Below are 275,626 nucleotides of genomic sequence, written 5' to 3' on the forward strand. Positions count from 1 at the left end.
GGTCCATCCAAAGCTTGCTTAGCCACAAACCCCACTCTCCTCAGGTTCCCAGATGTGCTCAGCTGCACATTAATGGCCTGAGACTTGAGCCAACAAGGCCATCAGCAGGATGCCCTGGCCACTCTGTTTTGATACCAGAGGCTTAGTAATGAATTCTGCCCCCACTAGCTGGCAGCTCTGCAACTCTGAAATAGGAACCCCACTGCTGTATCTGGCCACTACTGCCAGTTCTAAACCCTGATAGAACAAGGGACAGGAGACAGATGAGAGTGTTTGGGGTGAGAGGCTTGGCCACCAAAGCTACCTGCCCAGATTTCATTCTGCTGAGGTCTCCTGACAAGGTAGGGAAGCTGCTGGCCGAACTCTGAGGTACACAGAAGGTCAGGTAGGGCACCATTTCTTCTAGAGGACACGGTGGGAAAGCAGCACATCCCTGGAGTCCATTTACTGGGAAACAGATGGCCGGATGGGCTGAAACAATCAAGTCCAAAGCCATGTGGTTTATTGGGGGCTGGGGCCAAGTGGGCTATGGTGGGTAGGGGGCTACGTGTCACAGTCATCAGGGATGGCAGCCGTGATGATGAGCGAGGGCTCCATGACACCCGGGCTTGCAAAGCTCTCCTCTGCACATAGTCTCTGGCCAGGGAGCTGGGAGGCCAGGCCGCCATGGCCCAGGGACTCCACGATGACTTCAGCCGAGCCCACCTCCAGCTCGGCAGGCGGCTGGAGTGCCACCACCACCATCTTCTCATCCTCAATGACCAGATTCCGGAGCTTGCGCTGCCGTGGGTTGTAGTTCTCCACCCGGTCGTGGATCTCCATGTGCCTCCGCAGGTGGGCCTAGGGGTGAGGGGGGCTCAGGGCTGGGTGGAGTGGGGCCGAGGGGTAGGGGGGCTCAGGGGCCCCAAAGGGGGCAAGAGGAAGTGATTCAGGCTCCAGGCCTACCTGCCGGGTGAACTTGTAGCCACATTCAGTGCATTCAAACTTCCTAACCCCCTTGTGTCTTCTGACGTGCACACGCAGCTGCTCCACTGCTGCAGAAGGGAAGGGACCGCCAGCATTAGGAGAGGTGGGGAGGTGGGTGGGATTGTGCCCCAAGATGAGAGGCAGCACTCGGGGCTTGCAACTGTGCGGAGGAGGGCCCTGCCAGGCTCTACAGCACCACTCCAAGGTCACTGTTCCACACCCCCCTTGGGAGTTTCCAGCCCCTCCACTTCAGTCAGAGCAGCTCCACCCTCATGTCTTTGACATGGGGGGAAGGGAAGAGATTCGCTGGCAAGAAGGTTCCTCTGCCCAGGAGCATGTGAAAGCCACTGCTGCCCCTGATCTCTCCCGGAGGAGACCGTCCAACTCTGGTCAGCAGGAAATGGCCCAGCCCACTGCTCCCCACAAGGCTTGCCCAGAGAAAGGTGTGGGGTGATGGCCTCCCACAGCCAGGTACCTTTGAAGGTCTTCCCACAGATCTGGCAGAAGTGGGGCCGGCCCTCCTGGTGGCGGCTGGCCACATGCCTCAGCAGGGGCCCCTTCTCAGTGAAACGCTGCTCGCAGAACTCACAGCTGAAGGGCCTCTCACCGGTGTGGGTGCGGTTGTGTTTGTCCAGGCTGGCTGTGGGAATAAGGTGAGGGCTCAGCAACTGGGCCTCGGCCCCAGAACAGGGAGGGGACGGGCCTGCCTCACCTTGGGTACGGAAGGTCTTGCCACAGAGGTGGCACTGGAAGGGCTTCTCGCCCGTGTGTGTGCGCAGATGCATGTTGAGATTGGCCTTCTGGGTGAAGGCGTGGCTGCAGAACTCACAGACATATGGCCTCTCATTCCTGTCCGGACGGAGGACACAAGGAGAAGCCATCACCATCTGTAGCTGGGAGCATACCTGGCCCCAGAGCCAAGGAAAGAGGCAAGCCTGAAGCAAGCCTGCCAGAGCCACTGGCATGGGCCCAGGCTGCAACGCGCTGCCTGGTGGAAAGAGGGCTTGGGCAGTGCTAGGAAAGGGGCACCAGCTCCATCCTGGGAGCCACAGGAAACTGACTCTGCCCAGGAAGATACAGAGCCTTGTCTTAGCCTGAAATCCCCTCCCCGACCCTCTCTGCCTGACAGATTTGCTCATCCCTCCTGTGCCCCCACCTAGAAAGGCTGCAGGGGCCAGACGCAGGGTGGAGGGCACTCCGTCCCATGTGAGCATCAGCAAACTCTTCCCGGCCCACCCACTGGCCTGGAGCCAGCAGCAGCACCGGGCCCTGCGGGAAGATGGGCCAACCCCAACCTGTGCTTGGCCTTGATGTGCATCTGCAAACCATTTCGACTCGAGGCCCGGTGCCCACACTCCTCGCACACAAACAGCTTCTCCCCACGGTGCTTGAAAGCCTCATGCAGCTGCAGTTCCGTTCGGGACAGGAAGCACTTGGCACAGGTAGGACACTGTGGAGCAGAGGGAACAGGCAGAGGGAGCAAGGCCAGGGAGAAGATAGGGTGGGGCTGCCCCCGGAGACCCACAGACCTTCTTGGCCCCCTACATGGCAGAAACTGCACAGCCTGCCCATTCTGGACACAGCTACAGCCACATCACTCCTACTAGTTCCCAGCATCAAAGCGTGCCCAGCCCCAGCCCTCAGCATGGCCTGGCACTTACGGCATGGGGCTTGGGGGCTCCGTGCAGCTTGATCATGTGGCTCTGCAAGTCCTTCTTCTGCATGAACTGCTGGGAGCAGGAGGAACACTGAAAAAACAGGCCCACAGTCACCTCTGAGGCAGCACACACCAATGGAACCCTGGCCACCCCTGGGCTATCGGGGTGGGAACCCAAGGGCAGGGCCCAGCCTGAGAAGCTGGGAGCCTCCTTGACCTGGAGTAAAGGATGTGCCAGGGAGGGCTCCCAGTGCCATGCCCACACAGATGCTGAGCCTGCCCTCCATGGAAAGAAACAAGAACCCAAAAGGGCCAGTGGCCCCGCCTAAAGGCATGGAAGCACTGGATGGGCAGGGAAGGCTGGGCTCCTTGACCACTGGCAAGGGGGAGGCGCCTGACACCATCGGAAGTAAAGGGCTCAGCGGGAGGGATCCTGGGGCTGCCCCTCAGCCCATGGCCCTGGAGACAGGCCGAGCCTGACCTTGTAGGGCATCTCCCCCGTGTGGGACACCATGTGCACCCGCAGCTCCATCCTCCGGCGGAAGGTTTCCTGGCACACAGAGCACGTGAAGACCTGGCAGTGTGAGGGGCAAGCAGGGCCGGCATCAGGGGGGGCCTCTGCCTGCGACGGCAGCCCGGGCTTCCACTCGCTGCTGGGAGGAGTCTGCCCGAGGGGGGGGATGCTAGGGTGGGAGAGGGCAACACGTAACCTGCCTGCCCTGACCCTGACCATCACTGAGTGCTGCAAACCCACCACACCAGGCCCTTCTCAGGCCCGACAAGCTGGGGTAGGGGCAGAGTGGCCTCACCGGCAGCCCTCGCCCCCCATGACAGGCCTCTAGAAAGAGAAGGGCAGGCTTTAGCTGGTCCCACCACATGGGCCAGCCAGTGGAGTCGGGGGAGGTGGCCAGGTGGCCCCTCCCAGCAGCCATCCCCACACCAAGTCACCCCTTCTCCAAAGCCCAGGGGGCTGGGCAGGCAAACCCAAAATGCCTCCCTCAAAGTCCCTCCTGGACTTGTCCCTTCCACCCTTGGGACCTGTGTCCCCATCTGTAATATGAGGGAGTAGACTCTGGCCTCCAGCTCTTGAGTTTACAGTCCCATCTAAGACAGTCTCCTGGGGGCCCTCTTGGGTGGCAGGAAGACAGAAGCCAACATGCCCTGGCCCACAAGGACCTGGGCCAGCCCACAAGTACCTGTTCTGAGCGGTTCATACAATTCCGGGCTTCATGCTCGAGGAGATTCTCCTTCCGAAAGTAACATTTTCCACATTTGGGACACTCGAAGGGTTTCTCCCCAGTGTGTTTCCTGCCAGGAGAAGCCATGGGGGGCATGGGCGCTGAGCAGACTTCTTGCCTCTCCCTCAGCCAGTGCCCCCTCTGGCTCCCCTGCTCCCAGGGGGGTGCTCACAGTGCTGTGCTCCACAGCAGAAAGGAAGAGCGGTCCTGAGGCCAGCCATGGCTCACCACGTGACTTGGTCAGACCCAGCTGGGGAACCTACAGGGGTGAACCCAGAGCTACCCTCCTCCAATGTGGAGACTGCAAGGGAGACTGCCGGGACTGGAGCCCACACAGCTGCATGCCCAAGGGCTGCTCCAGAGCCCTGCCAGCTGGCTTCTCTCTGAAGGCAGAAACAATCCCCCAGTTCTGACTCCCTGGAGAAACCACTCAGTCTGCCCAGAACTTCTGCGGGCTCCACCTTCCACACCGTGGCCAGAATCTGCTCACTTCACCTATCTCCACACTAACACCTAGCGCAGCCACACCAACCCCCAAGCTCTGCCTGAGCCTCCACATGGGTCTCAGGCTCCACACCTGCCTCCTGACAGGTTTTAACTTCAGTAGCCAGAGGGGCCCTTAAATAGAGTCGGACCTCATCACCTCTTTGCTCACAACCCTCCAGGCTTCCCATTTCACCTGAGAAAAGGCCTGGGGGCTACGAAGGTATAGCTGGCCTGCCCCTTACCTCCCTGCTTGCTGTTCACCAACCTGCCGGCTCACTCCCACCCCAGAGCCTCTACTCTGGCTCTTCTCTCGGCCCAGAACACTCTCCCACTCATCCACTTGGTGAACTTCCTCACCTCCTTTGAGTCTGCTCAAATCTCTTTTCTTTAAAATTGCAGCCTGACCCCACACTGAACTCCCCAACCCTTTGCCCTGCTGTCCTTTTTCTTTTTTCTGTGGCACTTCCCACCTTCCTCTTCCATGGCACTTTCCATCACACTATAAAGTTACTTATCTGTTAGTTCACAGTCTGTACCACCCTGCTGGAAGACAAGCCCTACAAGGCCTGTTTTGTTCACTAAGGTATCCTAAGCACCCAGAATAGTCTTGTCAGCTACCTGGCAGACAGCTCATTGAATGAAAAAACCAAATGAACCCTGACCTCAGAGCCCAGATGCTTCTCTCTTCCTCTGCCCCAACATCAACTATCCTCATCCCCCAACCCAATGACCTCATGAGGCCATGTCCCCATCCCTGTGTCCTCCCCCCGCCCCCAGCCCCATTCTCAGGGCCAGTCCAGCAGCCTGCAGCCGAAGGTAGGAATGCGGATGGTGCCTGGACTAGAGTCTTACAGTGGGGGAGTGTCCAGGCAGACCTGGACACCCCAGGGTACTTCCCACACTGGGAGTGCCCCAAAGACTGCACTGTTGGCAGCTGTCCCAAAGCAGGAAGAGCAAACAGCTTCCCCCCCAGCTCCAACTCCAGTCGGTCACTAGTGGCTTCCCAGAGTGCCATACTGAGAAAACATGTGTGGCCCAACCTGGCTTGGCAAGAAATAGCACCATGGCAGACTAGTGATGTCTTGGGCTAGGGAGTGACAGGACTGGAAGGCATGTCACTCAGCTGCCATCCCTTGAGGCCTTGCAGAGACTCTGGAGCAGTGCTGTCCAAGAGAACTCTCTGTGATGATGGAGATGTTCTGTCTGCGCTGTCCGATTCAGCAGCCAGGGACTACATGTAGCTACTGAGCACTTGGAATGTAGCTAATGCATCTGAGGAACTGAATTTATTTCATTTTAATTACTTTTACTTTACATTAAAATAGCTTCATGTGGCAACGGGTTACTTTATTGGACACAGCAGCTTTAGACAAATGGTCTCTTAAGCTCCACTTACACCCCAGAGCTAACATTTCTCCAGGAACACAGGCGGCACCAACCCTACAGATTGACATCTTGGCCCAAAGCCCACACTGCCAGGCTTTAGAAATACCGAAGGTCAGGCCTCAACGATAGCACAGGGCCACAGGCTTCTCTCACCCTCTCTGCAGAAGCCAGCTGGAGGTCAAGGTCCACCAGGGGTGGAACCTGTCGACAAGCTGTCCACAAACCCACCAGAGGGCTCACAGTAGGAGGAAGAAGGAATCCGACCCAAGGCTAGGTTCTCACTCCCTGATGATCAGAGGCTTGCTAATGCCAGGGACTACAGGAGTCTTGAGATGGGGCCCCCAACCCCTACATGGCCCAGGAATGGGGAGGGCAGGCCACCTCCCCAACATGGAGATGGCAGAGGGGAAAAGAAAATAGAAAAACAGAACGTTTACCTGTTGTGGACTTTTAGATAATATTTGCTGAGGAACTTTTTATGGCATGTGGGACACTCAACCGGCACGGCTGTACCTTTTCTGCTCTCAGAGGCCTCGGCTGCTAGGGAACCTGCGCTCAGGGCTGGCTCGGCAGCACAGGGCTTTCTGATTACGTTTGATTTCCTCCTGGTCGGCACAATCTCAGTCTCAGAAACGTAAGCGCCATCCCCGTCGTCCTCAACTTGAACCACCACTTCCCACTAGAGCAGAAAAGGAGGCAGGAGGGCACGAGGTCACTACATGAATCAGCAGGGGTTCTAGGGGTGGATCTACAGGGCTGCCAGTTCCACCCCAAGGCCCAACCCGAGAACATCCCCACATAAGTCCCTTCATCCGTGACTGTTCCTTCAGGGCCCCAGAGCAGGCAGCATTTGAATCTTGGATTTGGAGAGCAGTGGCTCTGTCTGTGAGAAACTGGAAGTTTGACTGGATGTCACTACCCTGGTGAAACACCTGTAACCCTGATGCCATACACTCCACCCCAAGAGGCTGGGAATCATGGACAGCTGTGGCTCCCAGGAAGGTCAGCCAGAGGCTGCAGGATGGAGCCAGCTTCCTATGTTTGGAGAAAATCTGTTCCAAACCCACATATCAGAGATTCTACCTTGGGGTCCAGATTACCCTGGAAAAACAGTCTCTTCCCCCAACTCCTGCCTCCCCTTTTCCAGCCCCCTGGGCACAGTACCTCATCACTCCGGCCCTGCAGCTGGGCACCTTCAGCCTCAAAGGGCCTTGGGGGCACTTTGCAGTCCTCAGGCTCCTTGTCCTCTGGGGAACAAAGCTTCAGGGCCTGCTTGAGTTTCCCACGGAGAAAGGAGGGACTCTCACTCTCAGCAGGGACACCAAGCTGGGGCTTCTGGGGACTGTGACTGCCACTGAGCTCCTGATCCCTGGGGATTTGACCTAGAGTCCTCAAAACTTCCTCTTCTTCCAAGCCTGCTGGCTCCTTGAGGTGGCTGTTCACATCCCGGGCGGCAGGTTTCCCCAAGCCACTCTGGCCACTTGGTGCCTGTCCCACTGAAGTTTTGGGCTTGAAGCTCTGGCACAGCTCCACAGCATCTGGCACTCGCAACTCCCTGGCTGCCAGGAGCACCTGATCCCGGTTCCCCGAGGTGAGGGCGAGGTGACCAGTGTAGAAAAAGTCCAACAGAAGGCCAAAGATCTCAGCGAAGCCAGCAGGGAGGACAACACTACCCCCTGAGCCATCCCCATAGAGGCTCTGGAAGAAGTGGCTGCAGCAGGCAAGAACACTCCAGTGCGCCTTGAACACCAGGCCCCCCACGTCCAGGGTGGCGTCGCAGTACTGGCCCTTCTCCCGCTGCTTGTTGAGCTCCTGCAGAACCCTCACACTATGCTGGACAAAGGAGCCATCCATGGTCTGCCTGGAGGAGGAAGGCAAAAGTGACAGCCTGGCCAGCCCAACCGAGGGGGTAGCAAGAGAAAGCCTCTGGATTCGAGAAGAGGGAAAGGGGAGGTGGACTCTACTCAGTCACACTGATCACAAGGGCTTGGATCAAGGTTAGAGGACGCATGCTGAGACAGGAATGGACTGAAAGCTTCTGGGGGAGCGGGGGGTGGCCAGGGCAGCAGCCCTCATTGGTGTTGGCCAGAAAGAGCGAGTGGTGGGGGCGCAGGCGGACCTGGTAGGGGGAGGAGGCACGGCCTGCCGAGGTCGTGAAGAGGTGCTAGTGGGAACAATCAAAGTTGGGAAAAAGAGTCAGGGATCAGCGCGAACTGGTCGGCTTGGCACAGCTAGAGACCCCGGCCAGCGGAGGGCGGCAGCTGGGGAGAGGTGAGCGGAACCCCCGCCGCGCCCACATGTCCCGAGCGGCCGGGTGGAAGGCGGCCTTGTCGGCCCGCAGCGCCTACCTCCCTCGCCCCGCGCCCCCTCACCTCCTCACCCAGGCCAGTCCTCCTTACGCCGACCGCACCGGGAGCAGGAAGCGTTGCCTCCACAGCCCCACGGACCAACTGCCCAGGCCGTACGTGCCCGGTCGGCCGTACGGAGACGGCGCCGTCGCCGCCGCCGGACATGACGTCAGGGCGCGCCGGCCGGGGTGGAGCGCCTCGGAGGCGCAGGACTTCTAGCTCCGGCCCCAGGGGACGGGACCACGCAGAGAACGGCCAATGGGATGCCTAATGGGGCGTGGCCACGCCGGTTCTCTGGCCGCCGGACCCGCCTCCCAGAGTTGCCTAGCAACGCCAAGCTGGGCGCCCGGCCTCCACCCGGCTCTGGCCGAGTCCCGAGGTTCCGGCTGCGGTTTGTCGGCCGCGGCGCGCCCCCCCATCTCCTGCACAGGAAGCGCAGCCAAGACGCAGACGTACATTTCACCTCTTTATTGGTAGGCTCGTGGGCTTACACTTCCCCAGCCAAAACTGAGGAGCCCAGAGACCTCTCGGAGACCCCAGACTCTGCACGCCCCGCTCCACCTTCGATCCTCAGGGCAGGGAAGGCTTCCAGTACGCCCCGCCCTGGCTTGGCCTGCCCGACCCCGCGGTCAAGTGGAGCTGCAGCGCCTGGTGTACTCCTGGATGGAAGCCTGGAAGTACGCCGTGCTGTTGAGATCTGGGCGGCAGAGGATCACATAGCACTTGGGCAGGAAATAACCGCTGAAGCCGCCGCTCAGGCAGCTCAGCGCGGCCAGCATGGTGACAGCCGGCAGGTACTTGCCCTGGTAGACGCTGGCAGTGGTGAAGAAGGCGATCCAGGACACGAAGTTGAGGAGCAGGCTGAAGGTGACACATTTGGCCTCGTTGTAGTTCTCTGGCAGGTCCTTGCCTAGGTAGCTGCAGGCAAAGGTGCTGACCGAGAGGAGGCTATTGTAGATGAAAGCCAGCACGAAGCCCAGTGACTTGGCCTCTGTGCAGTCAAGCATCACCAACTGAGGGAAGCGCTGGTATTCCCTGGTGGGCAGTGGGGTCCACACTGCAAGCCAAGTTAGGCAGATAAGAAGCTGGGCTGTTGAGCTGATCACCACAAACAGGCCAGCACCATGGTGTTGGACCCAGGCACGGTAGAATATGGGTAGCTTGGCAGAAAACTTGAAGATGAAGACCAGTTGGAAGGAGCGGATTGTCAGGCAGGATAGGAAGATGGCAAGACCGAGGGCAAAGAGAGTCTGACGTAGCAAGCACATGATTAGTGTGGGCTTCCCTAAGAAGCCATAGAGGCCACAGCTGCCCACTGCCAGGGAACCCAGCATGAGGAAGCACAGCTTGCCCCCAGCTGACCTCACCACAGGGGTCTCTAGGTGCCAGGCAAACAGGCCAGCAGTCCCAACCACCACCAGCAGCAGCAGTGTATTAGCTGCCAGCAGCACCCAAGAGACAGGCTCATGCCAAGCCAAAAACACCACGGTGCGTGGGAAGCAGGTCTGGCTTCTCTTAGGTGCCCACTCTTCTTTCCCACAAGGCTGGCATCTGTGCGGGTCTGGGAAGGAAGGTGGAGAGAGCTCCTGAGATCCAAGTGAGTAGAGCAGGAAAGGAAAGGGAGGCCATGCAGGCCTGCAAGATGCTGGGAGGGCTATACCACAGCAGCTGGGCTCTGCTGGGCACAGCGACATGGGTATAGCCCTGAGTGGGGCCCCAAGGCCACATGTTTCCTAAAGATGCCTGTGTTAATTACAGATTCTGGAGATACACAGGTAGGGTCTGTATGGCTCATGATCCCAGAAGGGGTTTGCAAACCAAGAGGTCCCTAGGGAGGGCCTTACTCTGATAGCTCTGCCCACATGTCAGTGAGGCTGTGATTCAATGGGACCAGCCAGCCCCAAAGGAAGGGCATTTCCATCTCTCTCCCCAGCACTTCCACTAGCAAAACCCACCTTCCTGAGCTGCCACTCTGTGGTTTCTCTGAGTCTTGACTCTCTGAGGACAGAAGAGATGCATTCCCATGCCCACAGAGACAGTAAAAGGAAAGGATGCGGCCCCTGGTGTACAGCTCTGGACTGAGCCCTTAACTACTTAATTTGCTCTCTGATCTTGACCTGGCACCACTGGGTAGAGTACGCTGTTTTTCCTGCTACAGACATGCTTCTATCTGCATTCAGGCCAAGCTCTCCAAGGTGCTGGCTGTCTTTGGCATGGACAATAGAGGGACTTCATACAGACAGCATGGGAGGGTACAAAGGGAATGATAGCTACATCTGTTTGGATAAAGAGGTTGAATTTAGGATAAGACTGCATCTGTAGAAGTTGGGTTTAGAGCTCTCTAATAAAGGACACAGCTAGGTCTGAGGCTTTCAACTGGTTGTTTCTTTCTGCTTTGTCAGAATTCAGACTGGTGGCAGGTATCTTCCAACCTGCACCTAACTGGCAACAAAGTGATCAGGGCCCTGGTTCTGCACATGTGTGGCCCAAGGGCAGTCCTTTCATCTGTACAGACCCCAGGAGCTCCAGGTCGTGTGCCCATTTGCTTCGCCACTCACCACTCTTGTTGAGGAAGGTCCCAGCCTCACAGGGCACACACTCGAAGCAACAGTGGTGGACACCCACAATCACTTGTGCATGCCCTTCAAGGCAGTTGCTGGAGCACACAGATGTCGGCACCTGCAAGAAGCCACAGGTGCTCTGCAACCACATGGAGGAGCCCAAGTCAAGGGACGTTCACATGCAGAATGGAAAACAGAATCTCTGTCCCTCTGCCCTGCTGGTTCACTCCCAGGGCAGAGCCCCTGGTTGGATGAATCAGCAGCAATGGGGCCTGCTAGCCAGTCGAGCTTCCCTGGCAGGGCTGGGGAGAGCCAGAGCAGCCTGGTACCTGAAAGCCCCACTCCTGCCCTGTGTAAGCTGCGTCAGCATCAACCCCAGGATCCAGGCTGCCCATAAGGCTGTCACCTGGTTAGTAACCACATCCCCATTACCTGGTTGTCCTTTCCATGCCACTGGATTTTGGTCTTATTTATGTCAAGCCTAACTGGAGACCATCTGGAGGAGCCAATGACCTGGAAGGTCCACTTGGGGCCACTCCAGTCCCAGGCAATTATGTCATAGCTGCTGAGGGGGTCCCCGTTGTCATTAAATGTCACAACGTCCTCGTGTAGAAGGAAATTCACCTTGTGGATCTGCTCCAGAAGCTGAAACAAACAGAGATCATGGAGCCACCATAGACGACATAGGCTGCTCTTCCTCGACCCTCCAGACCTGGACAGCCCAGGAAACAAGTACCTGGGGCCTTGATGGGCTTCTATCTGGGTGGTTTCAGCCCATCTGGAAGTTCTAGTCCCTTCCTCAGAGCCCCCTTCCCTCCTAGAAGGCCCCTTGACCTTCACAACCAGTCTTCTGAATTTACAGCGATTTTTAGCCATGGACCCAAGGCATGGTGGGTGGCAGGAGCCAAGGTTCAGGGAAGAGAAGCCTAAGAGAAGGGATCAGCCCTCTAGTTGGTGGCCTTTGCCCCCGACCTCCAGCACTTACGGTGGCCAGAGAGTGGCCTCTCTGCTTGCCTCAGGAAAGCACCCTCACTTGGGGTACCAGGAGCTGGGCTGCCTTACCTGCCCAGGGTAGACTTGGCCCCTGGAACAGGCTCCTGAGGTGCAGCCCAGGAGCTGGTGGAGGCCATGGGCCACGGCATAGACAGCCCGGTATACGTTGTACGAGTTGCTCATGGCGAATGCTCCGAACGTGGGCATCTCCTGTGCCGTGAATGCCTGGCACTCTCTGCAGAGCTGGTTGCTGCTGCACCAAGAGCCCCTGGGGCAAGGCCCCTGGATCCCCTTGTCTGCCCGGACATAGGCCTCTTCAAACTCCTTCAGGCCAGGGACAGTCCTCTGCTGGATGGCCACGCCCAGCACTGTGCCGATGCCCCAGATCCCGGGCACGCTGCTCAGGTGTGTGGAGATGGCCCAGTCTTCTGAGGCAATCCACACCTTGGCAGTCAGGTTGGCCAGCACCACAGACTCAAAGAACACCCTGGCCGGCTGCCTGCTGGAGAAGACGACCACGACGGTGGTCCTCGCCCAGTCCAGGCGGCTCATCATGTTCCACATGCTGTCATCGCCTGGCCGAGCAGAGGAGGGCACAATGCCCTTGAAGGCGATGCAGATGCCCTGCTGGGTGCCCTGGTTCTCCAGCGCCTGCACCCCCAGCTGCCCGTACTCGTCGTCGCTGCCCACCAACGAGATCCAGACCCACCCAAAACTCTGCAGCAGCAGTACCATGATCTCCACCTGGTACTTATCACTGGGGATGGTGTGCAGAAAAGAAGGGTACTGCCGCTTCACGCCAAGCGTCTCGCTGCTGGGCTTGTAGCTGATCTGTGGGGGTTCAGTTCAGCGAGGTCAGTGGCAGCAGCCTCGACTGAGGGTCCCCACGGTGCCGGCCCTGTGCTGGGCACAGGAACCCAGGGAGGACAGAGACAAGGCCCTGGCCCTGGTTCTCAAGGAGAGCAATACTTGACATGAGACTGACAAGTTACATATGGAGAAGAGGGCAGGCCCCGAGGCAAGGCTTCTGGGAGAGGAATGGGAATCTGCCTAGTGGACAAAGAGGACAAAACCTGGCTGCAGGGAGTGAAATGGTGTCGTGTGCTCGGGATCCTACATGCACTCCCATTTGGTTGGAGGCCGGATGCCAGGAACAAGAACTCAGGGCAGGAGGCCTGAACTCCCATGCTAAGGGGCTTGGTCTTTACCCACAGGCCATGGGGAGCCCCTCAGGGTTCAGGCAGAGAACAGATGTGTTCGGACTTGTGTTTTAGGAGTATATCTCTGATTTCACTGAGGAACATGTTAGAAAAGGCTCAAGACCAGAGTCAGGGAGAACCCCTAGGAGGCTGATGAATCATCTAGACAAGAGATGATGGTGGTCGGAGTTAAAGCTGTGGCAGTGGCAATGTAGAAGAGGGGATGGACCTGGCAGCTTTTAGAAGGTCAAAGCAGAGGCCGTGGTGTCGGCTAAACACAGGGGCAGGGGCAGGAGGAATGAAGGTAGAGATGGTCACTCAGCTGCTGGGCTGGGCTGGGGATGCAGGAAGAACAGAGGCTTTGGTAGTGTAGGGAGGTAAGTTCAGTTGGGGCCTGCTGTGTCCATGAAGTGGACACACTGGGTGAGCATCTGGAAATGGGACACGGTGCTCAGAAGTCAGGATGAAGCTAGAGAGGGGAAGTTCAGCCCTGGGGCTGGTGGCCGCCTGGGAACGGGAGAGCTCTCACTGGGGGAATCACCTGCCTTCTCAGAGGAGGTGGGGAAGAGAAATCTCTAGAGGAGACTGAGAAAGAGGTGCCACAGTGCAGGGGGTTCATAAGTGACAAGGAAAAGTGTCCCGGAGGAACTGGCCAGAAATGTGACAAAGTGGTCATGCAAGGTAAAGAGGGCTGAAAAGCATTCGTGGGATTTGGAGACCCAGAAGGCCCTCCAGATCCAGGTGAGAACAAGAGCGGTGAGGCAGAATCCGGGGCAGTGGGTTGAGGAGCAAATGAAAAGAGGGAGAAGCAAACAAGAATAGAGACCTCTGCGGAGAAGTCTCGATGGAGGGTCAGAGAGTGCAGTGCTGGGAGCAGACGGGCCTGGCAGGGGGAGAGGGGTAAGGCAGCTTAGAGGCTGAGGAGGGAGGCTGGGAGAGGCTGACAAGCAGAAGAGGGCGCGAGCCCAGAGGGATAGCACAGTGAGGGGCGCCACTCCTCGGAGCCTGAGCCTGGAAGGAGGGAGGGAAGGAGGAGCGCAGGGGAGAGGTGGTGGGAAGCGAAGGGGAGAGGTGGTGGGAAGCGAAGAGTGTTCAGTTCTTCACAAGGAGATGGAACAGTGGGAGGAGAGTGAAAGGCAGAAGTTTCAGAGGAGAATGGGTTTTCCCATGAGCGTTGAGGCAGGGAGACCTGGAAGCAGCACTTGGAGAGAGACAGACGCTGGGGCAGGAATCACGATGGGCAGGGACCTCTGCCATGTGAGTAATGAGCAGTGACCACCCAGGAGATCCCAGGGGCAAGACTGGCCTTGGGGTGCAGCAGCTCCTGCCCACTCACCCCAGCCCATGCTGGCCTTGCCAGGAGGGGAGATGGGCAAACTGCTGGGGCTCCAGCTTACCAGGGGCACCAGGAAGGGGCTCAGCATGCTGGCGGCGGCGGTGGCATGGTTGGTGGAGGAGGGCCCAATCACAGCCACGGCCGTGGGAGAATAACGGGAAGTGTCTCCTTGGATCTCTATGTGGTGCGTCCCGGGCACGCTCAGTATTCTCAGCATGGCGTACACGCTGGCTGACTCCGAGCACACGTCATACAGCTCATACCCCAGGGTGACATTGGGCAGCAGGGCTGTGGAGTTGTTTATCTCCTCGATGCTGAACCGCATGGCTTGGAAGAGATGGTAGCCATGGCTGTTGAAACTGTTGGACCTGTAGTGAGAGCCAAGCCCTGCTGAGAACCTCTGGCCTCCCAGAACTCCAGGCTTGGGCGGTAGAAAGGAACCTCTGAGGTCATCTACAACCATGACCTCAACATGGGCCCTGTAGCACACACACAGTTCTGTTAACAGGGCTTTGGGAAGGTGGGGAACAAATTGAAGAAATGCACATTCCTTGACCCAACCCTGTTCCATAAACATATTAGCCTTGAAAGTCTCGCAAGCCCTACAGCAGAGAAACCTGCTATATTAGTCAGTATTCTCCAGAGTAACAGAACCAATAGGATATGGAAAGAGAGGGAGAGAGAGAAAGAGAGAGAGAGGTTTAGTTTAAGGAATTGGCTCATGTGATTCTGGGGGCTGGCAAGTCTGAAATTTACAGGGCAGGCTGAAAATTTCCACAAGAGTTTATGTTGCAGTCTTGAGTCTGAAGGCAGAATTCCTTCCTTTTCTGAGGACCTCAATCTTTTCTCTTAAGGTCTTCAACTGATTGGATGAGGCCCACCCAGATTATGGAGGGCAATCTGCTCTACTCAGTCTACTGATTTAAATGTGAACCATATCTAGGGGCTGGCCCCATGGCCGAGTGGTTAAGTTCGCACGCTCTGCTTCAGGCGGCCCAGTGTTTCGTTGGTTCAAATCCTGGGCGCGGACATGGCACAGCTCATCAAGCCACGCTGAGGCAGTGCCCCACATGCCACAACTAGAAGGACCCACAACGAAGAATATATAACTATGTACCGGGGGGCTTTGGGGAGAAAAAGGAAAAAAATAAAATCTTTAAATGTTAACCGTATCTAAAAATAACTTCGCAGCACACTGGTGTTTGAGTAAACAACTGGGCACCATAGCCTAGCTAAGCTGACACATAAAATTAAGCACCACACCTGCTTAACCTTGCTTAGAGCGTCTCACCAGGACACCCGTGACTGCAGTGAGGGCCTGTGTTCCACATTGCCTACTTTGGGAACTGCTGTCTGGACCCCAGCAGGGGCACGCCAGCGATGTGATTCAGCCTTGCCTGAAGAACGTGCTAACCCGTTCCACTTTCCAGCCTTTCTTCTTGTTAGAAGGCTCTTGCATCATTTCTATCACTCTGTCCTTGAGTCACACTCAGAGGAGGCTCAGGGCCTCCTGCCTGTGGCAGCCCTTCATTACCTGAAGCCAGTTTTCAGGTCCCCTTCTCCCACAAGTCTTCTCTTCCCAGGTTCCCATCTGGCCTCTTTGGGCCAGTCCTCACGCACCAGGCTTTCCAGACCTTCCTCCTGGGCTGGCTGTCAAGTGTGCTTCATGTTTAGGGCATCCTGCCATTGAGCCCTGATACATCCTTGAGCCTCTCATATCTGTGACTTGCACAGACAGCAAGCAACTATCTTCTTTACAAGAAAAGCAGTTGTCTTTCGCTACCTGGACTGTTGGCTTCATAAGGCACCGACCTGATCGATCTTTGCAAAGCTCCTGAAGCATCTACTTGCTATGTGTCTCCCCTTCCTTCCCCATAGAGAACCACATCTGCCATCTGGGAGACTAAGGAGCTTGAACTTGGGGAGGAGTGAGGAGGAGACGGAGGAGAGGAAAGCCCTCCCTTAACGCACTCTAACAGCCAGGACAAAAGACTGTATTACAAAGTGGAATCTGGGCAGAAGCACCAGGACTGGAAGGTGGCGCCCGTGGGTTGGGGAGGGATTGGAGGCAGTTCAAGTGGCAACCCCAGAGGCAGAAAGGGCAAGGTCCTAGCTGAGGAGGGCAGGCAGAGGTCTCTTAGGCACAAGTCCCACTAAGTGACAGCTCTGCTGACCCCTCACTCACCTGTCACAGAGGGTCACCATGGGTCTGCTTCTCACCTCCAGATAGTCACTGTGGATAGGGAACAGGCCTGCAAGGAGGTAATCCCCAGGGAGGCTGAAGTCCGGAGAGGACTCTGTGCTGTGGCAACTGAAAGCCCAGCAGCAGGAAAGGGAAAGGGAGAGCTGCAGGCCCACCAGGCGAGCCGCCTGGAGTAACATGCTGGCCAGACGGTCCTGTGCCGGGCACGGCCAAGCGGCGCCCTCTGACCAGGTCAGGCTGTTTAAATAGAATAGACGGCAGCTGCCCAGATGCTTCCCAACTTCATGCCCATGAAAGGGGTGGGACCGGAGCCCAGTTGTAGGAACTGGGCTGTTTGCCTTGGCCTTCCGGGCTGGCAGTCCTGCTCAGGAACTGGGCAGCGTCAAGGCATGGATGCAAACGGGGCAGAACCCACTGACCCTTCCTCTGCACGGTTGTGGGTTCTGTCCTTGCTCTGGTGCCGGTAGCTTCACCTGGCTCAGGAAGGGAGCCCTGGCATTTTGGGGGGGGTCATAGGAAGGCAGGGACACAGCTGCTCTGGGGTCCCTGAGGGACAGGGTGTGGAGGGTTGCTATCAGGGAGCTGTGGGTTTTAGAATCTTTTACCTGGGCCTCAGTTTACCGAATGAGACCTGGCTTTGAATTGATCTCCCCCCTAGTCCTCAGTTTTCTGACACTGAAATTCTGAGTGAATCATCGTTAGTTTACCTTCAGCCCAAAGACAAATGCATGCAAACAGATGGTACGCAAATAGACCGGTTTTGTTTAAACGGCCAATCCTAGAGCTTTTTCTGCAGGAAAGAAAAATACCAGGTGGATTTCCGGAGAGGTGGCACTGCTGTCGGGTCGGGTACCTGGTTTTCCCTCTCGAGGTGGCCGGAGTGGGGCTTTTGCATAATGTAAATGTGACCCTAAGTGGGACGGCCGGCGGGGTGGCGCCGAGGCGACCACCCCCAGAGCGCCCCCTGGCGGGCTGGAGCCTCCGAGGGGCCAGCCAAGGCCCAGGTGCGCTGCCGGGGTCGCCGACAGAGGGCGCCCGCAGCTCCCAGGCCGCTCCCTTTTGGCCGCTCGACGGGCCGCGGGGCGGAGCGACGGGATCTCGCGAGATTCTCGCGCGACAGGCGCCGGCGACCAGCATGGCGGATTCGCCGCTGCTTCCCCGGCGGGGTCCCTCCCGCTCCACGTGGCTGCGAGCCCGCAAGGCACGGCCCCAGCTCATTCTTAGCCGTCGGCCCCGCCGCCGGCTCGGGGCCCTGCGCTGGTGCGGCCGAAGGCGTCTGCGGCGGCGGCTGCTGCAGACCCAGGCGGCCGGCGCGGACTGGCGGGAGGACGGCTGCCTGGCGTCGCGCGCAGCGGCGGCCCGGAGGCCCAAGACCGCCGCCCCCAGCCCGGCCTCCAGCCCGACCCCCAGCCCGGCCCCGGCAGCTGACCCCGACTCGAGTTACCTCGCGACTCTCCCCATCCCGCCGGTGCGGCCGGCCGGCCCGGGCCGCGCGCTGGTGCTGCTGCCGCTCGAGCAGGTGGGTGGTATGGGGCCCGGTGGGCAAAGGGAGGTGCAGGCTAGGGGAAGACCGTGGTCCCTTCTGCCGGTTCTCTGGTCGCAAGTTGGGCGCATTCCTCGTGTCGGGGATGCTGAGCCGAGGATAACAAGGACCCTGCTGAGGGGATTTCTAGGCCTTCAGAGCTGAAAGGTCCTTTAGTAGTAATAACATTAAGTGTCGTTTACTGGGGGCTTAGAAATGTCAGGTTGTAAGTGTTTTAGGTTTACGAACCCGTTTAATACTGCCAGCGTCTGTGGCGTCTATACCGTCGTTGCTGTGAATGTTTATAGACGAAGAAACTGAGATATAGCTTAGGTCAGGCAGAGCTGGAATTCAAACCCAGGCAGCCTGGTTGCACGGCTCCTGCTCTTCACTCGGACTGGGAGGTCCCCCTCCAATGCAGGAGGCGAGTGAAAACCAGGGATAGGAGAGACTTGGGAAGGACCGGGAGTCCTGAGAACAGCAGAGCCCAGGTCATGGGACCCGCCTGTTCTTCATGTGTCAGTGTTCTGTCTCCGTAGCTGTCATGCAATAGATCCTAGGTTAAAAACATCAAGCACCTGATGGTCACCTAGTACAATGTATTCTGTTAGTTAGAAACCAGCCATCTTTTCATAACTGAGTAGTGATTAAGATTTTAGAAAATTTCAGTCATTAGTAACAGAATCTGTAACATTCTTTCTTTCTTTTTTCTCTCCCTTCTAGGGTTTTACGTTTAGCGGGATCTGTCGTGTGACCTGCCTCTATGGCCAGGTGCAGGTGTTCGGTTTCACCATCAGCCAAGGCCAGCCTGCCCAAGATGTCTTCTCTACCTATACCCACACTCGCCTGGCTATCACTGCAGTTCATTACTCAGTGTCTGAGAAAAACAAGAAAGAGATGAAAAGGGAAGCCCGAACTTTGCTCAAACCTCATCTTAACAAGGGTAATGAAAAGAACTGGGTAACTGACCGAGAGCTCACTCTAATAAGGCTTATAATTTTTAGATGCTTACTACAACGTAGACGTTGCACACTTTACTATGTTTGTTTAAACACACACAAGATTGAAACTACTATTTTCACCATTTTACAGATGAGAAAAGTTGCCCAGGGCCACACAGCTAGTGTGTAGCAAACCTGGATTCATTTCTCCATCCTGGTGTGTTCCTGTTATGCAGTATGGCCTCCTGAAAAAGGCTCTCAAACATAATTCCTACTCTCAAAAAGTTTGCAACTTAGCCAAGGAGATGGTAGTCCTAAAGGGCATAGAATTTAATGGAGTTGTTATTTCTAAGGTAGTTTATTTTTCTTTACAGATGACAGATGTTGGTTGATGAAGAATTTTTCTCCTCTGTGTTCCATTGTGATGCTAGAACATCTGAAAACCTCCACTGTAAACTTCATAATCAGCCATCCAGGTTTATCTTACGTTTTTGTACAAGAGGTAGAACCAGTTTTCATTCAGAGTTTTGCTAATCACTTTCACCAAAATAGTCTTATCAAATGATTATGTAAGATCTTCCCTTGGGAGATCAGTCTGTCTGTCATGTTGTGCTGTAGGTCTTACAGATGTAACGTGTGTACAGTAAAAAATAGCATAGAAAGATAAAACATGAAAAAGTCTCTTCTCCTCCCCTTAGTTTCATTCCCCAGTGAAAGCTATCATTTCATATTGTGGTTAGTTAAATGCCTTTTGGCATTTTTAAATGATTATATCTTGATTTACTTAACTTGAGACAGTATAAATTTTCTTTAAGCTGTGAATGAGTAATTTCGGTGTATTTACAGTTTTTCCTGTCTCTTTTGCACCTTCAAATTTTTGCTGGCCATCTTATTAATTTCCTAAAGCCAAGGTCTATTACCATAATTGTCTCCCATGAGCCATAAATTGAGTCTAATCTGCAGGATTATTGGACAAACTAGATGTGAGGTGTGAGGAACAATCAAGGAATAACACTAGGCTTTTTGGCTTAACCACCTTGGTGCATGGAGTTGCTATTAACTGAGATGAGGGCACTGTAGGAGGAGCTGAGTTAGATACGTTAACTCTGAGATGTCTGTGACACATTCAGTTGGAGATCTCAAGTGGGCAGTTGAATATGTGAGTCTGGAGTTCAGAGAAGAAGTTAGAAATGTAAATTTGGGATCTTTCCGCAGAAAAGGGTTCCAAAGGCCGCATGAGATAATAACACCAAGGGAGTTGATACAGATAGAGATGAAAAGGTTCAAGGACTGAGCCCCCGGCGCTCGCGTGAAGTGGTGTAGATGAGGGACTGGCAGAGACGGAAGAGTGACGGTTGACGTTAGAGGAAGACCGGTGAGTGTGGTCAGCCCATCTTTAAAGGAGATGGAAGTAAACAGCTGTGTCAGATGCTCCTGGGGGTGAGATGAGGCCTAGAAAGGAACTCTGGAAGTAGGAGCGTGGTCTGGATGAGAGTCGTGTCAGTCGACTGCCAAGGAGGATGGCCTGACTGGAGTGGCGTCAGGAGCCTGGGGAGAAGGAGCGCAAGGGCTTAGTAGTAAGAGATTTTGCTTTTGTGGAGTTTAGCTGTAAAGGAAAGGAAAGAAATGACACAGTAGTTGGAGGACTAAGTGTGGTCAGAGAGTTTTGTTTTTTGTTAAGATGGCTAAAAAAACAGCATGTTTGAACACAGCAGGTGGGAATGATCCAGAGGAGAGAGCCCTGATGCAGTAGAGAGAGGTGAGGATGGCTCCAAGTGTGTGAGTGAGTCAACCTCGAGGGAGGGCTTCTGGTTCTGGTCTCCGCGTGGAGGCGTTGGCCTTGGGAGCAGTTCATTCAGAATAGCTGGAGGAAATGCCCAGGATAGGGCCAGAGACAAGTAGAAGTCCTCTTGATTGTTTCCTGTTACTCTGAGAAATGGATCACGGTCGTCACTGAGGGGGGCGTAGGTAGTAGGTAGGTGTTGGAGGTTTGAAGTAAGAGGAAAAGAAATGAAATGAGGGTGGGACAATGAATGAACTATTGTGGTTACCTAAGTTTAATCTAGTGCAGAATCTAGTAACTAGATCAGGGCTGTAGAGAAGGAAATGGAAATCCCATGTTACCAAACCGTTAGTAGTTAAAAGTGAATGTTGCAAATGCAGTGATCAGACACACTTGTTTTTTTTTTTTTAAGGAAGATCAGCCCTGAGCTAACTACTGCCAATCCTCCTCTTTTTGCTGAGGAAGACTGGCCCTGAGCTAACATCCATGCCCATCTTCCTCTACTTTATATGTGGGAGGCCTGCCACAGCATGGCTTTTGCCAAGCGGTGCCGTGTCCGCACCCGGGATCTGAACTGGTGAATCCTGGACCGCCCAGAAGCAGAACGTGCGAACTTAACCACTGTGCCACTGGCTGGCCCCTCATGTTTTTTTTTCTGGGACTTAACCACTACTGTTTATATTCCTTTTGCTCTTTCTTGGATAACTTCCCTTGCCCTACTTATATGTAATACATTCTGGATTTTTATATAAGGCAGAGAGTAAACTTTAGATCATCTCATTTTATAAGATATTTTGCCCTCAGTGATTGATAGCTGAGCAGAGTGTAGAATTGTAGGTTCAGAGAAGTTTTCCTGAAAACCTCGAAGGCCTTGCTCCGTTGTTCTCTAGAATCCAGAGCAGCTGATAGGAAATTTCACACCAGGCTGACTCTTGTTCCTTTTATGATGTCTTTATCTTCCGAGTTGATGAATTGCACAAGGATGCGTTCGTGGGTGGGTCTCTTCCTGGAGCCTCTTGGACACTGTGGCCTCACTCCATCTGAGCCCCATCTGCTTCAGCCAGGATCGAGCTCTTACATTCCTTGGGTTGCTTTCCTGTGGTTTCCTGGTACTTCAGTTAGAACGCAGTGGGACTTGCTAGAACTGTCTTCTACATCTTTTCAGCTGCCTGTGTGTATTTTTTGTCTTTTTGCTTTATGTTTTGGAGATTGTCTTGATTTTATTCTAAATCACCAACCTATTCTACAGCTGTGGTCTGCTATTGAATTTTTCTTTTGGTAATCACTTCTAAATTTCACACATTAAATTTACATGCATTTTTTTTCTGGAGTCTCCTGCAGAGGTGGTATCAGCTTGGATGTAAGAGTAAGCTATGAAAACAGAGCCACGGATAACTTTAGGAGTAGAGTTGACAGGAGTTACTGAAGGGTTGGATTTGGGAAGTGAGAGAAAGGGAGGGATCAAATTTAACTTTTGTAGCTCACAGCTGTATGAGTCTTATTAATTTAGAACTGAATAAAAAAAGGTACATTTGTTTTCACCTTTTCTTAAAGTTTAAATTGTTAATTTCAGAGTCCGACTTTCCAGATTAACTCTGAATATTTCGCCTTGAGGTCTGTTGGCATTAAAAGAGAGAAAAAGAAAAACGGCCTTCGTTTAACTGAGAGTGCCCTTTCAGCCATGGAAGAGTTAGTCAGCGTTTCTTGTGGTGAGTGACATTGATAAATTCCAGCGTTTATCTGCCAAAGCCTCAGAGGATGACTGTTTATGATCAGAGTCCTAAAGAAGATGGCTAATTCTACGGGTCAATGTTTGTTTCACCTCCAGAAGAAGTAGATGGCTGCCCTATCATTCTGGTTTGTGGAGCTCAGGACGTTGGAAAATCAACATTTAATAGATCCCTGATCAACCAGTTGTTAAATAGGTAAGAGTATTTTTATTCCAGTTTTGACATATTGCTAGATTTTTGACATGAAGTTGTGTTTTTGATTTATGAATCCGATGCAAATGCATCTTGACTTCTAAGTAGAGATTATGTACAACTCTTATATATACAGCTTTATATCTATAGCTATCTTATATATACGGGTTATATACAGCTGCTCAGCTGAGTGGTGCCCTTCTCTGTCATGCTGTGTTTTGGAGTCAGGTGACGATGCTCTCGGGGTGTACTGACTGCCTATCTGTGAGCTTTTGAGAGGAGTCACTTGGTTTGTCCAAATCCAGAGATTCAGATTAGGGGTAAATTCTGTTACACTTTAAAGATAAAATTTTAAGAAAGACAGAGTTGTATCCGTATTATGAACGGGCACTGTGGCCATGCCTGTATCACATTTTCTCTTTACATTGTTCTATTTATATTGGTCATCATCTTTGGAGCATTCCCCCTAATTAGGCCTGTGGATCTCATAAAATCTTGAAGATCTGATTTATTCTTTTGATATAGTAAAGCTAGTTAAGACTTTCTTTCTGTTAAATTTTCAGTATTTCCTGCGTTGACTATTTGGAATGTGATCTGGGACAGACGGAATTTACTCCTCCGGGTTGTATTTCTTTACTTAATATTACAGAACCAGTTCTAGGTACGTGATATACATTTCTTAAATGTCTTGGTTTTGTAAAACACAGTGAATGCTTATTAAAAACTCAAAGAATATAAAAGTATAAGATATAAAAAGTGAACATCTGCCTACCGAACTCATGGTCTTCCCATAGCTTCCTCAAGCCTCCAAAAAACCCCAAACTGGTACTTCTCCAGGGTTCCGTTTTAGTAAATGGAACTACTATCCATTTTGTTTTATGTAAATAAGAAACATCTTCCTCTACTATTAACGTCTTCTATAACCCTATACAATGCTCTAAACCAGGAAATTAACATTGATTTAATACTATTAACAGTCTATAGATTTTATTCAGAATTCACCAGTCTTCCTACTAGTGTCCTTTCTCTGGTTCAGAATCTCATATTGCTTTTTTTTTAATGGTGAAATTTGCATAACATGATATTTAGCCATTCATATGTGTACATTCAGTGGCATTAAGAACATTCGAATAGTGTGTATAACTATCACCACTGTCAATATCAATTTGGGATGTTTTTCATCATCTCAAACTGAAATGCTGTACCCCTTAAACAGTAACTCCCCCTTCCCACTCTCCCTCCAGACCCTTGTAACTGCTGTTTACTACTTTCTGTCTCTGTGAATTTGCCTGTTCTAGGTACTTCATATAAGTGAAATCATACAGTATTTGTAATTCCACATCTAGCTTTTTTCACTAAGTGTAATAGTTTTTAGGTCTGTCCATATTCTAGCATATATCGAAATTTAGTTACTTTTTACGGCTGAAGATTATTCCATGGTATGTATATATCACATTTTGTTTATCCATTCAGCTGTTGACGGACACCTGGATTGTTTCCACCTTTGAGGTGTTGTGAATAGGGCTGCTGTGAACATTGCTATACAAGTCTCTGTTCAAGACCCTGCTTTCAGTTCTTTGGGATATATACCTAGGAGTGGAGTTGCTGGGTCATGTGGTAGTTCCATGTTTAACTTTTTGAGAAACTGCCAAACTGTTTTTCACAGTAGCTGCACCATTTTACATTCCTATCAGCAATGCTCAATTGTTCTAATTTCGCCACATCTTCACCACTACTTATTGGGGGGGTTTTTTGTTGTTGTTGTTGTTGTTTTTGAGGAAGATTAGCCCTGAGTTAACAACTGCCGCCAATCCTCCTCTTTTTGCTGGGGGAGACTGGCCCTGAGCTAACATCTGTGCCCATCTTCCTCTACTTTATATGTGGGACGCCTACCACAGCATGGCTTGATGAGCGGTGCCATGTCTGCACCTGGGATCCAAACCGGCAAACCCCGGGCCGCCAAAGTGGGTCGTGCCCACTTAATTCTGCTGTGCCACCAGGCCGGCCCCTGCTTATTGTTTTGAGTATAGCCATCCTGTTAGATGCGAAGTGATAGCTCATTTTGATTTTGATTTCCATTAATGATGATGAGCATCTTTTCATGTGTTTATTAGCCATTTGTATATCTTCTTTGGAGAAATGTCTATTCGAGTCCTTTGCCTATTTTTGAGTTGGGTTGTTTTGTTGAGTTTTAGGAGTTTTTTGTATATTCTGAATGTTAATCCCTTATGAGATATGTGATTTGCAAATATTTTCTCCCATTCTATAGATTATTGTTCCATTTTCTTGATAGTATCCTTTGATGCACAAAAGTTCTTAATTTTTATGAAGCCCAGTTTATCTATTTTTTCTTTTGTTGCCTGTGCTTTTGATGTCATATCCATGTAGTTGCCATCAAATCCATTGTCACAGAGATTTTCTGTAATGTTTTCTTCTAACAGTTTTATAAGTTTTAGCTCTTACATGTAGGTCTTTGATTCATTTTGAGTTAATTTTTGTATATGATATAAGGAGAGGGTCCAACTTTATTCTTTTGCATATGGATATCCAGTTTTCCAGCCAGCCCTGGGGGTCTAGTGGTTAAGATTCAGCGTTCTCACTGCTGCAGCCCGGGGTTGTTTGCTTGTCAGGGAACCACACCAGCTGTCTGTCAGTTGTCATACTGTGGTGGCTGCATGTTGCTGGGATGCTGAAAGCTATGGCACTGGGATTTCAAAAGCTAGCAGTCACCCATGGTGGACAGTTTCACTGGAGCTGCCAGACCAGACAGACTAAGAAGAAGGACCTGGCCGCCCACATCTGAAAAAATTGACCATGAAAACCCTGTGAATAGCAGTGGAGCACTGTGGGATATATGTAGGAAGGGGAGAGGACGGCACAAAAAGACTGGACAGCGTTCCGCTCTGCCGTGTGCAGTGTTGCCTGGAGTCAGAATCGACTCAATGATGCTACCAACAATAAATCCAGTTTTCAAATCACTATTTGTTGAGAAGACTGTCCTTTCCTCGGGGAGTGGTCTTGGCACACTTATCAAAAATCGTTTGACCATATATTGTATTCTATTCTATTCCATTGATCTGTGTATCTGTCCTTAAGCAATTACCATACTCTTTTAATTTCTGTAGCTTATAGTAAGTTCAAAGTTGGGAAATTTGACTCCTCCAACTTTATTCTTTTTCAAGATTGTTTTTGCCTTTGGGGACCCCCTTGCAATTCCATGTGACTCTGAGGATTGGCTTTTCCATTTCTTTGAAAAAGGCTGTTAGAATTTTGATAGGGATTGTGTTGAATCTGTAGATTGCTTTGGGTAGTACTGACATCTTAACAATGTCAAGTCTTCCTAGCCATGAACAAGGGATGTCTCTCCATTTTTTCAGGTTGTCTTTAATTTCTTTCAGCAATATTTTGTGGTTTTCAGCATATAAGTATTTCACGTCCTTGGTTAGATTTATTCCTAAAGAGGCCAGCCCGGTGGTGTAGTGGTTAAGTTCGCGCACTCTGCTTTGGTGGCCTGAGTTTTGCCAGTTCGGATCCTGGGTGCAGACCTACATATCGCTCATCCAGCCATGTTGTGGTGGCATCCCACATAGAAGAACTAGAAGGACCTACGACTAGGATATACAACTATGTACTGGTGCTTTGGGGAGGGAAAAATAAAAAGAGGAAGATTGTCAACAGATGTTAGCTCAGGGCCAATCTTCCTCACCAAAAAAAAGCAGAAAGAAAAAAAGATTTATTCCTAAAGATTTAATTCTTTTAGCTGTTGTAAGTGGAGCTGCTTTCCTACTTTCCTTTCAGATTGTTCATTGCTGGTTTATAGACATACTGATTTTTGCATGTTGAAGTTGTGACCTGCAATTTGCTGAATTCCCTTACTAGCTCTAGTAGCTGTCTTGTGAATTCTTTGGGATTTTCTATGTATAAGATCATGTCATCTGTGAATTCCTTTGCAGTTTGGATGCCTTTTATTTCTTTTTTGTCTAATAGCTCTGGCTAGAACCTCTAGCACAATGTTGAATAGAAGGAAACATCCTTTTCTTGTTCTTGATCTTAAGAGGGAATGCATCCAGTCTTTCGCCATTAAGTATGATGTGAGTTGTGGGTTTTTCATAGTTTCCCTTTGTCAGGTTGAAGAAGTTGCCTTCTGTTCCTAGTTTGTTGAATGCTTTTATCATGAAAGGATGTTGGATTTTGTCAAATACTTTTTCTTTGTCTGTCGAGATAATCGTGTGATTGTTCATTTGACTTTTGTTTTCCCAAGGGAGATTCACCTAGAGCTAATATCTGTCGCCAATCTTCCTCTTTTTGCTAGAGGAAGATTCACCCTGAGCTAACATCTGTTGCCAGTCTTCCTCTGTTTTGTATGTGGATCACCACCACAGCATGGCCACTGACAATTGGTGTAGACCCGTGCCCAGGAACTGACCCTGGGCTGCTGACGTGGAGCACGCCACACTTAACCATTAGGCCACTGGGCTGAGCCCTAGTTGACTTTTTTTTTTTTAAAGATTTAATTTTTCCTTTTTCTCCCCAAAGGCCCCCGGTACACAGTTGTGTATTTTTAGTTGTGGGTCCTTCTAGTTGTGACATGTGGGATGCCTCCTCAGCATGGCCTCATGGGCAGTGCCGTGTCCGCGCCCAGGATTCCAACCGGCGAAACCCTGGGGCGCCGAAGCAGAGTGCGTGAACTTAACTACTCGGCCTCGGGGCTGACCCCTAGTTAACTTTTAAAAGAAGCAGATGGTATCATATTAGGTTGCTAGATATGTTAGAGATTTAACAGACTTTTTGTCAATAAGAATTCTTAAAACATTTACAGTATTTTAACAAGTGTATCAAAAATAGTTGTTTAGGCATAGCTCTTTGGCTGGATTCATTGTTCCTCTTTTTTTTTCTTTTACATTTTCTCTAGTCCATTTGATTTTCTTTTCCTTTTTTACCCCTTAATGTTTCAGTAGGTTTTTCTTTCTTTTTTTTTTTTTTGAGGAAGATTAGCCCTGAGCTAACACCTGCTGCCAATCCTCTTTTTGCTGAGGAAGACTGGCCCTGAGCCAACATCCATGCCCATCTTCCTCTGTTTTTTATATGTGGGACGCCTACCACAGCATGGCTTGCCAAGTGGTGCCATGTTCACACCTGGGATTGAACCAGCGAACCCGGGGCTGCTGGCGCAGAATGTGCGCACTTAACTGCTGCGCCACTGGGCTGGCCCCTCCGTAGATGTTTCTGAAAACAAGGACACTCTGTTACATATGTACATACATATGTAACACAACAACCAAAATCAGGATAGTAACATTGCTACAGTACCGTTACTCCAGTTTTGTCCATTGTCCCAGTCATTTGTATAGACCCAGGGTATACTTGTAAATCTTTAATCTCCTTCAATCTGGAACAGATTTTCTTATCTTTTATGACCTTGACAGCGTTGAAGAGTGCATTTGTGGAATGTCCCTCATGATTAGATTTAGAAGTGATGCTGTGTGCTCAGTGCATCATATCAACGTGCTGTCACTGGTCCTGTCACCAGGATGTTGGCTTTGCTCGCTTGGTTAAGGTAGTGTTTGCCAGGGTTTTTCCTTCCAACTATAACTAGACGTGCTATTTTCTTCTGGGGTGTCGTTGCTTCCAGGTGCCCTCAGTGGACACATCCCCTCAGGGGACAGATATAAGGAATATATGTATGTTTAAACCCACACTTGCCATATATGTGTGTACATATGTGTATTTATATGCATATGCACACACTCATACATCTATATCTCTTTGTAAATCTTTTCTGTTTTTTAAGAGCCATGGATTTGCACCAATTGTTCCAATTCCAAACTGACACCCAGGGTTCACTCTAGTTAGTCTTCCTTCTTTTCTGTTTATAAGGTCCTTCTCTGATGTAAGAACCCTGGCTACAGTTATTCTCGGTATGTTTACATGTTTGCTCAGTCCCTTTGTATTCGTTCGCTCCCTCCACTGTGCAGCCCCTCTCTCACCTGTGGGCTGTCCCGGTTAGCCTTGCATCAGCCACGTTGACCAAGGCCTTTGCCCTGCTCACTGTGTTGCCACATGGTCCCATTCACCTGCCTGCCGACCAGGGGAGACTGGAAGTGGCTTAAGCTGGACAGACTGGTGGTGTGATTAGGGAGTGTCAGCTCTGGAGCTGGGACACCTGAGTTCAAGCCCAGCTGATAACCTAGCTGTGTTACTTTGGTCAAGTTAGTCTCTTTCTCAATTTTCTTGTCTGTAAAAATGGGGATGATAATAGTGCCTGACTCATACTGTTTTTATGAAAATTAGAGGCTGTATGTTACGTACCCAGGGCATAGTAAGTGCTGTATTCCAACAGAGGATTGCTGTTGTTATTAGAATGTAAGCCTCTGCAAGGATGGGGTTGTTTATCTTGTTCACAGATGTGTCCTAAGTATTTAGAAGAATGCCCAGCATGTGGCAGGTGCTCAGTGAGTGTTTGCTGAATGAATGGCTATATTAGGACATAATTGGGGTTACTGTTCATGTAAAAGTGAGCATGTTTTGGATTAAGTTAGAAGCTTAGATTTCCGGAAATGGGAGTACAGCTATTCCTCATGGTAGGTTGGTCTCAGATTTTCTAAGGATCTTTGTCAGTGATGATGGTGGAAGCAAAACCCTTGCCACCTTTCAAGTAGTTGTGGATTGATTACTCTCGTCTTTATCTTCTTAGGGCCACCTTTCACCCACCAGAGGACACCGCAGAAAATGGTGTATTATGGGAAAATTTCTTGTAAAAACAACTGTGAGAATTATATTGAGATGGTAAAGTATGTGTTCAGCTCCTACAAGAGAGAGTCTCCTCTTATCATCAACACAATGGGCTGGGTGTCAGGTAAGCCGTGGAGGCAGGAAGGGACGGGCAGTATGAATTAGCTTTTGGCTTTCAAACGTTAGTGCTGAAGCCCAGTTTTTAGGAGGGTCTTCTTATTGCTCATTTCTGTGTCTAAGAGTAAGTCTGTAAGCACAGTTTCTTGTTGGAATGTGGTGGTGTTTTTTGGTGCACTGACTGCTAATGTCATCTCCTTCTTCACAGACAACGGGCTTTTGCTTCTCATTGATCTGATCCGATTACTGTCTCCCAGCCACGTCGTTCAGTTCAGTTCTGGCCGAAGTAAATACATGCCAAACCTCACCCCCGACTACGTCGATGACATGGATGGCTTGTACACAAAAAGCAAGTCCAAAATCAGAAACAGAGGTTTTCACCTGCCAGAATTTACAGAGAATTTGGACTTTGTTGACGAGGAGAAGGAGAGTCCAGTTGTGTTTACTGGACATAAATTGATGTGTGTTCAGTCAGACTTTACATTTCGAAAAACTCCAAGAAATAGGTAAATAGACCATCATGGCTGGAGAATTAAGTTTTCTTCAGTTTAACAAGGCCTTCTGTCCTGAATTCCTTAAAATGAATAAGTCCTGAGAAAGTTTTCAAATCTCTGTCACAGTTATATATTTACGGAGAACCAGTTATTTTCTGAACTGTTACTTTCCCAATAGAAATATCCAGAAGTGGCCTCCAGTTCTGGTTGCCAGGAGCTTCCGCTTGAAGGAGAGTCTTTCTGCCTCCTGTTTTCCCACTGGGTTTGTGGAAGGGCGGGGTCTGCAGATCTTAAGGTGGAAACAAGCTCTGTGTAAAAATAACCCACGTAATGACAGATGTCCTGTGTTCCTGAGTGGGAGGTAGACCTGTAGAGTTAAATTGCTACTTACCTCGTTCTGATCTGCTTTTCAGAGACTCACATAACAAAGTTCTTCGGGATTTGGCGGTGTTAGGTTACCTTGGCCAGCTGCAGCCCCCGGTGCCAAAACCACTTTCTCCCTTACATAGCCTGACACCCTACCAGGTAACTGAACGTGTAGGGGGACTGTCTTTGTTTGTTTCACAAGTGCTTCTGTAACTTCCTACGTGCCACGCGCTCTTCTCACCACTTTATAACTCCTCACTCGTTGGACCCTCAGAGTAACTCTGAGGGGTAGGGTCTGTAACTAGCCCCGTTTACGGACTGGAGGCTGAGTGATCCAGCAGAAGCGGCAGGACTGGCGTCAGACCCAGGCAGCCAGCTCCAGAGCTCATGCTCTGAACCACTGTGCTGGGCACAACTCTGGTTCCATGCTGGCTAAGAATGGTGTACCCAAAGGTGGCACTGGGATTAGACCCAGGCCGTCTAGCTCCAGCACTTCAGCTGACTAGCCGTGTGTGACTGAGTTTCTCATCTGTAGGACAGAGGCAGTCCAGACCTTGTGGAATGGTTGTGTGGACTCAACGAGTGTTCACAGTGGTGTCTGGCACCCGGAGAGCTCTCTTAAAGTGTTTCATGTTATTGTCAAAAGTAGATTCTAGCACCAGAGTATTTGCATCTTGGGATCAAAGTTCTTAAGAATTATTTTGGGAAGAAACCACCATAATATTAGGATTCTGGATGATGAAAGAGTAAAATAGCAACAGGTAGCATTTCTTAAACGTTTACTCTGTGCTGTGCTCTGTTCTAAGCTCTACTCATAGTGGCCCTGTTATTATCCCTGTTTTACAGATGATAGAGCCGAGGCTGGGCACGCTGAGTTAGCTTGCCCAAAGTGGTACAGTAGAAGTTTGGGCTGGAACTGGAGCCCAGGCAGCCTGACTCTAGAGCCCTGAGTGTCCACCCTCTGCTGTGTGGTCTCTCCAGTGTTGAGCACGTTCTCTGTGCTAGGCGCTCTGCAAAGCACGTTATGTGGGATGGCCCAGTGACTTCGTGGCAGCTCTGTGAGGGAGATGCTGTTATCTCCCTGTTTACAGCTTAGAAAACTGGGCACAGTCAGGTGGAGACACTGGCCTGAAGTCACACAGGCAGGAGCAGTGGCTTGGATGGTGAGGACATGTCTCCCAAGCCTGATGGTGAGGTTGACTCCAGGCTTCTGAGTCATCTCCGCTGGGGCCTCTGAGGCAGCTTGTTTAGTGGAGTTTGGTTGATTTACTCCAATTTACTCACTTGGAGATGCCCTATAACTGAACTCAGAACTTATCTGCCAGAAGTTAAAACTGCCTTTTATTTCAAATTTACTTTCGAAATCTAAATAATAGGTATAACAAAATACTTTTCAACTTTAAAAGTTTAGAATTACTGAAAGTTATATGTTAAAGGTAGTTATTTATCTTCCCGCAGGAATGCGATCCACTTCCCTGAACTCGGTCTGTTGCGTTAGGGAACGAGGGGAGGCCTTTTCTCACTGGATGGATTTTCACTTTCTTACATTAAGAAACCTCTCAGTGAATGGGATTTTCGCAGTCTCCCTCAGCTTTGTTTAGGATGTCTCTAAACCTGCATCTTACGTGTCTCTTCAAACAAGAAAGCTCCAGGCATTCGGTTTAGTTTTCTAGGAAGTGTTGCTGGTATACAGAAGCTTTGCGTCCATTTCTTAGGTTCTCTGTGTTAAAGCAGTGAAACTTGAACCACACAAGTGCTGGTTGGTGTTTCTGTTCAGTTTAGTTACTTTTTGGAAGGCAGTTTGGTGGACATAACTTTATGTAGCTGGCTAGTCAACTTGTGAAAATTGAAAGTAGTCTTTCAAGTAGAATTAATAGAGATGCAAATTTATTTTCCAGGTCCCCTTCAATGCAGTTGCACTCCGGATTATTCACGCTGATGTCGCTCCTACCCATATATTGTATGCTGTGAATGCCAGCTGGGTTGGTCTTTGCAAGATCCTGGATGATGTCAGAGGTTATGCAAATGGACCCATCCTACTTGCCCAGACTCCAATCTGTGATTGCTTGGGATTTGGTGAGTCTTGAGAATAAAACATGTCTATAAACCTACTGAAATTGATCCACTTCTTCAACTGTAGATGGCTAGTCTTGACCTTGTAACTGTGTCTAGCCTGGAGTGGTCGGAGAACATCCCTGTCTTGTATACAGTGGGCCTCAGAAGACAAGGAGGAAGCAGTCCTTTCTCTGCTTTTCCTCCCAGCTCCTCTAAATCTAGGATTCCTAAGGGCCTGGTCACAGCTGCCTTCTCACTTGACATGTTTTCTCTAGGCCATTTACCCCTTGATGGGGCTCTGAATCCATCTTCAGGGTGACTTCCCATAGGACCTCTCCAGCCCAACCATCCGTCTGAGTTCAAAGCCCATGTTACCAGTGCACTTCTCTTGATGTCTCCCTGGCCTCTTAAGACTTAGGTCCAAAACCAGGGTCCTGATGGGTCCATCCACCCCCTCCCTGATGTTCTCCCCGAATCTCCTCCTCCGACCCAGCGCCATCTCCTGTTCCCGGGCCTATGAATGATCCTTCAGAGATTCACTCTGGTGTTCGGGCCAGACCCCTGAGTCCTCATTGGCACCCCCTCACCTTCATTCACCACATCCAACCCACTAGCAGGTCTGGTAGCTTCTGTTTTCAAAATATGTTGGAGTCCTCCATCTCATCTCCATGCCAGTCTGAGCCAGCAGCATTTCTGCAGTAGACTACCAGAAAAGCTTCTTGACTGGACTCCCCAGAGTCAGGAGTGATCTGAGCACAAACATGATTATGTCACGTCCTGGCACTTCCATCACACAGGTCCAGAGGCCTCTCAGTGCCCATCTGGTTTGGGTTCCTGCCTCTTTTGCCAAGCCTACCACACATGATTGTTCCTCTGGTTCCCTGAGGTCAATAAATGCCAGTGTATATTTCTGAAAGGGTGCTGGACCTACGTAACCTAAAATTAGCAAAATTCTTAAATAATTAAATGCACGTTTCTGATTTATAGAAGACTGACACTTCATAGAGACCATAAGGAAGGAATTGGTGGTGGGGACAGATCGAGTCATCTTTGTGTTCCCCACTAGTGGGTTTTCTCCTGGCCTGTGCAGCCTCAGCTCAGACATTCGAGGACTTTGGCATGTAGACCTCTGTGGTTCCTCACAGCTGAATGAGGAGAAGTATACCAAGAGTCTTCACAGTCAAATATGCCATCTCTTGGCTCTTTGTATTTTCAAAGCAGGACACAGTTGAAATTAAAACTCATATTTTTTTTTTTTTAAGATTTTATTTTTTTCCTTTTCTCCCCAAAGCCCCCGAGTACATAGTTGTGTATTCTTTGTTGTGGGTCCTTCTAGTTGTGGTATGTGGGACGCTGCCTCAATGTGGTTTGATGAGCAGTGCCATGTCCGCGCCCAGGATTCGAACCAACGAAACACTGGGCCAACTGCAGTGGAGCGCGCGAACTTAACCACTTGGCCACAGGCCAGCCCCTAAAACTCGTGTTTTAAAAGCCCTTCTTCAATTTTGAGTGGTGGGGAGATCTGATATCTCCCAACAAGGATGATTTTGTGTGTTCTGTGTGTCTTCAAGGAATCTGTAGGGGGATCGACATGGAGAAGAGGCTTTACCACATCCTCACTCCTGTGCCCCCGGAAGAGCTAAGAAATGTGAATTGTCTGCTGGTTGGAGCCGTTTCTGTTCCTCAGTGTGTCTTCAAGAGCCAGGTGAGTACTGCTCCCAGGGACTGCCCTGGAGGTAGCTGGCCGTGTCCTCAGTAGAGAGAGTGAGGACCTGAAGTTGGGGTGAGAGTCACGAGAACAGGTTATTGTTTGGAAAATGGTTTGTTGTAGAGGCTGGATGAGGCAAGAGGAGTGGCAGAGTGGCCTCAAAGGCCACTCCCATGAATTGCTATCACTCGTGGTCAAGAGCCCTGTAGCAGAGCCCTTATCCCAGGAGTAAGTTGTAGGAGAAGAGAGCAGGGAGGAGGGCAGAGGTGGCTGCCCCAGGATTACCCCTTCCTGAGGACAGTCTTCAGGTGCGCCCATGGGAAGGTCATGTTGGCCAAGGGCATCCATGTGGCCTCAATGCCAAACTGCAGGGCCTCTGAGTGGCCTGGGGAGGCAGTGGGTGTTCCTACCTTTCTTGCTCGTTTTACTTCTTTGAGAGAGAAACATACACCCACACCCACCTGTTCTTGTGCTGTTCCATGTGTTTGTTGAGTTGAATTGGACAGGAGGGAGGCGGTCACCTTTGTAACTGGGCCAGTTGCTTTAGTGGGGCCCCTTGAGGGAAGGGAACCAAGTGTCTTAAGGGTGAGAGGACCTTACTCAGACTCGCCCTTAATAACACTGTCTTCTGGGGAAGAAATAAAATGCTGCAGACTCTCCTGGCTGGATTTGGAGTGTGTCCATGCATTCTCTTTGTGTTTCCATTTCAGCGTGGGCTCGAAGGGACGATACCTTACATCACAACAGATTATAATTTTAAACTTCCTGGAGCATCAGAGAAAATTGGAGCAAGAGAAACTGAGAAAGCAGATGAAGAGAAACTACCCCCCAGACCTAGACGCTGTCGGAAAACAAACTGATACTGATGTTTTCGATAGGGAAGGAAACTTTCTACTGGAAAGCTTGACTGTCTCCAACTTGACCTCAGCAATCTGATGGGGTTTTGTGGTCGTTAACGGCGTGCTTACCTAGCAAATGGTGTTTCCTGTATAGCTCGTGAATGTGTTTAGAGTAAATTTAAGTCTCTTAAAGCTACATAGCCCAGAGTTTTGCCCTAGGCTTCTGTATGGTTAACCATACTTGCTGTCTGTTTTATTTTCTGAGGGATAAAGCAGCAGAGAGAGTTTGTCCACCATTAAGACAGAGAGAATACGATCAATTCCTCAGAAAGTTCTTCAAGGACCTGGTTGTTGGAAATCTGGATAAAAACAGGGAAACTGGGGCCCAAAAAATGTACCCAGGAGGAAGGAAGGCTGGCCAGCAGGATCACAAGTATAAGAGGATGTGGAGACGGACTCTGTCCTCACCTTGGTCTTCGCCCAGTGACGGTGGACAGGCGCAGGAGACCACAACAGTGGGGTCCACCTGCAGGGTGGCCACAGCCCCGGTGGTCTTTCTCATCCCTGCTCATTTGATGCTGTCCAAGTTCTGTCCTATTCACGTGGGTCCAGTATTAAAAGATTGTGCTTAGTCTGTTCAATGTAATCAAGGTTTAATAGATAAAAGTTTGGACTGAAGAACCCCTCATTTATTTTTTTTTAATCGGATGGTTTTATGCTGAAAAAATTGTTCTCAAATCCAGGAAGCCTCTCCTAGGGCCCCTTTAAAGCTAGATTTGTCCTAATTGACGTCTCCTCTGAGATTGAAGATACACGGTGGGCAGAGCTGGAAACTAGGCTGTTTGGAAGAAGCACTAGCAGAGCAACTCCTGTGAGGAACCGTGTTCTTGCCTTTGGGTGGCTGGACCTGAACTTGTACACATGGAGAACTCTGTGCATCTAAAGCTTTCTCTAAGGGTACAGGAGGCTGGTGATGATACCATCTCCCAGAAGCCTTTGGGAAAATCGATGGAAGTCCATTCTTGGTTTTCTCTCTGGTGGTCACAATTTTTTTTTTTTTGAGGAAGATTAGCCTTGAGCTAACTGCTGCCAATCCTCCTCTTTTTGCTGAGGAAGACTGGCCCTGAGCTAACATCTGTGCCCATCTTCCTCTACTTTATATGTGGGACGCCTAGCACAGCATGGCGTGCCAAGCGGTGCTGTGTCCGCATCTGGGATCTGAACCAGTGAACCCCAGGCCACCAAAGCAGAACGTGCGAACTTAACAGCTGCGCCACCGGGCCAGCCCCAGTGGTCAGGATTCTTTATCCTTCAAGGTTGGAAGTGGTTTTGGTAAAGGTTGATGAGGCTGGGTCAGATCATGTCTGTGTTTAGGACAGTGAGACACTGAGGCGGTATTTCAAAGTGGTGTTGTGAATTCCAGCTTCCTAGCAGATCATCTTCAAGAACACTTACTAGGGTGTGTGGGTTTTAATATTCATATTCCTTTAAATCATTGATTATCATTGTCTTATTTACTCCTGTGCCCCCTTGGTGTCTCATAGACCCACAGACTTACAAATGCGCACAGGATCCCTTATTACCCTCCAGGATTAGTCTTGATACCCTAGAGACCATTTAACGTCTAACTTCTTAGTTGCCTCTTATTTATATCTAAATTTAGCTTGTATGTGGTTTTTTTTTTTTTTTAAAGATTTTATTTTTTCCTTTTTCTCCCCAAAGCCCCCCGGTACATAGTTATATATTCTTCGTTGTGGGTCCCTCTAGTTGTGGCATGTGGGACGCTGCCTCAGCGTGGTTTGATGAACAGTGTCATGTCTGCGCCCAGGATTCGAACCAACGAAACACTGGGCCGCCTGCAGCGGAGCGCGCGAACGTAACCGCTCGGCCACGGGGCCAGCCCCTGTATGTGTTTTTTTATCTTGGCCTTGCAAAGAATTTTGACAGACAATCTGCCACCATCAACTTTTTGCCTCCTTCCCCAGTTCCTTGTATCTTTACAGTAATACTCACTCCAGGTCATCAGCAGCAGGTCTTCAGAAGAAGGGCATTCGTGCCCAGTCATTGCGTTTTCCTTACTCCAGGCTTACCTTTAGCCTAATTTCCTGCTGGCCTTCAAGGATGCCCTGTCTGCAGTCCCCATTGGTAAAAAAAAAAAGAAAACATCGCCACTAGAGGGAGCCACCAGCCATTGGTCAGATGGCCACACTGGAGCTTGCCTTGGCTGAGGAGCCTGTGTGGGACTTTGTCGGGGGATTCAGAGATGCTGCAGACGTGGCTCTGTGGCCTGCTCCGCGCTGTGCCTGGCTGAGTGGCAGCAGCGCCCTCCACCTTGGGTGTCTGTCTGTCCGTGTCAACTGCTTGGGCCTTGTCGTTTCCAGTCAGTTATGGTTCAGAGTGGGCAGTAAGGAATTCTGCATTGGAGTTACGCCTTACAGAGACTCTCAGTCGTTTTTGTATGTGATTTCCAAAGTACACGTGCTTCCTTTAAAGCAATGTATGACAGAAGGTGAAAACCTTTGGTCGCAATTTTGTATTCTTTAATGTCAGTTCTTTTATAGAGGTGCATTTGTAGGAAGCTAGTATGAGAATTAATGAGAAGACTCTCAAATCCTAGGGATCATTTTATTTTGTAAACAAAGGCAGGTCTGTCATTCCCATGTCCTCCATTAAGGCCTTGGGGGCAGGAATCGGCGTACATTCTGAGACCCCAGTGTAGAAACTGAAGATTTGAGAAAAGGGAGAAGGGATAGTTGCGCTGGCCCCTCAGGTACCTTGGATTATGGTTTTCGGGAAATCAAAATCTGGAAGTGGCCTGCAGGAGAGGATGGTAGATGGCGAGCCAAGAGCTGCCCCCCTCTGCTGGGACCGCTTTGACTGGCAGTTACTCACCCTGTTGGACACTGGGGTATCTGCCGACAGGCGGTGTGAGGACAGGCATCGTGGGTACGGCGTTCCTTTGGTTGTACCAGGTGGCAATTTTGTAAAACATTTGTGACCATTTCTTTTCTTAGATAAGGGTATGGCAGTATCATGATTAAGGCAGCAGGCTTTGATGTTAGAGCTCTGGGTTCAGATCCTGCCAGGGGAGAGATGTAACCTGAGCCTGTTCCCTTCCTGAAGATACAACCATCGCTCTTCCCTCCTGCGTGTGGGGACCTGTGTGAGGAGCACGTGAGGCATGTCTGTAGGAGGCGGACCAGTACCTCAGTGCACGCCCGTCTCTGGTTAGATTGTAAACTGCGAGAAGGCAAGGACCAAGGTTGTCTTCCTCACAGCCACATTGGGATGAAGCAGAAACGAGGTGTTTGAATGAACCATCTTGCCTGGCCTGCCTTCAGGCAGGTTTGCCTGAAACCTGTTCTTGCCACTGAGCGTCCTGTTAAAGAGCTCCAGGGAAGTGGCTCCACCGCCTCCACTCATTCCATTCCTGGGAGTTTTTCCATAAACCTCTCACTTACTGCTTTTAGAATTGTATGAACGGTTCGCACAGGTAGACAGTGACCCTCAGGTCCACCACCGTGTAGGTAATCACCGGTGACGCTGTGATGCTGTCTCTGGTGTTTTTCTGAAGTGGACGTGTGTGTGGTTTTTTACAAAATTAGTGTCCTACCCTATGTATGTGGGTTTTTTTACCTTTTTTTTTTAATTTTCGGATGTACATCGTATTTTGAATTCTGTGTACGTTACATCATGTTCACCACCTGAAAACTAATATGTATGTTTTTCCATCCAGCTCTTTCCACTTAACATATGAACTTCTATATCATTAAATATTTTTAAGAACATGAATTTATGTAGTTTCATTATGTATATAGATCATTTTATTCTAGGAAATTATTTAAATGCTTAGGAGAAATGATGGCAAAAACTTTGGGGAAAATAAATCATTGGAAGGGGTAGTGAAATCTGAGTGCCACAGCAGGAGGAAGGGGAAACCCCAGCAAATGACCTGTGCCTTTTTCCATTTCAGTACTGAATGCAGTGGGAGTATTTTAAGTTTTCTCTATGGGCCCAAGTATGTAAGTTAAGAGAGGGTGCTATATCCTTTGTGGACTGTGTCTGAGAGTGTATTAGAAGGAAAAAGAATTTTGCTCCCAGAAGAGTTCAAATTAAAAACAAAAGCCTGAGGTCTCTGGCCTGTAACTGCCTCTCAGCAGGCGAGAGCTCGGCTCCTCCGTCTTCGCTCTCCCAGGGTTGGGCCTGGCAGAGAGACCCAGACTTCAGCGGAGCCTGAACGGTGGCTAAAATAAATATGGGGGCCGTCTGTGCTGCCATGGGGAAGGAGCCACGTGATGCTCGGGGCCTCTGCAGAAAGGCTTTGCCAGGAAAAGGGGCAGACGGTGGGCTGGGGGCAGCCTGAAAGGGGCCACACTTGTAGTTGAGGGGCAGCAGGTCCAATCTGGAAATGCCAGGAGCTGAGTAAGCAAAGTTGGGAGTCAGCAAACAGCTGAGCCGGCAGACAATGTGTTGTGCTGGGAAGCTGAGGGTTGCTATGGCTCCTGGCCTTGATGCTGCTGTGGGGCTCGGCAGACTGTGGCTTGGGTTTTTCTAATGCTTTGGAACTTGCTGGCCTCCAGACTGCATGTCTTACTGAATGTCTGCGGGGCAGGGAGAAGCCACCAAACTTTCAGGCCTTCCTTGCCAAGGAGTCCAGCAGGGGCCTGCTGGCTGTTGGGATCGCAGAGATAAGGGTCTTCCAGGCGTTGCTTTCCAGGAAGGGAAAGAAGGCACCCGCCAAGGCAGCCAGCAGTGTGAGAAGTCTGTTCCAGCGAGCGAATGGGTACTTGGGAATGGAAAATCCAAGGGGAGAAAACCACCAGCAAGGAATCAGTGCGAACCACGGGCACGCGGTCTGCATGTGAAGAGCTGCAGCGCCCAGGGGGCCTTCGTCGGAGGGAGACAGATTGGCAGAGCTGAGAGCTCCGTGGTGTTCTGCACAGATTCTGCTGGAGAAATTGAGATGGGGCTGAGTCTGGGAGAAGACCTTCAGGGTTGGGACTGCGGCTGGGCAGAGAGGCACAGAGAGCTGTGGGTGTGATCAGAGAGGCATATGGCTCGAAGGCCAAGCAAGGTGCCACCCCCCTAGAGGTCAAGCATGAATTCAGTCCTGACAAAATACGAGTCCCCACCTCGCAGCTGGCTCAGCCTCCGGCCAGGAACTGGTGAGTGTATTTTCTTCCTCTTTTGTCCAGAAAGGAGACTTGGCAACACAGAACAAGAAGAGGGGACTGTAGGTTTTGGAGGGACCACCGAGACCCCACTCTTGCTAAATTAGTCTCGACCCTTTAAGAACCCCTCCTGCAGGCTGGGCCCATTTTGTCCTCATTAATTGGTGAGTTAATGAATTGAGAGCCTGGAAGGCAAGGGTCGCCCAGCCGAGTGAGTGTTAAGTATCAGCTCTGATTTATGGGTGCAGACAATGTCCTGTCTTCTGAGAAGGCAGAGGACAGAGGCCTTCTATTTCAGCCATCCAAACCCTGAAAGACGACAGAGCAAGATCCCCTGGGTAAGCCCTGCTCCGGTGGCTGACTTGACTAGATGCGGCAGGAGGGAGCTGGACGGGCTTGTGGTAGAAGCTTACTCAGCTTCCTCTTCTGTGAGATGGAAGGTGGGTTGGGAAAAGTGCCCCAAGACCCTTCAAACTGTCACATTTTGTGCATTAAAGGTGTGTCCCCATTGCTAGGATGGTCTGGAACATCTTCCCAACCTTGCCTTTTTAGCTGTCTCAAGAAGGACCATGAAATTCCTCCTAAACCATCTATATATTTTTTTCTGCTTTTTCCCCCCAAACGCCCCCAGTACATAGTTGCATATTTTAGTTGTGGGTCCTTCTAGTTGCGGCATGTGGGACACTGCCTCAGCGTGGCCTGATGAGTGGTGCCGTGTCTGCACCCAGGATCTGAACCGGTGAAACCCTGGGCCACCAAAGTGGAGCGCGGGAACTTAACCACTCGGCCAGGGGGTCGGCCCCAACCATCTATATTTTTAGGTTCACTTTGATATATGCTATGACACACCTTGGGACTGGGGGATCAGAAATGGTGTACATGGAATCAAATGGCCTTCCAGCACCCCAGAGTTGCAGTCCTGGCCTGGGAAATGCCCAACTCCTGGCCAGAGAGGCATTGCCTGGGGACGTGTTGGCCACCGACCTCTCTGTGCTCAAATAAGAGACCCCGTTCTGACCTTTGTCCCCCGACCCGTGGCTGGCCCAAGTCAGATTTATGAAGCAGACGGTCCTGGTGCTAGACAATTCCTCCTAGCACCCACGCAGGCCCCTCATCGCAGGGGCACCCCCTTCCCAGGAAGGAGGCTGCGCTGCTGACTTCTTCCTCTGGCTCACCCCTACAAGTAAAACTTACCTATCATGGCTGGGCTCTCTGCTGGGAGTGGTCAGAGAAAAAAGGAATGTGCACCATCCACCCTAGCAGGTCTATCGCATTAATACGTGAGCCCCCAGTGTCTGATGTCCTGTCAATTCAAGGTCCATCAATGCTTACTCACCAAAGGGGAGGTTGTTTCCAGGTGTAGGTGAAATGCGGGTGTGCCTTTCAGAGTGTACCCCAAATCACACCTGCCACAGGAATGGCAGAGAATGGTCACCTATTCTGGTTCAGCATGCCCTTGAGTGTGTCTTTAAGCCCTTTATTATTTTTTTCTTTTTTTGACATTAAAAGGACAACTGCTTATCGTTTCGCCTTATTTCCAAGTTTTAGAGCTTAACAAGCTTGAATGTGTCCTAGTTACTCATTTAATCACTTAACAAATATTGCTTGAGCACTTACTGTCAGACGTTGTGCTGGGGGCTGGGTAGATGATGGGGAACAAGATAGAAGCCTATCCTTCTAGAATCTTACTGACTAGTGAGTGATAAGGACATGTAAACAGGAAATTGAGAGTAGTTTGATGTGTCTTAAAATACAGCAATTGTGGGAAAATGAGTCCGTACATAGGAGAGATTCCTTTTATAGCACCGCTCTTAGGGATTTTCTGAAGAAGTGGCACCACCTAAAGGATACACTGAAGCCAGTTGGGAAAGGAGAGTGGAGGAGGAGCCGGGTATAGGGGCTGAAAGGCCATTTCAGGAAAAGAGAATAAAAGGAGCTGGAAAGGGTCATTTGTGCATGATGATTGGGACGTACCGTGGGGTGACTGAGGGATGGACAGGTGTGGTGGGTGTTGTAGGGAGGTGGGGGGCTGTAAAGAGACGGTGCAGAGGTCAGTCACGGAGAGGGTGGTAGAGGGTCTTACAGAATTCAGATTTCATCCTTGGGGCAATGAGAATTTTTTTTTTTTTTTTTTTTTGAGGAAGATTAGCCCCGTGCTAACTGCCAATCCTCCTCTTTTTGCTGAGGAAGACTGGCCCTGAGCTAACATCCATGCCCATCTTCCTCTACTTTATACATGGGACGCCTACCACAGCATGACGTGCCAAGCGGTGCCACATTGGTACCCGGGATCCAAACTGGCGAACACCGGGCCGTGGAGAAGTGGATCATGCGAACTTAACCGCTGCACCACTGGGCCAGCACCGGGGCACTGAGAACTTAAGCATTTTTAGCAGAGTAGACAACATGATCTGACTTGCATTTTAGGAAATCCTTTTTGGTAGCAGTTTAGAGAGTAGATTCGGGAAGAGGGAGGAAGAGAGTGTGGCAAATGAGCCAAAGAATCAGGAGGGTATTGCAATAATTCACGTGAAAGATGGTAGTCTAGTCCTTTAAATTAGAGTATAAATAAATAAAAATATATGTACATATGCACACATGTATGTCCACTTTTCTCCTTATACAAGTAAGACATTTTCATTATAAAATTTTCAAATGGTACATAAATAACGAAGATATAAGTCCTCACTTTCTATTCAGTTGTATTTGAGGTCTTTTCTACGAATATACACACACGTGCAGATCCCTACATATGTGGGTGTATGTAAAAGTTAATGAAATGTTGGAAGTATGTATTTTGCAATTGCTTTTTTCCAATTGAAACTATATTTTAGACATTTAAAAAATACCAATGCATAAAAACCTACTTCATTCTTTTTAATGGCTTCATATATATGGTTATACCTCATGCTTACATTGGCCCTCTATGAGTGGACATTTGGGGTGGTTTCCAGTTTTACACTCTTGTAAATGACACCGTAGTGAACATCCTTATACCTCTGTCTCTCTGCCCTCGGGAAGAGTATCTTTAGAATAAATTCCTGGAAGTGGAATTGCTGGGTTGAAGGGCGTGAGAGTTTTGCATTTTAATAGTTATTTCCAGGTTGTCATCCAGAAAGCCACTTACTGTCCCATCAGTGGAGTACTGGAGCACACTGCGTGCACTCTCTCTGTCTGGTCGTGAGCCTGCCCCTGATATATCAGGGTGGGTGGCTGGGCAGGTGTCCCCTTACGTGGTCCCCAGGCACTTCTCCTCCTTGTCCACTCCCATTACTGAAGTGCTGTGGCTCTTGGCCGGGGTGCGGGTGCAGCTGCGGGCTCTGACATCATGCCTCTAGGACGTCCACGGGTGGAGGGCAGAGAGGGCCCTCCGCACATAATCCTCTTGTCTTTCTCTTTAGTCTTCCCTTCTAAGGACCCCCTTAGGTAGTAAGTGTTTAACACATCCATTACAGAGGCAACTGACCTGTGTTGAATCACAGCTTTTCTACTCACCAGCTGTAAGGAGGGGACCTTAGGCAAATCACAAGCCATCTGAGCTTCAATTTCATTATGTTCAGTGGAGATAATAGTGTCTGGCATGCAGGCTTACTGTGGGATCAGATGAGGTGATGTTTGAGTCTGTGTCTGATAATTCCAGTATCTCCAGTTTTTGTGGGTCTCTTTCTGTTGTCATTGTTGCTGTTGGTTTTCAACCATGGGATCTTATTTACCTGTGTGCCTAGTTATCTCTAACTGCATGTTGGATGTTGTAGTTTAAAAATTATTTGCGGGAAAAATTTGAGGCCTAGGATGATAAAGGATTCCCATTGCTTCTGTCATATGCCTGGAAACACTACCGGTCTAGGCTGACCTTAATCCAAATTCAAGTCGCAGCTTCCCTGGACCTTGAGCTCTTTCCCCCAGCCCAAAAGCCATTAAAAGTGAAACCCAGTTTTCCAACTCTTTCTTCAGAACACCTGAGGACAAAACCATCTGAATTTACCTCCCTAGATCCACCTCGTCTGTGTTTTGTCTGGTTTGATGTTTTTAAGTAAGAAACTGTCTTTTCATCCAGCGTTTTCAGTTGTCCCACGTGGGAAGGTTGGTCTGGTTTGCGTGGTCCGCCTCTGAGGGAGGCAGAGTGCCCACTGGAGGATCTCAATGTTCAAGGCATTTAGCACATTGTCTTTTTGTAGCTGCTGTCGTCTGCAAAACTCTGGTGTGTGTTGAAAGCACAAGAAATTAAAGTTTGTTAGATTCATAATGATGCAGGACAGAGGCTTTCTGTAGCCAACTCAGAGCCACGGCGAGGACAGGAAGTCCCCTGTACCCTGCTAGGATCCCTCCATGTTCCGAAGCTCCTCCCATTTCACCCATGATTACTTCTGCGATAACAGCCTTTTAACATCTAAGTCAGATCATGTTCCTCCTCTTTAAAAAGCTCCGGTGACTCCCGTCTCACTCAGAATAAAAGGCAAAGTCCTCACAGCCCTTATGGGACCTGACGGCCTGTCATCTCTCTGACTATCACCTCCCCCTTGTTCACCCTGCTCCAACCACACTGACCTCCTCGAGGCTCCCTCATTAGGGTGACCAACTCGTCCAAGTTTTAAAACTGAAAGTCCTCTCAGTTCAGGGGGGGCAAACGGGAAGAGTAGGTCACCTTAGCTCGAGCAAAGATATGTGCCCACCTCAGGGCCTTTGCATTTGCTGTTTTCTCAGCCTGAGATGCTCCTCCCCAGATACCTGCAGGGCTAGCTCCCTCACATCGTTCCAGTCTCTGCTCAAAATCACCTTCCTCGGAGAGGGAGTCTTTAAAGTAATCTCTGTGTGCCTGTGTGGGAGCCTGTGCAGGAGGCTCTCAAGCACCAGCATCCACTAGAAAGCCAAGACAGGCTAAGACCCCGCAGCTGCCCTGCCTAGAAACTGCCCCTGCATCCTCGGCTAGGGGAAAAGCAGGGGACGTGGCCTCTGTGGGCCAACAGGGAGACAAGACCTGTCCCAGGTTTCTAACCATCGGGATCGGTGTTCCAACAATGGGCTGGATATTTTGAAATCCCAGCTGTCCTGGATGTCTGGCCGGTCTTTTCTGTGGTTGGGAGCCTGACCCAGAAGCCTTTGTTCCTTGAACAGACTTGGCCCTCGAGAGGGCCCAGCCTTTCAGTCTGTCTGGCCAGGTTTAAAAGTCTGCCCTGGCCAGCGGCCGGCAGTGAAACTGGAATGTGGCCATCCTGCCACGGCCACAGACAGCCCTAGGGATGCAGGCCTTCATTGCCTCCTCGCCCCCCACCACGGACGGGAAAACTCTGGCACCCCAGCCGACAGAGTGCCTGGGTTTAGCCAGGGTCTCAGCTCCTCCCAGGGCATTGGCCAGATTGACCCCAGGCTCGGTGTCTGGGCCTGTGGGCTGTCCTCTAAGCTGGGGTCCTGCTTGGAGGCCAGGGAGCCTCGCCACCTTTACCTTCGAGGATGAAGCAGAGCCCAGCTGGACCAAGCCTTGAGGTATTTGGAAGTCGGCCCCGGCAAGAGACACTTGATTGTGAACTGATCCAAGTTCAAGTCAACAAGCACTCCCCTGGCACGGCTCTGGGCCGGCCTGGGCCTGGGCTCTGCGTTCTGGGGAGAGTGAAACCAGGAGCTGTCCTCAGGGGCTCCCAGTCGAGATGGAGCATAGACTCCATCATTTCAGGGTGATCACCTGCAGCAGAGGCAGGACCAGAGGGCAGCCCAGCGGCTGGGGGACGGCACCATCGATCTGCCCGGGAGCCGCGAGTGGGGGCCGGTCCGGAAGAGTCTGATGGCCATGCCAGGGAGGATGGCCTTGCTTTACAGGTAGTGGGGAGCAGGTTTTTAATCAAAGCAGTGACATTTTCAGATTTGCATTCTATTCTTGTTGTTGTGATTGTAAGCCGTTGTCCACTGAGCCCCCACCAAGAGGAGACCCTGAGTGCGAAGGCCGCTTTTCTGGATTAAGTCATTTAATCCCCACAGCAACCCTGTACATGGAGGTTGCACTGAGTACCTCCACTGTACAGATGAGGGAACTGAGGCCCAGAGAGGCCAAGCAACTTGTCCAAGTGACACAGCCGGCAGGAGCTGGAACTGGGATCTGAACCTGGATAGCCAGGCTGCATTCGGGAGCCTGGCTTGGAGGGGGCAGAAGGGAGGCAGGGGGCCCAGACAGGAGGGTGGGAGCCTGAGCCTGGGCCAGGGCATTCTAGAGGCAGAGCTTAGAATGGCGTGGGCAGCTGGTCCATGGCCAGCCCGCCCCAGGCTATGCTTGTTCCCAGGCTGCAGTGGGTGGATGGGTGGGTGACAAGGGTCAGGCCAGATGCTGGACAGTGACTGGACCTCCCACCCCATCACCTCAGGGGAGGCGCCTGGGTCTGAGGGGCCTGTTGTTTGGCTGTCCCCCCCACACTCAGGGGAGCCCAGGGAGGGACCCACTTTCCTCAAGGCCTGTGGCCAGTGAGCTCAAAGGTCAAGGAGGCTTGTCCAAGCTAGAAGGCATCCCAGAGCCCCAAACGGGGGCACTTTGGGAAGGGAGGAGCCCAGGACTCCCTGGGATGGACCCACCTGAGCTCCGGTGACTCAGCTCAGGGCACTGATCAGCGAGGGGCAGGAAAGGCCCTTGACCAGACTCTGGCAGCACGTGAAACTTGAATATCTTGGCCATGGAGGGAGCAGCAGATGGCGTGGAAGATGGTGGGGAGACTCTGGTGACAGCGCCCCACCGTGTGAATCCCAGCCCCCACCCACCTCCTGGCTGACCTGGGCAGGCCTCTAGACCCCTCTGAGCCTCAGCTTTCTGCTCTGTAAAATGGGCTGATAGTAACACGACAACAGGATCACTAGGCAGATTAAAGGAGATCCACCTTGAAGGCTTTTGCTCCAGGCCTGGCGCAAAGGGGGATTTGGCAGATCTTAGTGTCCCTACTGTGTGCCCAGCCAGGCACTGGAGAAAGATGACTGAGACAGGGTCCCAGGCCAAGCAGGAACCTCCGCTTCTGAGGGAGCACTCGAGGTGGGGGGGTTCACGTCAGAGTGCCTGCATGAGAACAGCACAGACTGTGGCCCTGGCACAGGGCTTCCTGCCAGCAGAACTCTCTCCCCAGGCCATGGTGACAGCTCACATGTGTTCACACCTGTGAGCACTGGGGCAGACCGGCTGTCGGCGGCTCTGGGGACCCTGTCCTGGGCCTTGGTGTGCCTAGACAACATCTTGTGTGTCTCAGTCCCAGCCCCTGGGGCCCCTGAGGGTTAGAGAAGGGCTGTGTAGGGGTCGCCACTCAGCCCCCTCCTGGCATGGTGAGTGCAGCCTGCTCTGGTGGGCAGTGGGCCACAGTAGCCGTGGGCTGTAAGAGGCGTCTGGGGAGAGGGTGCGGGGCTGGGGCCTGGTTGAGGCTAAGGGCCGGGCTGGATTGCAGCCAGGTGGCTGCAGCCCAGGTTTCCACCAGCACCTTCCAAACTGATGGACCCGCAGCCGGCCGAGGCTCCAGACCCACATGTTCAGTGTTTGGAATGGTTTACTCTGCAGCGGAGGGTCTGTGCCGTCCATGCCAGGTCCTACTATTCACCCCTTCTGCAGGTGCCAGGCTGGGCGCACTGCCTGCTGGCTGGGGGTTGGCTTCCACCCCATCCCAGCCCCCCAACAGGAGCCACTACTGAGCATTGGTCCTGGAGGGTCCTCGGCCTGTGCTTCTGGCCAGTGGGGGCAGATTCTTCTCTTTCCTGAGGTTCTGAAGGTCCGGTGAGGGGATCAGTGGGACGCATCTCCTCTCAGGCCTGGCCGACGGGGCAGAGAGACAGGAAAGCTGGAGGGCTAGGAGGCGTCTGGTGCCTGCCCCACCAGGTTATATAACGGGCCTCTGGCTGGCTGGCAGGACTTAATTCCTAATAGGCCCTGCAGCCCGACCTGGGAGCACTTAAGTACAGCACAGGCCGCTTCTCACGCAAGCTGGGCGCCTGGCACTGGGCACAGCACGTCAGAGCCCTTTCTGTTCCTGGCCCCCCCACCCCCAACACACACGTAGCTGGGCTCTCCTGGGCTGCCGTGGAGGTCCAGACAGGCCTCCTCAAACACTGGAAGGAAGAGGAAGGGATTTGGTCACCTGCTCCTGAAGGGGACCACAGAGGGCCATAGAGGACCTTGCCTGGGGAGAGGGAGGGACCGGCCCCCTTGGCAGAATGCAGGGACCCCCTCAAGGCTTCATTCTCATGGGGCAAGCACTTGCTTTCTGCCAGACTCCCGGCTTAGCCCCAGGTGAGCAGGATTGTGGAGACGATACAGTGGTGGCGGGGGCGGGGGGGGTCTCTCTCCTGGGCCCATTTCACAGATATGGAATCTGAGGCTTCAGGAATTCTGCCAGAGGCTGCCCTGCTAGTGAGGCAGAGGCAGGACCCTGAACCAGTCCCACCCCTTTAGGTGCTGCCTTCAGGGGCCACAGGGCCCAGTACGGGGGGACAGGGGTCAGCCAGGAGGCTGAGAGGGAAGGGGCATCTAGGGGGCCCAGGGACCTCCAGTCTGTGAGCTCAGGCAGGGAAGGTACCCCCAGGGTCAAGATCTCTGTTGGCTGTGGCTTGCTGGGAGGCGGCTGGCGTGGGGGTTGATGGCTGGTTCAGGCCACCTGCCCCTCTTCCTCTTTCAGCCCCTTACTCAGCAGCCTCTCTGGCTCCTGCTCCGGCCTCACGAGGCACTTCCGCTCCCAAGGAAACAGCTGTGGTTTGCAGAGGGCTCGACCCCCTCCCCACATCCAAGGCCATTGCCAGGCACTGGATGAAAGAGCCCCGGGTCTCCAGCTTGCCATCCCTCTGCCTGTCCTGGCCCTGGCCCCAGGCCAGTGGGAGCTGATGGAGGAGAGGACAAGAGGCATACCTCTGGGGTCTACCTGCCCAGGACAAGACTCTCAGCCCCGAGGAGCCAGTCCAAGAGGAAGGCACAAACCATTGGTCTCCTTGCTGTCGTTGGATCTCCCTGTCCAGGGGACATGAGGTTCCAGCAGGAGTAAGGCACAAGTCGTGGGCTTGGGGCTGTAGGAGGTTAGGCTTCCAGCTCGGGGCCACCCTGCCTCCCTCAGGGCCTCAGGCTGCCCATCTGTACACTGTGGTGACTGCAAGTCATGTCACTGAGGTCTGGGCAGTGTGGTCCAGTGGTGAGAGCACAGCTCTGGGCTTCTGACCCTAGCTCGCCCCTTCTTGTCTGTGGGGCCTTGGGCAAGTTGCTGCCCCCTGGCCTCAGCTTCTCCGTCCCTGTGGCAGGGATAACAGTACCTGCCTCATGGGGCTGACATGAGGATTAAAGGAGATAACGTGAACAGAATGGGGCTCAGCACGGCATCTGGCCCATGGGAAGTGTGGCTGTCATCACTCAGTGCCCGCCTGAGGCTGGGGACACAGCAGCATGCAGGACAGACGTGCCCCACCCCAGCTGTCCCAGGAACCATGAGAAGTCCCCCCATGTTTATGAGCAGCATCACTAGTCTGGTTTCCTGGTTTCCCCCAGACCCAGTAAAAGGCTCAGGTGTGTCTACCTGCCTTTGACCCCAGCTGCCTTGTAGTGGAGGGGCTGGTGTGGTGCCCTGGAGGACTGTGGGGGCCCTTTCCCCAGCCTGGGTGGGCCTGTCTTGCCCCCGAGGGCTGCCTCATGCCCTCCTGCACGGGGAGGATGGAGGCGAGGCAGTGGGTGGGGGCCTCTGGCCTGGACAGAAGGAGTGTGGGCGACTCTCTGGGGGAGCCAGAGGAGGACATCCGGGCAGCAGGATGGGCACGAGCCAAGGCAGGGAGGTGGGAAGCAGCAGGCACATTTGGGGACAGAGAGAACTTTGGGGATGAGGCTGCCGTGTGCCCTGGAAAGTGGAAGAGTGAGGAGGGCCCCGGGTCCCGAGGGGGTCTGCACAGATGAGTGCGTGCAGGAAGGTGGGGGGCTCCTGTGTTCACCCCAAAGCCTGGCACAGGAAGAAATCTTTGCCTCCTCCACAGGCAGGGGTTGTTCTGAAATCATAACCAAGTGTGGCCCCCACCAGGCCTGAATGTAGAGGAGTCTGGGCTGGGTAGCTGCTCCAGGACCACCCCCGACTCTGTAGCCCTGGTCTCTGCTTGGTGGGCACTGAGACTGGCCATGGCTGCCGAGGACGGATCGTCTCATTCCCTGAGCTCAGTCTGACACCCCTACGCTGGCCACTTTCCTGTGAACATGAGCTGGGGTGCCCCCAACCTCCTGTGGGCCCAGGCCACGTGCGTGCTGATAATCAAGGACCAAGGGCCCTGCATTTGTTCATCCCTGGCCCTGTGCCGGAGGAGGAGGAGGAGGAGGAAGAGGAGGAGAAGGAGGGTGGGCGGGCAGGCAGGCATATGGTTTGAATTACTTGAGCCGCCTCTTGGCACCTTGGCCCTCAGCTGGGGGTGTGCAGGCTGCCTGGACGGCCACCCTCCCACCCGCCACAGCCCTGTGGTGACCCCACCCTCCCCCCCGGAAAGCAGAGCCTTCTGTTGCCAGCCCTCTCGCCTGGGCCTCTGCCTCTCTGTTGCCAGGCGTCTGGTCTAGGGGGTGGCTGGCTCTGCCCTGGCTCTGCTCTGAGCAACCCCCCAGCCCCCCACCCCCTGCCAGAGCTAGCTCCTTCAAGTCCCTGGCAGGCCAGGGCGGGGCGTGGTGGGTAGGGGGGGTGGAGCATGGCAGGGTCAGACAGAGGAGGCTCGGCAACATGGCAGAGGCTGGTTGGGATGCTCAGCACGGTCTTCCCCTGTCCATCTGGATCTCCTCAGGGCCCCCCCACTGCCCTCTGACTGCCAAGCCTTCTCCCCCAGGTGGCTGTCCAGGCCCCCAAGTTGGCTTTGAAGCCAGACAGTCCTGGGTTCAAATCCAAGTTCTGCTCCATATTAGCTGAGCCCCAGCCGTGTTCTCATCAGTGCTCTGGGCACAATCTCCCCTCCGCGGGGAGAACCAAAACTCTCAGGTAGGTACAGCTTTCCTGGATGTGAGGGCAGAGGCCTCTCTACCGGAGGGTGGCCATAGGTCTTCACTTTTTATTTATTTTCTAACTAGATAAAAATTTGCAATTTTTACAAAGCTCCAAAATAAATTGACCAGTGACTTCCATTTTCTGTGTAGCTGGTTTTTATCCTTCTCATGGTCCTTTTTGTGGGTGGCTCTGCACCCCACAACTCCTTCACCCCTCCAGCCTTTGTGACCTTCCCACCACCCCCTCCTCACCTGTGTCCCCCGGGCAGGGGGCAGGGCAGCTCCGTGATGATGCTGGAGGCTCTTTGCACGAGTTCGGCCCGCCCAGGGCTCCATGCAGGGCACTGCCACTGGTGTGGATGACACAGCCCCAGGAGGGAGGCAGGAGTGGGTGGGCAGCCTGGTGAAGTGTGGCCAGCCCAGAGAGGGGAGAAACCCTTGGTGAGAGCCCAGAGGGCAGATTCTGGGCCTCACTGGCAGCCTGAAGGTAAGGCCTGGCCAGCAGCTCCTGCCTCCTGACCCCTGGAGGCCTCCTCAAGGCCTTGGCTCAGCGGAGCTGGGAGACACGCCTTGGGCTTCCCGGGGAGGGGCTCAGTTAGGCAGCTGAAAGCAGCTCCCAGGGTTATCCCATGGCACCCCCACGGGTGGCTCTACTTCTCATTGAGAAATCCTCCAGGGCCTAGCTGGGGCTGGGGGCTGGGGTCAGAGGTCAGGGGTAGGGGGCTGGAATTGCTCCTGGGGCAGCACATTTTTCTCCTCTGAAAACTTATCCTAGCAAAGAGACCATGGAACAATTGCACTCTTTTCCGAGCTTCTGTCATCCCCAGACGGCTGGCCTATCCCCTCGGTGGGGGCTCCGAGGGGGCCGGGAAGTTGAAATTTGTAAAATGTCTGTAGGAGGGGAAGAAAGGCGCTTTGTGTGGGGCCGGGGCCCTGGCCATTGGTCAGCTCCTAGGCCCCCAGCCGCTCCCAGAATGCTCCCCTCCCCAGGGAGGGCCGTGCTTGGCTTACAGGCCGGAGGCCAGCCCCAGGGTCCCTGCAGCCCCTCTGCAGCCCCTGCACTCACTGCATCCAGGCCTCGGGGACCCTAGTCCCCGGGGCCGCCCAGCCTCTGAGGGCACGGGCCTGGTGGGGAGGCCTCCCCGGGCCCAGCATGTTTCTCTACTGGAAGAAGCGGGGCGCCTACGAGCTGGAGGCCCTGCCCGGCGCCCTGGCCGAGCTAGAGCTGGGGGCCGTCGAGCGCTTCTCCTGGAGCTCCACCCTGGACATCATCCAGGACCTTGGGGGTAGGTGTGGGCCCACTGTCCTGGGAGAGCTTTCAGGAGGCTCTGGCGCCTGGTCTACCTGGCCACCTCTCTCTGGCTAGAGCCTGTGGCCCACTCACCACACACATCCTACTGTCGGTCACTTACTTGACAGTAATGTTGGGGCCAGAGCCCCTCCTGAGAGCCACTGCTGGTGGAGGAGAGACACCTGAGCGTGAGGACCCTGGGGGTGCAGGGGCAGCAAGGGCAGGCCGAGGAGCTTCTCCTTCCTGGGGGCTTGCTTGGCTGGGCAGTGTGGGCCCTGCAGCTGGCGTGGAGCAGGGCAGATAGGGCTGGGGCAGCACTGCCTGGCGCTGGGCTTCAGGCCTGGCTCTGACTCTGTCTTCTACCTCCAAGATCAGGGCCATGTGCCATGTGGTGGGATGAGTCCTTCTGGAATGTTCATGTTCAAGGCCCCAGGACATGTGTCATTTCTCCTATTATCACACTGCAGACGAGGAAACGGCAGCACAGAGAGATGAAGCCCTCGAGAGGCAGTATGGGCAGTGGGGACACCAAGCTGAGCCCCAGGCCTGTGTTGGAATGCCGACCTGACCATTTCCCCAATGGGAGACGTCGGGAGAGCCGTGTCAAGGGACTAAGGAAGACACTGACCTCAGTCGTGGGGTGGCTGAGAGGACTAAATGGGGTGACACACATGGAGCACTTCAAACAGCACATGGCACAGAGCAAGGGCACAATCATGCTGCTGTCCTTACTGCCATTATTTTATTGTAGCTCCACTAACCATCAGCCCAGCAGAGCATTCAGCCTGGGGCTGGTGACTCGACTCTGTCAGGTCATTTCGGTGCCAGTGGTAGAAGCCCAGGTCTGGCCTGCAGGAGCTGGGCAGGGCGCAGAATCTGGGCCTCGGTTCTCTACTTGCCTCATCTTGGGCCTCAGGCACTGTCCTCCCGCAGGCCCCGGGCCAGAGGGGTAGAAAGTGACTGGTAGGCCTGGGGTCCACCACGGAAGGCGACCACATGGGGCACGGGTTCCACAAAGAGTGATGGGAAATGCTGCTCCCAGAAAATAGATGCCTGGTGGGCATAAATCACAGGTGTCCCGAATGTGAGGAACCCTCTTCTGCTTCCTGTCCCACTGGCCAAAGTGGACTGGGGAATGTGGCTGCTTGGAGGGGAGGGGTGGGCACAGAGCCCACCTGGGCCCCAGGGGCACCTGACACCTTCAGAGGTGTGTGCAGGAGGCTGGGAGGCAGGACTGAGAGGAGGAGCCTGTGATGCGGGGCAGATTGTGGAGCGGGGGAGGCAGCAGGAGGGCACGGGGCAGGCTGCGTGTGGTTGGGGGCCAGCCTGGGGGAAAGCTCCTCTCCTCCTTCAGCAGATCCCTGTTCTGGAGCCAGAGGATGGGCTAGGGGGAGTGGGCCTGGGGGGCAGGCTGTGGGAGTCCTGTCTACTTGTACTGCTTCACCTGGCAGGTTCCTGTGACCAAGGTCCTGACAGGGCCAGAGATTGGCCTGAGGTCGTTTAGTCAGTCCCAGCCACAACCAGGGATGGCCAGCAGGGGCTGTGGCCCCCGTCCCTAATCTATTCTCTACATCTCTGTCATCGAGAGGAGTCCAAGCTTTGCTGCCGCTGGGCCCCCTGCCCGGGATGCCCTCACCACTCGGGGTGGCTCTGGAGCAACTTCTGTGAATCCCACCCACCCCGCTGCCTTCCCCAGGCAGGGCAGTCCCTCCTACCTCTGGGATTCCGCAACCACTCCACGGTGACCATCTGCTTCCGAAAGCTCGGGGGCCCCACGGCTAGCATTTAGAGGAGACTTACTCAGTGCCAATCCTTTATAAGGCCTTGGCTCCTGGCATCTTCATGCCCACCCTTCGAGTCAGGGACATTTCTTGGTGTCTCCTTTCTCTGGAAGGGAAGGCAAGGCTCAACGGGGTGAGTGATGGTACCCATACACACAACTCCCACTCTCAGCCTCAGAGCCACAGGACAAGGCCCTGCTCATCTGCATGTCCCTGTGCCCTCTCTAGCCCGGCTAGGGGACAGCCTCCAGCACATGGTGTGTGAGCAGATCTTGGGGGTGGGCTGAGGCAGGCTGGATGAGTGAGCTGGGCACACAGCTGTCTGTGTGGGCTCTGTCCTCTGCAGCTAGCCGGCCCCTGGCCTGGGCCCATCAAGGGTGGGTGGTGAGCCCTGGCGCCAGCCCAGCCCCATGATGGGGGTGGGGCTCGTGCATGGAGCGTGACTGTCCTGAATTGGAATCTCAAACCCATTTCTGCAGCCCTGCTCCTGTTCCTCCCTCGGCCACTCTCGGTTCCTCCAAGGAGCCTCAGGAGGAAGGCCGTGGTGGGCAAATGGGCAGGTGCCCCCAGCAGCCTCAGCCAGAGGAAGTGGCTGGCGTAATCCAGGCCTGTGTGCAGGAACTGTGGACAGTTTCTGCGGCCCCAGGAAGGGATTCTGAGTGTGTCCTCCTGCCTCTTCTTACTGAGCCTGAGAGGTGTGGACAGGCAGGGCAATGGTTGGGGTCTTTAGGCCCCAGGGGGCAACATCAGTGACGGTTCTGGGCAGCAGGCAGGGACAGCGTCAGAGGCTATGGTCCCTGCTCTTTCCTCCAGCTGGGTTCCCACTTGACTGCCCTACCCCCAAAATGCCCCAGCGGGCTTTGGGAAGGGGACCACATTTTTTTCCTAGGCCACCTGTGATGCTCTGACCAGTGTCCGGAGTAGGGAGTGGCAGATGGTTCCTGGGGCCAGCAGCCATTTGCCCAGGACATGCGCCTCTGGCTGTTGGCCAGGTATGGGCCAAATCTTGCCCTTCCGCAGGCTACCCTGGTGAGGGGGGTCCAGCCCAGCACCGCCTGTGGCAGCTGCCCCAGCATGAACAGGCTCCCAGGAGCACTGGCTTCGCGTAGGAGGGGGCATTCAAGGCCACAGCTGCTTCCTGGGAGGGGCAGCCTTTGCATGGTCAGGCCTGGAGTTGGGAGGTGGTGGGCAGAGAGGCCCTGCCTTCTTGGGGCAGAAGGGTTCAGTGGACTGGGGTCACAGGGAGGGGCTCCTCCAAGAAATGAGAACAAGGGTGGTTTCTTGCGTTAGCCTGGGGCCAACTGGGAAAGGGGGCACTTATGTGATGATGGGGGGATCAACTCTTGTGTGCCAGCCACCTAACTGTGCCAGGAACCATGGGGGCACTTGGGAGCAGTGTACCTAATGGTTAGGAGCACAAACTTGGAGTCTTATGGACCTAAGCTCAAGTCCCAGCCTCATCACTCACTAGCTGCATGAACTTGGGCAAGTCTCCCAACCCTCTGAGCCTCAGTTTCCTCATCTGTAAAGAGGGCACAATGATTTTGCCACCCTCTCGATTGTTTAGAACAGTGCTATCCAATAGAACTGTCACCATGAACATTTTCTAGAAGCCACATTAAAAAACAAAACTAAAAATAAGCAAGCAAATAAAATTAATTTTAATAATGTAACCCAATATATTCCAAACATTATCATTTCAACATGTAATCAATACGAAAAATCATCAATGAGATTTCACATTCTTTTTTCACAAAGTCTTCCAAATTTGGCACATATTTTACACCTCTAGCACATCTCAGTTTGGACTGGTCCCGCTGCATGTGCTCAGTAGCTGTCTTTTGGGGTTAGATGATGGGGCTTAGATGGTGAAATGAGACCATGTGTGGAAACCAAAGAGTGCTCAGCTGAGGAGGACAGAGCAGTGGTTATCGGCAGTTCCCGAAGCCATCAAGAGGGGAAGACAGGTCAAAAGTAATAGGTCATTTCAAAGGCCCGTCCCAGGACAGTGGGATCAAGGAGGGAGAGATTCATCTGGAATTTGGATATGTTGAGATAGGGAGGGCTTCCAGAAGGTAGCCGCATTTGACTTGGGCCTTGGAGAGCGAGCAGGATGTCAGTAGACAGCGATGGGGAGGAGGTAGCAGGGGGCTGAGGGACAGAACCAGGGAGGTCTGGGCTGGGGTCAGAAGCTCAGTTCTCTCCCCAGGGGAGCCCGCGAGTAACTGATTGAGGGGGCTGGTGTGAGGCGATAGAGAGTGGTGGGGACTGCGGAGGCTGGAAGGGTGTGTGCCAGTCTAAAGCAGACACATCTTAGGACCTGGAGCCATCAGGCATACAGGTCCAGAGCTGCCAGGCTCCTCTGGTTTGTCCATAGAAAACCAGAAATCTGGTTTTTTATGTGAAATCTGACTTTTCAAAGTTGGCAACCAATTCAAATTCTTTTGAAGCACTGTGCTCAGCCAAACAAAACATGTCTGCCGGCCGGCTTCTGCCCAGGCGCCCTGTCGGCCAGTTGTGGTAGAGATCGTGTTGGGGGAGAACCAAAAGCGGCATCCTGTGACTAAGATAGAGGGTGTGGGGAGAGCTGGAGTGTGGGTTTGTCTGCCTGGCTGAGGGGCCCTGGCTTTCTCCAGGACAGTGGGAGCTGGAGGAGCCAGGAGGGCAGCTGGGCTGTTTCAGACCCAGGGAGACAGCCTCTGGCACCCTAAGCGGGGGCAAGTTCAGGGTTCTGGGACATCCTGGGGTCTGGCTAAGGGCCAGCAGCCAGACACCCGCTCAGGTTGACTCAGGTCAGAGGGGCACTGCAGGAGGCAGGGACCCTGGGGGAAGCCAAGGGCAGGCAGCGGAGGCAGGCCCCCGGGAGCTGCCCCACAGTCACAGAGCCAGCTTCTTTCCTCCCTTTCTGCTCTACGGCCCTCTCCGCTGACCAGCTGCTTCTACGGGTCCCCTTGTTCTTGCTCCCCAACAATCTTGGGGCTTTGTACTCACTCAGACTGACTTTCTATGATCTCAGGGTCCCAGGGCCCAACAAAAGTTACCTGTTTCAATTTGAATTCTCAAGAGAGTGAATCTAACTGAATGGGTTACGCTAGGTGGCCACCTCTGGCCCAAGCAACTATGTCTGGGGTTCAATATCACCCGATACATCACGTGCTCCTGATCAGGCCCATGCTTTCCACAGTACTGTAAATGGGGCTGCCTGCCTAGAGGGGAGCTCATGGCAGGCCTGTGGTGGTGGTGGTGACCTGTCCCCATTCCTGAGCCCTCCGCAGCCCAGAGGTCCCTTTCTGGGCTCTGATTCCTGTGTTTAGAGTGTCCACGGCCCCGTGAGGTTGCAGCTTCAGCATGGAGCACAGAGAAAGCTAGATCCTGGGGGAGTTAGGATCGGGCAGCCTGGAGAGGGGGGGTCTAGAAAGCAGATTGAGCACCTTGAGGGAGCTGAAACCACGGGGGTTGGAGGCCAGAGAGATCAGTCAGGTAGAACCCTGGGGCCTGGAAGAGTCAGGACAAAGAATCCACACGTCCGCAACCCCATGGCCACCGCAGGGGTATCTGGCCCTGCAGTGGCTGTGGCCTGGAGCAGCCACTGAGGCACTTATGAGCTGTGAAGGCAGTTCCGGAACCCCATGGTGGAGGAAGTAGCTGGGAACCTGCAGAATTTAGAGCCAGAACCCAGAAGTCTTAGGGTAAAGGGTGTTAGAACCCGACCCCAGGCCCAGAGTTGCGAGGACCTAGGGACCTGGAGCCATCAGCAGACCTTGTCTGGCTGAGTTGGAGAAGTCCCTGGCAGGGTGCACAGCAAACTCCCCAAAGCTGGCTGAGGGCTCCAGGTCCTCGAGGAAACCCAGACGGCAGAGAGGGTGCTGCTGGGGTTGTGGTGAGAAGAGCCCTGCCTCCCATCCCACCCTCAGGTCAGCTAGCTCCTGGTAGGCAGGGCTGTGCAGGGCCAGCAGGATCGCTGACTCCAGGGACCTCATCAGGGTCCTCATAGGGCCATCGCCCACCTCAGCTGCCCCCTGCCTCCAGGCTAGAGGCAGAACAGGCATCACCAGCCCTTCGGACAGCTGAGGAAGCAGAGATTCCAAGAAGGAAATCAGAACTGTGCAATGTTGTGAACTGAGCGAGGTAGGAGGGGCCTCTGAGTCCTGAGAATTGCTGCAGGCAGGTGCAGGTCCCTTCTCGGAACCCCCAGTTCACACTGCACAAAGGGGAGACCAAGGGACACTGCCGCTGCTTCCTTCTCAGCCCAGAAGCCTCATGACGCCACATGAGCCCTCTGTGCAGATGCTCCCAGGTGCAGCCTCTTCCCCAAGAGCTCCCTCCCCACCACACTGCAGATGTGCTGGCCTCAAAAGGGCCACCCTGCCCGCCAGGCCCACAGAGAGCTCCCCAAGACTTGTCAAAGTCACCCATGGGTACCCAGTGCCCAGCCTGGGGCTTGGCACATGGTGGGCGCTCAGGGGACCCTTGATGTGTGTTTGCTGAGTGAATCCAGAGAACCAGGAAGACCTGGAACCCACCACAGTTCCCTCTGTCAAGAGTCCTTGAGGGGCCAGCCCAGTAGCGCAGCGGTTAAGTTCACACGTCCCACTTTGGAGGGCCGGGGTTTGCCAGTTTGGATCCTGGGTGCGGACGTGGCACTGCTTGGCACACCATGCTGTGGTAGGCGTCCCACATATAAAAAAGTAGAGGAAGATGGGTATGGGTGTTAGCTCAGGGCCAGTCTTCCTCAGCAAAAAGAAGAGGATTGGCAACAGTTAGCTCAGGGCTAATCTTCCTCAAAAGAAAAAGAGCCCTTGAGGTCAGGAACTGGGTTCCGGTCACCTGTCAGTCCCCATGGCCCGCTCACATAAGGGATACACGCAGGAAGGCAGGCACCCTACTTCGGCAGAGAGGCCTCTGGGGAAGGGGCCAGAGAAGGCTTTGGGAGACGGACTGGGGCCCCACTGGAAACTGGATCTTCCATACGTGGGTCTTGTCAACCCAGAGCCTCCTGGCACCAACCTACGGGTGGGATGGGGTCTAAGCAAGCTCAGGAACACTCTGAGTCCCTTGGGGGAGTCTTGGCCACCTCCCCAAGCCTCCATTTCTGTCGTGCAAAGTGTTTTGTAACCATTAAAATGTTGTCCAAGTATCGCGTGATGCCGTTTCATAAAGTACAAGAGCACGCAAAACCAATCGATGCAGTCAGGAGTCAGGACAGCATCTCCTTGGGACAGTGGCTGGCAGCCCCCAAGAGGGGGACTTCTGCAGGAGGCTGGGGGTGCTCTGTTTCTTGGTCTGGGTGCTGGTTATTTTGCAAAAACGTTTTGTGAGCATGAATTGAGCTGTGCACTCATGATAGCTGCACTCTACGTATTTATACTTCCATGAAGTTTCTAAAATGCGGCCCAACACGGAGATGATAACAGCAAAACAGGAGCCACGGAGCCCACTCCTTTTATGGAGCCCGTACCCCTATCCGTGACAGCATTTCTAATGGGGGGGGGGGGTGTCTGCTACAGGAGGGAGAGGAAGGGCGCAGGGAGCTGTCCTGCCTGCATTCCTACCTACAGGAAGGCACCATTTCCACGTAGATGGTACCTTTCGGACCAGGCGAAATAACGAATTCTCTAAAATGCCTTTATTCCCACCTTCCAAGAGATTGAGAAAATGTCTCCTGACCACATCAAAAAGAGAGGTGTTTTCATTTGAGGTGGCTGGGAGGCTGAGGGAGTCGGGGGTGGAGGGAGGGCCTTTGATCACACCCGCGACATTTCAGAAGGGGGCGTCCCGGCGTGGGGCGGGTGTCACCCTCCCGGCAGACGCCCGGCGCGGCGGGGGGCCGGCCCTGCCCAGCGGGGCGCGGGGCGCGGGGCGCGGGGGGCGGGCGCGGGTGCGGAGTCCGGCCCCCGCGGGCGGGGCGCCCTCCGGCTCCTCCCGCCGCCCACCTGCCCCGCCCCGCCTCCCGCCGCCGAGGGTCCGGCGGCCGCGGCGATCCGGCCTCTCTGCGGCCCCGGCCGGCGCCCGCCCCGCCGCCGTCGCGCTCCCCCCGCCGGCCCGCCCGCGTCCCCCGCCGCCGGCGCCTCCTCCATGGGTGAGTGAGGGGCCCCAGCCCGGCCCCGCCGTGCAGGCCCGCGGGCCGGGCCGCCTCCGCGCCGGCTCGGGGAGGGGCGCGGGCGGGGGTCGCGGGGGAGCGGGTGGGGCGCCCACTCCTTTCCTCCGCGGGCGGGGGCTCGGCCTGCCCCCTCCCCTGGCGAAGGCCTGCTCGAGCGGGGAGGTGGACCCCGGCCTCGGAATCAGAGCGGCGGGGGTCCAAACTCTGCCCCCACGTGGGGGCCCGCTTCAGCAGCACCCCTGGCCCTGCATGCCCGCTGGGCAGGCGGCCTCTTTGCCCCTTCGCTGCCCCTCCGCTGCTGCACCCCGGCCCCTAGGAGAGAAGCAGCTTGGAGGGGGCCAGATTCTGGGTAAAAGATGGACAGCGGGTAAGGGAGACCACCCCGGGCCTTTGAGGGGGCGTCCATCCACAGAGGCAGTGATGTGGAGGACAAGGGCAGAAAGGGATCTTACACCCCTGGAGTTCTCCCTCCCCCAGCAGCCCTGCAGGGATCCCCCAAGAAGTCTGGGGCCCCACAAGGTCACTGAGCCACCCCCCTCCCAGGCTTGTGGGGCAGAGGGAGGGAGAAACTTATTTCCAAAGCCATCCTCTCCCCGTGGAATCTGGATAATTTCCCTGGGGAACTGCAACAAGAAAGGGCTCTGCAAACAGATTCCCGTGCAGATAAGTTGGCATTTAGAAGAGAAAGGGACACTGACCTCCTTTGAAGGGAGGATTGCGGAGAGGCCCCACCCATCCTCTGGCGGGGAGGCCAGTGGGGCCCAGGGGAGCCTGGGTGCCCCTGGCTGGCCTGTACCTCCCTGAGCCCCGCCCACTGATAACCCTCTGCTCCTCTCCTCTGCAGATGACCAGAGCCTGGCCGAGGAGAGGGGACTGCGCTGTCAGAACCCCGACTGCATGGACAAAGGGCGGGCGGCGAAGGTAGGGAGGCTATAGGGTCTGGGGGCTGCCAGGAGCAGAGGAGAGGGGGCTCTAACCACTTTCTCTGTCCAGGCACGGATGTCCACCCAGCCCTAATGAGGGTGTAGCAACCCCGCCACAGTGTGGTCTGGGTTCAGGGGTGGGCAGGGCCACAGCGGGGCTGGCTTCCGGGGCAGAGGGCCTGCCCATGACTAAGGAACAGCAGAGTGGGGGGACTTCCGCAAGAGCGGGGGTGCCCCAAAGGCCATTCCTGCACTGTGATCCTTGTAGCCACCCAGCTGGCACCATTTCTTCAGCACTGGGCCACTCTTTGGGCCTCGGGCACGGATGGGGGACATTTTGGGACTTTGTGAGAGTGACTGTGGCCCTGGGGATGACAAAGGGAAGAAGGGACAAACTGGTGTTCGAGTGCCAGGGCTTGGGAGCAGGGAGCAGGGCAAACAAGAGGAATGATGATGAATATTGACAGGGCACTTCTGCCTGTTATGCACTGGGCTCTGTGCCATGCATTCTCTGTGCCTTATGTGCTGCTAGAGGCAGCTCTGCTGGGAAGGCATTGTCACCACGTTTTCCAAATGAAGATCCCAAGGTTCACAGAGGTCCTGTGACTTGGCCGAGGCCACACAGTTCATGAGAGACGGACCTAGGGTTTGAACCCCTCCGAGCACGCATTTGAGTGACAATAGTAATAACTGCCACAACTTACTGTGTCCGGCCCAGGCGCTGAGGACTCACTGTCTCCTCCCTCTGGCCTTCTGAGCTCTGTCCTGTCATTATTCGCATTTATAGAAGAGGACACTGAGGCTTGGAGAGGTGGTGGCTCACCCAAGGACGCGTGGGTAGGCTGTGGCAGAGCTGGGATCTGAACCCACAGCCCAGCTCTGTAGAATGCCAGAGCCTGTGTTCCTAACCACTGTGTAGCTCAGCTCTCGGCTAGCTGCAGAAAATGAAAAATGCCACCTTCCCTCCCCCAGGTCCCCCTCCGCCCTGACACATGCCCCTACATCCTGCACTGGAAGAGCACAGTTAGCAGGAACGTGGAGGACTGTTCTGGGGGCCGGGAGAGGAGGGGGAGGCTTCCAGTTGCCGTGGTCACCGGGCAAGGGGGCGGCTGTGATGTCAGACAGAATCTGCTGGCACGGATGGTGCCTGGCATTGGGGCTCTGGTGTTGGCTGGTTGCCTGTTCACCAGATGGGGGCTTCTGGCAACAAACTGGCCTCAGCTACCCCCAGCATACATCCTGCCAGGGGCCTGCAGAGTCCCAGGGCCCTCTTCTGGGCATCTGCTCCTTGGGCAGGCCCCCAAGCTGCTGCAGGCAGGGACAGGGGTGGGAGGGCCTGGATGGTACAGAAGTGAGGCCTATGAGACGAAAGTTGGTCTCAGAGTGAGTGTGGGCCCTCTGCAGCCTGCAGGTCCTAGCTCCAGCCCGGCCCTGGCCTGCCTGGAACTCAGCATGACTGACATTGGCATCAGCAGCCAGAGGGTCACGCAGCCTGCAGGGGGAGAACCCACACCCTGTCACCTGTGGGACCTACTTTTGGACAAATGGCACAGACTTCGGGGACAAGGATGCCTGAGCGATCAGAGGCAGGAGGGCTAGTCAGGGAGGACATCCTGGAGGTGGCCTCTGGTGGAAGTGAAAATGTGGATAGGCAGAGCAGAAGGTGAGGGTGGTCCAGGAACGGCAAGCTGCCCCAGGCAGAAGTGCAGAGGCAGGAAAGAAGGGGCGGAGGCAGGTCTTGCCGGGGATGAGCTGGCAGGAGCAGAGGGCGAGAGGAGGTGCTTGACGCCCAGATTTAGTGAGAAAGAGGAGCAAAGAGCATCCTTATTGTTGATGATAATAATAACCACCACTGACCGAAGGTGTTTAGGTGCCAGGCGGGGCATTAGGCCTCACGCTTGTCCCACTGAACCCTTGAGAGAACCTTGGGAGAAAAGCATTATTATTCCCACATGACATGGAAGGAAACTGAGGCTCAGAGAGGTGAAAGAACTCGCCCCCATCACACAGCATGACTGGCAAAGCTTGGGTCAGAGCGAGCTCAAAAGCCTTGTTCTTACTGTCCTCTCCAGCCGTGCTAGGAATGGCTAGCAGGATATGACTGGCTTTTTGAAGGAGATGACGTCATTCATTCATTCACCAAATCAGCTGTAAGCATCTGCTGTGCCAGGCCCAGTTCTAGGCCCTGGAGATCTCCAGGAAACAAAGGTCTTGCCCTCCTGGGGCTGACATCCCAGCTCCACTGGGAGGAGGAGGGAAGTGAGCACTTGGGTTTGCCAGACTGGCCTCCGAGGCCGCCCTGGGGAGGGGCCATCTTCCAAAAGGGCTGGACCCTTCCGCTTCTGGGCGCAGCCTTGAGGCTTTGTTAGAGCCTCTCCTGGGTGCTGGGACTTCTGAGATGAATCCGCCGCCTCCCCTCCCCCTGCCCCTGGAGTTCACTCAAGGGGGAGGGGGATAACCAGGATGGGCTTCCTGGAGGAGGTCGCTGGCATCCTGAGGAATGAGGAGGTGTTGAGATGGAGGAAAGCTGAGTGAGCAGGGGGGCATGTTGGTGCTGTAAGGAGCAAGTGGGGCCAGGGGATGGGGAAAGGGAGGCAGAGCTGGACAGGGAGCACCCTGATGTTGGGTGAGGAGTCTGCCTCGGAGACCACAGGAGAGAAGTGGTGTCCCTGCCCCTCCCCGGGATGAAGATGTGTTGAGTAGCCCACATCTGTGAGCTCCCGTGTCACAGCCCACCCCTTTCCAGCTGTGTGACCCTGCGCAGGTCACTATGCCTCTCTGAACCTGAGTTTCTTCATCTGGAAACTGAGGCTTCCAGAGCTGTGGTGAGGATTAAAACAGGGCTCATATGTGAAGTGCTTAGCACAGAGCGTGGCATGCTGTAGGTGTTCAAGAGAATGCTAGCTGTGATCATGTGTTCATCTGCCGTGGAGGGCGAGAGAAACCCCTAGGCTTCAGGTGTACCCTCCTTCCCCTCCCTGAGATCTGAGACCTCCCCAGGTCCCATCCCAGATCCCAGCCAACCCTGTCCAGCCAGACAAATGTTTACCTGTTCCCAGGGCAGGTAGAGCTAGGAGTCTGCAGTGGGAGGGGAGGGGGGCGGGGAGAAGGGATGGATGCCCTGCCTCCTGGAGAACCAGGTGATGACGTAGTGGGTGTCCCCGCCCTCCTGCAAGGTAACCACAGGACAGACGGTAGCTGGACTCCCAGCTCCTTGCTGGGCCCCCTCAAGCTGGGTGCTATGGTTAGAGTCTGTGCAGGGCACCCCGGGTCACAAGGGGACATGGAGGAGGGCTGACACTGCCCCGGGGGATGCTGGAGACCACATTGGAGGGGACAGAAAAGTCAAGGGTGTTTATCTTGGAGATGGTACCCTCAGGGCATCATCCTCAAAGGAAGGCGATCATTCTAGCAGCCAGCATTCCTTCAGCACCTTCTGTGTGCCAGGCCCTGCTTGAGTGCTTCACCGCAAGGACCTTGTCTAGTCCTCACACCCACCCGATGCAGGAGGGACAACCCCATCTCCATTTTAGAGACAGGACGCTGAGAAGCAGAGCAGTGAAATGACTTGCCAAGGAAGGCTGAGACTCAAACCAGGTCCGTCTGTCCTCAGAGCCTCTCATTTCTAAGGAGCCGTCAGGAGGAAAGGGAGGTGAAGTTTTCTGCGTGGTTCTCAAGGGCCCTGGCAGCGGGTGAGTTTTGGTTCAGTATAGGCAAGAGTTTCCAACAGCTGAGCTGGTCCCGGAAGTGTGGGTAGTGAGCACCCCATCCTGGAGGTATTCAAGCAGACAGAGCAGAGGTTGGATTTGATGACTTTAGAGTTCCAGCTTAACAGTGGGCTGTGAGGTGGCAGGGATGAGTCAGGGGAGGTGTGTGTCTAGGAGAGGGGTGGCCAGATGAAGACCAGTGGACACAGAGCAGAGGAAGGGGTGGATCTGAGATCCTTGTGGAGAAGAATGGGCAGGATGTAGTGAATAATGGGAGAGGAGTCACCTATTCTCCTGGGCAATGCTTTGGGGGTAAAAGGTTAGAGGCCAGGGTGCCCTTGAGAATGGCCAGATTCTGGGGGTCTCTGGAGGTCGTCTGGACCTTTTAGATGCTGGTCGGCTATAGATAGGTGGCAGTCCAGTCTGCAGCTGGAGAAAGGGGCAGGACCAGAGAAGCAATGCAAGCGGAACTCCTGGGCTTTGGCTAAGTAATTTGGGGAAGCAGATGAAGGCGTAGGTTGCCTGGCCCAAGAGGCAGGGACAGAGGACCTGCCACATGCGACCTGGCCAAGATGAGCTGCCCTGGTGTGGACCCAGCCCCAGGGAGGGCAGTGCTGCTGAAGAGGGCAGCACCTGCTAAGAGGGGGTGCTGGCAGCCTACAGGCCCTATCCTGGTGAGGGGCCTGAGTGAGGTGGTCTAGAATTGGAAAAATGCAGGCACGTCTGAACCCTGAGGCCACCAAGTGTCGTGCCCAAGATCCACCCTAACGGCTGAGTCTGTGTGCGAGTCCTAAGGTGCCCACCTTGCCGGTTTAGTAATTAGGGAAAGGGAGAGGTGTGCTTGGGGCTGGTTGCCTGACTCCTCCTGCGGGACCCTCGTATCCCCATACACTCCTGGCACCCCTAGTCCTGGGTGCAGAGTTATTCTAAACTCGCGCTGCTGGGAGAGGGAAGCTGGAGCCAGCAAAGGGGGGAATGGCCCCCTTTTTCAGCCATGCCAGGTGTGGGCCAGGAAAAAAGAGGGGGCACAGAGACAGGCTGGCCCGTTTCTCAGGCGCCGTGGAGGGCGCAGTTCAGAATCCCGCGGAAACGAGCCCGGCTCGAGGCGATTCCCCGGGGCAGGCTCAGCCTGCGGGTGCCTCGGCCTGGACCCCTGGGGGGCTGTCTCGCCGGCTAAGGCAGCTTCCTGCCGTGGGCCCTCGCTGGGGATGGGCGAGCCCCTGCCTCCAAGCCCAGGTTAAAGACTAGGGACTTTGAACTTGCCGGAGATTTGTAAAGGGCCAGCCCCCTCGGGGACAGTGACAACCCCCTCCCCCTCTCCCCGCAGCCTGGACCCTAGATTACCCCCATCGCCGGCTGGGCTCCCTGCCGCCCCCCTCGGCCGCAGGGTCGGGCGCCGGGCCCTTGCCACGATCCCAGCGCTCCCCCATCCCAGCCGGGCGCGCCGATGGTACGTCCCGGCCCGCCCAGGTGGTAGCGCCCGCGCCGGCCTACCGTAATTCCCCTACGTCCGGCGCCCCCAGCCGGCGCGAAGTCGACTGAGCCCGCCCCGCGGCTCCGGTCCCCCTCGCCCTGAGCGCCCTCCGGGGCTTTGGCAGTCTTAGCCGGAGCCCCAGCCACCGGGGAGGAGACCCATGTCCCTAGGTGAGTCTCATGGGAAAGCTGGGGTCCGGACGGGGCTGAGATCCGGACCGGGGTGGGTCCAGGCGCCGACTCCTCCTGAATTAATGGACAGAATCCAGAGTAGAGGGTCCCACGCAGTCCCAGGCGTGCGAGTGGGTATGGATGGGCACCATTGGCCCTACCTCCACTTACTTGAGGGTGGAGTGGGCTCAAGCGCCTGCCCCCACCCCAGTGACTCTAGGGTGGGGTCGCTCGGAGATGTGACCGTGAGGAGCCTGTGGGGCCGCCGCACCAGTGTTGGCGGGGCGAGAAGATCCTTTAGGGGACTTGGTACGGGGTGGTTGGGAAGCTCCGCCGACCCTGCCCTGTCTGGGCGTCCGAGAGTCGGTCCCCTGCGGAAAGTCCTCTTGAGGCCGGCAGGGGGCGCTAGAGTCTGTGCCTCAGGCAGTCTGGGCCGAGCTGGCACCCTCTTAGGGGATGAGGGGAAGGAGAAGACAGCTGAACCCAGGAGAGGCCCTGCCTGCCTTGATCAAAGACCAGGAAATGGAAGCTGAAGGGCCCCTGGGCCCTACAGATTCCCTGGGTTTGGGGGCTCTAGGAGGATTTTACTATTCCTTTGCCCCTTGGCCAGGGTCTAGGCACACATTAGGACCCAGTGGCCATCCCTAGATAGGAAAGTCTAGAGAAGTGGCCAGTGTCCTCTTTGCACAGGTGGTGAAGGGCAGGGGTAGGTGGGCCGCAGAAGCAGGCCCAGGCACATTCCCTATCCCCCATTCTTTCCAAGGAGCCTTCTCTATGGCTCTGGAGGAAGAGGTGCCAGGAAAAGGGGCTGGCTATGATGCTGTGGTCCTGGGCTCTGGGGGCTGGCACATTTGTGCAGGGACTGGGCAGGAGGTGGTGTTCATGGACCACAGCCTCTCTCTCTCTCCCTAGCACTGGGTCCCAACGGGACTGCTTCCTGGGGAGGAACAGGCCTTGCTGGCTTCTGGGGCCTGTGCAGTGGGCCTGGCTCGCAAAGAGGTTCTCATCTGCCCAGCACAGGGCAGGACCTTAGGGCAGGCTCTGCCTCCAGGTGGGCCCCAGAACCCAAAGGACAAAGGGTGAGGCCCAGGCCTAGGGGAAGGGAGGAACCGGGTGGGCCGTTGGGAGTGTGGAGAGCAGCCTGGCAGAGCTGGCCCCACCCTGGCTGACTTGCTCACACATGCAGCCTCCGCCCCTGGATTTCCAAGGTGCCAGATGGGGCCTTGGGACTGGTAGGCTCCCAGGGGAGCTTAGCCCAGATGGGGAGCCCCTGGGCAGGGGTGTCCCTCCAGTCAGGGAGCCCCGATTCCTGGTTCCAGGCCAGTTTGCTGTGGGCAGAGCACAGAGCTGGCCCCAGACCTTGCCCCAGACCTGCTGTCTTTTCTGGACGGGGAGCTCCCTCTCCCACTGCAGACCAGGCTTGGGCTCCAGCCCACTGTGGGGGTGGGGATGCCCACAGGCCTCTGCCTTTCTGGGGCGGGAGAGATGGTGCTAGGAGAGAGTGGGAGGGGGGCTCCTGCCTTGGAGACTCCATTATTCATCAGCCCCAGCATCTGGTTTCTGGGTATCAGTTTCAACAAGCCGGTCCTGACTCATGAGCCTGGAGCTGGGGCTGGGCTGGGCGGGGCAGGGCGGGGAGGGGCTGGGACCTCTTTGGCCTGCTCTTGGGCTATTTCAGTTCCCTCCCATGGAGAGGAGGTAGGACCCCAGGAGCCTACCGAGGCAGGGGCCGGGGCTCCTTTGCTCCTCCTACTCTGCAGGTTCCTTGAACCTGCACTCTTGGCTCTGGGGCAGCAAGGCCTTGGCCCTTAAAGGAGCAGCCCCCTGATCTGGCTGGAGGACCCAAGCAGCAGCATGACTCAGGGATGGCCAGGACCTGGTCACTCAGGTGACCTCTGGTGACCTGCCCTGGCCCAGTCCCTGTGATCTCCACTTGATGTAACCTGGTTTCCCCAGGCCAGTGGGATCCCCTAATCTGGCCTTGGGATCTGTCCCCAAGGGGGTGGACCTCAAGGTCCTGCTGCCCAAACCACCACTCAGCTGGTCTTTATGCCCCTCACCCCTGCCCTGTGCCTGAGGCATACTGGTAGGGGTCCAAAGCACAGGTGTCCATTTCCCCACTTACCAGCTGGTGACTTTGGGGGCAAGGCACTTAACCTTTCCAGGCCTCAGTTTCTTCATCTATTAAGTGGAGATGCTAACAGTGTCTTCTCCTTAGGATCTTTGAGAAGAGTGAACAGGATTTGCCCAAAACTCCTAGTACAGGCTTGGCACTTCAGAGTGCTCAGCTGTTGGCTTGTGGGACAACAGCAGGGTCAGGGGGCCTGGGGAAGACTGCCAGGATTTGAGGTAGAAACTGACATGCCCCGGCCAGCAAGCCCAAGATCATGGATGTTAGGAGGAAGGAGAGGACCTGTGGTCAGGCAGTGGGGAAGGCTTTGTTGACCATTGGCAGTAGGAAGGGACATCCGGGCCAAGACCTTGCCTGCCCGAGGCCTTCTCTGGCACGAAGACCCTTCATCCATTCGTCCTTTAGTCTAGACTGAGCACCCACTGTGTGCCAGGACTGTTGTAAGTGCCAAGGACGCAGTGTGGGCCAGACAGCCAAGGCCCCTGGCCCCTGGCGAGCATATTCTGTCAGGGAAGAGTCATAATCAAAAAGTGAGCAAAGAAATAAGATAATTTGAGGTAGTAATAAATGCTCAGGAGAAAAGAATTCAATTTAAGAGGACCGAGTGTGGGAGGGTGAGGGGCTATTTATTTCGGGAGGAGGGTAAAGGCCTCCTTGGGGAGGTGGCGTTTAAACTGAGGCCTGGTGCACCCGTTGGAAGATCAGGGGTATACGGTCTTGCAGGCAGAGGTGCGGGCGCTGAGCCTGGGGAGCTGTAGGGCCGGAGGAAGGCCAGTGTGGCGACCGCCATGTGGGACCCGCCAGGAGGTGAGGGAGGAGCCAGGCCATGCTGGGATTTTTATTCTAAACCACTGGAGGGTTTTAAGGGGGGGTGACCTGACTGGATTTTAGTTTTCAAAGATCTGCCTGTGGTGTGGACAGTGGAGGACGGGGTCTTTGGGAGCCAAGGCTACCCTTGAAACCTCCCTGCCCCTAGTAAACTACTGCCCTCAAAACCATCTCCGGACACTACGCCTCTCCCCACCCTCTTTCCCCCTGGAACCAGACTGAGGAGGAGCTGTGGGGGGGGTGGGGGGGTGGGCTGATGACAGCATGTCCCCTCACCCCCATAAGGTACAGAGGAGTGTCCCAAGGAGGCCATTTCAGAACCCCAGAATCAGAAGTCTGGGTTTCAGTCCTGCCTGTGGACTTTTGTGTCACTTTATCCCCCATGCGATGAATGGGGATGATAGTGCCCGGCCCCACTCCCGGGAAAGAGTGTAAAGCGCTCTGGCAACCTACAGTGGGGACCCGCCTCGGACTCCGATGAGCGCTCCCTGGCGGTGGGGCACGCGGACGCTCCTCCTGCGTTGTGGGGGAGCCTACCTGGAGCTGCAGGGACCTCAGGACAGCCAGTTGGGCTGCGGGGTTTTCCTCACGCCCCATCTCACGCAGCTCCTGGGGGGCTCCCAAAGGACTGCCCTCTCCGCCCTTAACGACCAGCGCGCCTGCCTTCCGCCCGCCGCCGCCACCTGTGGTCCCCCGGCCGCTCCGCTCCTCTGCCTCCCCCAGTGACCTGGCAGTCGGAGCGGGGGTCCCCCGAGCTGAGGCTCTGAGGCGGGGGTCTCTTGGACTATGGGCGGGCGCTAAGATGACCCTCAGGGGGGCCTCTGAGCGCCGGATGTGTGACTGGGGCAGAGCAGTTGGAGGTCAGAGCAGAGAGGGGTGTCCCCGGGGCTCGACGAGGAGCGGGGTCCGAGGACCCGGAGGGGGAGGGATGCCACCAGCATTCTGCCACCAGCACTCAGGGAGCTCCCTCGGGGGAGGGAGAAGGGGCCCCCTGGGCTGAGGCTTTGAGGAGGCGCTCTCCAGGGCTGAGGGAGGGCGCTCAGATGCCCTTTCGGCAGGGAGGGCCCTTCGGAGCCCCAAACGTTTGCGTTGCGGATGGGGGGGAAGTCAGAGCAGAGTGGGGCGCCCGGGGCTGGGCGGGGGTCGGGGTTCCGCAGTCAAGGCGAGGGGGGTGTCACCGGCGTGCCTCCCCCCGCCCCCGCATTCAGAGCTCCCCCGGGAGAGGGAGCAGGGCCGACGGCGACGCTGTGAGCCCGGCCCCTGGCGCTGGGGGGCGGCCGCCGGGGTCAGCGCGGAGGCCGGCCGGGCGGAGGCGGGGCCGGGCGCTGGCGGGCGGGGAGGGCGTCCCCGCCCCGGGTCCCGGCGCGCTCGGCCGGCGGGCGCGGCCGCACAATGGCAGGAAGCGGGGCTCCGCGCTTTGTCCGGCGGGCGGCGCAGACCGCCGCTTCCTCCGGCCGCCATGGGGACGGGACCCGGCGTCTCCGGGCGCCGCGCGGCCTCCCGGCCGGGCCCCGCGCCGCCCTCCCGGGACGGGGAGCCCTGCTGGGCTGGGGGCCGCGCCCGCGACGGGGAAGGCCAGGTACGCGGGCGCGGGCGCGGGGAGGCCGGGGGCGAGGCCGGCGCGCTCCCTCGGCGCGTCTCCGAGGCCGGATGGAGTGGGCGGCGGCAGAGCCCCCTTCCCGGCTGCACCTAGCGGGGATGGGGGCCTGATGCCCCGAGATGTGTCCCCGCACCAGCCGCCTAGGGGGCCCGGCGGCAGAGGGGGCCCGGCAGCCCCCGGCCTTTTGTGTCTGGGGTTGCCTCCGGACACACCTGTGGGTCCCAGACCCTGCACCCTCCCCGCTTTCCTTCCTCGGCCTAGGCCCTGCCCACGCCCCTCCTACGACTTCTGCCTCTGGCCGCAGCCCTTGCGTGAGAAGGGAGGACAGACTTCTAGTGCCCTCATCCCCATGGTGAGGGGCGGCCTTGACCTGCTCCCCAGAGCTCCCCACCCCCACACCGGGCTGCCCCACGTAGTTGTAAACTTGTGGTCCATTTGCTGCCTTTGGAGAGGCAGTGTGACCTGGCTGTTCCACATACCTGGTGGGCTCTCCCCTCTTTAGGTTGAGTCCTGAGAACTTTGCCCCTGGACCCTGCTGCCTCTCCCCCGCTGGCAGGAGTGCTGCTGCCCTGGGAGGTGGGCATGGTGGGCAGCAGGAAGGCAGGAGTGGGCGCCTGGGTCTGAGAGAAGGGGCCCAAGAGTCTGGCTTTGGGAAGGGGCTGCCCTACTTAAGTGCTGGGGACACCACCGGCCCTGGAGGGAGCTGTGGAGACCCTGTGGTTTGGGGATGGCCGTGTGTGAGAAGGGGTGGGGAGCAAACGCAGGGCAAGGGGGCTCTGTCTACCGCAGTCTCAGCCGCCCACTTGGGCTTGTGGTTCTCTCTGGGGGTTCTTGGAACTTCATCCTCAACAAGACCTGCTGAGTTAAGTGACAGAGCACCTGCCTGGTTCAGATCCTGGCCTCAGCCTGGTGTCCCTGAGCCTGGGGGCTGCTGGGAGGATGAAGCAGATGAGGCCAGCTGTGGGCTGGGCACCGGCTCTGTCATTATTATCGTTAGTAGTAATTAGTAGTAATTAGCAGTATTAGGAGCAATAGGAGAAGGCAGCACTGTGGTGGTGTTCCCCGAAGCCCACCACAGTGCTGGGGAATGATCTCCCGAGTCTCTAGGGGGCCCTGTGCCTCCCAGCACTGGCACATAGTGGGGCTCAATAAATATTTATTGAATCTGCCACAGGAGCAAATCTTTGTGTAAAATCTGCCATCTGTGTATTGGATTGGTTTAAAAACAAAATGTGGCACAGAATCAAGGACTTGGACTGGAAGGGTCCCAGAGACCATCCATAGAACCCCTACATCTAGCCTGTTTTCTGCCATGTCACCCCCACCCACTATTAGGCCAGGGCCTGGGCCACTGCAGCCCCACTGCCCAGCGCCGAGCCTAGACCAGCAAATGGAGCCGTCAGGGAAATCTCTAGAGGCCTGGAAGAGGTCGGCCATCCCCAAACCACAGGGTCTCCACAGCTCCCTCCAGGGCCGGTGGTGTCCCCAGCACTTAAGTAGGGCAGCCCCTTCCCAAAGCCAGACTCTTGGGCCCCTTCTCTCAGACCCAGGCGCCCACTCCTGCCTTCCTGCTGCCCACCATGCCCACCCTCCCAGGGCAGCACCTGTGTCAGGCTGGCTGCCAGGCTGGATGCAGAGGGCAAGAGGGCAAGAGGGCCACTGAGTGGCGACCATGGGGTTCTGGGAAGAAGGGGCTGAAGTGGGGCAGGTACTTTCTCCAGATTCATTGTCAGGAAGAGATGCTCGCCGCCAGGGGTCCCAGAGCCCGCAAAGCCAGGCCCTTTTGTCAGCAGTGCCCTAGGGACGCTGGAGTGGGGGTGGGCAGAGCGTGGCTGAGGATAGGGGTCTTCACGCTTTAATAGTAGATTAAGTAAAGATAGAAACACCTGCTCTGGTTGAAGGGCGCCCTCACTCCTGCCTTAAGACCCAAGAACACAGTTGAAGACCACCTGAGGAGGCTGCCCAGTGCTCTGGCTGCCATCGGGAATCTGGGGCATAATGTCCACAGCTGCCCGCCTGGGGCCCAGCCCCTAGAAATCAGCCCCTTGGGGCAAGTGGCCTCCTCAGTCTGTGCCTTCCCCCACCATGCTGCTGTTTCTGTGCCCATGTTCCCTTTTTTGTCTGGTGGAGGACTAGGTGGAACACAGAAACCCAAACAGCACACATCAAACTATGATTGATTTCCTCTTGTCTCCATAGCCCCCCAGGCTGACCCGAGGTCAGCCTCCCCTGCTGCACTCTCCCTTCTCAGCTACCCAAGAGAGGGTGTGAATGTGGTGAACATCTGGCATCTGGAGCTACACACACTGGGTTTAAGTCCTGTTTCCACTGGCCGTGTGACCTTAGACAAGTTACTTAACCTCTCTGAGCCTCACTTCCTCTTCTGTAAAATAGGGACAGTCATAGCTCCTACCTCCTGGGATAAGCAGAGCCCTCAGTGCAGTCCCAGGCACACGGCGCCCACATTATAAATGGAGATGAGACCTTTTCAGCTTCCTCCTCCCGCCTCCCTTCAGCCACTTTCTCTGCTGTCCAGGCCTTCCTCATCCTGTCTGACATCTTGAAAATCTCTGATTGGGCTCTCCTAAGCCAAAAGCCTTCAGGGACCCTCCGTCACCCTGATGCATAAGTTCAACAAGTATTTACTGAGTGTCTAGGCCTGGAGATAGGGCAGTGAATAGCACAGACTGAAATCGCTGTCCTCGCAGGGCTGACAAGGTGTGGAGGCATTGAGGTAAAGTCCACAAACTGTTGGCTGGTGGCAAGTGCTAAGGAGGGAAGGGAGTAGGGCGGGGATAGGGAGCTTGGAGGGGCTGCAACCTTGCAAGGGAGAGAGGGTGACTTTTGAGTAAAGATTGTCAGGAAAGAAGAGGAGGGAGCCAGTCATTTCAGTATCTGGGGAAAAGCATTTCAGGCCAAGGGACTAGCAGATGCCAAGGCTCAGAGGTGGGAGCGCCCTTAGGAACCATGTTGGAGAAGCCAGGAGGCTGGTTGCTGGAGCAGAGAGAGCAGGGTGGAAGAGCAGGACAGGAGGGTCGCCCCCTCACGGGCTCCCCACGCTGGGAGTGAGACGGGCAGCCCTGGCGGGGTTTTGCGTAGGTGTTTGTGACTCCTCATTGAACGGGGTCCGCTCTGGCTGCTCGTGGAGAGCAGACTGGGGTGCAGGGTGGAAGCAGGGAGACAGTTACGAGGCCGTCGTTGTCTTCACCTGAGAGGTGGTAGGGGCTGGGGCAGGGGCAGAGCTGGGCTGAGAGCATGGCCGGGTTGAAGCGTCAGATATGAAAGTTGGAGAAAACAGAATTTTCAGACTGACTGGATGGGGGTGTCACAGAAGGAGCAAAGGTGACCCCAAGGTTTTTGGCCTAATGCATTAGTTTCCTGGGGCTGCCATCACACCACCTGGGCGGCTTTGGAACAATGGATGTTTATTCTCTCCCAGTTCTGGAGGCCAGGAGCCTGAAATCCAGGTGTCGGCAGGGCTGTGCTCATTCTGAAGGCTCTAGGGGGGAGCCTTCCTGCCTCTTCCAGCTTCGGGGGCCCCAGGTGCTTCCCGGCATTCCTTGGCTTATAGGTGCATCACTCCAGTCGCTGCCTCCGTTGTCACATGGCCTTCTCCCTGTGCGTCCGTGTCTCCATGTCTCCTCTCTTCTGATAAGGACGCCAGTCATATGATTACTCCATACGCTATGATTACAGACTCCAGTGTGATCTCGTCTTAACTAATGACATCTGCAGTGACCTTATTTCCAAATAAGGTCACATTCTCAGGTACTGGGTTAGGACTTAACCTGTTTTTTTGAGGGACCCAATTCAACCGGTCACACCACGCAACTGGAAGGCATTGCGATTAACTGAGATGCAGGGAGCTGCCTGGAGAAGTTCAGGGCCTTACGTGCGGATGTTTTAAGTTTGAGATGCTTGTTAGAATCCAAGCGGAGAATCAAGAAGGTGGGTCTGGAGTCCTGGGCGAGGTCCCGACCCGAGGTTTAACTGTGTCAGCCCTCAGTATGTGCATGGTGTTTCAAGTCACAAGACGGGCTGAGTCAGGAGAGAGTGGATATAGATCAAAATGAGAAGGGTCCACAGACGGGGAGATGAGCAGGAAGCCAGTGAGGGGACCGGGAGGAGAGAGAACGAGCCGAGCGTGGGTCCTGGGGACCGAGAAGAAACATTTTCAAAGAGATACAATGTGTCAAATGCTGGGTCCTGTGAGAACAGACAAGTGTACTTAGAAACGTGGAGGTCAGTGAGGTCCCGAGAGGAGTAAGTTTGGTGTGATGGGGAGGGGGCAAAAACTTGATGGGACAGGGTCTGGGAGAGAATGGAAGAACTGAAAAGTCTCCAACTGCAACCATTGTAGTAATAATTGATTTGGGCAGAAGTCATCAACGAATGCAAAGCCCTGGAGTGGGAGATTGCTGGGGAGCAGGAGATCTCCAACTGTTGGCCCACAGCTTACAAGGAGAAAAAGGGGCTTTACGCAGTCCATCGAGATCCGCAAATGCTCCAGCATCTGGGCGCACTGAGGAGGACACCGTCCGCTCTCTCCTGCTCCTGCCCAAATGCTCAGCCTGAAACTCCGCAGGGACCTCCACGCAAATCCACGTCGAGGGGCTTTCTGTCAGACCACTGGCTTGGACCCTTCAAAAGTGTCACTTTCATGAACAATGAAAAAAAAACATGGAGAATTTATTCTTAAGAGGGATAAACAGATACAACTTTGATTGGATCCTGTATGAGAAAAAAAGTCTGTAAAGGACATTATTTAGACAGTTGGGAAGATGTGAATGTGGACTATAGACGGACCGTATAGCAACGCTCAGTTTCCCGAGAGCAACAGCTGTATTGGGGTTTTGTAGGAGAAGGTCTGTGCTCTTAGGCGATGTCATGATTTCTGCAGCAGGGGCCAGGGTAATGAGGAGGGGATAAGAGAGAAAGCTGGTGTGGCACTGTTAACAATTGGGGATGCTAGAAGGGTGTATGGATGTCATTGTACTATTCTTATAACTTGCTGTAGGTTTGAAATATTTTAAAACAAAGTGTTGGGAAAAATAACATAAAGAGTAACGAGAGGAGAGACTGGGAAGCAGTGAGTGCGGATACCTGTTTATGGAGGTGAGCTACAAAGGGAGAGGAGAAACGGAGCTGGAGACAGAGAAGTCACATGTTGGCGCGCTGCTGGGTGGCATCCCGTGGAGAGGGCAAACCTGATGATGTCGGAGGGAGCGAATGCTGAGCCGCATCCCCACACCTCGGCCAGAGGGGTGGATCTTGGTGGAAGGCTGGCCTTGGATTGGCGCGGGGTGAAGCCCCCACAGCCCAGGGCAGGTGGGGGGGACGCGGTGGTGGGAGCTCACGGAGCACCTTCTGATGGCTTCTGTTTCCCTAGAAAAGTAGGATGCCGAGTCAGCAGGGAGTGAGTTGGGGGTGAGCTTTCGGAGGTGGGAGGTTGGAGGAGGAGATCTGAAAGTCGTCCATGGCAGGCAGGGAGAGAGTAGACCAGGGTGAGATTTGGTAAATCTGGGATCATGTCACCAAGCAACGGTCCAGGGCCACTGCATGGGCACCCAGATGCCAACACCTTTCCCTAGCTCCTCCATAACCCCCATTGTGCCTGACTTAGGAATCTTGGTGGGGTCAGCAATTCAGGGGCCGGACAGGTCACAGAACTGAGGGCAGAGGCCCTGGGTGGGGAGTAGGGTACGGCATTCCAGTTCACACTCTGAGCTGGCCAAATCGAACGGCAACCCTGAGCATTTTTTGGTGCCCTTCCTGCCTGCATCCCGGGAAGATGCCCAGGTCAGAGTCTCCCCCTCAGCAGGCAGGGCTTAGCTTGTCTCTGCATCCCTTGGAGTGGACACTTAGTAGGTGCTTGGGAAACGTTCACCCGGTGAATTAATAAGCCTAAGGCACCCTGTGGGGATGAGGGTTGGAAACGAAGAGCAGCCCCTGGAGGGGCCAGGAGCCCCACCTGTGCACTGCGTGGTCTGGGCCACAGGTGTGCCTGCCTGTGGCCCTGTAGAGCCCAGCCCAACCCGCATCTCCCTCCTTCCCCGAGCAGGTATGCCACCACGCCGACTGCCAGCAGCTGCACCGCCGGGGACCCCTCAACCTCTGCGAGGCCTGTGACAGCAAGTTCCACAGCGCCATGCATTATGATGGGCATGTCCGCTTCGACCTGCCCCCTCAAGGTTAGCACCATGAGGGGGCTCAGCTTGGCCCCTAGAGCTCCCAGGGCAGCTCCTGACTCCTTGTCTGGTGGCACAGTGTGTTGGTAACTGTCGGAGCCGTGACAGGGCCATCAGAAGGACAGGAGTTGACTGTGAATGATGAACCCCAAGTATGCTGCAGTCCGCAAGTTTTTTAACAAGAGAAAACGCTGGGGGACTGTACCTCATCTGGAGAGCAGGCCTGTCTCTACCAGGTGCCAGGTCTTTCTCGCTGGGTCTGCACCTCCCGTAGCTGCCCCTGCCCCTGACCCGGGGCCAGCATGGAGAAAGCCCCCTTTCTTCTTGTCCTCAGGGCAGGGGACTTCTGAGCAAGTCCTCCAGCCAGGCTACCACTGGCGAGCAAGGCAGTGGGGGTGGGGGCGGGGATGGGCAGATCAGAAGGAACTTGTGAACGGAAACAAGAAACCCCTCCTGCTGAGTAGGGACCTGGCCCAGGCCCACTGCCAACTGGCTGTGCTGGGGTGGCTTCCAGGCACCTGGGCCTGGCCAGAAATGCCAACCCTGTGTCTCCTTTCCCAGCTGGTCAGAGGGACAAAAGGACTCCCCCTGCTGCCAGGGCCCCCTGGGACTTTGGGTGTGGTCACAGTGGTGGGGGAGGGGAGGCCTGAGAGAAAGAGCCGTGGACTTTGGTCCCTTCCTGCAACAATCCCAGAGGCAGAACTGCTTTATCCTCTTTTATAGAAGGGTAAACTGAGGCCACAGGCGGGTTTGTTTTGGGGGTGGGGCATCACCTGAGGTGTCATCCCATGGGCCTTGTGTCTTTTTGATCTGGGGGTAGATAGGTGATAAGCAATGACTGAGCCCCTCTCCTCACAGAACCTGAGGGCCCTAGCTAGTTTGGGGGAGAGGGGTCCCAGGATCAGTGGCAGGCTGTGGTCCCCCTGGAGACGGCTGTGTTGGAAGGCTCAGGAGGGGGACAGGGAAAGCAGGCACAGCCCCCTCCCACTTTGCCCCAAAGGCTCTGTCCTGGCCCGGAATGTGTCCACCCGGTCATGCCCGCCACGCACCAGCCCTGCAGTGGACTTGGAGGAGGAGGAAGAAAGCTCTCTGGATGGCAAAGGGTAGGTGAGGGGTAGGTGGGCAAAGCAGACAACTGAGGGGTCCCAAAACTGGGTCTCAGATCAGAGATCCAGGGACCAGAGGTTTCAGAAGGGCTGACTGGAGACCCCTCCTGACCCCTGGGGCTGCTCTGATTCCTGGAGGAGCCACCTAGCTTGGGCCAGCCTCCAGGGCATCTGGGATCAGACTCCACCTGACTAGGTAGCACTGGGTGTGACTCCTGTATAGGCCACCAGAGGGCGCACAGCCCCTTGTGGGCCTTGGGCTGCCTGAGCGCACCCGAGTTACCTGGTTGTCTGGGCAGTGTGGGGTGGGCAGCCAGCTGTGGCCCACTTGCATCCCACCCTGGTGAGGGCCTCCCCGTGCCTCCATCCTCTGCCCTCGCTGGCTTCCCTGCAGGGACCGGAAGAGCACAGGCCTGAAACTCTCCAAGAAGAAAGCCAGGAGGAGACACACAGATGTAAGGAGCCCCCAGGCTGCAGAGGGCCTCCTGACAGCCCCTGCCCCTTTCCTTCCCAGCCCCAAGGCTAGGCCCTTCTGCTCTGAACCCCAGGACCAGGGATGGGGCCTGGAGTGAGTGTGTCCCTCCCTCGCCACCCTCCCCTGCAGCCCAGCACTGCCCACCTTAGCCCAGGTGTGGGATGCTCCAGGAGCACCTCCCTTAGGCAGGAAGGATGCTGGGGGCCTCCCTGGGACAGAGGCAGTCTAGGGAAATCCCTGCACTCACTCCCCTGTCAGGGTTCCCATCCTAGACTCTGGGTTGGGGAGGGTGGGGGACAAGGGGTGCAGAAGCTAAGAGGCCCATGTCCTCTCAGGACCCGAGCAAGGAGTGCTTCACTCTGAAATTTGACCTGAACGTGGACATCGAGACGGAGATTGTACCAGCCATGAAGAAGAAGTCACTGGGGTAGAGCTTGGTGGTGCTGAGGGTGGAATTGGGGCTGGGGGCAGGTGCAGCCTCCTTCAGGTATGACTGTGTACATCTGTGTGGTGGCCTGTGAGTGAGCACGTCCCCCACCTGTTAGCGGCCCACCCATGTGGCATGCACACCAGTGTGAGGGAACGTGTGATGAGGGCCTGTGCACTTGTTTGTGTATTCCAACCCAAGTGTGCGTGGCCCAGTCCCTGGTGTACAGATGTGCATGTGTGAGGGTATGAACGTGTTGACCTGTGTGTGGATGTGTGCAGGAGTGTGTGAACCTCTGTGGGCAGGTGTGTGTGTGTGTGCACGCACCTGTGTGTCTGTGTACCTGTGTGTGATCCCATGGGTATTGGGAAGGCGAGTTGGAGCTGGGGCTATGGATCGAGTAGGGGTTCGTTTGACTGCCCCCTAACATACACACCTCCATTCTGGGGCAGGGAAGTGCTGCTGCCCGTCTTTGAAAGGAAGGGCATTGCATTGGGCAAAGTGGATATTTACCTGGACCAGTCCAACACACCACTGTCCCTCACCTTTGAGGCCTACAGGTTCGGGGGACACTACCTGCGGGTCAAAGGTGAGCAGCCAGCTGGGCGGGCAGGCAGGGTGGCTGGGGTCTGGCTGGGCCTCCCAGAGATGGGCTCTTCCTCCCAGGCTCAGGTTCCCATTGGCCATGGCCCTGAGCAGGATCATTAGCATACAGGTGTCTCTGCTGGGCTGTGGTGGCAGGTGCTGGCAGGGCGGGGCTTCAGGGAGGGGCAGCTAGGCCTTGGTTTGGATCCTGGGAGAGAGGACTGGGGCTCCCTCCTCCATTAGACCTGGGTGTTGAGGACCTCTGCTTGTCCCCTAATGTCACCTCAGCCAAGCCAGGGGACGAGGGGAAGGTGGAGCAGGGCGTGAAGGACTCCAAGTCCCTGAGTCTGCCAATCCTGCGGCCGGCTGGGGCCGGGGCCCCTGCCCTGGAGCGTGTGGACCCCCAGAGCCGCCGAGAGAGCCTGGACATCCTGGTGAGGAGGGGCTGTGTCAGGCCTGGGGGTGGGCAGGGTCCTCAGTGGGGAGTCCCCTGGAGCCTTCCCTGCTCCCTCTTGGGCTTTGATCTCCCCTTCTGGAAAATGGGGCTGGCTCTGTGAATGGGGGGGCTCCCTCTGGATCCAACCATACCCCAAGGTGATGGGTCTTGTCACTGAGAATCTTCTAGTGCCCAAGGAGTCAGTACATGAGTGTGTCTCGTGTCACTGGCCGTGTGCATGGGTGTATGTTGTGGATCCATTTGGAGCTGTGCTTGTAAGTGCATCTGAGTATGTGTGACTCTGCTTTTCCCCAGCTGCTTCATGCCTGTGGCTGGGGGGCAGTCCAGGTGCATCTGTGTCTGGACCTTCCAGCCCCGAGAATGTGTGTGGGTCTCAGGAGAGGGGATGTCCCATGGTGGGGGGTGCAGAAACCCTTCCACATCCCAGGCTGGCCAGGGTCCAGGAAACCCACCTTGGGGTAGGGCTCTGGGGGCCAGGATGGGCCTGGCCTTGACCACCCCTCCCCGGCCAGGCCCCTGGCCGCCGACGCAAGAACATGTTGGAGTTCCTGGGGGAGGCCAGCATCCCGGGACAGGAGCCCTCCACGCCTGCCAGCTGCTCTCTGCCTGGCAGTAGCAGTGGCGGCAGTGGGGGCAGCGACAGCTGGAAGAACCGGGCAGCCAGTCGCTTCAGCGGCTTCTTCAGTTCTGGCCCCAGCACCAGTGCCTTTGGCCGGGTATGTGGTCCCGTGGGCCCTGGGGCAGGGCAGCTGGCTGGCCCTGACCCCTGACCCTGATCGCGGGTCTCCTTCCAGGAGGTGGACAAAATGGAGCAGCTGGAGAGCAAGCTGCATGCCTACGGGCTCTTTGGGCTGCCCAGGCTGCCCCGGAGGCTGCGCTTCGACCATGACTCATGGGAGGAGGAGGGGGATGAGGAGGAGGAGGACGATGCCTGCCTGCAGCTGGAGGACAGCTGGCGGGAGCTCATTGACGGTCATGAGGTGGGTGCCCCCCCAGCCCTGCCGCACCCTCCTCATCTGGGAAAAGGGGGCCTTATCCCCCACTTCCTGGGGCCCTTCTGTGGACCCAATGACAGGATGTTCCACAGGACAGCTCTGCCAAGGCTGCTGTCATCATTAACCCACTTTGGGGAAACTGAGGCAAAGTCAAACTGCGGTGTGCCACTTGGCTGTTTTCATGGCAGAAGAGAGCCCAGAACTTGGGGGACCTGTGTCCCCATTGAGAAAAAAGGAGGTTGCATGCAGGGTAGCTCACCCTTCTTCCCCACCTGGTCTATCCCGGCACCCTCTGGGGCTCCTGGATGACCCCCTGCCCTTCCCACAGAAGCTGACCCGGCGGCAGTGTCACCAGCAGGAAGCAGTGTGGGAGCTCCTGCACACGGAGGCCTCCTACATCAAGAAGCTGCGGGTGATCACCAACGTGAGTGTGGGGCCACACCCTGCCCAGAGCCCCCTGCCTGCCTCTCCCTCGTGGGTGCCTTCTGGGCGCCCCTAAGTGGAGTCTCAGCCTTTGCAGAAGGAGCAGGTGCCAGGCAACAGAGAGGGGAAGGAGAGTGAGGGAAGGGCCACCCCTTGGGGAGGAGGCAAATCCCACAGGCTAGCACGTGGGAGGGGGCTTCACCTGGGAGGGGGCTTGGGGCACACTTGCCAGTTGAGCTGAATTAACACAGGCCTCATCCTCTCACTCATTCATCCAACGGCCACTCTGAACACCTGCCGTGTGCTAGGTGCCCAGCAGCCCACACCCTAGAGGTGGAGACGGAGTGGGTAGGCACTGGGGTGTGTGTGTGTGTAGGGACTTGGACCTGGGGGAAGCACCCATCCTAGTCTTGGGGGTTCAGGGAAGGCAGCCTCTGAGCTGAAACTCAGAGGCTGAGCCAGGGCAGAGGTGGAGGAGAGTTCCAGGCATGGCTGCTAGGCTGGTCCCCCAGCGCTTCCTTCTAGATGGGGCCTGGGCAGGGCGACCCTTGGGTGGGCCATGGGGCTGGGCCTTTTCTCAAAGGGTAAACCCTCTCTGTCCCAGGCTGCCTCAGGGCCTCCTGGGAGGGGGAAGGGGTAGAAGGGAATCTTAAGAGGCTGGCTAGGGCGTCGGGAATGGGCCCCCCCACCCCCAGCTGCAGTGCTCCCTGACCCCACAGCTGTTCCTGTGCTGTCTCCTGAACCTGCAAGAGTCGGGGCTGCTGTGTGAGGTGCGGCGGGGCCTGGGGGGCTTGGGCGGGTAGGAGGAGGAGGCGGGGCCTAGCCTCGGGGGCGGGGTTGGCAGGGGGCGGGGCTCACGGATGGAGTAGGTGAGGGGCGAGGCCGAGCGCACCTCCCGCCGCGCAGGTGGAGGCGGAGCGCCTGTTCAGCAACATCCCGGAGATCGCGCGGCTGCACCGCGGGCTGTGGGCCAGCGTGATGGCCCCGGTGCTGGAGAAGGCGCGGCGCACGCGGGCACTGCTGCAGCCCGGGGACTTCCTCAAAGGCTTCAAGATGGTACGGGCTGGGCTGGACACAGGCGGGGACACTGAGGCAGGGCTGGGGCGCCGATCCCATCTGCCCCTCACCCCACCCTTCCCCTGACCTCTGGCCCCGCACGACCCCTGGTGGGCACAGGCAAGGAACTCCTAGTCGGTTGCCCGGATTTTAACCCCACCTGGCCATCTACCCTTGCTACGTGGCCGAGGATGGTCTCTTTCGCTGAGGCTCAGTTTTCTCCTGTGGAAAACAGGGATAATAAGCTTGCCAGCCCCTGGGGTGGTCGCGAAAGTGCAGTAAGGAAGGGCTTGGGGAGCGCGCGTAACCGGTGCTTTGCTCCTTCTGCCCCTGGCCAGTTCGGCTCCCTCTTCAAGCCCTACATCCGATACTGCATGGAGGAGGAGGGCTGCATGGAGTACATGCGCGGCCTGCTGCGCGACAGCGACCTCTTCCGGGCCTACGTCACGGTGAGGGCGGGCCGGGAAGGCTGGTCGGCGGGAGCGCAGGACCCGGGGTTCACCTGGCCTGCAGGTGGCAGGGGTCTGCCGGTGGGCGGGGCCTAGGGTCCGGGGGCGGGGCCTGCCCTGAGCTCCGCCCCCGGCTCCCCACCGCAGTGGGCCGAGAAACACCAGCAGTGCCAGCGGCTGAAGCTGAGCGACATGCTGGCCAAACCCCACCAGCGGCTCACCAAGTACCCGCTGCTGCTCAAATCGGTGCTGAGGAAGACAGATGAGCCTCGCGCCAAGGAAGCCGTCATCACCATGGTAACGGGGACGCTAGCGCTGGCGGGGTGATAGGCTAGGTCCCTTGAGGACACTGAGCCTAAACCCCCACCGCCCTTCCCCAGATTAGCTCGGTGGAGCGTTTCATCCACCACGTGAACGCCTGCATGCGGCAGCGACAAGAGCGGCAGCGGCTGGCAGCCGTGGTGAGCCGCATTGACGCCTACGAGGTGGTGGAGGGCAGCAGCGACGAGGTGGACAAGGTGGGCCCCTGTGTCTGTGTATGTCGGGGGCGGGATCCTGTTGGGTGCGAGGAAGGGCCACACTGGCAGACGGAGCTGTGCTGGGAACCTTGCTTGAGGTCTGCTAGCTGAGATGGCGAGTCAGACCCTGACCTCTCCTGCACTGGCTCTCCACCCACAGCTCCTGAGAGAATTTCTGCATCTGGACCTCACAGCGCCCATCCCTGGCGCCTCTCCGGAGGAGACTCGACAGCTGCTGCTGGAGGGGAGCCTAAGGATGAAGGAGGGGAAGGACAGTAAGGTGACTCTTGTGGCCACCCCACACCCAGGGCCCCTGCCCTCCCCTGCCCTGTGGTCGGGACCATCCCTTCCTGGAGACCTTCTGGACCGTACTCAGTGGTTCTCAGCTGCTCAATCGGTTGTGTGGCCATTCAAGAACTAGCGACTTTGTGTCATATGGGGAACGATTATCTGCCTGCAGTTTACTCTTTACAAACACAGCAGCAGGGTCACAGTCCAGGGGGTGTGGTCTTGCTCACTTGTCAGTGTCACAGGGGTTCCTGGTTGGAGGGGAGGGGCACATTCCCTGAGCAGGCCAGGAATGCCCCAGAGCCTTGCTACTGAGCTGTCAATCATGTGGGTGCTGGGGAGCTGAGAGCCTGCAGATCGTAATTTACAATCACCTCCCATTTTCTCTTTAAGATAAACTTTTAGTTGAACTAAATCACAAATATATAGTTCAAAGAGAGAAAGAGAAGATCATCTTGCTTTTCATTTTAATTTTGCTCTCAGGTTCAGGGAGGGGGCAGGGGAAGTGTTTGATGAAATCTGAGTACCCCCAGGAGAGGATGTTGCAGAGACAGGCTGCGGGTCTCTGTCTGAGGTCTGAGGACCCTGGCCCTGAGCCCTGGGCCTCTCCTGCTCCCCCTGTCACCCCAGATGGATGTCTACTGTTTCCTTTTCACGGACCTGCTCTTGGTGACCAAGGCAGTGAAGAAGGCTGAGAGGACCAAGGTCATCAGGCCACCGCTGCTGGTGGACAAGATTGTGTGCCGGGAGCTTCGGGACCCTGGTGAGGAGCCCAGCCCCCTGCTCCTGGGCAAGGGCTGTGATGGGCAGAGGCTGTGTTCTCAGCTGATGCAAGCCCTTCCTAACCAGGCTCCTTCCTTCTCATCTACCTGAATGAGTTCCATAGCGCTGTAGGGGCCTACACATTCCAGGCCAGCGGCCAGGCTTTGTGCCGTGGCTGGGTGGATGCCATTTACAATGCCCAGGTGAGAGCAGCGTGGTCTGCAGGCGGGCAGGGTATCCTGGTGGGGGCTGCTGCCCACAGTCCCTTCTGCCCCTGTGTGCCCCCACCCCACCTATAGAACCAGCTGCAGCAGCTGCGTGCACAGGAGCACCCAGGCAGCCAGCAGCACCTGCAGAGCCTGGAAGAAGAGGAGGATGAGCAGGAGGAGGAGGAAGAGGAGGAAGAGGAGGAGGAAGCGGGGGAGAGTAGCACTTCTGCTGCCAGCTCCCCCACCATCCTGCGCAAAAGCAGCCACAGCCTTGACTCCCAGCACTGGTATGCTTGCCCAGGACTACCCAGCAGGCCAGAGCAGGGCAAGTTCTCCAGCCCAGGACTCCCGACCCCAAGGCCGCTGACACTGGGCAGGGCCTCACCATGACCCCTTCCTCTGCATGGCTTCGTGTTGTGAGCCCAGTGGGTTGGGGGAGGGCTCTGTCTCCCACCAAGTCCAGGGGGGGATGGCACAGTTTTCAACTTGAGGCCACTCTGACCCATTAGTGGTAGCTCCCTGGAGCTGAGCTGAGGGTTCTTAGATTGTGTCCAGCAGGAAGGAGTGCTGTAATGGTGACAGACACTGTTACTGATTGTGTTGTGGGCATAGGAGCTGGGAGATCTGGCACATGTGCCACATGCATGCCATTTCTGAGCTTCGACCTCCGGGAGGGCAGAGGGTGTAGACTCTGCATTGCCCAGCACGGGGCTGTACCAGGCCATCTCGGTTTCCTTTGGCTGGGCTGACTTTGTCTTCCCGGCCCCACAGTGCCTCGGACGGCTCCACGGAGACCCTAGCCATGGTCGTGGTGGAGCCTGGGGAGACGCTGTCCTCTCCTGAGTTCGAGGGCGGCCCCTTCAGCTCCCAGTCGGATGAGACCTCTCTCAGCACCACCGCTTCTTCTGTCACGCCCACCAGTGAACTGCTGCCCCTGGGCCCAGTGGATGGCCGTTCCTGCTCCATGGACTCCGCCTACGGCACCCTCTCCCCGACGTCCCTGCACGACTTTGTGGCCCCAGCCCCTATGGCAGAGCCAGCACCCCGGCCCCCAGAATTACCACAAGCCCCTTCACCTCCACCCTCGCCCCGCCTCTGCCGCCGAAACCCTGTCCAGCTGTTGCCCCGGCTGCCCCACCTGCTCAAGTCCAAATCTGAGGCCAGCCTCCTCCAGCTGTTGTCAGGGGCCACCACCCCTGGAGCGCCCCAAGCCCCCAGCCGCAGCCTGTCGGAACTCTGCTTGGCTGCTACAATTCCTGACACTAGAACCCAGGGCTCCCCTCAGGAAGCTGGGCCCAGCTGGGATTGCCACGGGGCACCAAGCCCTGGCAGTGGCCCCAAGCTGTCAGAGCTGGCGTGCAAAATCAGCTGCTCAGCTAGAGAGCCCGAAGAAGCCTCCAGGAGGAGCAGAGAGCTGCCCTCGGGGGCCTCGCCCAGGGTTCAGCCTGAGCCCCCACCAGGGATCTCTGCCCAGCACAGGAAGCTGACGCTGGCCCAGCTTTACCGAATCAGGACCACACTGCTGCTTAACTCCACGCTCACTGCCTCGTGAGTGGACTGGCCGGGGGTAGAGGGAAGGTGGCCCAGCGTGCTGGCATTGAGCCTCTGAGCCTGGGAGTGGATAGAGGCACGGTCATTGCTGGGAGCAGATGGCATTTGGGGATGGGGATGGGAGAGGGAGCCTGAGACCTGCCCCAGAGCTTGAGTGAGGATATCTAAGGCTGGCAGTGGTACAAAGGCCTGAGGATTCAAATAGGGAGGAGAGGGTGGCCAGAGCCCCTCTGAGTGGCATCAGCCAAGGAAGGACTGTCTCTCCCCTCCCCTCCAGGGAAGTCTGAGCAGAGGAGGGTCCTCAAGGGTGCCACTCACCAAGGGACAACAGACAGCATGCCTCCTGGGACATGCCAGCCCCTGGTCCAGCTGCTGCCTTGTGTGTGCCCGAGCCTCAGTGCCGGCCAGGACCCCTGCCACCGCCCTGGGGCCCAATTTGCACTTTGCCAGACTGGATGGAAGTGGAGGAGGGCTCAGCAGAGCCCCAGGCTGCAGTACCCCCTCAGGACTGCCTCCCGAGGGCCACCACCTTCACTAACCTGCCCCTGGCCCCTACCCCCAGCAGGGCCCCTGCCCACTAGTCCCTGAGGTCACCAGATCCAGTCCTCCAGCTGGGCTCCAGGGCAGTCCTTCCCACCTCCGCCCTCATCTGGCCCCAAATGGGATATGACCCTGTCCTCACCGACTCCCTCCCAGCCCCGCTGGCCACCCCAGGCTTGGGTTGGGCTCTGTTGCATATTTATTGAGCTTTTGATTCTTTTATAAAGACTTGTATATACTCCACTAGAAAGAGTCCTTTGCTTTTGGAACCCCCCCTTTCCTGACTCAGGTGCCCTTGAGCTCTGGGGTGGGCGCCTCTCGGTGCTCCTGTCCCCCTCCGTCTGCATTGGGGCACCACTGGAAGAGACTGTAGGAAGCATTAGTGAATTAACAGGGCAGAGGTCACCGGACCAACACCCCAATATCAACCCCCACCCCCTGCCACCAGCGCCATGTCTGCCATCGGAGCCTCCCACAGGCGCCTCCCCCAATGAGGTACCTGCTACCCCCTCCCAGCCAGATGCCTCAGAGGGCCGTCTTGGGCTGCCCGTGGGAGTGTCCACGAGGGTAGGCCACCTGTCTTAGGCTCTACTGAGTGCACCTGACAACTCCGGGGGAGGGGGGAGGCCCTGTACCCACACCCACTTAGTGTCTGGGGAGGGTGGCTCTCCCACCTGGTTACTTCTCGCCCAACCCCTCATGGCTGAGGGAAGGCTCTGATGCCCAGAGAGGGGAAGTCCCTTCACCTCGAAGCGGTGGTCTCAGGCTGGGGCCTAGAATCCAGGTGTGGGGACCGCGATGCGGCCCTGTCCTGTGCGCATCTTGCTGCTCGCAGGCGGCCTCAGCTGAGCTCAGGTGCGCGGGGGCAGGCCGCAGGGGCTGGGGAGCTCCCCTTCTAGGGAGCCGCGGGGCCACGCCCTGGCCCCCACCCCGGGGGCGGGCTCTCCTGGGCGGCGCGGGGCGGGCCCTGCGGGCGCTGGGCTGGGCGCACACCGTAGCGGGCAGTGCGGGGCGGGGCGGGGCGGGCGCAGCGGGCCAGGCCCCGGCCGGCGCACGCCCGTCGGAGGGCCCAGCGCGGCGTTGAGGGCCATGGAACCGTGGCCGGGGGGCTGCACAGCAGCGGTGGCTGCGGTGAGTGGGGACGCGGGGCGTGGGGTACGGTCTGAGCCTTGCGTGGGCCTGGGTCCCCGCAGGCGCGCCTGCGGCCAAGGAAGGGGCCCCCTGGCGAGTCTGCGCTCCCAGCCTGGCTGACGGCTGGGCCGGCCCTCCCTTCCGACCTAATTAGAGGCTCAACCAGGCAGGGCTCTTCCGCCGAGAGGAAACACCTTCCCAGGGGCCAGAGGGGTCTGGGGACCCCAGGCAGAAAAAGATCAGGGTCCTTCACCTTAGAAAAAGCACGGGTTGGGGTGGGGCTCCCTGATTCCTGCCCTGGGGCCCTGGGGCCCTGGTGGAGGGGAAATGTGTGAGAGGGGCTGGTAGGGGCCTCTACTCTGCTTCTCTGAAGGCTGATCCGGGCAGAGAGGGAAGGAAGTTAGTCTCACCCGCACCTGAGAAGTGGGCTCCACTGAGGGCAAGTGCTGGGGCCTCTGAAGTCGGGGAGCCTGGGCAGGGAGAGGCCCCCACATGGGGCAGCCCCGCTGGGAGCCAGCAGCACCTGTCCCTCAGGCTCTCCTCCTCGTGCTGCTGGGTGCCCGGGGCCAGGGCAACATTCCCAGCCCCAGGTGTGACTGTGCCCACAACTTACAGAAGAGGAATGGTCTGTTCTGTTGCAGGGGCTGTCCAGCAGGTGAGCGGCTGGAGGGGTGGGAGGGGCGTGGTGGGAAGTGAGGGCAGCCTGAGAGCAGGTGGGGGCAGGCAGGCCAGGAATGGGGTGAGGGGAGGCTAGGAGGGAAGTAGGGAGCCAGAGATGGGAAGGGAGGGAGGAAAGGTGGGAGCCCCCTCTGACTATCTGACCCCAGTGTGGGTTCCACAGGGCACTACCTGAAGGCCGCTTGTACAAAGCCTTGTGGCGACCCCACCTGCCTTCCATGCCCCCAGGGCACCTTCCTGGCTAGGGAGAACCACCATGAGACCCGCTGTACCCGCTGCCAGGCCTGTGATGAGCAGGGTGAGGGGCTGCCTAGAGCTCACTGGGGGTCTCTTGAGGACAGGCTGTGGCCAGGGTCTTTCTGAAGGAAGTGGCTGGCTTGGGCTCAACTTTTGGGTGTGAGGGCCCTGTGCCCACCTGCCCCGGGGCCTCCCCCCTGACCCTCTCTCCCTGCTGACTTTCCTATCTCTGTACATGCCTCAGCCTCTGGTCTGCAGTCATCTCTGAACTTCTCTCCCTTTTGGGGTGGCCCTGTCTCTGGTCTATTCTCATCTCCATACTCTGGGGGATCTGTCCTGCCTCTGTGTGGGGGTCTCTGGCCCTGATGGCTTCTGCTCTCTCCACCCTCCTGAACCCCCCCCCCCCCCACCAGCCTCCCAGGTGGCCCTGAAGAACTGCTCAGCAGTGGCGGACACCCTCTGTGGCTGCGAGCCAGGCTCGTTCGTGGAGTGCTTGGTCAGGCACTGCCCTGACGGCTCACGCTTCCGCTGCCTTCCATGCCCAGACTGTGGGGCCCTGCACCGCCACGCGCGGGTGCCCTGTGAGTACCTGCATTCCAGGCTACCTACTCCCATTCCCGCTCCCCCTGCCTCCTTCTCTCCTGACCTGACCCACGCTATCTCCTGGACTGCAGGTTCTGGCAGAGACATCGGCTGTGGGACCTGCCTGCCTGGCTTCTATGAATATGGCAACAGCTGCGTGTCCTGCCCCACGTAACTTCCTGGCTGCCCTGGGCTGGGGAAAAGGAGGCTGGGAGCGGGGTGAGGGTCTAGGGGGAAGGAGCTTGGCCTAATGGCAGGTGGACCCCACTTCAGACAAACACTGGATGGTAAAGGGAAATCTGGATTCACCTTATGCCAGATAAAGAAGGGGGCATAGCTTCACTTCCTGCTAGACTCGACTTCGGTAATTCTTCCAGCTGTCCATTAAGGATAGGGTCGGTCACTTTGGAGAGAGCCACGTTGATAGAGTTTCAAAACTTGGACTGAGGGGCCGGCCCCGTGGTGGAGTGGTTAAGTTCGTGCGCTCTGCTTCCGTGGCCTGGGGTTTCACCAGTTTGGATCCTGGGTGGGGACATGGCACCTTTCATCAGGCCATGCTGAGGTGGCGTCCCACATGCCACAGCTAGAAGGACCCACAACTAAAATATACAGCTATGTACTCGGCGGATTTGGGGAGAAAAAGCAGGAAAAAAAAAAGGTTGGCAACGGTTGTTAGCTCAGGTGCCAATCTTTAAAAAAAAAACTTGGGGGGCTGGCCCCGTGGCCGATTGGTTAAGTTCTCGCACTCCGCTGCAGGCGGCCCAGTGTTTCGTTGGTTCGAATCCTGGGCGCGGACATGGCACTGCTGATCAAACCACACTGAGGCAGCGTCCCACATGCCACAACTAGAAGGACCCACAACTGAAAATACACAACTATGTACCAGGGGCTTTGGGGAGAAAAAAGGAAAAAATAAAATCTTTAAAAAAAAAACAAAAAAAACTTGGACTGAGATTCAGGACCTGCCACTTGTTCTCTGGGGCATCTTGGGAAAGTTACTTCGCCTCTCTGATCTTCCCCACCCAAACACGAGAATGTTAGTAGGTCCTTCCCAGGGCTCTGATTAAGGAGTAAGACACTTTATTTATTCATCCACTCAACGATGTTTATCGAGCATCTGCTATTTCCAGACGCTGTTCGAGGTGCTAGGGATACACCAGGAACAAAATAGACAAATCCCAGTCTCTATGGAGTTGACGTTCTAGTGACCCTCAATCTTGTCTAGAAGCAGCTCGATAAATAGTGATTGTTGATATTGTTACTGGGGACACAAGTGACATTTCAGCAGTACTTCGGGAACATTCTTGGGTAGAGTGAGGCTCCCAGGAGAGAGGCCTGGGGAGGGAAGGGTCTCCAGAATGCAGAAGATGTCAGGCAGTCCTGGGTAGCCTCTCCTGGTACGTACTCCCTCATCCCCCAGCCCACCCCCTTCCCTTACAGGAGCACCCTTGGGAGCTGTCCTGAGCCCTGTGCGGCTGTCTGTGGCTGGAGACAGAGTAGGTGGTGTGCTGGGAATGCGAGTAGGAGAGATGGGATGAGCCAAGGGGAGGTTGGGGGGAAGTGACCACCCACCACCCACCAGCTACTCTTTCAGTGTTCTGGGTCCAGGTGCTCCTGGCAGGCCTGGTGGTCCCACTCCTGCTTGGGGCCACTCTGACCTACACATACCGCCGCTGCCAGCCTTGCAAGCCCATGGTTCCCGGTAAGTGCATGCATACACACACGTCCCTAGGGGCCTGGGGTCAGGATGGGTAGCCCAGAGCCCAGTCGGCCCTGATGCAGAGGGGGAAACTGAGGGAGGAAGTGCTGGGGGACTTGCAGAGGAACCCGAGAGGAGCTGGGCCAGCACTCAGGTCCAGGAGCCTTGCCTGGGTGCTGATTAGATGCTGTTTGTCTCTGTTATCAGAGGAAGCTGGGATGGAGGCCCTGAGCCCTCTACAGGTAAGAATTTCAGTAATATTCTGGGAAGAGGGTGAGCAAGCATCCGGGCCTCAGCATTCTGGAACTGAAAGTTTGGGCCTTATTATAACTCGTGGTCCCTAGCACATGGCATGGTGGCTGGCGCTGAGTAGACCTAATGAACACATATGCAAAGAGCAGAGTATCAGTGAATGACAGCAGCACAGTGCCAGCCCTCAAGGGCATCTCAGTCTACTGGGGTCCAGACAGGTAAACAGGGCGTAACAGTTCAGTGGGATGAGCGCCACCACGGCCAGGGGAACAAGAGGAGGACGGCAGGGGCAGAGTATCTGAGGCAGAGGAATAGCTCTTCTGCTGGGCCACAGTGAGATAGCGTGGTTGGCTGGGGGACACTGGGGGATGTTTGCTGACTGAGCCAGGGATGGCCACTCCCAGCCAGAGCGCCCAGCCAAGGGGCCTTACTGGGCAAGCAAGGCTGACCTGGGGCCTCTCTTGGCTTCCAGGTCACCCACCTCACACCCCCAGACGGCACCCACGCCCTTCTGGTGCCACCCAACAGCAGTGAGGTCTGCGCCGTCCAGTTGGTAGGCAACAGCTGGACACCTGGCTCCCCTCAGACCCAGAAGGCGCCCTGCCCAGAGGTGACATGGCCCTGGGACCAGCTGCCCAGCAGAGCTCTTGGTAAGGGAACTCAGGAAGCCTTGACCCCATTCTCCCCAGTCCAAGGTGAGAAGCTGTGGTTTTAGAGGCGCCACTTGCCCATTTCCGGTCCCCTGACCTGGTGGAGCTCCCCTGCTGGCCTCTGCCCAAGGTATCCGCTCTGGCCCTCGCCCAGGTCCCCGCCCCTTGGCTGAAGCCCGCATCCCCCATTGGCTCTCTCTGGCCCGCCCCCAGGCCCTCTGCCACCGCCCACGCCGTCGCAAGAGCCCCCTGCAGCCTCCGGGGCCGCCATGCTCCAGCCGGGCCCGCAGCTCTACGACGTCATGGACGCGGTGCCTGCGCGGCGTTGGAAGGAGTTCGTGCGCACGCTGGGGCTGCGCGAGGCGGAGATCGAGGCCGTGGAGGTGGAGGTCGGCCGCTTCCGCGACCAGCAGTACGAGATGCTCAAGCGCTGGCGCCAGCAGCAGCCCGCCGGTTTGGGCGCCATCTACGCGGCCCTGGAGCGCATGGGGCTGGACGGCTGTGCCGAGGACCTGCGCAGTCGCCTGCAGCGTGGCCCGTGACGCGGGGGCCCGCCCGCCATCTCTGGGCTCTGGTGGCCCTTGCAGAAGCCCTAAGTACGGTTACTTATGCGTGTAGACATTTTATGTCACTTATTAAGCCCCTGGCGCCGACCTGTGTAGCAGCGCCAGCCGGCCTCAGCTCTGGTGCCCCCAGGGTGCCAGTTAAGGCAAAGAATCCTCAACGAGTATCGGGAGGGTGTCAAGAGATTGCCCAGCTGTTTGTTGGGCTGAGTTTGGTTGAGCCCTCGGTATTAAACCTATGAAGAAAAGCTGCTGTTTGATGTTTCCGCTGGGCTGGGGGTGTTAAGTGGCCCAGGCTTGGTTTCCTGGGACGTGGAAAGGGCGGGGAGTCTTGCCACCCCAGGGTGTGGGACCCACGGTGGAGAGCAGAGTGGCCCTTTGTTACCAAACCCGCCTCCCCACTCCCCCTCCGCGTGGCCCAGTTACCCGGAGCGGCAGAGAGGAAGTCGAGCGGGACAGAGGAAGTCTCGGCGACGGCGAGTGAGAGTTGAGAGTGAACGTGAGGCCCGGGCGGCTGAGAGCGCTTTAATGGGGGTGCGAGACGGCGGGGGCGCGGGGACTGGGGAGGCAGCAGTTGGAGGCAGGTCCAGGGCCCCTCGTCCTCCACTCACTCCACCAGGGCAGTGAAAGGGTCCGAGGAGCGCGGGGCCTAGCCGGGGACGGGGCGCAGACTTAACTGGAGGGAAGTGGGGGCAGAGGTGGGGCCCCAGGAGCGGCAACTCCGTCCCGACGGGCAGTTTGCAGTTTTCATCGTTTCTGGTAAACAAATGACTGAGAGGAAACCCTTGGCGGGGATGGGAAATGTGGCCCCGGCTAGGCCGGGCGCAGATCTGGGTCAGGGAGGGAGGAAAACCCCTTCCCCGAGCGTGGGGCCCGCCTCCGCCCAGGATGCGCCAGCCACGCGGGTTCCGGGGTGCGGGGGAGGGGGCTGCAGCCGGTGCGCGCCCCGCGGGGAAATCAAAGTCACCACCCACGGGGCTAGGGAGAGCTCTGCACATTTTGACATTCAACGAACATGCAAATATATGTAAGTAGGCATGCAAATAAGCAGCATCTTTTTGCGTCAACAGCTTGGGCACTTTTTCTGGGCGACTGCGGGGGCGGGCGTGCTCCAGCGTCACCCCGGGCTGAGGATGCGGGGCCTGGGGTGAGGGTCAGGGAGGGGTTCCAGCGCGGGAGGGGAGGGCGGCGCGGCTCCCGGGCCTGCCAGGCCAGGGCGGGAGCTGGGGGGCCCCCCTACGAACTCGGAAGGCTGCGTACAGGAGGGCGGCATCTAGTACTTAGCGATGTCTCCCTTCTTCAGGATGATCTGCCGCTGCCAAGGCGCCAGCTTGGTCTCGTCGTAGCCCAGCGTCCGCAGCTTCTCCGACTGCTCTTTCTCCCGCTGCATCTTCTCCTGCTTCTGTCGCTCCTCCTCTTTCCTAAGCATGGGGTGGGGGCAGAATAGCGGCCCGGGTGAGAGGGTGGGCCGCGTACTGTGAGTGGTCACTGGCAAGGAGTGGGTTACTGAGGGCAGGGGCTGAGCTGCTGAGGACAGAGGGACTAATTAATGGTGGGCGGGGTAATGGGTTCTAGAGGCAGAAGGGCTAGGCAAGCGGGGACAGGGGGTGGGTTAGGAAGCATGTGGTTGAGATTGCTGGGGACAGAGGGGCTTGGTTGGGGGCAGACTGGGGTCACTGGGGTACACATAAGAGCTGGGTGATTTAGAGGCTGTGGCTGGGTTATTGCTGGCTGAGGGTGTTACTGGAAGCAGAGATGCTGGGTTGAGGTTGGCAGAGGGTGTGGAGGGGGCGTTCTGGGGGCAGGGGAAGAGATTACTGGGGCCAGGACCTGAGTTACTCGGGACTGGGGTTGGGCTCCTGGGGAGCAGAGGAAGCACATTATTGGGAGATGGGCTGGGTAATTAGAACAGGTTATTAGAACGTGGGGGCTAGATCTGTGCTGTTGACAAGGTAGCTGCTAAGCACAGGTGGCTTGAGCATTTGAAATGGTGGCACTGAGGAGTATTGTAGGCACAGAACGCACATGGTATCTGAAAGACTTAGTTTTCAAAAGGAGTGTAAAACATCTCATTAATAATCTTTATATTGATTATATATTGAAATATATAATTTCAATTGAAATTATAATTATTTCAGTATATAACTGAGTTTTGATATATTGGGTTAAGTAAAATATACTGTGAAAATTAAGTTCATCTGGATCTCTTTTTTCAACGTAGCTACTAGAAAATTTAACATTACATAAGTGGCTATCATTATATTTCTATGGGACAGCATTGGGCTAGATTACTGGGGACAGAAACTAAGTTCTGAAGGACAGACTATCAAGGTTATTAGCACAGAGGTTGGGTTAACTGCAGAGCAGAAAGGGAGATGGGAGCTGGGTAATTCGTGTCAAAGTTACTACAGCATAGGAGGTAGACTTTGGGGAACAGGGACTAAGTTATTGGGGGAGAGGGGTCTGGTGGGATTATTGGGAACAGAGAGGCTGTGCTACAGGGCTGAGTGACAAGGGGATGTGTTCAAGATGGGTTTGGGTGAAGGGGCAAAAAGACCGTGACTAGGTGCAGGGAGGAGAGGCAGGTCGAGCCCAGCCCCATACTCACCGCTTCTGCTCCCTAGAAGGAAAAAAGACAGCATTAATTGGTGCCACTACCTCAGGGACATGATCAACATACCCTGCCAGGGCCTGCATCTTCCAGACCCCCAGCTCACCTCTCCTCTTCGAGCTTCTTCCGCAGGATGTCCCGCCTCCAGGCAGGCATGCTGGCCAGCCGGGCCTCCTCCTCCTCCTCCTGAAACACGAGCACAAAGCTTCAGGGTCAGCATGGGCTGGGACGTAGGGGGCTGAAGGGGGTGCACCCTCAACTCTGGGAATCTTCTTGAGTCAGGGACAATGGGACACAGATGGGGTCGCAGGAAGAGACCTGTTTGATGCCCTTCTATAGGGCAAATGGATGAAGGTGCCATAACCCCGGTCCCTGTGTCCTAGAGATAGCACCAGAGAGGTCAGAGCTGGGTGTAGGAGGGGAGCAGAGAATGAGATTCCCCATTGGGGCGGGTGGGCAGATGACCCCAGGCCTGTGGCCCAGAATCTCTGGGCAGATACACATACTTGGGCCCCCACAGATCCTGCCAGCTAGGAGAGACTCAGGCTGCTCCCTGGCTCCACTGTGAAGGACCTTCTGGCCTATATTTGTCCTATTCCCAGAATAGACACCAGCTCTACAATTGTGGGGCTACAGTGACACGACGGGGGGCATCCAACACAGGCAGCTTACAGCAAAGAGTTTTATTACTTGGTTGTTACAGGGAAGAAAGGATCTGTACACGTCACACGGAACACTGCACACGTGGCTCCCCTGACTTCAGCCAAAGAGGCAGCTGTGAATTCCAGTGAAAAACCAAAGAGAGAAAGAGAGCCACACGGCCCCAAGGGGGACCCAAAGTCCCTCACTGAGAGGGGCTGCTTCTTCCACCTGGGTGCATGCGGAAGCAGGCAACACTGTAGGGTCAAATGGGAACATCTATTTTGCCCTGTGCCATGCCCCCCCCATCCCAGCCAACACCCCACATCAGGCCATGATGGGACCTCAAAGGCTGAGGCAGCCTGGTCCCGGGCATGCTGGGTTTTCCAAGGCCACCTATCCTGGGTTCTTCCTGCCTGTTTCTGGCCTCCAGAGAGCACCCGACAGGCATCCAGGCCCGGGTTAAGATGCTTCAGGGTAATTTCTGAATTCTGCTGCTCAGATGTCAAAAAGCTCTGCCTCCTTCTCCTTCCAGAAGGAGAAGCTGCGGTCTATGTAGCGGCAGATGTCCTCGTTGCTGAACTCGCCCATCTCAGTCACAAGCTCTAGGGGGTCTTCGGCGGGGGCTTCAGTCCTAGGAGGGTCCGACGTCGGGGGAGGAGCGGCTGGCGGGGGTGGGGACGGGGGCTGCGGTGCAGGGGCAGGCGCCTCCGCCTGCTCCTCTCGCCAGTCCTCCGTCTGAGCTCGAGCGGCCTCTTGGGCCGGCTCCCTCTCCTTCTCCTCTTTTTCTTCCTCCTCTTCTGGCTCCTTCTCAGCCTCTTCCTCCCGGGCCGGCTCAGCCTCTGGGCTGTCTCCGAAGAACTGACGCCTGAGGTCCTCGAAGCCGTCGCTCCAGCCACGCCGGCCGGCTTCCACCTCCTCGAGCACCACGCGGTGGAAGAGGCGGATGAGCTCCCACGGGTGGCTGCCCAACCGGTCGAACATCTCGTAGCACAGCAGGTGGCGGAACTTGCGCTCCTCGCGACTCAGGCCCATCTCGAGCAGCTGGAAGTAGCCAAGCATGAAGAGATCGAGAGTGAGGCTGTCGTAGCGTGGGGGCGCGCCGCCGTCGAGGGGCGGCAGAAATTGTTCCGGCCAGTACAGGCCGTGCGCCAGGCCCAGGCCCGGTGGCTGGCGCGCCGGCACCTGCCGTAGGAGGCTTCGCCAGCGGCCCAGCAGCTTGCCCACCACCTGCCGCTGTTTCAGTAGGCGCAGCAGCCGCTCGTCTAGGCCGTCGGCGGCCCGCGGCTGGGGCACGTCGGCGGCCTCCGAGTAGAGGCCAGCGCCCGCGGCCGCCACGCGGGGCAGCAGTCTGCGCAGGCGCGCCGGGGCGTGGCGCCTCGGGCCGCGGAAGGCCCACTTGCGCCAGTGCTCCAGGAAGAGGTAGACGATGCGCTCCTTGCGCATGTCGATGTAGTCCTGGACGCCGCGCAGCTCGGTGGGGAGCGGCGGCCTGCGCGCCAGCTGCTCGGGCTCCGGCAGCGCCACCTGGCGGCCTGGTGCCTCGGGCGGGCCCAGCACGCCCAGGGGTTCCGCGGTGGCCAGCAGGCCGTTGACAGCGGCGGCACTTGGCTCGTCGGGGCCAGCCGCCACGTAGTCCTCCTCGAGGATAGGCTCGCGGCCCGGGGCGCCGGAGGGCGACGAGAGCTTGCGGCGCGGGTCGCTCGCGGGCGCCGGGCCCTGGGCGCGCAGCTCATAGGTGGCGCGGAGGTGCTGCACCGAGACGCCACACTCGAGGATCTCGCGTGCCACGGCCTCGCGGCACCAGCTGAGCGAGTGGGAGCGGCCCAGGCAGAGCGGGCCCGGCCGCCAGGGCGCGTCGGGCAGCGGCGCCAACGGCTGGCCCGTGTCGGCCGCCAGCAGATCGGCTAGGTGCGCAGGCCGGCCGCCCAGCGCGGCCAGCAGCGTGGCCATGCTCTTGAGCAGGGTGGAGATCTTGCTGCACCAGGCGGGCAGGCTGGCGGCTCGGCCGTGCATGCGGCGCGGGTCGACGGTGAAGCGCGGCGCCGACAAGGCGGCCGAAATGGGCAGCAGCTGCTCCAGCTCCAGTTCCAGCTGCTCCAGGCGCGCCTCCAGCTTCTGCGCCTTGTGCAACACCTGAAGGTTCTCGATTTGCTGCTCGATGCGGAGGATGTCGGCCTCGGTCATGAGCTCGCCGAAGGGCCCGAGGATGCCGTTGTGCTCGCGGGAGTACCTCCAGCCCTCGCGGGGGTAGCAGCACGAGCTGCCGGCCGTCAGCTAAGGCGGGGAAAACAAGAGAGGGGAGGGAGGCGCGTCTCCCTCTGGCCTGGCTCCCGTAGCGCCCGCCGAGGGCGCCCTTTGCATGTCCCGGGTGGTGTAATGGCTCCGCGGGGCTGCGTTTGCACGGACGGGCCGCGCCTGGCCGGCGGGCGATTACGCTGGGACGAGGCTTTGGCCCAGGCCGCCGCTCCAGGCTTTGGGCAGTGTCCACTTTGGTCGCTGACGGGGACACAGCCGGTCGTTGGGCGCTGTTGTAGAGGCAGGGCGGGCAGACGGAGTCTCCACACCTGGCTTGGTTGCTCATTACACCACCGAAGGAACATGCAAAAGGCGTTGAAGCTGCGATGCACCGGCGCATTGTCCCACCCCGCCCAAAGTCTGCGATGTCGATGTCGAGGCCAGACCCCAGTGGGGCCTCTCCTCTCCCCATCCACGACCTTCTCAAGCTGTCCTTCCGCCCAAGCCCTCCCTGTTCCACATCAGTCTTTTATCTGATGGATAAGAGGCTCTTAAAGAGGCTAAATTCCTACTGCAATTCCCACGCCCTGTCATCCCTGGGATAATAGTACAGTTCATACAGCCAGGCTTGCCAAGCACTTCTGACAGTCTCATTTATTCCTCTCTTTTCTCCACTTCTATGCTGCTACTTTAGCACCAGGCTTTTCCAGCCCGGGTTGGGGTGGGGGGGGGCCCTCACCTCCTCACAGGCCTCCCAATTCATCCTCTCCACTACAATCCTTTCCCCACCTACAAATATGATGATGCCACCTCCCAGTTATCTTCCCTCCCAGGTTCCTCACGGTTCCAGGAGAAAGTCCATTTTCTTCTGGGCAGCTGGCCAGGCCGTGATGATCTGACCCTCACTCACCTCTCCAGCTCTGTCCCCTCCCATAGTACAGTCACCGAGCCACACCCACTCTGACTCCCAGACCTCCCCTGTCCTGCCTGGTTGCTCTTTGCTCCACTCTTTTTCTGTCCACCTCTAGCTTATCTTCCAAGTCAATCTTAGACATCACTTCTTCCCTCGATAACCACGCCCCGAGCCTGAGCAGGATGGTGGAGTAGGGCTGCCCACTGCTCTGCTCTCCCCATCACAGCACTGAGGTGCTTTAACAGCCCCGTGTTTGCCTCCCCGGTCGCTCCCTCTCTCACATAGCCTTGTTTTGTCTCCTTGGGGGCACTTATCACTCTACGAAGGTGCCGTGTTTGCTTGCTGGTTGACCCTCCCCTGACCCCCTCCCGCAGCCACCTTGAGAGCAGGCCCTGACAGATACACAGTGAATCCCCAGAGGCCACAACAGTGTAGCACATAGATAGCGCCCGGGGAATGTCTGTTGAGCAGATCAATGGTAAACTATTCTGCCAGCCGGTGATGATCAACTGACCTGACAAATGAGGAAACTGAGGCTGGATGAGGCTCAGTATCAGCAGCTGGAAAGTGGCAGTGTAGGGAAAGAGCCCAGGCTGGTCTGACAGAGACCAAAGCCCTCTTGGCTACTCAGCGTGGTCCCTGCACCAGCTTGGTCAGCCTCACCCAGGAGCTTGTTGGAAGTGCAAAATCTTAGCCCCACCCAGAGCTCCTGAATCAGAATAGGCATTTTCATAAGATCCCAGGCGATTTGAAGGCACATTAGAGTTGGATGAACATGGCCATCTCACCAAAGAACAGGTTACTGGGCGGTGGAGATGGGGAACAGCCCCAGGAGAGGGGAGGTCATCCAACCCTGCTTTTCCCCAGAGGTAATGGGAACCGCCTGAGGTTGAAGGGCCCGGGCAGGGGGGAGTGTGATGTAGGGGGTGGGCTGTGGGCCCAGCTGCAGACCCCAGGGTCCCCTGGGAAGCCCCACCCACCCACCTTCCGCCTCTGCTCCTCTTCCTCCTGCATCTTCAGCTGCAGCTTGCGCACCATCACCTGGCGCTTCCACTCCGGGATGGGCCGGCCCTGCTCGTCGTGTGTGGGGATGAGCGCCTCCACATCGAGCTGCACGCCAGGCGCAGGGGTGGCGGGCGGCGCCGGCGCCACGCTACCGTTGAGCAGCGGCTGGGGTCCTGCAACCGGCGGGGTGGGGCTCCGGGCCCGTGACGGCGCGGGCGACGCCGGCAGCAGCGGCGAGTCGGGCTGCGGGGAGAAGCGGCGGAGCTTAAGCCCCGGCGGGCAGGGGCGCGGGGAGGCGGGGCGGGGGCGCCTGTCGGACCGCCTACCTGGGAGGCCGGTTGCCCGCTGCCGGAGAACACCGTGGTCAGCCCCTTGCTCTGCGGCGTCGGCTTCAGACTCTTGCCCGCCTTGATCTCAGCCAGCAGCTCAGAGTTGTCGCCCGTCGGGGACATCATGTTGAAAGACTTGGTGCCTGAGCGGAGGCCGGAGACGAGGTGCTGGCTGGGGGCCTGCGTCCCCGCCGACCCCCGACTTGTCTCTCTGCGGCCCCCTCCCCAAGTTAGACCGGGCTGGGGGCCTTCCCTTGGGCCGAGAGGGCAGCTCTCCAGATCCCGGGCCTCGCGAGCAGCCCTCAAGGACCCCAGAGACGGGTTCTCCGCTCGCAGCCCGCGCGGCCCCACCATCCTCCCGGTTCTACTCACGGGGCGTGGGGCCTCCGCCTGGAGGCCCCTGAGAGTTCATGACGGCTCTTGGGCTGGCCCTGGGGCCTCAAGCGAATGTCTCCGCCCAGCGCACTGACTGCCCAGCTCCAAAACACTACCTGGGGCCAGCCACCCGACCTTTGTCCCAGGTTCCCTGGCTCGGCCCTGCCGGGGTGGAGTCTTCCTCCGGCCCTCTGCATCAGCAAAGCCCAGTGACCCTTGGACTGAATCGCCTGGGGCCTCCTTGGCTCTACGGGCTCAGGACCCTAGACGCCGGAACCCAGCCGGTCCCCTCCCCACTCCACCCCCACAGACAGACGCCGCGCAGACACACTGGTTGCAAGCCCGGAGCACACTTATGGCAAAGCGCTGCTTAGCTCTGGGAGACTCAGGAAAACGGAGCCTTTACTAAGTATATGGGGCGGGGACACCCAGGAAGAAGGGCCAGGCGGATAACATGCAAATGCCCGGAGCGGAGTTTGCATTTTCCGACGAGGCCGGCGGAGGTGACTGGAGTTTGGGGAGGATTGTCTTTAGAGCCTGAGGAAGGAGTCATGGTTGGGTGAGGGGAACAAAACGGGCCAACAGCTCCTGGGTTGCCCAGGCTGGTGATCCCAGAGCGCAGTAGCGGAAGGGGGAAAAACGGAAAGGTGTCGGGCAGGCACCGGCGGTAGGCTCATTTATTTAGGCAAAACCGTCGGCCGGGCGCGGAATGCGTGAGCGTGCACACGAGTGTGGTGGGGGTAGGAGTGCAGGTGGGTCCGGAGGCCCCGCATGTGGCATCGAGGACCTCTCTCCTGCCCGCCCCTGGCTCTGCCCTTTCCTCAAGTCCCGTACCCCTTCGGCATCGTTTTTCCTGAGAGCGCCTTATCCCCCGCCCCCGCGCCTCAGCCAGGAGCCGCGCACGCAGCTACTCACTCTTCCTGTGCCTCAGGACTCTCACTTCTAGGGACCGAGAGGAGAGAAGTGACAGCGAAGTTAGGAGGGGGAGGGGGCCAGGGTGAGGCTAGGACAAAGAGAAGGCCAGGGAGAGCAGGAGGAAGGGAGGGAGATGCGCAGAGGAGGGGGGAGAGGAGAGGAGGAACTTTCCTGCCCATCTGACCCTGGCTCAGGCGGCTCTGGGGCTCCACAAGGGTGGTCCGCCCAGTTCCCAGCTTTGCTGGTGTCCCTGAGAGTTGGGCAGGGCTGCTACTGGCCCTGGCTCCCCTAGCAAGGGCCTCAATCTTGGCATTGGGTTGGCATAGGGCATCCAGCCCAGACTCTGCTGAGAAGGGGTGTCTAGAGAAGCCCAGAGTCTATTTTTCTTCTGTTCCTAGCTTCAGCTCTGCTCCAGGCTGTAGAGAGAAGAAGCTGACCCCAGAGCTTGGGGCCTTTCTGGTGGGTGGACATGCTACTATGGCTCTGGTCTGCAGGGGCTGGGGCTCCATAGGTACCCCAGGGAGCCTAGGCTGGCCCTACCCTGGACCCCACTGCACCCTCACATTCCCAGTCAGAGAGGTGAAGTTTTGGATGGTACCACTACGCATGGTCCCTGCACTGAGCAGCTGGGTGAGAAAGGCACTCCACCTCCCCCAAGGCTGGGATGGGAGCATCAGCACCCAGGCACTACCTCCTGGGCCTTCCAGGAGCCTTGGCATGCAGGAGACTGTCTCATATTACAGAAGGGAAGCCCAGGAATCCTGGTCAGCAGTCTAGCTCTTTTTTGTTTTTTTGAGGAAGATTAGCCCTGAGCTAACATCTGCTGCCAATCTTCCTCTTTTTGCTGAGGAAGACTGGCCCTGAGCTAACATCCATGCCCATCTTCCTCTACTTTATATGTGGGATGCCCACCACAGCATGGCTTGACAGGCGGTGCGTAGGTCCGCACCTGGGATCCGAACCAGTGAATCCTGGGCCGCCGAATTGGAACATGCAAACTTAACCGCTGTGCCACTGGGCCAGCCTCACCAGTCTAGCTCTTAAAAAATGATGCCCAGGGGAGTCACCAGGACGGGGAGGGCAGGGCATGATGGGTCACTGGTCTTGTCCCCTAAGCCAGACCCTGTCTGGCCTGAGTGAGGCCCCTGGGGGAGACGTGGCTGGGAAGAATCCCTGACGCATCTGAGAAGGGCTCAGGGCTGTAGCCAGCTTGGAAATACAAGAGAAAGAGGTGAGGAGTGGAGGAGAGGCTCAGGACAGATGTGGGGCAGGAAGAAAGTCGGCCAGCAGCTCTGACTCCTTGAAGCCGGTTCTACTTCTCAGCGCTTCCCTCTAGCACCAGCTAATCCGAATCACCAGCTACAAGAGCTGGGAGGCCCAGAGAGGGAAGTGGATGTGCCCCAGATCACACAGCTCAGATCTTCCAGTCAATTCTACTGCCCTAGTCAACATCACATGAAGGACAAATGAACCGGACCCAGCTAAATCTGGTCCATTTACCTGACCCCCAGAATCAAGGAGGACAAGCTAACATACACATGTGCATCCTGCTCTGAGTCAGAACCTTCTCTTAGGATCAAGTCCTCACTGGAGTAGGGGCTGCAGGAAGAACAAGCAGGAAAAGAGAAAGCACTAGGGCAGTCGCAGCTGGGGAGGGGGCGGTGTTGAGATTTCCCTCCCCTTCAGGGCTAGCGCCGCCCCCCCCCAACCCTCCCCTACTCACTGCCAGTGGACGAGGAGGAGCGCCGCTGCCCGCAGCCGGGACCGGCGCCCTCAAAGGGCAGAGGCGGAGCAGGCGGCGCCGAGCTCAGGGCCTCGGGCAGGGGCGGCGGCGGCGGCGGCGGCGGCGGCAGGTCCCTGGACGCCTTGGGGTCCGCGGCGCAGCCGTTGTGCACATGGTTCCCGGGGAGCAGCGCCGCCTGCGGGGGAGCGGAGGGGCCAGCGAGTGAGAAGCGGGCGGCCCCGCCGGGTCCCGGGCGGCCGGCGGGCGCGGGCTGGCGGGCACGCACCTCCTCGCTGTGCGCCATGCCCGGGCGTGCGGCCGGCGGCTCCCCGGGACAGCGGCCCAGCTGGCGGTAGTAGTCCCCCGTGCTGGGCTGCTTGCTGAAGGCGCGGGGCTTGCGGCTGGAGTCCTGCCTCCGCAGCCCGTTGTGGCCGTCGCGGGAGCTCAGCTGTGGGAAAACGGCGGCGAAGTGGGCTTCAGGCACTTGGCCCTTATGCCTCCCCCGCCCCCGGCCCCCGCCCGCTCTTCACCTTCTCGGGGCTCGCGGCCAGCGGCCGTCGCAGGCTGCAACCAACCCCGTTCCCAGACCCTCCTGTTCTCAGAACGGGGATAGGGGAAGGGTTATGGGGGCCTCGGTAAAAGGGCAGGCTCGGTCGACTCTACAGTGAGGGGTTCTGGGCGCACGCCAAGGGGCACAAGGGCCCCCAGTGAGGCTAGAAGGGGCGGGCCCAGGGGCGGGGTGGAGCCGGAGAAGGGGCAGCTCCCAGCTTCGCCAGCGCTAAGGCCTCAGCCGCACCCCACCGCCGGCTGCCAGACCGTCCCGCGCGTCCCCGAGGCTCCCCCGAACCCTCTCTTGCGGGAGTCCTGGCCCCGAGGGCGCCCTCTCGAGAACTCAAGTCCTGTTAGGCTCTTGCTTGCCCAGGGCTCTCAGCCGCCCGCCCCGGGGCTGGGGCTGCTCCTACCTGCGCCTGTGCCGGTGGCCCCCCGCTGTGCACCTGGCGGTGGGGGCGGCATGGACCGGACACCTGCGCTATCTGATCCTTCCTCTCAGGTTACAGCCCAGCCCGTGCCCGCCCGCGCCTATGAGCTCTGTCGGCCTGACATCACCCAGGACCCGCCAATCCCGAGCGGAACCCCCCCAGCAGTAGGGGACGCCACCGAGCCGCCAACTGCTGTGCCACACCCGGCCTTGCCGCGCCTGCCCCTCGGGCAAGATGTGGCCCCGCCCCCTGCGCCTCTCTCCCTCGCTAGGCGCTGGGCACCCGGGGCTTCATCCCCCTACTCATCTCCTCCATACGCGGGAGACAGAATGCGGTCTTGACCGCAGGCAGTGGAGCCCCCGATATTTGGCCCCCCTGGGTTCCAGGTCACGCCCCTGCCCTTCCCCTCCCGCATCTGGAAACCATCGCCATCCTCGTAAACCGACACCCGCGCCCAAGCCTCGAGTTTCAGGGGCGGCAAGGCGGGCTCGGGTGACAGCACAGCAGCCCGCTCTTTCGCAGATGCCCCCTGCTAAGCCCAGCCTGAGAAGGAGGATGTGAGCCAGCAGGGCCAAAGGCCGAGTCTCCAGGTGGGGGGCTGTCCTTCGTCTCACCCCCCAGCCCGTGTGTCCCCGCGGTGGCCCCGGACCCTCCACGCTCCACCCGACCTGGCTCACGTTTCAGGAAACGGGACACCGAAGGATTTGTTTTCTGGGCCAGCCCGCCCCTCCGCGCCCCCTGCAGCTCCGAGGCGTGGAAGCCACGAACCTGCTCCCGCCCACAGTCAGGCAAAGCTCCGACCCGGCGGAGGGCACTGCGGGCACACAAAGGGCCCTTTGTGGAGCACCCGGTGCCTGCAGACCGACACGCACACACCCAGGAGGGGCATGGGGGCAGCACAGGCCTGATGCTATGGCTCAGGGGAGGGGAGGGGGTGCAGGCCCGGCCACCTGTCCTGCGGCTTTGGGCAGGGCCCACACATCTGGCTGGGGAAGTCCGCTGGCCCTAGGTCCCCTGCAGGCCTCTCCTGAGCCTCCTCCATCTGGTGGAGATGAAAGGGGAACCCGACTGAGAGCTTGGTCTGAGGTGGCATGAAGAGGGGGCAGGTGGAGTCTCTGTGGATGCTATGGCCCTCCCCTTCCCTGCTCGGTGGCCTTGTGACCTCAGTCACCTGTGCGAATTGGTTATTCAGTTTGGCCCTGGAGTGGCTTGCCTTGGACTGGAGGGAGAACTACAAGGTCAGGCCTCCCACAGGACCCTCAGGGGCCTCCACCCCACACTCGGTCACCTGAGGGCTCAGGCTGCATGCATGCCCACCTGCCACAGGCCAGCCTTGCTTTGTCCTTTTGGCCAGTACCACAGGACCTCCTCTGGGTCTCCCTGCCCAGGACTCTCAGAGCTGTCCAGACCAGCCGTTTGCCCCTCCCCCTGCCCCAGAGCTCAGCCAGGATCCTACAGGCCCTGACACCCTGGGCACCTGGCACTCAACGTGCCCACACCAGATTCATCCCTTTCTCACAAGCTTGCTTCTCCCAGAGGATCCCATCTCAGGACTGGCCCTTCTACCCACTTGGGAGCTCAAGCCCCAAACTGGGGAGCCAGCCACCAGTTACCGCAGCCCCAGCCCCCAAGCCAATGGGTGCTGAGTCTTGCTAGTGCCCTCTCACCTTGCCTCCACCCTCCTCCTGGCCCTCACATGCACAGCCATGCCATCCGCATCTCCTACTGGAAGACACCCCCCTGGGAGCTATTCTCCGCCTAAGCCCGGGGCTGTGGGCATGTGTATGTCTGTGGAGAGGCAGTTTGCACATATTCTCTGCCAACTCCACGACCACCCTGACACTCTGTGTAAGGAGGGGGAGGACCCAGCTCCCTGAGAGGCACGCTGTCTGGGTATATGTTCCTTCACCCCTCCCCTGCCCCCAGCTCCCCAAAGGGTGGTGGCTTTGTCTTACTCATCTCCCTGTTCCCAGTGCCCAGCCCTGAGCCCCCATAGGGCTGGGCAGGAGCTTGAACAGACCATTGGCCTCCACTGCTCTCCATCAGCCTAGTCCCGGTGCTGGGAGGCCAGCAGGTGGCTAAGGGTTCACTACCTCCTTCTTGAAGGGCTCAGTCCCCACGTGGCGGAGTTTGTTCTTGGTCTGCATGTAGATGTCAGCTGCCTGTAGCCCCACAGGGGGCTTGGGAGCTGGGTAGCCTGGTGGAGGTGGGGGCAGTTGGGTGCCTGGGGGTGGGGGTGGCGGAGGGAAGCTGGGTGGTGGTGGTGTGCTTCTCTCCATCTTGTCACGGGGCAGGCCCAGCTCCGGGCTCAGCATGTCCATGTAGCTCTGTATATCTGCAGCCCTTGCACTGGGAAGCCCTGGGGATGGAAGGAAGGCTGGGTTTGGGAGTTTGCAAGAGAGGCTGTCCCCCAGGACCGAGACCTCCACTGCCTGGAAACAACTCACCAGAGGGCCAGGGGGGCTCAGGGCCACAGCTTGGTATGGCCCCACTGTGGGCCCGGGCCCTGCACTTGTTGGGGAAAGACAATGTGCTCAGGTTTAGAGGGGAGGCACCAGAGGGCGTGCCTGTGGAGCAGGGCCATGTGGAGAGCAGAAGGGCCACCCCTCAGGGCAGATCTGGCAGGGCAAGGTGGCAGGAGTATGGATGACCACACCCAGTCTTTGCAGGGCCCCCTGCCATCTCTGCAGGCCATCACCTGGTGGCATGAAGCAGGCATGGCAGGTGGACAGACACCCATGCTCAAGGCATGGTCAGAGTGTGTGTAGACACCTGCTTGGCTTCTGCCTGAGCATTTGTGCATTCATGTATATTTGTGAGTGTGTGCACATGCTTCTTTGTATTTGTGAATGTGCGTGCATTGGTCTGTGGGCATCATGTGTGTGTGTTTGTGTCTGTGTGTATGTCTGAGTATGGAAATAGAAGGTTATGTGTCTGTGTGTAGTGCAGGTGTGTGCTTGTATCTGTGCGGCTCCGTACGTGTGGCTGTGCCTTCATATCTGTGTATTGTGTGTACACAGGTACAGTTGTGCACTCTTTTTTTTGGAGAAAGATTAGCCCTGAGCTGACATCTGTTGCCAGTCTTCCTCTATTTTGTATGTGGGATGCTGCCACAGCACGGCTTGACAAGTGGTGTAGATCTGCACCTGGGATCTGAACTCATGAACCCAGGCCGCCGAAGCAGAGCGCATGGAGCTTTAACCACTGGGCCATGGGGCCAGCCCCCAAGTGTGCACTCTTGAGTGTGGGTGGGCGGGTGTGAGGTCTAGGGAACATTTTGTGCATGTGTGAGTGAGGATATGGAATTGTGTGTTGGGTGCAGGGGGGTTTTGTCTGAGGGAGAGTATGTGTGAAAGTACAGGTATGCCTGTGATGGGCACACACAAGTATGCATGTCACCTGTCTCTCACCAGAACCAGTGTCCCCTCCTGGTGACCTGGGTAGCCTCCATCATTAGCTGTGGGTGGAGTGGGCCCCGGGCCAGCCCTCAGGGTCTAGTGGTCTGGCTCCTGTCTGCTCTCCCTCCTCCCTCTTCTGGCCCACTCACCACGCAGGGGGCGGCGCTGGCCCTTCATGCTGGAGTGGCTGGAGGAGCAGGAGTCATAGTTGGAGAGGGTGCTGGTAGGCGAGCTGAGGTCAAAGTTCGGTGGCTGGACCGACATGGTGGTATTGGGCGAGGACATGCCCGAGTCGGGTTGCTTGGTCTCCAGCTCAGCGGACGGATCCCGGGACAGCACGCGGTGCTCTACACTCTGAGCAGAAGGGGAGGCCGCGAGGACCAGCACACTCTGGGCCAGGGTCCTGCTCAGGCATGCTCTCACTCTGTGACCTCAGCCAAGGCGCTTCCCTTTCTGGGCTCTCCTCCCCATCACAAGAGGGTCTCTCAGGTTCTTCCCAGGCTAAAATTCAAGCCCTGCCCCCTGGCAGCAGGACCATGGGTTCCTGCGAAATTCCCACCCCTGTCCCCTTCCTCCTTGTGGTGGGGAGAGACTGACAGAAGAGGGGACCTGGGCTGGACCCCAAGGGAAGGACTGCCATGGCACCAGCCCTCTCCTTCCTTATGAATGGGCAGAGGGCCTGGGCTCCAGTGTATCTGTGGGGCTGGGGCTCAGGCCCTGCAGCTGGTGAGAATACATGCAGCAGCTGGGGGTGGGGGAGGGGGTCAGGGCCCCCACAACTTGCAGGCAAGACTGATCCCCCATTACCTGGCCAACAACCACTGTCCCTCCTTGCCCAACTGAGGCAAATCCCAAGACCAGTCCAGCCCCTGCCTCCTGAAGGGGCCCTTGGGAAAAGGGTGGGGCCTGGGGCGGCCCAGCTGAGCTGCGTGGGCAGCCTGAACTCAGGCTGCCAAGCCTTCCATCCCCCACCACTGTCTGTGCCCCTGTCCACAGGCCTGACCCTCCTGGCATGGGAGCTGGCTGGGGTGGGGGCCCTGCTTACATTGCCCATGCTGGCCCTGCTGCTGCAAGCCGGCTTGCTCGCTGCTCCTGCCCAGGCCTGCTCCTCCCTGCCCTGCGCCCCCTCCCTGCCTGAGAAGTGTCACAGGCCCCCTGGGAGTGCGAGGCAGGCCTGGCACCAGGTAACAGCTCAGCAGCCACGCTCATTGGCCCCGTAATTAGGGGCTCTGTGAGAGTGTTTGCCTTTTCTGGGCCAGCCTCCTTGGTGGCTTGGATCTGTCACTGCTGCAGCTGGGTCCCCCTGAGTGAGGGGGCCAGGGCCCCCACATCCTACCCAGCTCAGGGGGACCAGGCCCTGCTGCCTACCCCATGAGCCAAGGGGAGCCAACAGGAGCTGGGTTTGGGGCGGCAGCCTGAAGATGCTCTTTTCTTAGATGACAGCAGTAGGCACTGGGGGTGCCCAGCCCTGACCCCAGGGATAATGGAGGTTAGGGGCACGGGCTGTGCAGCCTGGGATGCTGGCTTCAAATTTCACCTCCTCCACCTACTAGCTATGTGACCTTGGGCAAGTCACTTATCTTTTCTGCACCTGAGTTTCTTCATCTGTAAATGAGGAAACACTACTGCCTGCCCCACTGGGTTGTGAAAAAGATTTGAAAAGTTAGTGAAGTGCCAGGGTATGTTAGCTAATAAATGCCATATGTGTCAACTATCAGTATTAATTTACTGTGAAGATGAACTAAGATTACACCATAGAGCACTAGGAAGGGGACCTGCCAGAGTCCGAACTCAAGGAATGGTGCTCGTTGCTTACTGCCAGCAGCTGCAGACACTGTCAGGAGGGGCTGGGGGGCTGAGGCTCTGTGCCACCCCCCACTGCACCCCCAAAACAGAATCACAGACTCTCTCAGTGGGAAGGAACCCACCTCTGGTGCAGAAATGCCCTTCACAGCATCCACCCCTGCTTGTATACCCTGGTGACAGGGCGCTCATTACATGTTGGACCACTACTCTCTCTGAGTGTCCCTTTCTGGGGGGAAAAGCCTCCTCGGGATCAGTGGCAGTCTCTGACTCCTGGGCCTTGTTGTACCCTTGATTCCCCAGAACAGGGTGCCCCCTATGCTTGCAGATAGGGCAGCCATGCTCTGGGTTGGGGGCCAGGCTGCCCCCTGAGCGGGTGCTTCTGAAGGTGCCTGTGAGGCCCACCCCTTTTCCTCCCTCCTCTCCAAAGCAGGCATTGCACCAGATGAAGCAGAGTCCTGGACTTGGAGCCACCCACACCTGAGCTCAAGTCCCGGTGGGTTACTATACAGCTGTGTAACCATAATAAAATAATTTAGAAAGAACAACACAAGTTTCCAGTTACAAAGCAGCCACAAAGTGAGCTAATACAGTGTAGTAGTCAAAAGAGGTGGCTCCGGGCCAGGCCACCCGGCTCCACCTTCTAACAGCTGTGTGACCTGGGGTCCCCCTGAGACTCAGTTTACCCACCTTTGAAACGGGGACCCTAACACACTGCCTACCTGAGAAGGCGGTGGTGAGTTAAATGAGCTAATACTGTGGGCTGTGAACGGGTCGACGAAGATGACTATTTCCATCGGTATGTAAGTGTCTTGTGATTTCTCCAGCCTTCTTTCTTATCAGGAGGAAGCTGGTCCTCCTTCCTTGACCTTTTTGCCTCCAGCCCCTCACTCCTCAATGATCAGTGGTTCTGGGCTGAGAGTTCATGTGGGGTAATGGTGTAGGGCTCTTACTCGCTGGGTAAGAGGCTTCAGGTCCCTGAACCTCAGCTTCCTTCGTGGTAAAAGAGGTAACACCACCTCCCTCTCGGGGGAGCTGAGGGCGGGGGTGAGATGACGCCAGGAGCAGCGTCGGGGACGTACCAGGTTCTCCACGGTGCGCAGGTAGCGGGTGCAGTGGCTGTGGCCGTTGTAGTCCGAGAGGTCGGCGGCCGTGTACCCGTCGCGGTCGCGGACGTCCAGCTCCGCGCCGTTCACTACCAAGATCTGGCAGCACTGCGCGGGGCGCAGTGAGGACCCCCGGCCGCCAGCCTGGGCCCCCGCGCGCTGGGAGAACTGCACTGAGAGCGCGGGGCCAGCAGAGGGCGCCCGCCCCGCCCGCCCGCCCGGCCCCGCCCCCGGCCCCGCCCTCACCTCCAGCTCCCCATTCTCGGCGGCGTCATGCAGTGGGGTCCCGCCCCACAGGTCGGCGGAGATCTCGCCACCGTGCAGCAGGAGCCAGCTGAGCACTTTGGCGTGGCCGCGGCTCGCCGCGAAATGCATGGCCGTGGCGCCATCCTTGTCCCGCTCCGACAGGCTCACGTCTGTGCAGCTCACCTGGGCGGGAGGGGCCGGGGGAGAGACGGGTGGCTGGGCGCCGGGCCCCTTCTGGCCCCGCCCCCTTCCAGTGCAGGCCCCACCCCACCCGGGCCCCGCCCCGTCCCGCCGCCTCCCCGAGCTCACCAGCCACACGATGACCGGGCTGTGGCCCATCTGCGCCGCAGCGTGCAGCGGGGTCATGCCGTCGTGGGCGCTCGCGTGCGGGTTCGCGCCGCACTCTTGCACCAGGTACTGCGTCACCTCCAGGTGGCCCTCCTGGCACGCCAGGTACAAGGGCGTGGCACCGTTCTTGGTTTGGGCATTCACTCCCCTGGAGAGACGCAGCAGCCACAGTGGGCTCTCAGTGCTGCGCCCTTCCAAAGCCTTCCTACTCCCCTCGCCTCCCTCCTTCTGGGGAGCTCTGGAGGGTTGGGAGGGTGGGTTGGAGAAGGCCTAGCTACCAGGCCCCGCTGTCCCTGACTCGCTCTGGACTCAGTCCTGCGCCAGTCTCCCTCAGGGGCACCCTTCTGTCTTGCTGCCCCTCCCCCGCTCCCGCCCCCACCCCCAGCAGCCTCTTTTCCACAGTGCACATCTGAGTAAATAACCCACCATTTTACAAGGACGTGGTGACCTGGCCTCTCCCTACCTTTTCAGGCACACTGACCCACTGTCACTGTTAGTCCCCACACCTGCTGCCTGACCTCTATGCCTTTAATCATGTCCCCCCTCCATCTAGAACGCCCTTCCCTCTTCCACTCTTTAAGATTCAGTACAGATCCCTCCTCCATGAGGCCTTGCCTGGTTTCCCATGCCCCACCTTGCCCTGGGCTCACTCCATGGACCACCTGTTGTGCTTGGTTGACCATAACTGATTCTGGCCTCTGCCTCCCCCAGAAGACTGAATTCTCAGAGGGCAGAGTGGTAGGATTGCCAGATAAAACACAGGATGCCCAGTTAAATCTGGTGCATTTGTTAATTTATCTGAATTTTAGATAAACAATGAATCATTTTCTAGTATAAGTATGTTCCAAATATGGCATAGGACATACTTAAACTAAAACATTATTTGTTGGGGCCTGCCCCGTGGCCGAGTGGTTAAGTTCATGCGCTCTGCTACGGCGGCCCAGGGTTTCGCTGGTTCGGATCCTGGGCGTGGACATGGCACCGTTCATCAGGCCATGCTGAGGTGGCGACCCACAACTAAAATATACAACTATATACTGGGGGGATTTGGGGAGAAAAAGCAGAAAGAAAAATACCCAACCCTCCCCCCAAAAAACCCATTATTTGTTATCTGAAATTAAAATTCAGTTGGATATCCTGGTTGTTGTTACTCTGGCAAGCCTACATGTGGCCACCGTTTACTGAGCACTTCCCGTGAGCTATGGTATCAGCGGGCAGGTTCTCATTGACCTCCCTTAGATCCTACTGTCATTCCCATTTTTCAGAGGGGCGGTTGAGGCTCAGGGGCTTGCCAAAGGTCACATAGCTGGTCAGTGGCATTTGAGCACACATCTGTCTGTGTGATGGAGGGCTGGCATGCCAGGTCTTCACTCCCTGGGGCTTCCCTGGGGCCTAGTTTGCAATTGTCACTGCCTCTCATCCCTGTTCCCCAGCCCCCACAGAGGGGTGCTAACTGGGAACAGGTAACCAGCCCCATGAGGTGGAGTGCTGCTGGGAAATAGGGAAGCTGGTCTGGCCGCTGGCTGAGCCTTAGTTTTTCCGGCTTCACAATGGGTGTGGACAGCCTGGGGTGTAGTTACCAGAGTCGGGCACTAGGTGGAGCCACAATCTAGGCCCACACCCAGAAGCTGCCCACCCAGTCTAAGCTCAGGCTGGGGGCTGCGTCTCCCGGTGCTAGATCAGCTCTCTGAGCCCCAGGAAGTACAGTGCTTCATCCAACTTCACATCTTCTTATCCATCTGCCTCCCCCATCCATCCCCTCATGAGATCAATCACACGCTCCGCCCCATCCATCCGTGCCCTCCCTCCCTCACCCATCCATTAACACCAGCACCAGGCCACCCACTCCTCCTCCCTCTGCCCACTCACCTACCCTCTTGTCACCCCAGACATGACTTGGCCCCTCCCTCTCACACACCCCTTGGACACTCCCAGCTGACTTCTCCCTGGCCCTAAAACCCTGGGCTCTGTTCCCTTCCCTGACCCTTGACCGCAGGCTGCCTCCAGCCCCCACTGAGCACCCAGTCCCTGCTCTCTCCTTCCTCTTGATGTGGGCACCCCCTCCCCAGAAGCACAGCTGCCATTTGCTGAGGCTGACACTGAGCCTGGCACTTCACGAATTTGGGGAGGAGCAGGGACCCTGAGGAGGGGGTAGGCTGTCCTCCGTTACCTGACCCATGTTTGGGTGCAGAGTGGTGCTCACGAGCCAGTGTTACCAACGCAGCACACGGCAGCAGACAGGGACCCACCCACACGCCTCTCCTCAGGAACACGCTGGCTTGAGGCCACCAGCTTCCACGCCCCAGTGCCAGCGTCGAGCCCCCCCACCCCTACCCCATTCCCATTCACATGCTGGTGCGTCAGTAACAGCCTGTTTAATATTTCATGACCAATACTCAGTGGCCTGAATTATTCACTCCGTAACCAAGGCACAGCGAGTTCTGGGGTCCTGGGGATCAGATGCTGGAGGGGGCCACTACCCAGGGCCCACTGGGCTCTCTCTGGGGAGGCCTGAGGCAAAGTACACAGCTCAAGGTGCCAGATCTGCTGGGAGCTCTGCCCTCCCAGCCCTCACACTTGGCAGGTATCCGTGACCCAGGGCCCAGCCAGCCTAAGAAGGTCTGAGAAGCTGGCACAGAGCAGGACCCCAGCAGGAGGCGGCAGTCATGCCCACAGCCACCTGCCAGGCCACTCACAGACTGGCACTCCCAGCTGGAGTCCCTGGTACAGGGTAAGCCCTCAGTAAATGTTCGAGCTTATCACCATTACTGTTAGTATTTCAGCCTCTGCACTCATGGCCCCCATTCTGGAGTCACAGCCTCTTCCCCCAAGACATGGGGAAGATATGCTGATGGGCTGGGGTTGGAAAGGGGGTCCAGGCCTCATTACCCTGGAGGCAAGAAGGATGAGCACCCTCACATGTACTGGCGAAAATTATAAAAATATGGATTGCATAAGGAACAAAATAAATTAATAAATTTAGCTGGAGAGAGAGATGAATTTACAACAGCAGTAATAATAATAATAATTGATAATATGATAACAGGTACCATTTATTGAATGATCGCTCTGTTCCAAGCACTGTAATGAGCATGAGACACACATTCTCTCATCTAGTCCCCCTAATGACCTTACGGGGTAGGTGTTAGCATTGTCCCCTTTTTACAGATGAGGAAACTGAGGCACAGGGGGTGACCATCACTCGACAAGAGAGAGGCAGAGAAGGACCCAGGTGTAAGAAGGACCTGGCGTGTGAGGCCCCCTCAAGCTATGCCACGGTCTTGCCTTTTGTCTCTGTGTTCTCAAAGCCATCCACAAAGTGGGGGCAATAATCGTCCATGCAATATTCTTGGAGAACCCTCAGCACAGGCCTCGTGCCTGGCATGAGCCTGGAGCCACTGCTGTATTTTAGGATTCCTCCTGCTTGTGCTCTGGTAGGGGGCACAGCTGGCCTGGGGTGTCCAGGCCCTGCCAAGCACGGGTCAGGCCAGGCGTCATTTCTGTTGTGGCGAGTGACTGCCTAGAGGAGAGGGGCAGGGTCTCAGGGACCTCCGGCCTCAGGATCCCGCCTGGCTCCAGCCTGTCAAGTTCTAGTCGCAGTGACACCATGGGTAAATGTTCTGCTCCCAGCCCTGCCCCTTGTCCCGGCCTCTGTTCACCACCCTGACTCTGCAGCTCACTGTGCAGGGCACTGTGCAGTGAGTTCTTTACCCTCTCAAGCCTCAGTTTCCACATATGGCAAATAGGCATCCTAGTTGTCCAGCCTCTCCATGCCTCTTGTGAGAGAATGGAAGAGGAAGCTTCGGAAAGCTGCATGTTTCCTCCGAGGGAGGGCAGGTCTTGGCTTCCTGGTATCACAGCCACATCTTGAGCTACCAACCCCCTCACCCATCCAGTGAGCCTCCACACCGTCACTTCCTCGCTTCCAACCCCAGTGGCTTTCCCATCCTCACCTGACTTGGCCACTGCCTAACAGGGGCCCTTCCTGCCTCCTGAATACCTGCTCTTCTTGGCCTGGACAAGCACACACAGATTCACTGGCCAGGCCTCCTCAGCCTCCTTTGCTGGGCCCTTGGCCTCCGCCTGACCTCCAAATGTCAGGGTGCCCCAGGGCCTCCTTTCTAAACATACTCTCCTCCTAGTGGGGTCATCTACTTCCTGGGGTCAAAGGTCACCTGTACCCGATGCCCCTCATCTTTCCAGCTTGGATCTGGAGTCTATATCTGGCCCCTTACCTCAGCCCACTCCTCAATCTGTGCACTGATCAGGCCTCTAGAACTTTCCATGCCTAGAGCAGATCTCCCCCCACCTCGCTGCCCCGGTTTCAGTAAAGGACACCATGCCACCCTCCCTTGAGCCCAAGCTCTAGGAGTCTTTGGAGACCCTTGACCTCTTTATAGGTCTGAGGCTCCCTAGCAATGATTACATAAATCATGATATTTTTCTTTCTCCCGGGAAAAAAAGATGATATGGACAAACTGTAACTATTAAGCACGTCACCCTCTGATGACACGAAAGAAACATGGGATGCTTCTAAGGGTTTGTTGGAAATCTCCGTCCAAGATTGGTGCCGCTTACTGTAACCATTGCCACAGGAACAAGGAGTGACCTGCCCACGGAACCAGACTCAGATCAAAGAACAGCGTTTCCTGCAGCCCTCCCCACTGCCACCAGAAAGGGGCTGATCCCACAAGGATTAGACCTCATTGTGGGCTAAGGCTGCTCTGGATAGAAAGTCAAGTAGCCTTTGGTGCCTCTACCTCTCTTGGCCTCCAATCACGCCTCCTGGCTTATTTGAGAAGATCCCAAATGAGGCCTGGCACAGGGAAGGAAAGCAGCTCTAATTTGAGGAAGCTTCTAGAACAGCAGCTTTACATTCAATCCATCTGCAAGCCTGGAATATTTCCAGAAGGCTACAGGTCCCTGCACCTCTCCCAGCCTTCTGAGCCTTCCTCATGGTCCTCAGTGAAGCCAAGCTTGATCCCCCTTGGGCCTCTGCACCTACTGGTTTTTCTCCCGGCAATGCTCCCAGGCCAGATCTTCCCACAGCTGGTCCCTCTTCCTATTCAGGTCTCGGCTCAGCTCACGTCCTCAGAGAGGCCTTCCTTGACCCCCTCAATTGAAAGAACACCCTATCGCCCCCTTCCAAACTAACCCATTTCACTTTATAGTGCTTGTCACTCCTGAATTGCCTTTTGCACTTATTTCATCCATTTTAGGGATGCATGTCATGAGGCTACTCCATGCCAGGACGCAGTGAGCAGTGACAACAGCAGACCCCAGCCTCTCGGAGCTCCCTTCCACCAGACGGATGGCAAACCCACATGAGGGAATAGGCAAGAACTTCCCTGAATGTGGCGCATGCTCTCCATCTGTCTTCTTGTTCATTGCCCCCCGTGAGGTCCCTGAATGTCACCCCACGAAGCTGGGAGGGCTTGCTATATCCCTAGCACTGACAGGGCTGGGCACTGAGGGAGTGTTGGTTGCTAGTTGCTGAGTGAATAAATGGGAGTCGGTGAGATGGGCAGCCAGGCCGGGAGCTCTGTGATGCCTCCTCACACTGGCCTCAGCTGCTCGGGCAGGTTAGGTCCATTTACCAAATGGGCCGGGGGGCCCAGAAGGGAGTTCGGTCTGAGGTCACATGCAGTGAGCTGCAGGCAGGGCCAGACTAGACTCAGAGACTCCTGGCTCCTCATTCATTCCACAAATATTTACTAAGTGTTGTGCCCTGGGCAGACAGGATGGGGAAGACATTAGTTGGGGAGACAGACGGTAAGAGAACACACAGACGCACAGAATGTAATGCCAGGTAGTGATAAGGGTGCCCAGGAAGACGGGGAGTGAGTGTGTGTACTGTGGAGGTGTGCTCCAATCTGAAGGAGGCTGGGGAAAGGGGAGATGGAGCAAAGCCTTGAAGGAGGGGAGGGAGCAGCCATAGGGCTCTCTGGGGAGGCGTTCCAGACAGTGGGAACAGCCAGTGCGAAGGCTGGAGGGTTCTGGTCTGTTGCAGGAGCAGCAAGGAGGGGGGGAGGTGAAGCAGAGTAGGTGATGGGGGAGCAACTGGAGATGAGGTGTGGGGGGACCAGAGCAAGGAGGGCTCTGTAAGAAGTGGCCTTCCCTGTCAGTGAGCAGGGAGCCTGTGACTGGTCCAGGGATCTGACTTGCATTCTCAAAGGTGGGCAGAGCTGGACAGGAAGAGGGCCAGGGCCAGGGAGGGAAACCAGCTGGGGCCAAGGTGACATGTTAGCCTTGGATCAGGAGCTGCTGGTGGAGGTTGAGGCTGTCCACTGAGAGGGGCTACTCCTGACTCCACCAGGCCCCTCCTTTCTCAGAGCCTCCACCTGGGTCAGGGTCCCCAGGGTGGACATGCCAGTGCAGGCTCTGCCCCCAGGCCCTGCTGCCCAGGTGACCTCAGCAAACACCAAGGGTAGACCTGGGGGGGGGGAGTAATTAAGAATGAGTGAGCCCCCATTGCCTGTGGCACAAACAGGTACCCAGCAGGGAAGGGGCAGCCCCAGGCCCAGGCAGAGCCTCTAGCCTTCTAAGGGGCAGCTGAGCCACAGGCCCTGGGGCTCCCTAAGGGGTGAGTTGCTGAGGCTTCCTGCCCCAGGTGGGGGCTGCCTGAACCCCTCCGACTGGGCTATGGGAGCAGCCAGGCTTCATGAACCTTTGCATTAAAGGAGAAAGTGGAGTCTCCTGTGAACTTGAAAGGCCCTGAGAGATTAGGGCCTGGACCAGGAGTGGAGACAGACCCAAAGAAGGGGTACAGTTTGACCAAGGCTACACAGTGAACCATTGGGACCTCAGCCAGTAATAATTAACCTGTCGGAGACCCTGTTTCTCTCTCTGTTAGCTCCACGAGGCAGGGACATTCGTTTGGTTCACCAATGTATCCGCGGCACTTAGAATATGGCCTGGCACAGAGCAGATGCTCCCTAAACATTAATCAGTCAGTCTGTAAATTGGGCTGATTACAGAGCTACTGCCTAGGGTCGTCGTGAGGCTCAGACTGTTGTGTGGTGCCAGGCCCCTAGTGGGCACTGGGCAGGTTTGGGCTGTTCTGAGTTTATCTCGACTCCCAGCCAGGACGCTTTCCAGCCTGTCAGGGGAGGCCTTGGACGAAGGAGGCACCCACGGGGAGCTGGAGCTGATACAAATCTTTGGGCAGACTGGTGTTCCAGCTTGCTGTGACTGGCAGAGCCTGGGGGCCCCAGGGCCACAGTGCCCTCCTTCCCTCCCCAGCCTTGATGCTCGGGCCCGAAGGTCCTGACTGAGCCCAGGGCTTCCCTCTGACTGCACAGGCTCCAAGTGAGCCCACAGTGGAGGCAGAGCAAGCAGGAAATGGTTCCTGGGCCGCAGGCCCTCCAGCAGGGCGGTCAGGAGCTCAGAGGGCTACTGGCTCCTCGCTCCTTCTCAGTCAGTCCTGACGGGGGATCCGGACCCCTGAGTCCCCTCCACCAGCCACTAGTGCTCCTGACCAGGAGGGTGAACCCTCCCACTTCATCTCCCTCAGACCCAGGGCCTGAAACAGCCCCAGCCCAGCCCCGGCCAGCCTCCGTGCCTGCAGCTTAGGGACCCTTTCCACAGGGGGCTCAAAGGGAGGATTCCCAGGTGGCAGCAGCCCTTGAGGTCACTGTGGCAATTCTTCTGCCCCTGGGAGGATTTGTCCAATGGACCAGCATAGACCAGAGAGGACGGCGGGTGGGTACAGCATGTTCCTGCCGTCTCAAGCCCTTTCCAACACCCCAAGGTGCAGTCTTGCTTTAGCTGGGCCCTACTCTGAGGCCGTCCCGCCTTCCTCTTCCTCTGCAGCTTGTCATTGCCTTGGCCCACTGCTGCCAGAGCCTCCCTGAGTGGGATCGAGTTTCCCACTGGTAGGGCTGGAGCCCTTCCTCCCTCACCACTGCCAGGGAGAGCTGAGCCCTTGTGAATAATTCACGGTGCTTCACAGCCGGGGTGGGCCAGGGAGGCTCACGAGAGAGTCCCAGCCTCCAGAGCCGGGCTGCTTGGGTCCGATCAGGCCCTGTGGTCTGGGGCAGCCTGAGCCTCTCCTCTCCCCAGCTCCCAACCCTGGGGTCCCCAGTCTTATGGAGCAGAAGTCTCCACCTCCAAAGTAGGAGGCTAAGTGAGCACCAACCCCCAACTCCCCTGCCAGTGGGCCCCGGCCCAATCCCCAGCCACCCCCTCCTGCCTGAGCCCAGTCTGGCAACTACACAAAAGCACCTCCTTATCAGCCGGGTCACACGGCGCTGTGGGAACAGAGCCGAGTCCTCTGTCCACTGTCCTGAGATTCATGGCGGCCTCTCAGGGGCTGGCGGCTCATCAGCCCAGGACATCTGGCCACAGAGTCAGCACTGGGGCCCAATCACGGCCAGCACCTGGCCTGACCTGGGAGGGGTCAGGATCCCCAAGCCCCAAAGCCCATGAGAATGTTCCATGGCACAGCCAGAGTCTTTCTAAGGCTGGGATTCCAGCCCATGGGGGCTCATCGTAGGCCCAGGCTTCTCCACGAGGAGGGCCTCAGAGCCAGCCTGGGGCTTCACCCCTACCCCTCCTGCCTAAGTTCCTCATTGGCACTTCCAAGGGGACTCAGAGCCCCCTCAGTTCACATCATTTGGGCTAAGTTTGCATCGCCATCACCTTGGCTTTCTGGGGCCCATTATGTGTGATGGGGGAGGGTGACCACAGCCCATCCTTCCCCTCTTAGGACCTCAATGTCCTCTGCGTTGAGTGAAGGGGTGGGACAGGAGCATCAGAATCACCGCAGTGGGGCTGGCAGCATGTCATAGGTGCGGCTCCCAGCCCCAATCTGGAGAATCTAACTTGGGAGTCTGGAACCAAGTCCCCCAGGGGCCCTGATGGGTGCCAGGTTGGGAGCCTGCACTCGAGGGTCTCTGGGGCCCGCCGACTCTAAATCCGACTGGCTTTGACGTGACTCAGACCTTAGCTTGTCTGGAAGCAGAGAATTCACGCCAAAGTGGTGCCAAGTGGCCTCTGCAGGGATGGCTGAGAAGAGAACCCCTGGCCCACAAGGCGCACCTGCTGGTGTCCCACTAACCAAACCAAGGAACCCCTGGCTCAGTGAGAACAAGGCAGGCTCAGCCTGCCCATCCTGGGCTGAGGGGATGACTGCTGCCCGCCTGGGGTTCTAGGGCTGCCCTACATCCACGCAGTGTGCCTGTGCCCAAGACGCTACCAGCCGCAGCCACTGTGCCATCAGGATATGGGGCCAGACTGGCCTCCTGCCTGCTCTCTGGTGGCCAGTGACCCTACAGGCATGCTCAGGAGTAGAGCCAGTGGTGAGGACAGACCCTCTCACCTTGTGACTGCTCTCCTCCCGAGGCTGGGTCTTCTGTCACCGCCTATGTCCCAGGCACCCACTTGAACTGACAAAGGTCAGAGCCCCCATCTGTTGGCTGCCTGGGGCTACTGGTGTCCTACCCCCTTAGACAGGGTCTGGGAGCTTTCTCCTGAACCTGCCTCCCCACAGGTGAACCTAAGATGTGGCTGCCTCCCTCCTTCAGGATGCCCCATGACTCCTTGCTCTGCATTGAGCTCCATTCTTCCACATTCCCCACCTCACCCCTGGCAGCTCCCAGCCTACTGCTCAGCCGCTTTCTCAGACTAGCCACTCAAGCCAAGGGCCCCAGGAGGTTTGGGAGCCCCACTCCCCTTAGTAGTGGGAGTGGCTGAGGGGCCACAGGAAATAAGAAGCTGCTCTCTGGAAGGCCAGGGAGCTGTGGGGCTAGGAGGTGGGCTGGGGGTCTGGGTGGGCAGCTCTCTCCCTTCACTGCTTAATAATTGACATAACTCCTCCTCCTCCTTCTTGACTAAGGGTCTAGGAGGGGCTCCTGTCTCTTCACCTCTACCTTCCAGTTAGAACAATCTTGCAAATTGGCACAGGTCAGAGCTAGAGAGAGCCACCTTCTGCGGGCTATGAGCATCCTGGAGGGGAGCAAGCTCGTGTGATCCTGGCCTGTATGCCCAGCCTCCCAGGTGCAGCTGCATGCTTGGGGAGTGCTGGCTGGCAGGGTTCTGGGGCAAGTGGCTGCCAGGAGGGGAGAAATTTCAGCTTGGGTAGTGCTGTCTCTGGCCTGGTCCTCTGGCCTCTGGGCATTTCTGGAAGTGGTAATTCCCCTGGGAAGCTGGAGGGGCATGGCTAACTTCAGGCATCCCCCAGAGGCCTGGACCGTCCCACCCAGCAGCCCCTTGAAGAGGGGGGTCCTTACTCAGGGTAGTGCCTGATGAGAAGCCTCAGGGAGGGGAAGTCTCCTTTGGCGGCGGCATAGTGGATAGGCAGGGCGCCCATGTCTGTGGCCACAGTGGGATCCCCACTGCCATGATGCAGCAGCCAGTCCACCACCTCCGGGTGGCCGAAGCGGGCAGCCAGATGCAGGACTGTGGCACCAGAATTGTCGTTGTCCTGTGGGAGGAGAGCCCATTAGTTCTGAAGCCTTGTCCTGCCCCGACCTGTGGCTCAGACTACATCCTGTATCCCACCAGCCACAGGGGCAGTTCTGTCCTCGGGCACCTAATTGGCCCTGTTTGAACTTCAGCCCATAGGCAGCACCACCATGCCATCCACTCTGGGCTTTCGAGGGCCTGCAGGTCATGACTGTGACATGCCCGCGCACAGTAGGCTTTCAGGGTGTGGCACCCTTGTCCTCATCCCAGCAGGAGCACCTGTCACCCAAGTGCTCAGGGAACACATAAGGAGCAAGAGAGAGTCACTGGGCCAGGAAGGGTGGGCTGTTGGGGCTGCACCAGGCTGGCATCAGGATCGTGGGAGGCACTCCCTGCATCCGGCTCTTGTCCCCTCCCTCTCCCCCTCCCCAAGTGTCACATGGGAAGAGGCCTGGGCTTGGTGCACCTCCAAGAACCCAACCTCAGCAAGGAGAACTGCCCCTCCCCCAAGCTGATCCCTGCTCCGCTGGGAACAGGCTGTGTTCTTGCCCTGTGGAGGAGGAGACTTCTGGGTACTGGTGGGCAGGGCCTGGGCAGTCAGCCAATGGTGGCAGGTGTGGGTTAGAGGCAACTCCTAGGAGGGGCTTGGGCAAGACCCCCATCCCAGGCACCCAGAAGGGGTGGGGCCAATGATGGCCCAGAAGTGCTGAACGTGTCATCTGTGAACATCCAGGTGTGTGTGTCTGTTGCGGGAGGAGGTTGGCAGGTGCTGCTTATGTGACCTGGGCAAGGAGGAGAATGACTGAGAACCCAGAAGTCTGGACTGAGCAGCTGGTGAGTTTGAGAGAGTGGGCATTGGTTCTAGGATAGAAGGAGCTCACAGTGCCAAGCACCTGGGATGACGGAGAGGTGGGCAGGGGCCAGGAAAGCAGCTGGGGCAGCAGTGAGAGGTGGGCACAGTTTACTAGGATCAGGGAAGTGAAGCTCCTCTGCCCCTCTGCCCCGAGAGAGGGCCCTGTGGGGATAGGTATGGCCCAGGCAGCTTGAGGAAGGTGAACCTCCATGGCAGGAGAACCTCAGAGGCTGCTGTAAAAATGCGAAAGGAAGAGACGAGCAGAGGGGAGGGGCTTGGGCATGGCTGGTAAGTCCTCAGTCAGGCTGTGGGGGTGGGGGGTAAACAGGCTGCGGGGCCAGGAAGGAGGCAGAGTAAACAGCCCATAGGAAGCCGAAGACAACGCTGAGACTTCTCAGTGTGCTGGAAGGCCCAGGGAGGACCAGAAGACTGGTCCAGTCTGTTTCCTGAGCCCAGGGGACAGGACTGGCTAAGAAGTAACCCAGACAGGACCACGGTGAAGTATGCCTTGAGCCCCAGCTTTTGAGAAAGGCCCTTGCTTCCCACTGGCCTCAGGGACAGTGTCTGAGGCTCCAGGGGGTCCTGTTGGCTCTGGGCCTCTGGGTGGGGGTGGCACTAAGGTGAGGACTCCAGGCCTATGGGCTCTGACTTGACCCTGAGGCTCCAACAGCTATGTCGGCCCTGGGAGCCTCATGTGCTGTGGCCCCCACCCTAAAGCTGCTTATCTCTCCAGGCTGAGCAGGGCCAGGGATCAAGGTCATCCTCCCCCACATACACTTCTGCCCCAGCGCGCCCAAGCCCGCTTGATAAGCTGGGCATAAGGCCACCTGCTCCTCTACCTCCTCTGCATGGCTAGGGAGGTTTCTGGCCAAGGCTGGACACCAGGATCAGGGAGGTATGCCACATCCCAAATGTGTGGGCATGGACCATGTGCCAGGAACTCCTGATAACACACCCAACCAGGAGATAAGGAGCTGGGCAATCTCCTAGGAAGGGTGGCAAAGGGGGCCTTGCCATCCTAAGGGCAAAGTGAGGGGGGAGGGGTCTAACCATCCTTAGGGCACAGCAAGCTCAGAGTCACCCCGCCTCCTCTCCTTCTACATCCAGTTAACCCAGCGGTCTTGCTAAGGGGAGAATCAGTTCTGGTTCCTCCCTCCATTGGCTTTCCCCCACATCCAGACTATCATCCGAATTCTTAACCCCAGCCTATGAGATCCTCTAGGACCTGCCCTGGTGGCTTCTCCCACCCTCACCCCACTCCAAACATGCTCGCCTCCTTGCTGTTCCTACAGCAGGACAAGAATGTGTACGCCTCAGGGCTTTGTACTTCTTGTTCCTTGTGCTCGGAACTCTCTGCTCATCACTTGGCCACCTCCTTCTCATCAGCCAGGACCCCCTCAGGGGTCACTCTTCAGAGAGGCCTCCCCAAGTCACCTCGCCCAAGCAGCTAGCTCCCTGACACTCTCTGCCACGTGGCCTAGCAGTACCTGATGTACCTGATTGACTTTTTAGCCTGTGAGTTTGCTGTCCACTGCCCCATGGACTGGCAGCTCTAACAGAGCACACCTGAATCCCCAGGCCTGGTACCTGCAGGATGCTCTCCCTCCAGCAGGAACGAGCACGGGAGCTACACATCAGGGCCCAAGCTGCCTTTTCCTCCAGCTCAGGAGTGGCCAGGCTTATCTCAGCCTGGGGACAGCTGTGTGAGGCCAGGTGGGGTCTCCAGGCAGGAAGACTCAGGCTGGCCTGGAGAAGCAACTCAGAGCTGGGAGGTCAGAAGGCACTGATGTTCCGGGGGTCAGCTGAGGTCCTGGGGAGGCCCCCATTGACCAGGCCCGCCACCTGCCACCCCTGCCCCAGACCTGATCCTGGAGATCATGGGCTTCTGACTCTGCTGCCCAGGCCCTTTGTGCCCCCGCCCCCTCTCCAGGACTCTCTCACTCCTGTTTAACTACTAGCCCAGTCTGGCCCAGTTCCCTTCTGGTTCCCCGTCACTCAGGTGCTATTCTCGGCAGCGGCCAGGGCTTGCCAGGGCGTCTGCGTCTGCCGGGGCCCTCTCAGCCAGGGGAGCCCACCCCATCCCAAGCACTCTGGCAGGAGCTCCGAAGCAGGCTCAGCTGGGAAGTGCCCAACTCCACCCACCCTTGAGCCACGCAGGGCGCCGGGCTGGGGCCAGAACTCTTTCCTGAGGAGGAAGCCCCAGGGCGCCCGGTGAGCGGCGCAGACCCACCTGCACCCTGCAGCCGCCCTGCGAGAGCAACCACTGCAGGCAGGCGAGGTGGCCGGTGGCGGCGGCATCGTGGGCCGGCGTGGCGCCGTTGCGCGCGCGGGCCGTGGCGGGCAGGGCGGCCTCCTCCACCAGGAAGCGCAGGCAGTGCAGCTTGCCGGCGCGGGCAGCGTGGTGCACTGGCAGCGCGTCCAGCGGATCGCGCAGAGAGGGCCCCAGCAGGCCTGCGCCCTGCAGGGACTTCAGCACGTCCAGCTCGCCCAGCCGCGCTGCCTGCAGCGCCCGCTCCAGGGCCATGGTGCCGCCCGCGGCGCCGCGACCCGCGCTCAGCGCGTTTCCCCGGGCGCCATGCGCCTGTCTTCGGGCACCGGGAGAGCCCACGAGGTGCGCCCGTCGGGGCCCTGCGGGTCAGGGAGGCGGAGCGGCTGTTGGTCCGGCCTCTGCTCCGCGCTGCCTCGCCCGCTCCGCTCCGCCTCCGCCTCCGCTGCGCTCTGGGGCCCGGGCCCCGCGGGCTCTCGGCTTAAGCCTCGAGCCCGCCCCCCGTGCCGCCTCCGCCCCGCCCCTCCCCGCAGGCTGGATGGCCGCGCCGCCGGCAGGACTCAGGCGACAAAGGCAAGTGAGCCCGGGCTCTTCTTTCCTAATTTACTTCGCGTGAAAATGGAGAGCCCGGAGAGGCCCAAACTGGGTTCGAATTCAAGAGCTGTCCAGGCGCTGGCGAGCTGAGCCCCCAGACAAATTCACTCATCAACCCAGTGCCCACTATATGCTGTTCCAGGCGCTGGGGATACGAGCCAGCAAACAGTTACCGCAATTCCAGAAAGTGACAAGTGTCATCAGAACAGGAAAACGGGGTGATAGGGAGTGAGTTGTAGAGGCTATGTGGGTGGTCAGGGAAAAGTCCATCTGAGGGGGTGCAGTGGGCTGGGTTTTGAGTGGTAAGAACCAGCGTTCCAGGCAGGGAAGACTGCAAGGGCAAAGACCCTGAGGCAGGAACAGGCCTAACAAGTCCCTAAGGGGCTCTGGGTGTATGCCCCAGTGGGTGCAATGGATGCTGGGCTGTCAGCCCTCCTGGGTCCCTCCAGACCCCAAGAACTGCCCTCAGAGCCTCTCAGAGGGAGGGAGAGAAGGAGGAAAGGGCGGGAATACCTGCTGTGCTCAGGTATCTGGATCTGGAGGCCGGGGGCTCAGAGAGCACCCAGAGTGGCTCTCTGGTGGGGGAGGGGCTCAGGGTAGGGGAGTTAACCATGAGCTTGAAGGTCTGGGGCTGCCAAGCCAAGAGAAGAGAAAGAGTTGGGGGCAGTGCAGAGACACAGCAGAGCAGTCCCCAGGGAGCAGAGCCAGGTCCTGTCCTCCAGGCCCCGGGCCGGGCCGGGAGAGCACACCTGCTCCAAACCGCCCTGCCTGCATGGCCGGAAGCTCTTTGTGGGAGCCGGAGGGAGGCACAGCCGCTGGACACAAGGAAGAGCTGCCAGAGGTGGGGGCTGCGTGGCTGTGGGAGCGCAATCAGCACATCCGGCAGCCTTGAAACATCCTGTGCCTCTCCTTTCCCACCCTTTACCAGCCTCCCCCCTCCTCCCCACTGGAGCCGCTTGAGAGCCTGGCTCTGGGCTGTTTCACCCAGCCCTCACTGGGCAGCACTGGGTGGCCCTGGAAATGCTGTAGAGTGAAGCTGCTTCCAAAAACAGTGGGAGTCCTAGTGTGGGACTCTGGTACTGCCACAGATACCATTCCCTGGGACCGCCAGCTGGCGGCGTCATGCACAATGGCCTCCTGCGCTCCAAGGCCCCTTGGTAAACCCAGAGCTGCTATGCCTGTGTGGCCAGGTAGGTTTCCAGGGACTTCCATTCGGCTGGACTGGCCTCGCTCCCTCCATGGGACCTATGAGGCTGCTGGGATCTGGGACCCCTCCCCAGCAGTTTTCGGACAAGTGGAGGGAGGAGTCTTATCCTGGCAGCCTTCTTGCTTTGGCTGGCTCTCACTGCCCTCTGGAGCCACTCTTCTCTAGCCCACCCAGCGGCAGGTGCACCCTGAGGCTTGTAGAGCGACAGAGGTGCTGAGGGACAAAGAGCTAAAATGGCTTGTCTTGGGTGTCCCTCACATGCCTCCTCCATTAGTAAAAATCTCTGTGATTCATGTCCTTCACTCCCAGTGTGGTTCCCCTGCTGTGGACATCCTCTTCTATCCACATGGTCTTGTCATTGTTCGGGCCAGCTCCGGGTGATGTGCTGCTGCTACGGTGGTCAGCGAGGCAGAGAGATGCCCCTGAGCCTCTCCCACTGCTGCTAGGGACATCTCCGGGAAAGTCATGTGTGAGCACCCATCTCTGCTGACCATCTTCTCAGACTCCTTTCAGGACACCTCTCAGACTCAGGCCGGGATCCCGGCCTTCACTATCCTCTCTAGGCTCCACTGGTCCACCCTGTGCTCCCCATCAGCCCTAGAGGGCCCACTCCAGGAGGGACACATTTGTGGAAGCCCCACCACTTACCAGGCACTATGCCAAGCTTCACCCACATGTTGAATCCCCACAGCGATGCCAGGACAGAGTTACAACCACTATCCCCCCTTTACAGCTGCAGAAACTGAGGCAGGGGGAGGTTTTTGTTGTTTGTGGTGGTGGCTTGTTTTTGTTTTTTAATGTACCTTGCCTGAGGTGACACAAATGGGAAAGGGCAAAGCTCACTCTGCTATCTGTCCACCCCAGTTAGGTGGAAAGCACCTGTTCAGATCTCTCTCCCCACCCAAGGGCAGGAACCAGGGGTGGAGTGTCTCCCTATTTTACCCTAAGTGACCCCACCTTCCATAAAGCCTGCACTCCAACACCCTGCCCACTCAGTTGTCTTACCTAAGTTCACCTGCTTATAAATGACTCCTTCCTCCAGGTAACCAGCAAAACCCCCAGAATCCTTTGTTTGAAGGAAATGGTGGGTTACCTTGTCAAAGTCTTTCACGGCAAAGAGAGAATGGAGAAGAGACTTTTAAAATCTGGGGTAACTGGCACTGAAAAGAGAGTTTTCTCCCCTGCCCTCCAGCCTTCAAATGATGGCCCACAGGCACGGAGGAGGATGTTCTAGGAGCAACCTTCCTCCTCAGTCTGTTTCCCCAGGAGCTAGTGTCGGGGTCTCTCAGCAAGGATGCAGATGCTGGTGCATGGTGGGCTTGTGGGCAGAGCTTAATGAGCCAGTGTGTGTGGCTGAGAAGGGGGCTGGGGAGGGCATGTGGGGCATCAGTGAGTGATGCACAAAGTCCTTTTCTGAGCCCTTAAAGAATAATTAATTAGCTTGGAGGAGCTGGCCTATAGGGATCCTGGGCTCAATGATGCGTGGGGGACAGGGGCTCAGGCACCCTCAGACCCTACCTGGCCAAATGTGTTGAATAATTTATTCTCATTATTAGGACCGTTTTGGGGATTAATGGAGGTGAGGGCTGAAAAGCGCTTAACATACAATACAGCACATGCTCCATAAATGGAGGGACAGGTAAGGGTGGCCTGAGCTCCAACTCGCCCAGGCTGCTCCAGGCCCCTTTTTTTCTTTTTCTTCTTCTTCTTCTTTTTTTTTTTTTGAGGAAGATTAGCCCCGAGCTAACATCGGCTGCCAATCCTCCTCTTTTTGCTGAGGAAGCCTGGCCCTGAGCTCACATCCGTGCCCATCTTCCTCTAGTTTATATGTGGGACGCCTACCACAGCATGGCGTGCCAAGCGGTGCCATGTCCGCACCCGGAATTCGGGCGGGCGAACCCCGGAACGCTGAGAAGCGGAGCGTGCGAACTTAACCACTGCGCCACCGGGCCGGCCCATCCAGGCCCCTTCCTTGGTGGGCACGCTGGTCTTCTCGGGCCCTGCTGGGGCGCAGAGGTTTGGGCGGCGGGGGAGGGGGCCCGTCCAGCACGCTGGACAGCGCCCGTCGGCTCCGCCCCACGGTTCCTCCTCCCGGCCTGGCTCGGTGGGTCCAGGCCGGCGTCCGCCTGAGGTTTGGTCGGGCCATCCACAGCGCGGTCCGCCAGGCTGGCCGTTGCCCCGCCAGCCGGTTGGGGGAGGGCAGCTCCGAGCAGATGGGCGGGGGACGCCCAGCCAGTTTGCTGCAGCAACGGCCACGCGGCGCGGAGGCGGGCCCCGGCGGGCCACTGGGGCCGCGGCGGGCAGCGGTGGCCGGCACCCAGGACCGCCTCGCTCCGCCCGTCATGTGAGCTCCGACTGTCCCGTGGGAGGGAACCCGGAGCTGGAGCCACTTGAAATGAAAATTAGCTCTGAAGGCTCCTGAGTTGCCTCTTCTCTGGGCCTCAGTTTCCCCCCTTCAAAATGGAGGACGGGGAAACCAGATAACCTCTAATTCGGGGGGGAGCCAGACGAATCTATGAAGTCCTCAGAGCCCTGGGCAGGCGTCCAGCCACGGGAGCCCCAGTCCTGCCCTGGCCAGTTCCCAGCCTCTAGAGCCCAAGCAAGTTGAGACCTCTCTCCGGGACTCGGTTTCCCCTTCCAGTTCAGCCCTTCAGCCGCGGAGCAACTAGTGGAGCGAGTCCCTCCCCGTAGGAGAAACTCGCTTGGGAGCTCCCTGAGGCCGGGCCTTGGGGTCCCGCCGCCGCTGGGTCCCCTGCCCGAGCCTAGGGCGGGGCTCGGAGGAGGCGCTGAGCCAGGATGAATGAAGCAGGGTGGCGCTGGACAAGGAGGGACTCCAGCCTGAGCGAGGCGAGGCCTGGCCCCACCCGCGCCCCTCCTGCCCGCGGAGTCCGGGCAGCGATGGCTTCGATGGCGCCCACACACACCCCTGCAAGTGCTGGGGGGCGCCGCAGGCCCGCGACCCCGCAGCACAGGGGATGCGAAGGTCTGGAGCGGGATCCCGGGGGCTCTACCGTCCCCACTCCTACCCCCACCATGCGGAGGAACAAAGGCGGGGGTGGGGCCCCGAAGGCGGCCTGACTCCGCGGGGCGGGACCCGCTGGGCGGGCGACGCCGCCTCCTTAAAGGCGGGCTGCGGGGGTGGCGCGCACTCCTCTGGCTCCTGCTCGGGCAGAGCACTGAACCCGCTTCCCGGCTTCGGTCTCTGCTCCGCCTCCGGGCGGGCGCAGGTCTCCCACTCGCGGAGGCCCCCAGAGGCGCCGCTTTCCCGCCGAGCATGGGGCTGCCTCGGAGGACCGGGGACCGAGCGGAGCTGCGCAAGGTAGGAGCCTGGGACTGGGGACTGGGGGCGGAGCTGCCGGGGCGAGGGTTTGAACTGCGACCCTCGTAACCGCGGCCTCCGCGCCCGCCCGCAGAGCCTGAAGCCGCTGCTGGAGAAGCGCCGCCGCGCGCGCATCAATGAGAGCCTGAGGCAGCTCAAGGGGCTCATCCTGCCGCTGCTGGGCAGGGAGGTGAGTGCTGGGGCGTTCCGGGGCCGGGGTGGGGGTCCTGGGGCGTGGAGCAGGAAGGAGGGCCGGCCGAGGTGCCCCTGCCCCAGGAACCGGCGAGGGGTCTACACGCGCCGACCAAGGCCGAGCCCAGGTGGGGCTGGTCCGGAGGAGCTGACCAACCCCGTGCCACAGCGCGCCGGCCTCAGTTTCTGGCAAGAGAGTAGTGCTCACGGAAGCCTGCTGGAACTCTGTCTTGTCTGTTTCTCTGTCCCGCTCCTTCGTGGCTGGGCGCAGAGCTCCTGCTACTCGAAACTGGAGAAGGCGGATATCCTGGAAATGACCGTGCGCTTCCTACAGGAGCTGCCTGCGTCCTCCTGTCCCGCGGCAGCGCCCGGTGAGTGACCCTGCCCCGCCCCTCCCCCAGTCCTGCCCCGCGTCCCGTACCCCACCCTGCGCCTCATGCCTCTCTCCGTCCGTCCGCAGCGCCCTCCGACAGCTACTGTGAGGGTTACCGGGCCTGCCTGGCGCGCCTGGCCCGCGTGCTGCCCGCCTGTCGCGTCCTGGAGCCCGCCGTGAGCGCTCGCCTGCTGGAGCACCTGCGGCGGAGGGCAGCCGGTGCCAGCCCCAATGGCAGGCGCGCTGGGGACACCTGCTGCCCGCCCTCGCTCTCCCCGCCACCCCCGCCCGCACCCTTACCGCCTGTGCCTCCACGTGGCCCCGGCCTCTGGCGGCCCTGGTAGCCCCCTGGCGGGTCCACGGACCCTGCTGATATTGAGGGACCTGCAGCACTGGGCAGACTGAGAAAGCTCTTGGTGGCAGCTGCTGTTCCCATCACGAGGGACCGGACCAGCCCAGCACACACAACCAGCCGGAACCGGATGTTTGCGGTCTGTGTGGCTGACTGAAGGCCATGGGGACTCAGCTGGAGGAAATAAGGGGAGAACCCCAGTTTCACTCTCAACTTGGGGGTGTCTGGGCCGGGGGAGAAGGGGCTGTTGGCTGCCAAGGGAGAAAGAAGCCCCTCATCCCAGCTGGGGCTCTAGAACTGGGCCAGCCACAGCCACCTGGGCAGCTGACACACCTGCCCCAGTGCTGGCACCAGCCCAAGGGCTGGGCCGGGAGCTCACCTGAGCCAGTTTCAGCCATCTGCTCTGACTGATCGCTCCCCTTCCAGCCCTGCTTGGGCCTGCCTCCTCACCAGCTCAGCTTGGGAACCTCTGGGCACACAGCAGCAATGGCCTGAGGGCTGTGTACGCCGGGGAGCCATCACCTCCACTCCTGGGCTCTCCTGCCCAAAGCTGCCAATTATAGGGACAGGATGCAGCGAGGATTCTGTGTTGCTGGGCGTGGGGGCTTCGTTACGTGTCTTGAGAAGGATTTCTTTCCCCAAGCATTAACACCTATGTACGGCACACCAGGTCTGGTGATCTTCGGGTAGGAGGAAGGGGTGAGACGAGAGTGAGGGTGCCCTGTGGCCCATCGCTTTGAAGGGCCTGAGCCCAGCACAGAGCCGGCGCCAACATGAAGTGAGCAGGACCCATGTCACTGAGCAGCAGAAAGTGAAGGGATGCCAGCAGGTTAAGGAGCAGGAAACATCTTTCTCTTGCAAACTGCTCCCTGCTACTCATCAGGATGGGTTACTGGAAGCAACTTGCTCTTAAGACTTTTCTTCCTCCTCCATGGAAGCCAGGAGAGGCTGTGAAGACTCAGAGAGGGCTCGTGGATCCCAGTAGTGGGTGCCCAAGAGAAGGTGGGAGCACCTGCAGCCCTCTGTCCACTGTGCTCCCACCATTTCGTGGAGATTGCTGAGCATTCGCAGGAGGCTGGGAGTCCTCCCCTCAGTCTCCAGTCCAGCAGCCTGTTGGAGGGACCGGGGCTCTATGCGCACAAAGACAGAACTGACAGGGGTGGAGGTGTCACTAGATCGGACATAAACCGTGATGACCTAGGCACTGATTTGGGTGGCAGGATGTGGGGAAGCTGTGGGCATTATTGAAGAAGTCAATATTAAGACAACAGGGTGAGCCCCCAGCAGAGTGTGCTGTCCTTCCACCTCTCTGGGCCCAGCTGCTGGACTATAAGCTCTTGGAAGGCAGGGCTGGGGCCAAGTGCCCCTGTGTGTTCCCGAGGACCTCGGCACAGGTGGGTGCTCAATAAACATCATGAGCCAATGAACGGTGATGTGACTGGACCATGCTGTACTGAACCCCGGACAGTCTGGCTTTTGCCTCAACTCTCCCCACCCCATCCCTATTATCACTGTGAATGTCTGCTCCACCAAAGCCTGTGTCCCCAAGGACAAATGTAGGGGAGGGTGTGGAGAGCAGTTTCCACCTGCAGGCCTACTTTCCTGAGCTGTCAGGAGCAGGTGGAGAAGGTAACAGGTAGCCAATGCCCGCCACATGAGTTCAAGTTTTCTCCTTGGGTCCAAGGCTCCACGTTGGGCAGCCTCCTTTTTCCTATAAACAGAAACTTTCAAAACAGGTTAAAACTCTGTAAGAACTGACCGGCCAGAGGCCCCTCTCCTCCTTTCGACCATATCTGTCACTTTTTGCTTCTAAGCCCTGTCTGAGTCTCCAGCTCTGTGACTCTTGTTGAGTTGACCCCGATCAAGCTATAATACAGGCAGTCAGGGAGGGGAGCATGTAGATAGGCCAGTGACTCATAGGGTCAGGCATTCTGGGGAACCTGAGCCACACAGTCCACCGGGCCCTGGCGGGGAGCAGAGGCATGCCCAAGCGGGTGAGGTTCTTGACCCAAGGCGAGAAACCAGTTTCCCAGCAGGGATGTACAAGCTGCCTAGAAGGTCTCAGCTGGTACTCTGAGCTGGGCTTGTAAAATAGGGACTCCAACAGCCTCCTCCACAAGGTACCTGCAGACACTTCCTCCTGGCAGCTTCCCAGAGCCCTATCTCATGGCCGAAGGGGAGCACTGGGTAGCGTGGGCTTTTACTGTGTGGGAGGGAGGCTGCCTCATTCAGAGGGACATGTCATGGTCTTTAACAAGGCTCACCTTGTGCCAGTGCCTCTTGCTATGGTCCCATGACTGAATCTAACTCTGCCCAGTTATCACGCTTGGTTGGAGGAAAGGCTCCCGTGTCCCTCATAAACCAGTGGGTGAAATGATCCAATGACCTGGAGACAACCAGAGCACGAGCGGTCTGGGAGACTCAGGCTGGGGCCGGGCCCCACCTGTCCCCCTGACCCCAGTTAATTTGGAGAGGTCAAGTCTCGTTTCCATGAGTGAGGATAAAGAGCAGATTGCCAAGGCGGACTCCTCTAACAAGCATTTACAAATTACTCTGCTCTGTCTGAAGCCCGGACTCTGCAGATGAGTCTCCCACTGGCTTATCTGGATTGGAATGAACAAGCCTGCGGGGAACATCTGGAAAAATCTGCGGCTCTGCAGAACCCTCCCTACCGTGCTTTGTGGTGACCATTCTGGAGACAGTGGAGGGATAGAGGGGCCCTTTCCCATCGTGTGCAGCCACCTCCTACTCGAAACACCAATGAAGCCATATTTGCTTTTTTAAAACACATTAGGTTGCGATAGCTGTTCCAGAGAAGAACTAACCCAGCCAGTGGTGTTATTTCCCTTGGTTTTACTTCTTGCCTGGCCTCTTATTAGTGTGGCTGTGTTTCTGGAGTGCTGAGCATGCGAATGTGTGAGTGTGTGTGTGCATCCCTGCACAGCTGGGTGACTGCCCTGCAGAGAGCTGCCTGGGCACGCAATGTGGGGGAGAAAGCAACCACCCACCAAGGGTTCCCAGTGAGTAGCTAGTTTCACTCTGGGTTTTGAGAGGCCCTGGCAAAGCCCCAGGCGCTTAGAGCAGCTATGACAAAACTTTGGATGGTTTCAGAAGCGTGAGAAAGGTGCTAGAGGGCATGCCCCACGTGCATATGCGGTGTCTTAGCACCTGAGATCCACTGGGGGCCAGTGGGGAGCACAGGCTGGTGGCTGATCACAGGACTGTGCTTTGTAAGGGAGGGCTTCCTGGCTTGGGGCGGAGGAAGCAGATGCCAAGCTGAATATGTGCCCACTGCTGGTTCTGTTGTGGAGGGTGGGCCTGAGAGCCGCCCGTCTTGATGCTTGGTATATTATAAATCCCAGGGAGCACAGGACCAAGTTCTTAAAGAGCAAAGAACCATTCAAGACCCCAGAAATCAGAGGCAGATCCAGGTTTTGTGGGGACTACATTTTGAGGCCCTCTGTTAGAAAACTAATATAAAATTATGAATATAGACTTAGTATGAAAATGAATATTTATTCAGAATGAAAAAATAAATCACATTAAACCAGTGGTGCTTGCAGATTGATGTCCCATCTTTTTGGTTTCTCCTTAGGCAATTTACCAGACGCTCTTCCACAGAAACACTTCCTGGTGACACCCTGGCCTCCCCCTGCTCCTAGAACATTCTGCTACTCTATGTTCTCGCTCGAGAGCAGATCCAAGCTTATGCCTCATCAGCCTCTTCCCAGAATGGACTCTTGATCTGCTCGAATGACAATAACAACATAAATATCTTCCATTTGCTTCATCCACTCATTATGGGCTATATATTACAAGATATATATTTACACAAACATTTACAGCAATGTTTTTTTCTTCACACCTGTCTGGGAAGCTTGTGAAATGCAGATTTCCAGGCCCCCTTCCAAGGGGTTTGTCTGAGTCAATAGCCTGATACCATACACCTGAGGCCAGGTTAATCTGCTCTGGCGAAGAAACCACATCTGAGAATGGAGGGTGCCAGGGGCTAGGGGAGGGGAATGGAAAATTACTGCTCAATGGGGACAGAGTTCCAGTTTCACAAGATGAAAAGAATTCCAGCGGGGCCGGCCCTGTGGCCAAGTGATTAAGTTCTCACGCTCCACTTTGGCAGCCCAGGGTTTCACCGGTTCGGATCCTGGGCGTGGACATGGCACTGCTCGTCAGGTTGCCAATCTTTAAAAAACAAAAAAAAGTTCTGAGGATGGATAGTGGTGATGGTTGATAATAATGTGAATGTACTTAATGCAACTGAACGGCACATTCAAAAATGGTTAAGATGGTAAATTTTGTGTGTATTTTACCACCAAAAAATAAACAAGTAAAAAGATAGCACATCTGTACTTGGGGCTACTACTTGATTGAGTTGGCAGTAGGTTGTCCTCCAAGATCCATCTGGTTTTCACCGGAACTAGATTGGTCAATTAAATGAAACTATGATGCATCTTTTAGGCCTTTTAAGAGTGGCATTAATTTTTGCCATTCTGGGAATCTAGAGTGTTTTAATTTATTTTCTTAGTTGGGGGCAGTTTAGAGGTTTGTACTTTTTTAAAAACAATTTGTTAGTAATCTTATGATAACTTTAGCATCTTATTAATATACATAGTGTTAATTTGATTGATGCAAATTATCCTTCCATTCAAAATTAACAGTCTATTTAAAAAAAATTACACTCAACGATAGGCATGCAGAGCAGGGCTTCACTTCTAAGCAGAGCATGAGACGGGAAAGTAATAAACTGAGAGACATGTATTTTCCCACTATGCTTTCATTCATTTTTCTTGTATTTGTTTTTTATCTACCTTTGCTTTTTCTTTAATTCCAGTTTAAAAACATACCATACTGAGTTCTTCATTTTACCAACCTCATTAACAAGACTTTGTCATGTTTAGCTCAGGTATGGAGAGCTGGAGGATTCTGTAATATGAATGGAGCAGAGCAAACTATAGTGAAAAACTCTCATGTGTTCTCATCGTTCTATTTTTGAATTCACATGTCATAAGACTGTTTTCCAGTAAGTCAGATGTGATTATCTGAACTCCAAGAAATCGCTGATTTAGAGGTTTACACTTGACCTTCCCCACTATGATAGCTCTCACCCCCCAGGCCACAGAATTAATGTGGGGGCTGTGCCATATATGAAATCTCTATATTCCAATTATACTTTGGGGGACCAGAGAAATGACCCCAGTGTCCACACACTCAGTGGGCCAGGACTCCATTTGTTACCTGGCCTCCACCATGTCTCCACTCTAAGAGGGACATGTGATAACACTTTGGATCCCCAAGGATCAATGTGAACTCGGACCCTATGTCCAATGGTCCTGAAATGTTTGCACATTCCATCTCTCCTAGGGTACAGTTATCCAAACAGGTGCCATGGGATCCTTCGAGGAAGGCCAGGAGGAATCATTACTATATAGATTTGCTTCGGGTGGCTTGGTCTTGGGGACCCAGCCTTCCTTCAGTCAGTGGGTTCCAGATCCAAAACTTGTCTTAGGTATGAAAGGCGGGCAAGGGATCGTTACTTTTTCTTGGGGCCATTGCTGCAGTCTCTGATGATTCATCCTTCATTTCCTTTAATTGTACAGACTGAGCAGTGCCTTGTTAGCTGCCCAGCTGTTTTGCCTCTCCGGACCCCAGGTTCTCTTAGCCACCTCCATAACCCTCTGTGGGTCAGGCCTCCTGCCTGCCACCCTGTCTTTGCTGCTTCTTACAATAATTCCGATCTCTTGGCTTCTGACAGTTAAGGGCTGCCACCAGGCCTCTGCTGTTTTGAGGTCCATCATCCTGGATGACGGTGATCCTGGTCTTGTAGTGGCGTCTCCTACTGTCAGCCACCACTCTGCTTTTCACTGCTGCTGGTGCACCTTCGCCGTGCCTTCCTTACTAATTTGGTAAATGGTGTATCCTCCCAAGAAACCCACTCTTCTGGGGTTTTTCCAGCCTTATAGAGCATGTCCACTGAAGCACCGCCCCTCCTTGGAGCCTTTTAAGCACAGCTGGTCTCACTTAGCGTGGGACATCATCTCATCCGTGCTGCTAGGAGCCATTTTAGTAGGGTGATTCCCCCATGTCAACTCAGGGGCAATAAATCCAGTATCCTGGGACAGTGCTAGATGTCAGAAGGTGGACCCTTTGGCAGGGAGGGAGGGCTTGCAAGGGGTGTGAAGCAGCGCCGGCAATGTTCTGTTTCTTAATTTGGGAGCTAGTTACATGTGTTTGTTCACTTGATGTAAATTTATCAAAAGTACACCTAAAATATGTGCACATTTCTGTATACGTCTTATACCTTGATACAAAGTTTTTAAAAACAAGTCTAGTTTTGTAGTTTTTCTGTGTGCTTTTCTCCAGCTATGTTCAGCCACATGGTTGCATGCATGGAATAGGACCAAGCTGGATTTAGCCAGGACTTGGTGTCATCAAGCAAGAAGTGCAGAGAAGCAAGAGAGGGACAAGGAAGCCGAGGGTGCATGCACAGGAGTACTTAGAATGACTGACGGTGGAACTGGAGCAGGTAAGAAGGGAAGAGAGAACGCACAGGGGTGGAGTCCAGGGGGGTGATGGCGGGGCTGGTGGAGTGAAGGTTTGGTGGAGCTGAAGGAGGATTGAGGCTGGACAATGGAGGGGTGAGGAGGAGGGTGGTGATGGTCGTGAGGGAGGATAACGTTTCAGACTGTGATTTTGGAGAGGCTGCAGTTCCTGGTAATAAGGTCGAGGTGAACCATGGGAACGCACAGCGGAGGCAGGGTGCAGAGAGGTCAAGTTGTCAGAGGAGAGGCGGTCCAGGAGGGAAGCTGAGTAGTGGGAGCATCACCTACGTGGATATTGACAGCACCATGAACCACATGGGGACAGGCTTAGAGAGTGACAGCATTCTTCCAGGACTGTGAGGCCATGACCTCTTCATGATCAGAAGACTGCAGCGAGGAAACGTGAGGGATGGCATGTTCTGAGGACATGAGAGGCAAAGCTGGAGGTTTTTAGGGAGAAGGGTGGAAAATGGTCTAGAAACATTAACGAGTGGCAAGGACACCACTTTTGAGAAACTCTGGGTTAGAATGTCAGCATTATGCTAAGTGAAATAAGTCAGAAAAAAATACCATACGATCTCACTTGTATGTGGAATCTAAGAGAAAATGAACTCATAGAAACAGCAAACAGATTGATGGTTGCCAGAGGCAGGGGGTGGAGGGTGGGCGAAATGGGTGAAGGTGATCAAAAGGTACAAATCTCCAGGTATAAAATAAATAAGTCCTGGGGATGTAACATACAGCATGGTGACTATAGTTAATAATAATGTATTGTATATTTAAAGTTCCTGAGAGAGCAGATCTTAAAAGTTTTCATCGGGGCTGGCCCCGTGGCCAAGTAGTTAAGTTCGTGCGCTCCGCTGCAGGCGGCCCAGTGTTTCGTTAGTTCGAATCCTGGGCACGGACATGGCACTGCTCATCAGACCACGCTGAGGCAGCGTCCCACATGCTACAACTAGAAGGATCCACAACGAAGAATATACAACTATGTACTGGGGGGCTTTGGGGAGAAAAAGAAAAAAAAAATAAAATCTTAAAAAAAAAAAAAGTTTTCATCACAAGAAAAAAAATGTGTAAGTATGTGTGGTGATGGACGTTAGCTGGACTTACAGTAGTGCTCATTTCCCAACATATACAAATAGCGATTCGTTATATTGTACACATGAAACTACTATAATGTTATATGTCAATTATGTCTTAAAAAATAAACAAAAAAAAGGAAAAAGGAAAGGCACAGAAATTTTTTTGAAAAAGAGATGTAAAGAATCCTTATATTCATACAACAGAATACCACATAGCAACAAAGATGAACAGATTACCGCTACACGCAGTAATTATGGTTACATGCCTACTGATGTTGTCAATAGTGATTACCTTTAAAGAAGACGGATGCCCGTGCCTGGTAGAGAGTGGGAGGGAGACTTCTGGGGTGCTAGTGATGTTGTCTTTCTTGATCTTGGGGCTGGCTTTCATGGTATTTATTTAATTGTATTTATTTTATGATAATCAATCAAGCTGTGCAATTATGATTTGTGCATTTTCCTGCAGGCATGCTTTACCTATAAATATCTAGACGGTTCTTGTCCTGTGTGGTACCATAGGTAATGGTAGTGCCTAGCATAGGGCCTAGTACATATAAAATGCTCAATAAATATTTGTTGGTTGCATGAGAATAATAATCATTAATTAGTTATAATGTCAACTACCATTTATTGAGCTCTTCCTGTACGCCAGACACTGTTCTCAATGATTTTTATGTGTTAACTCATTTAATCCTCATAAAAACCTTACAAGGTAAGTACTATCATTATCTGTATTTTGAAGGTGAGAAAACTGAAGCCCAGAGGGGTCAAGGAACATATCTAAGGCCACACAGTTGGGAGGTGCCTGGCGGTGGGGCCATGCTCTAGGCTTCTGGGTCCCTTCATCATAACCTCTTCACCAAACTAGTTAGCCTCCCCATTACCCCCTTGAGGGACATTCACACTGACCTCAAAACCACCATGTGGGGGCTGGCCCCGTGGCCGAGTGGTTAAGTTCGCGCACTCCGCTGCAGGCGGCCCAGTGTTTCGTTGGTTCGAATCCTGGGTGCGGACATGGCACTGCTCATCAAACCACGCTGAGGCGGCGTCCCACATGCCACAACTAGAAGGACCCACAGTGAAGAATATACAACTATGTACCTGGGGGCTTTGGAGAGAAAAAATAAAATCTTAAAAAAAAACCAACCACCATGTGTTACTGTACTGCTGAGGAAAAAAGCAGTTCTGTTCTCTGAGTCATCTGGGCATTTAGATGAGAATTTGAAGGTTTCACCAAAATCTCTCACCAGGCAGGAGCCTGGATAGAAAACAGGCCTTTCTCTGGGGACTGACAGAGAACAGGGTCACTTTTGGACACAAAGTGCCAGGTTCTGGCCTCTCCTGGGGAAGGGCTGGGAGTGGTGCTGCTCTCGGGGTTCTTCACAACTCACACATGCGTCTGGAGCTCGATTTAAGCATCTCTAGCAAATAAAGACCCTTGGTTCTTCAAAACAGCAATTAGTTGATGCATGAAATCAACATCATTTTTCTCCAGGGCTCTTAAGAAACATATAATTACACCTCAGATAATCTCGCACATTATCATATATGTGAGAAAAACAGAATTACCCGGACTCTGCGTGGCTTTTGTTGTAATCACCGGGGGCCTGGTGTAAGTTTGAGCAAGGTAAAATTTATTCTGATTTTTAGCCACGTCTCAGGGCGCGGAGCCCAGGTTGGGGCCTGCAGAGGGAAGGGTGGAGCGTTTGGGAACTCACTCAGCCGCTAGGTGGAGCCAGAGAGCTTCAGACCGAGAGACGCAGCCTGCGGAGGCTTACAAGGGACGCCGCTCTCTCCGGGGCCAGAGATGCGCTTTGCAGCTCTTTCGCTAACCAGGCCATGTGCAGGCGCCAGGGTGTACCTGTTAATTCTACTTTAAAGTTGATCCACCTAAAGTGACAGACATGATTTCAAAATGCCTCATTTGGAAGGTCAGTCTATTATAAACTCATGGGTGTTTTTCTTCTCCATATAATGACCCATTTGCTCCTGGTTTGCCCTCTTGGATTACGGGTCCTGCTTTCAAATGGGTCGTTTATTAGTTTTAGGTTTCTTCGGAGTGGTTCATTCTGGAGTCAGAGCCCCAGGTCTTGATTTTTTTTTTTTTTTAAGATTTTATTTTTTTCCTTTTTCTCCCCAAAGGCCCCCGCCGTTACATAGTTGTATATTCTTCGTTGTGGGTCCACCTAGTTGTGGCATGTGGGATGCTGCCTCAGCGTGGTCTGATGAGCAGTGCCATGTCCGCATCCAGGATTCCAACAAACGAAACACTGGGCCGCCTGCAGCTGAGCGTGCGAACTTAACCACTCGGCCACGGGGCCAGCCCCCTATTTTTTTCTTTTTTTAAAGATTGGTCCTTGAACTAACAACTGTTGCCAATCTTTTTTTTTCTTTGTTTCTGCTTTTTCTCCCCAACCCTCCCAGTACATTGTTGTATATTTTAGTTGCGGGTCCTTCCAGTTGTGGCACGTGGGATGCCGCCTCAGTGTGGCCTGACAAGTGTTGTCATGTCTGTGCCCAGGATCTGAACCAGTGAAACCCTGGGCCACGGAAGCAGAGTGCAGGAACTTAACCCCTTAGTCATAGGGCTGGCCCGCAGGGCTTAATTTGTTTTTTCTTTTTTTTGAGGAAGATTAGTCCTGAGCTAACTACTGCCGATCCTCCTCTGTTTGCTGAGGAAGACTGGCCCTGAGCTCACATCCGTGCCTATCTTCCTCTACTTTATACATGGGACTCCTACCACAGCATGGCTTTTTGCCAAGCAGTGCCATGTCTGCACCTGGGATCCGAACCGGGGAACCCCGGGCCGCCAAGAGACTGACGTTTGAACTTAACTGCTGCGCCACCGGCAGGCCCCCCAGGGCTTGATTTTAAAGGTGTTAGGAGTGGGGTACAAATGAGCTCATGGGATGTATTCTCTAGGCAGCCTCCGAAGTTCGAGTTGAGATGTCCCTTTGTGAAAGGAAGGCTACACTTGCCATGTTTATGTTTCCTGCTGGCAACAAACCGAGGGCCTTGTCCACTCAATTCAGCGGACAAGAGGCATAATCACGAAGCGTCCCGCATCTCTGAAAAGGAGAAACACAAGTCTTTAGTAAAACAGCTAAATATTACTAACAGTAAAAGCCCCCTCTCCTGGCTGCATCCTATGCCTGGCACCCAGGAGGACGTGGAGGGCCCCGGAGAATCCTGCAGTGTCCTTCTCTGGTACGAATCTTGTACAAACTAGTTGGAGCTTTCTCCCTGGACTCCGATTGGAATGCTCTGGCAGTCTGACTCACTGGGCGAACCTTCTCTGCAGCCCCCGGGCCGGGGGCTGTTTGGCTTCACGAGCTGGTTCACAAAGCTGTCTGGTGCCCTTTCTCTGCACTAGGCGCTGTTCCAGGCTTTCCAATACCAACTCATTAACTCCCTCCAGCAACCCACTGGGGCAGATACTATCATTTTCCCATTTTTCTCAAGAAGAGAACCGAGGCACAGATGGATTAAGAGCTCATCTAAGGCCACACAGCCTGGAGCAAGGCTCCTGCAGTAGGGCGTGGTGCCCTTGCTCAGATTCCTACATCCTGCTGCCTGTCCACCTCAGCCTCTGGAGTTCTCTTGACTCTGCCAGTCTGCCGAGGCTCCCCAAGGGGTGGTCTTTTTTTTTTTTTTTTTTTTTTTGAGGAAGATTAGCCCTGAGCTAACATCCATGCCCATCTTCCTCTACATTATATGTGGGACATCTGCCACAGTGTGGCTTGATAAGCAGTGTATAGGTCTGCACCTTGGATCCAAACTAGTGAACCCTGGGCTGCCAAAGCAGAGCCCGTGAACTTAAGCGCTACAGCACCAGGCTGGCCCCAGGGGTAGTCTTAATGTGCTCCTGGCACAGGCTTGCTGGAAGGTCCCTGGGTTACTCGGAGGCCCTGCTCTCCCGTGTGAAGGACTCAGTGAGCAGTGACGGGAGCCCTTCTCTGGGATCTGCAGCTGGCCTCGTCCTGCCTCTGCCTCACCCCTGCCCAGGTGTGGGTCAGGTGGACGGTGCTCAGCTCTGCACCAGGCAGTTGTGGGTTCATACATACAGAGAACATACTCTGTGTTCATTAGGCCTCTTCTCTTTCATAGCTATGAGTCAGAAATTCAAGCTTATGCAAGAAAAAAATTTTCAGTTTAAAAAATGAAATTTATTATGCTTAATGGAGTTAACTAATAGTTAATATTTTAGAATACTCGTTGCTTCTAATCCCTTATCTATTCTATCTTCACATACCACGATTACATTACTGATGGAGCAACTTGGGTACAGAGTGGATGGTGATGTGCCCACGGCCACACAACTAATACATAGTAAAGATACAATATGCATGCAGGAATTTGACTACAGAGTCCACGCCCATAACCACTAAAATCACTATTACCCTAAAAATATAAAGAAAGAAAAAAAAGGCCCATAATTCCACTTCCCAGATACACCATTAAAAAAAATTTTTTTTTTTGAGGAAGATCAGCCCTGAGCTAATCACCGCCAATCCTCCTCTTTTTGCTGAGGAAGACCGGCCCTGAGCTAACATCCATGCCAATCTTCCTCTACTTTTATACATGGGACGCCTACCACAGTGTGGCTTTTGCCAAGCAGTGCCATGTCCACACCTGGGATCCGAACTGGCAAATCCTGGGCCGCCAAGAAGTGGAACACGGGAACTTAACTGCTACACCACCAGGCCGGCCCCTTAAATTTGTTTTTTAAAGATTTTATTTTTCCTTTTTATCCCCAAAGCCCCCTGGTACATAGTTGCGTATGTTTTTTAGTTGTGGGTCCTTCCAGTTGTGGCATGTGGGATGCCGCCTCAGCATGGCCTGATGAGCGGTGCCATGTCCGCATCCAGGATTCCAACTGGCAAAACCCTGGGCTGCTGAAGCAGAGCGTGCGAACTTAACCACTCGGTCATGGGGCCGTCCCCATCACCATTTGTTTTTTAAGTCGTGGTGTATAACAGACCCCAAAATGCACAACACATATATGTACAGTGTAAAAAAATAATTACAAACATGTACACCATCACCCAGGTCAAGAGAGGAGGCATTAATACTCCCCGGTTTTCCCCACCCCATGTCACCCTCCCTGATGACAATCCTCTCCCTGTCCTTGAGAAGGACCCAATATCCTGACTTTTGTGATAATCATTTCCTTGTCTTTCTTTATAGCTTTACCACCTATTTATGTTTCCTAACAAATAGAGTTATTTATTTATTTATTCTTAGGCAATTTCAATTATATAATACAGTGTTATCAACTATAGTCACCATGTTATACATTAGAGCCTCAGATCTCACTCATAGCTGAAAGTCTGTACCCTTTTATCAACCTCTCCCTGTTTCCCCCAACCTCCAATCCTGGCAACCACTTTTCTACTCTGTTTTTATGAGTTTGACATTTTTTTTAGGATTCCACATATAAGTGATACCATGCAGTATTTGTCTTTCTCTGTCTGGCTTATTTCACTTAACATAATGCCCTCCAGGTTCATTCCTGTTGTTGCAAATAGCAGGATTTCCTTCTTTTTTAAGGCTGAATAATATTCCATTGTATATATACACACACCACATTTTCTTAATCCATTCATCTGTTGATGGACACTTAGGTTGTTTCTATACCTTGGCTATTGTGAATAATGCAGCAATGAACATGGGCGTGCAGTTATCTCTTTGAGATAATGATTTCATTTCCTTTGGCTATATACCTAGAAGGGGGATTGCTGGATCATATGGTAGTTCTATTTTTAATTTCTTAAGGAACCTCCATATTGTTTTCCATAGTGGCTGTACCCATTTACATTCCTACCAACTGTGTACAAGGGTTCCCCTTTCTCCACATCCTCTCTAACACTTATCTCTTATCTTTTTGATAACAGCACAAATAGAGTGTTAGATCTTTGTCTGCATGGCTTCATACTGTATATTTTCTTTTGGATTTTCCTTTCCCCCCCTCAACATTGTGATTCTTCCTTGTGTCTTACTGAAGTTCATTGGTTTTCGTGACTATCTGGGATTCCACTGATGAGCATACTATGATCTACTGATCCAGTCTACTGTTGATGGGCATTTGAGTTATTTCCAGTTTGGGGTTATCACAAACAGTGTTGCTATGAATCCTCTTTGAAGCATGCCTGGGTGCACTCATGCTCAATTTATAGGATATATACCTAGTAGTGGAATTGCTGGGTCAAAGGGTATGGCTATTTTCAACCGTAGTAGTTATTTTCAGTTACTTTCTAAAGAGGTGGTACCAATTCATATTCCCACCATCAGTGTGTAAGAGTTACTATAGCTTCATATCCGACCCTCCATAGTGACATGAAAACCGAATAAAAGAGATGAGTGGTTAGACGTTAATGGTACAAAAATATACAAATGAAAAATAAAGGCCTTACCCCCTAGTCTTTTCCCCTAAAGGTTAGCAATGTCAACAGTTTATTAAGTATCTTTCCATAAAAATTTGAAGAAATTATTTAAGCAATATATTTAAGTTTTATGACAATTTGTGGATAATATTTCTAGTCCAAAGAAATAGTATGCAAATTATTTATTTATTTATTTAATTATTTTTTTGAGGAAGATTAGCCCTGAGCTAACATCCGTGGCCAATCCTCCTCTTCCTGCTGAGGAAGACTGGCCCTGAGCCATCCTCCTCCACTCCACATGTGGGATGCCTACCACAGCACAGCCTGCCAAGCGGTGCCACGTCCGCACCCAGGATTCGAATTGGCGAACCCCGGGCCGCCAAAGCGGAACGTGCACACCTAACCGCTGGGCCACCGGCCGGCTCCCAGAGTATGCAAATTAAATCGAATGAATTAAATATCTGCTGCTGTTAAATATGTTGCTGTTGGTAAACCTCAATTGACGCAATCATCTGTAAAACATTTATTGAGCGACTTTTATGTGCGAGGACTCTTCTCGAGCCTGGGATACAGCAATGAACAAAATAGCAAAAAAATTCCGCCCTCATGGAACATACTTCTAGTTGGGGGAAATAAGATAAATGGATCAGTCAAATATGTGTTAAATTGTATTAAGTGCTTAGGAGAAAAGTAAACCAGGGGGGAGAGGGAATATTAAGGAACTGCAACTTCAGGTAGGATGGCCGGGGAAGGCCTGTTTAGAAGGTGATATTGGCCAAAGACCTGAACAAGTGATGGGGTGAGCCATGTGGGTGCTGAGGAAAGAGTGGTCAGGGAATATTCAAGGACCATCAGAGAGGTCAGAGTGGTTGGAGCCAAGTGAGCAAGAAGAGAGCGGTGGATGAGGGCAGGTGCAGGGAGGTTCTTGAATGCCACAGGGAGAAGCGATGACATTTCAGACTTATTTTGAACATAGAGCTGGTAGGATTTGCCAGTGGGTTGGATGAGGGGTGTTAGAAAAATAGAGGCATCAAGGATGACTACTAGGTTGTTAGTTTGAGCAACTGGAAGAAAGGGAGTGTAACATGCTCAGATGGGAAGACTGAGAGAGGAGCAAGTTCTGAGAGAGTGTGAGATGCCTGTCACACGATGGGAGTGACGTGTGGCCCAGGCAAGAGGACAGACGAGTCTGGAGTTTAGGGAGAGGTTTGGGCTGGAGATATGCAGTAGTCGTTGAATAGATTGGATTGACTTCAAGAGTCTAAGCACTGCTCTGGGCTTCTCCCAAGTTTGAGAGGAAGGAGGTGAGGTGGAACCAGCAGAGCAGGCTGGGCAGAATGGCCAGAAAAGTGGGCATGTGTGCTGTCTCGGAAGGCAAGGAATAAGTGTTTCAAGAAGAGAGGGATCACGTGTGCTCGGTGCTGTCGAGAAGTAAGATGACTTCTGACAACGGATTATTGGATTTAGCAACTTACAAGGAATTAGTGACCTCGATAAATTGAGCAGTAGAGACAACCATCAGAATGGAATGGGTTCAAAAGAGAATGGAAAGGGGGAAGAGGAGAGAGGGTGTATGCATAAACATCTCTTTTGAGAAGTTTTGCTGAAAGAGAGGGATAGAAATGGTCCAGCAGCTTGAGAAAGTAGAAAAAAATCTAAAATGGGAAGGTGAGAGACTACATAAGGTGAGAGGTCAGTGTAAACCCCCCAGCACTATAGCAAAAATAACTCATGATGCTTTTGCTAAGAGATGGGGCTTCCAGCTGCTATCCCTGAGAACAGGGCACCATCATAAACAACTGGCAATTAACAAGTGGCTAATCCGGGAGCACCATTGTCTCTCTATAGCACAGGGCACAATAACATACAGGCTGAGCTGTCATTTTCCCTGGCTCCCTCTGCCCATGAGGAGCTGTCACATGGAGAGTGTCCACAGATGCTGTCTTGGGCCAAAGGGTAGCCAAATCCTTTCGCGAAAGTACAGATGTTGCTCCAGATCACTTATTTGCCGCCCTCTGGGAAGGACCAGGCTTTTTAATCCTGAACCACTCAGCCCCATCCCTCAGTCATGCTGGAACTTCCTCCAGCACGTGGCAGGAGCCAGGCTTTTTGTGTCCTGGATTTGTCTCCCAATCAGATTTTGAGCTATTTGAAGACGGGAAGGTGACCAACTCTCAGGGTGATGTGCCCACTATACAAATGGGGTGGGGGGCTCAGTAAATCCTTGTTCCATTGCACTGACTGTCTGGCAAGGGCTGTTGAGAGAAACAGGATGTTTGAGTAGGGAAAGTGAGAACAAAGAGGAAGAAAGGCCCTAATTTACTCATGTGCTAGGCTCCTTACCTTCATTACCTCATTTAATCTCCCTAAAGGTCAGGAGGGTGAGTATTATTACCCCCATTTAACAGACAAGGAAACTGCCTTGCCTAAGGCTCCAAAGCTGGCTATTGCTCCTGGGTCCCACCATAAGAAACCCATCTGTTTCGGAACCTATATTGGGAAGTGGCCGTGGTGAAATAGTCTTGGTGACCCTTGATGTTTGCATCGATTTAATTCACGCAAGAAAACGAAATTTTTAGTGTAGTAATCTTGAAACCATGGAGAGTCGTGATCTGGGCTGGCCGCTCTGTTCCAGGGACTTACAGACACGTGGTGGGCTGCCTCCATGGTCCAGCAATGCAGGACTGACAGGCTGAGGCACCGTTCCTTCACGGCTATTTAGTTTAGTATAACGGGGTTTTCAAATTGCGCTGGGGAGCTTGAGTCCCGTCGGTTGCATTTGATTTTTAAAAATATGATTACTAAAGCAATTTATGTTCATTTAAAAAAATCTGGAAAAAGTCAAATCTCCCTATGACTGAAAAGTCGCATGGAGTAAAAAGCGCTCTGTAATTCCGGCACACTGAGGAGGTCATCTTTCCCCTCCTCGTGTTTTTTGGGTAGATTCTGTGACCCTGACTCGGCCTGGACGCCAGAGCGGGGCAGGCGGCGTGCGACGGCACAGATCAGCATCCTTAGGGCTCCTCACTGCGTCACGTGCACCCCCAGGAGACCTCTGCAATAACCCCGAGGCGGTTTGCTGCGGGCAGTGTAGGCAGACCCCGTCCCTCGCTTCTCTCCAGCCCAACTCGGCAGCTGTGCGCTGCTGCCGCCTGACCGCCCGGCTCCCCGCTTCACGCGCCCACGTGCCCCAGCGAGAACGACACAGCAGCTCGGCCATGAATGAACGCTCGTTTACGGGAAACCGCCCCCGCTTTCCCCTCGCGGCTGATTTTAGAAGCCGAGACCCGGGCGGCGACTCCCGCAGGCCCCTCTGCCGCACACCCGCCACAACGCATCGTGGGCGCGCCGGGCGATGCAAGCTGCTGGGCGCGGGCGGCGGGAACGCCCCACACAAACATCCGCCGCGCCCAGTGACCCACGCGGCCGCCCACCCCGGCGCCGCCCACCCCGGCGCCGCCCAACCGCCACCGAACCTTCTGGAAGCGGCCCCCCGGCCGCCGCCAGAAACAGTCGTCGCGAGAGCAGGCCGCGGCCGGGGGGCGGGGCGGGGCGGGGCGCGAGGGGAGGAGCCCGCGCAGGAGGCCGCGTTCGATTCGCCGCCGGCGCCCGGGCCCCGCCTCGCCGGCGCCATGGCTCCGCCTCCGCCCTCCCCCTCCATGGCGCCGCCCGGGCCCATTCATTCCGCGCCCGGCCTGCCGGACACCTGCGCCCTCCTTCAGCCGCCTGCCGCCGCCGCAGCCGCCAGCATGTCGGGCCCCGCCGCCGAGACCCCGTCCGCCATCCAGATCTGCCGGTAAGAGGGGCGCGCGGCGCGGCCAGGATGCTGAGTCGCCGCCCGGGCCTTCCCCCCGCCCCTGCTCGTCCCCGCCCGGCCCAGGCCGGTCACCTCGGGCTTGCAGCCTCCTGGGCACGGCCGGATGCGCCTCGGATGTCGCAGAGCCGGCTGCCTCTCCGCGCGCCTCCTCCCGGCCTCCGGCGCATCCCGGGGGCGGCGCCGCGGTCACGCAGGCCGTTTGCGCAAGGAATCGGCGCCGCGCCCTTCTCGGGCGGGGGTCGGAGCGCAGCCCCCCGCGTCTTGCTCAGTTCCGCCCTGCCCGGTGCCCGAGCGCGCTGGAGCCCCAGCCCACTTTCTTCTGAGCCCCCAATTCGTTATTTAAGCGGTGGTGCAAAGTCCGCTGGATCCCCTGAGATGTGGGGCGCAGGTAACCAGCTCGCTGGGCGGCGGCCGGAGCCCCGCAAGCCCATCCGTGGATGCCCAAGTGGGCGAGGGCTGCAGATGTCCAGTCTTTTCAGTGCACTGCCTCGGTTTCTGCGGGGAGCCGAGTGTTAAAGGGAAGAACAGAAAATACTCTTCCCTTCTAACAGTTTACTGCTAAGAGGGAATGGTCCCTTGAACCCAGAAGCATCTTACACAATGGGGGCAAGGGGTTGTTCTCAGCGAACTACCCCCGCTTCCCTCCACGGGCGCTGGGGTAGATAGAGGCCCCCAGAGGAAGCAGGAGATCGTGAGCTGGCTCGTTTCCCACCGGAGAGGGGAGGGCAGCCTCAAGGTTACTCTCTGTTTCCTTGGGCAGAACCGGAAGCAGGCACGCTGGTGTTTGAACATGAGCTAAGTACAGACGAGAAGTCTGGGAAGGCCGTACGGGCACTGGGGCCTGCAACAGGGCCTGTCCTGCGTGATGCACCACTAAGAGTAAGAGCTGACTTTTGTTTGGGGGCGGGTTCCACAAATTTGGAGGTTGGGCATCACACTGACCTTGGATCCAAGCCAGTTTAGTTTCCTGTGGATGTTGACATTTCCATGCAAAGGGTGGGCATTCAAGTGCTGGATCAATGGGGTGCCCTGACCCCACCCCGGTTTCTGAACTAGTCAAAGTCCTTTCCTGAGCTCAAGGTCAGTGTTGACTTTTCTTGGGAGAGGAAATCTTTGGGGGCGCCTTATTCCATTTGCTTTATTATTTGCTGTGTGGCTGTCTAGGCCCCACCCACTTCAAGATCCTGGGGCAAAAATAATAGAAGGAATTGATATTTGGAGACAGATGGGCCTGGAGTCAGGTCCTTGGTTCAGGCTCTGCCTGCTGTTGGCTGGGTGACCTTGGGGTCCATCGTTTGCAAAGGGCTGGTACATCTCTCATCTCTCTTGGTTTGCCCCAGTAGGGAGGACGAAAGGGATCTCCACCACTCACACTGGTAGAGGAGGAAATTGAGGTTCCAGGAGACCCAGTGCCTCTGCAAGATCATCCAGCCACAAGACCTGGGGGGACAGCCCTTGCCAGGTCTTCTGTCTCCAGGCCTGTGTTCTCTCCACTGCACTCACCTGCCAAAAGAAGATACTGATTTCAGTCTAGTCGTGGAAGGCTGGGCTTTTATTTGCTTCATCAGGGTGGTGAATAACCAGTTTATACATATTATCTTTTTTAAAACCAGCCTCTAACAGTTAATAGATTTTTGGATAACTTTAGATGTGTGCATGTGTGCGCAAACCTATATGTATGTGCTTTTCGTTACCTGCCCTGCTTACTGGGCTGCTTCTTGCATATTCACAGTTGCATGTAGTCTCTGAGCAGCTGCCTTGGCCGTGGGACACTTGGGCAGGATGCCTGGCTGAGGTTAGCCTCAGGTGCCCAGCATGACTGCCAGGGGTGGGTGTGATGAGGGCCATGGTCACAAGGACTTGGCCCAGAGAAACCCCAGGACGCTGGACAGTGGACACACCAGGGTGGGGAGCCCTTAAGGACATCTGAGCCCACACCCTGTGTTGAAAGAGGAGCTTCCTGGCCTAGGACAGCTAATCCCATGAATTTAACCAGTTTCACTGGACACCTCCAAGGAGCAAAGCGCCATGAGGGAGGGACACCAACCCAGAAAATTAGGTCCCCGACTTAGCGGGTTCCCAGTCCAGCAGGGAGAGGATCCCCAAATGCCCACCAGCCTAGACAATTAAGAGTGGTCACATGCTCTTGACTGGGAAGGATGTGTTGAAGGGATAGGGGCTGTAAAGGCTGGAGAGGGCAGTGGTTAGAGCTGATTCTGCAGTCCCAGGCCTGGGTGTGAATTCAGCTGCTGCCTCTCGTTAGCTGCCTGACCTTTCTGTGCCCCCATTTTCTTAAGGGTTATTCTGACTGTGAAAGAAAAGAAAGCACATCTAGTGCCTGGCAGAATGGCTGGCACATTGTAAGTAAACAGAAACTCTTGTCTGAAAAGTGGGACACGGTCTCAGGAGGCAGACAGCCTGGGTTCAAATCCCAGCTCTGCCTCTCGCAGGCAGGTGTGTGGCTTTTGGCACGGTCCTTTGCCTCACTGGGCCTCAGTTCTCTGGTCTGTGAGTCAGAGATGATAATATTGCTTGTCTCAGGGTTGCTGTGAGGATGAAAACCTTTGACAGTGCCAGGCACTGATAAACGGGAGCTGGCCAAGGGACCCGTTTACCCTGGGAGCTTGAACTTCGGGCAGCCCGGGCCAGTGTGGGCCGCTCTCCCCTCCTTTTGAGCCAGCCCTACAGGTGCAGGTTCTGGGACAGCATTAAAGTCTCAGAAGGGCATTTTTTCCTTTGGTTTATTTTGAGTAATGTTAATTAATGTTTTGTAGCAAATTACTTTTTTCCTCGTTGAACTCAGAGTTTTAGAATGTCAGACCTGGAAGGACCCTTAGGGGCTCCTAGAGGTTAAAGACTTGGCCAGGGGCTGGCCCGGTGGCGCAGCAGTTAAGTTCCCACGTTCCACTTCTAGGCAGCCTGGGGTTTGCGGGTTCGGATCCCAGGTGCGGACATGGCACCTCTTGGCAAGCCATGCTGTGGTAGGCGTCCCACATGTAAAGTAGAGGAAGATGGGCACGGATGTGAGCTCAGGGCCAGTCTTCCTCAGCAAAAAGAGGAGGATTGGCAGCAGATGTTAGCTCAGGGCTAATCTTCCTAAAAAAAAACAAAACAGACTTGACCAAGGTCGGCCTTGGATCTTGACTGACGGAGAGAGCCAAAGATGACTGGTGGCCTATTCTCTGCCAGGTGTCTCCATTGTTGGGGTTTTTTCACTGCTCACCCAAGCTTGGGCTTATATTTGGTTGTAAGGCTTAATCGTGGTATCAGCGTGGGCCCCTAGTCAGCTGCCTGACTGTCCAAGCAAAGTTGAAAGACATGTTGTGTGACAGGTTGTTGGAGAGTATGATATTGTGGAACAGTGCCGTCCACTAGGACTCTCCTCAGTGATGGAAATGCTCCATGTCCAACATGGTGGCCACTAATGACAAGTGGCCATTGAGTGCTTGAAATGTGGCCAGATCCGGAGGAACTGAATTTTTAATTGCATTCATTGTAATTTATTTAAATGTAAATGTAGACAGCTCCTGTGGCTGGTGGCTACCTTATGGGACAGTGTGGTACATGGAGGAATTTAACAAACCGGTGTTCATGGTAGGCCTCTGGGGGAAGGGTTTCCTGAGGGAAGCTCAGAAGCTCTCTGGGGACTGCAGTCAGCTCTTAAACAACTAAGCTTGTGGAGGTGGACCTTGGTGTGGACATTGCCCAGGGCAGATAACCTTGGAATCCTTTATTTGTAGGTAGGTGTGTGAGGTCTACAAGGTTTTCTTCCTTCCGTGCTGTTAGATGCAAATCTACTGGGAAGTATCTGGAGGTTGGTGATTGCTTTGCTCACTGCTGTACCGTGAGTGCCTAGAAAAGTGCCTGGCGTCTAGTAGATATGCCAACAAATATTAGTGGAATGGACCTGAATTTTAGTATGTTATAGGGTTGGAATTTTTTCCCCTTGTGGCTCTGTCTTTGGGTTTATAGTGTAATTAATAGAAACAGAATCTGACTTACAGAAATCACTCTCAGAGCTAGTGTTCTGGAACAGTCCATAAAACAACACACAGCGCTGGCTCCATTCCTGCTGGGATGTGGGGGCCCTGGGTGAAGATGCAGTCTTTGCAGCCCAGAGAGCCTGTGGTAGGGAAGGCTATGCTCGCTTACTGTCCAGCCTGCCCTCTAAGTGAGCCAGGCAGCCTGGCATCGCCCTTGACTTGGCACCACAACTGACCAGCTCCCTGGTTTCTGTCGGGCCAGAAGTTCCTTTCTCCTGTGGGGCGTAGCTTCTCCAGCTGGGGCCTGGGTGGGGTGACCACACTGTGTGCCTCCACCTCCACTTTCCTCCACTCTCAGAGGTGTCCTGGGGGGGGACAAATTATGGGGTCAACTCACCGGTGGACTACCTACGTCTGAATAACTGAGGAAGCTTGTTACAAATTGCAGATTTCCTACGTGCAAATTATACTTTAGAAGAAAATCTACAAAATGCAGATTTTAAAACATTTATGAGATACTTGGGGAAACTTGAATAGTCACTTGATAGTTAATAGTGTTAAGGAATTTCTAGGTTTTTTTTTTTAAGGTGAGATAACTGTATTATCATTATGCTTTTTTAAAATCAACTTTATTGAGACATAATGTGCATACAATAAAATGTGCCTATTTTATTTATCTATATAAATTATTTTATTGAAGTCTATTGGTTTATAATATTGTGTAATTTCAAGTGTACATTATTATATATCAGTTTCTGTATAGACTGCATCGTGCTCACCACCAATAGTCTAATTTTTATCTGTCACCATACACATGTGGCCCTTATCTCTTTCACCCACCTCCCACCTACTTCCCCTCTGGTAACCACTAATCTGTTCTCTTTATCCATGTGTTTATCTTCCACATAAGTGAAATCATGATGTTTGTCTTTCTCTGTCTGGCTTATTTCACTTAATATCCTCAAGGGCCATCCATGTTGTGGCGAATAGAATGATTTTTTTCTTTTTTTATGGCTGAGTAATATTCCATTGTGTGTGTGTGTGTGCATATATGTTATTCCATTGTATATGTATATACCGCGTCTTTTTTATCCGTTCATCCGTTGATGGACACTTGGGTTACTTCCACGTCTTGGCTATTGTGAGTAATGCTGCAGTGAACATAGGGGTGCATAAATCTCTTTGAATTGTTGATTTCATGTTCTTTGGATAAATAGCCAGTAGTAGGATAGCTGGATTGTATGGTCTTTCAATTTTTAATTTTTTGAGAAATCTCCATACTGTTTTCCATAGTGGCTGCACCAGTTTGCATTCCCACAGTGTGTGTGAGGGTTCCTTTTTCTCCACAACCTCTCCGACATTTGTTATTTTTTGTCTTGGTGATTATAGCCATTTTAACAAGTGTAAGGTGGTATCTTAGTGTGGTTTTGATTTGCCTTTCCCTGATGATTAGTGATGTTGAATATCTTTTCATGTGCCTATTGGCCATCTCTATATCTTCTTTGGAGAAATGTCTGTTCACATCCTGTGCCAATTTTTTTATTGAGTTGTTTGTTTTTTTTTGTTGAGTTGTATGAGTTCTTTATATATTTTGGAAATTAACCCCTTGTCAGATATATGATTTGCAAATATTTTCTTCCAGTTGGTGGGTTGCCTTTTCGTTTTATTCGTGGTTTCCTTTCCCTTGCAGAAGCTTTTGAGTCTGATGTAGTCACATTTATTTACTTTTTCTTTTGTTTCCCTTGCCTGAGTAGACATGGTATTCGAAAAGATGCTGCTAAAACCAACGTCAAAGAGTGTACTGCCTATATTTTCTTCTAGGAGTTTTATGGTTTCAGGTCTTACCTTCTAGTCTTTGATCCATTTTCAGTCAATTTTTGTGTACAGTGTAAGATAATGGTCTACACCTGTTCTTTTGCATGTGGCTGTCCAGTTTTCCCAACACCATTTATTGAAGAGACTTTTCTTCTCCATTGTATGTTCTTGGCTCCTTTGTCGAAGAACAGCTGTCCATGGATGTGTGGTTTTATTTCTGGGCTTTCAATTCTGTTCCATTGATCTGTGTCTCTGTTTTTGTGCCGGTACCATGCTGTTTTGATTACTATAGCTTTGTAGTGAAGTCAGGAATTGTGATATCTCCAGCTTTGTTCTTTTCTCTCAGAATTGCTTTGGCTATTTGGGGTCTTTTGTTGTTTCATGTAAATTTTAAGATTATTTGTTCTATTTCTGTGAAGAATGTCATTGGGATTCTGATTGGGAGTGCATTGAATCTGTAGATTGCTTTAGGTAATATGGACATTTTAACTATGTTTATTCCTCCAATCCATGAGCATGGAATATCTTTTTTTTTTAAATGAGGAGATATAGCTTTTTTTTTTTTTTCCTGAGGAAGATTCGTCCTTAACTAACATCTGTTAGTAATCTTACTCTTTTTGTATGTGAGCCACCGCCACAGCATGGCCACTGACAGACCAGTGGTGTAGGTCTGTGCCTGAAACTGAACCAGGCTGCTGAAGCAGAGTGCACTGAACTTAACCGCTAGGCTACCAGGCTGAGCGTGGAATATGTTTCCATTTCTCCCTGTCTTCTTCAGTTTCTTTCAATAATGTCTTATAGTTTTCAGTGTATAGGTCTTTCACCTCCTTGGTTAAGTTTATTCCTAGATATTTTGTTCTTTTTGTTGCGATTGCAAATGGGATTGTATTCTTGACTTCTCTATCTGCTAGTTCATAGAAATACAACTGATTTTTGTAAGTTGATTTTGTATCCTGCAACTTTGCTGTAGTTGTTGATTACTTCTAATAGTTTTGTGGTGGATTCTTTAGAGTTTTCTATATAGAGAATCATGTCGCAAACAGCGAGAGTTTTACTTCTTCCTTTCCAATTTGGATACCTTTTATTTCTTTTTCTTGCATGTTTGCTCTGGCCAAAACCTCTAGTACTATGTTGAATAGGAGTGGTGAGAGTGGACACCCTTGTCTTGTTCCTGTTCTCAGAGGGCTAGCTTTCAGTTTTTCACCGTTAAGTATGATGTTGGCTGTGGGTTTGTCATATATGGCCTTTATTATGTTGAGGTACTTTCCTTCTATACCCATTTTATGGAGAGTTTGTATCATAAATGGATGTTGGATCTTGTCACATGTTTTCTCTGCATCTGTTGAGATGATTGTGTGATTTTCATTCCTCATTTTGTTAATGTGTTGTATCACACTGATTGATTTGTGGATGTTGAACCATCTCTGCGCCCCTGTGCCCACTTGATCATGGTGTATGATCCTTTTAATGTCACTGTAATTAGAAAGAAATTACATTGTAATTTCTCCTCTTTCATTTTTAATTATATTTATTTGAGCCTTCTCTCTTTTTTCCTTAGTGAGTCTGGCTAAGAGTTTGTCAATTTTGTTTAGCTTCTCAAAGAACCAGCTCTTAGTTTCATTGATCCTGTCTATTGTTTTTTTAGTCTCTATTTAATTTATTTCTGGTCTAATTTTTATTATTTCCCTCCTTCTGCTGACTTTGGGCTTTGTTCTTCTTTTTCTGGTCCTGTTAGGTGTAGTTTAAGATTACCTATTTGAGATTTTTCTTGTTTGTTGAGGTAGCTCTGTATTGCTGTAAATTTTCTTCTTAGTGCTGCTTTTGCTGCATGCCATAAGAGTTGGTATGTTGTGTGTTCATTTTTATTTGTCTCCAGATATTTTTTAATTTCTCCTTTGATTTCTTCATTGATCCAATGATTGTTCAGTAGTATGTTGTTTAGTCTCCATATATATGTGACTTTCTCAATCTTTTTCTTGTAGTTAATTTCTAGTTTCATAGCATTGTGGTCAGAAAAGATGTTCGACATGATTTCAGTCTTCTTTTTTTTCTTAGATTGGCACCTGAGCTAACATCTGCTGCCAGTCGTTTCTTTTTCTTCTTCTTCCCAGCCCCCCCATTACGTAGGTGTATATTCTAGTTGTGGATCCTTCTGATTGTGCTATGTGGGACGCTGCCTCAGCATGGCTTGATGAGTGGTGCCATGTCTGTGCCCAGGATCCGAACTGGTGAAAGCCTGGGCCACCAAAGCAGAGTGCATGAACTTAACCACTCAGCCATGGGGCCGGCCCCCGTTTCAATCTTCTTGAATTTATTGTGGCTTGCCTTGTTTCCCAACATTTGGTCTATCTTTGAGAATGTTCCATGTACACTTGAGAAGAATGTGTATTCTGCTATTTTTGGATAGAATATTCTATATATATCTATTAAGTCCATCTGGTCTAGTATTTCATTTAAGGCCACTGTTTCCTTGTTGACTCTCTGTCTGGATGATCTATCCATTGATGTAAGTGGGGTGTTGAGGTCCCCTACTATTGTTGTATTGCTGTCAATTTCTCCCTTTAGGTCTGTTAATAGTTGCTCACAGCCCCACCCATTTTTTTCCCACTATCGGACAGGCTGTGGCCCTGTCCTTGACCTCCTGTCTCCTTTGCTTATGAGAGAGCCAGGCTGTATGACTTTAGGCCGAGTCATGCATTCCTTCCATTACTGGGCTAACAGAGAAGCATTCTCTGAGAGCTGTCAGCTTGACTGTGGATTGATGGGAGGAGCGGTAGTTCCACAGAGAGGCTGCTGGGAAAAGAGACCTGCTACTTCCGGTAGGGAGGGCTCTGGGGAGACAGACCAGGGGCGGCTAAGTCTTGGCCGGCAACTGGGTAAGCAGTCTGGCCCATCACTCACTACGGGATGAAGCTGCTTCCCTGGGCTCTCTGCCTCCGTGGGCTCAGCAGATCGGCAGCCGCTTGGAAGTATCTGGTGCCCAGGAGCTCCAAGGGGCCCAGGGAGAGATGCTGGGCTTCCATCTGGACTGTTGGAACCAAGTCTGATCTGCTGTCTGAACCGTGTGTGACTGCAAGGTAGGATGACAGGGACACTTCCGTGCCCACAGCAATGCCGTCTCCACCCTTGACATCAAGCTTGTCGGGAAAACTGAGCAGTCTGCCGCAGGGCCGTGGGCCACATGATTCAGGATTTATTGGAAATTCTTTGGAGTGGGCAGTGGGTACTGGGTATTCAGTGACCTGCATCTTTTGTTAGATTGTACCCACTTATGTATTCATCCTCAGTGGAGACCTGGCATGTTTTTCCACCAGAGGCTGGTTGAACCCTACCCAGCTTTGTTGGAGGAGGTGGGCTAAGGATTGGCAGGCCCTGGGCTCTGGGAAGCTGGCGTCATGAGGGCTTGAGGCAGGTGTGGAGATCAAAGCACCTGTGTGCTAGCAGCTGTGCTGGCACATTGCTCCCTGTGCACACGCTGCCAAGGGTTCTGGGACGCAGGTGTGTGCTCTCCCCTTGGGTTGGGGGTTGAACTGTGATTTTGTACCGGCAGGCGTCTGGGGGGCCAGGGGAGCTGTCCTCGTCGATCGGCTAATCCTCAGCAATGCAGTGTTGTTCTGCTTACAGTGACTTTTGTGTGTTTTCTTCTCAACTTGACAGAAACTTTGTTGAGTGGGCATATACAACCCCCGCTTTTGTACCAGCTTTATTGAGATATAATTCACATCCCATATGTTTCGTCCCTGAAGTGTATAATTCAGTGATTTTTAGTATATTCAGAGTCATACAACCATCACCACTATCAATTTTAGAACATTTCATGACCCCAAAAGAAACCCCATACCCTTTAGCCATTTCTCCCCATTCTTCCCCCACCCCTCACCAACCACTAATATATTTTCTTCCTCTATAGATTTTGCCTATTCTGGGCATTTCAAATAAGTGGAATCATGTGATGTGGGCTTTTGTGGCCTGGCTTCTTTCACTTAGCATAATGTTCTGTAGGGGAGGAAGACTATTCCTCTACCCTCTGGGTCCTTCTGGCTGGTCTAAGAATTAAATTGACATGAGACAGAACAACAGGAGAAAATCAAACAAAATTTAATAACGTGTACATGGGAGAAACCCAGGAAAACCGAGTAGTTCGCCAGAATGGCTGAAGTTGCCACCTTAAATACTATCTTCAGCTAAAGACAAAGGAGGATGTTGGGGGTAGTGGTTTGGGGCTTCAAAGAGGAGGAAGACAATTTACGTGGAGATGGAAAAGCAAATGTTTGTTAAGCAGGTGTTTGCTGCATAATCTATAGACAATGTGACCCAAGAAACACATTTTACATTACGCTACAGTTATCTTATTGTATTAGTTCCTTCCTGGAACAGGCCTTCTATCTTAAATTCTTTTTTTTGAATAGACTTCTTTAAAGATTTTTTTATTTTTTCCTTTTTCTCCCTAAAGCCCCCCGGTACATAGTTGTATATTCTTCATTGTGGGTCCTTCTAGTTGTGGCATGTGGGACACCGCCTCAGCGTGGCTTGATGAGCAGTGCCATGTCTGCACCTAGGATTCAAACCAACGAAACACTGGGCCACCTGCAGCCGAGTGCGTGAACTCAACCGCCCGGCCACGGGGCCAGCCCCTATCTTAAATTCTTTTAGGCGGTTAGAAGGAAGGTCAAAGGTTCTTTCACAGTCTTTTGTTCTTAAAAATAATCAAGGCAAAGAGACACGTTTTGGGGCGGCCAATTCTGATGCCTCACAGTTCTCAAGTTCATCCACGTTGTAGCATGTCTCAGTGTTTCTTTCATAGTACTCCACTGTACATATGTACCACATTTTGTTCATCCATTCATCAGTTGATGGACATTGCCATGTTTCCACCTTTTGGCTATTATGCATAATAGTAGTATACACATCCCTGTACAGGTTTTTGTGTGGACATATGTTTTTATTTCTCTTGAGTATATACCTAGTGTGGAATAATAAGAAATGTATATTTGGGCTTTGTCTCCTACAACCCTTGGAATCCCAGAGTGATGAGTGTTTTCTCCATGCTAATGAAATGGCTGGTGGCTGGGGGCCTCTAGGCAGTCAGGTTGGGGGCTGGGCGCCAGAAAGACCAAGGCATTATTAGCGGGTTGGAACTTTCAGCTCCAGGGAGAGGGGCTGGAGGTTGAGTTAATCACCAATGACTTAATCAGTCTTGCTTCCTGCCTCTGTAGTGGAACCTCCATGAAAATCCTGAACAGTGGAGTTCAGAGAGCTTCCGGGTTGCTGAACACATGGAGGTGCTGGGAGGCCTGCGTGCCTGGAGAGGGTATGGAAACTCTGCATACCCTGACCCCCACCCCATACCTTCCCCTGGGCATCTCTTCCATTTGGCTGTTCCTGAGTTGTAGCCTTTATATTAAACGGGTAAACATAAGTAAAGTGTTTTCCTGAGTCCTGTGAGCTGCTCTGGCAAATTATCCAATCTGAGGAGGGCGTCACAGGGACCCCCGATTTATATCTGGTTGGTCAGAAGTATGAGTAGCCCGGGACTTGTGACTGGCGTCCAAAATAGTGTCAGTCTTTTGGGACTGAGCCCTTAAATGTAGGGTCTGTGCTAACTCTGGGCTGTTAGTATCATAACTGCATTGAATTGTAGGACACTCAGCTGGTGACAGAGAGCTAGAAAATTGGTTGGTGTAAGGAAAAAACCCACACATTTTGTGTCAGGTGGTGTGTGTGAAAACAGCTCACTCAGGAATGGAATTTCTGGGTCATATGGTTACTCTGTGTTTAATCTTTTGAGGAATTGCCAGAATGTTTTCCCAAAGTGGCTGCACCGTTTTATATTCCCACCAGCAGTGTAAGAGGGTTCCACATCTTTGCCAACACTTGTTATTGTCTCTCTTTTTGTTTATAGCCATCCTGGTGGGTGTGAAGTAGGATCTTATTGTGGTTTTGATTTGAATTTCCCTGATGAGTAATGGTGTTGAGTTCCTTTTCATGTGCTTATTGGCCATTTGTACATCTTTGGAGAATTGTCTGTTCAGGTCCTTTGCCTGTTTTTCAATTGGGTTAGATGTATTTGTCTTTTTATTGCTGACTTGTAAGAGTTCCTTCTATATTCTAGAGAAGTCCCTTCTCAGATATATGATTTGCAGAGATTTTTCTCCCATTCACTGGGTTGTCTTTTCACTTTCGATGTTATCTCTTGAAGCACAAAAGTTTTTTAATTTTGATGTAGTCTGACTTTTAATAATATATATTTAATAATAAATACATGTATATATATTGGTTGTTTGTGCTTTTGTTGTCATATCTAAGAAACCACTGTCAAATCCAAGATCACAGAGCTTTATCCCTATATTTTCTTTGAAGAGTTTTACAGTTTCAGCGCTTACATTTATGGTGTGAGGTAGGGATCGAGCTCCATTCTTTTGATGTGGACACACCCTTCTTTATAAAGTGAGAGGCAGGTTCTGAGAGGCCGAATTACTTGTCAAGATCATAGGTTGATTGTTGGAGGGCTGAAACCACACACTTCCTGACCTTCACCCACACTTCTTCCTTGCAAAAGTCATTGCTCTCTGACCTTGAAGACAGAAACCAAAAGTCCGTGAGTGGCAGTAAAAATCCTGCCCTACGGGACATGGAGTGCTTCTCATATGTGTGGTTTCCTTGCAGGACTTGGCCACACCTCTTCAGGTCTGTGTGTGGTGTCTACATCTCTCTGTTTCCCACTCCCCCTCCCTGAATACCAACCCCTGCCCCATGGTGGCCTTGCTGCCCCCTGCCCCCCTTCTTCTGTGACCAGCCTGTCCTGTGGCAGGTGGCAGGCTCTTGCTGTCCAAGCCTCCTGTGGGTCAGGTCCCTGTTGGAGTCCCTTCCAGGATCATGCCAGGCAGCGCAAACCCCCTGTGCCCTGAATTCCTCACCTTCAGGCCCTGGGGCCCAGAGGCTCAGGTGTGTGGCAGGCCAGGGGCCAGCAGGCGTGACTGTGGCCTTCTAAGGCATGTTTAAAACCTCCAGAGTTGGGAGGTTGCATGTAACCGTCATGCCCTTGAGTTTGCCCCAGCGCCCTGCAAGCACATTTGTTTGGGCATCAGAAATGTGAGGCAAATCAGAATTTTAATCTAGACTGGGAAGGTAGCTCTCAGACTGGGAGTTGAAGAGTAGGACGAAAGACTTGCTTTTGCAAAGCTAATTTTCCCACGCTCTTGAGGTGTTGTGGAACATAGCATCCCAGCAGCTGGCAGGGCAGCAGCCCTGTGCCCTGGAGGCAGCGCCCACATTCCGAGACTTTGCCCTGTCTCCCATCTGCTGGACCCTTCATGCTCACTTGGTTAGCTTGCAGCCCTGGGGGCACCAGAATTACCTCTGTTTTACAGATGGGGAAACTGAGGGCAGGAGTGACTTGCACAAGCTCGGCACAGTGGGCACTGGACCCCAGGTCTGACGAGCTCTCTGTGCCTCATCACCTGCCCTGACCAGGGGCAAATGCTGCTAAAGGGAGGAGGTGGGCAATGGAGACAGCTCTCACCCACCAGCTGCCCCGAAAATGGCCTGCTGCTTACCTTTGGCTTATGAACGTGTGGGTTTAAGAGTCTAAGGTGAGATGTATCTCCCAAACTCGGCATAAGGCTGGGAGCTTGTCTGAGCCTTAGGTGCCGAGATGAAAGTGAGTGCCCTGATGCCAGGGTGTGGCTCTCGCTGGGCATGGGCCCGCAAGCCCTCCCCTGGGTCTGGGAGAAGACCCTACAGTACCTGCCCCATAGAACTTGCCTGGTGGGTCCTGGAAGGGCACCTGGCGTGTGTGCTTTGCTGTCACCTGAGGAATGGGGGCTGGAAAACGCATGGGGGTTGGATCTGGTCTCTCTGCCCTGACCTGGCCTGTCCTGGCACCGCTGCCACCAGCAGGGGCACACTGGAGACACATGCTGTCCCTCTCTAACCTATTAAAAGTCTCCAGGCTTTGAATTCCAGCCTCGTGAACCAGCTAAAGATTCCATTACCTTTGGGCACTTAGTGGGTGGAAACTTTAGCCTTGTAACTGATCGGGATGAGTGACGGTGGATGGCCCTCATTTTCAATAAGTGCCACACTTCTTCACTTGTGTGTTTCTTCGCTGGTCTGGTGCTGTGTTCACTCAGCTGTGGCTTTGTGATATTGAGATTTATAAGTATAAATTTCTATGGGGCAGGAAATTGTGCAAATTTATAAAAAGTACAAATTTATAAGTATAAATCAACAATTTATAGGTCACAAATATTTATTTTATAAGAAATATATATTTGGTCTTCATCCATGTTTCTGGCACGGAGCTCCTAAAACCCTTGGAATTTCCTAAGTTTTGAGAGTGATAAAGGTGTCTTGATATTCATGACAAACCTTTTTCAGCCACACTTGAGTTTATGTTAATGAGGAGACTTTTGGAAACATCTAAGGATAGGGCCTGATGGCCAGGGGAACCAACCATCTGATGGAGGGGTGGAACGTTTGGTCCTAGCCCCCTGGGACCTCTCGGGAGGGGAGAGGGGCTAGAGGTTGAATTGATTGCCAGTGGCCAATGATTTAATCAGTCGTGCCTAGGTAATGAAACCTCCATAAAAACCCAAAAGGACCAGGCTCAGAGAGCCTCCAGGTTGGTGAGCACGTGGAGATGCGGCAGAGGGTGAGCCTGGACAAGCGCCCCTTCCCCAAGCCTTGCCCTTTGTCCTCTTTAGCTGCCTGTTGATTTGTGTCCTTTAATGTCCTTTGTAATAAGTCAGTAATGTGGCAAGTAAACGGGTTTCCTGAGTTCTGTGAGCCACTCTAGCAAATTTATCCAACCTAGGGAGGAGGTCATTGGAACTTTATCCGTAGCCGGTTGGTCAGAAGCACAGGTGACAACCTGGACTTGTGATTGGCATCTGAAGTCAGGGACAGTCTTATAGGACTGAGCCCTTAACCTATGGGATCTGGTGCTATCTCGGGGTAAGTAGAGTCAGAATTGAGTTGAATCGTAGGACACCCAGCTTGGTGTGGGGACCCCCCAACCCCTGCTATTGTAATTGGTGATCAGAATTTCAGGCTTGTATTTGGAATTCAGAACTTTAACAGCTAAATTGCCTTTTGGTGCCCTTTGTTGTCTCAGGAAACTAGATCCTGTTTGACTGATACTCTATGCTTCCTTTCATGACAGCTGGCCCCACCTTGTCATGTGCCTTATAAAAGCCAGGCTCTTACAGGGGGAGGCCACTCACAGGCCAGCCTGAAGTGGCCTAATTGACCCATGTTATCTGAAACAGATTAGTAGTGTTCTTATTTCAGCCATACCAAATGATAATTTTTTGACTTGATTTTACTTTTTTTTTCTTTCTTTTGAGGACCATTAGCCCTGAGCTAACATCTGCTGCTAATCCTCCTCTTTTGGCTGAGGAAGACTGGCCCTGAGCTAACATCTGGGCCCATCTTCCTCTACTTTATATGTGGGATGCATCCTACAGCATGGCTTGCCAAGTTGTGCATAGGTCTGCACCCGGGATCAGAAGTGGTGAACCCCTGGGCCACCAAAGTGGAACGTGCACACTTGACCGCTACGCCACCAGGCAGGCCCCTGATTTTACTTTTAATTGCTCCCACGTACCTACTAAGTTTTTCATTTATTTTTATATAATTAATAGAATATAGAATAGGATTAAAGAATACGTTTAGTTTTGTAGGAAATTGCCTAACTGTCTTCCTAAGTGGCTGCACCATTTTGCATTCCCACCAGCAATGGGTGACAGCTTCTGCTGCTCCCCGTCCTCTCCAGCACTGGGGTGTCAGTGTTCTGGGTTTTGGCCATTCTGCTAGGTGTGCAGTGGTATCTAGTTGTTCTAGTTTGCAGTTCCTTGGTGACATATGATGTGGAGCATCTTCTCATCTGCTTGTTTGCCACGTGTCTGTCTTCTTTCCTGAGGAGTCTGTTCAGATCTTTTGCCCATTTTCATTTTGAGTTGTTTGTTAGTGTCGAATTTTAAGAGGTCTTTGTATATTTTGGATGTAAGTCCTCTATCAGATATGTGTTTTGTAAATATTTTCTCCCAGTCTGTGGCTTTCTTTTTATTCCCTTAACAGTGTCTCAGTTGGTTCCTTCAACTGGCCCTGCCCAGAAGCTCACTATTCCGGCCTTTTCCTAGGTCTGGGGAGCTGGGGAGACAATGTAAGTGTGACAGCTCTGAGGAACCCTCAGCTCTGCGTTCACCCTCCATGTTACGGCTGAAGAAACAGGCCCTAGAGATGCAGTGGCTGACTCAGGGGCGTGTGGCAGAGCCACGGCTGGAACCCAGACTGTGTGTCCTGGGCCATGTCGCCCCAGGCATTTCCACACAGCTTCTTGGAGGGTGTCTGCTCTGAGAGCCTGGCTTTTATGTGGTCTGCAAGCGATGCCTGGCAGGATGGGCTGCTTGACTGACGCCCAGGATGTCGGATGGGGCTGGGGTTCTAGAGGCTGAGAGGTTGCTGTCCTCTCTCTGTGGCCCCTTCCCAGTCGAGTCCGGCTTCTCCCCACAGGCCACTAGGCTCCATGTCTTCAGGGAGCGTGTTCCTTAACATTCAGGGAAGTCTGGGAGCCCCTTCCACAGTGAGACTTGGCGTGGCTATATTGACCACTGGTCCCATATTCTCGGTTCCTCTGGAGAAGTGCTCAGGACTCGCTCATCTGCCCAGCGGGGGCTTCACTGCCAGTCCTGTGGGTATGAGAGAGGCCTTTGGTGGCAAGGTGGTGCCTGGTGGCACTGGGTGGGTAGGGTTCTTAGTGAGGGCATACCCGGAACCCAGGGCAGTCTGGCTACCTCCTTCCTCCCTCTTTTTTAAAAAAAATTGTTTTATTGAGGTCATATTGGTTTATAACTGTGTAAATTTCAGTTGTACATTACTATATTTCAGCTTCTGTATAGACTACATTGTGCTCACCACCAATAGTCTAGTTTTTATCTGTCACCATACATATGTGCCTCTTTTACCTCTTTCGTCCTCCCCCAACCTCCTTCCCCTCTGGTAACCACCAATCTGTTCTCTGTATCTGTGTGTTTGTTTTTCTTCCACATACGAGTGAAATCATACAGTATTTGTCTTTCTCTGTCTGACTTATTTCACTTAGCATAATACCCTCAAGGTCCATCCATGTTGTTACAAATGGGATGGTTTTGTCTTTTTTATGGCTGAGTAGTATTCCATTCTATATATGTATACCACATCTTCTTTATCCATTTATCAGTTGATGGGCACTGGGGTTACTTCCACATCTTGGCTATTGTGAATAATGCTGCAATGAACATAGGGGGTGCATAAATCTCTTTGAATTGTTGATTTCAAGTTCTTTGGATAAATGCTCAGAAGTGGGATAGCTGGATCCTATGGCATTTCTATTTTTAACTTTTTGAGACATCTCCATACTGTTTTCCTTAGTGGCTGCACCAGTTTGCATTTGCACCAGCGGTATATGAGGGCTCCCTTTTCTCCATCCTCTCCAACATTTATTATTTCTTGTTTTGTTAATTATAGCCATTCTGATAGTTGTGAGATAATGTTTAACCAAGGAGGTGAAAGACCTATACACTGAAAACTATAAGACATTATTGAAAGAAATTGAAGACGACATAAAGAAACGGAAAGATATTCCATGGATTGGATGAATAGACATAGTTAAAAATGCCCATATTACCTAAATCAATCTACAGATTCAGTGCAATCCCAAATAGAATCCCGACAACATTCTTCATGGAAATAGAACAAAGAATCCTAAAATTAATTTTTTTATCTTATTTTTTTTTGTGTGAGGAAGATTGGTCCTGAGCTAATACCCATTACTAATATTCCTCTTTTTGCTTGAGGAAGATTGTCCCTGAGCTAACATCTGTGCCTCTATTTTGTATGTGGGACACCACCACAGCATGGCTTGATGAGCAATGTGTAGGTCTGCGCATGGGATCAGAGCTCACAAACCCCAGGCTGCTGAAGTGGAGTGCCTGAACTTAACCACTATGCCACTAGCCAGGAACAAGAATCTTAAAGTTTATATGGAACATGCAAAGATCCCAAATAGCCAAAGTAATCCTGAGAAAAAAGAACATAGCTGGAAGTATCACACTTCCTGATTTCAAAATATACTACAAAGCTGTAGTAATCAAGACAGCATGGTACTGGCACAAAAACAGACTCACAGATCATTGGAACAGAACTGAGAGACCAGAAAGAAAACCTCCTGCCTCTTCTCGGGGCCATGGGCACAGAGCTGGTGGCTGAGATGCTTGGGGTCCCCTGCATCCAGCACAAGGACTGGTTCAGCTCCTGGGGGCCTTTGTTGCATTTGCTGCCACATCTTGGAGAAATGAACTGAGTTCCGGTAAACCCTCTTAGGGTCAGTGACTAAGGGAGAAACCCAAGCGCTTACCACTAACATGTAATTCTCTACAAGACAGCAGTAGGGGTGGGGTGGGAGAGATATTTATTTATTTAAATTATTGAGGTATAAGTTATATAACATATTAAATATAACATATTTAAAGTGAGTAATCTGATAAATTTTGACATCGTACACCTGTGAAACCATCACCACAATCAAGGTAATGCGCATACCCATTGTGTTGAGAGTTCCTTTCTGTCTGTTAATAGTCTCTCCCTTCCGCCTCCCCAACCCCAGGCAGCCACGGATCCACTTTCTCTCTCTATAGATTAATTAGTTTGCATTTTCTAGAATTTTATAGAAATGGGATCACATAGCATGTGCTCTTTTTTTCTCCAGCCTCTTTCACTCAGCGTGATCGTTCTGAGATTCATCCGTACTGTTGCTTGTATCGTTAGTCCATTCCTTTTTATTGCTGAATGGTATTCCATTGTGTGGATCACCACAGTCTATCTGTTCATTGTGGCTGGTGATTTGAGTTGTTTCCAGTTTTTGGCTGTTACAAGGAACGTCACTATGAACGTTTCGTCTACAAGTCTTTGTGAGAATATCTGCTTCTATTGGTTCTCTGGTAAGTCCTAGGAGGGCAATGTTAGATGATACGGTAGGTGTAGGTTTAGTGTTTAAGCAACCGCCGCCCTGTTTTCCACAGCTGTGCCCTTGTACGTTTCCAGCAGCAATGTGTGAGAGTCGGTTCCTCCACGTCCTCACCAACACTGGGTCGAGTCAGTCCTTTTAGTTTTAGCCACTCTAAGCTGTGGTTTTAATTTGTGTTTTCCTAATGTCTAATGACGTCGAGCGCCTTTTCGTGTGCGTATTTGCCACCCATGTATCTTGTTTGTTGAAGTGAGTGTTCAAGTCTTTTACCCATTTTTAAAATATTGGGTCATTTATTTTCTTACCTCAGAGCTTTGAGAGTTTTTGTGGACTCTGTCTATACGTCTCTGCCCTTGTGGCTTCCTCTGATACAGGATGGTCTTCTGTGCGAGGAGGTGGCCCCTGAGTCCGGTAGGGCGGCTCAGAGCTCCCTTTCATCCTCTCTTCTCAGAGTCCTCTGCTCGGCTAGGCCAGCAGCTTTTGAGTTCCAGGCACCTGGTGCTCTCGTTTCCTGCCTTTTTTCTTGCCTCTAGTCCTTGGTGACTCAGGTGGTCCATCTGCTCCTTGGTCAGGTGTGGGAGAGATGGATGGAGGGGTGCTGCCGTCTCTTGACCTTTGTCAGATTCCAGACACCTTTGAAAACTGAAAAAAATAGTGGCCATTTCCCCAAGAAAAATAGATACCAAACACAACCTCGTTTGTGTTTTAGGGTGTTCCCACCCCCTGAGCCCGCTCTGCTTTGTTTACTTGGTATTGGAAACACTGCAGCTGCAGGCTGCTGTCCAGCTGTGTGTGGTTTTCTTCAGGCCACGTTTTGGGAGCACTTTCCTGGGCAGGAGTGAGTGTTTTGTGGGCTCTCTGACAAAACCGGTTCGAAAGGCAGGAGGGGCGGGCCTGTTTCCCCACGACTTACAGCATCCATTTGTTTTTTTTGTTTCTTTTTTTAAAGATTTTTTTAAAAATTTTTTTCCTTTTTCTCCCCAAAGCCCCCCAGTACATAGTTGTATATTCTTCGTTGTGGGTTCTTTCTAGTTGTGGCATGTGGGATGCTGCCTCAGCGTGGTTTGATGAGCAGTGCCATGTCCGTGCCCAGGATTCGAACTAACGAAACACTGGGCAGCCTGCAGCGGAGCGTGCGAACTTAACCACTCAGCCACGGGGCCAGCCCCCATTTGTTTTTTATAGCAGCTTTATTGTGATACAGTTCGGATCCCACAGAGTTCGTTCGCTGATTTGGAGTGTACGATTCAGTGTTTTTTGCTATGTCTACAAGGTTATGCAACCATCATTGCTATTTAATTCCACAGCATTTTCTTCACCCCTGAAATAAATCCTGCACCCAATAGCAGTCTCTGGCTGTTCCCCCTCCCCCATCCCTGGCAACCACAGTCTACTTTCTGTCTCTGTGGGTTTGCCTGTTCTGGACATTCTATATCAATGGGATCTTACAATCTGTGGCCTTTTGTGTCTGACTTCTTTCACTTGGCATATATTTTCAAGGTTCATCCACATTTTAGTGTGTATCAGTATTTGTTCTTTTTTATGGTCAAATAATATTCCATTATATAGATAGACCATGTTTTATTTGTCCATTCATCCTTGTTGGACACATCTGGGCTGTTTCCACCTTTTAGCTATTATGAATAATGTTGCTATGAACATTTCCAGACATCTGGTTTTATCATTTAAAATGGTTCTTGGTTAATTTAATAAGATGGGAAATAGCACCTCATGGCTATTTCACTTTGAAATTATTTACTCATAAGACTGAGCTGTCTGACAACAAATGATTCCTCTTTGTGGAAGGATCCGTTAATGGCTTGAGTCAGCATATCTATGGAGGCCTGGTCCAGTCCTTACTGATCTGATGGAAGTGTGGATAGAGTTTAGGTATTTCACTTTATGGCATCATTTCTTGCAGATTCTCCCCTGTCCCATTCTGTTTCTCTAATTTTTTTTTGTCTTAGTTCCACTGGTTTAGGTCTTATCTCTATCCAGGTTTTAAGTAATTGACCCAACCTGTCATTTATTGGATCATTCCAAATCTGAAAAATGCCTTCCCTCTAATGATGAAAACAAGAGGATAATTTCATTTTGGTCTTAACTTCTGTGATTTGTTTAAAAGCTTTTCTGTAGATAGTGTTATCTCAGCCATGGGTTTCAGTTTATTTTTCTGCATGTTACTGTCCTGTATCAAATCATCAGCGTCAAATGCCGTGTAAATCCTCACCCCTCCAAGGATTGACTTATTAGAAAGTTCTTATCCAGCTGCGTATTGGTTTCCAGATTTCTTTGTTTTGCTGCAATGAGAACTGTTTCATCCTTAAGCCAGTCTTGTGGTATTTTAACTTTCTATAACTTAAAAAGAACCTGGGGGCTGGCCCCGTGGCCGAGAGGTTAAGTTCGCGCACTCCGCTTTGGCTGCCTGGGGTTTCACTGGTTCAGATGCTGCGTGCAGACATGGCACCACTCATCAAGCCATGCTGGGGTGGCATCCCACACAGCACAGCTGCAGGGAGCTACAACTGGAATACACAACTATGGACTGGGGGGCCTTGGGGAGAAAAAGAAGGGGAAAAAAAAAAAGAACCTAGTGAGGCAAGTTTTGCTCGGTTCTCTTGTTTTTATGAGTCATTTTAATTACGTTCAGTGCGTCGCCTAGTTGATGTTTTGATGGCAAGGACAGTAGATCTTTACAGTGTGCAGGACGATGCTTCTCCCTCTGGCTGGCCTTCCTTCCCAGGGTACCACCTCTGCTGTGTGGGGCCCTTTGTCACTGAGTCTGACCGATGTGAGCCTGGGGCAGTCCTCCTCACTTCTCCGTTCCTGCTTTCCTCATGGGTAGAAGTTGGGGTCTGAACCAAGAATTTTCCAAGATCTCTTTCCATTCCAATTTCCTGTGATTTTAAGGGATTTAAAAAGGTCATGGGAAGAAGAAGAACAACAACAAACAAATACATAGATACAGAGATTAGATTGGTGGTTACCAAAGCGGAAGGAGGGAGGGCGGGAGGAGGGCGAAAGGGGTGACTGGGCACATGTGTGTGGTGATGGATGGTAATTAGTTTTTGCGTGGTGAACATGATGTGATCTACACAGAAATCGAAATATAATGATGTACACCTGAAATTTATATAATGTTATAAACCACTGTTACCTCAATTAAAAAAATAAATAATAAAAAAATTAAAAGGTCATGGGTACATGCATATTTGCAGTGATGCGGTGGCTGCCCCTTATCTGGGGTGGGTGGTGTGCCCAGCATGCCCAGGGTTGGGGCCAAGAGGAGAGAGAAGCCAGGGTTGCTTAGGGAGGTGGCAATGCCTGCGTGGAGGGAGGGGCCCAAGTCCAAAGGGCACAGCATCAGGCCCGAGGCCCCTTCTTTGAGTCCATCTGGCTGCAGCTTCCGGAGGGACCAGTGGAGGCTGTGGAGACCATGCTCGTGCTTCGGCGAGGAGTGTCCCTAAAAGTCTTCAGGAACGGAGCTGATGAGGCCTGTCTTAGGGAGGAGGCCAAGCTGTGAGTTGGGACTGTGAGAAAACTCTGGGATGGCTGGGGGTTGGGGAGTCTGGGGGCAACCCTGGTTGTGTGTACTGGGGTGGGAAGAAACGAAGTGTCTCGAGATGTGGCTCTGGAACGCCCTATGGCTGGAGTGGGCCCCCTGACCTGCAGGTGAGAGATGGACTTGACCAGACCCGGCACGCAGCCCTCCTGGGGGGCTCTCAGAACCCGTTGTGGTGGTCCACAGTCCTGAGTGGTATGTGGAAAGCACTTTTGGCCTCTTGGTCCACAGGAGGAGAGCGGGGCCAGGCTTCTCTGGGCAGAGAGGGCAGGAGGAAGGGGTGGGCTGTTACCCTAGACTTACCGCTCGCCAGGTGTGCAAAGGTCCTGAGCACCCAGCTGACCTGAGGGGACCCAGGGCGCCAGGCAACTGTAGGCAGGGTAGGGGTTTCTGTCGCCCTCCAACTTGACACATATTCATGGAACTTTGCTCTGCGCCCGGCCTGCTGAGCAGAATGACGCCAGGCCCTGCCCTATGGGAACAGTCCTTGGCTGCTGGCAAATGGAGTCATTTCTTCTCAGGATGAAGAGCCGTGGGGGAAGCTGAGGGGCTGAGGGAGATCTGTCATCCTGGCCTGTCCGGCCGCATGGGTGGGAAGGCTCTTTGGGAAGGTTTTCGGCCCAGACTCAGTTCCAGGTGGACATTTGGGGTGTGGGCGGCGGGCCCCCTCACCCCTTCAGAAGGGCCCGGCCTCCGGGGACTAAGCTTCCTGGGCTGGCAGAGCTGAGCGCAATTTTGCCGCTTCCTGCTTGGCTGGGAACTCAGTGCTGTGGTGTTGGTCAGTCTGGAATTTTCTTTCTCTCTCTTTTTGGGTAAAAGTGGGAAGACTTGTGGCAGTGGCACTTGTACTCTTAGTAATAGTTTACCTCTATTTTAGGAAGGGCTCCAGGACACCTGGCTGTTTCAAGGAGGCGGGAGTGATCTGGCATTTGATAAGGGGTCTGTTTGAGGGAGCGTGGCGGGCGGTGTTTGACTAAACCTAATCAGCGCTCTGCCCTAACTTTTCCTCTTGATCACAGAGCCTGCCAGACTTGGCCTACGGGCGAGGTGGATCGGTGCCCACGAGCTAAGCCAGGGCAAGTGTTTTTAAGAAGGACGCCCTAGAGTGGCCCGCAGGTGGGCTCCTACGTTCATAACCTGGCCTGATTGACAGAGGCTGTTCTGCGCCCGGTGTGCTGGCTGGGGAGCATCGGCTTCACTGACTGGCTGCAGGATTCCCGAGAAAGCAGCCCTGTGTGGGGATGGCATCGGGGCACAGTCATAGTCATAACACGTCCAGGCTCTCCCAGGGCCGTGGCCATCGCATCTGCACTGGCCCACTCTGATTGTTTACCTGGAGGGGACCTGGGGGCTCTCCTGGCAGCCCGCACACCTGAGAGGGGAGGAGGAAGGTCTGTGTGGTGGTGGGGTCGGGGTATCAGCCAGAGGAGAGCTGAGGCTGGCCGAGCTGGCTGCACTGCCCATCCACTTCCCTTCCAGTGGCTCACCCGGCCCCTAGAGCTCAGGGAGGTGGCCTTGGGGACAGGTCTCAGATGCCTGTTCCTCAGAGCAGGATGCAGGGGCTCTGCATCTGATGAGACCCCTCTCTCTGGCCCGTGACCCTCCTCTCTTGTCTGGATCTCAGGAAGCTCTGGAAGGTGTGCAGTGGGGTCTTTTGCTGAGATCCTGGAGAAAGACTGGGGTGGGCATTTGCCCTCTCTGGTGGTCTCCCAGAGGCTTCACAGAGACGGCACCTGTGACTTCTTGATCTCACAGCCCAGCAGCGGAAGGGCTCGCAGACTTACTTCTCCACTGTAATTATTTGCAAAGCGAGGTTTCTATGACAACCAGCTTTTGGTAGACTCCTCGGATTGGTGAGGCAGCCTCTTCCTGGTTAGATCGGGCAGTCCAGGAAGCCAGGGTGCTCCCCACGAGACCCGACGTGGCGGGGAGTTGGGATGGTGCTTTCCGTGGCAAAGATGTGTGACTTGGCTGCAGCGGCTTCCCTTGCCTCTCTCTGCACCTGGGACAGCCCAGCCGGCATGGCTTCCCAGCTGAGCAGGTACCACAGGTGGTGGGCCCCCCGTGTGGGGGCCCCTGTGGCAGATGGTCTGTCTGGGGCCACTTTGAGGGGGTCTGGTGGAGAGGGCAGCCCCTGTGTCCAGCAGACTGGCTAGCTTCATATGGACGGGGCGCCCGTGCCTGGCCCAGTTCTTGCTGGCCCTGGACATTAGGTGGTTAACCAAAGCCCAGACAGGGGGTCCAGCCTCCGAGTGACCACCTGGCCTCCTGGCAGGGTCAGATCATGGGTGCTTGGAAGAATCAGGCAGCTAGGCTCAGCACTCTCCCACCCTGCTTGAGCCCCTGGGATGATGGCAATCGCTTTTCTTTCTAGTTTGCTGCTCCTGGTGCCTCTCTTTCTCTTACCAGCTGATTTTCTGCGGTTGGGCCAAGCGCTGCTGAGCTTCTCTCCTGCCTCAGCCCCGAAGCATTATGAGTTCTTGGGATCAGTGGTGCTGGTCGGTGGGCTGCACGTGGAGCCTTCTTCTCCTGGTTCATTCCCCTGTGCTGCTCCAGGGCCCCAGGTTCTTGGCCCAGCCATTATCTTGAGCCCCTGCCTCTTCTGGGGAATGTAATAGAGTCTCTGAGGGTTGAAGGAACTTTGCCAGAACCTTCTCAGGCAGCAAATTAGAGAGGATAAGCAGTGCCACTTGGACTTCTGTTCGGCAGAGTCCCCCATAGAAACATGGGGTGTTCATGTGTGCCTGACCCTGGCCTTCCGGGCCCCATGGTCAAGGCTGCCTGATGTGAACCAGCCCCCTAGCCATGTGGTCCTTCTGGCACATACCTGCCCAGAGGTAAGCCCCACAGCTCCTTTTCTGCCAGGAATGGCGACCCCTGGTCCTTGTCTCCTCCCTGCCTGTCCTTCAGACCCCAGTTCATATCCTGCCTCATTGATACTCCTTGCCAAGGCGCTGCTCCCTGTGCTGAGCACAAAGGAAACTCAGGAGCAGCTGCAGGCCCCAGGCCTGTGCTGCATCACCACGACTGATGACTGCCACCTGCAGCTCCGGAAGGAGGGAGGGAGGGAGTTCTGTCCAAAAGCCTCAGTCCTGGCTGTGTTCCTGTAGTTGCCTCTCTGGTTTGAGCCTAATTCTGAAAGGACAGGCCCAGGGAGCTTCCAGCACAATCTGTGAGGTGTCCTTAGAGCTGGTTGCCCTCTGAGGGCCCTGGCCTGGACCGCAGCAGCAGGCTCAGGGGTTCTGCCTCTCTTTGAAGGGGGGACTCCTCTGCGAGTGAACTTTGTCCATCATGGAAACCTGGCTGTGTTTGGTGCTGCCCCCTTCTACTCCAGATATTTTAGCTTTCTTGTTGGATAAAGGAAACAATCCCCCCCACCCCTAGTTACCATGGAACTCACACAGCAGTGTGTTAATTTTAGCACTGGCATTTTCCTGTCAGTCTGAGATGCTGGCCCCCTGCTGGGGGGCTCTGGGACGGGCGGGCAGGGGTCGGCTCCTGTGGAGCTGCCATAAGGGCCATGTGGGAGCCTGGCCTGGGCTGGCCGCGCTTGGGGAGCAGGAGCTGAGCTAGGCTCAGGCTGTAGCCAATGCCACAGGCCCTGTGGAGCTCCGTGCCACCTACTGCTGCCTTGTGGGGGTGGAGCAAAGTCCCTGGGGCAGGGGCTGCAGGGGACACAGCCTGTATGAGTTTTCTGGGGTTGCCATAACAAATGACCACAAACTGGGTGGCTTAAAGCAGCAAAAATGTATGCCTTCACAGTCTGGAGGTCGCAAGCCTCGATCCCGGTGCTGGCAGGCTGCTCACCCTCCACAGGCTCTGGGGAAGGTGGCGGGCAGATCTTGTGTTTCTTGATTTGTAGATGTGTCACTCCAGTCTCTGCCTCTGTGGCCAGATGGGCTTCTTCGCTTGTGCCTCCACGTCTTCCTCTTCTTCTGAGGACACAGTCATGTTGGAATAGGGCCCAGCCTAATGGCCCCATCTTAACTTGATTACATTTCCAAATGAGGTCACATTCGCAGGTTCCAGGGGTTAGGGCTAGAACAGATCTTTTTCAACCCAGTACAAAGGCTCCGTGTGTGGCCTGCACTGGCTCGGCCTTGGGAGCACCCTGGGGAGCAGAGGGACAGGGCCAGCCCTCACAGTGGGGAACAGAGGTGGCTCCTCCCGGCCTCTCAGGCTGTTGCCCATCCTCTCCTTCCTGGAATGGCATCTCCCACTCCGTTCCCCTGCCTCCCTCCTACCCCTCGGGTGCTGTCCAGCGTGGGGCAGGGCGGAATGCTGCTACTGCAGGGTGGTCCTGGTGATGTGGGGTCGGTAAGCCGAGTCGTCGAAAGAAAGATTTCTTGGACTCTCAAGGTCTGGCAGTAGTGTTCTTTTATTCAGAGAATAGTGTGGAATAGCATGGGGACAGGACCCATGGGTAGTCAGAGCTGCTGCTGCTGGCATGGGGACAGGACCCACGGGCAGGAGGAGCTGCCGCTGCCACTGCCGCTGCTGCAAACATGGGTTGAGAGTAGGGCTAAATTTAAGGCATAGGTATGTGAGTTATCTCTTTACAAGACAAAGGAAAGAATATGTAAAAAGAGTTGTTAAAATGGTATCAGGGCAGGTGGGGTCTGGTTATTGGGTGGTCCTATAACTTTTGGATAAGAATCAAACCGGATTAAGTAAATGGCAGAACCACCTTAAATATTATTTTCAGCTAAAGACAAAGGAAGATGGTGGTGGTGGGGGGGTCAGTTACATGAGGTCACCAGACAGTAAACAACTTAAGTCCTTGCCTTCCCCATTAAGAGTTTCTAACAATAAGGTCATCCCCGCTTCCTCCTGGTGCAAAGTGGGAGACACCCCCACAGATGGAGACTTCCTTCACAAATGCAATGTCTCTCATCAAAGGGCAAGCAAATTCCACTCCTCAGAGCCTCCTTCCCTGTCTGCAGTTTTCAAAAGTAACCAGCCCAAAATAATCCTCATCATAACCCCCCCAAACCCATTTGGCCCCGAAATCTTTTGGGGATATGGACGATGGTCAGTCTTCTGTAACTACTTCCGGCTGTACAAGGTCGTAGAGCTGTCCCTAAATGGGGCCATAGGGGTACAGGTAGGAGGCTCAGCGGAATGGAAGGTTGTGCCCCTGGAGTCCAAGGCTGACAAGGTGTGCAGATCCTCTGGAGATGAGAGAATCATTTGACGAGAGGTGGTCCACGAGGTGAAACTTTGTTGACATGCGGAAGACAAACAACGAAATAGTCAACAAATTATAATAAGAAATACAAGCAATATGATTAACCCAATGAATAAAGGTTTGATCGTAGTCCAGAGACCTGGTCCTGACCAAGAGTTCAACCAATCATTTAGGGATAGGGTAGGGTCAGACATGGATTTAATTTGGTGGCTCATATCAGATAGGAAGCCAGAGATATTTTGATGGTAGTCAGGAATATAAACACAACATTCAGTTTTTATAGTGGCACAAGTGCCCCCCTCTGCCACTGTCAAAACACCCAGTACCATTCGGTTTTGGAGGACTGCCTTATGCATTTGGGATACTTCTAAATCGAGCAGTGAAAAGCTATGTTGTGTATCATTTAATGCCTTCATAGTAAATCTGTTTAGAGCTTCCATGTGCCAGATGACACTTTTGATTCCTAATTGGGGAAGGAAAATTGAGGCAAGGTGGTCATACCAGTGGAAGACAGAGCGGGTCCAGCGCTGTTGCAGGTTGGGTAAATTAGCAGGAGGAGATATAGTAAATGTAGTTCTACCTTGCATCCAGACGAAGCCTAGGGTGCATCCTCCAATCCATCGAGGTGGTAGCCAAAGCCGTACGTTGGAGCCACATTGCCACTGAGTGCCATTAGGGGCTAACCAATGTACACTGGGCTGTCTATCCCAGTCAGTCCCAAACCAATCAGTATTTCTTAAGGCTATGATATGAGAACACATATAACGGGGAATTTTTGCCATAGGTTGGGTGCTAGTAGGCCACATATCACAGGTGTGATTGGTTTGTTCCCAACATAGAGTGGCTTTTTTTTTTCAAATTTTTATTGAGTTAATGGTAAGTTACAATCTTGTGAAATTTCAGTTGTACATTGTTGTTTTTGAGTCGTGTTGTAGGTGCAACCCTTCACCCTTTGTGCCCACCCCCCACCCCACCTTTCCCCTGGTAGCCGCTAATCTGTTCTCTTTGTCTACATTTTTAAATTCCTCATATGAGTGGAGTCATACAGAGATTGTCCTTCTCTATCTGGCTTATTTCACTTAACATAATTCCCTCAAGGTCCATCCATGTTGTTGCAAATGGAACGATTTTGTTCTTTTTTACGGCTGAGTAGTAGTCCATTGTATATATATACCACATCTTCTTTATCCATTCGTCTGTTGATGGGCACTTAGGTTGCTTCCATGTCTTGGCTATTGTAAATAATGCTGCAATGAACATTGGGGTACATAGGACTTTTGGGATTGCTGACTTCAAGCTCTTTGGATAGATACCCAGTAGTGGGATGGCTGGGTCGTATGGTAGTTCTATTTTTAATTTTTTGAGGAATCTCCACACTGTTTTCCATAGTGGCTGCACCAGTTTGCATTCCCACCAGCAGTGTATGATGGTTCCTTTTTCTCCGCAACCTCTCCAACATTTGTTGCTATTAGTTTTAGATATTTTTGTCATTCTAACAGGTGTAAGGTGATATCTTAGTGTAGTTTTGATTTGCATTTCCCTGATGATCAACGATGATGAGCATCTTTTCATGTGCCTATTGGCCATCCGTATATCTTCTTTGGAGAAATGTCTGTTCATGTCTCCAGCCCATTTTTTTTTTTTTTTTTTTTTTAGCAGTTCATATACGACTTTTTATAATATTTTTAAATTCTTGAACAACGTGAATACATAACTTCTCAAAAACTAGAACATTTTTAAAAATAGAAAAACCAGCTAGAGAAAAGTATTTCTGGACACCTTCATCTTCCCCAGAGAACTTTCCCAGGCTTTTTCGTACTGAAATTTTAAAATAATTTTCCTACCTTTTCTAACATCACCTTCCTGTCAAACGCTATTTTTAGAATTTCACCCAGAGCCTGGTTCATCTACTATGATTTGAGTCATTTGGGTTCCATCGAGGGTTTCATTTCTTTAGGACGCGGAGTTCATAGGCCTCCTCTGGAACTTGCCACTGGACAGGAACTTGCGCACTGTGGAATATCAGCCTTACAGACTAAGTGGCAGAAAGAGAATTGTTGGAAAATATGCTCCAGGCACTGCCATGCGCATCTCCCAGCGATTTCCCCAGGCTTTTCAGAACCATTGAACGTGTGGTCTCATCTTGAGTCGCGTGACTAAGCGAGGTGGTCACTGGGTTCTCTATCCTCATGCAGGAGAGCTGTGTCTGGCCCGTGGTGGCTGTCGGCTGTCCTGCCTCCCTTCCAAATGTGCTGTACTTTCCCCTTTCCCGTCGCATCTTTTACAAACGTCTGTCACCCCAATTCTTTCCCTTGACAGTCTTCCCAAATGTTAGACCCTATCACTCCTTGGCTGAAATCACTGTTTACCAGCCATTCTTCCCAATTACTAGACAAAGAACAGCTTTGAAGCTTATTTGATAATGAAGATTACACACTTGCTTTTTGTGCTGTATTTTAAGGAAAAAGAGTGATTCCAGTCCTAATGTTTCTGAGTGATGATAGAATGACGTTTACAGAGAGAGGTCTTCTGAGAAAGACCTGTTTAAACACACACTGCTTGTTCTGCAGTTGCCCCGCTCTGCGAGAATTTCAAAGACCTGTTTTCCCCAGGGCAACTGTTTATCTTACAAATCTTTTAAGTAAGTTTAATGAAGTACTTTTAAAGCTGACAACTTGCATTTATTATTTCACAATATGCTGACAGTTACGACCGGATTAGCATGAAAAAATAATAGCTACTAAGTAATTTCATTAAAAGGACTATTTTTCTGAGATGCAGAGGTCCCTTTTTGCAAAGCACAGAAAGATTCAGGACTTTGAAGAGGAAGAAATTCACAACATGTGGATCTGGACTTCTTCTAGACTTCTAACTTGTGGGTCAGCATTAAAACCGACCAAACCCACACAAGTATTTCCAGTGAGATTTGTGTGTGTGTCGTGCATCTTTATTTTTTTAATCTCAGCTTTATTGAGGTATAGTTGACAAATAAAATTGTAAGATATTTAAAGTGTACATTGTGGTGATTTCATGTTAAAAAGTGATTTCATATTAAAAAGAGGATTTCTTTTACTAAGTGATCATTAATACATATTGTTTTATGGATGCTCGTAGTACAGCTCCTTCACCCCTCACTAACTTAGAAATAGAAAAATCAACATTGATTATCATGTGCCCACTGATCTCAGAGAACAAAGACACAGATAATTATGGCTTTATGCCATAATACGTCCAGCCCATTTTTTGATCGGGTTGTTTGATTTTTTGTTGTTGAGTTGTGTGAGTTCTTTGTATATTATGGATATTAAGCCTTTGTCGGATGTATGACTTGCAAATATTTTTTTCCCAGTTAGTGGGTTGTTTTATTGTTTCAATCCTGTTTTCATTTACCTTGAAGAAGCTCTTATAGTCTAATGAAGTCCCATTTGTTTATTCTTTCTATTGTTTCCCTTCTCTGGGAAGACATGGTGTCCGAAAAGATCCTTTTAATACTGATGTCAAAGAGTATACTGCCTACATTTTCTTCTAGAAGCCTTATGGTTTCAGGTCTCACCTTTAGGTCTTTGATCCATTTTGAGTTTATTTTGGTGAATGGTAAAAAGGAATGGTCAATTTTCATTCTTTTACATGTGACTTTCCAGTTTTCCCAGCACCATTTGTTGAAAAGACTTTCTTTTCTCCATTGTAGGCCCTCAGCTCCTTTGTCGAAGATTAGCTGTCCCTAGATGTGTAGTTTTATTTCTGGGCTTTCAATTCTGTTCCATTGATCTGTGCACCTGTTTTTGTACCAGTACCATGCTGTTTTGATTACTGTAGCTTTGTAGTATGTTTTGAAGTCAGGGATTGTGATGCCTCCAGTTTTGTTCTTCTTTCTCAGGATTGCTTTAGTAATTCGGGGTGTTTTGTTGCCCCATATGAAGTTTAGGATTCTTTGTTCTAATTCTGTAAAGAATGTCCTTGGGATTCTGATTGGGATGGCATTGAATCTGTAGCTTGCTTTAGGTAGAATGGACATTTTAACTATGTTTATTCTTCCAATGCATGTACATGGGATGTCTTTCCATCTCTTTATGTCATCATCTATTTCTTTCAAAAAAGCCTTGTAATTTTCATTGTGTAGGTCTTTCACTTCCTTAGTTAAATTCACCCCAACATAGAGTGGCCTTTTGATTGAGTTGACCGCTAGTAGGAGTGAGCCAGATATATTTGTCCCAAATTTGATATAGTCCATCCTGTGTGTATCGATAAGTTGGGGATTTACCTTTGGAACTTGTTGTTTATGATCCACCTGTGACAAGGCAAATCTAGTTAGTATTTGGGCAGTAGTATTGAAGGAAAAGGTTTGATTGTGGCCAGGGAACTCCCAGGTGTCAGAGACAGATGGCCACAAGGAGACATTATGATTAGTAATAGATGAATCTTGTAGAAGAGAAGAGCTAGAATCTAATATGCATGAATGTGTACTATAGCTTCTACTAAAACATAATTTTTCTCTCGAAAATCACCCTCATTTTTACAAGATAGCCAAATTAAGACTGACTGGTTTGTAAAATAAGTGTAGTTTCAATAAAACTTGGTTCAATTATTTACATAAGTGCAGCAAGAATAGCAATTGGTTATACAGGCTCTTTTAAATCTGCTTTGCTGGAATTTTTTTATGAGGAATCTCAGATTGAACTGTAAAGGCCTCTGGAGGCCAGAAAAGCCAAGCCAAGGACTTGCCATCAGATTTTGCCTGCAGTACCTACAGATTTGGGTGGACTCCTCTCTTCTAGAGATCCCTCAAAATATTCTGAGGTTCCTTGCACCTGCCAGATAAGCAAGCTTCCTTAGTTAACGGGTAAGATTGCTGGAATCTTTCTCTGTAAATAAGGTACCAGGCCAATATTTCGAAGTGGCTTTATTTCCAGAAAGTCTAGTGTTTGTCCTGAAAGGCAGTATTGTCATATCCAAGCCTATATGTTTCTCAAATGTGACATTCCAGTCAAAGCCTTGGTAACATAACCAATGTGTCCTGTTATAAGGAGAACAGATTCTTAGTGAACTTATGCAAATAACTAGAAATAACCGTACTCACTCACTAAGTTTCCAAATTCTGGAGGGATCAGGTAGGGAGAAAAAGATAAATGTTTCAGTTCTGCTCATAAAGGTATAATTTCACCAAATTGCTGTAAGTCATAGTTAGCATAAGAGAAAAGATTTCCTTAAATCTGAGAAATCAAAACTCAACAATATTTCAAACAGAAGTCAGAAAAAATTATAATCATCCTCATCACTGGGGGCTGAGTGCTGCCGGTCCAGCGGGTGGTGGCCCTGATGTGATGAGATCAGGGAAGACCTGGCTGAGGATGCACATGTGAGCTGTGCTTTGAAGAAATTTTAAAGACCATTGATTTATTTGGACAGCTTGACATGGTTTTAAATTCCAGAGGCTTGAGGCCTCTCAGTGCAAATTCCCTCCAACTCCAGTCACTAGTTCCCTTCTCCAGGGGCGGCAGAAGCTTCCGGTTCTCCATGCCTCACTCTAGAGGTGGTCTGTGCTGGCCCTGCAGGCATAGTCACCTGGTCCCTGTCATCCTGTGCATTGCGTCTTTTCACCTAACAGTGCATCTCGGAGAGTGTTCCTCCCTCTGGCTTGAGGCCGCGCACTATCGCGTTGTGTGGATGTGACTTAATCTAACTAGTCCCTTTTTGGTGGTTGTTGGGGACATGGCCAGTCGTCTGCATTGTAAACAGCTTTACAGTGAGTAACTTTGAACACACTTGGTTTGACCATGCGTGGAAGCAGCCATAGGGTGAGTTCCTGCCAGTGGAATTGCTGCGTCAGAGCATGCCGTGTGCTGGGAGCTTTGATGGATAATGCCACATCGCCCTCTGGAAGGTGATAGCCACTTAGGTTCCCCCTTCACAGAGGAGTCCCCCCTTCACAGAGGCCAGCTCTGATGTTGCTGGGACAGATGGGCACAGGCAGGACGGTGGGGTGGTCCGGGGGTGCCTGGCCCACAGCACTGGTTTGAGCCCTGCAGGGCAGTGGGAGATGAGGCGGAAACGTTCCAGATCCCTGAGGGCTTCCAGTGCCTCCCTAGGGAGTTGAATCTTTATTCTGCGGATTGGAGGGGCCCTGGAGGGTCGAGCAGGGGAGTGTCGACTAGATTTCTGCTGAAGAAGGTAGCTCTTGGGGCAGTGGGCTAAGCTGTGAGTTAGGTCTGGCAGGCAAAAGACAAGTCTAGAAGCCTGCTCTCCACCCCGAGCCTGAGAGTGACTTCCCCGCATGCCAGCCCTGCTCCAGTGTCTCCCGAGGCTGCCCCAGCCCTGAGGACAAGCCCAGATTGTGTCTCTAGCCCCGGGCCTGTGTGACAAGCTCCTGGCTGTATCCTCCAGCCCATCTCTTCTCTGCCCCTCATGGGCCACTGGCCAGCTTTGGAGGATTGCCTTCTGTTTCTAGACTCACCGAGCTCTCCTGGCCTTGGGGCCCTCCTCTGAGATGCCCCCCTTCCCTGGAACATTTCCCTGCCCCCTGCCCTCAGGATCAGCCTTGCTAGCTTTCCAGGACTGGGCCCAGGTGTCAGTTCTTCTCTGAAGTATTCCCAGAGTCCAAGTGGAGTGGCCACTCCTTCTGGGAGTGACCCCTTGAACTGTGTTTGCCTGGCCTCGTGAGAGCTCTTGTCAGCAGCCTGGCGTCTGCGCCAGAGGGCAAGTGGGGGCGAGTGTCCACTTTGGTGAGCCTTGGGCCCCCGCCTGGCCTCTTCATCCTGTGGTCTGGGGCAGGAGCAGCTGGAATAGAAGGGGAGGGTGACACAGTGACATTCCAGATAAGAGTCAGTCAGCCGCTGCTTGGCTGGGAGGGCAGGGAGAGTGGAGGATGTGGGCCTGGTGAGGGAACGCAGCAACACTGCTGGTCAGCTGAGAGGACCTAGGAGGACACTGGGGGATGCAGGAAGGGTTCCTGGGTGACCTTCCGCCTTTCCCTGAAGTTTCTGGTCCGAGGAGGGGGAGGAAGTGCAGGTGGGCCTGGATGGAGGTGGGGAGAGAGGTTGGGGAGAGAATGGGTCGCAAACGGTCCATGCAGGACTGGGTTAGGCTCGCCACCTGTTCTCCCCGCCTGAGCTGGCCTGTGTGGTATTGAAACACATTTTACTTAGGCGCTGCTCCCATTCAAGTATCAGGAGATTTCGCATTAAACTCTGGATCTCCAGCTTCTCTTGAAAATGCAGAAGCCTTGGCATCCTGCCCTCAAATTTCCACATGGCCCTGTAGTCAGCTGGCGGTGAGGGGCGTGGCGAGGAATCCGAGGTGGAGCTTTGGGGAAGGCTGCTGATTGGACCACTGGGAAGGGCTGCGTGAGCTGGGCTCTGGCCCACCTGCATCTGCGGTAACTAGAGTGCTCAGTCAGGATCAGGTCCTGGGGGGTAGGTTTGTGCCTGTACTGTGCACCAGCTGGCCTGGGGAGATAGGACAGTCCTTGGTGCAGGACCCAGGGTGACCAGGACGGGTGGGGCTTGGCCAGCATCCCAGTGAGCTTTCCGGCTGAAGAGCCTGCGGTGTGGAGCTCCTGGCATTTACTCCCAAGTGCCCAGGGTCCCCAGGGCAGTAGGATGTTGATGGTGCAGTCCCTGGGAATTCCCAGTGTTGCAGGATGGCTCCAGGCTTTGCCTCAGGCCTCAGGCACTGTCCCCTGTTCTGCTGTCTCAAAGGCTGCCTCCTTATCACTTCCTTCCTCAGTGCCACTCCGGATGTAAGCACTTCCTTGTCCCCCTGGGCCCTCTGTCTGCACTTCTCCCCCAGCCTTGCTGCATTTCTGCAAGCCAGCCTGACCTGGACAGCCTTACTTTACAGACAGGCAGAGCGAGGGGTAAACCCGGCTCCCCCAGAGGTAGCTCTGGTGCTCCTAGGAAAGTCTCCTCACCCTGTGAAACCCAGGGGCTCTACTCTCCGTGTCCAGCCCCTGCCCCATGGCAGCCTCCGCAGGGCACCTGTGCACACAGGAGGGCAGGCCTGTGCGTGGAATGGCCCATCCGCCCTTCTTTACTAAATTGAAAGCAAATACAAAGGAAAGAGGTTGATACAGTAGTTTTGTTATTTAAATTGGCTACCTTGTAACTCAAACTTAATAACCCAAAACAATAGTATAAGTTTGAATTTTTAAGACTCAAAAATGTGTTTTTTAAATTTTTAATTATTTTATTTAATTTTTCTGGTTTTGTTGAGATATAACTGACTTGTGACGTTTATTAGTTTTAGGTGTACAACATGGTGATATGATATATGTATATCTTGCCAAATGATTACCACAGTAAACTTAGTTAACATCCATCCTTCACATAGTTACAGTTTTCTTTCTTGGGATGAGAAATTTTTTTTTTAATCTTGCCTATTTTTTTTATTAAAGTTATGAAAGTTAACATCCTTGTGAAGTTACAGTTGTACATCATCATTAGTCATGTTGTAGGTACACCACTTCACCCCTAGTGCCCTACCCCCACCCCCCTTTCCCCTGGCAACCACCGATCAGTTCTCTTTGTCCATATGTTAACTACCACCTATGAGTGGAGTCATACAGAGTTCGTCCTTCTCTGTCTGGCTTATTTCACTCAGCATAATACCCTCAAGGTCTGTCCATGATGTTGTGAATGGGACGACTTTGTCCTTTTTTATGGCTGAGTAGTATTCCATTGTATACATATACCACATCTTCTTTATCCAGTCATCAGTTACTGGGCACTGAGGTTGGTTCCATGACTTGGCTATTGTGAATAATGCTGCGATGAACATAGGGGTGCATGGAACTTTTGGAATTGCTAATTTCAGGTTCTTAGGATAGATACCCAGTAGTGGGATGGCTGGGTCATAAGGTATTTCTATTCTTAACTTTTTGAGGAATCTCCATACTGTTTTCCATAGTGGCTGCACCAGTTTGCATTCCCACCAACAGTGTATGAGGGTTCCCTTTCCTCCACAGCCTCTCCAACATTTGTCACTCTTGGTTTTGGATATTTTTGCCATTCTAACAGGTGTAAGGTGATATCTTAGTGTAGTTTTCATTTGCATTTCCCTGATGATTAGTGATGATGAGCATCTTTTCATGTGTCTATTGGCCATCCGTGTATCTTCTTTGGAGAAATGTCTGTTCATGTCCCCTGCCCATTTTGTAATTGGGTTGTTTGATTTTTTGTTGTTGAGTTGTGTGAGTTCTTTGTATATTATGGAGATTAACCCTTTGTCGGATAAATAACTTGTGAATATTTTTTCCCAATTAGTGGGCTGTTTTTTTGTTTCAATCCTGTTTTCCCTTGCCTTGAAGAAGCTCTTTAGTCTCATGAAGTCCCATTTGTTTATTCTTTCTATTGTTTCCCTCATGTGAGGGGTTATGGTGTCCGAAAAGATTCTTTTGAAGCTGATGTCAAAGAGTGTACTGCCAATATTCTCTTCTAGAAGACTTATTGTTTCAGGCCTAATCTTTAGGTCTTTGATCCATTTTGAGTTTATTATAGTAAATGGTGAAAAAGAATAGTTGATTTTCATTCTTTTACATGTGGCTGTCCAGTTTTCCGAGCACCATTTGTTGAGGAGACTTTCTTTCCTCCATTGTAGGCCCTCAGCTCCTTTGTCAAAGATAAGCTGTCCATAGATGTGTGCTTTTATTTCTGGGCTTTCAATTCTGTTCCATTGATCTGTGCATCTGTTTTTGTACCAGTACCATGCTGTTTTGATTACTGTAGCTTTGTAGTATGTTTTGAAGTCAGGGATTGTGATGCCTCCAGCTTTGTTCTTCTTTCTCAGGATTGCTTTAGCAATTCGGGGTCTTTTGTTGCCCCATATGAATTTTAGGATTCTTTGTTCAATTTCTGTAAAGAATGACATTGGAATTCTGATTGGGATAGCGTTGAATCTGTAGATTGCTTTAGGTAGAATGGACATTTTAACTATGTTTATTCTTCCAATCCATGTGCATGGAATGTCTTTCCATCTCCTTATGTTGTCGTCCATTTCTTTCAAGAGGGTCTTGTAGTTTTTGTTGTATAGATCTTTCACTTCCTTGGTTAAATTTATCTTGGGATGAGAATTTTTAAGATCTACTGTCTTCGAGCTTTCAAATATATGATACGAGATTGTTAACTTTAGTCACCATGCTGTACGTTACATCCCCAGGACTTATTTATTTTATACCTGGAAGTTTGTACCTTTTGACCCCCTTCACCCATTTCTCCCACTCCCACCCGCCATCTCTGGCAACCACCAATCTGTTTTCTGTATCTGAGTTTGGGTTTTTTAGATTCCATGTATAAGTGAGATCATAAAGTACTTATCTTTCTCTATTTGACTTATTTCACTTAGCATAGCACCCTCAAGGTCCATCCATATTGTTGCAAATGGCAGGATTTCCTTCTTTCTTATGGCTGAATAATATTCCATTGTTTATGTACACGTTTTTTTAATCCATTTATCTGTGGATGGATGCTTAGGTTGCTTCCATATCTTGGCTATTGTGAATAATACTGCAGTGAACATGGAGGCGGAGCTATCTCATTTCCTTTGGATATATATGCAGAAGTGGAATTGCTGGATCATGTAGTAGTTCTATTTTTAACTTTTTGAGGAACCCCGTACTGTTTTCCATGGTGGCTGCACCAATTTCCATTCCTACCAACAGTGCACAAGGGATCCCTTTTCCCTTTTCTTTGCCAACACGTCATCTCTTGTCTTTTTGATAACAGCCATTGTGACAGGTGTGAGGTGATATCTCATTATGGTTTTGATTTGCATTTACTGATGACTAGTCATGTTAAGCACCTTTTCATGTCCCTGTTGGCCATCTGCATGTCTTCTTTGGAACAATGTCTGTTCAGTTCCTCTGCCCATTTTTACATTGAATTATTTGTTTGTTTGCTGTTGAGTTGTGGGAGTTCTTCATATATTTTGGATATTGATGCCTTATCAGATATATGATTTGCAAATATTTTCTCCCATTCAGTAGGTTGCCTTTTCATTTTGTTGATGGTTTCCTTTGCTGTTTAGACACTTTTTAGTTTAATGTAGTCCCATTTGTTTATTTTTGCTTCTGTTGCCTTTGCTTTTGGGGTCAAATCCAAAAAGTCTTTGCCAAGACTGATGTCAGGGGGCTTGCCGCCTATGTTTTCTTCTATGAGTTTTATGGGGTTAGGTCTCACGTTCAAGTCTTTAATCCATTTTGAGTTGATTCAAAAATATTTTCACGTGAACATTTGAGAAGCCAAGTGAAGCTTCTTTCCTGTGCTCTGGGGTCACTGCCTGGGTCGCTGCCTGTTGCCCCTGAGCAGCTGATGCAGGGTGAGAAGCCAGTGGCCTGCGTGGCTGTGATTCTTGTAGCCAGACGTCCCCCGGAATGAAGGGGTGATGTTTGGGGATGGGGATGGTACAGACGGCTGTCAGTCACCCCAGGATGTCAGTACTCCTTTGCTCTCAGAAATGGCATCTCACAGCTCTTTCCTGGCACTTCTAACCTTCCTGCAGTAGGTTGGCTGACTGCTTACAGAGGAGGGAAGATGCTACTGATGAACAAGTATCTGATTGGCTGTGTGCCAGGCACTGTTGGGCTTTTATCGGCATTATCTCGTGTGAGTCAGTCCTCCCATGGGCCAGGGCGGCAGTACTATTATTGTGCCCATTTTACAGACAAGGAAGTGGAGGAATGAGAGTTTTGACAGCTTGCCCAGGCCATCCAGCTAGTAAGAATGGGAGCAGGAACGATTCCTGAGTCTGGCTTATCCTCGGAGCTGTGAAAGGAGCCGTTAGGAAATGCTAGACCCGGAGGCTGCTTTGTGGCCCAGAGTGGAGGGGTGCTGGTCCTGGGGGCCACACTAGCCAGTGGGGCAGGAGCAGGCTGGGGGATCCGCAGGTGGGTGCCGGGCACGCTGGAACCGTGACACCTGTCTCCAAGCCTGAGGCCGTTGCAGGCAGATTTCACTAGCCAGACGGTTGTCTGGGAAGGTGCCAAGCTGGCTGGCGTTGCCCACAGTAGGAGCACCAGGCTGGCTGGCTGGGATTCCAGGGGTTTCATGGAGCTTCTCTGCTGCCGGCTGCCCACGGCAAGGATGCGGTTTTTCCTCTTTGGGGAAATGGGCTGTGTTTCAGTTCTCCCTGCCCTTAGGGAGCTCCAAGCTCTCAGCATCAGGGAATCAGGCCCCTCGGGTGCCCCTGAGGAGCTCAGCAGGCCAGGGGCAGGCGCTGAGCGGGCCTTCACCTGCTACCGGCTTCTCAAAGCTGTGGCACGTTTCCAGTTCTCAGAACAGCCACTCCCCTGGGACTCCCAACCGAGGTGGTGGTCCTGGGAATTTGTCCATCATCCAAGGGGTCACAGCCTGTGTCCTTGTGCTCATTCAGCCCTGCTGGTCGTTGGTGGGCCTGGGGACCTGAAGAGGCAGCCATTCAGGGAACCTCCAAGCCGTGCCGCTGCCTCACTGCTTTTGCCAAAGGTCCCTGCTATCACCCCTTCCCCGCCAAGGGCGGGTGGGTGCCTGGGCTTCAGGGGAAAGGCCCCCTCTCTGTCCTCCTCTCTCCTGTGGAAACACGACCCTGAAGCCCCTTGTCTGGCCTGTCAGGTCAGCACCCCACCCTGTCCAACATGTGGAAAGTTCTTTTCCCTTCTCTGGGAGCCATCAAGCCCTTTGGAACACCTTCTCCTCTCCCCAGGTTGTCACTGTTCACGAGTGACATCCTTCCCAGAGGCTTCATCCTGCTCCTTCTCTCTCCTCTGCCTAGGATCATGCGGCCAGACGATGCCAACGTGGCCGGCAACGTCCATGGGGGAACCATCCTGAAGATGATCGAGGAGGCGGGGGCCATCATCAGCACCCGGCACTGTAACAGTCAGAATGGGGTAAGCGCCTGCGGACCCCTCCCCCAGCCTAGCTGAGATCACGCGGAAGGTTCCAGTCCCCAGGAGGCCTGGCGCCCCTGTGTGCAGTGTGTACCACTGTTGGGTCAGGAAAGGAGTTTGGATGGCGCCCAGGCCTGGAGCCTCCCCCTCCCTTGGCCCCGGGCCTTGGGGGCTTCTGGAATCTCTGGCACAATCGGTCCTGGATGGGAGATCCCTTGGAATGGCGCTTGGTTTCGGGCCCACCGAGGAGGGGTGGGGACCACCAGAGACTGAGACTCAGCTGACAGAGCCGCCTTTTCAGCACCTCCCCCTCCATTCTGGAAGAGTCTTAGCTTCTTGAACGCCCTGGGAGCCCAGCCCTCACGGATCCCTGCTGCGTGGGTAGTAGTTTATCATGGGTGTCAGACCATCCAGGACCTAGGTCCCTCCCCAGGCTACCCCCAGGTGGCTGTGGGCAAGCGCTGGCGCGCTTGCCTCCACGGCTTCCTGGCTGTGAAGCCCAACAGGCCCTGCACGAGCGCCCTCGGAGGTGCCAGCTCTCCACCTGCTTCTGGTGACGAGGGCCAGGCCTTCTGGATTTAGGATTTCAGGGCAGCTGCAGGGCATTCAGCTTATCATCCCCTGCCGTGCCCCTGCCATTTCTCTGAAGGCCTGCCTGCAGGAGGGAAGCCTGCCCTCGGGTTTGGGGTGGGGAGGATCTGTCTTGTGCAGCAGCGGGCATCTTGGGGCTGGCACAGAAGCAGTGCTGCAGGGCGCTGCGCCCTCTGAACCTGTGGCCTCGCTAGCCGCCTGCGGTGCTGCGAGAGGAAGATTCCACACCGGCGTAGTGTGTGTGCATGCATGTGTGTATAGAGCGAGCCAAGCCGGGGTGAGTGTGCTGGGTGGGTGTGGGTGTGGGGCCCTCCACACGGGGAGAGACTGGGGGGCTGGGCTGGGCCCTTGCTGTGAAGGGGGGCTCGCCAGCCTCACAGGAATTTGGATCTATTGGGGTGCCCTTGGAGTTCTGGGGTCAACCTGGCCACTGTCAGACAGCGCTGTGGTGGTGGGAGGACGGGGCTGGCTGGTTGGGGCCAAGCCCCGGGGAGACCCTCTGAGAGAGACAGAGTCCAAGGCAGGCCTGGTGAGAGAGGCTGGACATTGGGAAGGAGAAGCCCCAGGACTGGGGAGTGAGGGAGGAGGAGGGGCATGGGAGCCGGGTGGGGACGCTCCCCGAGGAGCTGCCAGCATGTGGTGAGCACTCAGGGCACAGAGCTCTGGAGAGCTTTAGCTCGTGTCCTCGTGACACCCCTCACAGGCAGAGGTGGCTGTTTTTATTAGTCCCTGTGCACAGATGAGAAAACTGAGGCACAGAGAGGGTGCATACTTGCCCAAGGTTACATAGGGAGGCAGGTGGAGGTTTGGGCCATGAATCCAGGCCTTGAACCTGTGCTCTGAGCCCCTGCTCTTCCTCACTGCTTCCCCGGAGTGAGCCTGGGGGTGCAGGAGCTTCAGGTTTCACCCGTTGGCTTGGAGATACCTCTGGGCTGGTGGTCCCAGGGTAACCTTCTGGAAGTTCAGGCTCAGGAGAGGGGTTGTGAGCTCTAGGTGGCTGGATACTGGGCTGGGAGCTGATGCTGGCCTCTGAGGGGCCTTGCTGGGGCTCTGGGTAGGGCAGGGGGCACCCCCATCCACCTGCCCCTTGTGGCGTCATCCAGTGTGTGGCTTTAATAGCACAGTGTAGCCCCGCGGTTCTGTCTTCAGCTAGGGCCTCTTAGCTGACTCCACCTGGATCCTTAATTGGCCCTTCCACCTTGACGGCCCAAAAAGACAGTCTGGACCTGCCCCCAGGCCGCTTCTCGTGCAGTCTCCTTCTCCGTAAATGACCTCCCTGGCCCCAAGTTACTCAGGCTCAAAACCTAGTGCCTCCACTGACCCTGCTCTTCCTGTTGCATCCGTGGACACGGGCATCCAATCCTATTGGCTCCACCTTCTGGATAATTCCAAATCTGAGCGCCACTCACCAGCTTTACCATCATCCGGTCCAAGCCATCGTGACTTCTCACCTGAATTGCCTAAACAGCCTCCTAACAGGTCTCCCTGCTTATCCCTGCCCACCTTGTCTCTTCTCTAACAGCAGCCGGAAAGATCCTTTAAAATGAAGTCAGAGCACATCACTCCGTGAGTGTGACTCCCGTCTCTCGCAGGGTAAAAGCCCAAGTCCACACAAGTCCCTGTGACTGCCTCACTTGTTGTCCCCAGCTCCAAGTCTTCATCTGCTACTCCCTCCCCTCAACACTCCCTTGGGCCACACCAGCTCTCCTGCTGCTGTTTGAACTGGCTGATGATGTTCCTGCCCCAGGGCCTTTGGACTGACTCTTCTGTCTCCCTTGGCCGTTCTTTCCCTGGATATCCACGTGACTTATCCTCACCTCCTTCCAGTCTCTGCATAAATACGACCCCACTCAGGCCTTCCCTGATGACCAGCTCCCTCACTGCTGCCAGCTGTTGTTTTCCACAGCACTATCACTTCTGGTACACTGTGTGTTTTGCTCATTTATATTTGGGCTTCTTCTCCCACTAGAGTGTAAGATCCATGAGGGCAGAACTTTTGCCTTTTGGTCCCCTGCTGGATGCTTAGCATCTGGACCAAGGCCTGGAACATAGCAGGCTCCCATTAGCCCTCTGCTGATTGCCAGAAGTGTGTGTCTGGAATTGTCCTCCTGTGGAGAGCTTCTGTTTAATGCGCGCTTAGGATGCTCCAGGGACCATGCTGAGTGCTTGGCTTTCCTGACCTGGGCAGTCTTTCCAACCGTCTCCTTAGCCACACTTTGCAGGTGAGGAAACGGAGGCCTAGAAAAGTTATTGGGCTTTCCAAAAGTCCCACGAAACTGCATCTTCTAAGCTGGCATCAGCCAAGGGTGGCCTGAGTCAGTGTAGGGGCAGTTGCGGCTCAAATAATAACAGTAATCGGAGCTAACCCTTTCTGGACCCATTTGATTACTGATCTAATACCCACATCTGTGGGAGAGGGGTGTCTCAGCCCTCTCCTCTCTATGCATTGTCCCCTCGAATCCTGGCGGCAGTCCACTGGTACCATTTCTTATCTGTATTTTAGAAAGAGACTGACACATGGAGCAGGGAAGTTACTACCCAAGGTCAAGAGCTAGTAAGTGGCAGAGTCGAGATTTGAGCCCAGGGCCCAGCGCTGTACTTTCTGGCTCTGCTTCTGGGGCTGCTGTCCTGGCTTGAAGCCTGTGGCTGCTCAGGAGCCCAGCCCCCATGGTTTTCCCGGACACCTGTGCCCAACAGGCAGTGCCGTGAGAGCCACCTTTGGGAGCATGGCAGAGGGCGCTTCTTGGGGTAGATGCTAATCCGAATACACCTGGATGCTTCTCAGTGTGGGGCTGCTCCTCCCATTCAGCCCCAGAAGCAGGGAATTGTGGGGTGTGTCTGAGGCACCTGGGAGCCAGAGATGCCTACAGCTCAGAGATCCTCATACTGAGTGCAAATATTCGTCAGTCCACATTTTGAGTTTTTGGATCACGCCAGTCTTTATGGAACTCCTGAGGTGGGCCCAATGCCCTGCTAGACCCCGGGAAACAGCAGCTCAGAGTCGAGTTGGAGCCACCCTGGGTCCCAGCCTGTGCCACCTGCACCCAAGCTGGATCCACAGTCACAGCAAAAGCTTCTCTCACAGGGTCATGTCATAATGAAATGAGAGTGTAGTGAGACTCCTGAGGGGCTGCCCAGTAAACAATCTTTCCTTTAGTATTTTTTTTAAAGATTGGCACCTGAGCTAACAACTATTGCCAATCTTTTCTTTTCTTTCTGCTTTTTCTCCCCAAATCCCCCCAGAACATGGTTGTTATATTTTTCAGTTGTGGGTCCTTCTAGTTGTGGTATATGGGACGCTGCCTCAACGTGGCCTGATGAGCGGTGCCATGTCTGCGCCCAGGATCCGAACCGACGAAACCCTGGGCCACCGAAGCGGAGCGCGTGAGCTTAACCACTTGGCCACGGGGCTGGCCCCTCCTTTAGTATTTTAAGCCCAGAGAGAACCAAGCTTAAGATTCGCAAGTGGCCTCCAGCCTGGGAAGAGCAAGCAGGAGGCAGTCCCCAGGCGTCCCTGTGCCAGGCCTGAAGGCTTCTGGCAGGTCTGTGTGAAGAGCATCCGTCAGGACAGCAGGGAGAGGAGCTCTGTATCCTCCTGCCTCAAGTCCTTCCTTCTGTGTTCTGGATTCTGGAAGGAAAAACAAATGCCCCTGCTAAAAATACGTGCAACTCTGAAATGTGTGGCCTAAAAAGTGAGCGAGTCTGCGATTGTGTCTCCCCTGCCCCTCCCAGAGAGGCCCTGGCCCACTCCTCACCTGGCCCTACAGGCCCTGTTCACCTCTTTTCCCGCGTTCCTGCTTCATCCCCCTGGCGCGCAGCCCAGCTCCAGCTCCCCTGTGGGGTCTGCCCTCCTCGCCCCTCTGCCCCGGGTGCCCACACCCTGCACACCTTCTCCTGCTTGACACTTTGTCATTCAGGTCTCAGCTCAAATGCACCCTCTCTAGAGAGGTGCCTGGCCCCCTCATCTGAAGCTGCCCACCCCTCACATGCTGCACCGTCCTCTTCAGAGCACCCAACACCGTGTGGCATTGCCCTGTTTCCTGATTGTCATCCATCCCCCCAGGCAGAACCCAGGTGGAGGGAGGCACTCTGACTTGCTCCCCTCGAATGCCAGCGCCGAGTTCAGTGCCTGGCTCCATGGTCAGCCGATGCAGGAGTGCCTCTGTGGCCGGGAGAAGGCTCAGGGCCATCTAAGGCTCGGACGTGCAGAGATGTGAGAAGCAAGCCGACTTTCCTTGTAAAATGTTACTGCGTGTGTGCATGTGCGTCACCTGTGTGTGGGCATAGCCATCCCCTAATTTAGCCACTGTCTTAAAAGACACCTGGGTTAGTTCTGTTTTTTGCTCTTGTAAGCAGTGCTTGGATCTTTCTGAGAAGTGGCCCAGAGCCTGGCCCCTCATTCTTGCTTGGCTCCACTTAGCGCTGCCTTTCTGCCAGTGGGTGGCACTGCAGACACGTGAATTTACTTAGGGATGAAATTCCTGCCTGTTGTTTTAGAGGCAATGGGTGACTTGTTTGGGGGGCGGGGGGGAGGGGAACAAAACCATGCGAATCAGAGTGGGGAAGCCACCGCTGCGTTTGCCTCCTTAGCCCGCTTAGTCTCCCAGTCACCCTGGTCTCCTGCCTGGCAGAGACCTGACTCTGGGATGTTCATAGGAGCAGAAACGGTCACGGAAGCCCTGATGCCGTGTGCCTGAGAATCACCGAGAGGGGGTGAAGATGGAGGTCCCCTGGCGTCCCTCCAAAGAGGCAGGTCCTGTGGGTTTGGGGTGGGTCAGGGAGTTTGCATGCTGCCACAGGTGGCAGCAGGCAGCTCGCGGGAAGAGCGCAGACACACCAGGGCTTGAACTGACCATCACCTACAAGCCTCATATCTCCAACCCTTGCAAATTTGGGGTGCAAAAGGGGTGCTGTGCAGATTAACTGGGAAAGCAAATACTGGTGCTGACACAGGGCTTGAAAGATAGGCTCTCAAAAGTGAACCCCTGACTCCCGCCCTCGCCCCACCCCAGGGTAGTCAGGGAGTGTCGCAGACCCATGCTCTCTGACACCTAAACAATAGACAACTGCTGTCTGACAGCCATAAAAGCGCTAGGTGCTCTGTTTGGCAGTGAAGATCCGCAGTCCCACTGCTCAAACACAGGGCCGTCTTTTGTGTCACCCAGTGAGGAACAGATGAGAAATAAGCCGATTCTCAGAGCTGGTGCTGGGAGGTGCCGAGGTCCCGTCAGGCACTGCTGTCCTGTTGAGAAGTACCTTGGAAATGTGTGAGAGTATTTGTGTCATCCACCCAGGAAACAGTCCCAGTACCGAAAACGACATGAGTAAAAGGACAGCCACCTTAAGATTGTTTATAGGAAACAATTGGGGTTGACCTAAATCTCTAATAGAAGAATATTCCACTCTGTCTGACCATTAAAAATATTTTTGCAATGGAGTATTGTGAAATGGCAATCATGGAAACTGGTGAGGAAGTCCTTCGTGTTCCAGCAGAGAATGAGCTCTAGAGTAGACTATGGGGTGCCCCCAGCTGGGTCCTCAGGGGCTGCTGTACCCACTGGCTGTGTCCCATCCGTTACGGAGGGGGTCCTGGGAGGCCCCGTCACTGCGGCTGACCTGGTGCCACAGCTTTTGTTCCTTGTGAATTTTGAGTCATGAGAATGCCTTGCCTATTTGAAGGATAAAGTTTAAATAAAAGAAAAAAATAGGGATTGCAAAGAGCTTGTTGTAACACAGGCAGGTTATTTTTCCTCCTGTTGAGGGAAAAAAGCAGATTGTGAAAGTATATATTTAGCTTTTGCACAACTTTATGTAAGACAAACTGTGAAACAAGGAGCCAGTCAAACAAACAAAGCAACCAGTAAAACCCCTATTCTTAGGGAAAAAGCCTGGAAAGAAAGATCCCAAAATAGAAACTGCTGTTGTCTTTGGACGGGAGGAGCGATTTCCCTGCCTCTGTCTACTTTTCTATATTTCCCAAATTTTCCATAATGAGTATGTATGTCTTTTTTTCACTCTTCATTATGTAAGTCCTACATGTCTTCTGTAGAAAAATTAGAAAATAGAAAAAAGCCACTTGTGATCACACCACTCAGAGAATCACCTTTATCGAATGCTTTGGTGCGGTCCTGTGGGACATGTCTGCATCTCCTGTGGTTTTGCATTTAGGACTGTGTGGTGTCAATAAGCTGCATTACTTTCACAGTGGAAAAGAAAGAAAGAGTTTTTGAGGAGCATCTCCAGGGTCAGGGCTTGCCAGCCGGGCTGACCGTCTCTGGTCTTTGCAGGAGCGCTGCGTGGCTGCCCTGGCCCGGGTCGAGCGCACTGACTTCCTGTCACCCATGTGCATTGGCGAGGTGGCCCACGTCAGCGCGGGGATCACCTACACCTCCAAGCACTCCGTGGAAGTACAGGTCAACGTGATGTCCGAAAACATCCTCACAGGTAACTTCCGCGCCTCACCCAGTTGGCTTGGTTGGGAACAGCAGCCATGACAGCAATGACAATTAGGCAGCAGCCCAGCTCACACTGATTAAGGGCTGACTCTGCTCTAGGGGCTGGTCCTAATAACACTGTCCACAAATGACCTCCCTTAATTCCCACTCCGCCTGTGAGCAGATACTTCTGCCATCCTTGCTTTGCAGATGGGGAAATGGGGGCACAGTCTGGTTAAGCAGTGAGCCCAAGATTACACCTCCAGAGCAGGATTCAAACCCTGGCTGTCGGCTCTGGGCCTGAGTGTGCAACCACTGTCCCACCTTCTGGCCTGCTTGTCCGGGGCAGAGGGAGGGGAATGGGCTGAGAGGGCACAAACTGGCCTCCTGCCCCTCTGCCACCTCTCCCTGCCTGCCTCACCCTTCCTTGCCCAGTGGAATTGCCCCGAGAGGCCTGCCCTGGCCCTTTACCCTGCTTCCCTGGCCCCACAAACCAGGCTTGGGCTATAGCTCACTGGGCAAACCTTTGACTCAGGATCTGAATATTCTCTTCCTCGGTGTGGTAACCATGGAAACCCCTTTCATCCTCCCACTGGGCACTGCAGGGGAGTCTGGCTCCATTTGCACTTGCACTCACTGCTTTTTATAACTGGGCTGCTGTTGAAGAAGGCAGACCCCTTCGTCCCCTCGCTGCCCACCTCCTGTCACAGGCCACCCATTGTCCCACGTAGAGGAGAGTCCAAGTCGGTTCTGGAGGAAGGAGCTGCCTGGGTCTTGTACCTTCCTCCCTGTTCCCCCTCCTCAGCCGTGGCTGCCTGCAGAGTGCTGTGCTCCGACTCCGTAAGGGACTCAAGGCTTCTCTCTCCATGGGCCAGGAGCACAGTTATCGATCTGGAACATTCCGGTGACCTCAGCAGGCCTGGGTACAGCACAGTGAATGATTTAGCTGAGCAAGGGCCTAGGGTGGGGGTAGCAGTCCAGCACACCTGTGCCTCAGTGTGGCCTGAGCCCTGCACTTGGCAGGCAGCCCTGGCATCAGAGGGACCTTTTGATGCCGGTCCCAGGCTGTGGCACAGAAAGGGGTGGCTGGGCACTGTCTCCTCACATTCGGGGGCTTAGAGTCCCTGTCATCTTTCCCTCCACCTGTGATCATCCTTCCCTCCATCTGTGGTTGGCCCTTGGGCCCAGACCTCCTTTCCTGGGCTGTGCTGGGGGGGTTAAACCTTTCCCCTCTCCTGACAGAAGAGGGGAAATTGCTGTGCTCAGCTTCTCTTGATCTTCACCTTTATTTGTTGATAGTGATTTCAACAGTGTTGTGTTTTCATCGTGATTTTCCATTGTCAGGGAGTCAGCAACTTCAAAAGTGGGAAGAGGGGCCTGCTTCACAGATTCCCATCGTCGAAACCTCCTTTCTTGCATGTCAGAGGCCACGCCCGAGAGGAACCCCCAATGAACAGAGTGCAAATGGGGAAGAGAGGCAAGGAGAGAGGAAGGGCTTCTTGGGCTTTAAAAGTGGAGCTCACCTCCCATCATTTGTCCTAGTTGAAGTGGGTGCGTATGGGACCTGACTCTCTATCAGGCCTTCGGGAAATGGGAGAAAGAGAAGAAACACCTCACTAGGCATGTTAGGCTGAGGGTGCATTAGGCTGAGGGTATGTTGTGTTGAGGGTGTGTTGGGTTGCCTGTTGCGTTGAGGGCCTTTTGGGCTGAGAGTGCATTGGACTCAGGGCCTGTTGGGTTGAGTGTGTGTTGGGCTGAGGGCCTGTTGGGTTGTGGGCGTGTTAGGTTGAGGGTGTGTTGAGTTGAAGGTGTGTTGGGTTTAGGGCGTGTTTGGCTGAGGGCCTGTTGGGTTGAGGTTGCGTTGGGTTGCAGGTGTGTTGGGTTGAGGGCATGTTGGGTTGAGGACATGTTGGGTTGAGGGTCTGTTGGGTTGTGGGTGTGTTAGGTTGCAGGCGTGTTGGTTGAGGGCGGATTTGGAGGCTCTTGCTTCTCAGAGGTAAGAAGGTCCCACATGGGGCTGCTCTGAGTATTAACCTCAGGGACTGTGCGAATCTGCCAGTGCATCACCAGCTTGGAGCTACCCCTCTGAAGAGAATAGACCAGGAGACGGGGGAGAGGTGGGAGCAGTCAGAGAGGCCTGCCTTCCTGAGGTCACCACTGCCAATCTCAAAGGGCCTGGAGAACCCAGACTCACCTTTGCCTCCTAAACCTGTGCCTTGGAGGATGCATCTCCATCTTTAGGTTGTGGCGTCTTTGGTCTATGCTCTCTGGTGCACCTTGGGTGGGACCTTCTGCCCGGCTCCCACCATCTCTGGGCTTGGTGCCCACTCCCACCCACCACCTCCTCAGATGTGCAAGGCGTGTCTCTCAGCCACAGCATGCTCCAACTGTATCATAGGGATGCTTGGGATTTTGGCTCAATCCCCAGCGTGATAGTTCTCAAGGGGCCATTTTTGGTTGTCACAATTGGGGCAGTGCTACTGGCATCCAGTGGGCAGAGGCCAGGGATGCTGCCGCACACCCTACAGTGCACAGGACAGCTCCATCACAAAGAGTGATCTGGCCTCTAATATCTGCAGTGCTGAGGTCGAGAAGCCGCACCCTGGATCCTGACCTTCCGAGGGAAAGAATTGTGTCTTCCTCTTCCTGGCAGCTTCCATTGGCTCATAACAGATGAAGAATCAATAATTGATGAATGCATGAACGAACAGAGCTTATCTGGAAGATTTGGGCTTCTGCACTGAGATGGGAAGCCGACAGAGGGTTTTGTCTAGAATGACATGCTTAAACTCAACTCTAAAGGATTCCACCCACTGCAGGGAGCAGGAGTGGACACAGAGAGGCAGGAGACTTTTGCCCAGAGCCCATGTTGGCAAGAGGGTGGAGTGGGCGAGGTGACAGCCCTCTGCTTTCCACCTCCTCTGAGCATACCCAGCTGCTGCAGCCCTCAGCCTTGCTCTTTCCCTTCAGAATGGGCATGCAGCACCTGAACTGCCCTTTGAAGGAGAGAACCGGCAGTGAGAAGCCCTGCCTTGGGTGTTCATGCTCACGCGACAGTGGGGCAGGTGTGTTATCCCACTGTGCTGGTGAGAAAATAGAGGCTTGGAGAAGGCAGGGGAGGGGCCAGCACTGCTCAGGCTTTCGAGCTGGGGCCAGGTTCCCAGCCCTGGTGTTCTCCTTCCCAGCCTCAGGCCTCCCCCATATCGTGGGGACTTGGAGCCCCGAGGGCTGTGGCTACACACCTTGGTCATCTTGCCCTGGAGCCCCTGCTGAAAGGCCAGACACTGCCTTTCTTACTCTCATTTTCTCTCCCTCTCTGTGTCTCTCATTGCCGCTTCTGTGCATCTGTCTCTGTCATCCTTTCTCCATGTTTCCAGGTTTGGATCTGTTCATCTCATTCTGGGACCCTGCGTCTCTAGAGGGCTTCCTGTCTTGAGATGTCTTTTTCTGCCCACATGTCCACTAGGATGTGAGCCCTGTGAGGGCATGGCTCGTGGCCACCTTGTCCACTGCAGTTGCCCCAATGCCTGGAGCAGTGCCTGGCCCAGCGGGCACTCAGTGAGCTCTGACAGGTGGGGAGACTGAGATTGGTGAGCTGATGACTCATACGGGGTCACTCACCCTGACAAGGCTGTCCCATGAAGCTGTTTGTGACGTTTCTGTGTCTCGACCCCAGGAGGCAGGGGTCCCTCATTCTGTGTGTCCCCCTCGACCGGGGACTGTGTTGCCTGTCATGAGGCAGCCAAGCGAGCACACACCCAGGCAGACAACCAGCAAACCTTTGCCTTCCAGACAGCTCATTCATCTCCCACAACTGTCAAAATATTAAGCTAACTGGGACGTGATTGCTGCGAATTGCTCCAGAAAATATCTAGGAGCTCCTAAGATTTTAAAATAGATGTTTTTAATGCAGCAGTTGTCTTTTGATGGTTTTATTAAATGATGGAGAAAGTACAATTAGCATGTTTTGCCTCATTTGCTCCATGGTGTTCATTTAGGTCTAGAGGAGGGCCACTTGGGGTTTCCATGGAAACCAGCTTGTCAGGCTGGCTCTAGCTGAGTCAAACCGGAAATCTTTATTCCCAAAAGCAGGTTGTCAGATTCACTCAGTCAAGTGCAGTGAAAATCTTTTCCCACATTATTGCATGTGGTTCCCAGGCACAGGGAGCCTGTTGTCCTGATGGTGCTGTTGTGTCAGGGCCAAATAGTGACCATTCTGGGGTTTAGGACTAGGACCACCCCCGTGGGCCTCACCCTCTTTCTGACTGACCCCCCGGGGCTTGACTTGGTCCTTGGTTTAGGAAAGTGCAGCCTCAGGTTCACCTGGGGAAGAGCAGGTCGGAGGGGACTAGTAGAACGGAGATCCTGGAGGGACTTTGGAGAGGGTGCCTGGCTGCCCCTCGCCTTCCCCATGTCCTCTCCCTGTCCTGCAGTTTTGCTGTTCTCCTGTACATTGGGAATCTTCCATGTTGAAGAGGCAACTTTTTAAAGGCTCCTTGCAAATACTTCCCTGAAATTACTGGGCCCCAGGAGGCCTAGGTCTTTACTCAGAAAGGTACCAAGTTGCTGTGTGATCCTAGGCAAACCCAGGACCTCTCTGAGATTCAGGCTCCTCCTGAACAAGTGAGGGATGTGGACCAAGTGATCTCCAGGCACTTTTTGGCACCAAAGGGCCATGAGCCTGTGGTTCACAGCCCCACTCTGCCCTGAGGGCGGGCTCTGCCCCAAGGAAGGCCCTGTTTCCTGCCATTCTGCCCAGAGTAGAAGTCAGCAGCCCACAGCCCCTCTCTGGATTGGAGCTCTGAGTCAGCTGGCAGCAAATCCACGCTTCTGGCATGTGTTAACGACCAAACTCCCCTCTGTCACCACCTGCAAGGAGGAGCATGCTTGGAGTCAGTGCCCTCTGTGCACGGGTCCTCTGCCTTAGAAAAGGCTAGAAAGCCAGCAGGCCTGAGACCCCCCGGGCTTAAACCCGGGCTTTAAGACCTAAAGCTTTTCTTGCAGCCTCTGGAGAGGGACAGCATTGTGTGGAGGACCTCTGTGCCGGGGGGCCACAGCCTCGCCCAGGCTCCGTGCCCACGCTCTCACCTTGAGGCTCAGGGAGGCCTTGCGGGTCGGGAACCAGAGGTGGCGGTGTTTCAGCTCCTGCTGCCTCCCAGGCTGTCACTCACGTGCTTTTCTTCTCTGAAGGTACCAAGAAGCTGACCAATAAGGCCACGCTGTGGTATGTGCCCCTGTCGCTGAAGAACGTGGACAAGGTCCTGGAGGTGCCTCCAGTCGTGGTAAGGAGGGCTGTTCTGCTGCTCGCCCGGCAGATGGCAGAGGCCCGTCACTGCCGTCTCCCACTGTGGTGGGAGGTGTCCCAGGAGAGCAACAGCGGGGGCAGGGTGCGTCTGCCAGCGGGAAGCCAGTGGGGAGGGGGCTCTCAGCGCAGGTTCAACTCATGCTGGGAATGCGTGTGTAGGTGGCTCAGATCCTGTGGATGCTCCTCACGGAGTCCCCTTTGTCACAGTCCCCAACCAGAGGAAGGGCAGGTGCCAAGACTGTGCCAGTGATGAGTCAGTCCTCTGCCATCACCTCTGGACACCCCCACCCAGGCCAGCCGCTCCCCCTCACAGCCCCTGAGGATGCGGACACTACGGCGTCTCTGTTTTAGCCTCTCCCCTCATGGCCCCTGCTGGCACCCTCTCCTCCCTTGGTTTCTCTCCTGGTTTTGCTGTGGGCAGACGGATCTCTGCATGAAGACTTCATCGTGTTCGTGCCCAGGGCCCAGGCGGGAGGCTCGGCGAGGGTGAACATTTGGCCGATGAAGGGATTTAGTTCCTTCCCTAGGAGGACTCACACACCTCCCCTGTAACTCCCAAGTCCCCGCATGTCCCGAGGATGAGGACGTGTGCGGTGGGCTCCTCCGTGGAGCCTTGCTGCTCTCTGCTTTCACACCTACGAGGAAAAAGGCAGTTCTTAGAGGGAAGCATCCCGAGGCTCTAGCGGCGTCTGCCCCTGCAGGCAGCGTTTTCCTACAGTCGAGATATATATAGAACAAATTTTTAAAAATAGTAGAACTGGGAACCAGACGGGAACTGATGCTGCTCTTTTTGCTTGCAGAGCTCACAGAGAAACTGGGTGCTTCTGGCACCAATGGTCCCTGTCCTCCTCCTTGGTGTCCTCCCCCTCCCTCCACTCCTATAGGAAGCCAGTTCTGTCTCCCACCTGTGGGCCTTCCCATGACCCTGGGCCACCTGGGGCGATGGGAGGGGTGCTCCCTGTGCCAGGCTCAGTGTCTAATGGGGCATCCTGCCTGGGCCCCTGGAGGGCAGTCAAGGACCAGATGGGGCATTTCTCCAGGTGGGGCGTTCACCCTGGTGGAGTGGTCGGCTGCTGGGCTCCAGCTGCCGTTTAGTCTACACCTGAAGAAAATGTCTTGGTGTTGATGGGAAGGGCGCTTCCACCTTGGCCTGGGTCAGCTCAGTGTTGCCTCCTTTGGTGCCGTGAGAGCAGGGGGTGCTGCCACTAGTACTCGGCCAGCATGGGTGCTCCCCATCACTCTGCTCGTGAGGAGAGCAGGTGGGAGCTCAGGGCCAGGCTGTGGAGCCAGATGGTTCCCATGAGTCCACCTGTATGAGTTTCCTGGGGCTGCTGTGACAAAGTCCCACAGGCTGTGGGGCTTAAAACAATAGATGTTTATTCTCAGTCTGGAGGCCCGAAGTCCCAGTTCACAGTGTCAGCAGGGCCCTGCTCCCTCCAGAGGTTCTAGGGGATGATCCTTCCTGCCTCTTCCAGCTCCTGGTGGCTGCTGGCGTTCCTCGGCTTGTGGCTCCATTGCTACAACCCCTTTCTCTGCCATCACCTGGTTGTGTGTGTGTGATTCTGAATCTTTCTCCTTTTATGGACACTAGTCATTGGATTTAGGGTCCATCCCACTCCAGTATGACCACATCTTAACTAATTACACCTGCACAGACCCTGGTTCCAAAAGAGGTCACATGCACAGGTTCCAGGTGGACAGGAATTTCAATGGGACACTGTTCAACCCAGAACACTGCCTTTCAGTCCAGCCCCATCCCACCAGCTCTCCTCTCTCCCTTCATCCCTCTCTTCCTCCCTCTTTGTCTCTCTCTCTCTCTATCTCTCTGTCTCTGTCTGCGAGATGGAGACTGCATCCTTTTCAAGCAGCACCAGCTGGGGGATTTTAAGACCTAAGAAGCTGTTGGATGCACAGTGACTGTTCTCTTTAGAAATTACAAGTGTACCTACCTCCACTTTCATCTTTTCCTCTAAGCACTTGATATTAAATTAGTCATATCACGTGTAAATACTCTAACACAATTATTTAACTGATTTAATTTTCAGATGCTACAAAATTTAGAAATCTCTAGCAGGCCGTATCTCTGGCTTCAGTGCCATATGATGCATCTTAAGGGACCGATACTGAAGGAGGCGTCCTGGGCTAAACACATTAGCGTTTGCTTCCTCTGGCTCCTCAGGGCCCATGGCTGAGCGCTGGTGGGTCTTTAGCCAGCACGGGAGGGGTGGGCAGCAGCCGGTAGCTGGTTTCCCTCCCTCTCCCCGCGACAGGGCAGCGCTCAGCATCGCCCCTCCCACCACAGCCCCATCCCTGCTCTCCCTCCCACATCCTGGAGGAGCCCCGGTAGTTTTCCCATCCCCTTTGTTTAGTTGGGTTTGACAAGACATAAATATCAACTTTGCTCTTGAGAGGGGTGTGTTGAATCTATTCCACTGGGCAGAAGCAGCAAGAGCTCCAGATGGGAGAAGCCACACAGCTCCCAGCTGGAGCCGGCACTAATATTTATTTGCACTTTCTTCTCCCCACACATGCTAGGCCCACATAAGAGCCTTCAGATGATTTGAAATATAGGTCGCTGTTTTCATTGGCACGACCCTGCCAGAGTCCTGATCCTGGAAAGCTGCGTCTTTCTCCGTCCGGCTGCAGTGGGCTTTTACGCTCATCTGTTGGCAGCTTGGCCACAAGGCTTCCTTCTGCATATCCTGCCAGCATCCTCCTGCCAGCCCTTTGCAGATAGCTGTCATTTAAGAACACTACATCTCTTTTTCTACATATATGTGTGTATATCTGTATATCTTGCACATACCTTACATGCATATTATACATGTTCCTCACATATACCTCACATACACACATGTAGCTATCACACACATACACATAGATGCCTTACAGAACACACCGCTCTCTCTCCACACACACAATTCATGCACCCACCCTCCACGTCCACACACCTGTCCCCCCCAACTTCTCACATGCATGTATGCGCGTGTGTATCTCCCTGGAGGAAGCCCAGCTGCCCGCTCTGTGCACTGTCATTTGGTGTAGGACTTTGCCACTTTGTTCCACCTTTTCCCCAGGGAACAGGGACCTCAGTGGCCCTATGATGGGAAAAAGTGACTGCCGCCGTGGCTGGAGGGCAGCTGTAGCCCTGGAGAGGCTGGGGTGGCCATTGGAGAATGGACACTGGTTCTTTTCAATGTCTAAACGTGTGCTTGAGTTAAGTGGCTCACACAGACTGTTGTCTTGGATGTCTGGGCTCAGCTGTCTTCTGCTTCGAATCAGCTGGGTTTGATGAGCCCATAGGGGTGAGAATCGGGTGCCAGCCCATCATTAGAATGTTCTAGTGATTTTGCTTCCAGATTTAAAGCCAGCAGGGAAGCGTTTGTGAGGAGGCTGTGTTTTCTCTGTCCTTGTGGCTGTGTCAGGAACAGGGCCTCCATCAGTCCCCATGTGACTGCAGAGGTCTGTCAAGTGTGCTGGACACAATGAGGATTTATGAGACCAGGGAGGTTAGCTCTTTTGTAAAAAAATCTCTTTAAGAGGTATTTCTTGAAGACACTTAAGTTCAGCCATCAATTTTACTAGATAGGCACGGCACAAACTCTCCTCTTACAGTTGTTGCTGTGGATAGTGGAATGTTAAGAAATAGTTTATTTATGAGGAAAAGGTTAAATTGTCCACTGCAACTTAAACACTCCAAGGTTTGTTTCTTTTGAACAAACCACTCAGCTCCTTTTGCAGCTGCCTTTAGAGATGGGTTCTGAAGCCTAAGATAATGGTAATCAAACCACGGAATGGTGTTTAGACCCTGTACAATTGTGGAGCAGAGCCATGAGCAGGAAAATAAGACATTTAAAACTGGCTTTTGAAAGGAGGTCTGAAATTGCTGCCTGAAGTGCATTTGTTCACGTCACAGAGGCTTCATTGCGGCCAGCGAGGAGCTCAGCAGCTTTTCCATGGGCTCAGCTGGAAACGCTGGGTGAGTGAGTGAAAGGGCAGAAGTCAGAGCTGCTCCAAAGGAGAGTGGTCTCTGGGACAGGGAAGAAGAGGGCACCTGGGGGAAGCAGGCAGTCAGGGCCTGGGGCTTCTCTGAGGGGTCCCTGGAGGGAGTGCCCTACACTGGGCCGGAGGACGGTGGACGTAGGAGGGCCCGACACCCTCCATTGTGCCCAAAGGACTGAGGAGCCCCAGTTTTTGTGCCAAGTTTTATGTTTGCATTTATTTTTAACTTCTTGGATCAAAACTCCTGTGATCCACTAGGAGAGCTTCAGGGGGGCTGTCTTAGCTTTGGGGCACATTCCCTGCAATTGTTTAGCCTGTTTGGCTGGGGGTCATCAGAGCAGGGCTGCCCCATGTTGGGGGCACGTGGGAACCTGCTCTCTCCCCGCCCTGTGGGAGAGTGGGCGTGGCCTGTCCCGGGAGCCCTGACCACAGTTCTACATCCAGGAAAGAGTCCTAGGAAGGAATGGGGCAGGTGTAAATGATAGGTGACTGCCATGGTCGGTATGATGTTTTAAAAGTCGAAAACCGGGAGCAAGCTAAATGCCCACATATGAGGGACCTATCACATAAATTATGTTAGGTCGACAGAGTGAGAGGAGGAAATACTGCTACTTTTAAACTTCACATACAGCGCGGTAGAACTTTTTGTATACACATGGGTATAAAAACAATTCTAGAAAGGATAGAAACCAAACATTTGACCTAAGTTATCTTGGGAGGTGGGGAGTCTACATGAGAATTTTGCCTTTGCTGTATTTTTATTTATATTAAATATATATTATCAGAAAAAAGAATAGATAGTTCCAGTTACAAAAAGGCAGGCCACACCAGGGGCCAGCAGCCCTGAGCCTGAGAGGCTGAGCCACACCTGGCCAGGGAGGGCAAGGGGAGGACGGCCCTGCCACCGTCACAGCCTGACCCCGTGTCCCTGTTTCCCCACAGTATTCCCGGCAGGAGCAAGAGGAGGAAGGCCGAAAGCGGTATGAGGCCCAGAAACTGGAGCGCATGGAGACCAAGTGGAGGAATGGCGACATCGTCCAGCCCGTGCTGAACCCAGGTACAAGCTGGGGTGCAGACTGGGAGGCTGACACCCGTCAGCAGAGCAGAAGGCATCCGGTTCATGGATGTCCTTGTCTTGGGGCTGCTGAGTCCTGGGACCAGGCTGTCTGCATTCCGAGGGGGGCTGTCCCCTTCATGCCCTGCAGCATATTCACCTCTTCACAGTGGCACAGCCAACAAGGAGGATGACTGGTCAGCTCAGTGAGTCCCTGGAGGCCTTGGGGCATCTGTTCCCATAGAGTGTTGAACGGGGGCCTTGTGTGTGTGGAGGGGCTCTGCCCAGGCAGAGAGATGCTTGCCTGCTCATGGACAGTTTGCTTTTGTTATATCTGTCCCCCAAGTTTGCCCAGGAATGTGTTTTTGATGGGATTTCCAGCTCATAAAAAAAAAAAAACAGAGAAAGCACAGTTTTCCCACATTGTTCTTCACTGGGCTGCTCGGCCTGACGTCGCGTTGGTAAACAGACTCTGACCACCCTGGCTGCGAGGTGAGAAAGCTCTGCAGGGTGCACAGACTCCCTTTCAGGGCTGCTTCCTTCCAGTCTTTCATCCTTTTGCCTTCAAGTCCAGGGTGGGCCAGCTTTAACAAAAGGTCCATGCTAACATGTAGGTAAGGGATGCTTTCCCTCCAGAGAGGACTTTTCCTCCGAGTCCTTAACAGAGGACTCCCCTGCTGTACAGACACAATTCAGGACAGGCCCTAGGAGCATCTGTTCCCTTGGGGACACAGGAGCCCTTGGGATGGTGCGTTTTCCTGGTAATGTGCCTCCCCCGCTGCACCCATGATGACCGTGTTTCATCAGGTGGAGAGGACTCTCGAGAACCTGCTGTGTGCTTCTCTGCCTCCTTGTGACGGCCTGGGCTCCTGTGGCATCCGTTCCGTGCCCGCTCCACAGGGAGACACCTCAGGGCCCTGGATGCGGGTAGTGTTTGAGTTCCGGGTTTGGTCTTTGGCAGCTGTCTGCAGACCTGCCCTGGGTAATGCCGTTCCTTGCAGCGATGCTGTTCAGCATGCCCTGGCCTCTGCCCCTGCCAACCCTGCCTGGCTCCTGCTAAGGAGGAACGTGATGAGCTCCATAACACAGACTGGAGGAAATCCAGCCTGTGGGCTGTGGGAGGCACTGGTAAAAACCCAGCAGGTGTGCGGCTCAGGACAGCACTCCCTCGGTCTCAAGTTCTGCTGTTTGGCCCGTGTGCACCTGATTTCTCAGGCGGCCTCTATTTGGTTAACATAGGAGTCTGCCCATCTTCTGGTCTCCTCACGCTCCTCTCTCCCTTATCCTTCCCATATTGCACTTCAACGTGCCCGAAATGAAGAGTGGTGGACTGTGCATAGAGTGGTGTCTTTACTGTTCTTTTCACATTTGCTATTCAACAAACACCAAAAAAAAAAAATCACCCATCAGTATTAATAGAAAGAATGTTGCTGCTTTTATGAAACCCCAATGAAGTGGTATCTTTTGAGCTAGTTTTTTTTTTTTTTTTGAGGAAGATTAGCCCTGAGCTAACTACTGCCAGTCCTCCTCTATTTTGCTGAGGAAGCCTGGCGCTGAGCTAACATCGTGCCCATCTTCCTCTACTTTATACGTGGGACACCTACCACAGCATGGCGTGCCAAGCAGTGCCATGTCCGCACCTGGGATCCGAACCGGCAAACCCCGGGCCGCTGAGAAGCGGAATGTGCGAATTTAACCGCTGCGCCACCGGGCCGGCCCCTGAAGTGGTATCTTTTAAAAACAAAATGTAGAGCCAGCTCTGATGGCTTCGTGGTTAGGGTTCAGCATGTTCCACTTCAGTGGCCTGAGTTTGGTTCCTGGGTGTGGCAGCGGCTCACACAGAAGAACTAGAAGGAGTTACAGCTAGAGTATACAGCTGTGTAGTGGGGCTTTGGGGAGGAAAAAAATAGGGATGAGGATTGGCAACAGATGTTAGCTCAGGGCGAATCTTCCCCAGCAAAAAATAAAATTAAATAAAATGTAAATAGATGGTTAATTTATACTAGTACTCCACAAGATAGGCCTGGGGTCTCTTGTGATATCTCAAGGTTCTCCAGGCTCTAGGGCATGTGCTGTGGGTAGACAGCCACCCCAGGCCCAGGCTCTGCTTTCGGGAGAGGGCAGGCAAGCAGGCAGGTCAGGCAAAGGCACCAGGGACTGCAAAGTGACGCAAGGGAGCAGAGATGTCTTAGAAGAGATACAAACTTGGTGCTAAGGATCTTCCTGGGAGAGAGAAACTGGAGTGGGCCGAATGGCGACCGCCCTGGAAGACATGTCTGTGTCCCCATCCCTGGACCCTGTGACTGTGACCTTATTTGCAGAAAGGGCTTTTGCAGATATAGTCAAGTAAGGATCTCAAGATGAGGTCATCCTGGATTACTCAAGTGGGCCCCAAGTCCAATGGGTCCTTATAAGAGGCAGAAAGGGAGCGACAGTGTCAGCCCACTGGCGGTAAAGAGGGGAGCTAGGAGGCGGCGCTGGGTGGTATGTGGGCCTGCTTGGACCCCCGTCCCCGTGGGCGAGTTCTGGTGAGAGCTTGGGGTGGAGGCTGAGGCCGAGGGCTGAGTCTTGGGCTCTGAGAACCATGAGGTTAATCCTGCTTTAGCTCCTTTGACTGAGCGTCTGGGAAATTAACGTTACTCACAGTTTTCAATCAGTTTAAATTCCTTCACTCATGAGATTATTTTCCATTTGTTGTCCTCTGTTTGATTGTAGATCTGATATGTAATATTTTTCAGACCCTATTATTCGTCAGTGATTTTAATCCAAAGTGGCATTCTGAATCTCAAGATTTCTTGATAAATTTTTACAAGCTTTTATTTTTTTCCTTTTTTATGTTCCAATAAAAATGCACCTTTTTCTGATGATTGGATTAGGGACTGGCTTTTAACCGTGTCTTAAGGAAGTCACATATTTTGGTGACTTCCATTCTTTGGTCTTTTTGTGTGTGTGAGGAAGACTGGCTCTGAGCTAACGTCTGTGCCAATCTTTCTCTGTCTTTTTTATGTGGGCCACTGCCACAGCATGGCTTGAGGGGCCGTGTGTAGGTCCACACCCACCATCCGAACCCACGAACCCCAGGCCACCGAGAGGGAGCGTGTGAACTTAACGGCTGCACCCCCGGGCCAGCCCTCTTCGGTCTTTTTGAACTGAACAACATTCAGTTTCCTGGTGGAACTGGCATCTCCCTGGCAGGGCAGGGCTGGTCCTCCCCAGGTGGGGCTCCCAGTGCCCAGAGCAGAGATGGGCTCACCTGGGACCAGCTGCTATCTCCTGTATGGTGGTGGCTCGGCGTCAGCTGGATTTGGTGAGTGTGGTTGTATCAACGGGGGCAGCAGCTCAGAGGGAAGGACAGAGCGTGCGCTCGGCACTGGGGGTCTTTCTCACACTCATGCGCCTTCCCATGGGAGGACTCCCTCCCTGCCCCAGTGAGGTGGGCTTGGCCCTAGACTTGCTACCCTCCTGGCCCCTCGTGCCCACCGTCCCCCACATGCACGTCCCCGTCTGCAGCTCTCCGTCACTTGTGAAACCAGAACCAGATTTCCGTCCTCAGGACTGTCGCCTAGCAACCCCCGTGAGGGGCTGACTCATCCTTCAGGTGTCTTTTCAGAGAATCTGGGAGTTCTTTAAATCCTAGTTTATCTTATTGTTTTCTCCATCTGACAAGAGAAAATATAGTTACCTTGAACTCCTCAATCCACAGCCATCACTTGTCCAGCTTTAACCGCATAGGGACTATTTAGCCATATTACTGACCGTCCATTTTGGGGGCTGTTGGGTTGATGACAAAATCAGCCCCGCCTCAGATGAGTTCAGGTGACTGTCCTATCCCTGTACCAGCGACTGAACCAAACGCAGGAGAGAATGAGACACAGCCCATTCCTGCCGGGCCCGTGGGTTACGGTTCACGGAGGGAAGGAGGACTTGAGGTGCGTGGGCGTCTGCTCTTTTCCCATCAGAATTTTGCTGCTTTCACTTATTAGAAGCTCATCAACGCAAGTCCTCAGAACATTAAATTATTCGACGTGGCTTCATATTTTTACACTTTACTACAGAAAAGTGAGGGCCTCTCTTTGACTAGGTTGTTACAGTTATTTCAAATGGCTTGTCATTTGAATAAATAGTTATTTGAATGACAAAGATTTTCGTATGCAATTCTCCATTGTTTGAAATTTAAAAAAATTCTTTGTCATTGTCCACATGCAGATCTCTCAGCTGGTCAAAGCAGTTCCTGAGATTGGGCCCACTTTGAGGCTTTTCATTTCCATTCATGCTATAAAACAGTTGCTTTCATCTCTTTTGTGAGAGGAACACAAACAGACCAAAGCAGCTGAGCAGCTCCCACGGTTCCCGGGCGTTTTGCTCTTGGCCCGCGTGCTTTGCAGAGACGGGCCCAAGGGAGACAGTCCTTTGAGACTGAGGGTGTTGTGGGCTGGCCAGTGCTGGCTGGGGGCGTCTCTCTGATGGTGTGGTGGCCGAGGGACTTCGTTGGCATCCTTCGTGGCTCCTCGGGCCGTGCCTCTCCTCCGGTTCCCCAGGCGGGGTCTGGGCGTCTGAAGCCCCTGACGCCGCTGTGGCCGTGGCCTTGGGTGCACCCTGACTGGCAGGGACTGTCACCTGCACCTCCCAGAGCAGAACAAGGATTTCTGGTTTGTCTTTTCCACTTCCAAGTGACGTTAGGAACTGGGGAGGGCAGAGTCTTGGACTCCTTCTTGGCCTCCCTTCTCATCCCTTGCAGGGTATGCTCTGTTGCCCTGAGGGCCAGGGTGGTCTCGGATAGTCCAGGCTGTTCTGGGCACCTCTAGGTCTTGGTGGGCCTGCACTGAGTGGCAGCTGGGAGCAGGAGCGTCTGCTTCTTTGGGTCAAGGCCACAGGCCATCTGCACTGACAGCAGTCCCAATGGACAGCAGGGGACACCTGGAGCTCCTCTCCTGGGAGCCTTTACCCACATGCCCCTCACTCACAGTCGTCGGTGTTGTCTGTTGGTTGGCTTTCGATAGTCTCCTTGTGCACCAGCTCCTGGAGGGGCTCACACTTGAGGACCACTTGGCCTACATCCAGAAGGGTGGGCTGGATGGCAGAGTCCCCCGAATGTGGCCTCTCGGGAGAGAATTCTCTGCTCTGCTGCTGCCCACCAGCTCCTGACTCCATGACAGGCTACTTCTTCCTACCCCCACCCCCCATGCACAAGGATTCACCCCGGCAGAGCCCGAGGCAGGAACAAGGGATCTCACGTGGCAGCCGGCGCCTGCCTCCGACAAGAAAGATGGCAGAGGGAGCAGGCCAGTCACCAGAACCCTCGGAGACGGGAACTGACAGTAGATAAAAATAAGACTCCCACTCCAGAGTCGGAGCCACTTCATCCCTCGGAAGCCACCGAGGACCCTTCCAGCTGGGAGCCTCTTGAGGTGCTTGAGCAGTGGTTGCCTCAGAGGCCTCTCACAGTGGACAGTACTTCACACACGAGCTCAGAACTTGAGTCTAAATCGCTCTAAGCTGTGAGGCTCGAGAACAAGTAGACATGTCTGAGCGTGGAAGTAAATACTCAGTGCCCCGGCTCGCCTGAACTCCTGTTTTCCTGCTTCTTGACCCTTCAGGCCACCACTCAGTTGCAATCTCATGCGGGGAGCATCAGACAGAGTCTTGGAGGCGGCCGCTGATGCTTAGGGGACCCCAGGTCCTGGCCTCTGGGTCAAGGGGTCAAAACCACCCTCTTGCCACCAGCTCTTGGCTGCCGAGCGACAGCACTTCCTGTGCAGACTCCTCTAAGGCAAAATACAGACAAGACCTTTCTCCATCTGTGGCGTGTCCCAGTCATGCGGTGGCCAGTGGGCTGGCTTGCAGCCCGTCTTGCTGGGGTGGGAATGGGCCACCCTTTCTGATTACCAGCTGTGCCAGCAGGAAACAAATGAGCACGACCCCTGCCTGGAAGGCTTTGGGAAGGTAGAAGCGTGCACAGTGGCAGGGTCTGCTCAGAAGACCCTACGTCAGTGGTACGCCCCCGACAGAAGAGTCAGGGTCAAGGTATAATGTCTGCCTTTTGGAGACAGGGCTTTATTTCATCTTTTTCTTTTAAAGTGCAGCCTCTTGTAGATATTTCAGCCGTAGCCTTGTGTGAACAAGGGACACCCGAGGGATCGTGCTCTGGGAAGGTGAATGCAGGGCATGAGAGGGCTGGCCTGGTGGGAGGGAAAAGCCGGCAGGCCTTTTGGTGCTGTGTCTTCCTGAGCCCGGGCAGGGACTGAGGGCTGGCTGGAGCCCCGAGATGGAGTCCCTGAAGGCTGAATCTGCAGTTTCTCTCTCGGGTTCTGAGTCTCCACCTGCCACTAAACACCTTTTGTGTTTAGTGAAGTGTCAATTTAAACTTTTGAGAGGTTGCCTAATAAATTACCGAAATATTGTCAGCGCCTATTCATAAAATCAGGGCTGAAAGTCAGATAGGAGACTATCCTGGAAGCTTGTAGCCACAAGGTGTTTAGTGGCTGCCCGTGGGTTGGGGCAGGGCCTTTTGTGGGACGCTGACATCCCCAGGGAGTAACAATAGTCTCACTCACTATCAGAGTGGCTAATTAATCCTTAAAAGCCTTCCCCTTCCCCGACTGGAGCCTGTTTTGAGACCCTCGTTTTCCTTAGAGAAGTGTCTAAGTTGACGGCAGTTGGATGCTGGCAGTGGCCGTGCAGACATGGAGGCAGCGTCAGCACCGGCAGACCGTTCAGCCCTGGGAATCGATCTGTCCTGTGGCCTAATCTCTCTCCTTTGCAATTCCAGAGCCGAACACGGTCAGCTACAGCCAGTCCAGCTTGATCCACCTGGTGGGGCCTTCGGACTGCACGCTGCATGGCTTTGTGCATGGAGGTAAGAAACCAGTGGTTCCGCTCTTCCCTGTGTGTTTGCTGGCTCCTTGTTAATCCCCGGGAAGCCATGCTGCCGTCTGACCCAGTTTAGGCTCTTGTGTTTAATGAAGAAGAAATTTAAACTTTTAAGACGTTGCATAATTAATTACCGAAATACTGTCGGCGCCTGTTTTTAAAATTGGAAATGAAAGTCAGATGGATGACTATCCTAATGGAGGGTCACATGCAACCCTGGGAGCTTGTATCGACGAGGTGTTTAGTTGCTGCCTGTGGGCCAGGACACAGCCTTTCAGGGGATGCCGACATCCCAGGAAGTAACAACAGTGTGACCCCCCCCCCAACAAAGAGTGGCTGCTTAAAAATGGTTTGCCTCTGATATTTGCATTTATTTCTTCCTTTGGTCAGATTCCACCTCAAACTGTGGGTCTTGAAGTTCCTAGCTCAGGAAACATGGCTGAAACACAGGAGGACTTATGAACACAGGTTCATAGAGGGACACTTTTTACTTTAATAGTGTGTAATTATTTTTTTGTGACTTAGGGAAAATGTAAGTAGCACATCAGATCCATAGTTTAATAAATATTGTCATCCGAGATAAGATTAAAGTAAACTTTAAAAGACGGGTTGATTTAAAGAAAAATATGAGAGAAAGTCAAGTGGTATAGATAATAACAGGAGTTGTGATAGTAGTACATGGGTAATGGAAGTTTAGGCACCACTGCTCTGGCTGTACCAAGCTATTCGTCATTGCCCAGGCATAACGGGCACTTGCACGATGCCATTCATTTGTGCTTTCATATCCAATTGCTTGGAATGCCAAGCTCTCCTTTCTTCACTCAGAAAACTCCTATTCATCCTTCAAAACCTTGTCCAGATGGTACCAACCATGGAGAGTTACACTGATATTTGATATTTCTACCAGGGGTTGCTGTTGGAAGTTAAATAATGTGGCATTTCCGTCATCGAAAGTCCGCTGTTAAGTCCAGTCTTCTTTTGTCACGTGCTGACAGGCGCCAGTGAAGTGCAAGGAGTGGGGGTTGTCGGAAATCCCCTGGAAATCTACAGCGTGTCATGTTCACTGGGCAGCCTGAGCTGCTTCATTTGATACAGACACGTTTTTTAATGTGTGTTTAAGAGGTATTTACCATGGCTTTACAATATTTAATGCCTATTTTCATAGGGGTTTTATGCCCGCGATTTAAGAAAACATGCCTAATAATTTTGCCAAACCTAATCATCTCTTAGAGTGCCTGGTAACTCACTGGGATTGAATGAACAGAATAAATCTCCTGCAGGAAACGACTGAGAACCGTGATTTTATTGTATTTCCCTATGGAGAGAATACTGTCAACGAGAGTGGTATCTAAAATCACGGGATCAGCGTCTTCTCAAACTATAATTCAGTAGATGCCCATCGAAGGGGGACATGGTGAACTGAGATGGATGCTAATTTGGCTTTTATTCAGTAATTCTATACTGTATGTGTCTTTGAAACACTACCCCCAGCCCATTTCCTGTGATGTTTCACACAGGGTGTAGTTTTGATCTGAGGACTTAGCTCCTACCCTACCACTTAAAAAACACCCACACAACACAAATTTTGGCAGTGCTGAACTGGTGAAAGATGTATTGAGAAGGGTTTGAAATCACAGGTGGAATCCAGGACTCCAGGCGGACGCTAGGTCATTTCTCCTGTCGTGGGTGCATGGGCAGAACCTCTGATCATTCATGAGGGAATGGGAAAGAGGCAGGGAGTAAACACGAGGCGGCAGAGGACGCTCTGTGATGCGCCGGGAAGGAGGACTGGCCGCATCCTGTGGTTCTGAATCTGAGGGCCTCTGTGCCGAAGCGCTAGCCTGGCTTTTGGCTTCTGCCTTCCCTGGGTCCAGTGTGACTCAATACATGGTGTTCCCTTCCACCTCGTGAAAGTGCTGCGATCTCCGCCCAGAAAAGGCCTTTTCCTCTCTGTTTTCCCCACGCCCCTCCTCCATGGTTGGTTGTGCAACCTGAAGGGGCACTCAGCAGGTATCTGTGGGGGTGTTTAGGTTCATGCAACAATCAAGACCTGTTTATAACTCCCCCGGACACCCATCCTTGATAAAAATACTCAGCAAGAGCAGGAATTGGTGGTGCTTCCTGACATGGTAAAACACACGCACCTGAAGTGAGCATCTTGCTCAAAGCAGGAGCTCAGAGGACCTTCTCTGAGGTCGGGAGTAAGGCAAAGGCGCTCACTCGCTCACTGCCAGGTAACGTTGTTTTGGAGATTTTAGCGACTGCAGTTGAGTAAGAGGAAAAAGTTAGGCACAGGAATTGGCAGAAAAGAGGTAAGACTGTCTGTCTCTGCAGATGGCACAGTAACATACCTGGACAACCCGGGAGATCCAGTGATAAAAATAACTCAAATAATTAAAGTTAGGTAGAGGCATATAAAATGAATAATAATAAAAAACTCGCCTGAAATAGAGAAACTACGTTTCATTGTTTTTGTTCATAGGTATGTTCATTTTCTAAAGTGTTTTTTGTGTGTTGACGGATTTTAACTATATCATGAAACATCACTTTTTAGTAATTTGGTCAAAAAGTGGTATTTGGTTTCATGTCTCTTTGACCCATCTTATTAAAGGTCTTGCTGTCTTTCTGTTGGTTCCTGACATGTTCTTTGCTCTGATTTCTTTCCTCTGGGACTCTCCTTGCCTGGTCCCCTGTCGCTGTTTCCAGGCGGGTTTTTCAGCCTCAGAGGGGGAGTCACTGCTCTCGACCAGCCAGACAGTGGAAGGAAACATGCTCCCCAAATCCAGTGCCGCTGTGGCCAGATTTTGGGTGGGGAGGCTCCCTGGGGGTTAGCTCGGGGCCCCGCTCAGGGTGGACCCCAGAGGGGTCTTCAGTGTACGTTCTTCGCGTCTGAACTTTCAGTGGCCTTGGATTTTTGTTTTGGCACTTTATAATTTTTAAATTAATGATTTTAAACCAAATGGTTTAAACCAAATGGTCCAAAAGGGCTTCTGACAAAACGCAGCTAGCCCGTGCCCTCTCTTGGCTCCACATTCCACTTCCCTTGGCTTCGGCTGCTGCTTGTGGTACATGACTCTGTTCCCACATGTCTCTCGGCTCGTCAGTTTCCTACTTACGCCTCTGTAAGTATGGCTCAGTGCTGAGCCAAGTAGAGTACTAGGATCGGATCTCTTGTGCAGCTTTGTGACTACAGCAGCTTATTACTGCCTAGTTTTCCACTCCCTTTGAACATCCACCTAAGTCACTCCCACCCTCAGCATCTCTGTAAAATGCTGCTGGATACCGTTGGCTTGCCAGATAATTGCTCAGTGCCAGTGTTTCCCTGGAGATATTCACCCTCCATCCTCCTCAAACTGGACTGCTCATTCCCTGCTCTAAACTGCTCTCCTGGGACCTCCTTTGCCTCTCACTAGGTTGGGTGCCCTGATGCACAGATCTTCGATTTTCCTCTTTGCCAGTTTTAGTGGAACACATCCTCCAGTGGCTTCCTGTGAAAGGTAATACGTTCCCCAGATGTGATAAAGGCTCAGTTGCATCAGCAGTGGCTTCAACAAGAAAGATGATGATTGTTTCTGATGTAAGGATGAAGTTGTTAAGAGGTCCAGGGCTGAGCTAGCAACTCTGTGATGTTGGGGACCCAGGCTCCCTCTGCCCCGTTCTGCCATCCTTGGGAGCTGCCCTCTTTGTGTGGTGCATGATGGCACATCACTGCACCAGTGTTCAGCCCAAAAGGCTGTGGAGAGCACACCTAGGATCTGTATCCACCACTTTGCTCTGATCCCATTGGCCAAATGCAGTGACCTGGCCGCATCTGCTGGTGGGGTCTGGCTAGGCAGACATGTCTGGAGTTACTGGGTAAGAAAGAGAGACCTCACCCGGAGGGATATTCGCTGTCATGGGGTACAAGGGTGGTTTTCCTGAAGTTTGCGCGTGTGGAGACGTTTCCTGGCTGGGTACGGCATTCTCCCCACAGGGCTGAGAGGCACTGCTGTGTCATCATCCAGCTTCTGAGGTTTCTGTTCAGAAATCCAGGAACTGTAGATTCTCTCCCTCCCTTCTCTGGCCACACCTCTGCCTGTCCCTCTAACCTGATCTTCACTCCCCATTCCAGCCTCTAGCCCCGGGGCTCATTCCTCACCTTCCAGCTTTCTGAATAACAAATTGTGTGGTTTGCAGTTTCTGGCCGTTGCTTGCTTGTGTCACCTCCCCCCCACCCCCCACTCTACCATGCTGCTGCTTAATGCTGCTGTTAGCAGGCCCACCCTCCAGAGCCACTGCTCTATGTTGCTGGGCCCACCGTAGTGTTTCTTAGCAGGCCCACCCTCCAGAGCCACTGCTCTATGTTGCTGGGCCCACCCTAGTGTTTCTGAGCACCCTACATGTTCATAGGTCTGGGAGGGGCCCGAGAACCTGCATTTCTACCGAGTGTCCGTGGGACACTGGTGCTACCGGTCTGGGGACCACAGCACTGCTCCTGAGAATAGTCCCTGCTGCGTACATTCCAGATCTGATTTCTGCAGCTCTGCGTGAGCCCCTGCCAGGCCCAGTCTTAGCAGATGGTCTTACTTTTTACGTTATTAAGACATTCGAGTCGCAGCCACGGCCAGCTTCCTGAGACCTCCTCTCTGTGTCAGGGCTCTGCTGCTGCTGTCCCTCCTTGCCTCCGCTCTGTGTCAGGCTCTGCTGCTGCTGTCCCTCCTTGCCTCGTCTCTGTGTCAGGCTCTGCTGCTGCTGTCCCTCCTTGCCTCCTCTCTGTGTCAGGCTCTGCTGCTGTCCCTCCTTGCCTCCTCTCTGTGTCAGGCTCTCCTGCTGCTGTCCCTCCTTGCCTCCTCTCTGTGTCAGGCTCTGCTGCTGTCCCTCCTTGCCTCCTCTCTGTGTCAGGCTCTGTCTGCTGCTGTCCCTCCTTGCCTCCTCTCTGTGTCAGGCTCTGCTGCTGCTGTCCCTCCTTGCCTCCTCTCTGTGTCAGGCTCTGCTGCTGCTGTCCCTCCTTGCCTCCTCTCTGTGTCAGGCTCTGCTGCTGTCCCTCCTTGCCTCCTCTCTGTGTCAGGCTCTGCTGCTGTCCCTCCTTGCCTCCTCTCTGTGTCAGGCTCTGCTGCTGTCCCTCCTTGCCTCCTCTTGTAGAGTTGGTCCTTCATTTGGGCTTTCGACCCTTTCTCGCTCACCTCCAGGTTCCCCCTTTGGCCAGTCCGTCCTTCATATCTTGTTAGTAGTTCTCTCCTCTGACACAAGTTAAATTCATGGTGTGGGTCTCTACTTTCCCAAGAGGTTGTCAGCCTGTGATACGCTTGCTGCGTGCTAGGATCACTGGGGCAGTAAAGAATACAGATGCCCCATCCCCCCAGACCAATTGACCCAGATGCCGTGGGGAGGCCCAGGTGATTCTAATGGATAGCCTGGGTTAGACGGTTGCTGTAAATGTTTGACCCTGGAAAAGAGGACACAGCTGGGGAACAGTGACCCTTACTGGAATCTAGTGTCCACAGAGTGTATTTCTCTCCTTCCAAAAATATTTCCCTACTCTGAAGTCTTTGTTGTTTTCCCCTTAACTAAGAGACGTCCTTAAGTAAGCAGCCCCAGCCCTTTCTGGTGCTGTCCATTTAAAAAGCTGGACGAGGAAGAACCTTGTTCCTACAATTAATTACTGTTGTCCACTTCTAATTACCTCCTGAAAGACCCCAGGCACTGGGAAAGGAAGGGAGCTTAGAAGCTTCTAGTTGAGGAATGAAAGTCGGGGCGGCAGCAGCTCTGTTCTGGGTGGTCAGCCCCTGGCGACTACTTTGGTCGGAAGTCCTGGGCCTCACTGGCCCCCCCAGCGCCTCACACACCTTACGTTGGTCTCTTCTTCTCAGCCCAGAGGTGGATCTGGTTGGGCCCTTGTCCCGGGGCCCATGTGGGCTCTTCTGGTTGCTTCTCCAGGGCCTGAACAGATCTTTAGAGCAGGACAGGAATGGAAGTGGGCATTCTCTGTTTCAGACCAGAACCACATGTTAATAATTACTTTGGTTCTGAGTAAAAACTACCCCTGCTCAGAGGGGCAATCAAGGCAGGGACATGTAGCAGTGAATTGGGGCTACAACAGTCTCCTAAACATTTCTGTCCCTCAGCAGTCATCTGGTGCCTGTTGAAAATACAGACTCCTGGACCCTTCTCCTGGAAGGTTTCATGGAGCAGGACCTGTATCCTTAATACTGAGGGCCCCGGGGAGGCGGGGGGGAGTCCTGATGGTTCAGGGCCCTCAGAAATGCATGGCTAGAGTGCTTTTGTCTCAACAAATCCAGCAACTGAGTCCTCACACCCCATTCCCTTGACTCCTCAAGAGTATTGGCTACACTGACCTCAGGTTTCCTGCCCTCACACTCTCTGAATCCACGTCCTCCCACACTGTGGTGGCATTAGAGTGGCTTGGTGGAGACATATGCTGGGCCCCTCCCCAGGAAGCCTGTGATAAGGCAGGCGGGTGGAGGCATCTGCATGTGTCATGCTCCCCAGCTAGTCCTCCCACACCCAGGGCGAGGACATCCACTGGGTCTCCTAAATCTCGGATTATCTCCTCTCGCCTGTGTCCTGAGTGTAGGTGTCCCCCCGAGTCTGTTCTGGGCTGCCTTCCCCTCCCCCACTGCATCTTTTCTCCCCATGACTCACCCGGCCCGTGGCCTCCGTGGGCTCCTCCGTTTGGCACTGACAGATTGTTGACATCCCCACTCAGTGTCTCCCCCACAGCCCCAGGGCATCCTCACTGGGGGGATGGCCCATCGCCCTGATGTTTCTCTTGATTCCCCACCTGCCCGTTCTTCTCAGAACTTCTGAAGCTGTTCTGTGCACTGCGGCCGCCCTGCTTAACCTCCCAGGGCTTACAGCTTCCTTCTCTAAATGAGGTGACACGGGAGCAGCCGGCACGTGGGGAGTGCTTCATAACGGTTAGTTATTGTTACCGCTCTGATTTTATTGACTTTATTAGTTTATTCATTACTGACACACAGAGAGAGAATGTTCTACTCCACGGAGGCACATGCTTTTTGCTCATATCTAATGGGGCATTTATAAAAGCTGATCGTTACATGACCACAAAGAGTGTTGTAATTATAAATTCCCCAACATGGGACCCATGAAGCCTAAGCACCCATAACAAGAACAAAAGCGCCTAGAAGTTAAGAAACATTCCTCTAAATAACTCCTGGTCAAAGAAAAAGTAAAGTCTGGCCTTCTAAATGATTCAGAAAATAATGAAAACGGCAATGTTTCTTATCAAAGTTAGGGTTATGGCTAAAAGATGTTCTCAGAGGAAAAGTGAGTAACTTGGATCTTGTGTTACTTAAAAAGAAAAGTTAAAAATACCTAAGTGTTGGAACTGGAGAAAGATTAACAAAATCCATGCACAGAAAGCAGGAAGGAGCGGGCCTGACTGTGCCTCCCTGTCTGTGGACCCAGGCCCCCTGCTCTCCTGTGGCTCCGGGCTGTCCCCACCCTTGCCCACCTCAAAATCCTCACGAGCAGAGAACCTGTGATTTTGAGCTGTCAGAGCCCTTTCCACTCATCTTGTCCCTCTGCCAGTTGCCCGGTCCTGCGGCGCCCACACCTCTGGGCTCTCCCCTCCTGGATCTGTCCCAGACTGCCAGGTCAGGCTTGGCAAACACGGCTCTGCGGCTCTGCAGCCCGGTGGCCGCAGTGCCCCCAGGATGCCGCCTAGCCTTGCGGCACTCAGCCCTCCACTCATCTGTGAGTTTCTTCCCCTAAAAAGGCCCCTTGCTTTTCTGTCTCCCTGTCTTTGTTCCTCCTGTTCTTCCCACCTCCGCCCATTTCTACTTGCCCAGCCCCAGTCCCACTCCTCCCCATTGCTCCCGGAGCCCCTTCCTCCCCTCCGTGTGCACGATTGCACGTTGCTGTTCCCGTCTTCTGGGCTCTACCCTTTCTGCCCCTTAGGATAGTTGTGGTGTTCTCAGGCATGCATTTCCTGCAGACCACCCCCCGTCTTATCCTCACTTGCCTCTCTCCCACAGTGCTTTGCAGAGTACCTTGTGCATAGAAGGAACTTGATGAATGTCCGCTAATGAATGAAAGAAATCATTTGGAGAGATGGTTTGAGTTGATGCTGGCTCATGACTGTGTCCTAAGCTGTTGGCAGCTTTTTTTTTCTGTTAGGATCATGGTCCATAAATCAAACTGGACATGTGGCTCTCATGTCCTTCGATTGGGCTGCCAGGTTGGGCCCAGGTTGGCAGACAGGACACCTTTCCCACTTGTAGGACCAGCTCTGCCCTGTGCTTCCCAGCACCCTGCAGTGGCCACACTCCTGCAGGGGACCCATGCCTATCTGCCTGAGCCCACCCTGGCTGTTGATTTGGTGTGAGGTGGTCACTGACCCCTTAACTGGAATGCTTCTGCCTCTGCTGCCAAAGCCAGGGGCCTGGTCAGGTTCAACCACACCTGCACCCCGCCCGGGTCACATCAGGGCAGTGAGTAAATGCGACACGGTGAGCATGACGTTGACCAGCTCTGGGGTGAGCGCCAGGGTGCACTTGTTTTCTGTGCCGTCGTGAGTCTACAAATAAGTTTTTCAGGAAGGTCTGCCCCCAGCTCTGCTAGTCTCAGAGGGTCTGGGGGCAGCGTCGGCCGTGCTGGGCCCTGAGTTCCAGGTGGCCTACCTGACCCAGCAGGGCTCCCCAGCTCTGCCATTAACATGCTTTGGGAAAACAATAACGGGATAGTGACTGTCATGAAACCTTCATCAGTTAGCTCACTGGGGCTCCACCTGTCACACTGCCCTTGGTCCCCTCAGGCCAGCAGGGGCCTATCCAGGCAGACGTGGTCCTCAAGGGGCAGCAGCTGGAGGCCAGTCCTCTCTTCCCTCGCTGGGAGGTCTCCCCAGACCCAGCTTTGCCCCCACGCCTCCACACCCCCTTTCAGCTCAGTGCCTTCGAGAGTGTCTGCTCTCCCTCCCTCCTGTCCCTTCATCGTCCTTGCTGAAAACTGCTCCAAACGCTTCTCTCCTCTCAAGGTCAGAGTGGGCAGGTCTTTGTTGGCGCTCACAGTTCGTCCGGCCCCTGCTCTCAGCCTCCTTCCCGAGGCCTAGGGGTTGCCCACTGCTGCCCCTTCCATCCCCATGCTGTTCCTCTCTCCTCTTCTGCCTGCTTCAGGGCCTTGGGGCCTGTCCTCGCCCCTGCACTCCACGCCTCTGTGACTCACCCGGTCTCACAGCGCCCTAGGCTGACGGCTCCCATGTTTATTGCTCCAGTGGAAACTTTCCCCCGGACTCCAGCTGCCTTCTCAGGACCTCCCTGGAATGGCCGACAGGCCTCTCCAGTTTGGTCTCAGATACACAGCTCCTCGGCTGTCCTGACCCCGTTCCTCCCAGCCTTCCTCCTGTAGTGACAGCCAGACCGTCCTTCTGGTTGTCGAGCGAGAATTCCTGTGGTCCTCCGTGACTCAGCTCTCTCTTGTAGACCCTCCATCTCATCTGTCGGCCAGTCCTTTGGGCTCCACCAGCAAAACATACCAGACACCTCCGCCATCACCTCCAGCTCCACCCATTACTGTTGAAATGGCCTCTTACATGGTCTCCCAACTTCCCTGATGGTCTCTTCTCAACATAGCAGCCTCACTGGTCCTTTTAGAGCGAAGTCGGATCAAGTTGTGCCTGCTCAGGATGCTGCAGTGGCTCCTGTCTCACTCCACACAGAAGCCCAGTCTTTGTGCCCTTTCTTCCCCTTCACGGCCCTCCAGGATCTTGTTTCCCCGTGTGCCTCCCAGCTCCACCATAACCATCCTCTCCCCTTGCTCCTGCTCTCGCTGCTCCCAGGACACACAGAGTACGCCTGCGGGCTTTGCGCCTGCTCTTCTCTTCCTGGGCTGCTATTCCTTCCCTCTGCCTGGGTTGGGGTCCCCCAGACAACTGCACAGCTGCCTCTCGTTTTGTTCAGGTCTCCGGAGAAAAGGTGGTCTTTCCTGACCGCCCTGTATAAAATAGACCCCCTCCCCTGACCGTGCTTCCCTCTTGTTCTGAGGCACTTACCACTGCCAGACAGATGCTGCCCCGGCTGGCTGGCTGCTCCCGCCAGGATGGAGGCTCCCACCTGGGGCCTTTGGTCTGATGTACTTGCTTCATCCCCAGCACTGAGAACAGCCTGGTGCAGAGCAGACGGGCAATGTGCTGAATAAATGAGCTGGAAAGAGTGAAGACAGTCCCTGCGTGGAACTGCAGTGGGGGCAACAGTGATGTCAGCCCCTACCCAGAGGAGTGTGCAAGGCTGTGTGTGCACCTTGTCAGGGGACCACGTGATGATGGCTCTCGAACTCGTTGAACACTTAGCGAGCACATTCCCTGTGCCCATCTCTGTGCGAGGCCCAGAGATGCAGCAGAGTGTGGCACAGACACTGCTCCACCTGAGATGTTGGGAGACAAACCTTCTCTGACAACAGATCCTCCACACACATGTCCAGCAGCCAAGGGGACACACACAGCTGCCTGAGGGTCCCAAGGCCGGGGAACCTGAAGGAAGAGGCAGGAGAAACAGCAGGCCCGTGGGCGGAGGAAGGCAGGGACACACGGACGAGAGAAGTTGGGTGGCCCACGCAGAGGGAGTCTGGGGGGGTGAGGTGCGGGGGAAGCCTCCCATCCTGGTGCTCTCGTTCACTTGGTTTTCATGGGGCGGTTGTGAAAAAGCAGTTTTTTGCCCGTTAGGAGGAATTGGTTTCACTGAAGAGTACATTGTAAACATAGGCGCCCCTTTCCAGTTTCATGAGCCCCACCGTGTGGAAGACAGTGTGTTGAGCCCTTGGTCAAGGGAGAAGGAAGAAAAGGGATGAGTAAGGCATGTTTCCTGCTTTTGAGGAACTTCTGGTCTAACGGGGTCAAGAGGGGAGCAAGTGAATGCAGGTTTGGGCGCCAGTTTCTTCGTTACGAAGCTGAGTTCGTTAGGTGATAGCCACGTTCCTTCCAGTTCTCACTCTCTAAGAATCTTTGTTTTTGAAGATGTCATTCTGCAGCTAAGGCTCCAAAGTGCAGCTTCATGTCTATCCAGACGGCTCCAGGGGGACAGGGTGAGAGGTGGGGGTCTCCTTACAACCCTGGAAACCCCCAGTGCTGTGAACTGGCCGAAACTGCAGCTCTCCTTAGCCAGCTGTCCCAGGGCCCTGCTGACAGCTATCCCAGGACTGGTGTCCTCCTGACACACGGGACCTCTCAGCAGTCTCCTCCAGCTAGGACATGTGTGGTTTTGAGTCCCTGCCGGCCAGCAGTCCTCCCTGTCTTTCCAGAAATGCAAAGCATTTTGCTGGAGAAATCAGTCAGCCATGCTGCATGAGAATGTCCTTCTCCACAAATGTACGGGCATCTTTCGTTTCTGGTGCCATATTAACCAGCTTTTGCTTCCTCTTTAGCTGCATTCCATAGGAGCACACATGGGCAGTGTCCTCTAATGGCGTCTTTCCTATCAACATCATGAACATATAATTTTTATACATTAGCCTTCACTCCTGACTTCAGTCTAGACTCCTGTGAGGAAACAGACACCCCCTGGAATGGGTCTTGGCCTTTGAAGACACGACCTTGCCTTGTGTGGACTCCAGGCTGAGGCCACAGCCTCCCCCTGGCCTGCCCCTCTGAGTGCAGAGCCACGAGGGGGCTCACGTGGAACTGCTGCACCTTCTCCCTGGGCTCCATGGCACTTGGGACAGGAATCTGCCTGTCCTGCTTTCCCTCTGCCTTGTTCAAAACAGGGAGAGCCTTGATTGTCAAACAGCAGTGAACAGCTTTAATTGTGACCTTCTCAAGTTTCCTGACACAGAAAGTGAGGAATAAAATGTGGCCGGACAGCCCTTTCCCTGGCTGCCTGGCTCTGCGATGCTCCGGGCACGTGGGAGCCACAGTTCAGCTGAGCTGGAGGGCTCTGCCAGAGTTCCCACTTTTGGCATTTTGACGTTAGAAACTCAACATCTTTGCTACACTCTGCATTAATTGCCAAAAATAACTCTTATTAATTACCTTAATTCATATTCCTCTGCTCGTGGTCCTGGCTTGCAGAGGTGCCTGCAGATACGTTTGGAACCAGGGAGGAAGAAGCCAGACTGTCTCGGGAGGCTGTCCCTCACCTGCTCTTAGAATAACCCCTTGTAATTTCCAAAGGGTGGGCTAGTTAAAATAAGATGAACTTACTATTGTTTCTTAATATAGGAGGCTGGCGCCCACACTCCGTCAGTTGGGATTAAATATAGAAATGGGGGCATCTCAAATTGCCACCCACAGCGCAGTCAGCGGCCCCAGGCTCTGAGCTGCTCACTGCTGTTCTGGGTCTGTAGGCAGGCGTGGCCCAGTCAGCCAGCCCGGCCTGGGAAAATAACATGGAGCTGCTATTTTTAAGCCAGTCAACATGTTGTCGATACTTTAAAAAAAAAAACAAACCTATAAGCAGTTAAATGTTAAATTCAAAAATATCTTTGGGACCTGGTGTTTATCTATATATTAGTGGCCAAGCAAGTCTTATTTTTTGTCCTTCCCATAATTCCTCAAATGAGTGCAGGGTCCAAGGACAGCAAATCCTACAATTTTGTTGTCATCTTTCAATGTCGAGTCTTGGGTAATAAGGACAGCACACGACAAACTGGAATTTGCCAAAGTTGTCTTCCCGTTGCCGGCAGCACCTGCTCTCCCTGACTTGGAAGAAGTTGATGCGGTTTTTCAGTAGGCACTTGGAAAGAGGCATTTTTGAGAAAACTCTGATACTTGACATTTTTAATTTAAGTGTAAAAAAGTGCAGAGGAGATGGTGGCTTCCAGTGTCACGAGGGCTGGTGGCTTCCTCTGGCAGACCCCCAGGGCCTCACCGCGTACTTATGAGGAAGGGCAGTTACCAACCAGGCAGGCAGGTTTCTGGTTTTGTTTTATTTTTTAACAAAATTTGCTTTTCTCAGTCAACACATGGATCGTAATACATTCTGTTTACAGTCATAGACTGCATTTTTGGTGACAGTCTTTACAAACATGCCATGATGGGGTGAGAGTATATGGATTTTTAATTGTCTTCTGCTTGGATCATTTTCTCTTAGCAACAGATAACAAGAATGTCACAGAACCACATCCACGCAGCGATTTGTCCAAGGTTGTTCCTCACCAGGTAGTCACTCTGATCATCAACGTTTTATTATAATCTGGGTTTTTATGACATCGATTCCCTCCCCTCTAAGTAGCCACCCAAGTCCACTTTGTGCACAGGACCCCAGAGGACCACGGTTGTCCCTCCCTTTTCTCCAGGTCCCCTGCAGCAGCACTAAAACGTGCCTTTGTGAAAACAGACCTGGGGTTTCCAGGAGCCGCAGGCAGAGGTTTCCAGTGAGGGCCGTCTTCTCCAGAGGAGGTTCTGCGTCCAGCTCCGACCCCACGGCTTCCCTCAGACACAGTGGGGCTGGGAGCCCTGGCCTTTACAAGGCTGAACACTTGAGTTTTTGACAGAAAGTTTTTCCACGTAGTGAGCCCTAAAATCTACCTTGCTGTCACTTCCCATTGACCCTAGCATGGCCTCCCATGGAGGTACAGGTTGACAGCAGTGGGCAGAGTGGTCCAGGGGAGAGCCTTCCGGAGCTTGGCCTGCCCACTCCCCCAGGCCCTCTCTTGTGGAGCAGAGCCGGTTCCTTTCAGACCTCCACGTCCCACACGGTGCTGGGATTCCTCCCTGTGCTGGTCACTTGCTGCCCATATTAGTCACTGTTTGGTACCCGGGATAAACCCCCTATTGGGGTATAATCTAGTCGTAGACACACATGGTGGGATCGTGCCTTCCCCCCTGACCTGGGCACTAGCAGTCTGTGAGCTCATCCATGAGTCTCTGCCTTTTCTGTTGTTTGTATCAGGTTTGCAGCTCATCACAATCCTCTCCCCGGGTCTCTCAGCTCAGATTTGTGTGCTGGCTCTTGGGATCAGGAGAGAGCTGTCTCTTTAAGCATTGTTAGCCAACAGACCTAGCAAGGTGGTTTAAATATTGATTTATTATCCAACATGCCACCTGGCTCACCTAACTTTGGGTTTCTGTGGATTGGATAAGCATTTCTTTCCTGGCTGCACGTGGGCTGATTGTGAACCAGATTGTTGCTCAAATACAGGCCCTACAGCTAGCTGCTGGAGCTGCTTCCTTGAACTGATTGTGATCTGTTAGCCGATGTTCCTTCCTCCCTTGATTCATTTGTTTATTCAGCAACCCTTTCTGAGCACTATATGCCAGGTTCTGAATTGGGCAGGGACACAGGGACAAAAGTCACCTCCCCACCCGTGCTGGCTCCCATGTCACATGATACAGATGGTCTGGGGGTGCTGCACAGGGCTGCTGGGGGCATCTGGCATCAGGAACTCGCCCAGCTGCTCGTGTCCTCCCCCATCCTGGCCGGCACATGCTTTGGATCCTGCAGTATTTTTAGTAACGGTGAGGTCCCTTGTGGGATCTCTTCCAGCATTTTGGATAAATGGAGCAGAACCCTAGTTGCAAGGAGCTGATTATGACTTCTTTCAGTTATTCTTCCATTCCTTTCTTTTCAGGACATACAAACAAGAGTTAACTGTAGGCACTTTCTGCCTTTGAAACGTGAATTCCAGTACAAACTTGCATTTCTCATGTCCTTACCCTTCTCCTCAACCCCCCGGGTTGGTGACACCACCTGGTATCCGCCATGCTAGGAGGTCTGCGTCTGTGACCTTCCAGCCCTACACACTGATTTGACTGCCACCCCCACCTCTTGCCATGATCTCGAGCTCATTTCCATAATCTTATCTGAGTTAGGGATTCCACCTCGAGTCTCCCCGTCTCAGGACCTGGATGGAGAGGCAGCACGCTGTAGCCTCTGGTGCCCTGTGGTCAGGGCCTGGTCCCACTCTACCCCGAAGAGTACTGTGCCTTTGGACATGTGCATCTCTGTGCTCCCAGTTCCTGCTTTGATAAATGGAGACAGTAATGGGCCTTCCTCGCAGACAGCTGTCCAGGGAGGGTCAACATTCATTCATTCTTGCGTTGAGTCTCTGTTCAGAGCCTGCCAGGCAGCAGGCGCTTGGGATACAGCAGTGAACAGAGTTCCTGCCTCGAGGCGCCGACCTCCTGGCACAGTGACTCTGGGCCGTGCACTGGAGCAGAGCCTGTGCCCGGAGGCTCAGGAAACGCCAGCTGTTGTGTTCTTGTCTGGTTCGCTGCTCCCAGTGGTGTCATTGCTTCTCCACGACATATCCATTTGGTTTCTTCTCCTGTGCCAGACTTCAGTATCTCCTTTCTTTATTTTCCTTTCAAAAAATCCTGCTCGTCTCTGTCTTGATTGTTCTTGGAAGGACCCCGATGTGCCTGAGTCTGCTGATGTCTTCACCTGGGGAAAGGACAGCCGCACGTGGTGCACATTCTGTCGTGAACTTCCAACATCTCTAGTGCAAATACCCAACTAGAATCCTGTCTCTTCATCATCCTCGTGTTCAACTGTTTCTAGAGTCTAGATCGACATCTTCTTATGTAAATCATCTTCAGTGTGGCGGTGTTTCATGGCAGACGCAGCCCGTCTTGACACTTCATCAGACTCAATGAGCTTTGTTGGCTGCCCGAGGAAGTGTGCTTACCCAGCTTAGAGTTAGTCTGTGGGAAATGCCTTCTGGATTCCAGACCACCAGCTCATGCTGATGCTACTTGTGAGCTGGGGGCCACTTGTCCAGGTGTTGTAACAAGTCAATTTTTTATGGTGCACATCAGTCTAGGAGAACTGTCTGTGGGCTCTCTCACTCCCTCTCGGAAACTTAAAACACGCCCACACACCCACGCAGACATGCACACACGCAAACGCGCACGCACACACACCCTTAAGCCACAACCGAGTCAGCAGGTGGGCTGTGGGTCTCAGACCTGCCTCTGGGCCCGCTGTGGTTGGTGTGTGGCACAGTGAAGCCACCTGTCCCCTGGACGCCACCTTTGCCCCTGAGCAAAAGTGTGTAGTCCTCACCCCACGTGTTTGCTGGTGTTCTGAGACATTTCTCTTCTCTTTCCTTCTCTGTTTCTCCTCCAAACCTCAGATCTCTCCCCAAAGCCCTGAATTAAATCAGTGTTCAATTTAACTCCTGTGTCTCATAACGATAGCTGCCATTACTGAGTGGCCACAGGCCTCATCCCCTTTGCTCGTCACCTGCATGTAGTTGCTGTCACCCCTTCTCCTTGCAGATGCAGAACCCAAGGCTCAGAGGGCGATCTGGCTTCCAGGGTCCCCAGCCAGGCAGTGGTGGTAGTGATGCGCCCTCATGCCCGGCCCCCCAACACCCCAGGCAGTGGTGGGGCCACTCACACCCAGGCTGTCTGACTCCAGGGTCTGAACCACCGTGTGAGTGGGGCCTCCACCCTGCCAAGCCCGCCCTCGCCCATCTTCCCTGAGGCCCACTGCTGTGGGCAGAAAGGCCAAGAGAGACTTGTGGCGGGCTTAGGCAAGGCTACCCGTGTCCATTTCCAATTATGACTTAACCCAGCAGCTTCTTTGCAAAGCAAAGCGACCCCTTGTCTCGGACCTTTGGGCGCCAAGCTATTCGAAGCCTGGAGGCTCTCTGCCCTGCCACCTCCCAGAGCCTCAGTTGCCCTGTGATTCTTTCCTCTGCCAGAGAGCTGTTTTCCCCGCGTTTCATTTGCATTTTCTTTAGAATTGGACCTCCGTGTGACTTAGAGCCTCACTGTTAATTTGAAAGCAGGGTATGTGAATACCTGCGTAGATTGAGAACAAACATGCCGCTGTCCCTGAAAGTGCTTTTAAATGGCCGGGGCAGCCCTCATGGGTCATCATCATCATCATCATCATCTAGCAGGACCTTCCATAAGAAAAGTCCTGATAATAAAAGCATAGTTTTTAAATCAAGAACATTAATTAAAAAAAAAAACTTTTTTATTCTGGAAATGCCCAAATATTCATGAAAGTAGAGAGAAGAGTATACTGAACCCCAGGTGTCCCTCCCAGACAGAGGGCCCCTCCCTCCGTCTCCCGAGTTCCTTTTAAGAAGCGTCTTTTGCTGTATTTGTATGAGGCCTCTAGTCCAGTACAGAAGGGGCTTCAGTTCTTTTTTTGTTTGTATCATTTTTTGAGATTTTTAAATTAATCACCAATGTTTAAAAATCAGCAGATTCCTCATAAACACGTAGGTTCCTGGCTTCTCTTGGAACATCGGGAGGCTGGTGGTGGGGCCTTGCTCCTTGGGTGGGACAGCAGGCAGGGGCTGGGCAGTAGCTGTCCTTTTGAGGGGCCCCCGCCAGCCCTCCTCACTTCCCTATGTCACCTGCCTGGCCTGCCCTAAACACGGTTCCACGTGAGCCTGGCTTTCATGAGTGGGATGGAGTCTGTCTTTCTGCCTCTCTCCAGGTTTTTGCAAATCGTTCTGTATCCTAGGGTGAATATGCATAACCTTCTAAGATTTCTGATAGCTGTTAGGTTGATTAGTATCACATTGTTACCTTTGTAGGTCAAAAATGATTGATTTGGGTGATTTCATGTAGTTCAACCTAATAAAAGATATGGTTTAAAATTTTTAAAATGAAGGAAGAAGTACAATATGCATGTTGTGCTGGGGGGGGCAAGATTTGGGGGTGGGGGAGTAGCAGGTGTGCAGTCCTGATCCCATCAGACTAAAGGGGTGTGGTCAAGAGCCCACAGCGGCTGCAGCCTGAGGTTGTGATGAGACCTTGGCCTCCCGTGAGCCTGCTTTTCTCCTTTTGTTTGTTTTCTATAACAGCTTTATTGAGAGGCAGTTCACATACCATGCAATTCACCCATTTAAAGTGTACAAGTCACTGATCTTTAGTGTATTCACAGTTACACAGCCTTCACCACAACCAATTTTGGAATATTTTCATCACTCCAAAGAGAAACCCCTACTCACATTACAGTCGCTCCCATTTCCCCCTAATCCCCTACCGCTAGGCAACCACTCGTCCACCTCTGACCCTATGGGTTTCCCTGTTCTGCACATTGCAGATGAATGGAGTCAAACAATATCCAGTCTTTTGTGACTGGTTTCTTTCACTCAGCTTAGTATTTTCAAGGTTCATCCATGTTGTAGCATCTGCCAGTACTTTGTGTCTTTTTATGGCCGGATAGTATGCCAGTGTGTGGATCCATCACATTTTCTTTGTCCTTTCATCAGTTGATGGACATTTGGGTTGTTTCTACTTTTTGGCTATTATGAATAATGCTGTTATAAAATCTCTGTACAAGTTTTTGTGTGAAACTGTGTTTTTATTTCTCTTGGGTGTATACCTAGGAGTGGAATTGCTGGGTCATGTGGTAACTTGATGTTTAGCCCTTTGAGAAACTCCAGTCTGTTTCCACAGTGGCTGCACCATTTTCCTTCCCCAGCAGCAGTGTACAAGGGCTCTGATTTCTCCACATTCTCACCAGCACTTATCTGACTTTTTGAGGCAGCCATTCCACTAGCTATTGTAACCAAACTTTCCTGGCAGGATAAGATATCTGTGGAGTTAGGAAAAGGATTGTCATTTTGTTAGCGCCCCAGAACATCAGCCATGGTCGCGAGGAAGCCAGGTTGATGACGTGAGCTTCAGCACGCTCAGATGGTGCCTCCCCGCCCCGGAGCTGGCTGCGCTCCTGCTGCTGGGTAGTAAGAGGGCTTTGGTTTTTACTCCTTGTTTCCAGGATAGAAAATAGCCTCCCCTTCCCTCATATCTAATCTGCCATGTGCCCCTTCTCTGTACAGGTGTCACCATGAAGCTCATGGATGAGGTGGCTGGGATCGTAGCTGCTCGTCACTGCAAGACCAACATAGTCACGGCTTCCGTGGACGCCATTAACTTTCATGACAAGATCAGAAAAGGTAACAGAATCTGCTGACAGAGAGAAGGGGGTGGCTTTGGCTGCTTGGGTCGTTTGCACCAGTTTGCTTTTGGTTCACACACTGTCACTCGGCTGCATTGTCTGCCCATTTGCTGCAAGAAACAGGAAGCCAGAGTCCTGTGCTTTGTCCTTGTTTCTGCGTTTGTGAGGCTAGGGGTCGTTGATTTGATTTTTCAATCTGGTAAAATCTGTACCTCAGATATGATTGGGGCTTTATCCTACTAAAGAGCAGCATGAACTCATTCAAAATGCCCCATGAACAGAGCCCTACAAAGATCCTGTGAGCACAGTTGCTGTGACAGTTGCCACCAGATCTTGTGGCAGGCACGTTTCTTCTTCAGGGAGGAATAGATAATCCATGATGTAAGTAATGAGGGGGTCGGTGCCGAGAAGCCTGTGGACCACGGTCCTTGGCCAGCCCTGCCCACGCCACCTGGGGCAGCACTGGGGTTTGGTAGTTTTTCCCAACACAGAAATCCAGTCCCAGTGACCTGGCCCTTGGCCCCACCCGGAAATGGTGCTTGCCGTCTCTCCAGTGACTTTGCCGGCAGGGGTGGCAGGGCCTCCGCAATGTGTATGGGTGCAGTTCACCATGCTCGTCTCACGTCGTTGCTGGTCTGAGATATAAAGTGAATGTCTCCACCAGACACGTGGTGATTTCTGTTCATGTTGTGTCTTCTGAGATGGGGCTCTGCGCCCCTGAAGAGTAGCACTTTGCAGTGGGGTCAGGGCTGCGAGAGCCTGGTATTGATTCTGAAGAAGTCTCACTGTGAAAGCAGCTCATTGGAAAAGCTGTGGGGTCAGACCAGCTCCCGGCCGTGGGAGGTGGCAAAGTGGAAGGAAGGCAAGTTGGTCTGTGCTCGCCACGGGCCTCGAGAAGCACCGCTCACTCGGTGGAGCTGTCCTGCGTCCAGAACCACAAAGGCCGCGGTCCGGCCCCTGTGCTCTCTCCTGCAGCTGCTCCTGCAGAACACGCCTGGCACTTGAAGGCCTGTGTGCTGGGGACAGAGCATCTTGAAATTGGAGGGCTTGCCTCCCCTCCCTGCCAGGATCGAGAGCAGGTTAAGCTTCCCCACATTGGATCGGGGGTGCTCTTAGCGTGAGGAGAAGGACCGTCTGTGGCACTGTCCCCCTCTGCTCTGCAGCATCTCCTCTTAACTGGTGGGTGTTTGCCACCGATGCAGACCACTGTGTCATTTTAGGATTTGCCCAAAATAAGTGGGTCTTGTCTATCTTGGCTCCTCCTCTGTGGGCCTTGAGTGTTGTGTGTGGTGGTGGCATAAACGTTTGGGAAAGGAAGAACCCTGTTGTACCACGATTCCATGGCCCTTTTTCTGGAACTCCTCCTGGGTTATTACCATGATCAGAGCTTTGTTGTTAAGTACAACTTGAAAATCCACGTGGAAAACACACGTACGTTCCATGGAGCTCGCTCTGTTCAGTGTCTCTCAAATGTCCTTTGAGAACCGCTAAGAAAAGAAGGAGACTTTCCTAGATAGCCAGCCAATTTCCTCAACATCAGCCCAGTCAGCAAATGTGATCTGCAGCTGCGGGAAGCTCCCAGAGAAGGGGGAGTCAGCCTTGGTTAGCAATGAGAGATTCCTGCCCAGACTGCGCACCCTCAATCCCTTCTGTGACCAGAATTCACTTTCAAGGAAGAACTGAAGGAGGGCCTGGCTGGTCCTGGTCAGGAGGAATTATTAATTTTGAGGGAAGTCCGTGAGCTCTAGTGGGAGTAGAGCGCTTTTTCTAGGGATTCATTTGACAACCTAGGAGACGGGTAACTCGTATGTGGAATTGCTTTGACCAAGACTTTTCATTCTAAAAGTTACCCTTATTCCAAAACAGAGAAAGTGATCTCCAGTTTCAAAAGCTGTAATTTTTGGCAGAACATTCTACTGTGAATTGGTTTCCTTCAAGCAGTGAGATTAAGGGTGGGCTGAGTGGGCTTGTCCGGCTACACCTGTGATGCTGAGCCATCCACAGCCCCACCCAGTGCCCCTCAGTGGTGTCACAGCCTTGGCCTTGAGCCCAGGGCCCCAGAGTTCGGCTGGCTGGCCTCGTGCTCAGGCCTGACCTGGGGAGCCCCAGGGGAGCAGAGAGATTGTTTCTATTTTCTCAGGTCCTATCTTGTTTTGTGTAGAAAGGAATTTGGGCCAAATTAGAATAACGATGATGGAGTCTGGCCTATTTCTGTGCCCGTGTCCTCCAGGGGCCGTTAGACACTGTCACACCTAATTTGTTGTTTTCCAAAGGAATGTCCCTGTGTGAAGTCGTCACCTGTCTCCTCTCTCCTCCCAGCGCACGTGGCTCTATCGAAGAGCCTGCCCGCTTGTTTCCAGGGCGAGGTCTCAGTTGTGGCAGCACACAGGCGGCACCCCCTTCAGAGACAGAATTGTCACATCTTGTCTTCAGTTCCGTGTGGCAGAGGCCGCTGCGGGCACTGCTGCTTTCCACTGGCTCCTTCCCCACGTTCTTTGCTCCTCTAGGGAAATGCAGAGCGAGGCTGGCTAAGCCTGGGGTGACCCTCTGGCTCTGGGTCCTGACGACAGGCGATCCAAGCGTGTCAGAAACTTGCTGAGAGAGATGGGGGATGGATGTTCCCATTGTTCTGCTTGATCTTCTGGTGTGAATCTGCCAAGAATACTGTAAACCCAGGGACTCCCCAGGTGTGGCTTCCAAGCTGCTGCTGTCCTCTGGCCCAGTGCCTTCTCTCACCTTGCAGTTTCACTCTAGTGTAAAGGGGCTGAGGGGGCCAGACCCCTGCTGTCCCTCGGGGTGCAAGGCAGCATTGGCCGGGCCTGGGGACTGCTGGCAGGAACGAAACCCTGGCACGCGTGTCCACATGTGGGTCAGTGGCGGAGTTTAGTGCTATAAAGGGCAGTGTGAGTGTCCCAGGGCCTCACAACAAATGACCACAAACCGGGGGCTTCAAACAGCAGAAATGTGCTCCTCCCAGTTCTGGAGGCCCGAAGTCTGAGCTCCAGGTGTGGCAGGGCTGCGCCTCCTGCAGCAGGCTCTAGGGGAGGAACCTTCCTTGTCCCCAGCTTCTGGGGTTCCCAGGCACCCCTTGGTTTATGGCCACATCGCTCCAGCCTCTGCCTCCATCTTCACGTGTCCTCCTCCCCTGTCTCTTCTCTTCTTCCGTCTGTTATCAGGACGCTTGTCACAGGATTTAGGGCCCACCTGGATAATCTAGGAGGATCTCTTCTTGAGATCCTTAACTCAATGACGTCTGCAAAGACCTTTATTCCAAATAAGGTCTCAGTCTGAGGTTCTGAATGGACATAGCTTTAGGGGCCACTATTCAACTGCAATGCTCTCTCTCCTTACAGCTTAATTCTTGTAGACAGTAGCTCACTTTCACGAAACTGTAAGGTTGGTAAACTCTTTTCTGTGCCCCAGGCTGCCTCTTTCCCACCCTTTGCCCACGTGGATGTGGGTCCTTCCCTCGTGAGAGCTGGCAGTAAAATCAACGCCCAGCCCAGAGAGGGCGTGGCTCTGAGAGTACCCGGCTGTGAGAAGGGCGGTCACACAGTCAGGCGGGGGCAGCCCCACTGGAGCAGAATTGAGAGGCTGTGTGCCTCCCTGGCATGGAGGCACCGATGAAAGACCCAGGAACAAACGAGGAGCCCAGGAAGCAAATGTTTTGTGAAACAAGGAAGCACGGTGGCTTGGACCTTCTTTTTGTTGGGGCATAGAATTAACTCGTTCCTAAGTCCAATGTAAAACTTAATCCGCATAAGGACTATTTTTTAAGTAGTGATATTTTCATGGAAAAGGTGCCGGCTGGTGGTCATGGGCACATGTGGGCGACTGAGCCGGTGGGCACCCTGGGCTGTGACCATAGTGCAGCAGCTGTCCACAGCCAGCAACTGGCCTGATCGGGCAGCACCCACGCCACTTTGTTTGGGAAATGCCTGCACATCACCTGGCCACGTGCCGTGTCTCAGACACACAGCCCTGGGGGTCCCGTCCATCCCGTACCACCACATATGAGCAACCCTCCTCCTGGTCCTCCTGGGAGGGGTGCCTCCCACCTCCCAAAGGCTGACATGACGCAGTGGGGAAAAGCCCAGAAATTAAGATGCGTTGCCAGCCAAATACCCTGTCTGTGTATGAGTTTCCTGTGTCTGCTATAACCAATTACCACGAACTAGAAGCTTAAAATAACCCAAACTCATTCTCTTACGCTTCTGGAGGTCAGGTGCCTAAAAGAGGTCCGAGGGGCTGTGCTCCTTCTGGAGGCTGTAGGGGAGGATCTGTGTCTTTGGCTTGTCAGCTAGTAGAGGCTGCCTGCAGTCCTGGGCTCCTCGGCCCCTCCCTACAGCCGCTGCTTCCGTCGCCCCGTCTCCTTATTCTTACTCACACCTCCTGCCTCCCTCTTATAAGGACCCTTGTGATGACTTGGGACCACCCAGATAATCCGGAATCATCTCCCCATTTTGAGGTCCTTAATCACATCTGCAAAGTCCTTTTGCCCTGTGAGGTCGCATATTCACAGATTCCCTGGGTTATAACGTGGGCATCTTTGGGGGGGCCATTATTCTGACGACCATAGGTGGCGTCTTATCAGATGAAATATGACTTTCTGACTTACCCATTTCAGCATATTTCATTAGAGAAACAGCTGGAATGGAGAGGAGGCCAGACCTTTGGGTTGACCGGCTTCTTCAGATCTAAGGCAGGAAATTCTTCGCTTTATCTCCATTCAGCCTCTGATAAAACTACTTACTGGGAAGAGCAGTCCTTTGTACGCATCAGCCAAATGCCAGGCCCAGCTGTGGCCTCACCTGTCACTTAGATGCAGTGTCCTTCAGGAATCCATGCCTGCAGCTTTGCCTCAGGAAAACTTTGCCCAGAAGGTCAGAAGACGAGTTTGAATTTCAGCCACGAGAGGTGTGTGCTGAGGAGTGAGCACTCAGTACACCCACACTCCTAACACCGCGGGGGCACTTTTTGGGGGCTTGCAGGGGCAACTCTCATCCTTTGGTGACCTGCTCTCTAGTGGGGGAGCACATTTGCTATTTACAAACCAGATTCTTCTAGGATACCGTCAATGCTTGCCTAGACCAGAGGGCCCGTCTCTCTTATACCCTTGCCATCCCCCCACCACCCCCTTCTAACGCCACCCACATGTTCACTGTCTTTAGTGCCGGTGACCTGTCACTTCTCTGCTCATGGCCTCGATGGCTGCCCATGATACCAAGTTCAGCCCAAGCCCTCCACCTGGTGCTCAAAGTCCACCACGGCCTGTTCCTCCCTCCCACCCGCGTGTCAGCTGGGTTCAGGGTCCTCGGCAGGGGCGTAGTGAGTTAAACTCATGCCAGGCAGTCAAGGTGAAGAAAGAAAGGAGTGCTTTGTCTGTGAGAGTAGGTCATGCAGACCCTTGACTTGTTAGAAAGTGGGTAATGCCTCCCAGGGCTGCTCACCCAGCAGCGGTGGACTGAGCGCCCTGTGCCAGGATGGGGGCCAGCATTGCTGAGGTGGGGTGTGGTCCACCCGGCAGTGTGCCACGTAACAGGAGCACCAGCATCATTCAGGGCTGATGAAGCTTGAAAATGTGAACTTACTTTTTACATATCACTTGCTCCATCTCTGAATTTTTTTTTTTCAGTTGAGATGTTAAAATGCCAAGGCAACTGTTAAGAAAAGTTAAAGAGTAAATAGTGACCTTCGATACGATGATTTTCGAAGCCTTGGGTAGGAAAACCTAAAGCTGAAGTTTTCTTGTAGAGAAGTGATCTCTCCAGACTATTAAGGTGGAAAATGAAGAATCTTCTAGAAAACGCTTTGGAGTGTGTTATGTAAGAAATACCAAAGTCACTTCACTTTTCTTAAGAAAGTTCACTCTTTTTGGATCTCAAACGCTGAGCTGGTCTTAAAGTTTGAAATACTTGGCAACTTCTCAGCCTTGGTAAGAGCAATGTTTTATTATTCTGTTTTCTTTTCCAAATCCCTGGCATGCTGCTGAAATCTGCCCCTGGAGAGACGACTGTCTTCCGGGGGAGTTTGGGGTGGGCACCTGCCAGCCCTCCGGGGTTGTGCCAGCCCAGGCTGCTCAGCAATGATTTAAAAGCAGAAATTAGCTGTGATTCACAACTCAGCCCACTGCAGGCACTCCATCTATTTAACTCTGATAGTCCTCACTTTCGAGTGCCAGACATTGTGCTACAGTGCTTTATAGGCTTTACCCCTCACTTGGAGGGGTATACAGTGCCCCTATCCAGTGAGACAGAAACTGTTGTTATCACCATTTTTCCGATCTGGAAACCACCCGTGGCCACAGGGCTGGTCCATGGTGGAGCCGGGAAGGGAGGCCAGACTGTTGGCTCCAGGGTCAGAGCTCTGAGCCCCATACTCTGGGGCCCTCTCACCCCCAGGCTTGAACAACACGGACATCCACCACTGGGGCCCGGGGTGTCAGCTTCAACCCTCGCTGATCCGCTGCAGCGCCGTCCATGGTTGATGCTCACGCTGGACCCCTGGAGTGGCAGCTGTTCCCCATGCAGCTGTGTATGAAACTCTGGGCTTCCTGAAGCAGCCGGAAAACGTGCTAAGGGTTCTCTCAGTTGGGGGTGTCCAGCCCCAAGGAAGGCAGCGCTCTTTTTGTGTCCCTCGCATCCCCCTTAGCCCAGGGAACACCCTCCTGCTGAAGTCAGTCAGTCAGAGGCAGGTAATCCAGTCTCCAAGCTTCACACTCTAGACGTGGCAGCTTTGCCTGCAGGAGCCCACCTGTGCCGTCCCCCACAATGCTCACTAGCCACACTTTACATTCTAATTAAAAGTAAATAAAATGAAAAATGCCATTCCTTGGTCAGTCACACCCTCACACATTTTAAGTGCTCAGTAGCTACCCGTGGCTACCATGTTGGACAACACAAATGGAAAGCATTTCCACCACTGCAGAAAGTTCTGTTGGGCAGCGCTGGCCTCTGGACTGTCCAGCCCTGGTATCTCTCTGGCGTGGCTGCCCGGGGACTGGGTGCTGAGATTGCCCATGCTCTCGGAGGGATGTCCTTATACCCCTGTAGATCGTATAAAGCACTTTAGCACAATGCCTGGTGCCCCAGCGCTCCCTTCAACATGGCGTCAAGACTCCGTCTGAGCCTGATCCAGAGCTGGGCACAGAGCCTTCCCGTGAAGCAACCTCTGCCCACAAAGTCCTGTTCAGTTCTCGGTCTGCAGGGGGCAGCCCCTCAGACCTTGGGGGCCAAGTTGGAATTCACCAAACAAGACCAGCTTCTTAGCTCCTTGTGGGTGCTCCTGGGGCTCTACTCATGAACCCCAGGGAATTCACGAGAGGAATTTAAGCTCCAACTCCCAAATTCAGTTAGGAATCAGATAGTTGGAACCACCAAATAGGCTGACAGAACTTAAAAAATAGAGTACAAATACGTCCCTTCATTTTGGTTGATACTTTTTTGGCCTTTGATGGAACCAGTTAGGCAATCTCCACACTCTGGCACCGAATGTCCTTCCCGCTGGAAGCCCACCAGCTCTGTAACGTGTGGGTGCCGGGCCCTGGCCCAGATGGCCTTAAGATTCATTTGGTTTTCCCTGGAACTTCATTCAAGGTTCCAGATGCTTTTTGCTGCCATAGAATCTCTACTTGAAGCGTGGAAATGTTATGTTAAGTGGTAGAAATGGATGATAGAACTGTTTAAAAATCATGTTCTCTGGGCTTCATGAAGCATTGTGCTCCTAATTTTGTAGTTACTTGTGATTCAGTGTCAGTAACAGCCCTGCATTAAAATTACCCAGTTAGCTTTACCCAGGTAATTGTCTTAGTTTTCTATGGCTGCTGGAACATTTACTAAAAACCTCATGGCTGAAACAACACAAATTTGTTATCTCACAGTTCTGAGGTGAGGCCCGGGTCTCACTGGGCGAAACTCAGGGTATGGGCCGGGCTGCTTCTTTCTGGAGCCTCTAGGAAAGAATCTACTTCTTGCCTTCTCCAGATCCTAGAGGCCGGTGCGTTCCCTGGCTTGTGACCCTGTCCCCCATCTTCAAAGTCGGCAGCGCAGCATCCCTCTGACTCTGCTTCCACTGTCACGTCTCCCTGACGCTCCCCTCCTACCTCCCTCGTCCACTTATGAGGACCCTCATGATGACTGTGGGCCCACCTGGATAATCCAGGCCAATCTCCCCGCCTCGGGGTCCTTGGCCTAATCACCTCTGTGGCGTCCCTTTACCATGTAAGGTGACACCTTCAGAGGTTCTGGGGATTAGCACGAGAATGTCTTTCGGGGCCGTTGTTCCACCTGCCACAGTGGTTAGTAATTCCACCTTCCCAGAGAGGCGGCTAGGGCTCCAGCTCCTTTCTGAGCTCTGCCTTTCCCCTACCCTGTGTCTTACCCTGTGAGTCCTGTGGACAGGACCCTGGCAGAGAACACAGGAGAGCAACAAGGGTTCCTCAGCCCTTGGGGTTTTCAAGGCAGCATGAGAGGAAGTGCCCCTCCCTCCACCCCAAGCCTCCCCGGCTGCAGATATGGGCACCTCTGAGGTTTAGGGGATTGGCAATGGGGGAGTGAGGCAGTGAGCTTCCTGGCTTATCCCCGCCTCCAATGGAGGGTTTGCACTGGAACTCAGGCCCAGAGGGTTCTTTATGTACTCGGGACCTGGGGCCCCGTGAGCACAGCTGAGTCCCCACCTCTCAGACCAGGCTCATTTGCTGGGGATGCTGAGCTGTGGCCCAGTGCACCCCAGTGCAGCAGCATCTCACTGGAGGCTCTGGCACAACTGCTAATCTCCTGGGATCCAGGGAGCACGGGGAGGGTTCTCAAGGCTTCGTTATCCCGCGTTCTTCAGGAGCTGAAAAGATGAAGTCTCCCTTGCCAATGTGACAGCCCATTTTCTTCCTTAGACAGTGTTAGAAGCAGCTTCTTACCCAGTGTAAATGTGCCTGCTGCAGAAAAAGAAAAAGTGGGGTGATTTGTTTTAAATGTCACTTCTTATTACTACCTCGTTTGGTATGAGTCTTTTCAAAAACCCCTTAAGACACAACAGAGCGTCTGCAGGCACACTCTCCCCTTGGGTTTGAGGTGCCTTTTCCCAGAGGGCTGTGATGCGGAAGGGCACTCAGACCCCGCCAGAAATTACTATCCCGGGCTTTTGTCCACATGACCTCAGTGTGGCCATATCTGCAGCCTCACCGTGACCTCCCTGAGAGATGGCTACTCCTGTACCCATTTTCAGATGAGGAGACTGAGGCACAGTGAGGTTCCTCGCTTGGCCCTGCCCAGTGGCTGAGCCAGGACTCAAACCCGGGCCCATCAGACCCCAAAGCCTTTGGAACCCAGGGCTCCTCCCCAAGGCACAGTAGAGTGAGGGAACCAAAGGCCACCCAGAGTGTTGCTCCAGGCCTCAGAGCACCTGCCGTTCACTGAGACACTTCGTGGAGAATGGCTGCATCAGGGCTTTGTATGGCTGTGGTTGATTCAGAGGCTCAGAGGAGAACCAGGAGCTCCCTTCCTGGCCCCCTACCCCGGGATGAGGAGAGTGGCCCCATGCCCCGAGCCTGTCCTAGGTAGGCGCGTGGAACCTAGTGCCGGTGGGAGATGCCATTTCCCACCTTGAGCTGGTCACGTTCCCTCTTCTAAATAGACGAGCTGTCCTCCAGGTGGATTTGGATGTGTGACCTTGTGGGAAAGTCCCCGGGCAGTGTCTTGGCACCTCCACGGCCCCCAGGGGCTTACTCTGAGCGCACAACTGCCGTGGCCCCGTAGGTCAGGCTTGCACAGACAGTGTGTGAAACAAATTGAAGTGAACAAGAACACAAGCTGAACTCAGGCTGGGGTCCTCTTCGCCTCAGACGGGCTCCCCAGTATCCCAGGCCAAGGTTGAGGCTGGCCCAGCATGCGCATGGTGAGCCACCTTGCATCTACCCTTCCCGTGTTCCTGGTGTGTGTGTCCTCTGCCCCAGCCCCGTGCCTGGGGGGAGGGATGGAAGCGCCAGACCTTGTGGCCATGCTGGGCTCTGAGGGCAGCCACATGGCTTGATGAGGTGAAGCATCTGCAGGAGGGTCCCCATCCATCTGGAGTCTGCAGTGGCTGGTGTCCACACATGAACCACATCCCCACGGGCCATATGTTGGTTCAGGGGCGATGGGGTGCCTGCTCTTGTGGGCTTCCAGGCTGGGAGGGAGATGGACCTTAGTCAAACAGACAAGCGATGAATGGGCAGGTACCAATGGAGGTGAGTGCTCTGAAGGCGAGGAATTCTGTTCTACAAAGGTTGTGATGGGGGAGCCCAAAGTCTGCTGGGCTGTGTCCCCTGAAGAAGGGGTACCTGGGCTGTGCAGAGTGTGGGCCTGGCCAGCACAGGGGCAGGGACAGAGGGAGGCTGGAGGCGCTGGGAGCTTTCCATAGCTCATGGAAGGCCGGAATGTGGAGCAAGGGGCAGCGTGGAGGGGTCTGTAGAGTTGAGGTGTTTGTTCTCGTAACCCTGAGACCCATCCCTGGTAACCCTCCCCACCACAGGCTCACTGCCCTGCACTCTTGGATGCTGAGGGAGGTGGCGATGTTGCAGTGGCTGGTAGGAGCCTGAGGAGGCAGGAGGTGAGGCATTTGGCATGAGCCTTCCGGGCACTTGGGAGCTGACAAATAGTGGTTGTGGCTGGAGCTGCCCCAAGGTGCCTGTGCCCCCCTTTGCCAACGACTGACTGAAGACCCTGGGGCTGTGTGGGGTGCGCTTTCCGAGACAAGGGTCAGGGAGAGGGGAGGCCCTTGGCCAGGAAGTGGCCTTAGAAGCTTTGGAGTCTCCTGGTAACGCCAGAACTGGGACTTGTCAGTTTCTAATAAAGTCCCAGCCCCTCGATTACCCAGCCAGGTTCCCAACTTTCAAGCGTCTCCCTGCGGCTGGCCCCCCAGCGTTAAAGCCTGTGGCTTGTTGCTATCTCTGAAGATGAAAAGACCGGGATTTGGGCTGTACTTGAGATTTTCATGACTCTTAGGAGGGGATTGTTGTATTTTGTACCATAAATGGCACTTGAGGCAGGTTCTCTCTTTGTTGTTGTGTCTAATGCTCTTCATCGACCGACTTCATTGTTTGAAATCATTTTTGATTAAAGTTAGAAGTTTCTTCAGGTTCCTAATCCAGAAATTAGACATGAGCAGCCATGAGTTTGCCATGGCAGTTGGGGGACACTTTACTGGAACACGAGGAGGGGCACACTCCTGTCCTTCTCCGAAACAAACGGTCAGTGTCCAAAGCGTCCGGAATGTTCTATCCCTGCAGCAGCACCCTGAGGGCGGCCCCATGTCCACACCCCTTGGCCAGGGAGTCCTTGTTGCCCTCATGGGAAAGACTTGTCCCTGCTTCTCGGCTCACGGCCCCTGAGTCTTATGGTCATGGATGAGAGGGGGAGGCCTAATGGGGAGGACCCTCGGGAACGACCCCTCACCCTGCCTGCTCCCTGGCTGGGAAGTGGGCCCTTTGTGTTCCCCATCCCCAGGATGTGCCCTGGGTGCTTTGCAGGTGACTCTGTGCCCTTATAGCTCACATAATGCCACTTGTCACTGACCACATGGCCTTCCTTCCCTCTCAGAATTGGCCGTATCCGACATGAAGGAGTCCCTGTAAGTATGAAGTTGAATGTGGCATAGAACATTCTGGTACTTTATAACGTGGAATAACCGCTCCTGCTTCTGGCCTGCCCACACACTCACCCCTAACAGTCACTGCGCTGCCCTGACTTGTCTGTCTTCCTGGGTCTCTAAAATGTCTTGTGGAGCCTGTCTCCATGGAGCTCGGACATCGGAGTTCCTGGGGTCCCTGCAGCCAGCACTGCTTCCAGGGAGCAGGTGCCAGCATTAGGGGCACTGTCGAGTACCTTCCCTACCAGGCACAAGGCTCAGCACCTGGCTTGTTTCATGCTATCCCCATAGTTACCCCATGAGGCAACTCAGGTCCGTTTATAGATAAATACTGAACTTCGTGAGATTAAGGGATTAAGTAGAAGAAAGGGAGGGCCAAGGCCAGGCAGGAGGCAGGAGGCAGGAACCCATGACCTGGAGGGTGGGGCAGCCCACCTGCCAGGGTGGATATTCGGGACCCCAGTGATGTGAGGAGTGCAGAGAGGTTGGGTTGGGGTTGAGGGAGAGAAGGACACCTAGGACAGTGTTATGGGAACGTGTGACTTTGGACTTTGTCATAAGCAACAAGGGAACCAAGCAGGCAGGTGCTGAGCTCTGGGGACTCTGACCAAGGACAGGGCATGGAATATCATGTCGTAGGAAGGCAGATTGTCTGCAGCCGAAAGGAGAGCTCTGGTCCCGTGGGCAAGATGATAGAGAGAAGCAGAGCCTGACAGGACAGACACAGTCCCACCTGGACGGAGGGGTAGAAGGCCGTGGGCTGAAGTGGCAGTGGCTCTAGGAGGGCAGAGGACCATGGTCAGTGTGACAGCTTGGCCCGACAAAGCATCCAAAGCTTCTATCAGACCAGCGTCAGAAACGGAGCCAGGGAGCTGGAAGGGGCCAGGGAAGGTGGAAGAAGGTTTGTTAATGGTGCTCACAGCAACGTGGTGGGGCAGCTGTGGCTCCAGCGGGCACAGGGAAGGCCAAAGCGTGGACAGCGCAGGCTGCAGATTTGGCCTTACCCTGAAAGGGAGGGAGCCCGCTCACACCCTGGAGCTCCCTGAAAGCAGGTTGGGGTCTTGCCCCTGAGGGGTGGGCGTGACCGGAAGCATTCTTCCAGCACAAGCTGTGACTGGGGGTCAGGAGGGGCTCAACGATGGCCACTAAGATACCTTCAACTCATAAACATGTAAATGATGAAAGTAAGCATCTGCTTTCTGCTCACTAGAAAGATAAACATTCAGAGGCTACTAATGTTTTGTCATTTCAATGTCATAGTAGTTTTTAAAACGGTCCGTTATCTAACTGGATGTCTGAACGTCCTCAGTAATGCTAACATTTGCACCCTCCCTGCCCAGCCCGGCCCCTCCTCCTGCTGCCCCCCTAACCCACGGTCTGTGCTCCGCAGGGTGTGTCATCACCATCTCTGGGCGCATGACCTTCACAAGCAACAAGTCCATGGAAATCGAGGTCCTGGTGGATGCTGACCCTGTGGTGGACAACTCGCAGAAGCGCTACCGGGCTGCCAGCGCCTTCTTCACCTACGTGTCCCTGAGCCAGGAGGGCAAGCCACTGCCCGTGCCCCAGCTCGTGGTGAGTGATCACCTCTGGCCCGTGTGTCCTCGGGATGTCCCGCACCGGGCTGACCTGGTCTGCACTCACTGGCTCGTAGGAAAACTGAGTCACATGAGCCCATTCTGGGCAGCTGGGCCCCACTCGGCTCCCAAAGGGTCAGAGCAGGGCCCAGGCCTGGCTGCTCCCTGGACCAGTGACCTTGGCTGTGGTACAGGTCAAACATGAGAGCCTTTCTCTGTGGACTGTGGGGTGGGACTGGGCAGACAGGATGAGAGAGACCCCTATGAGCTGCTTGAAATTGGCATTTCCTCTCCAGGGTGAGGGCAGTGCCTTGGGGCTCCTGATGCTGTGTACAAATGCTAGAGTAGGGATGAGGACCCCCCTGAGGGCTGGGCTCTCCAGGAGCCCTTGGCTTCTGTGTCCTGCGAGATGTGGATCAAGCCAGACCCTGCACCTCGGGGCTGGGCCTCCGGACCTTGTGGCGTTTGCCTGCCTCGGCCACCTGGCTGGGCTCTGCCCTTGGTGTGCGTAGATAGGTGCTTGGCCACACAGCCTCACACGTGGGCTGCTGCCACTGGGAGCCCACGTCCTCTGAGCTCTACCCAGAGACCGTGAGGGTCTCTGGCCCAAGCAGAGACCATGGAGGGTTACAGCCACCAGCACTGGACCGCCGTCCTGGGGCTCTGCAGCCTGAGGTCTAAGATGAGCACAGTTCCAGAGGCTACTGTTTGGGTGGAGGCTCCAGGAGGGCTAGAGGTGTGGCCTTGCTAGCATTTTCCTAACCTGGTAAACAGAAGGCTGGATCCAAGGAACATGTAATGCTTTCCCTCCCTCTTGCCGCACAGCCCCCATCTCAGCTCCTGACACCCCCAGTCCCCCCTGGCTCGAGGCCACAATTGCAGGAGACTTCCTGGCTCCCAGCCCCCTCATGCCCACCCCTGCCCAGTCCTGGCGTTACTGCCTCTCTCCTGGCCCCCAGGCCTCTGGTGGCACCTGGAGCCACCACAGCCTCCTCCCTGGTCCTTCTCCCCCTCTCTTACACTCACACGTACTCCGTTCTTCACAGCATCAGAGTGATCTCTTTTTTAACTCTTCAGATCTTGTCACCTCCCTGCTGAAAGCTTTGGTGCATTCAGAATAAATTCCAAGCTCCTGGCCTCACGGTGAGGCTCCACGTGCCCTGCCACCCACCCGCCTGCTCCCTGCTCCCTGCCCGTCTGGAGCCCCTACACAGACACACCTTCAGGGCTGAATCAGGTCTGGGCCCAATGTCGCCTCCTCTGAGGAGCCCCTGACCTCCCATCCAGAGTGCCCCACAGTCCTCTCTAGTCTCATACCTGCCCCGTCCTTCTCCAAATAACCACCACCTACCCCAGCTTAGGTTTGCCGGTCATTTGCTAATTGCCCATCTCCCCCACAGGACTGAGCTTCATGAGGGCAGGAGCATGTGTGCTCCTACTGGGTCGCTAGGGCCTGGAACAGTCTTGGCACTTAGTGGGTGTTCTCTGAAAATGCATGAACCCTGCTGTGTGGAAGGCCTGCCTGAGCGTAAAACCATGATGCGGAGGGGAGATGGGCGGTGTGGGCGCTCGGAGGAGCAGGGGTAGTTTGCTAGGCCTCTGGCCTTTGGGCTGCGGAGGAGGGTGTGGGCAGGAGCCCCCAGGACAGCTGGTGGGGCGGGGGCACTGTTGAGAGATCCCAGGAGCTAGAATCCCAACACTTTGGCAAGTGCTGGCCACGGGGAAGCCTGAGAGTTGGGGTGCCAGAGGCAGCTGAGGTTCAAGGTAGTGAACGGGAAGATGGTGAGTGGTTGATGAGGATGCTGGGCTGAGAAGTGCTCAGTAATTGTGGATTGAATGAACGCACGAAGGACGCTTCCAGATTTCCCTTGAGGCTGACGATGGTTTTATAATAACCCTCACGAATTCCTTACCAATGCCAGTCAGGGTGAGTGCCTCACCTGAAGTGTGTCCTGGGGCCTGCCAGCTCTGAGCCCTCGGCTTGCTTCTCTCAGCCAACCTCTCCCAGCTCTGGGGCGGGGCCCCCCTGCTCAGTACTCCATTACACGGGTGAAGACCCCCTCAGACCAGCAAGACTGAGGCGCTTGTGGAAGGTCACACAGCTAGTCCTTGAGGAGCCTGGGTTTGGATCCAGCACGCAACTTTCTGTTGCTGTGTGGAGAAAGCCTCCGTTCAGGCTGCTCCTGATTTCTCCCTGAGCCAGACCCCATGTCTGTCACTGGGGCAGCCCTTCCAGGGCCAGGAGGAAACGGGAACCCAGGGCTATAGTCAGAGCTTCCTGCCCTCTGTGGGGTGAGGGAGAGGGGGGCAGAGTGGCCTGGGCAGGGTGGGTCTCTCAAGCACCTGGCGCTTTTGTGGAAGTGGCTGGATAGGCGGCTCAGCCCCCTGCCAGTCTGAGCGCTGCTCCAGCAGTGCCCCCAGGTCCCCTGCCCTGCGCACCTGCTCCCCATGCAGCGCCTGTGCCTCCTGGAGGGGGGTCTGTGCTGAGAGCCTCAGCAGTGAACAAACAGACCTCATTAAGAGCTCACTTCCTCCCCCAGGCTGGGAGCGAGGCCCATGTGCCTCTTCCCCTGGCTGGCCGGCCCCTGACCTGGGCGAGAGTGCTTCTCAGTGGCAGCTCAGGCCCCTCTAGGAGCCTCCGGAGCTGCTCACCTGTCCCTGCTCCTTCCTTCCTGGGCCTCATGGGCCCTGCGGGGGCAGCACCCAGCGTGGCAGCCACTGTGATCCGAGCCTCCACTGTGGCTGGAGGAGCCTCAGCTGCCCACAGGGCCCCCTCATGTCACTCCCCCTCCCCTGTGGCCCCTCCCTCCACTCGCTCTTTGCCGGGGTTGGGTCCCACTTGGGGCTCCAGTGAGTCAGGTGGCAGATCATGAGATCCCTCAGGATGTGGGGTGGGGTGGGGTATGCACAGAGGAGGGTTGTGAACCTGGCCTTGAAGGATAAGGGGGTTCAGCTGGGTTGAGAGGAATGACGCGGTGAGAGCCGGGATGGGGAGCCATCCTTAGGCAGCCACCCCGGCACTCCATTTCCGACATGCCTGTCACCTCCCATGTAGGACTCTCAGCTGGGCCTTCCCCTACTTGGGGCTTGTGGGGCACGGGTTCCCCTGTCAGGCTGGGGGCGCTCTCGGCCTTCTCCTCTTCCTCCACATGTCTCCAGCCCTGCCACAAGCCCCACAGCCCTCACCCTCAGCCTGTTTTGGGGTGTAGGACCTCCCTGTTGAAGCCTTGCTCCTCCCCTCATCTCCTAACCCATACACTCCCCCTGTGCTTTTCACCTGCCCCTCTCCAGGTGGGGAGCCCCCACAGCACTTCTGACCTGAGCCTAAGGGGGCCTCCTTTGCCCCGAGTACAGGGACTGGGGGTGCCCGTCCTCACCCCAACCCCCCACCCAGTGCCTTGGCAGGACGGCTTCCGCCCGCACCTGACCTTCCCAGCCTTGACCTCTGCAGCCCCGCTCTCTGGGGCTGAGATGGCTTCCTCTCAGGGCCTTGCCTGCTCCCATGGCCCTTAAGTGCAGGCTTGCCCTGGTTCTCACCTGGACTTTCATCTCGTCTCTTTCCATATGGTCACAGTGCGCCTTGAGGACACCGGTCAGCAAGGCTGCCCCCAACATCTCTGGCCTGGATGCTGAATTCTACCACACACAGGCACATCCTTGACTCTCTCCTCGCTGCCTCCCCGCCTCCCCACCTCCCCGCCTCGGGGCTCCAGCAGGGTGGCCAGACCCAAGGACACTCTCCGTTTTTATCTCGCTGGCCTGTCTCTGGCTTTGGCATGACTCACTGGGCCTCAGTGAGGCCTGCGCTCCCTTGACTTCGGACTGCACTGTCCAGGCAGCCACCCCATGGTCCCCTTGGTGTGAGGCTTCAAGGCCCTGGCCTGCACCCTCCCCCGTTCCTGGGCGGTTGGGTCCAGGCCCTGCCGCGGCATCGCCTGTGTTTACATTCACTCCCCAGCCGACTTTGCCAGCAATGCCCCCTCCACAGGGTTTCCACAGGCGTCTCAGACAGATCTTCCCAAAGTGCAGTCGTTATCCCCCGCCCCCCAAGTCTCACTCCTCCTTGTGTGTTCCCTCTCTCGGTGAGTCTGAGAGGATCTGGTGGCTCCTCTCTTCTGCTCAGCCCCCACGCCCACCGTCTCTGGACCCTGTCCCAGTGCTGGATCCCTGCTCAGGCCCGAGCTGCACTTCCTCCTCCGTTCCTCCTGCCCTTGATCCGACTCTACCCTGCAGCTGAGTGAGTTTGTTAAAACCAAAGGGATTCGCCTCCTCTCCTGCCTAAAGTGCTCAGCGGCTCCTCAGTGTCCCCTGGCATGGGGTCCAGCCAAGCCAGGCTTCTCTGTTCTTCAACCTCCAAACTCATTCCTGCTTCGGGGCCTTTGCACCTGCTGCTCCTCTTCCTCAGTCCCTCAGAGTCAGGACCAGCTCTTTGCACTGTTTCGCAGATATTTCCTCCTTAGTTGGCCTTCCCTCACCCTCCAGATAAAGCATGACTCCCCCCCGCCCCGTGCCAGTCTTTCCCGTCACCACGCCGTTTCTTCAGGCACTCAGTACCACCTGAGATCGTCTGGTGTGCACAGGCATCAGTTTAGTATCCACCTCCTGGCCCAGAACGACTCCAGGACTCCCGCGGAGTGGGGCTCAGGACATGTGTGGTAGCGATTCACAGACTTGCTCACGTCTCTGTCCCACGAGTCAGTGCTCCTCCAGTCCATCGCAGCGGCAAGTGCAGGTCCCTGAAGACCCCACGGCTACCTCCCTATGCTGTTGGTCCGGCGGTGGGAGCGGGCATCCTGCTGTCTGCGTTCTGATTGGGATTCTTTTTTTTTTTTTTTTTTTTTGAGGGAGATTACCCCTGAGCTAACTACTGTCAATCCTCTTTCTTCTGAGGAAGACTGGCCCTGAGCTAACATCTGTGCCCATATTCCTCTACTTTATATGTGGGATGCCTGCCACAGCATGGCGTGCCAAGTGGTACCATCTCCGCACCCAGGATCTGAACTGGCGAACCCCGGGGCACCGAGAAGCAGAACGTGCGCACTTAACAGCTGTGCCACCGGGCCGGCCCCTGATCAGGACTCTTAACGTGCTAGTTGTGTGACCTCAGGCACGTGCTTTCTGTGTGGCTCAGTTTCCTCATTTGTATAGTGGTGACGGCCCTAGTACACACCACAAAGGGCAAGTGAGAATTCTGTAAGCTAATTTCTATCAGGAGCTCCAAAGGTGTCTGCTGCTGTTCACTGTTCTTTCCTACAGCCGCCCTCCCAGCAGAGCAGACCATGGCCAGTAGGGAAAACAGAGGATGTCGGGTGGCGGCAAGGGCCGTGAGGGAGAAGCGGGAGGTGAGGATCAGCTTTTGCTGGGGGAGCAGTTGCAACTTCCATAGGTTCCGTGCGAGCAGGGCCTCGGTGAGAGCCCTGCCTTCAGGTCAGGCCTGGAGCTGGGGGCAGAGGGGGCCGTTGCTTGGAGACCATCCATGTGAAAGGAATCAGGAAGTTTCAGGGCGGCAGGCAGGAGCTGGCTGCCTGTAACGGGAGCGAAGGGGGCAGTAACCCCCGGAGGCCACCCAGCTGGAGGCAGGGACCTGCGGGGATCCCCACTTGGGCGTAAGACCAAGGATAGCCAAGGAGTTGGGACCATCTTTATTTTGAAAAGGCGTCTAGAGAAAATGCAGATTGCTGGGTGTTCTGGCAAGGTCTGCAATCCTGGCTGCTGGCAGGTTGTAAGGTGTCCCTCCCAGGAATCCAGCAGCTGCCGCAGCTGTGCCTGCTACCCTCGCCTTACACGTACCCCAGGAGTCAGCCATCTGGGGAGACCAGTGCCACAGCCAGCAGGGGTCAGCAGCATGTGGGCTCTGTGAGAAGGGCCTCAGCGCCCCTGGGGTCCAGTCTGCCATGGAGAGTGGCCTGCAGTCAAGGAGCCCTTTGTGGGGGGACCTAGGACCTTCCAGAGCTGGGAAGCAGCCCTGGAGTGGGGCCAGTTTCTGTCCCCAAGAGACTTTGTGTGCCCTTTCCAGAAACCTGTGGCCTGGAGGGTGGTGGAGGAGGTGCTAGGGCACAGGGGGGCTGCAGCGGGGTGGGGTGCTGGGCAAAGAGACCTGCTAGAGTGAAGGGGACCGTGACTGAATCTTGCTGCTGGCCACACCTTCCCGCCGGCCAGCTTCATGTCGATCCAGGCTATTTCTCGCTAATTAAATATAATCTTTGATTCTTTAGCGAGGTGTCCTGGGGCCCACTGATTTTGATAAAAATAGCCTCTGGTGGGAAAAGTGGTCAGACTCCCCAGAGAGGGCTTTTCAGCTCCGGCCTGGCCCCCGTGGTGCTCACTGTGGGGCTGCCAACATGAGCGTCGTCTGTCTCTCAGAGCATACTTGTGCTCCGAGAGGCCTACATGCGTGTGCCCGCGGTGGGGGCGCAACCGTCCTCCCCTCCCCGCCTGCCCCCTGTTGTCAGCAATTCTTCAACCTCCTGTCTATTTGTAGCTCCCATCCCCAGGGCCCGGCTGACACGGAAGGCAGTGTAGCTGTTTGGAGTTTTTCTTGATGAATATTTTATGCTGGGGAGGGCCTGCTGCACCGTGTCCTGGCAGCTGCCAGCACCTTCCAGGCTAATTGTTAGAAGAGGCAAATGTGGAGTGTGGAGCCAGGCTGCTGGTCTGGACACCAGGCCCAGGCCCAGGCCCTGCCAGCCACCCTGCCTCCCTCTAAAGGCCTCCCTGTGGTTGTGCCCGCTGACCTCTAGGGTGTGGGACAAGCCCCAGACCACCGACCAGAGCTGGAAAGGTGGCCGGTGCAGATGGACATGGGGGGAAACCACCACGTGGCTCCTTGGGGACCTGGCCCCGGATTGGCCGCAGCACCACCTATGATTTTTTCCAGCCTGGGTGTGGGAAGCCTCTTCAGTCTCCAGGAACGTGAGAACCGAGTCGTGTCTGTTGAAGCCAGAGCGAGCGCCGTCCCTGGTGCAACACCTGCCCCTTCTCTGCTTCAGACGTGGTGCTGCAGCCCCTGAGGGCCCCAGGGAAACCCCGGGTGTCATTGGAGCCCGTGTGAGAACGGAGGTGTTAGCATCCTGGACTTGCATGAGGAGGAAGTGTGTAGACGCCAGGCAGAGTAGGGGAGGGGTCACCCCCACCCTGGACACGGGGGCTGCCTGGAACACATCCCAAGCACATAGTCGATGCGGGTTTTGAGAGTGCTAATACAGCTGCTTCTGTGGATTGTTTGGAAAATGAATGTTTTCTCTGATGGGCTGAGGCCCAACTGCACAGCCACATCGTTTGGGGACAGTGGGGCAGTCACTGCTCCCAGAAGACCCAAACTGAAGAGCAAGCCTGCCCCATCGTGGAGGGTCTTGGCTGGTCCTTGGGGAACCTAGTGCAGGACCCTGAGCCCCTTGGCCATGGCTGGCCCCTTCCCATCTCTGAGCCTCAGTTTCCCCACTGGAGCCATCACAGGCCAGGCAGTTGCTCTCTGAGGCTCCTCTCCGTGCTGTCTCAGTGATGATCTAACCAGAAGGCTCCTCACTCCTTTGCCCTGAAGAGGAAGCACAGAGACAAGGCTTTCAGCAGTGGTCAGCTCCCTGCTCCCCAGGACCCGAGCCTGACCCTAAGCACAGGGCGTGGAGGGAGGACCCGAGGCCCCATTCCTCACGATGAAGCATCAGCAGCCAGACCTCCTCTACACATCCCAAAAGGCAAGAGGAATGCACATCCCGCCCCCAGGATGTTGGAAAGGGGTCCACACATCAGGCATGTCATGGGCTGGGGACCCCAGGTGGCTTCCCGGCTTAGGGAGATGCCTCAGGTGTCCTGGACACTTGAGTGCCACAGGCTCCTCCAATGAGAGGGCCACGCCTCATCCTAGGGAATCTTGTGACCAAGAGAACATTAAGAGCACTTTGTGGCCCTTTTGCTTAGCCTCTGGGATCGTGTCCCAGGACATGACGCTGCCACACCAGTTGCTTTATGGTCACAGCACTTTGTGTCTGCTTCCTGCATTGGTTTAGCCGAAGGTAAACTTTTGGAGTGATTTTTAATTGCTGCCTAATTAAGAAATTCAGATGTACTGGAGTGTAACAGGATTGAGGTGTCTCTTCCTGGAAGAGTTTGGGAAGCCACATTAGCGAGGGAAGCTGTGCCCCCCACTGTTCCTCTTTGCTGCCAGCCCACAGAGGTGAGTCGGGAACCAGAATATTCCTGAAGCTTCTTTTTTTTTTTTTTTTTTGAGAAAGATTAGCCCTGAACTAACTAACATCTGCCGCAAATCCTCCTCTTTTTGCTGAGGAAGACTGGTGGTGAGCTAACGTCTTCCTCTACTTTATATGTGGGACGCCTACCACAGCATGGCTTGCCAAGCAGTGCCATGTCCACACCCACGATCTGAACCGGTGAACCCCGGGCCACCAAAGCAGAACGTGTGAACTTAACTGCTGCACCACTGGGCTGGCCCTCCTGAAGCTTCTTGACCCAGTGTCCACTCTCCCCCTTGGTTTTGGACATTTAACAGGGAGTCTGTCTTGTGATGGGAAAATGCCAGAATCCTGGAGCTGCTCCCATCACCTGAAAGGTTGGTGTTTGGGAACTTCTAGGGGCCCGTGAGTCCTGCCTCCCATGGAACCAGGGATGTGGGTACCACGGCGGGGGGGGGGGGGGGGGGGGGCGGCGTGGGTGAGAGGGTGCAGCCCGGCTCTCACCTGTGCTCTGCCGTGAGCCACCTCTTCCTCCGAACGTCTTAACTTGTCCAGTCTGCAGATTATCTCTAGAAGACTCGCTGTGTCCCTGACAGCCCCGCACCAGCCCCTTTGCTGGAATAGCAGACTCTAGAGACCCCCAATTAGCAGTCCACAGCCAGTTCTCCAAAAGAGAGGGCCCCTCTCACCAATAATATATCTTTTCTCGTGAATACGCCGGTAGGTTCTGTGCATGGAATATTGGCTTCTTATTGCTTTGGTGCTGTGTCTTCAGATCCAGGCAACTTGTTGCTATTTCGATTTCTATAGAATGTGAAAATCCGGAGGCCAGATCTCAGGGGGCACTGTTAGGCCAGACCCTGTGTGTTGCGGGGAGGGTGGCACACGGGGGAGGCCCATGCTCGGGACTTGCAGAGGGTGCAGTGGAAAGAGGGAGATCCCACCTAGATTTGGAGCATCTGGGATTCCACTGTAGCTGCCTTGGAAGGTAAATCAGGGGGTTGGGGAGGAGGCCTGTGTGAGTCTTTGGGCCCAAATGAGGGCCAGGACCGCAGGACCCAGAGAGGGTTTTTCAGCAGGGCAAGCTGTGCCTGGTGTGTCAGCGGCAGAATGAAGGACCACTCCTGAGCCTGTGAGAACTGGCTGCATCTCAGTGGCACCGTGCTTTCTGTCAGGTGGAGTGGGGTACCCTGGCAAAGGCCCACTGAGGCCAGGGACTCTTCTGAACCCTGTGCTCAGAGAGGCAGGAAAGAAACGGGTCCCAGAAGACCCACGGTGCTAGGAAGGCTGCAGAGGGCTTCCCCACTCACATGTGTGTACATGTACACACATACACATGCACGTGGAATCAGAGGAAAGCATGGCAGCACTGAAAGCAGGAGAGGAGGTGCTTCTTCTTGGGGGTTACCCGTTCCAGGTGTGCTGAACACTCCCTGCACACAGGCCTCTGTTGAACCCCTCAGTGGTCTGAGCCCTCTGGAGCTGATTAGGAGCAGACGATGCCTGAATGAGTGTCCATTGAGCAAAACCATGGGTTTTGAATCTTAAGCGTAAAGACCACACCAATCTGGAATTCAGGCTTTCTTACTTTGATCTTCACTGGCTTATTTGTTCACTCATTCCTTCAGCAAATGCCTCCTGGGCCCATGCTGTGTCCCAGGCACCGTGCTGGCCTCAGACAGGGGGCAGGAAAGACTCTGACCCGGCACAGGGTGAACGCACGCAGGGCCAGAGGCATGCAGCGAGAACGCAGTTCCTAGCCCAGGCCCAGCCCGTGGTAAGCGCTCAGCAAATGGCAGCTCTGATCTTTATTGTTGTCGTCCACTGGGGACAGCCACATCAGCACTCCCAGCACAGGAGCGAGTGCTGTGAGCGAGGCGTGCGGGGGCCGAGGAGCCCTGAGCCTGTGGAGAAGCTACTGAGAAAACCACTGGGTAGAACCCAGTCCTGATTTCCCTTTTCTAACCAAGACTGTCACCCTTCGGTGCCTTTTCCCGGGCAGCAGGGGAGTTGCACGGCTGCACTCAGGGGTAGTTAGTGCAGGGGCCAAGCTGGTGCTGCCGGGCGAGGGGAGCCCCTGGCGAGGGTGTTTATGACTCTGCAGCGATCTCATTATTGGAGACTCGCAGCTGTGTCCACTGGAGGCTGCTGCCATGCGACCCCGCAGAGGCGCAGCAGAGGGTGCATTAGCGCAGGCCTGCAGCCACTGGGAGCAGGCAGGGCACAGCCCGGCTGTGTCCATGGAGAGCGGCTCCCCAGGTGCCCGGCTGGGCCCGCTGAGGTCAGGGTCCGTGAGTGGAGCTGCACTTTGGGGACGTAGCTGCTTGAGAGGCTAGCGGCTTCTGGATGCCGAGCTCGTCCTTGCCTGGTCACGTGCAGTGCCCCTCACCAGGCCCCGTGGAGTGGCTGCAATAATCAGAAGAGACCTTAATTGCCTGCGTCGTTGTCCCAAGACCCCTCTCATCCCCCATTATAAAGATGGGAAAGGGCGTGCCATTTGGCTTCCTAATTCAGAAGGTCTCCATCCCTCAGGCTCACAGGAAGTTGTTATATCACCACTGGAAACCCTCTTCGCACTAGACATTCATTAATTACAAAAAGGACAAGCTATTGATTTTACTGAGAGTGGAACTTAGTCACTACCCCTCTGTGCCAAGTTCCAAATAAGTGTTCTTGAAGCACAGAAAACACAAAATGGAAAACATTTGGTTTGCACTGTTAGGCTCTGAAAGCCACAGGCTTCCCCTCCAATGGAAGGGAGCCCAGAAGACAGCAGTTGGCAGGAAGAGCAAGAGGAGGGAGGAAGAAGACACAAATCAGAGGCCCCTGCAGCCAGCGGGCCCAGGGGCTCCCCTGATTGGAGGGGCAAGGGCACTTGGACCTGCTGCCCTGGGACCCTGCCCTCACCCTTGTGCCCTGTGGCTGGATGTGAAGCTGCAAAGGCCTTGCTGCCTTAAGATGATGCCTGGGGCCATCCACCCTCCTCCCGGGGCAGTGGCGTGGGTCAGCAGACAGGAGCGCACTTGGTCTTGGAGGTTTGTGATGACAGGAGTGACACACTGACACTTACATGCACACACACATGACGTAACTGCCGTGCCTGGAGAGCCCACCTACGCCAGCACTACAGAAATCAATTTGCCATGTCACCTCCTGGTGGGACAATCAGCCCCTGGGAAGGTGGGCAGCATCCTGAGGTGCCTGTGACCCAGAGGCTGTGTTCCTCAGCCCCCTCCACTGGCCCTTCCGCCAGGCAGGCACTTCCTTGTGCCCGTAGTAAGCGGGGGTCACGGTGCCCTGAGCCACCTCAGCCCCTTTGCCATCTCGTCTTCTTTTCTCCCAAGCATGTGGATGGGGAGCCCCCTGAAGCCTGAGCCCCCAAAGCTGTGGGTGTGCGCGGGCTGTTGAGAGCCACGTACTAGTGGGTCTGGGCCCATCTCCCTACCAACAGCTTCAGGCACTTGGGAAAAAAATGTGATTTCCCATGGAGGATCTTTTTCCTTCTCCCCACTGCCCCCAAGCCTCCATTAAAAACAGCAACAGCCAACAACTTATGTATTTATTTACTTTGCCGAATGGAAGGAGACAGGCTGCAGGAAGGCAGCAGCTGGGCTGTGGGTGGGGCCATGTGCTGGAAGCCATCTGTCTCGTTCTGTCAGCTCCACACCCAGCAGGGAATTGGTGGCCCCTCCTAGTCACTTGGCTAACAGGGCTGTTTCTCAGGGCTCACGGCCCTGGGGAGGCTGAATGTCCACTAGCCAGCAGGGCAGGGACTCTGCTAGCACAGAGAGCGGAGATGCTGTCCTGCCTCTGTTTGGTTCCATTCCCCCTGGGGTGGCAGTGAGGGGCCTCACTACCCTTGACTATGTTTATAAACTTCTGCCCTGGCTGGATACCCTCCAGGGCACGTAGGTGAGGAAGGCCATCAGCGTTTGTGGTGGCAGCCCTCATAAGGTGGGTGTTCAATGCCCAGATGTCAACTGACTACTGCTCCTAGGCCTGGCTGGACTCTGTAGAGCCCAGAACATTCAGTTCATGCCACCATCCCCAGAGACAAGAAGAGGGATGAGCCCTCAGCTGGCTCTTTCCTTCCGGGCCTTGCAAATGTCTTGGCCTCACTCTCCAGCCAGCCGGCTGCCTACACATCCATCATTAGACGGCATTAGTTCTGTCTGAGGGCAGATCCTGGCTGATGAGGTAGCTGCGGAATATTGAACGTCAGAGACGCATCAGAGCAGCCATGAGGCCAGTGCTGGTGCTGGCTTTTCCCTCCACTGAGCAGACACTGGAATTTACTGTTTTGCGCCAGCGGACTAGGCAGGAATTACCTGCACTTCCGCCTCTGCCATTCCTCAGGTCATGCATTGACTGGACTAGTGGGAAAAGCATCCAGAGCCTTTGGCGCACACGTTCTGGCACACCTGTAGGCTGCTGAGGGTGAGTAGCTGCAGTCAAATTCTGGTGGAGGGTGGGGCTTCAGGCCTGACCAGACGGCGAGCTTGGAACAGCCCTGCTAGACTGAATTGTCACAGCTGCACATGAGGACCAGCTGGGACTGGAGGAGGCGAGTGAGGTGCCCACCCCGCACATGCACAGTCTGGGGGTGAGCGCCTCCAGGGCACTAGCGCCAGAGCACCTTGGGCACCTTGCTTACCCTCCAGACCCAGCCCTGATAAGGACCCAACGTGATGCTCACCTGGCTTGCAGACGCTGGTGCTCCCCTATGAATGTTCCCTCTCCTCTCCCCACCCCTCACTCCCAGAGTTTACAACCTAGAGAGAGGACTCGTGAGTGTGGAAAAGCACAGGGATGGTGCCCCAATGTTGGACTTACCCTAAATTTGACGGGAGGGCCAGCATTCTTGTTTGTGTACATGGAAATCTGGAGGACACCCTGGCTGCTTGGCGGTGCTGTAGTAAACCTGGGCTCTGGCAGCCACTCCCCACTCACGGGAGTGACCCAGTGTTGGAACCTGGGCCTGACAAGGAGGGTGCAGCACACATCTACTCTTCCCCACTAGACCTCATGCAGCTCCTTAGAGAAGCACCTGGCTCCACAGCTGGAGCGGGGGGCCTGGAACAGGAATGCACGCGTGCAGCTGGGCCCCCAGCGGGCTGGCACCAGCAGGAGAGGGTGCCTTCACCCAGGTGGGCTGGCAGCCCAGATGGAGAAGAGCCACGGTGGCCAAGCTGCTCTGGTGGGCTCCAGGCTTGTTATGGGAGGGCCGGCCCTTCCTGTTCACTAGGGTGACGTTGGAGGGTTACTGTATTCCCCACTGTTGAGCCTACCCCTAAAAGCCTGTCGGCATAGGCTGGCCTAGGGGGCAGCAGCAGTGCTCAGGCTCGAATCGAGGCTCTGCTATTTACCAGCTGTCACGTGGGCTCAGTCTCTGGGCCTCACGTCCTCGTCAGTGGAAGGGGAAGAGTAATGACTTTGGTACTTCTCATGGGTTGTTAGGCAGACTCCAGTGTGCCGGAACAGTGTCTGGCATGCGTCAGGACGCACTCGATGTAGACTGCTCCCTAAGACCTGGTGCCCTGAGCTTCCCTCTTACCCTAGTCCCCAGCTCCACGTTCATCCCCGTGCATGGCCTGCGTGGGAGGAGCAGGGGCGGGAGGGGTCTTGGCTCAGTGATTGCAGAGGGCTCACCTGGGCAGCTGGAGGCTATGGCTGCATGGCTGTGAAAGTGATGCCCACCAGCCCCAGCGGGCGTCTCACAGGTCCCACAGCTGGGTGATCAGGGAGGACAGGCTTAGCCCCAGGTCATTAGGAAACGCGTGGGCTGTCACCAGCAATGCCCATGAGTGCCACTGTGGGGTGTGGCTTGGCAGAGGTGAGGGCCCAGCTGGTTCTCAGTTCTGGAGCACGGCACAGCGGTGGGCTGGGCTATGCTGGGTCAGAGGGTCCAGCACACGTGTGGACTGGACCAGAATGGTGCGAGTATTGTTCTGTCCTGGAGAAAAGTGCCAGGTGGGGAGATTGGGAACAGGGACTCAGGAAAATAGAGCCCAGGGTAGGGGGGCAGCTCCCCCCAGACTTAGCCCCTTGACTGCATGTGACTTGGAGTCCTTTGTGCCCAAGGAAGGGAGGAGGAGCTGAGTTTCCTAGAGCTGCAGCTGCCTTCCTGGGTCTAGTCAGGTTTTTTCCTTTACTTTTTACTTATAAAAAGTTCAAATACATGCAAAAGTAAAGAGGAAGAACTCCTATGTAGTTATCAACACAGGGCCATTCAGGCCGGCTCAGTGGCGTTAAGTTCGTGCACTCTGCTTCAGTGGCCCGGGATTCACCAGTTTGGACTGGGGCGTGAACCTATGCACCGCTCATCAAGCCATGCTGTGGCAGGCGTCCCATATACAAAACAGAGGAGGATGGGCATAGATTTAGCTCAGGGCCAATCATCCTCAGCGAAAAGAAGAGGATTGGCAGCAGATATTAGCACAGGGCTAATCTTCCTCCAAAAAAAAAAAAACCACGCAAGGCCAATGTTGTCTACCTGTGCCCCTCCCCACCTCCCCCGGGCTCACTGGAAGCCAGGCTCAGAGATCAGGTCGTTGCCTCCGAGTGTTTCAGTGGGTACCTCTAGGAGGTAAGGGCTCTTTGTCGTTGGCTTATTCTGCTAATGGACTGCACTCTGGCCCGCCGGCCCTGGGCAGCCTCTTGCTCTGCAGAGACTCAGCCTGGGGTCCAGCCTTTCTCCTCACGGCTGCTGCAGGACCAGTGGCCCCAGAGTCAGGCGCTTGCTTGTAAAATGCAGCATTCCTCTTGTGCTGGGAAATCGCCAAGAATCCTGGCCTCCTGAGCCCAGAGTTAGAAGGGACCCCAGAATATCATCCAGGTTGACCCCCACCCCAAAGACAGATCATATGCCAGCTAACACAGGCCACCATGTGCTGAGACCTCCAGTTGGGGACAGCATGGGTGCTCCCCCTGCTCCTTACATCCGTGTAGACCTGAGAGGGACAGACTCTTCTCCCCACTTTGCAGATGAGGAGACTGAGGCACAGGGTGGAAGGCACTGCCCCAGGTCTGCCCTGAGCTGATTTCAGGAAGGCCATTCCCGGGGTGACTCACTCTCTTGAATGGGCCCTGGCTCTGCCGTTTGGTGAGTGACCAGAGGGGGAGGTTGGCAGCCATTGCTGTTGGCAGATGGCCCTGGGGACGTGTGGATCAGGACCTTCCCAGGAGCCCTGCCTGGCACTGGCCTTCCCAACCCCCTCACTCTGCCCTGCTCTGTTTCTGAGCCTGGCTGTTGTCACTTTCCTATGTGCTGCACACTCTGCCTATTGTTTGGTGTCTTGGCGCCTGAGGTGGGGTCCCAGCCCTCACATGCGGCTCAGCTCGCAGGAGGCGCCCTAGTGCCTGTGGGGAGTGGGTGAATCGAGGCTTGGCTGCTGTAGCAGAAAAAGTGCTTGGTTTAATTCAGCATTTCCTGTGCCCTGCTGCCCCTCCTGTGCGGGATTTGGGGGGCACACCGCCATGCCGAACCTTCCCTTTGACTCTGGAGAGCGTGCGCTCTCCTCCATGGTGGTTTTGGTTTAGAACAGCTTTATTGAGATGTAATTACCCACCATACAATTACCCCATTTAAAGGGTACAATCCAGTGGGTTTTCATATATTCACAGAATCGTGCAACCATCACCACAATCAATTTTAGAACATTTTCATCACCCAAAAGAAATAGCGTGCCCCTTAGCTGTCACCCCTGCCCCCCCCCCCCCCGCCCTCCTCACCCCCCTGCCCCAGTCCCCGGCACCCACCAATCTGCGTGCTGTCAGATTTACCCGTTCTGGACGTTTCGTGTCATGGACTCATACCTGAGGTGGGCCTCTGTGCCAGCGTTCTTCACTCTCTGTGTTGGTTTTTGGTGACTTATGTTGAACGGGAGCAGCAAGGAGGACCTTGATCCTCACAGCAGCCCTGTGGGGTGGACAGTGGCCCATTTCACAGAAGAGGATGTGAGTGCATCTGGCGCCTCACAACTGCTAAGTGAAGAAGCCAGATTCAAACCAGGCTGGACGCCCCCGCCCCCCGGCCCTGGAGGGGAGGCTGGGCTGGTTTCGAGGCAGAAGGGAGAGGCCACTCCAAGAAACGCGTGCCGTGGTGGGGGTCCCAAGGTGGGCCAGCCTGTGCCTTGGTCTTGCTCCTCTGGCCTGTGTCAGGAATGGCTCATTCCAGAGGCCAGCAGAGCCTGGCCAGTGTCTGTCCAGGCATCTCCCAGGGCTGTCAAGGCCAGCTTTGAGGGCCCATGTGGCAAGTTGATGGCAGAAGAATGTGGGCAGCACTTCCCATTCGGCCAACCCCAATATGGGGTTCCTTAGGAAAAGGGATCCCTGGCCAAATCAGTTTGGAAAAGCCCAGATTAAATAAGTTAAACAGGGTTTTCAGAACTGGATCCAGCATGTGCTCTTTATTACGAGAGGCCAGTTAGCATGCAGGCTCCCAAACCCATTTGGCCACAAACCATGCAAAGGCTTCATCTCCCTTTCAGAGGAGGCCAAGAGGCCATGGAGACCCCCACTCCCGCTGCAGGTTTGCAGTCCGTGGTGTTAATGCACATAGAACAGTGATGCGCGTCATCAAGGGAAAGAGGCAAAGAGGATGGCACAGAGGGATCTGAAGAAGGATGGATGGACAGTTGGACAGACAGACAGTGATGGCTGCAGAGGGTGGGGCTGCTCCCTGGGCATCTCCTGGGCCCTGCAGCCCTTCCTCAGCCCCGATGCCAACTGCCCCCTCCCTAGGGCCTTAGCCTCAGATGGGCCATTCCTACCCACCATCAAGGGCACTCGTGATGAGAGCTCCTAAGCTCATGCCATCAGCTCCACAGGGCCATTCGCCACCCTTCCTTGGGCCCCCCTTCCGGCTCCCTTGAGCCCCAAGAGCACTTGGCTTGTGACCCAGGCACTTGGGGACTAAGTTCCTTGCCAGAATGCCACATCTGCCAGTTTCTAGGAATGCTGATGGGCTGGAGAAAAAGGAAGGCCCCTCACATCAGGCAGGACATGGCTCCAGTGGGCTCAGCAGAGGCCCGGGCAGCTGTCCCTCTTGATCCTGCTGCCTTGCCCAGGCCAGGCTCATACTCTCCTTTTCTTTCCAAGCCTCTTGCCTTCTTTCCTCTGCCCCAGGGATGGAAACTCCACCAGCTAGAAAGCTGGCGCGCTCCAGAACCCTGAGCAGAGGGAGGCTGGGCTTTTACAGCCAAGAGGAACCTTAGCATGTAGTCCTGCCCACCCCCCTACATCCTTCTTCAACTGTCCTTTTCTCAGCCAGCCCCAGTAGGCCCCAACTCCTCATTTCCAAGCTCTGGGACCCCACACTCACTGTCCATGATGGGGTCCTCCTCGAGGCAGGCAGGAAGCCCAGCTTGCAGCCCCTCCTTCCCCTAAGGAAGGGCCAGCCATGCTGCTCTGCTGAGCCATGGCCTTTGGCTGCTGCACATGGATGGGAGCCACAGGTTTCCTTGGCCACGCCAGCAAGTTCCATAGAGAAGGGGGAGGTCCTCCCTTGGTGGCCTTGACCTTGCATTCTTGACCACCTGAGCTCTCCCCCTTTTGGCGCAGGATGGATGGAGTGGGGGCAGGACCCTGCTACTCAAAGTGGTCCACGGGCCAGCAGCATCATATCACCTGAATGCTTTCTAGAAATGCGTCTCAGTCCCCAGACCCACTGGATCAGAATCTGCATTTACAAGATCCCCATTTGGTCCATGTGCACATGAACATTTGAGAAGCCCAGATCTAGCACATTATGCATGGGTATGCACAGAAGCCTTCGGCCAGGCCCAGCAGGATGTGGCCTTGTCCTCATGGGGTGCCTTCAGCAGCAGGGGCTGGGCTCCAAGTCCTCCAGCCCCAGGAAGCTCTGGGGTCGTGGCCCTTTGGAACTGCCTGCGGAAACAGATAGAACATTTCGTTGTCCCTGGGCTGTTTCAGGTCAAATTGCATAGCCTCAAGTTTCATTTAGCAAAAAAGTCAGCCAGAAATGAAATCAGAGCAGCAGGAGGGCCTTCTTCAATAAAATGTCTTGGAAAAGCCACCATTTTCTACATGTGCTCTGAAGACTTCAAACAGGACAGAACCTGTAAGGAGCACAATCCTAGTCCTTTAAATACCCGAATGTTCCGTTGGCTCCAAGAGGCACGGTTTTGACAGTTTCCACCTGGTGACATTTAGAGAACGGTTTCTGAGAAGGCTGAGGGGAGGAAGTATTTGGTCTAACCTGACATTACATCCTCGCTGATTGTTCTCTCTTGTGCCAATATACCATTTGTCTGTACACACTTGGGCCTAAAAATAGCTGCCGGGCTGGGTGTCATTGTGGATGAAGGGCAGCTGCCCCATTTCGTTGGCTTTCAGACACCCTCAAAGCGTCGCAAGGAAATGTCGTCCCAGGGGAATGAGCACAGCTCTTTAAACCCAAATCCCTGGCCAGGCCGGTGAGAGAGAACTCTGCGGCGGGGCCGATGGGGCCGCAGAAAGTGACTCCCTGACGCTGCTACAGTGACCTCTGCGCTAGGGCCACACCGCTTAGCAGCCAGGCCCCTCCTGAGAGTGAAACGGAGCACTGTTCATAATCACGCCAGGCTGGCAGGCATGAACCAGCACCGTCCCGAGCAAAACCCATCCTGTGGCCAAATCCCGCTGGTCAGTTGGCTCCGCCCCTGACTATGAGGACCCAGCTTAAGTTGCTCAGAGGAAGGAAGCAGCAGAGAAGGGGTGAGGAGGGCTCAAGGTGCCGCTTCCTGGGCATCTGTGCTGTCCAGGGCTCCCTGCCCACAAAGTGGTCACTATCGCTGCCGTTCAATGAAGTGGCCTTCTCAAGGTCGCGCAGCCAGCACAGTGTTTGTCCCCAGTTCCCTTTAGGGCAGAGACTGAGCAGCTGGCATTCCCTGGAGTGAAGCAAGCTCAGGGTTCCTCCTTTCCTCCCTGTTGCTCAGCTCTGCCTTTGGCCTTCCCTCCCTCATTTTATGGTGAACTGCGTTTCAGCTGCAGTCCATTATCCGAGAGGCCCTGGGCTTGGAGTCCCACCTGCGGGGAAAGGTGATGTGGGGGTGCCCTATTGACTGCTCCATGCCTACGAGGCCAGCATCCTTACAGGGACTCCTTCCTCCATGTCCCTTCAGCAGAGCTCTGCCGCTGGAGTCTCCCTGGCCCCTCAAGGCGTCTCAGCCCAGCTGATGGATGTGTCAGGAAGATGGGGCCTGAGGCCAGCACCTGCCACCCAGGCAGTCCCAGGAGGCCAGCGGGGCCGTGCGGGGTCCTCTGTGCCCTCCTGGGGCGAGGCTCAGGCCACAGCCCACGGTCACGAGTTCTGCAGCATCTCTAACCTCCCTCTGTTTCTGTGTGTGGTCCACAGCCCGAGACCGAGGATGAGAAGAAGCGCTTTGAGGAAGGCAAAGGGCGGTACCTGCAGATGAAGGCGAAAAGACAGGGCCAAGTGGAGCCTCAGCCCTAGACGCCCTCCTCCTGCACTGGCCCCGGAGCAGCCCCCATCGTCTAATCACTTAGAAGTTACTCCCTTGGCCAAAAACCCAATTCACGTTGAGAGCTGGTGTTGTGTGAAGTATCCGTCTCGCAGTGTTAACCTGTACTCTCCTGAAAACCTATACACCAAAGCTTGATTTGTATCATTCCAGTGTAAATGCTACACAGTATTGTCCCAATGCCCAGAGGCAGTCCCTGGAGACCCTGGGAATACTTATGCGCACACTGTGCGGTCTGTAAAGAATCCAGCATCACTAATAAAGCTGCTGTTTGGCTGGACCTTGGTCCTGGGTGGTCGTTTGTCTTGGGGAGCTGCTCTCTCCCTGGGCACAGGATATGGGGGCTGGGGGCTCACCTGCCCGCCTTCTTTCTGGGCCCATGCCCGCCCACCCCTCCCCTGTGGTGCCAGTATCTGTGCATACCCCAGAATGTCAGGCACAGTGCCCACTCAGGTTGGCCTGATGACTTACTGGTTGGAGAGACTCCCTCCTCCTCAGAACCCTGGATCCATGTCCTGGCCCTAGGACCCCTGCAGCATCCCACACACCGTCTCTATGGCTTAGGCAGGATGCCAGCGCTGAGCCTTGCACGGCCTTCCTGTAGATGGGGGCAGGGGGTGCTTGTGAGGACTCAGAGAGGTGACGTGCAGAAAGAGCTGAACTCAGCCTGCCTAGAGGACGGCTCAGAATGTGCGAGCCCTGCCCTGGGCTCTTCTCACTAGAAGTAGCCCTGACACCTCAGCCCTCCGCCCTTGGGAGCAAGAGGCAGGGATTCTGTTGGAAGGAGCCTCCCAGCTGTTGCCAGGGCCCGTGTGCCTGACATGGAAATCCCCCAGCCACTTGGGCAGGGGGATTGTTGGGATGGCTTGTGGGATGGGATCTGAGGGGCAGTGTGTATGAGTTGTGTCACTGTGAGGCTGTGTGTGTGTTGGTGTGTGCGTACACATCTGTGTCCCTGTCTCTGCATATGTGTTTGTGCATGTGTGAAGCTGTGTGCATGCATCTCTCACTGTGTCTGTGTGCATTTGGTCCAGCAGCCTCAAAGGCAGATAAGCTGCCAAGGCCACTGCAGGGGCCAGGACCCACCCCCACCCAAGGCTGAGAAAGATACCCTCCACCTAGCACAGCCAGTAGTGGTGCCTGGGAGTATGTTCCTACCCAGGCTCGTGCCCTAAGCCTGGAGATGGAGACTGGCTGCCAACAGCTGCAGCCTTACCCAGGGCTCCCTCGAGCCCCAGAGAGAGAGAGCGCGCATGCGCGCGAGGCTCCAGATGTGCCGAAACACCCGCCAAGAACGTCGGAATCTGTCTGGGCTGTCGGGCCCCAGTCCCGGCTGACGGGGTTATTTCCTGCCTGGGAGCAGGGGGCGGGAACAAGCTCACCACAGGAGGCCACAGCAACCCCACCCTGCCCCTCGGCCCCCTGGAGGGCCTCCCCAACTCCACCCACACCCTGTGCCAACCCCTGAAGATGGTTGGTGCCCTGGGCTGGGAGCAATGAGGAGGTCTGCCCTGCAGGACAGGCAGAAGGCCCAGCTGGGACCAGCCAAACCAGAGCCTGCCACACAGGCCCCAGCAGTCCTGAGCCCTAGGCTTCCTGAGGGAAGCGGACCCCCAGGGCATCCACTCCTTCATAAGAAAATAGGCCTGGCCTCAGACTCTCTAGTTCAGTCTTGGCTCGGCCACTCATCTGTGTGGCTTTGGGCAAATCAGGTACCTAAAACTCACTTCCCGGGGCAGCTGGGAGGAACCCAGGCTAGTGAAGCACTCAGCCCGAGGCCCGTGGGGCAGAGACATCAGAGGTTCAACTCCCACCTGCCCCCAGAGCCTGCTAAGCCCTGGGCAGCAGGGGGCCAGCTGGGCTGGTAGGCGGACACTTGAGGCCACAGGCCTGGGGCAGGCTGCCCCCTGCCAGCGGGGTAGCAGTGTGGCCCAAGGCTCTGGATGGCTGAATCGCCAGTTTACCTGTGAAATGCCACACTTGATTACCAGCCACCCTGTGCCAGTCTCCCACTGCTGGTGGCCCCTGTCCGCAGAGGGTTCATGAGAGGCCCTGACTGCCCAGAAGCCACACACGAGGAGTACGTGGCCCAGGACTCCCCATTCGCTGGCCCTGCTTCATTGTGGAGTCTTTCTATACAAACACCTTTACTTTTGTCCATAAAACTGACCCAAAGGCCCACCCTGGGCCCCCCAAAAGTTGCTCCTAACCTCCCAGCTGCTCCTGGGGTATGGAGCCGGTGGGGTGCAGGAGCCAGGCTATGGAGTGGTGCAGGCAGCACTGGCTGCATTTGGTTGGGTATGGTCCTGGGCAGGTGCCCGCCTTCCTCTGGACACAGGGCTGCCCACTCATGGATGCTTCCCACATGCATGGGCAAGACAGCACCATGCCGGGCAGTCCAGAGTGACTCCAGAGGCCTTGTGCCCAGGATGTGTGTGTGGTCATGGGCTTCCTAGGAGAGGCAGGCAGGACCCTCTGCCTGGATGGGAGGTCAAGATGCCAGCAGCTGCTCTCTCTTGTGACTTGAGGGGCCCCCATCAAGGGGACTAATGGGTTCCCCTAGATGTCCCCCAGCCTATGGGTGACAGCCTGTGCCCCTACTAGGAGTACTAGGGGGATGGCTCCTGAGGGAGGAGGGAAGGGAGGAGGCCAGGGGTGCAAGATTACAGGTCCTGGCCTCTCCAGCTGTATGGTCATGGTCCCAGTTCACAGAGAACATTTCTTAACCAGTAGGATCCGGGCCACCAGTTGGCAGCCTGGTGGCCCATTCACTTGATTCCCACAGTGGACCCAAGGCCCGAAGTGATTTAAATCCTTAGCTGGCCTAACCTTACCTCTCCCTGACCTGGCTCCTGGCCCAGACTGACTCCCCAGTTCCTAGAAGCTGCTAGTCCCCTGGCCCCCATGTCCTCTCCACGCCCCGCCCCTATTGTTCACCCTACGTGTGGCTTCCTCCGGGGACCTCCCTGAGCCCCTCACCCGTGGCCCTAGGTTCTCATTGTCCATTCTTGTCCCAGCCCCCTTGGCCTCTGAGCCCCCAGAACTCCGGTCTTCCCCAGGCGGCTAAGAGGCGGCGTGAGGAGCGCGGACCCACCCAAGAGGGCAGCCAGGGGCCACGGTGAGGTCCAGGCGTCGGGGGAGGCACCGCCCTCCCTAGGGGGCTTCAGCCTCGAGGCCGGAGGCGGGTGGGGACGGCGCGCCTCCCCGGGGCTGGTCGGGAGCACCGACCCACGGACGAGGCAGCCGGGCGCGCCTCCGAGGGGCGGGGACGGGGCGGGCCGAGGGGCGGGGCGGAGGCGCCCGCGGAGGCATGCGCCCTGCTCCGCCCCCCGCCCCCGGCCGCCGGGCGCAGCGAACCGAGCGGCGGGAGAGGAGCGGCGGCGGTGGCGGCGCGAGGGGAGGGAGGAAGGGTGGGAGGGTGGAAGGCAGGCAGGCAGGGAGGGAGGGGCTGCAGGGTCGAGCCGAGCGGAACGGGCCGGCCAGGGGCGGCCCCCGCCAGGATGCCCCGGCCCGTGGGCCGCTCCGCCGCCAGCCACCCCCGCGGCCCCTGGCGGCCCGCGGTCGGCCTGGGGGCGCGGGAGCCACAGCCGGAGCCAGAGGCGGGAGCAGCGAGCAGGAGCCCCGGGCGCCCGAATGCAGGGTGAGCGCCGCCGCCCTGGCCCGGGGGCGGCCAGGCGGGAGGACCCCGGGCAGAGGACCCCCGGCGGGAGGAATCTGGGCGGGCAGGGGCTGTGCGGGGTCTGTCCGAGGGGCTGGGGCACTAATTAGGGCTGCGCATCCCCCACAACTTAGGGACCTTCGGGGTAACTTCCCCGGGGCGACCGCTTTCTCCGTCCCCCCGCCTCCGGGCCTGGCAGCGCCGCCCCGGGGGGCTTGCTTGCAGGGGGCGGGGACGGCCGGTCTGGGGGTTCCAGGCGCCCCCTGCCCAACATAATCCGGGAGTCGTCCGGGGATTGCAGACTGGCCAGCGTCGGGCTCCCCGGGCCGCCGCTCGGACGCGCCCTCGGGGCTAGGCAGGGCTGGGGGCCCCGCTGGGGCAGGACCGGTAGGAAGGGGCGCGCCGGGTCGAGCGGTGGGATCAGAGCACCGAGGAGCCGGAACCGCTGGGGTGGGGGGCGGGCGTGGCGGGTGGGGGGCGTGCCGGAGATGCAGAGGCTCCGGGCCGCGAACCCCGCCCTGGGCGGCGGCAGTGCGCGGCAGAGAGCAGCCTGGGGGCGGCAGCCGGAGCCCGGGGAATCCTTTCAAGTTCTGGGTTCTCTTTGTTGCGCAATAGAGCCCTGGGGCCACGTGGCCTCATTGGCCCGGGGCTGTGACGTCACGCCAGGGCCCCTCCCGCAGACCCTACGGAGGGAGTCTTCTGGGCAGGGTGGGTCCCAGGCCTCTCACACCTGCAGCCAGCCCTGGGATGCGCTGGGAGGAGGAGAGGGTCCCCGGGATCCGGGGAGAGACGGGAAGCCCCATCCTGAATGCTGCGGAAATGAATACTTTTGAGTGTGATGCAGGAGAAACTTCCCAGCAGGGGGCGGCGACACCCTGGGTGGTGGCTGCACTGGCCAGAGCCCAGCCTTGGGGTCTGGCCCAAGTATCCACTGCTCCCTGTGAAGAAGGAACAACAGGTGTGTGATCACTGGGTCTCTGGTCACCAACCTGAAGGAAGGTCTCTCTCTCCTGCCCTTCTCACTCTGCATCACTCCCACCCCAGTGACATTCCTTCCCCATCCCAGGACCACCATGCTCAGGAGTTGTGGGCCCCAAACCCAGGCCTCACACTTCCTCCCTGTTGCCTTGGGCTCCAAGCTTCAGTGTTGCCGTCTGCAGTGTGGGGACAGTAGGATCCATCCTGTAGGGGTAGGAGGCTCAGAAAGACAACCTCAGCTCAAGGGACCAAAAATGCCTTGTTCCTGCCCAGTTTAGGGTTTGAGAGACCAGGATTTTGCTGTCAGGCAGGCGGTGTTTGGATCCTGGCTTAGGCACATAACAGTTTGGGCAAATGGGTTTACCTCTCTCTGCTTCTTGGCATCTTTAAAGATGCTTGACCATCTTTAAAATGCAGGTGATGACAGTGTCCATCACACAAAATCACTGGGACCACTAACTGGGAGGAGCGTGCCTATTCACCGGAGGGTGCTTCTTCCCTCTCCCACAGACTTAGAGCCTTGCCCTGCAGCAAGGCACCATTAGGCTGGATGAGGGAAAGAACTGGCACACCGTGGCACCTTTCCCACCACCCTGCACCAGTGATCCAAAGCTAGGCAGGGTGGGCTGGGGCTGGGCTGGGTCCAGGGTCGCAGGGGTCAGACAGAGCCTGCCTGGGTCTCTGAAGGAAGGCCTCCCAATCTGACAGCCAAGGCGGCCCAATGCAGGTAGCAGCAGATGCTGGCCTACCAGGTGCATGCTGAATCCAGTTTCCTATTTGATAAGGTTTCACTGTTTCACTGGTGTCTGTAGCCTCTGGCCCACAGCAGCACCCATAGTTTGCCTGCTCTGGACCCCTCACAGGCTACCAGGTAGCCCACGGGGCTGAGGGCAGCCCTGTGGCCTCTTTGCCCCTAAAGCTGGACTGTTCCAGGTTCTGATTGGGGTGACTGTGTGTCTGCCCACAGGTCTGAGGCCCACCCACACCTCCAAGTTGTGTGTCTTGGCCCTTAGGAGACAGCATAGCACAAGCGGCTGGGAGGGCTTTAGTACAGACATCTACATGGCAGGCATTTATTGAGCACCTACTGTGTGCCTGGCTCTCTTCTAAGCGTTTGTGCTAGCCTAGCTTATTGAGTACCCACAATGCTTTTTGAGGTAGGTACTATCATGTCCAGCTTACAGATGAGAAAACTGAAGCCCAGCTGAGTCAAGTAACTGGTGGGGAGCTGGAGTTGGAGTCTAGCAGCTTTTCATCCCAGACCGTGAGGCCTCTGTATGCTGAGGTCAAGGAGGTTTGCCAGACACCATAATGGCTGCTGGAGGGTCCAACAGGGCCACCCCACCTCTCACACTAGGTCCAGGGTGGAGAAGCGGAGGCCACCCTCCAAGCAGAAGCTGAATGTTTGGGAAGGAATTTCCCTGTCCCCAGAAGTCTTCCCAGCCCCCTAGAATGCCCTCAATGGGCACTGGTGTGGTTCAGAACGGACTCCTCCCCTGGGTCAGGGGTCTGGGGCCGGCCCATGGCAGGGGCACAAAGATGAATGAGACACGTCCTTAGAAGTCCCTCCGTGTCCAGGTGGGTCAGGCCACAGACAGACCAAAAGAACTCCAGACAAGACAAGCAAGGGTGCCTGGCAGCTGTCTGGACAGTGTGCTTCCCCTGCCACGAGCGCCAGGGGCCTGCAGTGTCCTGTCCACCCGGAGCTGCAGCGGAGATTAAACAGGCTCTCGGGTGAGAAGGGCCAGGTGTGGGTAGAGCACACAGTAGGCCTCCACTTAGCATTATACTTTTCCCCACGCTGTCTGCCTCAGGCTGTGGCCAGAGGGACCTGTGGTGGGGAGGCTCACATCAGAGGGACCGGCCAGAGCTCTGCACAGGGAGGTGGCTGAGGGTGGGCGGGCTGGGAAGGGGGAGCAAGGGCCTCACAGCCCGGCCCTCTGGCAGGATGGGGCACCTCCCCCATACAGGCCTCCTGCCCAGCCTTTCATGTCCATAGGCTGTCGGGAGTTCCTCGGGGTCAAGGTCTGGTCCTTGGGGTGTCTCCAGGCCCATGGTGCCTAAGCATCCAGAGTATCATGCTGCCCTCCATCCAGAGCACCCACTGTGTGCAAGACCTGGCCCAGGGCTTTAGAGACGTAGCATCTGTCCACCCCAGCCTCCTTCTGGAGGAAGCATCATCGTCCCCATTACAGAGGAGGACGTGTGGGACCTTGCTTGGGCCACACAGCTAGTATGCTGGTTGAACCCCAGCCTGTGGTACTGCCAGGGCCTGCCAGGTGTGCCCCCCATGGAAAGTCAGCTGGAGGCTGACCTGGACAAAGCAGGCTGTCCTTTCCCAGGGTAGGCATGAAAGTGGTCACCAGGTCACCTCTACCTCACAGAGGAGCTTTAGGGGGCTCTCCCCCCAGGCACATCTTCATTTGGCCAAATGGAGGGGGACAGATGAAGGTGAGGGCCCCTGTCGTACACTGGGGGAGCCTGTGGGCTGTGCGAGGATTGGGACTGTTTGATGGTGAGAGGGCTTATTCTGAGACAGGCTACACATGGGGCAAGAATGCCGTCTAGGCCCAACCTGGCTGATCCCTGAGGATGCAGGCGGCCTGGAAGGAAGTGCAAATTCTACACCTTGACCAGGAGCAGGTGGAAGTGAGGGAATGTGCTCTTATTAGGCACCCCTGTATATATCCCCTGGGTGCCAGGGGCATGGGCAGGAGGCCTCAGATTGTGGAGAGGAGGGCAGCAAAGCAGCCCAGCCCAAGCCAGGACCAGACAGGTGATGGCGCATCAGGGGACCGTCTCCATCTCCCACTCTCAGGAGCCCTAAGAGCTTTAAGGCTGTAGCCAGGGAGAGAGTTGCTGAGTGCTCATTGGCTTCCTCCCCACTGCAGATGCTCATGGTCCCTGGTGTCCTCAAGCCTCATGTGAGGGCTGCTGCTCTGAGCTGAGGCCTGGCTCCGAGGATGCCCCAGACGCCGGCCAGCTCCCGTCTGCATCATGAGTGATGAGCGGCGGCTGCCTGGCAGTGCAGTGGGCTGGCTGGCATGTGGAGGCCTCTCCCTTCTGGCCAACGCCTGGGGCATCCTCAGCGTGGGTGCCAAGCAGAAGAAGTGGAAGCCACTGGAGTTCCTGCTGTGCACGCTTGCGGCCACCCACATGCTCAACGTGGCAGTGCCCATTGCCACCTATGCTGTGGTGCAGCTGCGGCGGCAGCGCCCCGACTACGAGTGGAACGAGGGCCTCTGCAAGGTCTTCGTCTCCACCTTCTACACCCTCACCCTGGCCACCTGCTTCTCCATCACCTCCCTCTCCTACCACCGCATGTGGATGGTCCGCTGGCCCGTCAACTACCGGTGAGCTCTTGGGCATGTGCAGGCATGCACTTGAATATCTGGTGTTCTTAGAGAGGGGGACATGTGGGCATGAGCAGGAAGACATAGCTGGTGTACCTGTGTGCACAAATGGTCTCGGCCTGGTGACGGTGCCCCCAGTAGCATGCCACACCTGTGTTGTGCAGGGGGCATGCACATGTAGGTGTGCAAGGGTATACACGGTGTCCCATACAGAAATGCTTGGTGAGAGGGACGTGCGATGATGTGCGTGAGTGTCCCCTGTGCAAGGGACAAGGCCCTGCCATGCTGGTTGTACCATGACTGTGATGCACTGGGGGGCCGGGGTGGTTGGGGATGCTCTGCAGGTCCCTAGGGCCTGGAGAGACCCTGTGAGTGATGCCGGGTCCCTCTGTCCTGCCTCTACCCCATGCCAGGCTGAGCAACGCCAAGAAGCAGGCGGTGCACACGGTCATGGGCATCTGGATGGTGTCCTTCATCCTGTCAGCCTTGCCTGCCGTTGGCTGGCACGACACGCGTGAGCGCTTCTATGCCCACGGCTGCCGCTTCATCGTGGCTGAGATCGGCCTGGGCTTCGGCGTCTGCTTCTTGCTGCTGGTGGGCGGCAGCGTGGCCATGGGCATGGTCTGCACAGCCATCACCCTCTTCCAGACGCTGGCTGGGCAGGTGGGGCGCCGGGCCGACCGCCACGCCTTCACTGTGCCCACCATTGTGGTAGAGGACGCACAGGGCAAGCGCCGCTCCTCCATCGATGGCTCTGAGCCTGCCAAAACCTCACTGCAGATCACAGGCTTGGTGGCCACTATCGTCATCATTTACGACTGCCTCATGGGCTTCCCCGTGCTGGTGAGTGACGCTGTCGGTGGTGGGAGCCTGTCAGGGGATCTGGGCTCTGGGACAGCCCTGCGGCTAGGCACGCTCCGGGCATTAGGTGGCTAAATCCTCACACTCAGTTCTTTGGCGGGGGGGGGCATTATCATCATGCCCATTTTACAGATTTGGAAACCGAGGTTCAAAGAGGTAAAATGCCCGACCTAAAGTCAGGGCAGCCTTGGTGGGATGTTAACCCATGTCAGGTGACTGCAGAGAAAGTCAAGGTCTTTCTGCCACACCACAGGGGACTTTCTTCTCCTCACCTAAGACCCATTCACTGCAGGGGTATGGAAGGTGGGGTTACATGCCCACAGACTTCCTGGTGGGTCCAGGTCCCAGGATGGACAGAGTGGGGCCCTGGTGTGGCCAAAGCAGCTTTGGTCCTGAATAAGGAGGCGGGGCAGGCCTTGAATGTCTGCTGGGGAGTTGGACTTGATCCCAGGGGTTCAGGAAGGTCAAGGTGAGGGCTGGTCTGAGGAAGGCCCTGCCAACAAGGGTCCAAAGTCCAATAATGCTGTCTAGGGTCCTGCCTGTGAGGCTGGCCCTGGGCCTGGCCCAAGAATGAAGTCTGGACTCAAGAGCCAAACCCTCCCACCCACAGAGCTCCAGCTCAGCTCCCTGAAGGGTCTGGAGTGGGATAGGAAGGGGGCTGACGTCCCTCCCTCAGCCTTGAGGTCCTTGGCTGGACCAGCCCAGAGGCTTTGTCTGAGCAGCTGGGCAGGGCTGTGTCCTTGTAGTCATTGCAGGACATGAGTTCCAGCAGGTGACGGATGGGGTGGCAGCCTCAGAGTCAGGGACATGCTGCCCCACCCCCGGTGGACTGGCACGTCCCCAGTACAGGATCCGCCTGTGTGCAGTGGGGCCCAGCGTCCCCAGTCCCTGCGCCAATGGAGGGAAGGAGTGTGTGTGAAATTGCAGAGCCAGATGGCAACTGCAGGGGGAGAAGGGCCTCCCAGCTTCTCTTCAGGGCAGGGAACGTGGGGAGCCTGCTCCATGCTGTAGGCCTGGTACGGTGTCTAGAATCTTTTCCCCACCCTTCGGGGTATTCCTGGCCCATTTCACAGATGAAGAAACTGTGCCCCAGAGAGATTTAGCACCTTTATGAGAGTCACATAGCTCATGTGGCAGAACCAAGGCGAGGTCTACGTCATGCCCACCTCTGCTTTGATGGGGGAGTAATTAAAGGTCACTCTGGGTCGGGGAATGAACTCTCCTGGGAGAGGAGGAATGAGGGGTCCCTGGGCAGTGACTCAAGGCCGCCTGGCTGGACCCTCTGAGCCTCAGAAACTGCTCTCTGCTTCTTCTCCTCTGGGGTCCAAGGCCTAGACCCCCAGAGGAGGGGCAGGGCTGAGGCGGCCAATGGCCATGGAGGAGCCGGGATGGCCAAAAGCTCCCTGAACTGGGAGGCCTGAGACCTGCTTCTCCAAGCCTCAGTTTCCTCTTCCCAAAAGCGGGTGGTAATCCATGGCCCCACCTCTCTCCTCAGGCCCCAAGGAGGGTGACATGAGGAAAGGCAGCGCTTGCTCGGTACACTGTGAAGGGCTGTGCACATGCGGGGTTATGACTGTTCACCTTGGCAGCCAGCAGGTCTTGGTGGGCAGGGAC

The 275,626-nt window shown here is 54.5% G+C and overlaps 9 protein-coding genes and 1 long non-coding RNA gene across 41 annotated transcripts in view; 6 read left to right on the top strand and 4 right to left on the bottom strand.

Annotated features, from left to right (window-relative positions):
- Nucleotides 1–480: 480 nt before the first annotated feature.
- ZBTB48 (zinc finger and BTB domain containing 48) lies at nucleotides 481–8,390 on the bottom strand. 8 transcript variants are annotated; one of them, XM_070253943.1, is made up of 11 exons: nucleotides 8,106–8,390; nucleotides 6,898–7,594; nucleotides 6,171–6,412; nucleotides 3,820–3,931; nucleotides 3,105–3,197; nucleotides 2,628–2,714; nucleotides 2,262–2,416; nucleotides 1,679–1,815; nucleotides 1,442–1,606; nucleotides 946–1,034; nucleotides 481–840 (listed from the first exon to the last, which is right to left on the bottom strand). In XM_070253943.1, exons 2-11 carry the CDS (start codon nucleotides 7,585–7,587, stop codon nucleotides 544–546), a joined length of 2,067 nt encoding a protein of 688 aa, XP_070110044.1. In that variant the 5' UTR covers nucleotides 7,588–7,594; nucleotides 8,106–8,390; the 3' UTR covers nucleotides 481–543. The 8 variants fall into 8 exon arrangements, with proteins under 8 accessions (XP_070110044.1, XP_070110046.1, XP_023491642.2 ...); XM_070253945.1 differs by having other exon boundaries at nucleotides 8,114–8,327; XM_023635874.2 differs by having other exon boundaries at nucleotides 3,105–3,287; nucleotides 8,106–8,271.
- Nucleotides 8,391–8,534: 144 nt separating this feature from the next.
- TAS1R1 (taste 1 receptor member 1) lies at nucleotides 8,535–16,720 on the bottom strand. Of its 3 annotated transcripts, XM_001496112.6 has the most exons (6): nucleotides 16,356–16,720; nucleotides 14,232–14,538; nucleotides 11,705–12,466; nucleotides 11,075–11,287; nucleotides 10,640–10,760; nucleotides 8,535–9,642 (listed from the first exon to the last, which is right to left on the bottom strand). In XM_001496112.6, exons 1-6 carry the CDS (start codon nucleotides 16,550–16,552, stop codon nucleotides 8,711–8,713), a joined length of 2,532 nt encoding a protein of 843 aa, XP_001496162.2. In that variant the 5' UTR covers nucleotides 16,553–16,720; the 3' UTR covers nucleotides 8,535–8,710. The 3 variants fall into 3 exon arrangements, with proteins under 3 accessions (XP_001496162.2, XP_070110062.1, XP_070110064.1); XM_070253961.1 differs by lacking the exon at nucleotides 16,356–16,720 and having other exon boundaries at nucleotides 8,535–9,138; nucleotides 14,232–14,867; XM_070253963.1 differs by lacking the exon at nucleotides 11,705–12,466 and having other exon boundaries at nucleotides 8,536–9,642; nucleotides 16,356–16,605.
- Nucleotides 16,721–17,471: 751 nt separating this feature from the next.
- On the top strand, nucleotides 17,472–38,644 carry NOL9 (nucleolar protein 9). Its single transcript, XM_001491971.5, has 12 exons — nucleotides 17,472–17,892; nucleotides 18,619–18,838; nucleotides 19,211–19,338; nucleotides 22,193–22,328; nucleotides 22,448–22,544; nucleotides 23,105–23,202; nucleotides 29,236–29,397; nucleotides 29,599–29,896; nucleotides 30,298–30,409; nucleotides 32,149–32,326; nucleotides 33,877–34,010; nucleotides 34,724–38,644. The coding sequence occupies exons 1-12, from the start codon at nucleotides 17,509–17,511 to the stop codon at nucleotides 34,871–34,873; spliced, it is 2,097 nt and encodes a 698-aa protein (XP_001492021.1). The 5' UTR covers nucleotides 17,472–17,508; the 3' UTR covers nucleotides 34,874–38,644.
- Nucleotides 38,645–39,371: 727 nt separating this feature from the next.
- PLEKHG5 (pleckstrin homology and RhoGEF domain containing G5) lies at nucleotides 39,372–87,239 on the top strand. Of its 9 annotated transcripts, none has more exons than XM_023635877.2 (22): nucleotides 39,372–40,017; nucleotides 60,979–61,055; nucleotides 77,029–77,158; nucleotides 78,156–78,258; nucleotides 78,656–78,716; nucleotides 79,072–79,163; nucleotides 79,616–79,752; nucleotides 80,037–80,182; nucleotides 80,718–80,921; nucleotides 81,000–81,185; nucleotides 81,529–81,624; nucleotides 82,343–82,393; nucleotides 82,530–82,679; nucleotides 83,018–83,128; nucleotides 83,276–83,425; nucleotides 83,509–83,646; nucleotides 83,807–83,926; nucleotides 84,565–84,697; nucleotides 84,784–84,899; nucleotides 84,996–85,192; nucleotides 85,677–86,453; nucleotides 86,734–87,239. In XM_023635877.2, exons 1-22 carry the CDS (start codon nucleotides 39,951–39,953, stop codon nucleotides 86,741–86,743), a joined length of 3,252 nt encoding a protein of 1,083 aa, XP_023491645.1. In that variant the 5' UTR covers nucleotides 39,372–39,950; the 3' UTR covers nucleotides 86,744–87,239. The 9 variants fall into 9 exon arrangements, with proteins under 9 accessions (XP_023491645.1, XP_070110146.1, XP_070110142.1 ...); XM_070254041.1 differs by lacking the exon at nucleotides 39,372–40,017 and adding an exon at nucleotides 52,030–52,248; XM_070254056.1 differs by lacking the exon at nucleotides 39,372–40,017 and adding an exon at nucleotides 59,518–59,717.
- Nucleotides 87,240–87,869: 630 nt separating this feature from the next.
- Nucleotides 87,870–93,036, top strand: TNFRSF25 (TNF receptor superfamily member 25). 3 transcript variants are annotated; one of them, XM_023635884.2, is made up of 10 exons: nucleotides 87,870–88,127; nucleotides 88,662–88,782; nucleotides 88,969–89,103; nucleotides 89,456–89,623; nucleotides 89,717–89,795; nucleotides 91,065–91,120; nucleotides 91,219–91,326; nucleotides 91,531–91,565; nucleotides 92,048–92,225; nucleotides 92,439–93,036. In XM_023635884.2, the coding sequence occupies exons 1-10, from the start codon at nucleotides 88,086–88,088 to the stop codon at nucleotides 92,765–92,767; spliced, it is 1,251 nt and encodes a 416-aa protein (XP_023491652.2). In that variant the 5' UTR covers nucleotides 87,870–88,085; the 3' UTR covers nucleotides 92,768–93,036. The 3 variants fall into 3 exon arrangements, with proteins under 3 accessions (XP_023491652.2, XP_023491654.2, XP_023491653.2); XM_023635886.2 differs by having other exon boundaries at nucleotides 87,988–88,127; nucleotides 91,045–91,127; XM_023635885.2 differs by having other exon boundaries at nucleotides 88,021–88,127; nucleotides 88,743–88,782.
- A 262-nt stretch (nucleotides 93,037–93,298) lies between these two features.
- Nucleotides 93,299–125,443, bottom strand: ESPN (espin). Of its 9 annotated transcripts, XM_070254001.1 has the most exons (15): nucleotides 124,905–125,443; nucleotides 121,647–121,840; nucleotides 111,379–111,565; nucleotides 111,070–111,252; nucleotides 110,800–110,931; nucleotides 108,064–108,268; nucleotides 106,610–106,875; nucleotides 103,823–103,984; nucleotides 103,537–103,732; nucleotides 101,814–101,840; nucleotides 100,521–100,666; nucleotides 100,174–100,437; nucleotides 95,506–95,585; nucleotides 95,397–95,408; nucleotides 93,299–94,209 (listed from the first exon to the last, which is right to left on the bottom strand). In XM_070254001.1, the coding sequence occupies exons 1-15, from the start codon at nucleotides 125,196–125,198 to the stop codon at nucleotides 94,062–94,064; spliced, it is 2,496 nt and encodes an 831-aa protein (XP_070110102.1). In that variant the 5' UTR covers nucleotides 125,199–125,443; the 3' UTR covers nucleotides 93,299–94,061. The 9 variants fall into 9 exon arrangements, with proteins under 9 accessions (XP_070110102.1, XP_070110117.1, XP_070110108.1 ...); XM_070254016.1 differs by lacking the exon at nucleotides 101,814–101,840; XM_070254007.1 differs by lacking the exon at nucleotides 95,397–95,408.
- A 4,156-nt stretch (nucleotides 125,444–129,599) lies between these two features.
- Nucleotides 129,600–132,404, top strand: HES2 (hes family bHLH transcription factor 2). Its single transcript, XM_001496558.6, has 4 exons — nucleotides 129,600–130,060; nucleotides 130,155–130,250; nucleotides 130,524–130,623; nucleotides 130,713–132,404. Exons 1-4 carry the CDS (start codon nucleotides 130,016–130,018, stop codon nucleotides 130,967–130,969), a joined length of 498 nt encoding a protein of 165 aa, XP_001496608.3. The 5' UTR covers nucleotides 129,600–130,015; the 3' UTR covers nucleotides 130,970–132,404.
- Nucleotides 132,405–148,538: 16,134 nt separating this feature from the next.
- ACOT7 (acyl-CoA thioesterase 7) lies at nucleotides 148,539–265,442 on the top strand. Of its 4 annotated transcripts, XM_070254077.1 has the most exons (10): nucleotides 148,576–148,792; nucleotides 149,574–149,692; nucleotides 189,106–189,223; nucleotides 196,102–196,258; nucleotides 201,439–201,530; nucleotides 206,498–206,612; nucleotides 213,379–213,465; nucleotides 232,176–232,292; nucleotides 245,304–245,488; nucleotides 265,036–265,442. In XM_070254077.1, exons 3-10 carry the CDS (start codon nucleotides 189,110–189,112, stop codon nucleotides 265,132–265,134), a joined length of 966 nt encoding a protein of 321 aa, XP_070110178.1. In that variant the 5' UTR covers nucleotides 148,576–148,792; nucleotides 149,574–149,692; nucleotides 189,106–189,109; the 3' UTR covers nucleotides 265,135–265,442. The 4 variants fall into 4 exon arrangements, with proteins under 4 accessions (XP_023491659.1, XP_070110178.1, XP_070110181.1 ...); XM_023635891.2 differs by lacking the exon at nucleotides 149,574–149,692 and having other exon boundaries at nucleotides 148,539–148,792; XM_070254080.1 differs by lacking the exons at nucleotides 148,576–148,792; nucleotides 149,574–149,692 and adding an exon at nucleotides 148,935–149,201.
- On the bottom strand, nucleotides 239,126–249,137 carry LOC138921212 (uncharacterized). Its single transcript, XR_011433615.1, has 2 exons — nucleotides 249,028–249,137; nucleotides 239,126–241,223 (listed from the first exon to the last, which is right to left on the bottom strand). It is a non-coding gene; the product is annotated as an uncharacterized lncRNA (long non-coding RNA).
- Nucleotides 265,443–268,590: 3,148 nt separating the features above from the next.
- Nucleotides 268,591–275,626, top strand: part of GPR153 (G protein-coupled receptor 153) — an 11,400-nt gene continuing 4,364 nt past the window's right edge. Inside the window, exons 1-4 of one of the 2 annotated variants that reach the window (XM_023635888.2) lie at nucleotides 268,591–268,802; nucleotides 271,377–271,532; nucleotides 272,690–273,151; nucleotides 273,565–273,994. In XM_023635888.2, the coding sequence (XP_023491656.2) occupies nucleotides 272,796–273,151; nucleotides 273,565–273,994 (786 nt within the window). In that variant the 5' untranslated portion in view covers nucleotides 268,591–268,802; nucleotides 271,377–271,532; nucleotides 272,690–272,795. The remainder of the gene's footprint in view (nucleotides 268,803–271,376; nucleotides 271,533–272,689; nucleotides 273,152–273,564; nucleotides 273,995–275,626) is intronic. The other variant, XM_023635887.2, reaches the window with a different exon arrangement.

This window comes from Equus caballus, chromosome 2 (assembly GCF_041296265.1).
Source record: "Equus caballus isolate H_3958 breed thoroughbred chromosome 2, TB-T2T, whole genome shotgun sequence".
Lineage (NCBI taxonomy): Eukaryota > Metazoa > Chordata > Mammalia > Perissodactyla > Equidae > Equus > Equus caballus.

Excerpts from the sequence above, each read along its gene's own strand:
- PLEKHG5 (XM_070254041.1), top strand. The coding sequence starts at position 52,116 with ATGTTTCTCTACTGGAAGAAGCGGGGCGCCTACGAGCTGGAGGCCCTG. Across the intron at positions 52,249-60,978 it reads CATCATCCAGGACCTTGGGG|ATGACCAGAGCCTGGCCGAG; the intron begins GTAGGTGTGGGC and ends TCTCCTCTGCAG. Across the intron at positions 78,259-78,655 it reads AGCTCTCTGGATGGCAAAGG|GGACCGGAAGAGCACAGGCC; the intron begins GTAGGTGAGGGG and ends GCTTCCCTGCAG.
- HES2 (XM_001496558.6), top strand. The coding sequence starts at position 130,016 with ATGGGGCTGCCTCGGAGGACCGGGGACCGAGCGGAGCTGCGCAAG. Across the intron at positions 130,061-130,154 it reads ACCGAGCGGAGCTGCGCAAG|AGCCTGAAGCCGCTGCTGGA; the intron begins GTAGGAGCCTGG and ends GCCCGCCCGCAG. Across the intron at positions 130,624-130,712 it reads CTGTCCCGCGGCAGCGCCCG|CGCCCTCCGACAGCTACTGT; the intron begins GTGAGTGACCCT and ends GTCCGTCCGCAG.
- NOL9 (XM_001491971.5), top strand. The coding sequence starts at position 17,509 with ATGGCGGATTCGCCGCTGCTTCCCCGGCGGGGTCCCTCCCGCTCCACG. Across the intron at positions 22,329-22,447 it reads GTTAGTCAGCGTTTCTTGTG|AAGAAGTAGATGGCTGCCCT; the intron begins GTGAGTGACATT and ends TTTCACCTCCAG. Across the intron at positions 22,545-23,104 it reads ATCAACCAGTTGTTAAATAG|TATTTCCTGCGTTGACTATT; the intron begins GTAAGAGTATTT and ends TTAAATTTTCAG.
- TAS1R1 (XM_001496112.6), bottom strand. The coding sequence starts at position 16,552 with ATGTTACTCCAGGCGGCTCGCCTGGTGGGCCTGCAGCTCTCCCTTTCC. Across the intron at positions 14,539-16,355 it reads ATGGTGACCCTCTGTGACAG|GTCCAACAGTTTCAACAGCC; the intron begins GTGAGTGAGGGG and ends CTCTCACTACAG. Across the intron at positions 9,643-10,639 it reads GACCTTCCTCAACAAGAGTG|ACCCGCACAGATGCCAGCCT; the intron begins GTGAGTGGCGAA and ends CTTCCTTCCCAG.
- TNFRSF25 (XM_023635886.2), top strand. The coding sequence starts at position 88,086 with ATGGAACCGTGGCCGGGGGGCTGCACAGCAGCGGTGGCTGCG. Across the intron at positions 91,566-92,047 it reads AGGCCCTGAGCCCTCTACAG|GTCACCCACCTCACACCCCC; the intron begins GTAAGAATTTCA and ends CTTGGCTTCCAG. Across the intron at positions 92,226-92,438 it reads GCTGCCCAGCAGAGCTCTTG|GCCCTCTGCCACCGCCCACG; the intron begins GTAAGGGAACTC and ends GCCCGCCCCCAG.
- ZBTB48 (XM_023635874.2), bottom strand. The coding sequence starts at position 7,587 with ATGGATGGCTCCTTTGTCCAGCATAGTGTGAGGGTTCTGCAGGAGCTC. Across the intron at positions 3,932-6,170 it reads TATCTAAAAGTCCACAACAG|GAAACACACTGGGGAGAAAC; the intron begins GTAAACGTTCTG and ends TTCTCCTGGCAG. Across the intron at positions 841-945 it reads GCTACAAGTTCACCCGGCAG|GCCCACCTGCGGAGGCACAT; the intron begins GTAGGCCTGGAG and ends CCTCACCCCTAG.
- ACOT7 (XM_023635891.2), top strand. The coding sequence starts at position 148,629 with ATGGCTCCGCCTCCGCCCTCCCCCTCCATGGCGCCGCCCGGGCCCATT. Across the intron at positions 206,613-213,378 it reads CCAGCCCGTGCTGAACCCAG|AGCCGAACACGGTCAGCTAC; the intron begins GTACAAGCTGGG and ends TTGCAATTCCAG. Across the intron at positions 213,466-232,175 it reads GCATGGCTTTGTGCATGGAG|GTGTCACCATGAAGCTCATG; the intron begins GTAAGAAACCAG and ends TTCTCTGTACAG.
- ESPN (XM_070253991.1), bottom strand. The coding sequence starts at position 125,198 with ATGGCCCTGGAGCGGGCGCTGCAGGCAGCGCGGCTGGGCGAGCTGGAC. Across the intron at positions 103,733-103,822 it reads GCATGGCGCACAGCGAGGAG|GCGGCGCTGCTCCCCGGGAA; the intron begins GTGCGTGCCCGC and ends GCTCCCCCGCAG. Across the intron at positions 100,438-100,520 it reads GCGGGCAACCGGCCTCCCAG|CCCGACTCGCCGCTGCTGCC; the intron begins GTAGGCGGTCCG and ends TTCTCCCCGCAG.